Source organism: Stomoxys calcitrans, chromosome 5, assembly GCF_963082655.1.
Source record: "Stomoxys calcitrans chromosome 5, idStoCalc2.1, whole genome shotgun sequence".
Taxonomy (NCBI): Eukaryota; Metazoa; Arthropoda; class Insecta; order Diptera; family Muscidae; genus Stomoxys; species Stomoxys calcitrans.
This window is the reverse complement of record NC_081556.1, coordinates 83,791,232-84,043,731: the sequence shown is the minus strand read 5'-3', so window position 1 is coordinate 84,043,731 and position 252,500 is coordinate 83,791,232. Positions and strand designations below refer to the sequence as shown.

General features: G+C 39.7%; 1 protein-coding gene and 1 long non-coding RNA gene across 2 annotated transcripts; one reads left to right on the top strand and one right to left on the bottom strand.

Moving 5' to 3' along the window:
- Positions 1–21,650: 21,650 nt before the first annotated feature.
- Positions 21,651–171,246, top strand: LOC106092652 (uncharacterized). The gene is made up of 8 exons (XM_059368832.1): positions 21,651–21,831; positions 76,892–77,165; positions 77,423–77,913; positions 90,714–90,786; positions 119,203–120,308; positions 147,833–148,997; positions 165,945–166,409; positions 170,826–171,246. The coding sequence occupies exons 2-7, from the start codon at positions 77,075–77,077 to the stop codon at positions 166,109–166,111; spliced, it is 3,093 nt and encodes a 1,030-aa protein (XP_059224815.1). The 5' UTR covers positions 21,651–21,831; positions 76,892–77,074; the 3' UTR covers positions 166,112–166,409; positions 170,826–171,246.
- A 55,806-nt stretch (positions 171,247–227,052) lies between these two features.
- On the bottom strand, positions 227,053–227,492 carry LOC106094447 (uncharacterized). Its single transcript, XR_009398322.1, has 2 exons — positions 227,436–227,492; positions 227,053–227,358 (listed from the first exon to the last, which is right to left on the bottom strand). It is a non-coding gene; the product is annotated as an uncharacterized LOC106094447 (long non-coding RNA).
- Between the last annotated feature and the right edge of the window lie 25,008 nt (positions 227,493–252,500).

Sequence of the window (252,500 nt, the reverse complement as noted above, 5' to 3'; positions counted from 1 at the left end):
TCCCTTGACGATAACTACTATCACCAAGCTGTCCTGAGCAACATTAGCAAACGTTCTTGTACCCATATTACTATTGTACACCTTTGTTCTTTTGGGGATGGGATGCCCTCCAGGTGACCATATCCATTTAACAGACTGCTGTGTCGTTTCCAAATCTAGAGGTGTAGCTTTTGGGGAAGGCTGTTCAGCGAATATCCGAGCCTCCCTTCTTATGGTTTAGAGTTTTAGGATCATTCGTACCAAGCCTCTCAATAAATTTGAGAGTTATGCGCCTTTCATTATTCCAAGCTCTTAAAGAGCGCATTGGTTTGCCAGTGACGGCCGATGTCTCAGGCAAATTATTGACTATTCCGCTCCAATTTTTCCTAGATATGCAGCACTGTGTTTCTCCATACTGATAACTACTATCACCAAGCTGTCTTTAGCAACATTAGCAAAGGTTCTTGTACCCATATTACTATTGCTCGCCTTTGTTCTTTTGGGGATGCTCTCTAGGTGACCATATCCATTTAACTGACTGCTGTGGCGTTTCCAAATCTAGAGGTATAGGTTTTGGGATAGGCTGTGCAACGAATATTCGAGCCTCTCTCCTTATCGTTTAGAGTTTTCGGATCGTTCGTACCAAGCCTCTCACTAAATCTGGGAGTTATGCGCCTTTCATTATTCCAACCTCTTAAAGAGCGCATTGGTAGGCCAGTGAAGGTCGATGTCTCAGGAAAATTATAAGCATGCAAAGATAAAAAGGTTCGGCATTGTTCTTAAGACCCGAATCAGATGTACTTGCATTCGTCAAAAGCCTTTGTAGACTATCCGTTTGTCGGCTAGTAGAACTCCGCACAGTCAGATTTCAGTAGCAGACATCGTGTTGGGGCCACCGCAGCTGTTGAGTTTTTGCGGACCATTTTATGCCAGCTCCCGGGCTCTAGATTTGCCGCTCCACTGAAAACCAACGGAGCTTTCCTTGGGTGACTTACAATTTTTTCCCAAAATAACTACCTATTACGAGTTACAGAATATTTTTACTGAGCGAAACAACAAAACGTGCGCTCTACTCAACGGTTCAAACATAATCCTGCGGTGACGATACCCCACATTTTTTCTAATCTCTTGCCATGATTCAAACTCGGGCGTTCAGTAGCTTAGGCGAATATGCCTAAGGAACAGAACGTACTAATGTACTACAAGAGCTTCTACTGGATTTTTTTTTTAATTTAGTGTTTGGTCCTAAAGCTTTCAATGTCCTTGCTTAGTTACTGACTTCATATAAACCAAGAAACGTGTACACAAGGGATTTGTGTTAACACTTCACCAGTACTACCTTTCATATTCTTGTTTTACCCATGCTCACCACCACAAAGAATACATGCCACAATGGTAGTATTGTGGATGACGATGTATGTATTTGTACATAAATATAATATCCTGTATCTGCTATGTGTGTTGAAGCGTGTATCAATCGAAATTGACTATTTGTGAATCGATTACCATAAGCATAAAAGATAGTGTTTGTAGCACGAAATTGAAATGTTGTCTGCAGGTTTTTGGGAGCATTGCAAATTAAATATTGCTATGAGAGATTAAATAAGTATGTGGTCGTTAAGTTTAATCGATATTTTACGGTTGGGTCGAGTTCGGTCTAGACCACACGCATTCTTTGGCCTGTTATTCCCCGTTTACATTTTCATTCTTTGGATAATTGAATGTGTATATCATAAGCAAATATGCAGATGAAGGTTATTGAAATTGATGGCATTTTAAATTATTTAATATTCGCATCTTCAATCGATGTCATTTATAGAGGATGTGTGTAATGTGTATTTAAAGGAAGTATGGTGTGTTTTTGCGGCTCCTGAAGGCGTCAACAAGATATTAGATCTCCAAGACGCTTCTAATATTATGTACTGTCAACTGTGACAATGGATGTACTGGACAGATTTATTGACTTTCATTTTATCAACATACTGGGAATGTGTCCGGTACATCGCATTGTCCAACTTTGCCAAGTGGTTCAAAAAGCAATAAATTGTAGATTAGTCCACAACTCGTTATGTAATGCTCTGAGAAATAGAATACATTCAAGATATTTTTACAGAAGTTAGGTTAGATGAAGTGGCAGTATGCCATCAGACTCACTTAAACGTTTTCTTCCATTGTGATACCACAGAAACAGAAGAAGAAGGGAGATGCTTTGAAGTTCTAACCGATGAATCATCCAGATCGCTTTCAAAATAACCAATACCTTGCGAATAATTACATCAGCTAAATCAGACAGGTTTTCAAAGAAATGATAACCTAAAGTGAAACTCCTTTGACTGCACACACAGAAGGTACACACACACAGAAGGTGTTTTATAGTCTCCTCTTCTTCGAAGTCCTCACAGCTTCTGCAAAAGTCGTTGCTGGCAACCTTCAGTCTGTCAGCATGTATTACGATTAGACAGTGACCTGTCATGACGGATACAATGACTGAGACATCCGTTCTAGCCATGACAGCAAAGCGGTAGACCTCTTCAAGTCCAGATTAGGCCACATGATTTTGGAATGCTCACAGCCCCCTCTTTGTGAGCATCTATCATTCGTTTTCCTTCGGGTCTAATTCTGAAAACTTAGCTTGCATGTCGCTAGAGGCATACCCACAGATTCCAGTATCCCTGGAATGTATAGAGTAGTTCCTTGTCTCGCAAGCTCCTCCGCTTTACAATTCTCTGGGATATCTCTGTGGCCTAGCACCCAGGACAGGTGAATTTGAATTGTTCAGCCATCTCGTTGAGAGATCTGCGACAGTCTGAGAAGATATTTGTGGCAATCGTCATAATGACATTATATCTGAGCCATTCCATCACTTCTTTAGTTGCAAGGATCTTCGCTTTATACACACTGCAGTGGTCGAGTAACCTTTTCGATATGACCAGTTCTAGTTCTTTAGAGTACACCCCAAAGCCCACCTGGTCGTTTAGTTTGGAACCATCCGTATAGAAGTCTATGTTACTTATCAAACAGCGGCTCAGGTAGGGTGTAATCCACACTGCCTGGAATATTGGATATTGTATCAAGGATAGCACAGCGTCCGTAGCCGCCACATGACCAATGAGAAAACTGCCTTAACCTCACGGCAGTGGTCGCTGCAATTTGCCTGGTCACAATGTCCAGAGGCAAAAGATGTAGCATTAAATGTGTCGTCTTCAGTGCGCCTATCATGCACAAACAAGCCTTTGGATCAGGTTAAATATTGAACAGTAGGCGGCCTTTTGAAGCGCGGTCCACTAAACCACAATACCATATAGCATTATTGGTCTGACAACTGCAGTATATACCCATGACACGCGGCTTAAACCCCCAAATTTTGCCAATGGCTCTCTTGCAGGTGTATAGGGCAAGAGTGGACTTTTTTGCCCTTTCCAAGATGTTGGATTTGAAGTTCAATTTCCTGTCCAGCAAACCACCCAGGTATTTTGCGCTTTCTGTGAATGGAACTTTCTCTCCAGCCAAGGAGACAGGTACTACTGTAGGCAACTTGTATCTCCTGCTGAAATACGATCCACTTCTCTCTTGCATGGATTTATACCTAGACCACTTCCGGTAGCCCACTTTGCTGTTGCACGTAGAGCTTCCTGAAGTATATATCTTAGAGTGTTGCGAAACTTTACCCTAACCGCCTTATTCTTCTTTAATATATTGTCAATGGCTATATTCCAAAGTACCGGAGTCAGTATACCTCCTTGATGTGTTCTGATCCCACAGATCCCAAGCCGTAATGCATCTTTTAGTAAATAAGTTATTAATAAACTTTCTTACGGTAGAGTTGATGCCTAGAAACTCCCACGTCTTCATGATTGACGTCAGTTTTACATTATTGAAAGCACCTTCAATATCCAGAAATGTTACCATTGTATATTCCTTGACAGCGAGAGAATTCTCTATGTAGCCGACTAGGTCGTGCAGGGCTGTTTCAGTGGAGTTGCCTTTACTTTATGCATGCTGCTGCAGCGACGGGCGGTCTCCAGGGATCTTTGCCCTAAGAAATGTTTCTATCAACCTCCCAAGAGTCTTCAGCATAAAGGATGATAGACTAATAAGATGAAAATCTTTCGCCTTCGTGTGGTAGGGTTTTCCTGCTTTCGGAATAAAAATGACCTTAGTGTCCCTCCATCCCACAGGTATATATCACATTCTGATACAAGGAGAGTATATCTCCCTATGCCAGGGAACCAGTCTATCAGATACAGTTTGTAATTCAACTGGTGATACATCATCAGGGCCTGGCGACTTAAAGGAGTCGAAACTTCTTATCGCCCAAAGGATTTTTGGTTTAGGCACATTTTCCCTAATGGCCTCCGACGAATGCATATCAGTGACAACCTCTTCTGGCGCCACGTTGTCCGTTGGAGAATTTCCCAGGAAATGTGTATCAACGAGTAGTTCTAGTGTTTTCTCACTAGACATTGTTTATACATTTTCTGACTTCTGGATATACCCCACCGTAAGAGGTCACGAGAACAGAATCTCCCTTATTCTAGAGGCCTCAGATGTATCCTCCACGGAGCTGCAGAATTCTACCCAGGATTTGTTCTGAGCCTTTCTCAGCTCGCCCTTATATTTTCTTAGCTCAGCCTTATAGATGTCCCAATCGTGTGGTGCTCCTGTGGCTTTTGCTCTGTTGTAGAGTTTTCTGCAGTCCTTCCTTAGACCAACCAGCTCTGGGGTTCACAATGGCGGTCGCTGTTTGCCCCTTGGCTTGGCACTAGGGTATGCTGACACAAGCGAGTCATTCAGAGCCTTCGTCATCCGCTTGACTACTATGTGTATCTCCTCAGTAGTTTCCACTTCCTTTTCTAGTCTAGAAGGGATAGTGCCGAAATTTATCCCAATTCGCCTTTCTTCTGTTTAGCCGAGGGACCACTACTGCAGTATTTTCTCAAAAACTGAAACTAATATTACGATGATCAGAGAAGCTGTGGTCATCCAACACATCCCAGTCGCATATTCTTACACTTATATCTTCCGATACAAAGGTAATATCCTGCCTGTTCCTGGTAATAAAGGTCGGTTTATCCCCTTTATTACAAATCGCCATATTGCAACTTAAAATATATTCAATAATCAGCTCACCCCTTTCGTTGACATCCGAATTTCCCCATATCTGTGCATTAGCATCACTTCCTACAATGAGGCTCTTCTTCCCTACAGGAGCGGCTTCAACCAGCGACTTAGGGTTTGAAGGGGGAATCTCTGAATCGTGTGTCATATATAGGGAAGGCAGCCAGTATTGAGACTTGTTTATTTCAAGGCTGGCTACTACTAAATCTGCAGTGCTTAGCGACGGAAGAAGAAAACATTTCGACTTTAAGAATACAGGCTCTGTGTCTCCCATTCCCCGTAGAGTACTTTAAATCCCGGAATTCTTAGTCTACGAACCATTCCTTCACACACCCATGGTTCCTGGATAAAAGCCACCTCAAATTCCCTGCCATCAGGAGGACCTTTAGAGCCGCCGAAGCGGCCTTACAATGGTAAAGATTTATCTGTGGAAACCGGACCAAAGTGAGGATTCAGAACTTCCTCTACAGTTTTGTTAGCCTCGTCATCTGATTTGACCAGGAGTTCATCCTCACAAGACTCGTTAGATCTTGTCATGATGAGCTTCCCAACTTTCTCCATTTTTTTTTATCGAATCGGTAGTATAGGGCGTTTTGGGAGTGGATACCATCCATTATGTCTTTTCTCCATTTATTGGCAGACCCGTTTTCACTGATTCCCTTTAAATTCTTTCAAAGGCTGCAGTTACTACATCCGGTGACGGACCTATGAGCAGCATGTGTTGTCTTGTGTGTTGTATAATCTTTTTCATCGTTGTAAAATGTTCTCCAGTGTTGTATAATCTTCTCCAGTTGGCAAGGCAAGGAGACTTATTCCTTTGTGGTTGGCACATTCCGTCTTGTCTCCTTTCTAGTGTATGCTGAGGTTCCAATCATCGATTGTGCATTCTTCTAGTCAGATCGCGCCAGCAAGCTGATGCATACACCTTATCGGCGAGTCGCCTCTGGTCTTAAATAGTTCAGCGGGCAACCCGTCTGCCCCTGCCTTGCTGTTCTTCAGTCGGGTCACTGTTACCTGGACTTTATTCTGACTAGGAGGTAAACATTTAAAAAATTATTAGGGATTGATTCTGCGGTATCTATCGTCGGACACTAGCAGCTGGGCAAAATGTTCTTTCCATATCCTCAGCATATTATCTTTATCAGTTATCTTCATTATATGCGGAATAGACGTTTCTTCTCTCTCCTTTTCTCCCAATACTTCTCCTTCATCTGGCGCGTTGCTACTGATTGCGGGGTAGATTTATATGACGCATTCATGGCTTCAGTCACTCACACTCTTGGTCGTACCATGGGTTTCTTGGAAGGGGCTTCCGGTACCCAAGTACGGATTTCGCGGCATTTTCCATGGAGTGGGCAATAGTTTGCCACTGCGGCATTATATCATCGGAACAAGGAGTGCTTTCGTCAAGCAGTTGCGTCAGTCGTGTAATAGCAAGTCTAAGTTCTTATGTCATGCCTCTAGACTCTCTTACATTTTGGCTGGAATTAATTTTTTGTATCTTAATTCTAGATCGGCAAATAAAAAAAGAACCTAATTGACTTTACCCGTAATTTACCAGGCGATACTGCTGATTTATACAGTACAAGTTACGTACACACGTAGTTAGTCAATCGACTAATCATAGCTAGCTCCTAGTACTCTTTATCGTACTAGTTACTTAGCACGCTAAAACTGCTCATTATTCCAACACTGCTGCTTACCTCGTTTGCACAAATATTTTACAGCTTCCTTTTTCAATCAATATTCAAAGAGATCACACATCGAGAAAGATCAGTGGAATTAGTTAAAAGTCTATAAATCTTGTGAAATCTCGCCATCCACTTAAAATTCTAAAATAATTTTCCCTTATAAGGGGCTTAAATTCTTTATTGTGTTGGAAAAGGTAAATCTTGAGCAAATGGTGCATAAAATATTATTTTTGTAAAACGACGACTATTTTTATAGAAATTGGCGAAGAAAAAGTGTACTTGCGATTGTCCGCACGTGGTTTACATTAACTTCCAAGTCCAAATTGCCATCCCATTGAACCAAGAAATCTGAGTAAACGCGGAGCATCGGCAGGAAACAAAAAGAAGACAAGGAATTATTAAAAACGGGTCTGGTGGCAGAAGCCTTTTCAATTTGTCTTCACATACCACCAGAGCCCTTAGTTTTTTCTTCCCTCGTTAAACCTTCCCAAGAACCAGATATCATACAAGATCAGGCTGTCCAGTGCTAAGTGTTAAATAACATCCAAGCTGTGCCACAGTTCTCTGGTTTAAGAGCACTTGGAAATACCCGACAGAGACCTTTATAAGTGCTATAGGCAGCCCCACCACATGGCGGTAGTGAGTTTATTATAAGCCACGTGAGCACCTATAATCCCACTGGGATCGGAAAGATGACCTTCTAAGTTTCCGAAGAATATGAAGACCCTCAATTAATGGAGCACTTTTTTCTAAAATAGTGTTCCAAAGTACACCAACGAATGAAAGTCTGGCCCAACTCTTGTCTACAAGTTAAAAGATGACAAAACCAGAAGTTGTGCATCGAATGGCGCTACCACTAGCCTTGTAATGGCGTTATATTTTTTTTTGTATCTTTTGCAAGAAGCTAGATTTAAATTAGTTTAAGATCTTTATCTTAACTCGACTATTACCAGGTATTTTTTTTCAATATTCATATTAATCATCATCATCATATCGATAATTAACCACCTTACAAGTCTCTTAATATCTAGCAAAAGTCTATTACCATCAGAACATAATTATCATCAACCCATCGATCGCTGAGGCCTCAACGTGTTGGTTTGGTATGGTGAGTAGAGTACCTTAATTATCATTAAAAAGAGAAAAATATCCATATGATTAATGATGATTTACAATTTATGAATGAGAACGCAAAGCGTAGTAAAATACCTCCCACACAAAAGAGAGGAATGGTTGGAATGAACCCATAATTTTGTTGCTATCAGTGCCCTTAATCGTAGATTCTTAAGCCACAGTGTACAGACATATATATGACAAACTGCAATGTGAAAAAAAAACATACATACGTTTAGATTTGTTTTTGTTTTACGGCTACGCTTTGAACTTGAAACTCATTCATGGATTTTGTTGTACTTCATTGATAAGATTTAGAGAAAAAGATCAATGAAGGAAGATTGCATAGAGGCACAGTGTTACGAATCATTATTCTTGAGAAATTTAAATTATCAAAAATAATTAAAAATTAAAAAAAATTTTTTGGATTAATTAGTATCTAGCTTACGGTTTAGAAAATATAGAAATTTTACGAAATTAGATTTTTTCTATATTCACAATGAAGTCACGTACTTTTCTCTATTCTATATATCTATTCTCCCAATCATCGTGTTAACTAATAAAATAACTGAATTGTTTCCAAAAAATAGTTTTGAAATGGATATCAAGTTAAGCATAATGTTGCGTTAAATTCATCCTAAGGTCTCCTGTGTGATCGGTTGTGTAAGGGGATTGCAATGTGGGTTCCTAGGAAAATGTACGCCTCTAGGAAATTAGGCTGGTGAGGGTTTTGAGGCGCGGATCTATGTCCATCTGGTAGATCCATTTGTTTATGGTGGGATCAATACTTTTTTCAGTTTTATTCTCAATATTGTTTATATGACCATAGAGGGGCTTTGTGTTGTTTGTTTTTTTTTACTATGGTTGTCTGGCTACGTAGATTTTATAAAGTAGAATGAATTATAGTTAATCCTAGGGAGTCTATATAAAATTTTGTAATAAAAGTGCGGTTAGAGAAAATTGAGACACGAACTCCCCCATAATCCCGACTGCTAGCTAGCTTATTGATGGCTCCCGCCGTCTCTGTTTTCCTAGCCGTGGAAAAGGCTGTTTGTAGGATCAGCCAAATCAACCTTGAGACTTTAACTCAAGCAAAGTTAAATAATTTACATTACAAATGGCGCCCAACGTGGGGCTGGAAGTGTCCAATATTTGGTTACTTTCAAGTCCCAACTTCATTTAAAGTTTGTAGACTTCATATCTATCCTTGAGTTCCTAGATTTTCTCTGTTAGAATCTTCCTTGTAAATAAATTTGTATGCTTTTATGGATATTTAGTTACTTGATAAGCTTCGAGTAGACTAACCGATTAGCCTCTTCATATTGTTTTCCAAGATAAGGTAATGACTAGTAAATCCATGGTTCGCCTGGATCTTTTTGTGGTATTAGTTTCCCATGTAGTTTTGACTTAGATATCAGCCCTATCATTTATAATGGAACATAAATATGTTGCTACTTGCGAATATTTATCCGATAAATGATAGTAGTTTTAATCTTGGGACATCGTAACATAGCTGGTGTGTCAGACTACAGGCGATATAATACTTATTTAGTTAAAATAGCCCAAATTTGTTTATCCCTTATTGATCCTGACTTAATACGTAAAAACCCCCCCACACAAAATCTTCACACAGGAAGACCAACGGAAAAATATAATATCGAATTTCATTTGAAAGTTTTTATTTAACGTATTTTCGGTAGAAAAATATAATTTGTTTAGGAAAAAAAGATTCCAATATGTCTTTGGCACATACGCCACCACCTGCTCAGAATAGACCACGGTCTGAAAACCAGACACAGGATTCGAACTTAGACCAATCTTTGCCAGTGGGACAAGATGAAGCTTCTGGTTTTACTGCCTCTTTATTGTCCGGCCAAGAAAATCAATCAGTTAGTTCAGGTTGCCCCCTTTGTGGCGAAATTATGAATGAGAAGATAGAATGTCTTATCTTAGTTCGTTGCCACCATGCATTTCATAGAGCATGTATTGAAAATTATTTATTGAATCAGAGTGAGTGTCCGGTTTGTAGACAGTCATGTGACCTGTCCGATTTGCAAAAGATATCTTTACAAAAGAAAAGTGTCAAACCCCAGAGTAAGCCTCGTGGTGCAATGGCGAAACAATATCACACGAGAAGCATGAGCAGAAATTTAACTTTTGAGAATTTAGAGCAAACACCTTTACTAGACGCAAGTCCAAAGGAAGCAACAGGACATCCACCTACCACTCGCCCGAATAATCGTACAACTAGAGTACTTGAAAATTCTGCTTCAAACACCACAACTAATTTTCCGGTAGATTACCATACTATTAATAGAATGATTGAAACCAGTGTTCAGAGAATGTTAACTAATTTTAATTTAACGGCAAATGCACCAACTCAAAACACGTCACAATCTCCGAATTATAATTCGGTGACTAGCCCTCCAAATGTTCGGCAAAATGCTGCCGCTAACGGTGTCCGTGGTCATTTCCAACGAAACCTTTCGAATCTGAGTTCATTAACTTCTGGTTCTACAACCTACAACACAGATAAAGTCACATCGATTATCCAAAATTGGGGACTCAAATTCGATGGTTCACCCAACACGATACATGTCGAAGAATTCCTATACAGATTGACAACATTAACTAAAGACAATTTTAATGGTGACTTCTCAGTTATATGTAAGAATTTACATATTCTATTAACCGGTAAGGCAGGCGCTTGGCTATGGCGATACAGGAAGCAGGTCGAGGTGATTGAGTGGGCTGACTTTTGCGATGCCATTAGATTTCAATATAAAGACTATAAATCTTCTTTCGATATCCGGGAAGAAGTACGAAACCGAAAACAAAGGCCAGGAGAGTCTTTTGACAATTTTTATGAGGCTGTTTCTGTTATAGTGGATCAACTTAAATCTCCTATGTCCGATATGGAATTAATAGAAATTCTCACACGCAATTTAAGGCCAGATATTAGGCGTGAATTATTGTACGTACCAGTCAATTCAATTCCTCATTTAAGGAAATTAGTTCAGATTCGCGAAAGTTTTCTCAATGATGAGTATGTAAAGCGTAACTTTGCAAACAGGAACAATGTACTCCCAAGGAGACAAATAGCTGAACTAGATGGTAGTACAGATGATTTTTGTAATGATCTTCCGGAATGTAGGGAATCCTCTATTGACGCCATTCAGAAGTCTGAGTTTACATCCCGTTGCTGGAATTGTGACCAGGAGGGTCATCATTGGGAAAATTGCCTTGAAGATCGATCAATTTTTTGCTACGGTTGTGGCGAAAAGAACACTTATAAACCTCAATGTCAAAGATGTCAGTCTCGTAGAGCAAAAAACTCGAAATTTCAGACCCCGGCAAAGGATCCGATTCAGACATAACAGTACCTTTTTCTTCTAAAGACAAAACCTCAAAACTTCAATACCCTGATTTGTCCCCTACTCAAGAATGTTATCTACACCAACCAGACATAGATACCTCACACGAATCAAGTTCTGTTCGCATTTTAAGAAGAGATTTGGCTAAGAATACGACAGATTCTAAGGCTACGGCTTTTGCAGATAGGGAGATCCTATATCCCAGACTTCCATACCACCAAAGATGGGAAAGGTATATTGCTAAACGTAATGAGATGTTTCAAGATGATGACATTGCTCAAATCACCTGTGTTCGACAGAAAAGGTCCACACGACGTTTTCGAAACTTTTTCAGAAGGCGGAAGTTATGTTCGAAATTATTAGTTTCTGCGATTTTATCAAATTGCGAGGACCAACGCTATTACGCCAAGGTTACTTTTTTGAATTTTACTGAATATGGCTTACTCGACACAGGTGCAAGTATCAGTTGCATAGGCGCTGATCTAGCCTTAGAAGTCTTTTCGAAATTTCCGAATTTTACGAAAGGTAAATCCTCAGTACAGACTGCAGACGCTAGACCTCAAGCTGTTGTTGGTTGGCTGGATGTTACAGTGTTTTTTAAGGATAAATATAAGCAACTGAATCTTTTTATTATACCATCCCTCTCAAAGCGATTGATTTTAGGAATTGACTTTTGGAAAAAGTTTGACTTAATTCCTAATATTATCGAGGCCGTAGATGTTATAGATGAATCTATTATTAACTTATCACAGTCAGATTTACCAACCTTAAAGATCATACCTGATAGTGATAAACCCGAATCGTCCATTTTTAAATCCGAATCGTCCGTTTTTAAGTCCACATTGTCCGATTCACATGATGACAGTAGGTCAGAAAGTTTTAAGGAACGCTACTACCCTCTCACTTCCTGTCAACGACGACAGTTAGAAACTGTTATCACTTTGTTTCCTGATTTCCAGAAACAAGGACTGGGAAAGACCCATCTGATTAGACATAACATCGAAGTCCAAAGCACCAGACCTATCAAACAGCGTTTTTACCCGGTATCGCCGGCCGTAGAAAAGCTTATGTATAGCGAAATAGACAGAATGTTGTCCTTAGGGGTCATAGAACTTTCCAACTCCCCATGGAGTTCCCCAATGAGGATGGTTGTTAAACCGCATAAAGTTCGCCTCTGTCTAGATGCTAGGAAGATCAATGCTGTAACCAAGAAGGATGCATATCCTCTGCCTTCAATAGAAGGAATTTTTTCTAGATTGCCAAAGGCTAATATAATAACTAAATTAGACCTTAAAGACGCATACTGGCAAATTGAATTAGATGAGGAATCTAGACCAATCACTGCATTCACAGTCCCAGGCAGACCTCTTTACCAGTTTGTAGTAATGCCATTTGGGCTGTGCAATGCCCCTCAAACAATGAGCCGTCTAATGGATGATATTATTCCGCCGGATTTGAAACATGCTGTATTCGGGTATCTAGACGATTTAGTTATAGTGTCAGAAGACTTCCAGAAACATATTTCTATTCTAGTGAGAATAGCAGAAAGATTCCGTGATGCGAACCTGACCCTGAATATAGCGAAAAGTCATTTTTGCGTGACCCAGGTTAAGTATTTAGGCTATATAATAGGAGACGGGGGAATAAGGACTGATCCAGAGAAGGTTGCGGCAATAAGGAATTGGCCAACACCGAAGAATCTGAAACAAGTCCGGGGCTTTCTCGGCATAGCAGGATGGTATAGAAGATTCATAGAAAATTTTTCTACTATCGTGTTTCCGATTACTGAAACTCTTTCAAGTAAAAAAAAGTTTCAATGGACCTCTGAAGCCAATACTGCTTTCGAGAAAGTCAAGGACTTATTGAGTTCCTCACCTATACTTATGAACCCTGACTTTGAGAAAAAATTCTTTGTACACTGCGATGCTAGTGATTATGGGATCGGAGCGGTACTTGTGCAACTGGATGAAAATGGACAGGAGCGGCCAGTAGCATTTATGAGCCGGAAGTTGAATACAGCACAAAGAAGTTACAGTGTCACCGAGCGCGAATGTCTCGCGGCCGTGGAGGCTATTCAAAAATTCCGTTGTTATTTAGAACTACAAGAGTTTGAAGTGATCACCGATCACTCAAGTCTTGTATAGTTAATGCGACAACCGAATTTAAGTGGTAGATTAGCCCGGTGGGTACTAAAACTTCAGGCGTTTAAATTTACGGTTAGCCATCGTAAGGGAAAAGATAATGTAGTTCCCGACGCTCTTTCGAGAATAGATTATGAGGAGGTTAGCTCTCTTGAATTCAGTGGTCCCGAGATCGATCTTGATTCATCTGCGTTTGACGGTGAGGAGTATAATCATTTGAAGGAAAAAGTTCGGCAGGAACCCAGTACATGGCCTGATGTGAAAGTAGTGGGCAGATTTATTTATATTCGCACACAACACTACAATGGAATTGAAAAGGATGAACAAAATGCGTGGAAGTTGTGGATTCCATCGGAATTGAGGAATGATTTGATAAGTAGATTTCATAACTCCACGACTGCGGCACATGGAGGTATTGCCAAGACGCTAGATTTGCTTAGACGATGGTTCTTTTGGCCGAAGATGGTTCATGACGTACGAGAGTTCATTGGCAAATGTGATATTTGCAAATCGACTAAGGCACCAAACTTCATTATGAAGCCTGAACTGGGAAAGCCTGCATTTTCGGAAAGACCTTTCCAACGGCTTTATATAGATTTACTGGGTCCGTATCCGAGAAGTAAATCGGGGCATATAGGCTTACTTATAGTGCTAGACCATCACAGCAAATTTCATTGGTTACATCCAATGAGGAAATTCACGTCTACTGCTATAAAAGACTTCTTAGAGAGGCAGATTTTTCATTGCTACGGGGTACCGGAGACCGTTGTTAGCGACAATGGGTCCCAATTTAAGGCAAATGACCTTAACGCCTATTTTACTTCTTTAGGCATCAGACACATGTATACAGCATTATATTCACCGCAAGCTAATGCTTCAGAGCGTGTGAATAGATCGCTAATAGCTGGTATTCGCGCATATTTGAAGGGTGATCATACAAGATGGGATGAGAATCTAAGTGCCATTAGTTGCGCATTAAGAAATTCCATTCATCAGGCTATTCGGATGTCTCCGTACCATGCATTATACGGATTCGATATGATCACACACGGATCAACCTATTCGCTACTGAGACGACTTAACTTGCTCGATGAGCCGACATGCAAGTTATCTAAGGATGACAATCTACAGATCATAAGAAAGGATATTCAGAAGCACATAAAGGATGCGTATGATGCCAATCAATGCCGTTATAATTTACGGACAAGGAATGAGACCTTAAAGATCGGGCAGGAGATTTTAAGGCGAAACTTCGCACAAAGTAGTGTTGACAAACGCTTTAATGCGAAATTAGCTCCATTATATTTAAAGGCTCGTGTGAAGGAAAAGGTTGGTAGTCATTATTACATTTTAGAAGATATGACCGGTAAGAATATAGGCACCTTTCATGCAAAAGATCTTAGAACTTGATAGCAAGACTCTGGACCTGTCTGTTATCAACCTAATAGTCATTAGTCCCTGGAATTTTCCCTAAATGCCTTTAAGAAGTAGTCCCCGAGAAAGACAGGCATCGTCACTATGTTACGCATAGAGAAATTGATTTTACCCCATAGAGTCTCCCTATTATGCCTGTTCCCCTTTCATCATTTACCTATGTGTCTGTTGATCAGAACCACTCTGTTTGAAAGAGGTTTCCAACCTCGTCAATTTTCACAGACCTTTTTTGATCGACATGATTCGGTTGATGGGTATAGGACTAAGCAGATTTGACCTCAGAATGTACGAATTCTGACTAATATGCTGTTACAAAGCAACCATATTATTCAGTTTTGTAATAGCAAGTCTAAGTTCTTATGTCATGCCTCTAGACTCTCTTACATTTTGGCTGGAATTAATTTTTTGTATCTTAATTCTAGATCGGCAAATAAAAAAAGAACCTAATTGACTTTACCCGTAATTTACCAGGCGATACTGCTGATTTATACAGTACAAGTTACGTACACACGTAGTTAGTCAATCGACTAATCATAGCTAGCTCCTAGTACTCTTTATCGTACTAGTTACTTAGCACGCTAAAACTGCTCATTATTCCAACACTGCTGCTTACCTCGTTTGCACAAATATTTTACAGCTTCCTTTTTCAATCAATATTCAAAGAGATCACACATCGAGAAAGATCAGTGGAATTAGTTAAAAGTCTATAAATCTTGTGAAATCTCGCCATCCAATTAAAATTCTAAAATAATTTTCCCTTATAAGGGGCTTAAATTCTTTATTGTGTTGGAAAAGGTAAATCTTGAGCAAATGGTGCATAAAATATTATTTTTGTAAAACGACGACTATTTTTATAGAAATTGGCGAAGAAAAAGTGTACTTGCGATTGTCCGCACGTGGTTTACATTAACTTCCAAGTCCAAATTGCCATCCCATTGAACCAAGAAATCTGAGTAAACGCGGAGCATCGGCAGGAAACAAAAAGAAGACAAGGAATTATTAAAAACGGGTCTGGTGGCAGAAGCCTTTTCAATTTGTCTTCACATACCACCAGAGCCCTTAGTTTTTTCTTCCCTCGTTAAACCTTCCCAAGAACCAGATATCATACAAGATCAGGCTGTCCAGTGCTAAGTGTTAAATAACATCCAAGCTGTGCCACAGTTCTCTGGTTTAAGAGCACTTGGAAATACCCGACAGAGACCTTTATAAGTGCTATAGGCAGCCCCACCACATGGCGGTAGTGAGTTTATTATAAGCCACGTGAGCACCTATAATCCCACTGGGATCGGAAAGATGACCTTCTAAGTTTCCGAAGAATATGAAGACCCTCAATTAATGGAGCACTTTTTTCTAAAATAGTGTTCCAAAGTACACCAACGAATGAAAGTCTGGCCCAACTCTTGTCTACAAGTTAAAAGATGACAAAACCAGAAGTTGTGCATCGAATGGCGCTACCACTAGCCTTGTAATGGCGTTATATTTTTTTTTGTATCTTTTGCAAGAAGCTAGATTTAAATTAGTTTAAGATCTTTATCTTAACTCGACTATTACCAGGTATTTTTTTTCAATATTCATATTAATCATCATCATCATATCGATAATTAACCACCTTACAAGTCTCTTAATATCTAGCAAAAGTCTATTACCATCAGAACATAATTATCATCAACCCATCGATCGCTGAGGCCTCAACGTGTTGGTTTGGTATGGTGAGTAGAGTACCTTAATTATCATTAAAAAGAGAAAAATATCCATATGATTAATGATGATTTACAATTTATGAATGAGAACGCAAAGCGTAGTAAAATACCTCCCACACAAAAGAGAGGAATGGTTGGAATGAACCCATAATTTTGTTGCTATCAGTGCCCTTAATCGTAGATTCTTAAGCCACAGTGTACAGACATATATATGACAAACTGCAATGTGAAAAAAAAACATACATACGTTTAGATTTGTTTTTGTTTTACGGCTACGCTTTGAACTTGAAACTCATTCATGGATTTTGTTGTACTTCATTGATAAGATTTAGAGAAAAAGATCAATGAAGGAAGATTGCATAGAGGCACAGTGTTACGAATCATTATTCTTGAGAAATTTAAATTATCAAAAATAATTAAAAATTAAAAAAAAAATTTTTGGATTAATTAGTATCTAGCTTACGGTTTAGAAAATATAGAAATTTTACGAAATTAGATTTTTTCTATATTCACAATGAAGTCACGTACTTTTCTCTATTCTATATATGTATTCTCCCAATCATCGTGTTAACTAATAAAATAACTGAATTGTTTCCAAAAAATAGTTTTGAAATGGATATCAAGTTAAGCATAATGTTGCGTTAAATTCATCCTAAGGTCTCCTGTGTGATCGGTTGTGTAAGGGGATTGCAATGTGGGTTCCTAGGAAAATGTACGCCTCTAGGAAATTAGGCTGGTGAGGGTTTTGAGGCGCGGATCTATGTCCATCTGGTAGATCCATTTGTTTATGGTGGGATCAATACTTTTTTCAGTTTTATTCTCAATATTGTTTATATGACCATAGAGGGGCTTTGTGTTGTTTGTTTTTTTTTTACTATGGTTGTCTGGCTACGTAGATTTTATAAAGTAGAATGAATTATAGTTAATCCTAGGGAGTCTATATAAAATTTTGTAATAAAAGTGCGGTTAGAGAAAATTGAGACACGAACTCCCCCATAATCCCGACTGCTAGCTAGCTTATTGATGGCTCCCGCCGTCTCTGTTTTCCTAGCCGTGGAAAAGGCTGTTTATAGGATCAGCCAAATCAACCTTGAGACTTTAACTCAAGCAAAGTTAAATAATTTACATTACAGTCGAGTGGAGTATGCCGCTGCCATTGGTTGTGTTTGTAGCTTTTCAATGTCCCACAATCCGTGCATCGACAGATCGTACTTTCCTCGCCATGTTTAAACGGGTGCGAACCTTTGCTGCAACAAGATAATAATCCGAATCTATATTTGCTCCACGAATCGATCGTACATCTAATACGCTGGTTGAATGCCTTCCATGTATGGGCGGGACAGCCCATAAGACGATCTAGCCATGTCCGTCCGTCTGTCTGTTGAAATCACGCTACAGTCTTTAAATATAGAGAAATTGAGCTGAAATTCTGCACAGTCTTTTTTGTCCATAAGCAGATTAAGTTCGAAGATGGGCTATTTTTCCGCCGATTCAGGGTCTTTGGCCCGTTAAAGCCATATTTATTATCCGATTTTGCTGATTTTTGATTGGACAGTGAGTTGTGCTAGGCCCTCCGACATCCTTCGTCAATTTGGCCATGATCGGTTCAAATTTGGATATAGCTGCCATATAGACCGATCCGCCGATTTAGGGTCTTAGGCCCATAAAAGCCACATTTATTATCCGATTTTGCTGAAATTTGGGACAGTGAGTTGTGTTAGTTCTTTCGACATCTTTCTTCAATTTGGACTAGATCGGTTAAGATTTGGATATAGCTGCCATATAGACCGATATCTCGATTTAAGGTTTTGGGTTAATAAAAGGCGCATTTAATGTCCGATGTCGCCGAAATTTGGGACAGTGAGTTATGTTGAGCCCTTTAATATACTTCTGCAACATGGCACAGATCGGTCCAGATTTAGATATAGCCCCCATATAAGCCGATCTCTCGATTTAAGGTTTTGGGCCCATAAAAGGCGTATTTATTGTCCGATGTCGCCGAAATTTGGGACAGTTGTGTTAGAGCCTTCGACATCCTTCCTTAATTTGGCTCAGATCGGTCCAGATCTGAGTATAGCTGCGTTATAGACTGATCTCTCGATTTAAGGTGTTGGACCCATAAAAGGCGCATTTTATCCTAGGCGCATTTATTGACAGAGAGTTGTGTTATGCTCTTCGATATTTTTATTTGTAGATATAGCTACTAAAAACACCAATATTTTGTTATACACAATTGAACGAAGACTTGTACCTATTAGTATTTGGTCCAAATCGGAACATATTTGATATGGGACACAAGGTATGCATTTTTCACCGAATTTTGACGAAAGGTGGATACCCACCGAGGTGGTGGGTATCCACCTGAAGGGAGACCAATATAAGCCTAGATTTTGCCAAATAAAACCAATCAGCACCGTACTTGGTTTCCAAAATCCAACACATAAACCGATCTCTCGATTTGATATCGTGAGCAAAAATCCAACACATAAACCGATCTCTCGATTTGATATCGTGAGCAGAAAAAGCCTGGTATACCTCCCATATAAACCGAACTCCCGTTTTGACATTTTGAAGCCGCAATTGTTATCCGATTTGACTGAAAATTTGCACGGAGAGTTTACTTTCTTTTCTAAGTCGATCTAGACATGTCTTTACGTTTGTACGTTTGTGGAAACCACAGATAGCGATCAAACGCGTAAAGCTATCTGCTAGAAGTTCTGCACAGATACTATTTATTAATGTATGTTTTTGGGGACTGCAAATGGGCCATATCGGATCAGATATGAACATAACTCCTATATAAAGCGATTTCTTGATTGGACATCGTGAGCCCTAGGGAGCCGCAATTGTTATCCGATTAGCTGTAAAAGTTATGAGTTCCAAGATCCGTCGTAAGTATGGTCTTAATCGGTGTATAACCTGATGTAGCCCCCATTTCAACCCATCCCCGATTTGTCATCTCCTCCACTGGAAGCCGTAATTGTTCTCCGATTTGACTGGAGTTATGCACTTCCACCAACTGTGCCAAGTACGGTCCAAATCAGTTTATAACCTGACATCGCTCCCATATAAATCGGTCTTCCGATTTGACTTCTTGAGCCCTTACAAGCCGCAATTGTTATCCGATTTGGCGCATGGTGGTTTATTATGGTGTGTATTGTCCAAATCGTTCTATAACCTAATATAGCTCCATATAAATCGATTTCCCGAATAGTCTTTTACGTCCTTTAGAAACTTAATTTCGTTGATTTCTTCAATTAAGTGCATTTGAGTAAATTTTTAGCAGAATCCATGGAGGTGGATTCCCAAAATTCGACCCCGCCGAACTTTGTACATTTTTACTTGCTACACTTAAAGAGGCCACCGTAGCGCAGAGGTTAGCATGTCCGCATATGTCCGCATACGAGACCACCAGAAAAAATTTTCAGCGGTGGTTTTCCCCTCCTAATGCTGGCAACATTTGAGAGGTACTATGCCATGTAAAACTTTTCTCCAAAGAGGTGTCGCACCGCGGCACGCCGTTTGGACTCGGCTATAAAAAGGATGCCTTATCATTGAGCTTAAAATTGAATAGAACAGCACTCATTGATATGTGAGAAGTTTGCCCCTGTTCCTTAGTGGAATGTTCAATGGCAATATTTGCATTTGCATTGCACTTAAAGACAGCCTGGAACCTACCTGGCAGCCTACACGAAATTAAAAACCAGATATTGCTTTCCCGATATTGATGTAGTTAAAACATCAAACAAATAAAACCGTGCTAAGTTCGGCCGGGCCGACTCTTATATACCCTCCACCATGGAACGCATTTGACAAGTCCTTGGAATGACTTTTTGAAATTGAAACACTTAAGTCATAGAAAAACACTACCTCCAAAATTTCAGGCAATTCAAGTAATTATTGTGCCCTTCAGAGGATCAGAAATTCAAATTGTCAGATCGGTTTATATGGCAGCTTTATCAGGATATGGACTGAGGATCAGAAATTCAAATTGTCAGATCGGTTTATATGGCAGCTATATCAGGATATGGACTGATTTAGACCATACTTGATACAGTCGTTGGAAGTCAAAATTAAATACTTTGTACAAAATTTCGGCCAAACCGGATAAGAATTGCGCCCTCTAGAAGCTGAAGAAGTCAAAACCCGAGATCGGTTTATATGCCAGCTATATCTGGTAATGGACCGATTTTAACCATACTTAGCACAGTTGTTGGAATTCATAACGGCACACGTGAGCAAAATTTCAGCCAAATCGGATAGGAATTGCCCCCTCTAGAGGCACAAGAAGTCTAAAAACTTCAAGCCTTAGCTTTACTCCTTTGAAGATTAGCTTGCTTTCTATAGACGGACCGACAGACGGACGGACATGGCTAGATCGACTTAAAATGTCATGACGATCAAGAATATATATAGACTTTATGGGGTATTAAATGCATATTTCGAGGTGTTACAAGCTAAATGACGAAATTGGCATACCCCAATTCTATGGCGGAGGGTATAAAAAGTGTTTTCGTTTAACTCACCGGAATATGAAACCAATTGTTTGGCATACTCAATTATGTACTGCTGCCGAAATTTGTGCCGTTTTCTTACTTATATACATTTATTGGGCTACTTCCGCAGCATCATTTTGAACTTACATTTTAAAATTAAAGTAGTGATGCGCGCTCGTGTCAATTTGCAACATGTTGCTTCAACATGTTGTTATAGCAAGCACCATTTCTAAGACAGCATCTGCTGGCTATTATGGCAACATTATACATCATACGCACTCTTGTACTTCCGTTAAATGCTCTCAGTTAGCATCCTTCTCTGAGTTTGAATCTCAACTCAACTCTCACTAATGGGAAAAACCACGCGTTGCATCTTTTGACAGGAGCAATATATTTTATGTAACGTAATGGGAAAATGGAAAAGACCGGTGGAGACATTACAACACAGCACAAACCGAGAGAATTTGTCATACCGTGAATGTAGGAGAGAGATAGAGAGTGCAGACAAGTAAACAAATGAGGCGCCGATGAAAAATCAGCAACAGCGGAAGAACATCAGCATAAAGTTAATGTTGTTGGGTCCAATGGACCACGGCAGGACAGATGCAAAAACAGTTATAGTACGGCTGTCGCGAGAATAACAAGTGGCGCGGATAAAAGTTTTCGTTAAATTGTTCAGAACAAAAGGAGTGGAAACTAAACAGAGAAAAAATCAAAAAAAAAAGAAACAAAAACTAGAAAATAAAGTTTACCTCCTACGGAGCTCCCATTTGCAAAGTGAAAAGGTAAAGTTTGTGTGAGAGTGAGAGTTTAGTGCACATAACCAAACATGGTTATGCTAATTTTGCATAACTTGATGAATATTGTCATGCCTCGTTGTATTTGTATGGGTGCATGTGAGTGTGTTTGTCTGTCTGTCTGCCTGTATGCGAAGAAAATATGCTGGGCATATTCGATGATAAAAAACGCGTGTGAACAAAACAGAATTTCCCACAACATACCCAGGTATATAAAGTGAAGGAAAGCAAAATAAAAACAAAATAGGAAGTCCTCTTCGAAAAAAGGCAGCAACGTCAAGACAAAAATGTGAATGAGAAGAAAGTAATGAAATAAATAACAAATGAAGTGCAATGAATTGGAAAATAAAATCGCAAAAAGTGAATGTAATGTAAGACAGGCAGGCGGAAAGGCAGCAAGCACTTGTAGTGAACACAAGACCACGACCACTGGCTGGTAGCTGGCAACAAAGGCCCACATGCCAGAATGATTTCGAAAGGCAAGCAAATCGAAACCAAACAAATGAATGAATTGAAATTGGGAATTAATGAATGAATGAATCAAGTGTAGCCATAATAAATTACTCAGCACAATCAATGAGAAACGGTAATGAATTTTCGCAAACAAAGCAAAAAATTGGCAGCCAAAAATTGCTACAAAACAATGTACCAGAAAATTTGGTCAAATGATAAATGAATTGAAAGTTTGAAAAAAATCCCCAAAAGGTGCAAATAAACACAAAATACAAACAAGAAAAAAAAAAAACAACAACAGCGCAAAAAATTGCTTCTGTCCAATTACTTCTGTTTACTGGATAACAAATTAATTAAATAATTAATGAGTATTTTTCAGCATCTGAAACAGAAGGACCATTACAACTGCGTAAGCATAAAAATGAGAACAAGGCAGACGGCTAACAAATGATTTAAGTGACAAGTTATAGTGAAGTACAAGGGTAAGGGGGAAGCCATAGTTTTGCCAATATTTGGAATAATAACGTGTGTAGAAGTTGAATGCAATAGCAGTTATATCTTAGATTTTCTGAAGAAGAAAAGTTTATAGGAGGACTATGTAATTGGTTGTCGAGATTGTTGTGATTACTTTATGTTAATAAATAATCCACAATAAGAGTGCTTAGAGAAAAATTAGCATAAAAGGCATTAAGTTCGGCCTGGCCTAACTTTGGATACCCACCACCTCGGGTATATATGTAAACCATCTTTTGTCACAATCCGCTAGAAATGTATTATGTATGCATCCATTGCAGCTATATCCAAATAAAGTCCAATTTGGATCAAATTTGGTATGAACATTGAGTGCTCTAACAAATACAAGTCACTGTTCAATTTTGTAGAAATATTGGTCTTTTAGGCAGCTATATCCAAATATAGAGCGGTCTGAACCATAAAGGATACGGATGTCAAAAGCCTTATATAAGTAACAGTGACCAATTTCAGCGAAATTGGATAACAAGACAGACGGACAGATTGACAGAGGGACGGACATGGCTAGATCGTCTTAGATTTTAAGTACGATCAACAACATATTGGGTTGCCCAAAAAGTAATTGCGGATTTTTCATATAGTCGGCGTTGACAAATTTTTTCACAGCTTGTGACTCTGTAATTGCATTCTTTCTTCTGTCAGTTATCAGCTGTTACTTTTAGCTTGCTTTAGAAAAAAAGTGTAAAAAAAGTATATTTGATTAAAGTTCATTCTAAGTTCTTTTAAAAATGCATTTACTTTCTTTTAAAAAATCCGCAATTACTTTTTGGGCAACCCAATATATTTTAATAGCCGAACAGGGCCCGCTCTGCTGCGCCATCTTTGATTCACTAATATCTTTTTTTGGGTGGGGACACTTCGTCCTGAATGCGGATATCGAATTCGTTCCATTGTAGCCTATGAAGCTAAACGTGTTCGAATCCTGGTGAGAACATCGGACAAAGCGGTATTTATCCTACATTTGCGAGGTACAATGCCATGCATGGTCATTTAAAAAATTTTTCCCAAAGAGGTGTCGCACAGCGGGACGCCGTTCAGACTCAGCTATAAAAAACGGTCCCTTATCATTTTAAGCTTGAATCGGAAAGCACTCATTGATGTATGAGAATTTGCCCCTTCTCGGTTCCTGGTGGTAATGTTCTTCCTTAGGGTAATGTTCTTATTAGGGGAGAAATGGCAGCTCAGACATTTCGACTTAAATATGGATATCAAATTCGTGCTGCATTTTCAAAAACATCTAATTTGAGCCCCATATTGCCATGGCCGGTAAATATGAACCGTTCGGAGGGTGTTTTGGGGCTAGGGCGGCCATCGGCACTTTGCACTGAAAATATATATCAAATTCGTTCTTTATTCCCAACGAAAACGATGTTCAGTTTAGGGTGTGCTTTAGGGCGTACCCCAAAACAATTGACTCCAAAATTGGATATAAAATTCGTTTTCTACTCTCAAATACCTTTCATATGAGTCCCATATTGTCATAATGGGTCTAATAACCCATTTGATGTGTCTTGAAGACGAAAAGCGCCACCTAGACTTGAACGCAAATTTCAATATAATATTCGTAATCTACTCCCTAGTACCTTTCATTTGAGTCCCATATAGCCATGTTGGCTAATGTGCCCATTTAGGGGTATTTGGGGGTGGGCGACCTCCCATTACTTGGACCTAATGTTTTATGCCATATTTGCAATCTACTGTCTAATACGTTTCATTTGAGTCCCATATCGACATGATCTTCGAATATATCTGTATAGGGGAGTTTTGGGGTTGGGGGGAGGGCCCGTTGGCGAGACCATCAGAAAAAATTTTCAGCCGTGGTTTTCCCCTCCTAATGCTGGCAACATTTGTGAGGTACTATGCCATGTAAAACTTCTCTCCAAAGAGGTGTCGCACTGCGGCATGCCGTTCGGACTCGGCTATAAAAAGGGGGCCCCTTATCTCTGAGCTTAAACTTGAATCGGACTGCAGTCATTGCTATGTGAGAGGTTTACCTCTGTTCCTTAGTGGAATTTTCATGGGCAAAATTTGTTAATTTGTTGGGGGACGGCCCGCTGGGTACTTAGGCCCAAACTTTTAATACCGTGTTCGTTTTCTGGTTTCCAATACCTTTCATTCGATATCCTTATTGTGCCCATCGGACCACTTTCGTATATGGGTGGCCTTTTTGGGGTAAGGGGGAGGGCCCGCTTCCACCCGATATCTAAAAAATATATAGCCTATATTTCCTTCCAGACAAACGTACACAATCAATTAAAATTTTAACAAAATCGTTTCAGCCAAGTATTATATAGTCATAATGGGTCTAATGGCGTTTCTGAGTTGGGGTTGCCCGATGGGTACTTAGACTCAAATTTAAATACCATATTCGCATTCTACTCTCTAATACCTTTCATTTGATACCTATATTGTCCCGATCGGTCTACTTTTAAATTTTGGGTTGTGTTTTTGTGTCAAATTTCATTTTGACACAAATGGAGGCCTCTATTTCGGGTGAAAATAGAGGCCTCCAGGAGCTCAAAAAATCAAATCCAAGGATCACTTTGTATGGAGGCTATACCAGTTTATAAACCGATTAGGATCATACTCAGCACTGACATTGTAAATGAAAACGGAAGCCGATTTGGGTGAAACTTGGTGCTCACCCAAATCGGATGAAAATTGAGGTCTCAGGGGCATCCAGAAGTGGAAACTGAGAATAGATTTATGTGGTGGCTATTTCCAAACCTGATCCTATATGGCCCATTTTCATTCCCCAACTACACTAATAAGGGTTACCAGTGTAAACTTTCAAGAGAATATCGTCATTCCTTCGAACGCTATGGTGAATTCGACGGACAGAAAGACTGACAAACGAACGTACATGGCTACATGGTCTTAGAATATAAAGGGTGATTTTTAACAGCTATAGGAGTTTTTCAAAAAAAAAAACACACACACACACATAATTCAAAAAAAAAAAAAAAAACATCACGAAAATTTTATTTGAATCGAAATAACGGTCCATGTAATTTAATGTTTGACGATAATTTCATGCAAATGTTGACCGTGACTGCGCCTCGAATGGTTTATCCGCTTAGCCCAATTTTGGTATACTCTTTCCAACATTTCGACAGGTATCTCATGAATAAGTGCTTCAGTGTTGTCTTTCAATGCTTAAATTAAAGCGGGCTTGTCTGTATAGGCATAAGCTTTAACATAGTCCCAATAAAATATTCAACGAACTCGCCTCTCACTACGTTCCTTGGTACATGTGTTGTGTGGCATGTAGCATGTGGCACCGTCTTGTTGAAACCACATGTCATGCAAGTCAAGATCTTGCATTTAAGGCAATAAAAGTTCGATATTGTCTCACAATAGCGCTCATCATTCACAGTTACATTACGATTCACATCATCTTTGAAGAAGTAAGGTCCAATGATGCCACCAGCCCATAAACCTATAACTAAAAAATCACCCTTTATATACACTTTATAGGGTATCAGGGCAATATTTCGAGGTGTTAGCGTTACATGGCTTGATTAGTATATCCCCCATCTTTTGGTGGTGGGTATAAAGACGGCCTAAAGCCATTAATGCCGACTTCGTTGCGAGCGTAACTTATGTTAGGATGTTGGCTAGATTTTCGCTAGAGGGTCACTACTATGGTATCGCAATAGACAAGAACTATTGAAGTGAATATTACATCAGGCTAGACCACTAAAATCTAACCTTGTCTAACCTGAGTGAGAGATATTTCAATACGTTTTTCAACATTTGGTGAATGAATGAAAAACCTTAAATTAATTTTTATACCCTCCACCATAGGATAGGGGATATATTCATTTAGTCATTCCGTTTGCAACACATCGAAGTATCAATTTCCGACCCTACAATGTATATATATTTCGGATCATCGTAAAATTCCTAGACGATTTAACGATGTCCGTGTGCCTGTCCGTTTGTTCGTCGGTCCGTCCGTCTGTTGTAATCACTCTGCAGCCTTCACAAATTGAGATATTGAGCTGAAATTTGTCACAGATACGTCTTTTTGATGCACGGTTAAGTTCTTGAACAGGCCAAATCGGACTATATTTGAATATAGCTGCTATATAGCTATATATAGACCGATCTGTCGATAAAGGGTCCAATGCATTATTATCCGATTTCGTTGAAATTTAAAACAGTGAGTACGTTTAAGCCTGCTGACATCTGAGCCAAGTATGGTTCAGATCGGACTATATTTAGATACAGCTGCCATACAGACTGATCTCCCAATAAAGGATCGAAGCCCATAAAAGCTTTATTTTTATACCCTCCACCATAGGATGGGGGGTATACTAATTTCGTCATTCTGTTTATAACTACTCGAAATATTCGTCTGAGACCCCATAAAGTATATATATTCTTGATCGTCGCAACATTTTATGTCGATCAAGCCACGTCCGTCCATCTGTCTGTCGAAAGCAAGCTAACCTCCGAAGGAGTAAAGCTAGCCGCTTGAAATTTTGCACAAATACTTTTTATTAGTGTAGGTCGGTTTGGATTGTAAATTGGCCAAATCGGTCCATGTTTTCATATAGCTGCTATATAAACTGATCTTAGGTCTTGACTTCTTGAGCCTCTACAGTGCGCAATTCTTATCCGATTGGAATGAAATTTTGCACGACGTTATGATATACAACAATTGTGTCAAGTATGGTTCAAATCGGTTCATAATCTGATATAGCTGCCATATAAACCGATCTTGGGTGTTGACTTCTTGACCCTCTAGAGTGCGCAATTCTTATCCAATTGGATCGAAATTTTGTACGACGTGTTTTGTTATGATATCCGACAACTGTGCCAAGTATGGTTCAAATTGGTTCAAACCCTGATATAGCTGTCATATAAACCGATCTTGGGTCTTGACTTCTTTAGCCTCTAGAGGGCGCAATTCTTATCCGATTTGAATTAATTTTTGCACGAAGTATTTTGTTATGACATCCGACAACTGTGCCAAGTATCGGTTCATAAACTGATACAGCTGTCATATAAACAGATCTGGGGACTTGATTTCTTGAGCTTCAGAGGGCGCAATTCCTATCCGATTTGGCTGAAATTTTGCACGACGTATTTTATTATGACTTTCAACAACTGTGTCAAATAAGATTAAAATCGGTTCATAACCTGATATAGCTGTCATATAAACCGATCTGGGATCTTGACTTCTTGAGCCACTGAAGGGCGCAATTCTTTCAACAACTGTACTGAGAATAGTTGAAATCGAACCTGATATAGCTGTCATATAAACCTATCTAGGTCTTGACTTCTTGAGCGTCTGGAGTGCGCAATTCCCATCCGATTTGGCTGTAATTTTGCAAGTGGTGTTTAGTTATGACTTCCAGCAACTATGCCGAGTATGTTTCAAATCGGTTCATAACCTGATATAGCTGCCATATAGACCGATCTGGGATCTTGAATTCTTGAGCCACTAGAGAGCGCAATTCTTATCCGATTTGGCTGAAATTATGCATGAGGTGTTTTGTTATGACTGTCAACTGATTTGCTAAGTATGGTGCTAATCGATTCATATCCTGGTATAGCTGCAATATAAACCGATCTGGGGTCTTGACTTCTTGAGCCTCTAGAGTGCGCAATTCCCATCCGGTTTGGCTGTAATTTTGCAAGTGGTGTTTAGTTATGACTTCCAACAACTATGCCGAGTATGTTTCAAATCGGTTCATAACCTGATATAGCTGCCATATAAACCGATCTGGGATCTTGAATTCTTGACCCACTAGGGGGCGCAATTCTTATCCGATTTGGCTGAAATTATGCATGAGGTGTTTTGTTTTGACTTTCAACAACTGTGCTAAGAATAGATGAAATCGGTCCATGACCTGATATAGCTGCCATATGAACCGATCTGGTGCCTTGACTTCTTGAGCCATTAGAGGGCGCAATTATTATCTGATTTAGCGGAAATTTTGTATCGGGTGTTTTGTTATGACTGCCAACTGATGTGCTAAGTATGGTGCTAATCGGTTCATATCCTGGTTTGCTGCCATATAAACCGATCTGGGGTCTTGATTTCTTGAGCCTCTGCAGGGAGCACTTCCTATCCGGTTTGTCTGAAATTTTGCATGACGTTTTTTTATGACTTTCAACAATGTGCTGAGAATAGTTGGAATCGATCCATAACCTAAAATAGCTGCCATATAAACCGATCTGGGGTCTTGACTTCTTGAGCCTCTAAAGGGCGTAAGTATTATTCGATTTGGCTGAAATGTACAATGGCTTCTCTCTCTATAACAGTTCCCCGGTAAACCGATCTGTCTATTTTACCTTCTAACTTCTACTGTGGTCTCCAATATTCAATATAATTATGGTCCGAAATGAACCATAGCTTGATATTGTTCCAATAATATAGCAATTCTTTTCGTTTATCCTTTGTTTGCTTAAAAAGAAATACTGCGGAAAGAACTCGACAAATGCGATCCATGGTGGGGGGTATATAAGATTCGGCCCTGCCGTACTTAGCACGCTTTTACTTGATTTGTTTTTTTTTGTGATTAATGACATCTCAATAAAATCTATAATTTAACAAATTTGGAAGACAGAAAATATTTCAAAGTTTTTAAGACTTTGTGGCTATTTATAGGTCCTTTCGAGAGTCAAAAGTTTTGTTCAGTGAAAAATTTTTTTTTGTAGTCCCTAATGGATATTTATGGTCGATATTGTCACAATTTTATGTTGATTTATGTCTTAAGCTGCATTTCTTATTTAAATTGGATACTTTTGATTTAAAAAAAAATCAATTGCATGCGCTGAGCCACATGTCCTTCATCCTCTAATGCAGTTGCAAATGTTAGCCGTATGCGTCTGGTTAAATTTTCCTTTAAACATCCAACGCTACTACCCACACTGTAATTTGGTCACATTTTCTATGCGAACGGAAGTTCTTTTTCCGATTTTTTCTTTAACCAGCCATTGTCATTGTTCAAAATTGATATGTGTTTTGTGTATGGGCTTGTGGCTTTTCCGTCCTTTTGTTGTCTACCATTCCCACTGACTCTAACAGACTGACTGGCAACGAGAAGATTTTCAATATTGTTTGTCGTGCATTTCGACAGACAGACGGATAGACGGACCGACAGACGAATGAGAACGGATGAATGCCGCTTTGTTGTCTGCCTGAAATAGCATTCAAAAACAAAGTAAGAATGTCAGAGATGATGGTGTTGGTTTCATGATGCTTGGCTCGAAGACAAAAGATATCAGGAAAAGGAGTAAAGCTCACGATTTATAGATATCATCACGGGACACTCACACTTGTAACTTTTTTCAAATTAAAGGATGTGGAAAGTACAAAGAACTTTATACCCCACCCACGAGAAAAAATTTCTTCAAATGTTATTCAATAACAGAATTTCTAAAGGGATTTTAAAGATGAGTTTTGAAAGACAACAAGGTTCATTTTTAAACACTTTTTCTGGGGACTGTTTTTAAGTTATATTTAGTAACATCTGTAGATTCGTATATTAAAACGAAATGTTATTGTGAGACTCTTTTTAAAGTTGCAACAAAAAAGTTGCGTTACCGCTAGAAGGGAGCATTTCCATTTAATCATATTCAGTCAACTTTTGGGAAACATACGAAACATTCAAGTTCAAGCAGTGATTAGGTCGAGAAACCTCACTTAACGGAAACCTTGTTACAACTTTTATAGGGTTAACCAGAAAAGTTGCTCAATCGATAGGTAGGCCAACCTATATATTCATGCTAAGTTCATTTAGACGATCCGATGGAGTCCAAACAAATAAACCCAATTGAAATGGTGCACTGTGATACTTGTTTATTGCTGTTGGTTGTTGGCAACCAATTATACCCACCACCATGAAAGGTATATTCATTTAGTCATTCCGTTTGCAACACAAGCCAAATATTTTTTTGATCGTAGTAAAAATCCAAGACGATTTAGTGATGTTCGTGTGTCTGTCCGTCCGTCTGTTGTTGTCACGCTACAGTCTTCAATAAGACATATTGAGCGGGCACATATCTGTTCGGGAGTAGATTACGAATATGGTCCGGAAGGAGCAATAGGCTATATAAGTTTTTAATATCGCAAGGGGGGTGGACCCTCCTAATTACCCCAAAAGTACCACCCAAAACTAAAAGTGGACCGATTGGGACAATATGGGACTTAAATGAAAGGTATTCAAGAGTAGAGTACGATTTCCATATTACAAATTGAGTCCAAGTAATTAGGAGGCCGCCCCGACCCCAAGACCCCCAAAATTGGTTTATTGGCCGATAATGAAAATATGGGACTCGAATGAATGGTATCCGCGACTAGATTACGAATACGGTCAGGAAAAAGGTATAAGCTATGTAATTTGTTGATGTTGGAGGGGGGCGGACCCTCCCCCGTTATCCCAAAAACGCCACCTAAAATCAAAAGTTGACCGATAGGGACAATATGGGTATCAAATGAAATATATTCCAGAGTAGAAAACGAATGTGGTATAAAAACTTGGGTTCAAGTATCCAAGGGGTAAACCAAGCTCGAAAACTGCTCCAAATAGACATATTGGACGTATATATCAATATAGGACTCAAGTGAAAGGTATTCGGGAGTAGACTACGAATATGACATAAAAAACAAGGTCCAAGTAATTGATAGTCGCCCCATCCTCGATAAGCTCCCTAAATGGGAATACTACTCAACCATAGCTAGATGGAACTCAAATGATAGGCATTTGAGAGCAGATTATGAATATGACATTCAACTTTGTGTCCAAGAACCTAGGTGGTGTTTTACCTCCTAAAATCGCCTCCAATAGGTTATTTGACCTATTAAAACAATGGGGAATCAAGTGATAGGTTTTCTTGAGTTGAGTGCGTCATTAAAATTTATGCTCAAGTGGCAGTGTGGCGCACAACCCTCATAAAGACACCCTCCATCAAACGGCTGTATATACCAATCATGAGAATATGAGGTTAAATTAAAGGTATAAGCTTGTGTCCTGCGAATCTGATATCATTATTCTGCTCTTTTTACCACAGAAAATCGTTTAATATGGCAATTTAATGATTTAAAAACAACTAAAAAGGCGTTAAGTTCGGCCGGGCCGAACTTTGGATACCCACCACCTCGGGTGTATACGTAAACCACCTTTCATCAAATTCGGTGAAAACTTCATACCTTATGTCCCATAGCAGCTATATCGAAATATGTTCCGATTTGGACCAATACAAGTCATTGTTCAATTGTGTATAACAAAATTTTTAATTTTTTTGGTAGCTATATCTAAAAATATACCGATCTGAACTATATACAACACGGATGTCGAAAAGCCTGACATAAGTCACTGTGTTTAACTTCAGTGAAATCGGATTATAAATGCGCCTTTTATGGGGCCAAGACTTTAAATCCAGATATCGGTCTATATGGCAGCTATATCCAAACCTGAACCGATCAGAGCCAAATTGAAAAAAGACGTTGAAGGGTCTAAGACAACCCATTGTCCCAAATTTCAGCGATATCGGACAATAAATGCGTCTTTTATGGTCCCAAAACCTAAAACCGAGAGATCGGTCAATATGGCAGCTATATCCAAATCTTGACCGATCTAGACCAAATTGACAGAGGGTGTTGAAGGGACTACCATAACTCACTGTCCAATTCAGCAAAATCGGGTAATAAATGCGGCTTTTATGGGCCTTAGAACCTAAATTGGAGGATCGGTCTATATGGCAGCTACATCTAAATCTTGATCGATCTGGGTCGAATTGGAGAAGGATGTCAAAGGGTCTAACACAACTCACTGTCTCAAATTTCAGCAAAATCGGATAATAAATGTGGCTTTTATGGGCCTTAGAACCTAAATCGGAGGATCGGTCTATATGGCAGCTATATCAAAATATGAACCGATCTGGGCCAAATTTACGAAGCATGTACAAGGGCCTTACACAACTCACTGTCCCAAAATTCAGCAAAATCGGATAACAAATATGGCTTTTATGGGCCCAAGAACCTAAATCGGAGGATCGGTCTATATGGCAGCTATATCTCAATTTTTATCGATCTGGGCCAAATTGAAAAAGGATGTCAAACGGCCGAACATAACTCACTGTCCCTAATTTCAGCAAAATCGGATAATAAATGTAGCTTTTATGTGCCTAAGGCCTTAATTTGGAGAATCGGTCTATATGGCAGCTTTATCCAAATCTGAACCGATCTGAGGCAAATTGACGAAATATGTCGAAGGGCTTAACACTACTCACTGTTCCAAATTTCGGCGACATCGGACAATAAATGTGCCTTTTATGGACCTAGGACCCTAAATCAGAGGATCGGTCTATATGGCAGCTATATCCAAATCTGGACTGATTTGTGCCAAATTCATGAAGGATGTCAAAGGGCCTAACACAACTCACTGTTCGAAATTTCAGCAAAATCGGATGGTAAATGTGGCTTTTATGGGCCTAAGACCCTAAATCGGCGGATCGGTCTATATAGGGGTTATATCAAGATATAGTCTGATATAGCCCATCTTCCTACTTAACTTGCTTATGGACAAAAAAGGAATCTGTGCAAAGTTTCAGCTCAATATCTCTTTTTTTAAAGACTGTAGCGTGATTTCAACAGACAGACGGACAGACGGACGGACATGTCTAGACCGTCTTAGATTCGTCTTATCAAGAATATATATACTTTGTAAGGTCGGAAATGGATATTTCGATATGTTGCAAACGGAATGACAAAATGAATATACCCCATCCTTCGGTGGTGGGTATATAGATCAGGTATTCCGTGCTACTAACAAAACTTTTAATAGTTCTTCATACTATGCCCTAAATCGGTTCATATCTGGTATGATGTTCCCACCTAAATGCTGATATCTGTAAGCCGCGAAAACCAGACAATTACATAGGATATGCTTCAATGTATCATCGTCTTCTTCTCATGCTCTATCACTTGCCTCAACTATTCTTCATAAGTGAATTTGTAGTCCCATGTGTCCCGTTAAGATACTGAGCTGATCGAAATAAGATTTGACCCAGGTACAATCCAAAAAGCCCTTCAACAGTGACATGCATTTGTGCAAAATTTCTAGTGTCTAGTTTTTAGGAAATGAAACAACATTTTTCCCTCTTTAAATATTATTTGTTGTTCCCATTTAAGACATTCACATGTCTGCGAACATACATTTCCAAATTGAAAGTCAATTTTATGTGTGACGGTATATAAAATGAACTTAAATGAATATTGCATGTATGTCATACCTTCCGGCGAGATTAGCGGCATTCCTGGAAATGCTAAGAGAGCCTTGGGCGGCATACATTCGTAAATAACTTCTCGTTTGTTGGCGGGTCATTGTGCTTTGTCCTCTGTTGCCACATCGCACAAATCACTCGTATGTTTTTTATTCACACATAACAAAGTTCTTTGCTCGCTAGGAAAATTTCAATGGGAAACACATTCTGGTGATATGAAAAATTCTCTTTTTTTAAAGCTCTTCACATAAATTTTAATTTATGTCTCGTTTTCTTTACAAATTCAATGTGTAGGACCTTCAATTTGCTTTACTTGTGTGAAAAGAAAATTGTTTTCATTTCCTCTAAATAGTCAGGTTTCGATTTTTTCGTTTCCCCAATTTGGCTTAGACTCATAAAAATGCGCTATTATGGTCGTTTTCTATGACTGTTGTAAAAATTTCTAAATACTAAGGTAGCAATTTTCGGGACAATAAAACCATTTTCTTTTGCTATGAAAACTGTTCAAGTTATTTGGAATATGCTTTTGTTGTGTGTTGATTTTAAAAAGCTCTGGAATGGTCAATAGAACTTTTGCCTATTCCTCGTTTCGATAGGTGAATTATATTTTCAAGTTGTTCTCTCTGTTTCCTAAAGCAATTTCACAATTTGTTGCCTGGTGGAATTACAAATAATTCCTTATACATTTTTGGAATCCCACATAAGACTTTTCTCGTACTTTATATGTATAAACAAGTAAAAGCGTGCTAAGTTCGGCCGGGCCGAATCTTATATACCCTCCACCCTGGATCGCATTTGTCGAGTTTTTTGTTTTCCGGCATCTCTTCTTAGGCAAAAAAAAAGGATAAAAGAAAAGATTTGCTCTGCCATTAGAGCGATATCAAGATATGGTCCGGTTTAGACCACATTTAAATTATATGCTGGAAACCTGTGTAAAATGTCAGGCAATTCGAATAAGTATTGCGCCCTTTGGGGGCTCAAGAAGTAAAATAGAGAGATCGATTTATATGGGAGCTATATCAGGCTATAGACCAATTCAGACCATAATAATGAGAGGATCCGTCGTACAAAATTTCAGGCAAATCGGATTGGAATTGCGCCCTCTAGAAGCACAAGAAGTCAAGACCCCTGATCGGTTTATATGACAGCTATATCAGGTTATGATTCGATTTAAACCATACTTGGCACAAAATTTCATTCCAATCGCATAAGAATTGCGCTCTCTAGAGGCTCAAGAAGTCAAGACCCAAGATCGGTTTATATGGCAGCTATATCCGGTTATTGACCGATTTGAACCTAAATAAGGACAGTTGTTGGAAGTCATAGCTAAACACTTCATGCGAAATTTCATTCCAATCGGATAAAAATTGTGCCCTCCAGTGGCCCAAGAAGTCAAGACCCGATATCGGTTTATATGGGATCAATATCAAAACATGGACCGATTTGGCCCATTTACAATCCCAACCGACCTACACTAATAAGAATTATTTGTGTAAAATTTCAAGCGGCTAGCTTTACTCCTTCGAAAGTTTCGTGCTTTCGACAGACAGACGGACGGACGGACGGACATGGTTAGTTCGATTTAAAATGTCACGACGATCAAGAATATATTTACTTTATCTGGTCTTAGAAGCATATTTCGATGTGTTGCAAACAGAATGACGAAATTAGTGTACCCCCATCCTATGGTGGAGGGTATAAAAAAGGACTAGTATGTAGCTGCAATGATTGAATGAAATTTCATTTGTCATTCATTGGTATACCTTAAGCTTCTCAACGACGATGTAAGGCAGTTGTACTTTTAATCCTCTTTAGGACATTTAATATGGCAATAGAGAGATTTTGAGAATTAACACTTCAATTACACTTATTTATAGGTTTAAATTAACAGTATATGCTTTGGCAACTATAATAGAATTGAACAGAATAGAATTTGCTAGGTTAGGTTTATGTGGTAATCTGCGATCACTTAGACCACAGGAACATATCCTGTGATACCACAGGATATGTTCCTGTGGTATCACAATTATGGCCTTGAAAAGCCCAATAACTTGCGAAGGTTCACATCCTATAAATCAGACAAGTGGAACTCCTTCTAACTGCCAGTGCGGGACGCACATAGTAGATGTCATATAGTCTTTCTTTCGATGTCCTCACAACTTCTGGAGAAGTCGTTACTTGCAACCTTCAGTCTGTCAGCATGGTTACCGATCAGACAGTGATCTGATATAACAGATACAATGACTGAGACAGCTGTTCTAACCAGCGACAGTAAAGCATGCGGTGTTCCGTTACGACTTTTAACAACTGAGCCAAATACGGTTCAAATCAGTCTATAACCTGATATAGCTCCCATGCAAACCGGTCTCTCGATCATCCTTGTTCGGTTCCTAGAAGCTTTAATTTTTGCTGGTTTGACAGAAGTTTGGTATATACAATAGAATAAATTTATGCCCTTCAACTAAATTTATTTTGTATAAATTTTTAGCAGAATTCATGGTGGTAGGCTCCCAAGATTCGGCCCGTCCGAACTTGGTACGCTTTTACTTGTTAATGGTTATGGATTTAGATATCTCAAGCCTGTCGTAGTGCATTTGATTATAAATAAGTTTTTGATAAACTTTCTTATGATAGTGTTGATGCCTAGAAACTCTAAACCCTTTATTATTGACGTCGGTTTAAAATTATTCAATGCACCTTCAATGTCAAGAAATGCTACCATGGTATATTCCTTGACAGCGATTGAACCTTTAATGCCGTGCCGTGATTAATCGTGATAATCTGTTTCAGTGAACTTGCCCTTACTTTATGTAAGCTGTTGCCGATATCCAGATATCTCCAGATATCGTTCCCTTAGATATGTTTTAATCAAACTTTCTAGAGTCTTAAGCATTAAGGAAGACTAATAGGACGAAAATCTTTCACCTTCATGTGGTACGGTTTCCCTGCATTCGGTATGAAAATGTCCTTTGTATCTCTCCATCCCACATATTTGTACGAAATGCTGATACAGGCAGAGTATATCTCCCTAAGCCAAGGAGCCAGTCTATCGGACATATCGAACATTATTCAACCGGTGATACATCATCATGGCCTGGCGACTTAAAGGAGTCGAAACTATTTACGGTTCAAAGGATTTTTGACTCAGATACAATTTCCCCAACAAACTCCGACGAATCCATATCAGTGACAGCCTCGATGTCCGTTGGAGAATTTCCCGGAAAATGTATATCAACGAAAAGTTCCATTGTTTCCTCACTAGACATTGTCCATACATTTTCTGACTTCAGAATGTGTCCTAACGTAATGGGTTTCGAGGATAGGATCTTTCTTAGCCTAGAGGCCTCAGATGTATCCTTCACGGAGCTGGAGAATTCCACCCAGGATCTATGCTTAGCCTTTCTCAGCTAGCCTTTGATTCTTATCCCGGCGTTATAGAAGTCCCAGTCATGTGGTACTCTTGCGGCTTTCGCCCTATTGAAGAGTTAATGCAACCCTTCCTTAGAATAACCAGTTCTGGGGTCCAACATGGCGGTCGCTGTTTGGCTCTATGACATGCTAACATAAGGGAGTCATTAAGGGCCTTTGTGACTCGTTTGACCATTATCTCTATATCCTCTACAGTCTCCACTTCCTTTTTATACACACCACCATAGGATGGGGATATACTAATCTAGTCATTCCGTTTGTAACACCTTCATATATTGATCTAGGACCCTATAATATATATATATTCTTGATCCTCTCGACATTCTGAATCGAACTGGCCATGTTCGTCCGTCCGTCTGTCGAAATCACGATAGCGGCCGAACGCGTCAAGCTAGCCGCTTGAAATTATGTACAGATGCTTAATATCGATGTAGGTCATTGGGGAATGCAAATTGGCCATATCGGTTCAGAGTTGGGTATAACTCCCATATGAACCGATCTCAAGATATGACTTCTTGAGCCCCTGGAAGCCGGAATTTTTGTCATATTTAGGTGAAATTTGTTGTGATTTCTAACATTTGGGTCCGAATCGGTCTATATCCTGATATAGCTCCCATATAAATCGGTCTCCCGATTTGAATTCTTGAGCCCCAAGAAGCCGCAATTGTCATCCGATTTGCCTGAAATTTTGCACATAATGTTCTGCTATGACTTCCTACTACTGTGCCAAGTTCGGTCTAAATCGGTCTATAACCTGATATAGCTCCCATAAAACCCGATCTCCCGATTTGACTTTTTCAGCCCTTACAAACCGCAATTTTTTCCCGGGTTGGCTGAATTTGAGCAAGTGAGGTTCTGTTATGACTTCTAACAACTGTGTTCAATACGGTCTGAATCGGTCAATAACCTGTTATAGCTCCCATATAAACCGAATACGGTTTAAATCGGTCAATAGCCTGATTAGCTCCCATATAAACCGATCTCCCGATTTGACTTCTTGAAGCCTTACAAATCGCGATTTTTATCCGATTTGGCTGAAATTTTGCATATAGTGTTCTGCTATGACACTCAAAAACTGTGCGAAATACGGTCCAAGTGGGTTCACAATCAGATATAGCTCCCACATTTTAGCAGAATCCATGGTGGTGGGTTTCCATGATTCGGACCGGCCGAACTTAGCACGCTTTTTGTAGTTAGGTCTAGAGGAGATAGTCGCGTAGATTTTCTCTAAATTGGCCTTTTTCTGAGGGAACACTTTGCAGTATTTTGGCCAAGGCTGAAACAAATATTACGCTGATCAAAAAAGCTGTGGTCATCCAACACTTCCCAGTCACATATCCTTACGCCGACATTCTCTGATACAAAGGCAACATCTAGAACCTGCTGCATGTTGCTGGTAATAAAAGTCAATTTATTTCCTTTTTTACAAATTGTCAGATTATAACTTATAAAATATTCGATAAGCAGGTCATCTCTTTCCTTGATAGTGTGTAGCAAGCTGAGATCCTTGCAGGTAATAAGGGAGCCATTCAATTGGCAGAGAACGTATTTGGTTTTCAAAAACCGCCTTCGATTTTCGCACATCTGTTAAAGAAATGGCTGCACAAATGAAAATTTAGCAGTTCTGGGAGCCGGGCCACAGAGATATCCCAGAGAATTGCTGCGCATATGAGGCTGAGACTTAACGCAGCCTGACGAACTGGGAGTGGACGATAAGCCCATTTACTGGAGGACCAAAGATTCGGAAAATCTAATAGTTGAGGTTAAGGATTGGAGGGTCTCCATGGATCAATCCTTCTCAGACCATCGCCAAATTAGGTTAAGAATAGCACAGCCAGCGCCGAATCCGACAAGCTTCCGTAACAAGTTGAAAACCAACTGGAGAAAATTCGAAGACTACTCGGAATAAGACTTGGGCAAGATAATTTAGATTGTCGAAGCATAGAAGGTATTGACGACAAAATCTTCTGCATTACGACTACATTAGTGGAGTCTTTCGATGATAGTTTTCCTAACTAACTTACACATTCAAGGGGATCTGGAATCTGTGGGTATGCCTCCAGCAACATGTAATCTAACTCTTAAGGCACGAATGACAACGAATAACAGATTTGTGACACATCTGCTAGATGTGAACAAAAAGTTGTGGCCCAATTTTAAAGAGGTCTACCACTTTGCCTTGCTGGAGGCCACCGTAGCGCAGAGGTAAGCATGTCCGCTTATGACGCTGAACGTCTGGGTTCGAATCTCCTCCTAATGCTGGCGACATTTGTGAGGTACTATGCCATGTAAAACTTCTCTCTAAAGAGGTGTTGCACTGCGGAACGCCATTCGGACTCGGCTATAAAAAGGAGGCCCCTTATCATTGAGCTTAAACTTGAATCGGACAGCACTCATTGATATGTGAGAAGTTTACCCCGGTTCCTAAGTGGAATGTTTATGGCCAAAATTTATTTACCGCTTTGCTGTCGTTCGCTAGAACAAACGTCTCAGTCATTGTGCCCGTCATGTCAGGTCACTGCTGATAAACTGATGGTTACGACTTCTGCAGAAACTTTGAGGACGACGAGGAAGAATATCTGCTGTGTGTGTGTCATGAACTGACAATCAGGAGTTTTACTTTAGGTTTCCATTTCTTCCTTGTGTTGCGCATTGATCAAGACGCCCCGACAAGTTTGTCTAAGACTAAAGGCATGTCGTATTATGGGACCAAGGCCGTCTTTTTCAAGATTGGGAAGACTGGGATAGGCAAATATCCTCATATTGAGCCATCAGGCGGTGAGGTTGCAGGACACTCAATACCACCTAACGAACAGGGAACCGACGACGAGACATTTTTGATTCTCTCAATATTGGGATGGCTAGGATAAGCAAAGATCCTAGACCTAAAACATTAGGCAGTGCAGGGGGGAGAAACCCAACGTAGCCTAACAAAGACTAACCCATCACCGACTCTCTCATGATTCGGAAGACTAAGATAGGTAAAGATCCTAATATTGAAATATCAGGCGGCGCATCGACGAATCTTAACGCAGCCTGACGAACAGGGAGTCGACGATAAGCCCATTTACTGGAGGACCAAAGATTCGGAAAATCTAATAGTTGAGGTTAAGGATTGGAGGGTCTCCATGGATCAATCCTTCTCAGACCATCGCCAAATTAGGTTAAGAATAGCACAGCCAGCGCCGAATCCGACAAGCTTCCGTAACAAGTTGAAAACCAACTGGAGAAAATTCGAAGACTACTCGGAATAAGACTTGGGCAAGATAATTTAGATTGTCGAAGCATAGAAGGTATTGACGACAAAATCTTCTGCATTACGACTACATTAGTGGAGTCTTTCGATGATAGTTTTCCTCTTCGGGAAAGGAAATCAGCCCAAGAAAAACCCTGGAGGACCGGGCAGATTCCCAATATTGGAGAGAGGTCCGCAGACGACATATGAGTTAGAGCAGTTGTCTCTGCTGGAAGACATGTTGAGGGGACTGATAAAAACGCACTTTCCACATGATACGGCAACTCACGGAGACACCGTAATCTTGGAATAATGAGATTGATCGAAGGCTTATCATAAAAGAATTTATGACAAAGGAAGCCTTGAGAAACTTCAAATCATTTAAGTCACCCGGACCTAACGGTCACATTTAGGAGCGTACCGAGAAGGCTCATAGATATTGGACACTATGTAGACGGGCGGTGGGCTCAAAATTGGGCCTCCATCCGATGATAAACCACTGGTTCTACAGGAGCTTGATTAGACCAATACTTGCTTATGCCTGAGTAGTTTGGTGGACTGCGATGTAGAAAAATGCAATGCTAGGATAATACCACAGGATCAGAGAACTAGTTGTCTTGGTATAGGCGGAGCAAAGGGGACCACTCCCACTAGAGCACTGGAGACTAGTTTAGATATCCTACCCATAGACATGCAAATTAAGTGTGAGGCAGCCATTGCGGCTATGGGAGTTAAGGCGATGGGTGATAGGATAGTATAGAAGGAGGGAGGCTAGGAACAGGTCATACCATTGCGGTATAATCGAGGCGACGACAGGAAACCTGTAAGAAATGAAAGGGGTTTCCGATCGCATATCTGAGACCACACTTGAGGTCTAGTGCGAGGCACTGCTGCCGGCGGCATAGTCTTGGATTGTCGAAACCCTACTATTGACATCTGCAAATTCATGTTACACGGATGGATTAAATCTAGAAACAGAATGGGCCTGAGGGTTTACATTGCCAACCCAGGGATTGAGATCTGTTTTAGACTGCTTGGCCATAATAAGATCCTGTATGCAGAGATTCGGGCGTTCACGGAATGCGTGAAGTTGTATCGTTTTCACGGGAGGATGTCGAGTGTGAACATCTTTACAGACAGTAAACTAGCTATCAGGTAAACTTACCAGGACGGTTAGATAACGAACAATCTTGAAGTGTAAGATGAAGATTAATGCCTTCTCTGAGGATGGCACTATCCGCATCGTTTGGTTGCCGCGCCATAGATGAGTAATGGGGAATGATAATTCAGACGATTTGGCTATGAAGGCCAGAAAGACTTTCGGGTTGACAAAGTCCGGGTTAGGAGCGTGGGCTACTACGAACACTGTTGAATTGCGAAACGGTCGGTAGGACAACGAAAATCCTATGGGGAGATCCGGATCGTGAGAAGAAGAGGCTATTACTGAAAAGTAGAAAGAAGGAGGTCAGTATAGCCTTCGTAATCATAAGAGTACAGATATGTCTGCGAGCACACTTATGCAAAGTCGGTGTTGCAAGTGATCGTGATCTTTAGTGGGGACACATCCATGTCCATCCACTACCAAAGACCTTTTATTTCTGTCCTATTCTATCCTGATCAGCCTTCATATATTATTTCATTATTCATATATTATTCTTAATTCCTTTTTTGGGTAGGACACGTGCTTTAATTTGAGTTCAAATATATTCTCAGTCATCCAACATGACAGTTTGACGTTGCATTTATTGGGAGGATATTGTCGGCCCCCCCCACGCTAAGAAGTAAACGACAATTTATTTGAGTCTTTTATTGTCGCGATCTACTGTCCTGCGGATTGGTAGGACGTGACCCAGATACTTGAATCCTTATACCAACATTAGATTCGAAATATACTGTCAAAGACTTTTCTTTTAATTGCCATATTATCTCGATCGAACTACACGTCCTATTGGAGGGTATTTAGTGGGTGGACAGGGCCCTAGACTCTGTCCTAATTGTATATACCAAATTCGTTGTCAAGTCTCAAAGACCTATCATTCGCTACCCATTTTGTGACGTTGGACATTTATGCCCGTTTTGAGGGTTTTTTGGATTGGGGAGGGCCTTTAGACACCAAAAAATAATTTTTTGTCTCAGATTTGTATTCTACTTATAAATACCTTTTATTTGATAGCCATATTACTCAATGCGGTTAAAGTGTCCTGTTGGGTGGTGTTTTTGTGGATTCGTACTCTACTCTTAAATACCTATCAATTGATATCCATATTGCTCAAAGTGGTGAAAATGGGCTTTTTGGAGGTGGGGGACCCTCCGAAACTTAAAAGTGAAATTTTTATACTAAATTCATACTCTACTCATAAATACCTTTCTTTTGATTCCCATGTTGTCCTAATCAGTGGGCATTTTCGTTCGGGTGGGTTTTGGGATGGGGCGTCCCCCCCGATTATTTGACCCCCAAATTTGTTATCAAACTTCTTGTGTTTGGGGTACCATAAGCTGGCATACAAAATTTCGCTTAAATGGGTGCAGGCATCTCCGAGATCTGGCGTTTTTGAAAATAGGGGTATGGGGGAGGGTCCGCCCCCCTACGGATATTAAAAAAATGTAGTACCCTATTTTCACCCATCTGTAAAAATTTCATGAACATCGGTTCAGCCGTTTTTATACCCACCACCGAAGGATGGAGGTATATTCATTTTGTCATTCTGTTTGCTACACATCTTGATCAGCGTATAAATCTAAGACGATCTAGCCATGTCCGGCAGTCTGTCCGTCTGTCTGTTGAAATCACGCTACAGTATATAAAAATAGAGATATTCAGCTGAAACTTTGCACAGATTCTTTTTTTGTCCATAAGCAGGTTAAGTTCGAAGATGAGCTATATGGGACTATATCTTGATATAGCCCCAATATAGACCGATCGGCCGATTTAGGGTCTTAGGCCCATAAAAGCCACATTTATTATCCGATTTTGCTGAAATTTGGGACAGTGAATTGTCTTGGGTCAGTCAACATCTCAGTTTAGTTTGGCTCCGATCGGTTCAGATTTGGATACAGCTGCCATATAGACCGATCTCTCGATTTAAGGTTTTGGACCCATTAAAGGCGCATTTATTGTCCGATCTCTCCGAAATTTACGACAGTTAATGTGTTAGGCCCTTCGACATCCTTCTTTAATAAAGACCAGATCGGTTTAGATTTGAATATAGCTGCCATATAGACCGATCTCTCGAATAAAGGTTTTGGGCCCACAAAAAGCGCATTTATTGTCCGATGTCGCCCAAATTTGGGACAGTGAGTTGTGTTGGGCCCCTCGATATCCTTCTTCAATTTGACTCAGATCGGTTCAGATTTTGATATAGCTGCCATATAGACCGATCGCTCGATTTAAGAGTAATAAAAATCGCATTTATTATCTGATTTCGCCGAAATTTGGGACAGTAAGTTGTGTTAGGCTCTTCAACATTTTTTTTTTTTGCAACTTGGTCCGCATTTATAATCCGATTTCACTGTAATTTGACACAGTGACTTATGTTAGGCTTTTCGACATCCGTGTCGTATATGGTTCAGATCGGTTCATTCTTAGATATAGTTGCTAAAAAGATCAATATTTTGTTATACACAATTGAACAATGACTTGTACTTACTAGTATTTGGTCCAAATCGGAACATATTTCGATATAGCTGCTATTTGGCATAAGGTATGCATTTTTCACCAGATTTTGACGAAAGGTGGTTTACATATATATCCGAGGTGGTGGGTATCCAAAGTTCGGCCCGGCCGAACTTAACGCCTTTTTACTTGTTGTTATTCCTTTGAGTTTCTAAGAAAATTATTCCTTTATATAATATTATCGAATATCGCGTCAACGTTATAAACTTGATTTCAGTTTATAGAGTACACATATTAAAATATTGTTCCCCTCCGACTGTTATGCTATCTACGTCAATGCATATGTGTGTTTAATGGTTATTCCGCATTCTCGCCTAATCAACCTTCCAGGATTTAATGTTACTCCTTCCCTTATTGTCACTGATCTGTGAATGACAGTCTAAAGGAGAGAAAAAACAGACGCTGTTGACTTCATTCCTCTCTTTTGCATGAATTTCTTTATAGCCCACACATGCACTCAAAAGCTTCCATAAATATTTCTTCATGCGGGAAGAATTCCATATGTGGGTGTAAATTCACATATGTCACCAAGGACCTGGTCCTACATGGCATACGTATGTGTGCGTTTGCCAAGGGACAAACTTTAAATGTATGATTAAAAAAAGCCTTAGGAATTCCCACCGAGTTAAGCCAGCCGAATGTAAAGTAGAGGGATAAAAATAAATTTAATTGTGTAAGAAATATTTTTGCAACTTGAAAAAGTTTATCAACATGCGGAAGTGTATGCATTTCTTTCTCATAAGTGTGCTACAATTAAATGTCTCATTTCGAGCATGTCTGCCTGCATGTTGCCACTGATGTTAAGCTGATAAATTCTATACACGTGCTTGCCTGTATAATTTTTGGTACTTCAGACATTTCGTAAACTAGATACAATTATGTGGAAGGTTTTGTTTTAAAGGTTGAAAATAAGCATTGTGAATGTAATATAGCAATGACAGATGCTAAATAATAAAACACATTTTTTTAGAAAATATTTTCAGTTTGATAAAGAGCATTCAAAATAAATCACAACATTTTTAAAACCAAATTATTAATGCCATAAAACCACAGCTTTGTTAACCAGAATTGCATAATTCTGTCTCTCAGATGAAGGCTATGTCCATTAACATCGCGCTGGAGATCCCTTTAAGTTATACACATATGTGGCCAAATCTTGCATAAAGTTCTGTATCCATTGCCTCAAAATCAAAGGAATTTCATCCCATTCGGATAAGAATTGCGCACTCTAGAGGCTCAAGGAGTCAAGACCCAAGATCGGTTTATATGGCAGCTATATCAAAACTTGGACCGATATGGCCCATTTACAATACCAACCGACCTATGTACACTAATAAGAAATATTTTTGCAAAATTTAAGGCGGCTAGCTTTACTCCTTCGGAAGTTAGCGTGCTTTCGACAGACAGACGGACGGACATGGCTAGATCGACTGAAAATAACATGACGATCAAGAAAATATACTATATGGGGTCTCAGACGCATATTTCCAGGTGTTACAAACAGAATGGAGAACACAACCAAATTCAAATGGAAAATGCAAATTTTGCCCATGAACATTCCATTAAGGAACAAGGGCAATCTTCTCACATATCAATGAGGGCAGTCCGATTCAAGTTTAAGCTCAATGATAAGGGGCCTTGCTTTTATAGCCGAGTCCGAACGGCGTGCCGCAGTGCGACACTTCTTTGGAAAGAAGTTTTACATGGCATAGTACCTCACAAATGTTGCCAGCATTAGGAAGGGAAAACCCCGCTGAAATTTTTTTCTGATGGTCTCGCCAGGATTCGAACCCAGGCGTTTAGCCTCATAGGCGGACATGCTAACCTCTGCCCTACGGTGGCCTCCTAAGCTCTATGATAAGGGGCCCCCTTTTTATAGCCGAGTCCGAACGGCGTGCCGCAGTGCGACACCTCATTTGGAGAGAAGTTTTACATGGCATAGTACCTCACAAATGTTGCCAGCATTAGGATGGGAAAACCACCGCTGAAAATTTTTTCTGATGGTATCGCCAGGATTCGATCCCAGGCGTTTTGCGTCATAGGCGGACATGCATAACCTCTGCGCTACGGTGGCCTCAACGCAACTCACTGTCCAAAATTTCGGACAAATCGGATAACAAAAGCGCCTTTTATGGGCCCAAGACCTTAAATCGGAGATCAGTCTATACGACACTTACATCCAAATCTGAACCGATCTGGGCCAAATTGCAGAAAGTTGTCAAAGAGCCTGTAGCAACTCACTGTCCCGAAATTCGGCGAAATCGGACATAAATGCGCCTTTTATGGGCCCATAACCTTATATCAAGAGATCAATCCATATGGCAGCTATATCCAAATCTGGACCGATCTGAGGAAGGATCAAAGCTAGAGGACAGAGTGGGCCTGGGGGTCTACATTGTGCACCCAGAGACTGAGATCTGTTTTAGATTGCCTGACCATAATACGGTCCGGCAGGCGGAGATCCGGGCGATCACGGATTGCGTGAAGTGGTGTGATGCTAACGCGAGGACGTCATCGTTATCGACAGTAAAATTGCCATAAGGGCAATAACAACCAGGACGGTAAAGTCACGAACAGTCTTGCAGTGTAAGAAGGAGATTAACGCCTTCTCTGAGGATGGCAAAATTCGCATCGTTTGGGTACCGGGCCATAACGGAGAAAGAGGAAATAAAAGGCATACGATTTGGCGATGAAAGCCAGAGGACTGCCGTTAATAAACTTGGTTAACCCGAAGCATTTCGGGTCGACGCAGTCCGAGTTAAGGGAGTGGGCGACAAATGCGCATGCAACATTGTGGAACAGCGAAACAGTCAGTAGGACGGCGAAAATCCTATGGGGGGATTCAGATAGTGAGAAGACGAAGCTATTACTGAAAAGAAGCAAGAAGGAGGTCAGTATAGCTATTGGAATCATAACGGGACACATAGGACTTTGAGCTCACTTATGTAAAATCGGTGAGGCAAGTGATAGCATGTGTGGGGCATGCAGGAAAGATGATGAGACGTTGGAGTATTTCCAGTTGTCATTGCCCGGCTTTCGCTGCCAACAGACACCGGTACTTAGGTGGAGACACAATGCCAGACATGAGCCAACTTAGGGGAGTGGTATTGAAAACAATTAAGGATTTTGTAAGTAGCACGGAATTCCTAACTTAAAATTTTCTTTTTAGAGATTACTTTGAAGTTTTCAGAGCACACAACAAGCCGATTACTGGCTTAGGTGTATGTCCATAGTGGCATGAGGCGGATTAATATCTGCACCCACTTTTCAACATAACCTAACCTAACCTATGAGGTCTTAGACGTTTATTTCGATGTGTAACAAACGGAATGACTCGATTAGTATACCCCTATCCTATAGTGGTGGATATAAAAAGCCGAAGTGTCCACTTTGGGTAGACATTTTTGTCCATAATTTAAAATATTCCATTTATAAAATACATAAATATGGGAATTGGATAAGGTCAGGACTTGCAATACAACAAAATGACCAAGCTAAAATTAAAATATGAAATTTTTACTGTATTCTTTAGGTAAAATACAAAATATATACATTGTTGAAAACCAAAACTCAAATAGAAATTAATCATAAAACCAAAACCAATAAAGACATCGTTGTAGTTTTTCAGAGGGCACAGTCCTTATCTGACTTTTATTAAATTTTACACACGATTTCAGTGTGACCGCCAACATACGTGCCATTTATGGTGTGAGTCGTTCAATAACCTGATATACCTCCCATATAAATACATCTCTTGATTTGACTTCTTGAGCACCCAAAGGTCTTTTCTCTGCCTATAAAACTTGACAAATGCGATCCTTTTTAGAGGGTATATATGATTCGGCCAGGCCGAACCTAGCACGTTTTTCTTGTTCTGAGCTGATAAAAAATGCTTTTACACAAAATAAAAAATATAGGCATCGAATCAGTAATCTAGTTATTTCGTTCGCAACTCTATGAATTATTGACCTGTGATCTGATTATCAAACGAATAAGGATTTTCGCTTGAAATTTATACAGATACTATCTGAACCGGGCCCGCTCCGCTGCGCCTTCTTGTACTTTATATGGAGCAAATTTTTCCTTTGAATATTTATTTTCGACAATTAAAGAACTTTTAGTGAAATACCATGCTACACAAATTGTATATCGTTTGACTAACAGTTGACTTGACTATAAGTGCCTTTATTTGAAGCCTATATGATCTTTGTTGGTCTACGAATTTAAGTTCGGATGTAAGGTGTACTCCATTCTTAAAATACTTTATTTCAGCCCGATATTCTCATGATGTCTGATTTAGTGGTGTTTTCGGGGGTGAGGAGGTCCCCCAGACCCTTGGCCCTGAAAAAATATCATCATCGTGCTCTTCTCTCAAATACCATTCATTTAAACCCCATATTGCCATTGATTTAAGAGGAGTTTAAAGGATGAGGCGTCAGACAAACACATGGTCCCAAAATTGGTTATAAAATCCGTTTTCTAATCTAATCTTAAATACCTTTCATTTGAGCCACATATTTGCATGTTCAAAAAAAGTTTATCTTTTGAGGTGAGTTTAAGGGAATTCTACTCCCAAATATCTTTATTGGGGCCCCATATTGCGATGGTCAGTAAAAAATTGCTGTTGGTGGAATATTTTGGGAAAGGGGTAGACCCCAGAAAATTAGTCCCGAAAGAAGATATCAATTCTTGCTCTACCCCCCATTACCTTTTATTTAAGCTCCCCATTGACATGGTCGATAAATATTCCCGATTTAGAGGTGTTTTGGGGAGTGGGATGGTCTTCCAAACACTAAGCCCTGAAAATATATTAGCAACGTGCTCTATTCATTTATTTTAACCCCATTGACCATTGGCCTTAAAATTGGATATCAAATTCGTTTCCTAATCATAAATACTCATTAAACCCCCAACACATATGATCGGTTTAGGGTATGGACCCTAATAACTGAATATCGAGCTCCACTGAAGACCCAAATTGTCTTGGTGAGCAAATACGTCCTATTTGGGGGTTGTTATGGTGATGGGACGTCCTGTAGACAGTTGGTTCCGAATGTTATATTCATGGTCTAGTCCCAAATACCTTTCATTTGAGCCCCATTTTTCCATAGTTGGCAACCATGGCCAGTTTGGGGGATGGGGCGGCCACTCAGCGACTTGGCTTTGAAAATATATATAAGATTCGTATTCTATTCTAAAAAACTCCTTATCAGAGCCTCGTATTGCAATGGTCAGCAAATACTTCCTATTTGGGTGATGCTGTTGGGGTGGGGTGGCCCTATAGACACTTTTCCCGAATATTAATATCGGATTCGTGCTTTTCTCCCAAAGACCTTTCATTTGAGTCCCATATTGCTAAGGTCGTAAATTTGTCCCCTTTGGGGGATGTTTCTGGGGAAAGGCCGCCCCTAAACACTTCGTCCCACATCTGGATATCAGATTCGAATTCTACACTCAAATACCTTTTATTTAAGCCCCATATTCCCATGGTCTGTAAATATGTCCTGTTTGGGGGATGTTTTGGGAAAGGGGTGGATCCCCAGAAACGTGGACCCACATTTGGATTCTACTCGCAAATACCTTTCATTTGAGTCCCATATTGCTATGGTCGGTAAATATTTCCGATTTAGGGGTGTTTTGGGGTTTGGGGTGGTCCCCCTAGCACTTGGTCCGACAATTGGATATTAGATACGTTTTCTTATCCAAAATACCTTTTATTTGAGTCCCATATTGTCGTGATTGGTTTAAATATATGTTTGGTAGGTTTTAGGGTGGGGCAGCCCCCCTAGGTACCCCATCCGATAATTGGATACCAAATTTTTATTTTTAGGGTACTATATGAGAGCACACAAAATTTCGCTTAAATCGCACCACCCATCTCCGAGATCTGGCATTTTTGAAAATTAGGGTAAGGGGGAGGGTCCGCCCCCCTTCAGATATCAAAAAATGTAGTACCATATTTTCACCACGGGATCATTATGCACCATCTGTGAAAATTTCAAGAAAATCGGTTCAGTCGTTTCTGAGTCTATAAGGAACACACACACATGCAAACAAACAAACAAACCTTCAAACAAACACAAATTGACTTTTATATATAAGATTTCTTATATATCGGTTCAGATTTAAATAAAGCTCCAATTTAAAATGGTCCGTGGACTTGATTTCGTCAGCCAATAGAAGCTGCAATTAATATCTGAATTGGCTGAAATTGAAGTCTTTTTTTCTTTACCTGCGTGATATGTATGGTCCAAATCAGCCGATAACCTGATATAGCAGTAATACAAAACCACACTCGATTTGACTGTTACGACATCCAAAAGCCTTGCCAGGTACCATCCAAATCGGTCTATAATCTGATATAACTCCCATATAAACCGATCTCGCTATTGGTCTTTCGATAAAATTTTGTACGAAGAGTATACAGGTACCCTTCAACTAGGTTAATTTGTGTAAACTTTTAGTAGAATCCATGTTGGTGGGTTCCCAAGATTCGGCCCGGTCGAACTTAGCACGTTTTGATTTGTTGAATTCTCACCGAGTATTAAAGTCATGCATTTCGCAGTAATGAAACATTGTTAAAAAACGAAAACAAATATTATCGTTTTGCGTCACATGTATTTCTTCCGGTTGCTGTGCATAAGCCTCTTGATAGTTATTTCCAAAAGCATTTTTTGCAAGTAGGGCATACAAATGACACTGTGTTCATCAAAAATTGTTTTTCTATAATTAAAGCCGTAGGATAGACACATACAGCTTGCAGAGTTAACTTTTATTTTTTATTTTCTTACATTTCTGTTTGTTTCCCCTAAGATGGGAGAGACAGTTATGAGTTCTATTTGTTTTTCGCGCGTTTTGTTTTTCTTTGTTCCCAATTATTTGTGCAAAATCTGTTGTGTTGTTCCTCCTGTTCCAGTTTCTCTTTCCTGATGACCTCATTTTCTCTACTTCTCTTGGCATTTTTAAGCGCATTTTATTTGCTAAGCAGACGTAAAGTTTTTTTTTATATTAACACAGTGTACAACACCATCCAAGATCAAGTAAAAAGGCATTAAGTTGAGCCGGGCCAAACTTTGGACACCCACCACCTATGATATGTATTTTATTTAACACCTTTCCTCATAATCAGGTAAAAAATGGATAATTTTTTCAATCGGGTATATCGAAAAAATGGTTCGATTTGGACCGAACTTGTCACGGAAACCGAGGGGCCTAATACAATTCCCTGTTCAAGATGGTAAAACAGAATGTTGGTCCATATGGCAGTTTTATCTAAATATAGTTAAATTTTCACCATATTAGGGAAGTATATATAAGGGCTTAGTACAAGTTTCATCGAAATCGGTTAATAAATGCGCCTTTTATGGGCCCAAGAACTTAAATCGAAATAGGTATATATAGCAGCTATATCTCTATAGACCACATAGGGCATGGACATGTCGAAAAGCCTAACATAGCTAGCTAAAATTTTAGCGAAATCGGATTATAAATGCACCTTTTATGGGCCGGACCCTTGTTTGAACCTTTGAGTTGAGCGGACGTGTTATTATTTCGCTCCGCAAGAATTTTCTGTATCTCGTAATGGTTAGTTATTTTAGGAGACATTTTAAAGTCATTCAAGGATAGCTACGACAGTGTTATCCATTAGGCGGCTGATGATCTGCGTTTGTTTCCAGTGGAGCGAAGATTTAGAGCACGGGGTAGGCTTAAAAATGACTCCACGGACCGAACAGCTGCGATGATGGTATCAGCCCGTAGCATTTTGTCTGTTATTGAGACTTCGACTGGTGGAGCGGTTGCGCCAGGCTTCACTAGCCTACAAACGACTGGTCAGCGGGGCCTTTTGACTTAGACACCGAACCTATATTATCTTCGCGTGCCTATAATTTGCCTCGGCCATCGGCCTTCTCTGGCATACCAATACGCTATTTAAGAGGTTGGAATAATAAGAGGCACATTGCTCTCAGGTTTATTGAGAGGCTTGGTGCGAATGATCCTAAGACTCTCACTTATAGGGAGAGAGACTCCCTAAATTGGGCTTGGGGATTTGCTGAACAGGGCTACCCCAAAAACTACACGTCTAGATCCGGGAAATGCACTGCAGTCAGGAAAAAAGTTGCGGTCACCTGGGGAGCATCCCACGTCCCAAAGAACTAAGGCGAACAATAGTAATATGTGAGTCCAAGGACCTTGGCTTATGTCGCTAGGGAGAGTTTGTTGATGGCAGTTGTCGACATGAGAGAAGAACAGGGCTGCATACCTAGCAATAATTGGAGTGGGATAGTCAATGGATTGTCATCAGTATACTCCGATATTCTTGCGCAATTTAGTGGGCCTCCACCAGTTTGTGACGATGCAGGCTTTTATTGGGACCGATACAAACTACGAGGGTTGCCTTTTATATTTCGAGATTAGAGAACACAAAAACAGATATAAAAAACCGCTTTACTTTTTTTTTAAAATATTCCCAATTGAGATCCATGCACTTTTCATGCATGGATCTCAATTGCTAAAATAGCTTTATGACAATATGGGACTCGAATGAAAGGTATTCGAGAGAAGATTACGAAAATAGTCACGAAGAAGGAAAGGCTTTTTAGTTTGTCGATTTGGGAAGAGGGCGGACTCTCCCCCGTTACCCCAAAAACACCACTTAAAATCATTGGGCTGATAGGGACAATATGGGTATCAAATAAAAGCTATTGGGGAGTAGAATACGAATATGGTATTAAAAGTTAGATCCAGGGAACCCAGAGGCCACTCCAACCTCAAAAGTTCCAAAAACAAACTTATTGGACGTACATATAAATATGGGATTCAAATGAAATGTATTCGGGAATTGAGTACGAATATGACATAAAAAATGATGTCTAAGTATTTGGGGTTCGCCTCACCCCCCAACCGATCGTAGCTACATAAGACTCTTATGAAAGGCATTTGAGAGCAGATTACGAATATGACATTAACCTTTGTGTTCATGAATCTAGGTGGTGCTTCACCTCCTAAAATCGCCTCCAATAGGTCATTTGACCTATTAATTTATTTACGTTATTTAAATTTGTGCTCAAGTGGCAGTGTGGCGCACAACCTTCATATAGACGCCCTCCACCAAACGGCTGTATACACCAATCATAACAATATGGGGTTAAATCAAAGGTATAAGGTTGTGAACTGCGAATCTGATTTCATTATTCTGCTTATATATCTAGCGAACCACCTCAACCCAAAACAGTCGATCAATTATAGTGACCTAAAGAGACACCGTGTGATTTAATTAATGTGTGGGGACACAAATAAACGCAGGACGCCATAGCCCCGAAATTGTGACGTTCAGCGTGATAACAGGAGTTGCAAACCTTAACGTTAAGGTTGCAACCATTTTTAGCTCATCGATAGAAAAGACCAAACGACGTGTTGCTGGGCAACCCTTCTTTGTTCAAAAGTTTTACATGGTTTAATAGTAGGAACTATCGCCACTGCATCAAATATATAGACTGGCAAATTAGTTATTAACCACAGAAAATCGTTTAATATGGCAATTTGATTTGATTAAAAAACAACTAAGAGCGTGCTAAGTTCTGCCGGGCCGAATCTTATATACCCTCCACCATGGATCGCATCTGTCGTGTTTTTTGAGCAGTATCTCTTTATAGGCAAATAAAAATAATGACTATGGACGGAGGAGGAGCTATATCAAGTTATAGTCCGATTCGGCGTTCGATCTGCAGATCGGTTTATATGGGAGCTGTGTCTAGATATATGTGTCAAGATATAGATCGATTCAGACCATATTGCTCACGTATGTTGAAGGCCATGGGAGAAGCCGGGAGAAGGTTATGGACCGATTTGAACCATACTTCGCACAGTTATTGGAAGTGATATCGAAAATGTGCAAAATTTCAGTCAAATCGAATAAGAATTCCGCCTTCTAAAAGCTCAAGAAGTCAAGACTCAAGATCGGTTTATATAGCAGCTATACCAGGTTATGGACCGATTTGAACCATACATGGCACAGTCAAAACACTATATTCAAAATTTCGGTCAAATCGGACTAAAATTGCGTCCTCTAAAGGCACAAGAATTCAAGACCCAAGAACGGTTTATATGGCAGCTATATCAAAACATGGACCGATTTGGCCCATTTACAATCCCAATCGACCTACGCCAATAAGAAGTAATTATGCAAAATTTCAAGCGGCTAGCTCTTCTCCTTCAAAAGTTAGCGTGCTTTCGACAGACAGACGGACGGACGGACGGACATACCTAGTTCAACTTAAAATGTCACGACCATCAAGGGGGTACTTTATGGGGTCTTAGACGCATATTTCGAGGTGTTACAAACAGAATGACGAAATTCGTATACCTCCATCCTATGGTGGAGGGTATAAAAAGACTAAATGATGACTATTTAGTCATCATTAGTTAGTGATACTCTCTTAGATGGTGATCCAATCTAAGAGAGTATCACTAACACTTAAATTAGCGCCATCTGGCTGTCTTCAATCAGATTTACTTGATTCAATAGGATTTAGTAGATCCAATTGTAAACAGCCAGTAAATGGTGCTAATTTAACAACATAGCATAATCGGGCGCAGAAGAGCGGGCCGGGCTCGCTAGTCTTATATATAAAATTCAATTTGAGTTTGTATGTCGTTTGTTTGTTTGTTTCGTATAGACTCAAAAACTGCTAAACCGATTACCTTGAAATTTTCGCTGATTATGAAGGTTGGTCTGGAAGCAAACGTAGGTTAGGTGGTGGGGGGTCGCCTCAGCCCCAAGACACCTTAAAATAGGTTTATTTGACGACCATGACAATATGGGATTCAAATGATAGGTATTCGGGAGTAGGTTACGAATATGGTCAGGAAGTAGGAATAGGCTTTATAATTTATTGATAACAGAACGGGGGCGGACCCTCCACCGTTACACCAAAAACAACGTGAACCGATAAAGACAATATGGATATCAAATAAAAATTAGGCGGGAGTGGATAACCAATCTGGCATACAATTTCATGTCGAAGTATAGGGGGTCACCCCAACCCCACAAAAACACCCAAAATGGGCAAATTAGCCAATCACGGATATGTGGGACTCGGTTTGTTTGTTCCGTATAGACTGAAAAACGGCTGAACCGGTTTTCTCGAAATATTCGCATATTGTGTAGGTTGGTCTGGAAGGAAACACAGGCTATATAATTTTTAGACATCCCAAGGGGGACGGACCCTCCCACAACCCAAAATCGAAAGTGGACCGATCGGGACAATATAGGTATCAAATGAAAGGTATTGGAAATCAGAATACGAATATGGTATTGAAATATGAGTCTAAGTACCCATCAGGGAGCCCAAACCCCGAAACAGACATATTGGATGTTCATTTGCATATGGGGCTCCAATGAAAGGTATTCGGGAGTAGATTTCGAATCTGGCATACAATATCAGATCGCAGTATAGGGTGTCGCGCCACCCCTCAAAAACGCCATTTGACCCATTATGACTAGATGATACTTGGCCGAACCTATCCATCCTATCTGGATGCAGCTGTCATATGACCAGGAGGCCACCGTAGCGCAGACGCCTATGACACTGAAAGCCTGTGTTCAAATATTGGCGAGAACATCAGACAAAATAATACTAGCGACATTTGTGAAGTACTGTACAATTTGGTATGGTAACCATGTAAAAACTTCTCCACAAAAAGGTGTAGCACTTTTACATGTCGTTCGAACGCGGCTATAAAAACAAGGTCCCTTATCATTGAGCTTGAACTTAAATCGGACAACTCTCAATGATATGTAAGAAGTTTCCCCTCTTCCTTGGTGAAATGTTCATGGGTAAATTTGCATTTGCCATATAGATTAGCGACCTATAAATTGTGTACCTAATACCTAATATCGATGAAATTTGGAGCAGAGACTAGTTTTGGACTCTAAACATATTTGCCACTCATGGTCTTTATAGAAAATACAAATTTGTGTCGTTTAGTTATTTCGGCAAGAGCCCTAGCTCTTTCTCAATAAAAAAAAAGACAATAACAACTCCCTGTAAAAACTCAGATATTTTTTTTTCTTGTATCGGCTTGGTGAACGGTACGATGGTGAAGCCCCCTGGGGGCCAACCTGCGGCACGCCGCGCCGCGAATCACGCATTTATTAGAGCCAAGGCAAAGAAGCGCTCCGTGCTCCTTCCCCTGGACACCAACTTTGGAAGACCCTCCAGTTCCAGATTTAACAGATACAGCTCGTTATCTGACCTAGAAGATATGGAAGAATCACCTTCAACTAACATCAACTTAAATGTAACCCCTGCTCCATTCAAGCCACCTCCTATAGTAGCTGATGTACGAGTTCCAATGAAAGAGATACAGCATATCACTGGTGCGGAATGTATGTATAAACGAACATCAATAGGAACCAAGATATTTCCTCAATCTAAGGAAAAATATGAATTTTGTGTCAAAGCCCTAAAGGAGGCAAAAATAGAATTTCATTCCTATAAATCTAAGGAAAACAAAACTTATACCACTTTTATTTATGGTCTTCCGAGACTAAATACTGATGACATCATTAATGATCTCAAAACCTACAACCTCTCACCTAGCTGTGTGAAAGAGGTCCATACTAAGTATAGCAGTAATGACGATGCTGTTTACAAAGTTGAGTTTGATAGAAAGTTTTTCAATCCAAGCCACCTAAGTAATATTAAAGCAATTTGCAACGTCATAGTTAATTGGAAAAAACATAGTCCACGTAAATCCGACAAACCAACCCAATGCTGGAAATGTCTGATGTTCGGACACGGAGGAGAAAACTGCAACAGATCACCAGCATGTATGGTTTGCGCGAATACTCATACTACAACTGATTGTCCCTACACGAAAAACAACAAACGTCCAGCAGCCTTTTCGTGTTTCAATTGCAAACAAGCTGGACAAGCCAGATCAGACCACGCAGCAAACGACATAAACTGCCCCCTTAGGCATCAATATCTTGAAATAAGACAAAAAGTTACATCCAGCAATCCCAGGAGGGCCCCGACTGCACACACCAGACATTCAATTGGACATTCGAATAGGAATGCATTTGCCTACACTCTTGGTAACATGAATACCCATGAGCACACACGAACTAACAACAACATTGTACCTATGCCAATAAACAACAACACTTACGCTGGTATGTTAAAGAATGAAGACTCAAATTTATTTGACATTGACGAGCTGTTTAGCATTTTTTCCACTGCCCTTGAAGATTTAAGCAAATGCACATCTAAAGTGCAACAAATAAAAGTAGTCATGTGTTTATTGAAATATGCTCATGATATTAAATAACAACAATGAGACACTAAATATTTTACATTGGAATGCCAACGGCATTACTTCTTACTCAAAAATTCGACAACTAGAAAATCTACTGTCCTCAAAGAATATTCACATTGCTGGATTAAATGAAACTTTTTTTAAGGAAATGCATAAACCTTTTTTCTACAACTATACGATTCATCGCAATGACAGATTGAATGGAAATGGTGGTGGAGTTGCGTTGCTTGTCCGTAAAGATATTAACCACCGTGTACTTCCAGCCTTAAATACTAGATATGTCGAGAATCTTTCCATTGAAATATTTATCAACAATAAAAGAGTCCAAATCACAACTGCATACTCTCCTAGGTTTCACCAGTCGTTCTCTAACGATATTAAAATGTTAGCTCCTAACAATAATGAATTTATTCTCCTTGGCGACCTTAATGCAAAACACCATTCATGGAACTGTTCCTACAACAACTCTGCTGGCAATGCCCTTTTTAATCTGCAGTTATTACAAAATTTTTTTGTTTACTTCCCAACTGATCCAACGCTCTATCCTCATCAACAAAACTGTATTCCGTCTACGGTTGACATTGCATTAAGTAATCTATCAAACCCTTTGAGGATAACAGCACTGGATTACGAAATGACATCGGACCACCGTCCAGTGTTATGCTCAATATCTGGCAGATTGCGACAGGATCATTCTCCAACTTTTGTACACAAATACACAAACTGGAATACCTTCCAAGACGTTGTTAATCGCGGTATAAATATTTCCATGAGAAATTATGGTTCTATATCTTTAATCGATAAAGAAATACAGAAGTTTACGCAACTTATACTCTTAGCCAGAAATATAGCTACACCGACGAATACAGAGACAAAATCTTTTACTCTACCTCAAAACATTTTAAGATTGATTGGTCAACGAAGAAAAGTGAAAAGAAAAGAGATTCGGTCCAATAATTTTTCCCAGCGATCGTTCTATAAGCAATGGTGCAAATTTTTGAGTCGGCGCATTGATGAAAAAATAAATGCTATAAGAAACAAGGAATGGTCAAACCTTTTGGAAAATATGCGGCCTGGTGATAAGCGTTTTTGGAAAGTAAGCCGATCCCTTAGATGTAAGGGCAAAAAAAATATACCACACCTTACAAATGGGAATATTAGGTTTATATCGGACTCAGAAAAAGCAGAGCAACTTGCACGGGTGTTTCATAATTCTCACGAGCTAACATTATCTTACTACCACTCGATTGACCAGGAAGTGAATCGAACAGTTACTGCTCTTAAAGCCGAGCCACCTTGTCAAGAGGACATAATTCCAATTTCATCTGAAGAAGTCTTGAGTATATTAATCCGACTAAAATCCTCCAAAGCTCCAGGATTTGATGGCATAACAAATAAAATCTTAAAAAAGCTCCCTACCAAAGCTGTAGAGCTCTTAGTTCTTTTATTTAACAGCTGTATGCGGTTGAACTATTTCCCAAAAGTCTTCAAAAAGGCAAAAGTGGTTGCTATTCCCAAACTTAACAAGCCACCAAACAATCCCTCCAGTTACCGCCCCATTAGCCTTCTGAGCTGCTTGGGTAAAGTCTTTGAAAAACTTATCCATGAACGGATCAACGATTTTGCAGAGGAAGCTAACGTTATTTCGGAAAATCAATTTGGTTTCAAGAGGGGGCATAGCACAATTCATCAAGTTGGTCGAATTAAAAACAAAATTATTAACCACAAACGCAATAGAAGATCAACCGGGTTAATTCTACTTGACATAGAAAAAGCATTTGACACTGTATGGCACAATGGTCTTTTGTACAAACTGTTATCTGCCAATACGCCAAAATACCTCTGTAAAATTGTTGCAGAATATTTGGAAAATAGAGAGTTTATTGTTGTCGTTAATAACAGCCCTTCTGACCCAAAGCCTATTCCAGCTGGATTACCACAAGGATCCATTCTGTCGCCAACACTGTACTCAATTTATACTTCAGATTTCAAACCACCCTCCATTGTGGATACTGCATACTACGCCGACGATACTGCCCTCATCACTTCAAGCAAACTTACAGGCGCCCTCCTGAAAAAAATGGAATTGAGCTTAAAATCATGTAACAAATATTTTCGGAAATGGAAAATCAAAATAAATAACAACAAAACCCAAGCCATAATTTTTCCGTTCAACAAATCACCAAAGAGGTTGCCACTTCGTCAAATACAATTTGATGCATCTGAAATCCGTATAGTTAACAAAGTAACTTACCTGGGAGTGACACTGGACAAGAAGCTGACCTTTGGAGACCACATATCTATATCATGTCAGAAAGCAATAAAGGCTTTCAGATCCCTGTGGCCTTTTCTAAATAGGCGCTCAACGCTTAGTCTCAAAAACAAAAACCTAATATATAAAGGAGTTATTAGACCAATATTAACATATGCCAGCCCAGTATGGTCGTGCGCAGCTATATCCCATCTTAAAAAGCTCCAAATCGTCCAAAACAAATGTCTAAAAATGATATACAAGAAGCACTGGCGATTCCCTACTCGCGTACTACATGACGAATCTGGCTATGATTTAATTATAAATTTTATTAATAGAATTAATGAGAACTACACCAATAGGACTCTAGCATCCCACAATCGTAGATTGCAGGATAGTATAGTAATTAACTAAACTAGAATAAGACAAGACATTAATCAAATACGAAATGATTGTGTTGCAGTAATTTATTTTCCTTTAAATAATCTACTGATAATCAATTTATTTCGTTTCATATTTGAACTATTGTAAGATAAACACATATAGGTTTTATTTCCTTTTTTTCCTATACACTTATAACATTGCAAAATCAACTACATATACCTCATTGAATTTATTTGTTGAAATATCTCTATGATAAAACTCATACCATTATACATATAAGAAAAAGATTTTTGGAACAATAAAAAAAAAAAAAAAAAAAAAAAAAAAAAAAAAAGTTCGGCCGGGCCGAATCTTATGTACCCTCCACAATGGATCGCATTTGTCGAGTTCTTTTCCCGGCATCTCTTCTTAGGCAAAACAGGATATAAGAAAAGATTTTCTCTGCTATTAGAGCGATATCAAGATACGGTCTGGTTTGGACCACAATTAAATTATATGTTGAAGGCCTATGTAAAAAGTCAGCCAATTCGAATAAGAATTGCACCCTCTGGGGGCTCAAGAAGTAAAATAGAGAGATCGATTTATATGGGAGCTGTATCGGGCTATTTCAGGCAAATCGAATAAAAATGCGACCTCTACAGGCTCAAGAAGTCAAGATCCCAGATCGGTTTATATGACAGCTATATCAGGTTATGAACCGATTTGAACCTTATATGACATAGTACTTGAAAGTAAGAATATAATACGTCATGTAAAATTTCAGCCAAATCGGATAGGAATTGTGCCCTCTAGAAGCTCAAGAAGTCAAGTCCCCATATTTATATGACAGCTATATCAGGCACAGTTGTTGGATATCATAACAAAACACGTCGTGCAAAATTTCATCCCAATCGGATAAGAATAGCGCGCTCTAATGGCTCAAGAAGTCAAGACCCAAGATCGGTATATATGACACCTATATCAGGTTATGGACCGATTTGAACCATACTTGGCAAAGTTGTTGGATATCATAGCGAAACACGTCGTGCTAAATTTCATTCGAATCGGATAAGAATTGCACACTCTAGAGGCTCAAGCAGCCAAGACCCAAGATCGGTTTATATGGCAGCTATATCAGGTTATGGACCAATTCGAACCATGCTTGGCACAGTTGTTGGATATCATAACAAAACACGTCGTGGAAAATTTCATCCCAATCAGATAAGAATTGCGCGCTCTAGTGGCTCATGAAATCAAGACCCATGATCGGTTTATATGGCAGCTATATCAGCTTATGAACCGATTTGAGCCTTATTTCACACAGTTGTTGAAAGTAAGAATAAAATACATCATGCAAAATTTCAGCCAAATCGGATAGGAATTGCGCCCTCTAGAAGCTCAAGAAGTCAAGTCCAAAGATCTGTTTATGTGGCAGCTATATCAGGTTATTGACCGATTTGAACCATACTTGTCACAGTTGTTGAATGTCATAACAAAACATGTCGTGCAAAATTTCATCCTAATCGGATAAGAATTGCGCGCTCTAGAGGCTCAAGAAGTCAAGACCCAAGATCGGTTTATATGGCAGCTATATCAGGTTATCGACCGATTTGAACCATACTTGGCACAGTTGTTGGATATCATAACAAAACACGTCGTTGGAATCCGTCTGTCTGTCGAAAGCACGCTAACTTTCGAAGGAGTAAAGCTATCCACTTGAAATCTTGCACAAATACTTCTTATTAGTGTAGGTCGGTTGGGATTGTAAATGGGCCAAATCGGTCCATGATTTGATATAGCTGCCATATAAACCGATCTTGTGCATTGATTTCTTGAGCCTCTAGAGGGCGCAATTCTTATCCGATTTTATTGAAATTTTGCACATAGTGTTTCGGTATCACTTCCAACAATTACGCTAAGTATGGTTTACATCGGTCCATGTTTTGATATAGCTGCGATATAAACCGATCTTGGGTCTTGACTTTTTGAGCCTCTAGAGGGCGCAACCGTCGTCCGATTTTATTGAAATTTTGCACGTAGTGTTTTGGTGGCACTTCCAACAACTGTGGTTTAAATCGGTCCATGTTCTGATATAGCTGCAATATAGACCGATCTTGGATCTTGACTTCTTGTTTTCATCTAATTTTGGCAAATTCGAATGGTGGTTATCTATTTTTCGGTCCGGCCGAACTTTGTGCCAATTTGTTTGTTTTCAATTTGAGCCATTAGTCGTATAAATTATTGAACGGAAATAGAGGTATTTTTCAATTCAATTAAAATTTAATTTTATATAAATTTTTATTATTTGAAAGGACCAGATAAATGCATAAACAATTTCTCTTCAATTTATAACGGAAAGTAAAAATACAAATATCAATTAGAAAGCAAGTATCTTCAAAGAAAAACAAATTGGCTTCTAAATGAATATTTTAGCATAATTTTTTCTATATTGTGGTTTATGAACAGTTCTCTTAATTGTTCCATTTGATTTACCAATGCTATTGACAATTAGAATGGCAAATTTTGTCATTTAAAATGACAAAGGTAGTATAAAGTTTACAAAAATCCTCACACTAACTAAAAAGTGTTATATAAGGACCATACAACAGGTTCAGAGAACATGTTGTCTTGGCATAGGCGGAGCGATGAGGACCACGCCCACAAGGCCTGTGGGGACTATTCTAGATATCCGACTCATTGACATACAGATTAAGTTTGAGGCAGCCACTGCGGCTATGAGACTTAAGGCGAAGGGAGAATAAATTGAGGATGGGAGCAGCTCATACCATTGCGGTATAATCGAGGCGATGATATGAAACCTGGAAGTAAGATAGGAGGTTTCCGAGCGGATAGCTAAGACGACACTTGAGGTCGAGTGCAAGGCATTGCTGCCGAAAACACAGTCTTGGATTGAAGGAATCCTATTATTGCCATCTGGAAGGTCATGTTACACGAATAGATCAAACAAGTAAAAGCGTGCTTAGTTCGGCGGGCCGCATCTTGGGAACCCACCACCATGGATTCTGCAAAAAATTTATACAAAACTAATTTAATTGAAGGGCATAATTTTAATCTATACACCAAACTTCTGCCAAACTAGCAAAATTAAAGCTTTAAGGAACAGAATAAGGATAATCGAGAGACCGGTTTATATGGGAGCTATATTGGGTTATTGACTGATTTGAACCGTACTTAACACAGTTATAAGAAAATCGCCATAGAACACCACGTGCAAAATTTGAGCCAAATCGGACAAAAATTACGGCTTGTAAGGGCTCAAGAAGTCAAATCGGGAGATCGGTTTATATGGGAGCTACATCAGGTTATAGACCGATTTGAATTTTACTGGCACATTTGTTGAAAGTCATAACAAAACGCTATGTTGAAAATTTTAGCTAAATTGGGTAAAAATTGTGGGTTGTAAGGGCTCGAGATGTCAAATCGAGAGATCGGTTTATATGGGAGCTATATCAGGTTATAGACCGATTTTGGACCGCACTTGGCACAGTTGTTGAACGTTTTAAAGGAACATCATGTACAAAATTTTAGCCAAATCGCGCGCAATTTATAGCTTCCAGGAGCTCAAGAAGTCAAATCGGGAGGTCGTTTTATATAGGAGCTATATCAGGCTATATTGCGATTTGGACCACAATTGACATAGTTTTAGGAAGTCATAAGAGATCACCATGTGGGATAGGTTTATATATCAGCTATATCAGGTTATAGACCGATTCGGACCGTACTTGACCCCCATCACTTGCAAAATTTCAGACAAATCGGACAAAAATTGCGGCTTCCAGTGGCTCAAGAATTCTCATCGGGATATCGGTTTATATGGGAGCTATATCTAAATCTGAACCGATATGGCCCATTTACAATCCCCAATGACCTACATCAATATTAGGTATTTGTGCAAAATTTCAAACCGCTAGCTTTAAACGTTTGACCGCTATCGTGATTTCGACGGACGGACGTACGGTCGGACATGGCTGGATTAACTTGATCGAAACGATCAAGAATATATATACTTTAAGGGGCCTAGATCAATATTTCGAGGTGTTACAAACGGAATGACTAGATTAGTACACCCCCATCCTATGGTGGTGGGTATAACTAGAGGACAGGGTGGGCCTGAGGATCTACATTGAGAACCCGGGGACTGAGATCTGTTTTAGATTTCCTAAGCATAATACGGTCCTGCAGGCGGAGATCCGAGCGATCCTGGAATGAGTGATGTGGTGTGGTGTTAACGCGAGGACGGCCGATTATGAGCATCTTCATGGACAATAAACAGGCCATAGGGCAATAACAAATACGACAGTAAAATCACGAACAGTCTTGGAATGTAAGAAGGAGATTATCGCCTTCTCTGAGAATGGTACGATCATCATCGTTTGGGTGCCGGGCCGTAACGGAGAAAGGGGAAATGAAGGGGCAGACGATTTGGCAGTGATTACTGACTTAGGTGTATGTCCATAGCGGGAGGGGCGGATTAATATTCGCACCCTCTATTCAGTCTAACCTAACCAAACCTTCCCTGCTTTCGGAATGAAATTAACCTTTGTGTATCTCCATCCCACATGTATGTTCTAAGGCCATCGCCCCATCCAATAAATCGATCTTCCAGTCGATGGCTGAAAAATTGGGACTAAATTCTCCTGGTCTCCCGAGTATGGATATAGGATCTGGGTGCCATTGGCTGAGAAAGAATATCTTTCTTCTTGACTAAGTCCAGTGATGCGCCTGGCCAGAGTTCACCAATCTTTTTTAAGGCCACCGTAGCGCAGAGATTAGCATGACCGCCTATAACGCTGAACGCCTGGGTTCGAATCCTGGCGAGACCATCAGAAAAAATGTTCAGCGGAGGTTTTTCCCTCCTAATGCTGGCAACATTTGTGAGGTACTATGCCATGTAAAACTTCTCTCCAAAGAGGTGTCGCACTGCGGCACGCCGTTCGGACTCGGCTATAAAAAGGAGGCACCTTATCATTAAGCTTAAACTTGAATCGGACTGCGCTCATTGATATGTGAGAAGTTTGCCCCTGTTTCGTAGTGGAATGTTCGTGGGCAATTTTAGTTTCCCACTCCAATGGTTTCTAGGTATGCATCCCAGTTCATCGCCATTGTCGATGATAACCAATACAAGGTTTTCCTTAGCGACATTATTAAAGGATCTTGATCCTATATTACTATTGTTGGAGTTAGATCTTGTAGGGATGGCATGCCCTGCATGTGACCGCAACCTTTTAACTGACTGCTGTGTCGTTTCCGAATCGAGAGGTGTAGCTTTTGGGGTAGCATGTGCAGCGAATCTCCGAGCTCAATTAAGTCTTTCGTTCGCACCAAGCCTCTCAATAAAAATGAGAGTGATGCGCCGTATTGATATGCCAGAGAAGTCTCATGGCCTAAGAAAATTATAGGCATCATAAGTTAAAATAGGTTCCGCCATGTCTTTAAGACTCGAACCAGATGCTTTCGTTAAAAGCTTCTGCAGACCAGTCGTTTGTCGGCTAATGGAAGCTGGCGCATCCACTCCATCAGTTGAGGTCTCAGTAGCAGACAAATGCTACGTCCTGATACCACCACCGCAGCTGTTGCTTCTTTGGAGTACATTCTAAGCCTACTCCCGGGCTCTAGATCTGCCGCATCCATAGTAAACAGACTCAGATCATCAACCGCTTAGTGGATGACATTATTGCAGCTATCATTGAGTGATTTACATTTTTTCCTTTCCCTAACTATCTTTTACGAGTTGCAGAAAATTCTTGCCGAACGAAATAACAAAAAGTCCGCTCCACTCAACGGCCCGGCCGAATCTTACATACCCTCCACCATGGATCGCATTTGTCGAGCTCTTGCCACGGTATGTATTTTTAGGCAAACAAAGGATAAAAGAAAAGAATTGGTATGTTATTGGAACAATATCGAGTTATGGTTCATTTCGGACCATAATTGAACTGAATATTGGAGACCATAGTAGATGTCATTGTGTAAAATTTCAGCCAAATCTAGAAATAATTGTGCACTTTAGGAGGTGAAGAAGTAAAATAGGGAGATCGGTTTATAGGGGAGCTGCATTAGACTATAAGTCGATTCATGCCATTTTCGACAAGTATGTTAAAGGTCATAAGAGAAGCCGTTGCACAAAATTTCAGCCAAATCGGATAATACTTGCCCCCTTTAGAGGCTCAAGAAGTCAAGATCCCAGAATGGTTTTTATGGCAGTCATATCTGGTTATGGACCGATTTGAACTATTCTTAGCACAGTTGTTGAAAGTTATAACAAAACACCTCATGCAAAATTTCAGCTAAATCGGATAACAGCTGCACCATCTAGTGGCTCAAGAAGTCAATACCCCAGATCGGTTTATATGGCAGGTATATCAGGTTATGGGCCGATTTGAACCATACTTAGTACAGTTGTTGGAAGTGATACCAAAACACCATGGGCAAAATTTCAGCCAAATCGAATAGGAATTGCTCCCTGTAGATGCTCAAGAAGTCAAGACCCCAGATCGGTTTATATGGCAGCTATATCAGGTTATAGACCGATTTGAGCTATTCTTAGCACAGCTGTTTGAAGTCATAACAAAACACGTCGTGCAAAATTTCATTCCAATGGGATAAGAATTACGCCTTCTAGAGGCTCAAGAAGTCAAGATCCAAGATCGGTTTATATGGCAGCTACATCGGGTTATCATCCGATTTGAACCATACTTGGTAAAGTTGTTGGATATCATAACAAAATCAGTCGTGCAAAATTTCATTCCAATCGGATAAGAGGCTCTCTAGAGGCTCAAGAAGTCAAGACCCCAGTTCGGTTTATAAGGCAGCTATATCAGGTTATGAACCGATTTGAGTCATACTTAGCACATTGTTTGGATATCCTTAGAAAACACGTCGTGCAATATTTCATTCCACTCGGATAAGAAGTGCGCCCGGTCAATGTGGCAGCTATATGAAAAAATAGACCGATATGGCCCATTTACAATCCCAACCGACCTACACTAATAAGAAGTATTTGTGCAAAATTTCAAGAGGCTAGCTTTACTCCTTCGAAAGTTAGCGGGTTTTTGACAGACAGACAGACGGATGGACATGGCTAGATCGACTTAAAATGACATGACGATCAAGAATATATATAATTTATGGGGTCTCAGACGAATATTTCGAGTAGTTACAAACATAATGACGAAATTACTATACCCCCATCCTATGGTGGAGGGTATAAAAGGGCCTATTTCTGAGTTTAGCAGCTTGTCATTGATACCAATTTTTTGAATTCTTTTTCATAAATTTTGTCAAAATGCTACTTGGTTGTTACACTGTGCGTTGCTAGTAGAATAATAGGATAATCAGGAATCAAACATTACAGAAGCGGCAACAACTAAGAATATAACAACAATTTTAATCAGTATGTTTCCTTTATAACTATCTGACGAACATAGTTTTTGTGCAAATAGAAGGAATATGTGTGAGATGTGTATACACAATAGAAGCGCTATATGGGTTGCTTCACAAACACACTCCTCCAGTGATATGCTCTTGGGGAAAAACGCACACAGGCACAACTATCGTTTGTCTGAGGCAAAGTGATAAGGATAAGTGGAAGGAAGATACGTTGTATTTCTCTTAACTCTAAAGAAATAAAGGAAAACTTTTTTAATTGAATGTGAGATGAAAGGAGTGAAAATGATTGAGGCTATAAATGACAAAGAACTTATAGCGAAAAAATAACAAATATATATATGTTATAGGCAGCCTTCATATGCCAGCTGTATTCCCGAAGAGAAATAGATGACAAAAAAAAAAATATAGTTTTCATTTTGTATTGGAAAAGTGTTTACATTTCCGTCGGATTCGTATGCTTCAGAATTTTTTGATGAGTGCATGCAGTTGCCTAGGGTCCAACAATATTAATACTTATGTTGAGAGACGCAAAAACTCATTTGCATTTTAATTAATATCCACCATAAAATGAGTCTAAACTTTGAAAATTCGTCATATCACATCTGGTCGATCTTGCTACATTCATGACATGAAATCGTAATTCCGTTCGGCGCTGCGATCGGTACTACGGATCTTGCTTTGCTATAGCCGTTTGACGAGAATTAAGACCTCCACATGAAAATGTGGCTACTACAACAACAACAATGTCGTTCGAGCGTCCCGCCAAACACATGGTCCCTCATTTGGATATTAGATTCGTATTATACTCGCAAATACCTTTCATTTGAGTCTCATATTACCATAGTCGGTAAATATGTCCGATTTAGGCTTGTTGAGGTGGTCCCCCAAACGCTTGGTCCGACAATTGGACACAGATAAGTTTTCTAATCTTAAATATCTTCGATTTGAGTCCCGTATTGTCGGGATTGGCCTAAATATATATTCGGTACAATTTGGGGGTGGGGCGGCTCCCTTAGGTAACCCATTCGAAATTTATATACCAATTTTTTTGTTTTTAGTTTACTATAAGAGGGGACACAAAATTTCGCTTAAATCGCACCACCCATCTCCGAGGTCTGGCGTTTTTAAAAATTATGGTAAGGGGGAGGGTCCGCCCCCTTCAGATATCAAAAAATGTAGTAAACTATTTTCACCTCGGTATCATTATCCACCATCTTTGAAAATTTCGAATCAGCCGTTTTTAAGTCTATACGAAACAGACAAACAAACAAACACAAATTCAATCTTATATATAAAAATCAATTTGTGTTTGTTTGTTTGTTTGTTTGTATGTTTGTGTGTTCCATATAGACTCAGAAATGGCTGAACCGATTTTCTTGAAATTTTCACAGATGGTGCATAATGATCCCATGGTGAAAATGGGGTACTAAATTTTTTGATATCTGAAGGGGGGGGGACTCTCCCCCTTACCCTAATTTTCAGAAACGCCAGATCTCGGAGATGGGTGGTGCGATTGAAGCGAAATTCTGTGTGCTCTCATATAGTATCGTAAAAATAAAAATTTGGTATCCAAATTTCGGATGGGGTACCTGGGGGGGCTGCCCCACCCTAAAACCTACAAAACATACACTTGCTTGAAAGGTATTTAGGATAAGAAAACGTATCTGATATCCAATTGTCGGACCAAGTGTTAAGGGAACTACCCCAAGACCCTAAACACCCCTAAATCGGACATATTTACCGACCATAGCAATATGGGACTCAAATGAAAGGCACTTGCGAGTAAAATACTAATCTGATATCCAAATGTGGGACCACGTTTCTGGGGGTCCACCCCTTTCCTAAAAAACCCGCCAAACAGGACTTATTTACTGACCATGAGAATATGGGGCTTAAATAAAAGGTATTTGAATGTAGAATTAGAATCTGATATCCAAATATGAGATCAAGTGTTTGGGGGGCCGCCTCTCCCCAAAAACCTCCCTCAAAGGGGACAAAATTACGACCATAGCAATATGGGGCTCAAATGAAAGGTCTTTGGGAGTAAAGCACGAATTTGATATCAATATTCGGGAAAAGTGACTATGGGGCCACCCCACCCCCACAACACCACCCAAAAAGGAAGTATTTTCTGACTATTGCAACATGAGGTTCAACTAAGAGGGTTTTTAAAGTGGAACACGAATCCGATATATATTTTCAAGGTCAACTCACTTAGTGGCCGCCCATCCCCCAAAACACCCCCAAGCCGGTTATGTATGCCGACTATGGAAATATGGGGATCAAATTAAACGTATATGGGAGTAGACCTGATATCAACATTAGGACCCAACTGTCTAGCGGACGTCACACCACTATAACAACCACCAAATAGGACTAGGAGGAGTGCAACTAAATATTCATAGTTTTCAGGGTCAATACCCCAAACCGGAGATATTTGCAATAAGGAGTTTAAATGAGATTAGAAAACGAATTTGGCATCCAATTTTGCAGGCAATGGCAACATGGGGTTCAAATAAATTATATATAGATATATGAGAATAGAGCACGTTGCTGATATATTTTCCGGGCTTTGTGTTTGGGGGACCACCCCAATCCCCAAAACATCCCTAAATCGGGCATATTTACAGACCATGTCGATGTGGGGCTTAAATGAAAGCTATTGGGGGGTTGAGCAAGAATTGATACCCATTTTCGGGACCAATTTTCTGGAGGTCTACTCCTTTCCCAAAACACCCCACAAACAGCAATTTCTTACTGACCATCGCAATATGAGGCTCATATAAAGGTATTTGGGAATAGAATACGAATTTGATATCCAAACGTAGGACCATGTATTTAGGGCATCACCCCTTCCCCAAAACACCCCCAAATTGGTAAAAATTTTTCGACCATGCCAATATGTGGCTCAAATGAAAGGTATTTGGGATTAGAAAACGAATTTGATAACCTATTTTGGGGCCATGTGTTTGAGGGACGCCTCATTGTGTAAACTCCCCTAAACCAATGGCAATATGGGGTTTAAATAAATGGTTTTTCAAACAAGAGCGCGATGCTGATATTTTTTCAGGGCCAAGTGTCACCCTCGAAAACATCCCTAAATCAGATATCATGAGAATATCGGGCTGAAATAAATTTTTTTAAGAATGGAGTACACCTTACATCCAAACTTAAATTCGTAGACCAATAAAGATAATATGGGATTCAGGTAAAGGCACTTATATTGTTAAACTGTTAGTCAAGCGATATACTATTTTCGTAGCATGGTATTTCACTAAAAGCTCTTTAATTGTCGAAAATAAATATTCCAAGGAAACTTTTGCTCGCCGAGGTCCATCAAAATTGGTTCAAAATTGGATATAGCTCCCACATTGTACTTATAGGGTAGGTGTAGGATATTATACAGTCGGCACCGCCCGACTTTGGCCCTTCCTTACTGGTTTTCAAATAATTTTACGTAATGTGGTTGGTATCCAAAGTTATGCCCAGCCGAACTTAATGCTTCTTTACTAGTTAGAACCTGCAAAGCACTTTCTTTAGAATCCTAATTCATCGAAATGGGTTCAATAGATCAAATTTATAACCCCTAGAAGTTTGGATAAGTATGAAGTTATCAACATTTACACTACCTTACATATCTAAGGGAAACTGGTAGAAGTCGAATCTGAAGTTTATACATTGAGGTTACATCTGGTTAGAAATACAATGATGGATTTATTATGAGCTGAATGTGAAATTTTTCAAGGATCTTTGCATTCTTGTGTAGAAAGCAACACCACTTATTTCTTGAAATTTAAAATTATGTAATTAAAAAGAAATCGCAAGCAAATGTCTATCTCATACTAATGTTGTGCGACATTTGTAAGTATTTCAGTCATATTCTACTTCTCCCTATGGGTAGTTGGTTGTGATATGCAGTATGCTCATCCATAAAAAGGATGCTCCATATTATTCCGTTGAATTTGTAGATTTCCAAAAAGAAGAGTTTTAAAATGTAATTGCATAATTTGCATAGTGGCAAAGAGTAGTTCCATTTTTTTTTGTTTCCACATCAAATTAATTTTTTTTTTAACAATATTACTTTTTAATGTTTTTAATTTGTGCATGTACGAGGGCATCGATTGCATGGATGCCATGCAATTAATTGCAATTTAAACCATATATCTCAATTAAGGCTGCAAAAAGGTAACTTATTTTTACTTGTATTAATTTTTTCGGGATGGCAATTAAGAAATCTATAGCAATAATTGGGTTACATTACGATTTTTTATATGAAAATCTGCTATGTATATGAAATTATATGTTGATTGCTTTTCCTATAAATGCTACAAAATGTCTTGCTCTAATCGAGAGATCGGTTTATATGCCAGCTATATCCAAATCTGGACCGATCTGAGCTAAATTGAAGAAGAATGTCGAAGGGCTCAACACAGCTTACTATTTCGAATTTGGGCGGCATCTGGAATAAATGCGCATTTTATGGGCCCAAAACCTTAAATCAAGAGATCGGTCTATATGGCAGCTATATCCACATCTGCACCGATCTCAGCTAAACTGAAGAAGAATGTCGGAGGGCTTAATACAGTTTACTATTTCAAATTTGGGCGGCATCTGGAATAAATGCGCCTTTTATGGGTCCGAAACGTTAAATCGAGAGATAGATCTATATGGCAGCTATATCCAAATCTAGACAGATCTGCGCCAAATTGAAGAAGAGTGACGAAGGGCTTAACACAACTCACTGATTCAAATTTCGGCGACATCGGATAATAAATGGGCCTTTTATGGGTCCAAAACCATATATCGAGAGATCGGTCTATATGGCAGCTATATCCAAATCTGGACAGATCTGCGCCAAATTGAAAAAGGATGTCGAAAGGCCTAACACAACTCACTGTCCCTAATTTCAGCAAAATCGGATAACAAATGTGGCTTTTATGGGCTTAAGACCTAAATCGGCGGATCGGTCTATATGGCAGCTATGCTCAAATCTGGACAGATCAAGGCCAAATCAAAGAAGGATGTCGATGGTCATAACACAACTCACTGTCCCAAATTTAAGCAAAATTGGACAATAAATGAGCCTTTTATAGGCCCAAAACGAGAGATGGGTCTATATAGCAGCTGTATCCAAATCTGAACCGATCTGAGCCAAATTAAAGAAGAATGTCGAAGGGCCTAACACAACTCACTGTCCCAAATTTCGGCAACATCGGTCAATAAATGCGCCGTTTATGGGCGCAAGACCTTAAATCGATAAATCGGTCTATATGGCTATATCCAAATCTGGACCGATCTAGGCCAAACTAAAGAAAGATGTCGAAGTGTCTAACACAACTCACTGTCCCAATTTTCATCAAAATCGGATAATAAATGTGGCTTATTTTTTTTTTTTTTTGTTTAGCCAACATGCAGGGGATGACCCCTATGAATGCAGTGCATTGGCGAGAGGAAATTAGGAAGTGGAGAGGGGGAAAAGGAAGTAGTGCTTATTGACATTTGTCTTAAATCTTTGGATGTCAAAGTGGGTGGAAAAAACATTAGCCGGAAGTCGATTCCACATACGAACGGTTCGGGCGAAATAAGAATTCTCTCTATAATGCATTGTGCGGTCCGCTGGCCAATCAATTACAAACGGATGTGAATTTCTGGAGTGTCTAGTATCCCTGTCATACATCCTTACATCAGGAATAAGAAGACGAATATCAGACGAACACACACCATGAAAGTACAGATAGAATAGCGCCAAAGAACCCACATTGCGACGATGATGTAGGGAGGCAATAGAGTTGGATACCCCACTGTCCCCAATCAACGCTATCGCTTTCCTCTGTACACGGTCCAGTGGCTACAGGAATGATTTTGAAGCTCCAACCCATACATGTGAGTTGTACTCCATTTTCGGCCTTATGAAGTGGTGTAGATGTTAAGAAGATCAGACGGAGTGAAGTAATCCTTACACCGTTTAAGGAAGCCTAAACATTTGAATGCTTCTTTCGACACTTCGAATACATGTTTAGCCCAACGGACATCACTTTGTATTTTCATGCCCAGAACTTCAAGAGCTTCTGATTGCTCAACATCTACACCGTTGATAGACAAAAATGATCGTAATGGGTCAGCGAATCGTTTGTGTGACAACAAGCAGCACTGAGACTTCCGTGCATTAAAATCTACTCGATTCATTCGACCCCACTCAGAAATGGCCAGCAAATGCTGGCAGAGTGTATCGTCCATAACCCGCCTCTTGTCCTCAATCTCTCGAGGACTCGGCCTATGGTCGAATGAGTACGAATGACAGAGATTGCTGTTATCCGCAAATGAGTAGATCGGATTCTACTTATTTGCGGATAACAGATCGTTATCTGACCCAACAGATCGTTGATGAAAATTAGAAAAAGAGAAGGAGAAAGAACAGAGCCCTGGGATGCACCTGCGGTCAATTTGTGCTCATTGGAAGAGAACCCATGTATAACGACTCGAATATAGTACGATCTCTTACCAACACCATGAAGCCATTACCGACACCAAATGCGACAAAATTTGATAGTAGTGCACCGTGCCAGACCCTATCAAATGCCTTGGAGATATCCAGAGCCACAACCTTACTCTCACCAAACTGGTGGAGTGACTCCAACGTTCCGACAGAAGTGCCACGAGGTCGTCCGTAGAGCGATTTCTGCGGAACCCGTACTGTTGATCGCTAAGAAGGCCATTAGACTCAAAATACCTCACAAGATGGTGATTAACCATGCTCTCTATGACTTTGGAGAGAGCGGAGCATATCGAAATTGGCCTATTATTCGCAGGGTTGTTTGCCTCACCCTTCATGGGTATTGGCTGACTGTTCGCAACCTTCCAATGCGCCGCGAAGACTCCCGCACGGTAGGCAATGTTGAAAAGGTTGCGTAATGAATAAGCGAGCGTCGAAGAGCATTGCGTAAGACAAGTGTTTATATGCCATCCGGGACCGGGGATTTATTTACGTCTAGATTTTCAAGAACCCTTTTAACTCCACGAGCTCGAAAAAATATTTGGGCCATGATGCCAGATACATTTTCGATTGAGGGGAGTGGTTGATTGCTATTCGGCAGGGAAGAGTTCCCTGCAAATATATCAGCCAACAGGTTAGCCTTATCAACCGGGTCAGTGAACGTTTGATCGTCCTGAACAAGAGTTGGAATAGATGAATAACTACCTTTTACTCTTTTCACGAACCACCATAAGCTTTTACTTCCTCGTGTAGAAGGAAGAACCTTAGTACGCAGACGCTATTCGTAAAGAAATTTTTCGCGCCTATGCACATTGTCACACGAAGATCTTGCCTGTTTTGCGCAGCACTTCAGTATTGGCATTTTTAACCAAGTGCAAGTTCCTGAATGCAACCTCTTTCGATCTGACAGCATCTCTGCATGTCTGGTTAAACCAACTATGATTTAGCCATTATAGTCTTCATTCCATCATTCAATCCATCAGGTAAAAAATCTAAGATTAGCCATGTTCGTCCGACTGTCTGTTAAAATCACACTACAGTCTTTAAAAATAGAGATATTGAGCTGAAATTTTGCACAGGTTCTTTTTTCGTTCATAAGCAGGTTAAGTTCGAAGATGGGCTATATCGGACTACATCTTGATATAGCCCCCATATAGACCGATCTGCCGATTTGGTGTCTAAGGCCCATAAAAGCCACATTTAATATCCGATTTTATTGAAATTTAAGACAGTGAATTGTGTTAGGCTCTTCGACATCATTCGTCAATTTGGCCCAGATCGGTTCAGATTTGGATGTAGCTGCCAAATAGACCGACCCTAAGTTTTAGGGTCTTAGGGCCATAAAAGCCACATTTATTATCCGATTTTGCTGACATTTGGGACGGTGAATTGCGTTAGACCCTTCGATATCCATCGTCAATTTGGCTCAGATCGGTTCAGATTTGGATATAGCTGCCATATAGACCGATCCTCCGATTTAGGGTCTTAGGCCCATAAAAGCCACATTTATTATCCGATTTTGCTGAAATTTGGGATTGTGAGTTGTGTTGGGCCCTTGGACAACCTTCGTCAATTTGGTCCAGATCGGCTGCCATATAGACCGATCCTCCGATTTAGGGTGTTAGGTCCATAAAAGGCGCACTTATTGTCCGATGTCGCCGAAATTTGGGTTTAGGTCCATAAAAGGCGCACTTATTGTCCGATGTCGCCGAAATTTGGGACAGTGAGTTGTGTTAGGCTCTTCGACATCTTTCCTCAATTTGGCTCATATCGGTTCAGATTTGGATATAGCTACCATATAGACCGATCCTCCGATTTAGGGTCTTAGGTTCATAAAAGGCGCATTTATAGTCCGATGTCGCCGATATTTTGGACAGTGAGATGAGTTAAGTCCCTTGATATACTTCTGCATTATGGCATGGAATGGTCCATATTTGTATATAGCTGTCATATAGACCGATCTCTCGGTTTTAGTATTTGGGGCCATAAAAGCCACATTTATTGTCCCATGTCGCCGTAATTTGGGACTTTGAGCTGTGTTAGGCCCTTCGATATCCTTCTTTAATTTCACTCAGATCGGTTCAGATTTGGATGTAGCTGCCATTTAGACCGATCCTCCGATTTAGGATCTTAGGTCCATAAAAGGCGCATTTATTGTCCGATGTCGTACAGAGAGTTAAGTTAAGCCCCTCCACATATTTCTGCAATTTGGTGTAGATCGATCAAGATTTGCATATAGGTGCCATATAGACCGAAATCTCTATTTAAAGTCTTGGCCCCAAAAAGGAGCATTTATAATCCGATTCTACTGAATTTTGACTCATTGACTTATGTTTGTCATTTCGACATCCATATTGTATATGGTTGACTTGCACTTATTAGTATTTGGTCCAAATCGGATTACATTTCGATATAACTGCTATGGGATATAAGGAATGCAATTTTCACCAGATTTTGGTGAAAGGTGGTTTACATATATACCCGAGGTGGTGGGATTCCAAAGATCGGCCCGGCCGAACTTAACGCCTTTTTACTGGTTTGATTTGTATATTCCACCTTCTACAGGGCCACCATTGCTTATGACGTATTTGATACGCAAACCCACACAAAAGAATGTTGCTCATACGCTCTAGTATACTTTAATTTCAGCTCCAAATCGCCATAAAAATGATTGTATCGTGAGAAATTGGAAAGCATTTCAACAAAAAGAGCAGCAAATCATCAGGAAGACGAAGCATATCAACCAAACATACCACACACCACATCACCTACGACCACAATCAACTCAAGCGAATCAAAACAAGTAACAAAGTTACTGAAACTAAGTTAAGGATGTGGAACGTCCAAAGGATCATATGTATATGGATATGTTGTGTGTCCTGTATGTTTGGTTCAACACAACTATCGACGCTAGTTGCAGCTGGTAAGTATGCGTTCACTCATGTGTCGTAAAGCAAGCGTCCTTAGAAACATTTTAAATTTAAAATATAGAAAAACAATTTATATACATATGTAGTAAATATACAGCAAAAAAAAAAAAAAAAAAAAAAAAACAACAACACAATTTTCTTAAGTTACATTTAATGCGAATCCTTACTAACGCCATTGTTCAATTGTCTGTTTTCGGTTTTCTCCTTTGGTTTTTCTCTCCCCTTCCATATGGTCCATTGGATTTTCTAGTGCCCTATGAATACTTCGATGATCATGACCAAAGTTTCTATGACTTGGATACGGAGCAAATACAGGCAAAATATGACACACGTTTGCTATCGCAGCACATGCTGAAACCCCCAGAACCTCAGCATGACGAACAGCATACGCTTGAGAGCAAAAAGGGTTCTCAACGTGATGGCACCTTCGTTGATGGCGGCGGTGTTGGCGATGGAGGTGTTACGGATGGGGAGCACAAGGAACGAGTTCATGGTGCTGCTTCTATTGTTTTAGATACAATCAACAAACGCAACGAGGGCACTGATGGCAGCACAGACATTTTAAGTAAATTGAAAACAAATGATGCCAGCACGAACAGCTACACCAACAAAGGCAACAAGGACAACGCAGCCGCTTGGTTAGATGAAACAACGCCAGCAATTACGGAAAAGCCAGAAATCCATTTGCCACGTGCAGCATCCTGCTACACAAATGGCCAAAAATACACCCACGGCCAAAAGGTATTTAGACAATTTGGAATATGTTCAACTTAAAAAAAAAAAACAAAAACAAATACATTGATCGATTTTATTGTGTATGTTGCCTTCTATGCGAAATGAAAAACAAATGTATGTTGCCTTTGCTCTGTAAGTAATTAAATTCTGTTGAGATCTCATTCGTATATAATAGCTCGTTGAAACCATGCAATCTAATGCAACTGCATAGATACCGCAAGTTTTTATTTAAAATTTGTTCAATTTGAAAAGAATTAATCGATTGTGGGAAAAGTTAAAGCTAAAGCTTTTTAGAGTAACATTTTACTATTATTTTCCGTATGTATAGAAAACTGACTCACCATCTTACACAGTTATGCATTGTATGCATAATCCATAGGGTTTGTCATTAAAAAACCATAAGCCTTTCCAATAGGCCCTAAAAAGATTCGTGCGAGCATTGATGCATATCTATTTTTTTTGTCAATTTAACCCTAAATTGAACCAAAATTGAGCAAAATAATGATACAAAGGGCCTAACGGAAACACTGGAATCTAAGATGTGGTTGACCGAAGGCTAATCATTACGGACATTACGATGGAGTAAGCTTTAAGGAGCTTTCAACCATTTAAGTCACTCGAACCTGATGGAATAATTCCGGCATTACTGCAAAAGGAGGCGGGCTACTTCGACATCTAGCGAATTGCTCAGATATAAGGAGCATTGCTATATCAAGAAAAAGTCGGTGGAGACCGCCCTATAAGAGGTTGTGCGTATAATGGAAGAAACATTCGATGCCAAGATCAACAGTCTTAAGGTATGCATTGACATAGAAATGGATTTTTCAAATGTGAGCACTAAACAAGTAGAAGCGTGCTAAGCTCGGCCGGCCCAAATCTTATATACCCTCCACCATCGATCGCATTTGTCGAGTTCTTTTCCCGGTATCTTTTTTAGACCAACAAAGGATAAAAGAAAGTAACTGTTATGCTATTTAAGCTATACCAAGTTATGGTCCGATTCGAACCATAATCGAATTGAATGTTGGAGATCATTGTAGAAGTCATTGTGTAAAATTTCAGCCAATTTTTGTTTGTTTCTCTTTCGTGACGAGCTCAATGGTCGGAGAGGCATATGGAAAAGGAAAGCCAAAGATAGCAACATACACCAACCACTATGGGACGCGTTTCGTCTTTCGTTGGAAGACTTTTCAATCATATTAGGTGGGATGGCTTCAAGGGCTATGCGTTGGTATGTTGTATTTGATAGCGAAAATGCATCTATGATACAATTACCACACTCGACAACTCTGTCCATTAGCTGTACTTTTCCCAATGCATGTATTTTTGTGTAATGACAGACATTCTTTTTGTGACAAATTACACTTCTTCCGTACTACACATGATTTTGTCCATCTGTTAGAAGTTGTATTGATGGCTTCGAACGCTAAGACAACGGCAATGGCTTTCGCTGTTACTCCGTGTGCCCAGGTTTCAGCCAATTCGAATAAGAATTGCGTCCTTTAGGGGCTCAAGAAGTAAAATAGTGAGATCGTTTTATATGGGAGCTTTATCAGGTTATACGCCGATTCAGACCATATATGTTGAAGGTCATGGCAGAAGCCGTTGTACAAAATTTAGCCAAACCGGATAAGAGTTGGGCCTTCTAGTGGCTCAAGACCAAACTTTAGACAGTTGTTGGAAGTCATAACGAAACAATTCAGGCAAAATTTCAGCCAGATCAGAAGATATTTACGTCCTCAAGAGGCTCAAGAAGTCAAGACCCCAGAACGATTTATATGACAGTTGTATCAGGTTATTGACCGATTTTAAAAATACTTAGCGCTGTTGTTGGAAACCACAACATAAACGCCTCAAGCGTTTATATATATAAACCAATCAAGATCAGAAAGTACTTCGATAGCAGCAGTTAGTGAAGAATGTAAGGATAAATCGTCCATACCGCAAGTGGCCAGTGTCCTAAGAAAGAGTGGTTCCACAGCTTTCTCACCTGCCCCTGGATGCGTACGGAAGCTCATCATGATAAAGTCTAACGAATCTTGTGAGGACGAACTCCTGGTGGAGTCAGAAGACGAGGCTAACACAACAGTGGTGGAAGTTCTGAATTCTGACTATAGTCCGGTTTCTTCAGATAAATCTCCACCATTGAAAGGCCAATTCGGTGGTACTAAAGTTCCTTCTGATGGCTGGGGGGATTTGACGTGGTTCTTATCCAGGAATCAAGGGTGTGTGTAGGAATGGTACGTGGACTAGGAATTCCTGGATTTAAACTTCTCAAGGGTACAGAGAATGGGAGACACGGAGCCTGTATTCTTGTAAAGGGTAGTCTAAATGTTTTTCTTCTTCTGTCGCTAAGCACTGAACATTTAGTAGTAGCCAGCCTTGAAATAAACAAGCCCCATTACTGGCTGGCTTCCCTATATATGGCACAAGATTCAGAGATGCCGCCTTCAAACCTTAAGTCGCTGGTTGAATCTGCTTCTGTAGGGAAGAAAAGCCTCATTGTAGGAAGTGATGCTAATGCACATCACCAGATATGGGGAAGTTCGGATGTCAACGAAAGGGGTGAGATACTTGTAATATATTATATGCTGCAATCTGGCGATTTGTAATAAAGGGGATAAACAGACCTTTATTACCAGGAACAGGCAGGAGGTACTAGGTATTACCTTTGCATCGGAAGATGTAAGTGGAAGAATATGCGACTGAGAAGTGTGGGATGACCGCAGCTTCTCTGATCACCGTTATATTAGTTTTAGCCTTGGAGAAAATACTGAGGTAGTGGTCCCTCGGCTAAACAGAAAAAAGGCGAATTGGAATAAATTTCGGCACAAATTCTGCACGTCTATCCCTTTTAAACCCGAAAAAGGAAGTGAAAACTACTGAGGAGATACACATAGTGGTCAAGCGGATCACGAAGGCCTTGAATGACTCGCTTGTATCAGCATAGCCTAGTGCCAAGCCAAGGGGCAAACAGCGACCGTCATGGTGGACCCCAGAGCTGGTTGGTGAAAGGAAGGACTGCAGAAAACTCTTCAACAGAGCAAAAGCCACAAGAGCACCACACAATTGGGACATTTATAAGGCTGAGCTAAGAAAATTTAAGGGCGAGCTGAGAAAGGCTCACATCAAATTCTGGGTAGAATTCTGCAGCTCCGTGGAGGATACACCTGAGGCCTCCAGGCTAAGGAAGATTCTGCCCTTCTATGGTGGGGTATATTCAGAAGTCAGAGAATGTATGGACAATGTCTAGTGAGGATCTAGTCTTTCCTCACTAGACATTGTCCATACATTCTCTGACTTCTGGATATACCCCACCATAATAGTACTCGTTGATACACATTTCCCGAGAAATTATCCAATGGACAACGTGGCGCCTGAAGAGGTTGTCACTGATATGCACTCGCCAGAGGCTACTAGGGAAATTATGTCTGGGCCGAAAATCCTTTGGGCGATAAGAAGTTTCGATTCCTTTAAGTCGTCAGGCCCTGATGATGTATCACCGGTTGAATTACAAGCTGTGTCTGATAGACTGATTCCCTGGCTTAGGGAGATATACTCTGCTTGTATCAGAATGCCATATAACATGTGGGATGAAGGGACACGAAGGTCATTTTCATTCCGAAAGCAGGAAAACCTTACCACTCGAAGGCGAAAGATTTTCGTCCTATTAGTCTGTCATCTTTTATGCCGAAAACTCTTGAGAGGTTGATAGAAACATATCTTAGGGCAAAGATCCCTGAAGATAGCCTGTCGCAGCAGCAGCATGCACATAGTAAAGACAGATCCACTGAAACATCTCGTCACATAGTGGGTTCTCTCGCTATCAAGGAACATACAATGGTAGCATTTCTTGACTTTGAAAGTTCTTTCAATAATGTAAAACCGACGTCAATCATGTAGGAGTTGGAGTTTCTAGGTATCAACTCTACCGTAAGAAAGTTTATTAAAACTTATTTACTAAAATATGCATTACGGCAGGCTTGGAATCTGTGGATCAAAAAAAAAAAAAGATGGGTCAGCAGAGGAACACCTCAAGGAGGTGTACTGTCCCCTCTACTTTGGCATATAGCCATTAACAAAATATTATTGTCTCTGGAAGGAAAACGCGTAAAAGTGGTCGCGTATGCTGATGACGTGGCAATTGCGCTTAGTGGAAAGTTTCCCACCACTATAAGAGATATACTTCAGGAAGCTCTACGTGCAACTGCAAAGGGGGCTACCGAAAGTGGTCTGGGCATAAATCCATGCAAGACAGAATAAGTTCTTTTCAGCAGGCTGCCTACAGTGGAACCTGTCTCCTTGGTTGGAGAGAATGTTCCATTTACAGAAAGCGCAAAATACCTGGGTGTTTTGCTGGACAGGAAATTGAACTTCAAATCCAACATTTTGATAAGGGTAAGAAAGGTCACTTTTGCCATATACACCTGCAAGAGAACCATTGGCAAAAGTTGGGGGTTTAGACCGCGTATCATGCATTGGGTATATACTGCAGTTGTCAGAACTATAATGCTATATGGTTTGTGGTTTGGCGGACGGCGCTTCAATAATTCACCTACTGCACAATACTTAACCGGATCCAAAGGATTTTGCATCATAACCGCACTGAGGACTACAACATCTGATGCACTGATTTAATGCTACATCTTACGCCTCTGGACATTGTGGCTACCCAAATTGCAGCGACCACTGCCGTTAGGTTAAGGGAGCTTTCCCATTGGTCATGTGGCGGCTACGGACACCGTGTTATCCTTGATACAATATCCGATGTTCCAGGCAGTGTGGATTACACCCCACCTGAGCCGCTTTTTGATAAAAAGTACTGTACTACATTTCTTGATAGAACCGATTGGAACTACGAAATCCCTGGTAACAGAAGTTACATAGACTTCTATACGAATGGTTCCAAATTAAACGACCAGGTGGGCTTGGGGTGAACTCTAAAGATCTAGAACTGGTCATATCAAAAAGGTTGCGCGACCACTGTAGTGTATATTAACCGAAGATCTTTAGGATTAATGATATGGTGAAATGCCTTAGATATAATGTCATTCCTACGATTGGCCCTTTTTAATCCCTGGAGAACGTATTTCTGAACAGAATAACCGCCCTCGAGTGTCGCAAATCTCTCAACGAGATGGCTGAACAGTTCAAAATTCCCCTGTTCTTTGTACCGGATCACAGAGATATCCCAGGGAATTGTAAAGCGGATGAGCTTGCGAGACTCCAGGGACACTGGAATCTGTGGGTATGCCTCTAGCGACATGTAAGCTAAGTTTTCAGGACCAGGCCCGAAGCACAACGAATGATAGATGGTCACAAAGAGTGGGCTGTGAGCATTCCAAAACTATATGGCCTCATCTAGACTTGAAGAGGTCTACTGCTTTGCTGTCATAGGCTAGAACAGACGTCTCGGTCGTTGTGTCCGTCATGACAGGTCACTGTCTAATCGGAATACATGCTGACAGACTGAAGGTTACCAGCAACGAATTTTGCAGAAGCTGTAGGAACATCGAGGAAGAAGTGACTATAGAACACCTTCTGTGTGTGTGTCCCGCACTAGCAGTTAGAAGGAGTTCCACTTTAGGTTCTCATTTCTTTGAAAACCTGTCTGATTAAGCGGATGTGAGCATTCGCAAGTTATTGGGCTTTTTAAATCTGGAACTGGATGGTTCAATGGTAGGAGCTAGAACACATCTTCCTTCTTCTGTTTCCCTAGTACCATAATGGACGAAAACGTCTAAGTGAGTCCGATGGCAGACTGCCACTTGCTAACCTAATCTAACCAAGATCTGCTTTAAATTTTAATTTTCGTTTTTATTGCTGTTCCACAAGGTTAAATTGCGCTTTCGTAGCCCGTAGCTCGGTCAAAAAGGATTCAGGTTAACCAAATTTATTGACGATAGTCCTCTGGCCTTCACTGCCAAGTCGTCTGCTCTTTCATTCCCCCTTATTCTGCTATGACCCGGCACCCAAACGGATTGTGCCATTCTCGGAGAAGACGATAATGTCTTTCTTACACTCCAAGACTTTTTGTGACCTTACTGTCCTGGTTGTTCTTTTCCTGATGGCCAGTTAACTGCCCTGAAGATGTTCTTTCAAAGCAAACACCCAGATTTAATGCATTTATGCCAGCATTTTTTCCAAGACTCAAAGCAAATTTAAAAATTAATTTTTTGTGAGCAGTTCTTATCTCCTCAATCGTAGGCTATCGAACTGTGAGATGGAATTGAAAACAAAAACTAATTAAAAATTTTAACATTTGAGAACGAGTAGAGATAACTCTTTGAAATTCTTTGTCCGAAATAGGTAATTTGAGCGTTTTAGTTAAGAAATTCGGGCAGCATTTATTTTTATACCCTCCACCATAGGATGGGGGGTATACTAATTGCGTCATTCTGTTTATAACTACTCGAAATATTCGTCTGAGACCCCATAAAGTATATACATTATTGATCGTCGCGACATTTTATGTCGATCTAGCCATGTCCGTCCGTCCTTCCGTATGTCTGTCGGAATCACGCTAACTTCCGAAGGAGTAAAGCCAGCCGCTTGAAATTTTGCACAAATTCTTTTTATTAGTGTAAGTTGGTTGGTATTGTAAATGGGCCATATCGGTCCATGTTTTGATATAGCTGACATATAAACCGATCTTGGGTCTTGATTTCTTGAGCCTCTAGAGGGCGCAATTCTTATCCGATTTGAATAAAATTTTGCACCATTTTTGTTATGATATCCAACAACTGTGCCAAGTATGGTTCAAATCGGTCCATAACCTGATATAGCTGCCATATAAACCGATCTGGGATCTTGACTTCTTGAGCCTCTAGAGGTCGCAATTATTATCCGATTTGCCTGAAATTTTGTACGACGGATCCTCTCTTGATCATCAAAATACGTGTTTATTATGGTCTGAATCGGTCTATAGCCCGATACAGCTCCCATATAAATCGATCTCTCTATTTTACTTCTTGAGCCCCCAAAAGGCGCATTCTTATTCGAATTGGCTGACATTTTACACAGGTCTCCAACATATAATTTAATTTTGGTCCAAACCGGATCATATCTTTATATCGCTCTAATATCAGAGCAATTCTTTTCTTATATCATTTTCATTCTTTTCTTATATCACCATACCACTACTGTGGTACTAGGTATTAAAACTTAGCTTCTTTTGTTTTTAAAACCCAGACCCCCCGCCGCGGGGTTACTGTGAGCACCAAACGGGCTGGAACATTGAGGTCCGATCTGTATGGTTTTCATTGCTGGCACAAGAAGCTTAGCTGAGAGCTACCGAGCCCACAGGTTGCGGCTAGTGAAATGCTCCATACGGCAATAGCGGACAATCAGCGGTATCGAGCAGAGAGTCTCAGTGAGAGGCCGGACGGCACCGGATCCTGCACATTTACTGAGCGGATATGATTCTCGGTATGACAAGGCCAGTTATTGGCGCCTTTAACTAACCAATGGCCACCCTTATTCCGCGGTGATCGGTCCACTTGGACCAGAACGAGCTTGCTCACCTACAAGGAGCTTGACGAAGATCGCCACCTCCACATGCAAATGTGGCTACAAAAACATTAAGAGCTAGACCCATTGATAAGTATTCTGATTGGCTCAGAATCACTTTCTGATTCGATTCAGCTATGTTCGTCTGCCTGTCCGTCTGCTCCATAATCTTTTCTTCTTGGATGTCCTCACATCTTCTGCAAAAGTCGTTACTGCAACCCTAAGTCTGTCAGCATGTTTTCCGATCAGACAGTGACCTCTCACGACGGACGCAAAGACTGCGACGTCTGTTCAAGCCAGTGACAGCAAGGCGGTAGACCTCTTTAAGTCTAGATTAGGCCACATAGTTTTAGAAAGCTAACAGCCACCTCTTTGTGACCATCTATCATTCTTTGCCCCTCGGCCCAGATCCTGAAGACTTAGCTTACATGTCGCTAAAGGCATACCAACAGATTCCAGTACCCCTGGAATGTTTTAGATAGTTCCTAGTTTCGCATGCTCGTCCGCTCAACAATTCCATGGGATCTCTCTGTGGCCTGGCACCCAGAACAGGTGAATTTTAAACTGTACAGCCATCTCGTTGAGAGATCTGCTACAGTCGAGGGCGATTTCTGTGCTCAGAAATACATTCTCTAGGTATTTAATGACTGACTGGCTTCCTAAAAAGATATTTAAGCGATATTTATAGCCATTCCACCACTTCTTTAACTGCCAAGATCTCTGCTTGCTACACAGTGGTCAGGTAATCCTCTCGATATTGCCAAAAGCCCACCTGCTCGTCTAGTTTGGAACCATCCATATGGAAGTCTAGTTAACTTCTATTACTAGGGATATTCTAGTTTCAATGGGTTCTATCGGTGCAGTACTTTTATCAAAAAGCGGCTCAGGTAGGGTGTAATCCACACTGCCTGGAACATCGAATATTGTATCAAGGATGACACAGTATCCATAACAACCACATGGCCAATGAGAAAGTTGCAGTTGTCGCTGCAATTTGTCTAGCCACAATTTCCGGAGGCATAAGATGTAGCATTAAATTCAGTGCATCAGATGGTGTCGTCTTCAGCACAGCTGTGATGCACAAACAAGCCATCCTTTGGATCTGGTGGAGTATTGAAGAGTAGGCGGACTTTTGAAGTGCCGTCCACCAGACCACAACACCATTTAGCATTATAGGTCTAACAACTGCAGTATATAAACAGTGCATGACATGTGGTTTAAACCCCCCAACTTTCGCTAATAGCTTCCTTGCATGTGTATAGGGTAAGAATTGCTTGTTTTGCTAATTTGTGTCCAAAGTACAGGTGACAATTGTTGTCCGATCGTGTTCAAATTTGGTACAGGCATGTTTTCCGCCTGGAAACAATGCCTATTGAAATTGGAGAAATTCGGTACAGTTTTACATATAGCTCCCATATAAATGTTCGTCCGATTTGGACTTATATTGCAATAACATCCTCATTTGTTAACCGATCCACTCAAAATTTGGCAGGACTGATTTTTCGTGACTATCGACAATACTGATGAACTTCATAGAGCAGTAGTTATTATAACTTTGAACTTATTTGCTCGAAATTTGTTGCGGATGGTTTTAGAACCCATCTGAAAAGCTCTTCCGAAGTCCACTAAATTCGATTTCGAATAAGATGTAGCTAGCAATTTCCACTAATAGGGCTGGTGTGGGGTGTTATATGGTCGGCACCGCCCGACTTTTGCCTTTCCTTACTTCTTTTTGTTTTAACAAATGCTTATAAAATATCCAAATGATAAATTCTCACTTTGACACCATAATTCCTTAATAATCTAAAAGATGCAACAATTATTGCTTATAACAAAAGCAAGTCGCAAATGTAAGGGCTGCCATTTAGCTGACAGGATTAACCGCCTTTTCTCAAATTAATTGAATCAATTTCATTTGTAAGTCGTAAATTAATGTCATATTGTCATAAATCCTGACAAATACGAAAATGAAACCTTCGGAAGAATTTTGCAGAGAACACCTGAGTTTTCATTGTCTTTGAAAATGAAATTTGGCATGAGGTCATTTAGGTGGCAGATATAGCATTGCCAATGCTCATGCAATGCGACACATATACCTAACTGTGAAACAAGAAAATTTCAAAAGCTCAAAAAACATTAATTCTTACACTCAATATAAGCAACAAATTTTGCCTATAAGGATTACACTAAGGAACAGAGGCAAACTATTCGCATATCAATGAGTTGCAGTCCGATTCAAGTTTAAGCTCAATGAAAAGGGGCCTCCTTCTTATAGCCGAGTCCGAACGCGGCGCCGCAGTGCGACACCTCTTTGGAGAGAAGTTTGTACATGGCATAGTATCTTCCGGCGTGAACATCAAAACATTTTTCTGCGGTGGTTATCCCCTTACTAATGCTGGCTACATTTGTGAGGTACCCTGCCATGTTAAAATTTCTCAACCAAGTGGTTTCGATATGCTGCATGTCGTTCGAACTGGCGTAAAAAAGGAGGCCCATATCATTGAGCTGAAACTTTAATCGGACTGCACTCATTGATATGCGAGAAGTATACCCTGTTCCTTAATTCGGTAATGGTGCGTTCGATTTATTTCGAACTTTCTCAGGGATCTCACTATTCGTGTCGTTATAGATGGTTTCTCATCCAATGAGCATAAATTGACCGCAGGTGTAACCTTTCTCCTTCTCTTTTTCTAATTTTTATCAACGATCTGTTGGGTCAGACATCGAATCTACCGATCTACTCATTTGCGGATAACAGTAATCTCTGTCATTCGTACTCATTCGACCATAGGCCAAGACTTCGAGAGATTGAGGACAAGAGGTGGGTTATGGACGTTATTCTCTGCCAGAATTTGCTGGCCATTTCTGAGTGGGGTCGATAGAATCGAGTAGATTTTAATGCACGGCAGTCTCAGTGCTGCTTGTTTTCACACAAACGATTCGCTGACCCATTACGATCATCTTTGTCTATCAACGGTGCAGATGTTGAGCAATCAGAAGCTCTTGAAGTTCTTGGCATGAAAATAAAAATGATGTCCGTTGGGCTAAACATATATTCGAAGTGTCGAAAGAAGTATTCAAGTGTTTAGGCTTTCTTAAACGGTGTAAGAATTACTTCACTCCGTCCGATCTTCTTGACATGTATGGGCTGGAGCTTCAAAATCATTACTGTAGCCACTGGACCGTGTTCAGAGATGAGCGATGGCGTTGATTGGGGACAGTGGGGCATTCAACTCTATTGCCTCCCTTCATCATCGTCGCAATGTGGGTTGTTTGGCCCTGTTCTATCTGTACTTTCATGGTGTGTGTTCGTCTGATATTCATCTTCTTATTCCTGATGTAAGGATGTATGTCAGGGATACTAGACACTCCAGGAACTCACATCCGTTTGTAATTGATTGGCCAGCGGACCGCACAATGCATTATAGAGAGAATTCTTATTTCGCCCGAACCGTTCGTATGTCGAATCGACTTCCGGCTAATGTTTTTCCCACCCACTTTGACATCCAAAGATTTAAGACAATTGTCAATAAGCACTACATCCTTTTCCCCCCCTCCAATTCCTAATTTCCTCTCGCCAACGCAATGCACTGCATTCATAGGGGACATCCCTTGCATGTTGGCTGACAGAAAAAAAAATGCGCCCTTTGGGGGCTCAAAAGTAAAATAGAGAGATCGATTTATATGGGAGCTGTATGAGGCTATAGACCGATTCAGACGATAATAAACACGTATGTTGATGGTCATGAAAGGATCCGTCGTACAATTGCGCCCTCTAGAAGCTCAAGAAGTCAAGACCCCAGAGCGGTTTATATGACAGCTATATGAGGTTATGGACCGATTTGAACCATACTTGGCACTGTTATTGGATGTCATAACAAAATACTTCGCGCGAAATTTCATTCCAATCGGATAAGAATTGCGTCCTCTAGAGGCTCAAGTAGTCAAGATTCATGATCGGTTAATATGGCAGCTATGTCAGGTTATTAACTGATTTAAACCTAACTTAGCACAGTTATTGGAAGTCATAGCAAAACACGTCGTGCAAAATTTCATTCCAATCGGATGAGAATTGCGCCCTCTAGAAGCTCAAGTAGTCAAGACTCATGATCGGTTTATATGACAGCTGTATGAGGCTATGGACCGATGTGAACCATACTCAGCACAGTTGTTGGATATCTTAAGAAAACACGTCGTGCAAAATTTCATTCCAATCGAATAAGAATTGCCCCCTCTAGAGGCTCAAGTAGTCAAGATCCAAGATCGGTTTATATAACAGGTGTATCAGGTTATAAACCGATTTGAACCATACTCAGCACAGTTGTTGGATATCATAAGAAAACACGTCGTGCAAAATTTCATTCCAATCGGATAAGAATTGCGCCCTCTAGAGGCTCAAGAAGTCAAGACCCAAGATCGGTTTATATGGCAGCTATATCAAAACATGGACCGATATGGCCCATTTACAATCCCAACCGACCTACACTAATAAGAAGTATTTGTGCAAAATTTTAAGCGTCGCACAGACTGACGGACGGACGGACAGACGGACATACGGACAGACGGACATACGGACAAATGGACAGACGGACATACAGACAGACGGACGGACGGACGGACGGACAGACGGACTGACGGACGGGCAGACGGACGGACGGACGGACTGACGGACAGACGGGCAGACGGACGGACGGACATGGCTAGATCGGCATAAAATGTCACAACGATCAAGAATATATACGTTATGGGGTCTCAGACCAATATTTCGAGAATTGGTCCACCACCATCCTGTTGTGGAGGGTATACAAATATTCAAAGGACTAAGATTTTCATTTACACTGAAGACAGTACACATTTGGACCAAACAAGTCCACTGTATGCAATTTTCATTCACTGTCATAATGCCTTCCAGTTCAAGGATTACAAAAATGACAAAATTAACTTTGTATAAATCATATTTTGTGTTATCGTAATTTTTCAGACTTACTGATTATTGTAATTGCCATTTCCATTTCCATTCCCGTTTCCATTACTTTTATCATCAATACTATTTCTTGTGCGGCTGACTGCTGTAGCTGTGCGTTTCCCTCGATTGCTACCACCTGCTGCCCCACATCGAATTCGAGTTCTTTTTGTGAGATGTTCAAACATTCATAGTGGGGAGCTTCCATTAAATTACAAATGTCCTTCGTTTGTTGCTTTCTCTTTAGCCTTTAATATCCAATGTAACATTTACAGTGAAATTTCTTCTCTGCTAAATAAACCACAATGCTCAGATTTCATTTTTATTTTTGCAGGTTCCACGCCACGACAGCTGTGAGGTTTGCTTGTGCATGGATGGCGAAATATTTTGTTGGTGGGAAAAATGCGGTAAGTTCTCTGGTACGCGCTTCACTTTGTAGCCTTGCGGAAACTTCATTTATAAGCGTATAATGTATTCAATTTATTGAAAGTACAATGAAATTTTAACCTTTCTTCATGCCAGTTAAAAAAAAAGAATGGAGCCGCAAACATTTTTAAATTCCATCAAAGGACTGAATCAACCAAAAACAAGTAAAAAGGCGTTAAGTTCGGCCGGGCCGAACTTTGGATACCCACCACCTCGGGTATATATGTAAACTTCCTTTCATCAAAATTCGGTGAAAAATTCATAACTTATGTCCCATAGCAGTTATATTAAAATATGTTCCGATTTGAACCAAATACTAATAAGTACAGTAGATATATCTAAAAATAAACCGATCTGAACCATATACGACACGGATGTCGAAAAGCCTAACATAAGACTTTGTCAAATTTCAGTGATATCGGATTATAAATGCGAATTTTATGGGGCCAAGACTTTAAATCGACATATCGGTCTACATGGCAGCTATATCCAAATCTGGACCGATTTGGGCCAAGTTGCATATACATGTCGAAGAGCCTAACACAAAGCACTGTCCCAAATTTCGGCGAAATCGGACAATAAATGCCTCTTTTATGGGCCCAAAATCGAGAGATCGGTCTATATGGCAGCTATATTCAAATCTAGACCGATCTGGGCAAAATTGAAGAAGGACGTCGAAGAGCCTAACTAAACTCACTGTCTCAAATTTCAGCGACATCATACAATAAATGCGTCTTTTATGGCCCCAAAACCTTAAAACCTAGATATCGGTCTATATGGCAGCTATATCCAAATCTGAACCGATCTGTGCGATATTGCCAAAGTATGTCTAGGGGCTTAATTTAACTCACTGTCCCGATTTTCGGCGACATCGGAAAATGAATGAGCATTTTATGGGCCCAAAACCTTAAATCAGGAAATCGGTCTATATGGCAGCTATATCCAAATCTGAACCGATCTGGGCCAAATTGAAGACAGATTTCAAAGGGCCTAAGACAACTCACTGTCCCAAACTTCAGCAAAATCGGATAATAAATGTGGCTTTTATGGGCTTAAGACCCTAAATCGGAGGATCGGTCTATATGGCAGCTATATCCAAATCTGGACCGACCTGGGCCAAATTGACGAACGATGTCGATGGGCCTAACACAATTCACTGTCTCGAATTTCATCAAAGTCGGATAATAAATATGGCTTTTATGGGGCTAAGACCCTAAATCGGCGGATCGGTCTATATGGGGGCTATATCAAGATATAGTCCGATATAGCCCATCTTCGAACTTAACCAGCTTATGGACAAAAAAACAATCTGTGCAAAATTTCAGCTCAATATCTCTATTTTGACTGTAGCGTGATTTCAACAGACAGACGGACCGGCATGTCTAGATCGTCCTAGATTTTTACGCCGATCAAGAATATATATACTTTATACGGTCGGAAATGGATATTTCGATGTGTTGCAAACGGAATGACAAAATGAATATACCCCCATCCTTCGGTGGTGGGTATAAAAAAGTTCGTGATTACCAAATAGGATTTTGTTTGAAATTCGTACATCTTGTGTTTTATACGCATTTTGACAGAATGGAAATCGAGAGGTGGCCTTGTTTATAAACTACTTGCTTAATCCAGAGTAGCATCTGTTTGCCAATATTACTCTTTGCTTTATTTCAAAACTGGTGTCCTTCGTTTCGATTGGGAACCATAACTTTCTTCATTTCTTTTTATCTGCTCGGGTGTAAAGACGTTATTGGAGTTGCTACCATCCATATTATTATACCCTCCACCATAGGATGGGGGCATACTAATCTAGTCATTCCGTTTGTAACATTTCGAAATATTCCTCTAAGACCCCTTAAAGTATATATATTCTTGATCGTCTCGACGTTATGAGTCGATCTAGCCATGTTCGTTTGTCCGTATGTCAAAATCACGATAGCGGGCGAACGAATAAAGCTAGCCGCTTAAAATTTTGCACAGATACTTAATATCGACGTAGGTCGTTGGGGATTGCCAATGGGCCATATCGGTTCAGATTTAGATATAGCTTCCATATAAACCGATCTCCCGATTTGACTTCTGGACTCCTTACAAGCCGCAATTTTTGTCCAATTTGATAAAAATTTTGCATGTAGTGTTCCGTTATGAATTCCAATAATTACGACAAGTACGGTCCGAATCGGTCTATTACCTGATATATCTTCTTCTGATATATAAAAATCAATTTGTGTTTGTTTGTTTGTTTGCTTGCTTGTTTGTTTGTTTGTGTGTTCCTTATCGACTCAATAACGGCTGAACCTGTTTTCTTGAAATTTTCACAGATGGTGCATAATGATCCCGTGGTGAATATAGGGTACTCCATTTTTTGATATCTGAAGGAGGGCGGACCCTTCCCATTACCCTAATTTTCAGATACGCCAGATCTCGGAGATGGGTGGTACGATTTAAGCGAACTTTTGTGTGCTCTCTTGTAGTAACCTTAAAACAAAATTTTGGTATCCAAATTTAGGATGGGGTACCTGGGGGCCGCCCCACCTCCAAAACCTTCAAAATATATGTACAAACCAATCACGACAATATGGGACTCAAATGAAAGGTAATTAAGATTAGAAAACGTATCTGATATCCAATTGTCGAACCAAGTATTTAGGGGACCAATCCAACCCCCAAACACCGCTAAATTGGACATATTTACCGACCATGGCAATGTGGGACTCAAATGAAAGGTGTTTACGAGTAGAATACGAATTTGATATCCAAATGTTGGACCAAGTTTCTGGGGGTCCACCCCTTCCCCAAAACACCCCCCAAACATGACTTATATACTGACCATAGCAATATGGGGCTTAAAAAAAAGCTATTTGAGAGTAAAATACGAATCTGATATCCAAATATGGGACCGATTGTTCGGGGGACCGCCCCTCCTCAGAAACATGCCCCAAAGAGGACAAGTTTACGACCTTAGCAATATGGGGCTCAAATGAAACGTCTTTGGGAGTTAAGCACTAATCTGATATCAATATTCCGGAAAAAGTTTTTATGGCGCCACCACACCCCCATAACACCACCCAAATAGGAAGTACTTGCTGACCATTGCAATATGGGGCTTAAATAAGAGGTATTTTAGAGTAGGACACGAATCTGATATATATTTTCAAGACCGAGTCACTGAGTCACTGGCCGCCCCATCCCCCAAACCGATCATGTTTGCCGACTATGGAAATATGGAGCTCAAATGAAAGGTATTTGGGAGTAGACCACGAATCTGATATCAACATTCGGGACCAATTATCTAAGGGACGTCCCAACACCATAAAAAACCCCATATAGGACGTAGTTGCTCGCTAAGACAATTTGAGTCTTCATGATAGTAGAGCTCGATATTGGTAGTTTTTTGGCCCAGACTCCAAACCGGACATATTTGCTGATTTTTGGAATAAGGTGCTTAAATGAAACGTATTTGAGATTAGAAAACTAATTTGATATCTAATTTCGAGGCCAATGCCAATATGGGGTTCAAATAAATCATATATAGATACATGAGAATAGAGCACGTAGCTGATATTTTTTCAGGGCTTAGTGTTTGGGGGACCACTCCACTCCCCAAAACACTCCTAAATCGGACAGATTTACCTACGATGTCAATGTGGGGCTCATATGAAATTGATACCCACTTTCGGGACCAATTTTTTGGGGTCTACCCCTTTCCCAAAATAGATTACAAACTGGAATTATTTACGCATCATCGCAATATGGGGCTAAAATAAAGGTATTTGGGAGTTGAATACGAAAATCTAACTGTGACACCATATATCTGGGGCACCGCTCTTTCCCCAAAACCCCCCAAAGGGTAAAAATTTGCCGACCATGCCATTATGAGGCTCAAATGAAAGGTATTTGAGATTGGAAAACATTTTGATTGACCAATTTAGGGGCCAAGTGTTTGGGAGATACCTAATCCTATATACTCTACTTAAACCAATGAAAAGTTGGTTTTAAATAAATGTTATTTAAGACAAGAGCAGGATGCTGATATTTTTTTCAGGTTTAAGTGTCTAGGGGAACACCTCACCGCCGTAAACACTCCTAAATCGACATCATGAGAATATTGGGGGGGAATTAAGGCTTTTTTAGAATGGCATTAAACCCTCCGAGCGAATTCGTGTTAAAATAAAGGTAATATGGAATTCAGATAAAAGCACATAAGTTGATATATTGTTAGTCAAGCGACATGCATATCCTTTTTCCGTAACATATCATTTCACTAAAAGCTCTTTTTTGTGAAAATTAATATTTAACGGATAATTTTGTTCCATATAAAGTAAAAGAAGGCGCAGCGGAGCGGGCCCGGTTCAGCTAGTCTTCCACATAAGCTGATCTCCCAATTTGACTCCTTAAGCCCTTACAAGGCGCAATTTTTGTCGGATTTGGCTGAAATTTTTCATGTAGTATGTTCATATCCATATCGGTCTCTCACATGACATAGCTCCCATATAAACCGATCTTCCGATTTGATTTCCTGAGTCCTTACAAGCGGGACGATTTGGCATGCGATTTTCTGTTATGACTTCCAACAACTGTGCCAAATATGGTCCAGACCCGTCTATAACCTGATATAGCCCCCATGTAAAATGGTCTCAGGATCATCCATGTTTGGTTCCCAGAAGCCTATTTTTCTGGTTTGACAGACGTTTGGTATGTAGAATAAAATTATACCCAACAACAAAATATTTATACCCACCACCGTCACTCCGTTTGCAACACATCGAGATATCAATTTCCGACCTTACAAAGTATATAAATTTCGGATCGTCGTAAAATTCTAAGACGATTTAACGATGTCCGTCTATTCATCTGTCCTTCCGTCTGTTGTAATCACTCTACAGCCTTCAAAAATTGAGATATTAAGTTGAAATTTGGCACAGATACGTCTTTTCGATGCGCGTTGGTAAAGTTCTTGAACGGACCAAATCGGACTAATTCAGATATAGCTGCGATACAGACCGATTTTCCGATAAAGGGTTTGAAGGCCAGAAAAGCTTTATTTATTACCCGATTTCGCTGAAATTTCCAACTGTGGGTTATTTTAAGTCTCCCGACATCTGAACTGAACATGGATTAGATCGGTCAATATTTAGATATAGCTGCCATATGGACCGATTTCCCGATAAAGGGACTGAAGCCCCTACAAGTTTTATTTATTGCCTGATTTCGCTGAAATTTGAAACAGTGAGATTTTTTGAGCCTAACGATATCCAAACTTAATATTGTTTAGATCGGTTTATTATTGGATATATCTGCCAAAAAGACCAATATTTTGTTCTACAAAATTGATTCGAGGCATTTATATTATACCACTTAATGTCCGTGCCAAATTTCGGTTTTTAAGTTATCCAATTTTCACTGGAGTGTGACGAAATGGAGTTTACATATATACCCGAGGTGATGGGTATCCAAAGTTCGGCCCGGCCGAACTTAATGCCTTTTACTTGTTTCAATTACTTTAATGGCTGCAGTTACTTTTTTCGGTTACCAACCTCTCAAATCGGTGAAGTTGTTGTTGTAACAGTGTGTTGTGCTCTATCTTTCACCTGCTTGGTTCTGTTGAATATCCAGATCCAGGAACTCTGCGATTAAGGTGGGGTATGTTCAAAGGGATTTGGGTCTGAATCTTGTAGATCCGGCTGGGCAGTTAAACAGGTGTCGGGTGTTGGTGGTTCCAGGTCAAAATCAGGACACACATCCTGCAAGTTGGCATCAATCCTTGCTCTGTAGAAGTTGAGGTGGCTGGATCTTCCGGATCGTAATTAAACTAGAACTACTCTGGTAAGCCAGGGGAGGTAATTTCTTCAGGTGCGATGTGTTGCAGTCGTTCTCCAAGGACAAAATATACTCGGTAGCAATACACCGCATCTGCTATCGCGTCGGCATGAATGTCTTCCAAACCCGCTTGTTACGCAGTTTGATCTAGAGGGTCTATCTTGTAGCGCAGCAACCCTCGCTCCAGATCATGAACATCCTTAAGGTTTCTGGGCGGTGGACAGCTATCCACAAGATAATGATTTGGATGGTCCCAGCGATAACAACCCAGAAGGTATTGCTAAGACATCATATAGTTATGTCATCCCACGTGTGGGATCTTTGTTCCCTGATGGAGGTGGTCCACGTGAGAATTGAGGAGTCATCCTATCGCAGTTCGGAGATCGGCATTCTGACAAATCTGAATATTTTGCCACTGTCTGTCACAGAGCTTACGAGACTATACTGCCGCTGCATAATCGCCATTGACCGACCAAATGCTTTGCACGTGATCTTTGTCAGCAAGAGACTTTGTTTCTGTTTCGGACCTTATCGCAGAGTGCAGTGAATGTCAGCTGAATTTGTAAGAACTTCATCGACCATTAATTGCAGCTCCCTTCCCCCTCATGTGTGTATGTAGTGAATAATGTGGCTGAAGATTTGGTGGCAGATATCTTCAGATCTCTTGCAGCGAAATAAGAGGCAAGTTCGTTGAGGTAGCCGTTTATCTTATCGCAGGTGTCACCAGATGGTTGGGGAGTGTGATGCCATAATCGTACAATCGTACGCATATGATACGATCTCTATGCCGTCTGGAGGGGATAGAAAAGAGAAAAAATAGAGGTTGAGTGGTGCCAGAGATATCACCCCTGTCCATCTTCCAGACATCGGGTACTAAAAGAGTGGTCAGAGGCAGGTTAGGTTGGTTGTAAGGTACTCGACTCCAAGTAGACCCAGATTCTTCAACAACAGTGTAGAATTGCCGACGGGTCATTAACACTTACGTCGCCAAAAGTGGCTGAGGTCCTATTATCCCTTCTTTCGGCGCTCGAGAGTGACTTAACAGTAGACCACAGTTTGCCTAAGTCGGTGCCTAAGTTACATTGATCCAAGTGTTCCAGCCACAGATTCCGCTTATGTTCGTTGACTATCCTATTTGTTTCTAGATTCACCTGATTCTGGGGTTAGTGGGGTGTGCACAACGAATTCCATCACGCTTGTCTGGTATTCGCAGAATGTCTGCGCATGAAATAGGTATTCGACCGGCTGGTATAAAAAAAGCTGCTGCTGCGTTAATGATATCTCGGAATTTCCTCTCGACAACTTTACTCTCTGAAGCCGAACCAATCGGCTTTCTTCAGATTGATAAACGTCCGGCGCTCAGAGGTAATGAAATAGGGTGGTCGGTCGATGGCGAGTATTTTGGGCAAGTTTGTCTGATCGCAAAGAAATAACGGCTTGTCTGGATACGTCACTTAGAAGATTATGGGATGCAATGGAAATGTCTGGCGAGCTGCTGCGCCTCCTCGTAATCCTAGTGGGAGGAATCCTCAATCTATAATAAGCTTGGCCATTATCTGGGACAAAAATACCAACCGGCTAAAAAAATTACCAATCGGTCAGCTTTGTCCTAACAGCTTATAAAACTTACTATTTTGTCGATCTTGTTTCAGAGTCTATTGCAATTCAAATGTGGGAATTATACACTTAATGGCACTGACCCGGTAATATTGGGGCTGGGGTGTTGCAGTTGCGTATATTGCCGCACAGGAGAAGTCGCAGAAATCACATAGTCCGAAGACGATGACGACCTTTGTGCCCTGTCTATATTTGCACAACACCTTTAAACATATTCAGTGCGACTATTTCCCGGTCGTGACGTTAACCTCGTTTGGTATTGAGTGGTTAGAGAGATTATTTCCAATTCTTACTGAGGAACGTATATCAGCAAGCGTCACCCTGCGGAATCTTATTAATTTTGGAGGGATACCAAACTCAGCCATGGCTTGAAATAGCTTGTTGGCCTGTTGAAAGCAGTTTTGTTGTCAATGAAGAGCAACATAAGTTCCATAATTTGGAGAAGTTTGAATATCTTTTCTATGGTGAATTTACTAGGCCTAAAGCCACATCGATAGGGCCCAATTATCTCATTGACTTAGGTTTTTGTTTTTCACACATTACGCTCGATAGTTTCTTGTATACGATGGGGAGGGGACACTTCCACACTTCGCCTCGTCTTCTTTTTTGTGTATGGGACATAGTATGCCGCCGTACCAATCATCGGGCTTGCGTTCTTCTGGCCAGATCGCGCAGACGAGCTGACGTGTAGTCTCCGTTCTTAAATAATTCAGCGGGCAACCCATCGGCTCCAGCTGCCTTATTGTTCTTCATTTGAGTCACAGCTAATTGGACCTTATTCTGAATGGTAGGTAAACATTCAATACCATCATCAGAGATTGATTCTGCGGTATTCTCTTCGTCGCCATCGTTGGACACTAGCAGCTGGAAAAAATGTTCCTTCTATATCCCAAGCACTCTATCTGTATCAGTTACCAGATTTCCTTCTTTGTCTCTGCAGGAGAATGTGTCTGCACTAAAGCCATCGCTTTGATGTTTGATTCTTTGCTGAAAATTCCGGATTTCATTCTGACTCCTGTCTACATTCTGACTATGTCTACAAACGTATTCATAAATGGCAGTTACGTAATCTGACAGATCATTGAGCTCGTCTCGAAAGAGAAACAAACAAAAGTTGTGAAAATTAATGATCTTCGCCCTAACAGGCAAAAAAAAAAAAAAAATTTTGAAAATGAAGCTTGGAAGCCTCATTTACTACCCGGTAAGCTGAGTTTTGGAACGGTTAGTTTTGATGGGTCCTTCGATATCAGAACCGATCATGTCTTTTTTAGATATTTATTTTTTATTTTTTAGATATAGTTGCCATATAGACCGAACTGCAGATATTGGCTCGTAAATCCATCAATTACTCACTTATTATCCGATTTCCCTAACATTTGGAACAGAGATTTGCATTAGACCACCCATCCTTTAAGCCTTGCGGAAAGAATGGGTATGGTTCATATACGACTAAACTTAGAAATATCTCTCACATAGACATATCATCCGATTTATGGTCTTACGTTCATAAACCCGCATGTAGGCCACCCGGTTCCGAACCGATTATGGTCAATGTCAGAAAATATTTAAATATATGACCTATGACCTATATTAAACGTTTTTTGTATATATCTGACATATAGTCCGATCCGCCGATGCCAATTTAGATCCTTAGGCCCAATAAGCCTCATATATTAACCAATTTCTTTGAAGTTTAAAAATGTAACTTGTATAAGTCTCGGTATCTAAGCCAAAAATGATGCAAATCGACACATATTTGGAGACATATTTAGAGAAGAGTTATAATAAAATAAAATAATAAATATATCAATGATTGTAGATATCTAAGGCACTGCCGAACTTAGTGCGTTTTACTTAACCATTTGTCTTAATGGATAGAAAATCTCAATGGTCTCACGGTTACAGACTAGGTTAGGTTAGGGTAGGTTGAAAAGAGGGTGCAGATATTAATCCGTCCCATGCCACTATGGATATACACCTAAGCCAGTAATCGGATTGTTGTGCGCTCTAAAAACTATAAAGTAACCTCTAAAAATAAAATTTTAAGTTATGAATTCCGTGCAACTTACAAAATCCTTAATTGTTTTCAATACCACTCCCCTAAGTTGGTTCATGTCTGATATTGTGTCTCCACCTAAGTACCGGTGTCTGTTGGCAGCGAAAGCCGGGCAATGACAAAGAAAATGCTCCAACGTCTCATCATCTTCACCGCATGCCCTACACATGCTATAACTTGCCGCACCAATTTTACATAAGTGAGCTGGTAGTCCTATGTGTCCCGTTATGATACCAATAGCTATACTGACCTCCTTCTTGCTTCCTTTCAGTAATAGCCTCGTCTTCTCACTATCTGAATCCCCCCGTCCTACCGACCGTTTTGCTGTTCCACAATGTTACATGCGGATTCGTCGCCCACTCCCTTAACTCGGACTGCGTCGACCTCAAAGGCTTCGGGTTAACCATGTTTATTGACGGCAGTCCTCTGGCCTTTACCGCCAAATCGTCTGCCCTTTCATTTCCCCTTACTCCGTTATGGTCCTGCACCCAAACGATGTGGATTTTACCATTCTCAGAGAAGGCGTTAATCTCCTTCTTACACTGCATGACTGTTCGTGACCTTACCGTCTTGGTTGTTATTGCATTTAGGGCAATTTTACTGTCGATAAGGATGTTCACACTCGACGCCCGGATCTCCGCCTGTATCACCGTATTTTGGTCAGGCAGTCTAAAACTGATCTCAGTCCCTGGGTTCTTTATATAGAGCCCCAGGCCCACTCTGTCCTCCAGTTTTGATCCATCCGCGTAACATGATCTTCCATATGGCAATACTAGGGTTCCGTCAATCCAAGACTGTGCCGATGGCAGCAGTGTCTCGCACTCGACTTCAAGGTTCACCACACGTATCCGATCGGAAACCTCTTCCTTTCCTTCCAGGGTTCCTATCGTCGCCTCGATTATACCGCCATGGTATGAGCTGCTCCCATCCTCAATCCATTTTCCCACCGCCTTCAGTCTCATAGTCGCAGTGGCTGCCTCATACTTAATCTGTATGTCAATGGGTCGGATATCTAGAATAGTCTCCAGTGCCCTAGTGGGCGTGGTCCTCGTCGCTCCGCCTATGCCAAGACTTATGTTGCACTTTTTCTCCATAGCACCTTTACTTTAGAGGCTTAAATAAGTACTGGTCTAATCACGCTCCTGTAGAGCCAGTCAACTATCCTCGGATTCAGGCCCCATTTCGAGCCTACGGCCTGTCTACATAGTGCCCAACATCTGTTAGCCTTCTCATTACGTTCCTGAATGTGACACTTCCAATTTAGTTTCCTGTCCAAGATCACACCTAAATTTGACCTTGTCAGATATTAAAATCGTCTTATTGAGGAGACGTAGTGTGTTAAATTGGCCCACCTTCGTCTTCCTCATGAACAGGCATATTTCAGTTTTCTCTGGGTTAATATTGAGACCCCTGGGTCTAGCCCAGTCATGTGCCATATGCAAGACCCTTTCGGCCCTTCTGCATAGATGGTTCGAATCCTTACCCCTTAGAAGTATTATGACATCGTCTGTGTAGCAGACAGGTTCAAATACATCCTCAGTCAGCAACCGTAAGAGGTCATTTATGGTGGTTACCCATAGGAGTGACGATAAAATGTCTCCCTGTCGCGTGCCCGGTGCCACTTTCTCCCTTATATTTATGCCATGGGACACAAAATTTATCAACCTGTTCCTTAGCATATGGTTTATGCATATGCTATAGGCTAAAATATTCTGAAAAATGTAACAAAAGTCTGAGAAAAAACTGCAAGTCAAAATCTGGCAGCTCAATTTTCGCCGTAGACGTATGGTTTAGTGGACCCGTGATATGTTCAAATCGCCCCACCCTAATGGACATGTATGTGCTTTGTACATACCACAAATTTGATTAAAAATAAAAGGGAATAACTGCAACAAGTACCACATTAATTATGGTTCAATCATTATGATCATCTAAGTGGCTGCAGTCACTTCAACAGCATGGATACTGTGATTGCTGTCATGGAAACTTTTTCGCATTTTATTGCCACTCATGCAAACATGGATTTGTTTACTAAGTATCAAATAAATTAAAACTATTCAACATAGTTATCAATATGCTTTATTAACAAGTAGGTACAGACTAAAATTGATTAAAGCGAACTTTTAATATCCTACCACATAGAGGGTATAGCGTCACATAGTGGGTAAATTTGAAAAACAACTAGTGAAGAATATCCCGTGTGAAAGTGGCTAGAAATATCTTTTTGAAGTTTGGACTGGTTAGAGCAAAACTTCAAGGCCCTAGGTTGTACGTGCACATTTTGGCAGGCCCCTAAATCAAATCGGTATTTCGAAAATTTGTTGGGGCTGCCTAATCTTCATTTGCTATGCAATTACCATTTTTATACCCTCCACCATAAGATGGGGGGTATACTAATTTCGTCATTCTGTTTGTAACTACTCGAAATATTCGTCTGAGACCCCATAAAGTATATATATTCTTGATCGTCGTGACATTTTATGTCGATCTAGCCATGTCCGTTCGTCTGTCCGTTTGGAATATATATACTTTATGAAATATATTATACGAAATTAGTATACCCCCATCCTATGGTGGAGGGCATAAAAACTCTGCTATTGAGGGTTCATTTTTAGCGGAATACATGGTGGTGGGTACCAAAGATTCGGCCCGCCTAAACTTGCCTTGGAGGTTATTTCATTAGAGGTTATCTCGTAGCGTCCATATTTTGTGCTTATCAATGATTTGTGTTTTTGTTTGAAACAAACTTATTTTGTTTTTTTTATACCCTCCACCATAGGATGGGGGGTATACTAATTTCGTCATTCTGTTTGTTACTACTCGAAATATTCGTCTGAGACCCCATGAAGTATATATATTCTTGGTCGTCGCGACATTTTATGTCGATCTAGCCATGTCCGTCCGTCTGTCCGTCCGTCCGTTCGTCCGTCCGTCCGTCTGTCTGTCGAAAGCATGCTAACTTCCGAAGGAGTAAAGCTAGCCGCTTGAAATTTTGCACAAATACTTCTTATTAGTGTAGGTCGGTTGGTATTGTAAATGGGCCATATCGGTCCATGTTTTGATATAGCTGCCATATAAACCGATCTTGGGTCTTGACTTCTTGAGCCTCTAGAGTGCGCAATTCTTATCCGATTGGAATGAAATTTTGCACGACGTGTTTCGTTATGATATCCAACAACTATGCCAAGCATGGTTCAAATCGGTCCATAACCTGATATAGCTACCATATAAACCGATCTTGGGTCTTGACTTCTTTAGCCTCTAGAGTGCGCAATTCTTATCCGATTGGAATGAAATTTTGCACGACGTGTTTTGTTATTATATCGAATAACTGTGTCAAATAAGGTTCAAATCGGTTCATAACCTGATATTGCTGCCATATAAATCGATCTTGGGTCTTGACTTCTTGAGCCTCTAGCGTGCGCAATTCTTATCCGATCAGAATGAAATTTTGCACGACGTGTTTCGTTATGATATCCAACAACTGTGCCAAGTATGGTTCAAATCGGTCCATTACCTGATATAGCTGCCATATAAACCGATCTTGGGTCTTGACTTCTTTAGCCTCTAGAGTGCGCAATTCTTATCCGATTGAAATGAAATTTTGCACGACATGTTTTGTTATTATATCCAACAACTGTCCCAAGTATGGTTTAAATCGGTCCATAACCTGATATAGCTGCCATATAAACCGATCTTGGGTCTTGACTTCTTGAGCCTCTAGAGGGCACAATTCTTATCCGATTTGAATGAATTTTTGCACGAAGTTTTTCGTTATGATATCCAACAACTGTTGAAATCGGTCCATAATCTGATATAGCTGTCATATAAACAGATCTGGGGATTTGACTTCTTGAGCTTCTGGAGGGCGCAATTCCTATCCGATTTGGCTGACATTTTGCATGACGTATTTTATTTTTACTTTCAACAACTGTGTCGAATAAGGTTCAAACCGGTTCATAACCTGATATAGCTCCCATATTAACCGGTCCCTCGACCATCCTTATTCGGTTCCTATAAGTATTAATTTTTGTTGGTTTGGTAGAAGTTTGTTATGTAGAATAAAATTATGTCTTTCAACTAAGTTTATTTTGTATACATTTTTAGCAGAATCCATGATGGTGGGTTCCCAAGATTCGGCCCGACCGAATATTGCACGCTTTTACTTGTTACTCTTTTTCGATTTTCTCTCACTGTGGTACAGGGTATTAAAGATTTGTCCATTTGTTTGCAACGCTAAGAAGGAGAAGAGCTAGACCCATTGATAAGTATACCGATCGACTCAGAATCACTTTCTGATTCGATTTAGCCATGTCCGTCTGTCCGTCTGTCTGTCTGTGAGTCCATGTATTCTTGTAATCAAAGTGTAGGTCGTATTTGTTGTCCGATTGTAACGAAATTTTGCACATGTCACTTATTTGTTCCAAGGACAAACGCTATTGATTTTGAAAAAAATCGGTTCAGATTTAGATATAGCTCCCATATATATCTTTCATCCGATATGGCTTTTTAAGACTGTAGAAGCCACAATTTTCGTCCGATCTCCACAAAATTTGGCATTGGGTATTTTATTTCAGGTCTACATATGTGTGCAAAATTTCATAAAAATCGGTTCAGATTTAGATATAGCTCCCATATCCTTCATCCGATATGGCCGTTTAAGGCTGTAGAAGCCACAATTTTTTACCGATCTTTACAAAATTTGGCATGGGGTGTTTTATTTGACGTCTCCATATGTGTGCAAAATTTCATAAAAATCGGTCCAGATGTAGATATAGCTCCCATACATATATATCGCCCGATTTGCACTTAAATGGCCGTAGTAGCTACAATTTTCAACCGATCTGCACAAATTTGGTACTGACTGTTTCGTTACTATAATATTATCCTATTTGCAAAATTTCATCAAAATCGGTCCAGATGTAGATATTCCTCCCATATATACGTATCGCACGATTTGCGCTTAAAAGGGCGTAGTAGCTAAAATTTTCAAATGATCTGCACAAAATTTGGCACAGGCTGTTTTGTTACTGATCTTAACACATCTCGAAAATTTCATCAAAATAGCTCCCATATAAATCTTTCATCTGATTTGAACTTTTAAGGCTGTAAAAGCCACAATTTTGGTCCGATCTTCACTTTATTTGGCGTGGAGTGGTTTTTGTTAAGTCTCAATGTATGTGCAAAATTTAATCAATATCGTATCAGATTTTGATATAGCTGCCATATATATTTTACCATAATTTTGGTCCGATCTTTACAAAATTAAGCAAGAGGTGCTCTATTTGACGTCTTCATATGTATGCAAAAAATCGGTTCAGATTAAGATATAGCTCCCATATATATCTTTCATCCGATATGGCCTTTTAAGGCTGTAGAATTCACAATTTTTGTACGATTTTGCATGAGACTTTAAAATTGACGTTCCAATATGTGTGCAAAATTTCATTAAAATGGGTTCTAATTTAGATATAGCTCCAATATGTATATTTCATCCGATATGGACTTTTAAGGCAGTAAAATCCACAATTTTGGTCACATCTTTACAATATAGGGCGTGAGATGTTCCATTTCATGTCCCATGTGTTCATGTTCGATATAATTCCCATATAATCTTTTATCCAATATGGTCTTTGAAAGATGTGGAAGTCCAAATCTTTTGTCCTATGGTGGGAAAATCTTACTACAATAGGTTCTATTGTAAATTGCCATTTCAATTGGTATCCAAATTAAAGTCTGACTAGATTTCGAGACAAGTTCTGCATATAAAAAGTACTACAATACATACACTAGTTTTGTATTGAAGTAAATGCAAATGCCAATTTTGCCCATGAACATTCAACTAAGGAAAAGGGGCAAACTTCTTACCTATCAATGAGTGCAGTCCGATTCAAGTTAAAGCTCAATGATATGGGGCCTCCGTTTTATAGCCGAGTCCGAACGGCGTGCCGCAGTTCGACACCACTTTGGAGAGATGCTTTACATTGCATATAAACTCTCAAAAATGTTGCCAGCATTAGGAGGGGAAAACCACCGTTGAAAATTTTTTCTGATGGTCTCGCCAGGATTCGAACCCAGGCGTTCAGCGTCATAGGCGGACATGCTAACCTCTGCGCTACGGTGACCTTGCGCACCTCGTATTGAATTAGTAGTGGTATTTGTAGTAATCTTTGTTATACCCAACACCGAAGGATGGGAGTATATTCACTTTGTCATTCCGTTTACAACACATCGAAATGTCCATTTCCGACCCTATAAAGTATATTAATTCTTGATCACCGCAAAAATCTAAGACGATCTAGCCATGTCCGTCCGTCTGTTGAAACTATCCTACAACCTTAAAAAACAGAGATATTGAGATTTTGAAACTTTGCACAGATTTTTTATACCCTCCACCATAGGATGGGGGTATACTAATTTCGTCATTCTGTTTGTAACTACTCGAAATATTCGTCTGAGACCCCAAAAAGTATATATATTCTTGATCGTCGCGACATTTTATGTCGATCTAGCCATGTCCGTCCGTCTGTCCGTCCGTCCGTTCGTCCGTCCGTCCGTCTGTCTGTCGAAAGCATGCTAACTTCCGAAGGAGTAAAGCTAGCCGCTTGAAATTTTGCACAAATACTTCTTATTAGTGTAGGTCGGTTGGTATTGTAAATGGGCCATATCGGTCCATGTTTTGATATAGCTGCCATATAAACCGATCTTGGGTCTTGACTTCTTGAGCCTCTAGAGTGCGCAATTCTTATCCGATTGGAATGAAATTTTGCACGACGTGTTTCGTTATGATATCCAACAACTATGCCAAGCATGGTTCAAATCGGTCCATAACCTGATATAGCTACCATATAAACCGATCTTGGGTCTTGACTTCTTTAGCCTCTAGAGTGCGCAATTCTTATCCGATTGGAATGAAATTTTGCACGACGTGTTTTGTTATTATATCGAATAACTGTGTCAAATAAGGTTCAAATCGGTTCATAACCTGATATTGCTGCCATATAAATCGATCTTGGGTCTTGACTTCTTGAGCCTCTAGCGTGCGCAATTCTTATCCGATCAGAATGAAATTTTGCACGACGTGTTTCGTTATGATATCCAACAACTGTGCCAAGTATGGTTCAAATCGGTCCATTACCTGATATAGCTGCCATATAAACCGATCTTGGGTCTTGACTTCTTTAGCCTCTAGAGTGCGCAATTCTTATCCGATTGAAATGAAATTTTGCACGACATGTTTTGTTATTATATCCAACAACTGTCCCAAGTATGGTTTAAATCGGTCCATAACCTGATATAGCTGCCATATAAACCGATCTTGGGTCTTGACTTCTTGAGCCTCTAGAGGGCACAATTCTTATCCGATTTGAATGAATTTTTGCACGAAGTTTTTCGTTATGATATCCAACAACTGTTGAAATCGGTCCATAATCTGATATAGCTGTCATATAAACAGATCTGGGGATTTGACTTCTTGAGCTTCTGGAGGGCGCAATTCCTATCCGATTTGGCTGACATTTTGCATGACGTATTTTATTTTTACTTTCAACAACTGTGTCGAATAAGGTTCAAACCGGTTCATAACCTGATATAGCTCCCATATTAACCGGTCCCTCGACCATCCTTATTCGGTTCCTATAAGTATTAATTTTTGTTGGTTTGGTAGAAGTTTGTTATGTAGAATAAAATTATGTCTTTCAACTAAGTTTATTTTGTATACATTTTTAGCAGAATCCATGATGGTGGGTTCCCAAGATTCGGCCCGACCGAATATTGCACGCTTTTACTTGTTACTCTTTTTCGATTTTCTCTCACTGTGGTACAGGGTATTAAAGATTTGTCCATTTGTTTGCAACGCTAAGAAGGAGAAGAGCTAGACCCATTGATAAGTATACCGATCGACTCAGAATCACTTTCTGATTCGATTTAGCCATGTCCGTCTGTCCGTCTGTCTGTCTGTGAGTCCATGTATTCTTGTAATCAAAGTGTAGGTCGTATTTGTTGTCCGATTGTAACGAAATTTTGCACATGTCACTTATTTGTTCCAAGGACAAACGCTATTGATTTTGAAAAAAATCGGTTCAGATTTAGATATAGCTCCCATATATATCTTTCATCCGATATGGCTTTTTAAGACTGTAGAAGCCACAATTTTCGTCCGATCTCCACAAAATTTGGCATTGGGTATTTTATTTCAGGTCTACATATGTGTGCAAAATTTCATAAAAATCGGTTCAGATTTAGATATAGCTCCCATATCCTTCATCCGATATGGCCGTTTAAGGCTGTAGAAGCCACAATTTTTTACCGATCTTTACAAAATTTGGCATGGGGTGTTTTATTTGACGTCTCCATATGTGTGCAAAATTTCATAAAAATCGGTCCAGATGTAGATATAGCTCCCATACATATATATCGCCCGATTTGCACTTAAATGGCCGTAGTAGCTACAATTTTCAACCGATCTGCACAAAATTTGGTACTGACTGTTTCGTTACTATAATATTATCCTATTTGCAAAATTTCATCAAAATCGGTCCAGATGTAGATATTCCTCCCATATATACGTATCGCACGATTTGCGCTTAAAAGGCCGTAGTAGCTAAAATTTTCAAACGATCTGCACAAAATTTGGCACAGGCTGTTTTGTTACTGATCTTAACACATCTCGAAAATTTCATCAAAATAGCTCCCATATAAATCTTTCATCTGATTTGAACTTTTAAGGCTGTAAAAGCCACAATTTTGGTCCGATCTTCACTTTATTTGGCGTGGAGTGGTTTTTGTTAAGTCTCAATGTATGTGCAAAATTTAATCAATATCGTATCAGATTTTGATATAGCTGCCATATATATTTTACCATAATTTTGGTCCGATCTTTACAAAATTAAGCAAGAGGTGCTCTATTTGACGTCTTCATATGTATGCAAAAAATCGGTTCAGATTAAGATATAGCTCCCATATATATCTTTCATCCGATATGGCCTTTTAAGGCTGTAGAATTCACAATTTTTGTACGATTTTGCATGAGACTTTAAAATTGACGTTCCAATATGTGTGCAAAATTTCATTAAAATGGGTTCTAATTTAGATATAGCTCCAATATGTATATTTCATCCGATATGGACTTTTAAGGCAGTAAAATCCACAATTTTGGTCACATCTTTACAATATAGGGCGTGAGATGTTCCATTTCATGTCCCATGTGTTCATGTTCGATATAATTCCCATATAATCTTTTATCCAATATGGTCTTTGAAAGATGTGGAAGTCCAAATCTTTTGTCCTATGGTGGGAAAATCTTACTACAATAGGTTCTATTGTAAATTGCCATTTCAATTGGTATCCAAATTAAAGTCTGACTAGATTTCGAGACAAGTTCTGTATATAAAAAGTACTACAATACATACACTAGTTTTGTATTGAAGTAAATGCAAATGCCAATTTTGCCCATGAACATTCAACTAAGGAAAAGGGGCAAACTTCTTACCTATCAATGAGTGCAGTCCGATTCAAGTTAAAGCTCAATGATATGGGGCCTCCGTTTTATAGCCGAGTCCGAACGGCGTGCCGCAGTTCGACACCACTTTGGAGAGATGCTTTACATTGCATATAAACTCTCAAAAATGTTGCCAGCATTAGGAGGGGAAAACCACCGTTGAAAATTTTTTCTGATGGTCTCGCCAGGATTCGAACCCAGGCGTTCAGCGTCATAGGCGGACATGCTAACCTCTGCGCTACGGTGACCTTGCGCACCTCGTATTGAATTAGTAGTGGTATTTGTAGTAATCTTTGTTATACCCAACACCGAAGGATGGGAGTATATTCACTTTGTCATTCCGTTTACAACACATCGAAATGTCCATTTCCGACCCTATAAAGTATATTAATTCTTGATCACCGCAAAAATCTAAGACGATCTAGCCATGTCCGTCCGTCTGTTGAAACTATCCTACAACCTTAAAAAACAGAGATATTGAGATTTTGAAACTTTGCACAGATTTTTTATACCCTCCACCATAGGATGGGGGTATACTAATTTCGTCATTCTGTTTGTAACTACTCGAAATATTCGTCTGAGACCCCAAAAAGTATATATATTCTTGATCGTCGCGACATTTTATGTCGATCTAGCCATGTCCGTCCGTCTGTCCGTCCGTCCGTTCGTCCGTCCGTCCGTCTGTCTGTCGAAAGCATGCTAACTTCCGAAGGAGTAAAGCTAGCCGCTTGAAATTTTGCACAAATACTTCTTATTAGTGTAGGTCGGTTGGTATTGTAAATGGGCCATATCGGTCCATGTTTTGATATAGCTGCCATATAAACCGATCTTGGGTCTTGACTTCTTGAGCCTCTAGAGTGCGCAATTCTTATCCGATTGGAATGAAATTTTGCACGACGTGTTTCGTTATGATATCCAACAACTATGCCAAGCATGGTTCAAATCGGTCCATAACCTGATATAGCTACCATATAAACCGATCTTGGGTCTTGACTTCTTTAGCCTCTAGAGTGCGCAATTCTTATCCGATTGGAATGAAATTTTGCACGACGTGTTTTGTTATTATATCGAATAACTGTGTCAAATAAGGTTCAAATCGGTTCATAACCTGATATTGCTGCCATATAAATCGATCTTGGGTCTTGACTTCTTGAGCCTCTAGCGTGCGCAATTCTTATCCGATCAGAATGAAATTTTGCACGACGTGTTTCGTTATGATATCCAACAACTGTGCCAAGTATGGTTCAAATCGGTCCATTACCTGATATAGCTGCCATATAAACCGATCTTGGGTCTTGACTTCTTTAGCCTCTAGAGTGCGCAATTCTTATCCGATTGAAATGAAATTTTGCACGACATGTTTTGTTATTATATCCAACAACTGTCCCAAGTATGGTTTAAATCGGTCCATAACCTGATATAGCTGCCATATAAACCGATCTTGGGTCTTGACTTCTTGAGCCTCTAGAGGGCACAATTCTTATCCGATTTGAATGAATTTTTGCACGAAGTTTTTCGTTATGATATCCAACAACTGTTGAAATCGGTCCATAATCTGATATAGCTGTCATATAAACAGATCTGGGGATTTGACTTCTTGAGCTTCTGGAGGGCGCAATTCCTATCCGATTTGGCTGACATTTTGCATGACGTATTTTATTTTTACTTTCAACAACTGTGTCGAATAAGGTTCAAACCGGTTCATAACCTGAGATAGCTGCCATATAAAACGATCTGGGATATTGACTTCTTGACCCCTAGAGGTCACAATTATTATCCGATATGCCTGAAATTTTGTACGATGGATCCTCTCATGACCATCAACAAACGTGTTTATTATGGTCTGAATCGGTCTATAGCCCGATACAGATCCCATATAAATCGTTCACTCTATTTTACTTCGTGAGCCCCAATGGGCGCAGTTCTTATACGAATTGGCTGAAATTTTACACAGGTCTCCAACATATAATTTAATTGTGGTCCGAACCGTTTTAATAGCTGAGCAACTCTTTTCTTATATCCTTTTTTGCCTAAGAAGAGATGCCGGGAAAAGAACTCGACAAATGCGTCCCATGGTGGAGGGTATATAAGATTCGGCCCGGCCGAACTTAGCACGCTTTTACTTGTTTATATCTACAATATCTACATAGTAGGATGGGGGTATACTAATTTCGCCATTCTGTTTGTAACACCTCAAAACATGTGTCTGAGACCACATAAAGTATATATATTCTTGATCGTTATGTCATTTTAAGTCGATCTAGCCATGTCCGTCCGTCTGTCTGTCGAAAGCGCGCTAACTTTCGAAGGAGTAATAGTAGCCGCTTGAAATTTTGCACAAATACTTTTTATGGTCCAAATCGGTCCAGTTCTCGTCCGATTTGAATGAAATTTTACAAGTGGTGTTTTGGTATCACTTCCAACAACTGCTCTAAGTATGATTCAAATTGGTCCATGTTCTAATATATCTGCCATATAAACCGGTTTGGAGTCTTGATTTCTTGAGCCTCCAGTGGGCGCAATTCTTATCCCATGGGAATGAAATTTTGCACAACGTGTTCTAAGTATGGTTCAAATTGGTGTCTGTTTTAATATAGCTGCCATATAAACCGATCTTTAAGTATGGTTCAAATTGGTGTCTGTTTTAATATAGCTGCCATATAAACCGATCTTGGGTCTTGACTGCTTGAGCCTCTAGAGGACGCAATTCTCGTCCGATTTAACAGAAATTTTGCACGTGGTTTTTTGGTATCACTTCCAACAACTTTTAACTAAGTATGGATAAAATCGGTGCATGATTTGATATAGCTGCCATATAAACCGATCAGGGGTCTTGACTTCTTGAGCCTCTAGAGGGCCTCTATCCGATTCAACTGAAATTTTGCACGTGGTGTTTTGGTATCACTTTCAACAACTGCGCTAAGTATGGTTCTAATCGGTCCATGTTTTGAATTAGCTGCCATATAAACCGATCTGGGATCTTGACTTCTTGAGCCTCTAGAGGGCGCGATTCTCGTCCGATTTGATTGAAATTTTGTACGTAGTGTTTTGGTGTCACTTGCAACTACTGTGCCATGTGCGATTCAAGTCGGTTCATAATCTGGTATAGCTGTCATATAAACCGATCTTAGATCTGGACTTCTTGAGCCAATACTGCGCGCAATTCTCATCTAATTTGGCTGAAATTTTGCATGTGGTGTTTTGTTATGACTTCCAATAACTGTGCTAAGTATGACGTAAATCGGTATAGAACCTGATATAGCTGCTATATGAACCGATCTGGGATCGTGACTTCTTGAGCCTCAAGAGGGCGCAATTCTCATCCGATGTGGTTGAAATTTTGTACAACGACTTCTCTCATGATCTTCAACACACGTGCCTTATATGATCTGAGTCGATCTATAGCTTGATACAGCTCCCATATAAACATATCTCCCGATTTTGCTTCTTGAGCCCCTACAAGGCGCAATTCATATCCGAATGAACTGAAATATTACACTATGACTTCTACAATGTTCACCATTTATTTATGGTACGAATTGGACTATAATTCGATAAAGCTCCTATAGCATAACAATTCTTATTCTATGTTCTTTGTTTGCCTAAAAAGAGAGAACGCCCATAGAACTCGACAAATGCGATCCATTGTGGAGGGTATATAAGATTCGGCCCGGCAGAACTTGGCACGTTCTTACTTGTTTTTCCATAAGCAGGTTAAGTTCGACGATGGGCTATATCCGACTTTTTCTTGGTATAGCCCCCATATAGACCGATCCGCCGATTTGGAAGAGTTTAAAACTTTTGCCATATATTACAGTTTATTGGAGGTGTTAGACCGTCTGTTCGCTATCCAATTTATGTTTACAGATGTTCAATGAACATTGTTTATCCTAACATACGTATTATCCAAAGAAGAATCATCTTAAATTTCCATGGCTTCCAATAGCTTTTAAATCTCAAGTAACTCGAAAAATTTTTTTCTGTTCCAGGTAATTTCGTTGCTGTTATAGAAAGCCCTTCAAGACTTCATAACATACAATTATCATAAACAAAGCCAAAATACCACTCATAGTTGGCGTTCTCGCATTCCAATCGCTTCTTAAGCTACGATGCCCATCCTTGATACATAAATTTATCACCCTGACCATTGAATGGAATAAAATGTAAATTTGCCATTTAATAGAAAAGTATGCAGAATCAAAATGGCTACCCTCGCAGTATCCCTTGGCTGTAATCAGAGCCCACATTTTGATTTATTGTGGGAGTTTGTTATCCCCATTCCACCAACTTGCGCCTGTATTGGCTCTGGCCAAATCAAAGCAAATGTTTGTATTTCTTGTGCACACTTCCTTCCTTGTGCGAAAGTGGAGCAATGGCCGCCATCATTGCAGGCAAAAGGAGATACAATGGCAGTGGAAAAGAATTCGAATAAAACAGAATAATAATCGCTTGTTATCCTATTTATGATGTTCCAAAGCCTGCGATTTAACTTTAACATTTCAAAAGTTCATTCTGTTGTTTCTTTATTGGAAATATTTTTGTACAGAGTAGGAGACGTTAGCAAGACACGAGCATAGTGAAGCAGTACATTAGGAAAATTTTGAAACCTTAAACTTGGAAATAAGAAAATCAGATAAACCTACGGTAAGCCTTAGCTAAGTTAAGTTAGACGAAAACAGTGTGAACTCGCCAGCTGATAGACTAGCCATGGCATAATATCTAGACCAGATGCTGCTCTACGAACTGTAAATGGCTTGCTTCTCTGCGTTCTAGTATACATGCCACATCCAACAGATCCTTCCAGTGCGAAGGCCCAGTGATATGCAGTATCTACTGGCAAGATAATATAAATTATTCATTGTCCAAAGCAAAATATATGAGCTTTCTTAAGGACATCACTCATCTATTCTGTTTTATAGTTTTTGGTTTTTTTCCCCCCAAATTCATAGGAAATTTTGCTAAGTGTGAACAACAGGATGGCGATGGAACGAGCACGACTACCCAAAGAAAAAGAAATATTAAAATGTTTTCCATGTTGTGACATTGATAAAGTTTTGTTATGATTTATTTGCTTATTTTTCCTACAAAATATAACTGAGGCTTCTTTTGTTCACATCTTGAGCAGCAAAGTCAAGATAATTTATTATGAAAAAGCTTGTTGGGATTTATTGGTTGATTGACAAATATCAATTGTATGATTGATGTTTATTCCAATATGATAACATTTTAAAAGATGTTGGCCAATGATGTTTTTTGTTAACTTAATGCAACTAAATTGTTTAAGAATTACTATTGAAGGAGAGAAATCGATCTATAGTACGGATATTAGACCGTCAAACGATATAAAGGCGTTTATTTTTTATAAACAGGTAAATGTATACCCTCACTTTTTGTTTTGTCATTTTATCTCAAAGAGCAAAATACGAAATATTATTGCTAGCCCGAGCTGACACGTCGTCAAAAGTCTGTTGTATGTACGTAGTATCTTCAAAGGAACCAGTTGAGAATGCTAGATCCTAGCAAGGAATATACAACCTAAGTTCATATTTATAGAGAACTGGCCTTCTTTTACTTTATATGGAACAAAATTTTCCTTGGAATATTTATTTTCGACAATTAAAGAGCTTTTAGTGAAATACCATGCTACGAAAATAGTATATCGCTCGACTTACAGTCTGAATTCCATATCTTTATTGGTCTACGAATTTAAGCTTGGATGTAAGGTGTATTCCATTCTTAAAATACTTTATTTTTAGCCCGATATTCTCTTGATATCTGATTTAGGGGTGTTTTCAGGGGTGAGGTGGTCCCCCAAACACTTGGCCCTTAAAAAATATTAGCATTCTGTCCTTCTTTCAAATACCATTTATTTAAATCCCATATTGCCATTGGTTTTGAGGGGAGTTTACACGATGAGGCGTCCCCCGAACGCATGGTCCCAAAAAAAGGTTGTCAAATTCGTTTTCTAATCTCAAAGACAAATCATTTGAGGCACATATTAATATGGTCGAAAAATTTTTTTCCTTTGAGGAGTGTTTTGGGGAAGGGGTTATGCCATAAATACATGTTCCTACATTTGGATATCAAATTCGTTTTATACTCCCAAATACCTTTATTGGAGCCCCATATTGCGATGGTCGGTAAAAAATAGCTGTTTGTGTGATATGTTGGGAAAGGGGTAAACCCCCAGAAAATTGGTCCCGAAAATGGCTATCAATTCTTGCTCTACCCTCCAATACCTTTCATTTAAGCCCCATATTGTCGCGGTCGGTAAATATGCCCGATTTAGGGGTGTTTTGGGGATTTAGATGGTCCCCCAATACTAAGCCCGGAAAATATATCAGCAACGTGCTCTTTTCTCATATAACTATATACCTTTTATTTGAACCCCATATTGCCATTGCCCTCAAAATTGGATTTCAAATTCGTTTTCTAATCTCATTTAAACTCCTTATTGCAAAAGTCAGCAAATATGTCCGGTTTTGGCAAGGGGGAGGGTCCGCCTCCCCTTCAGATATCAAAAAATGTAGTACCCTCTTTTCACCACGGGATCATTATGCACCATCTGTGAAAACTTCAAGAAAATCGGTTCAGCCGATTCTGAGTCTATAAGGAACACACAAACAAACAATTGATTTTTATATATAAGATTATGGTCGAAGAGTCAACTGTACCCTATGTCACTACTGTATCTTTGATAAAATGTACAGTTTGATTAAAAAGTTCCTCTTGGCTCCATGTCCGTTTTTCCGAATATCCTATCTCTACCGTTTGCACGTATATCGCTTTTGTATACCTGTCACTGAAAGATGGGGGTAAACTAATCTAAACATTCCGTTTGTAACACCTCGAAATATTCGTCTAAGATCCCATAGAGTATATGTATTCTTGATCAGCGTAAAAATCTAAGACGATCTAGCCATGTCCGTCCGTCTGTCTGTTGAAATAACGCTACAGTCTTTAACGCTGAAATTTTGCGCAGTTCTTTTTTTGTTCATAAGCAGCTTAAGTTCGAAAATGGGCTATATCGGAATATATTTCGTATAGCCACTATAAAGACCGATCCACCGATGTAGGGTCTTAGGCACATAAAAGCCACATTTACTATCCGATTTTGCTGAAATTGAGGACAGTGAGTTGTATTCGACCTCTCGACATCCTTCCTTAATTTGACCCAGATCGGTCCAGATTTTGATATAGCTGCCATATAGACCGATCCTTCGATTTAGGGTCTTAGGCCCATAAAAGCTACATTTATTATCCGATTTTGCTGAAATTTAGAACAGTGAATTTTGTTAGTCCACTCGCCATCCTTCTTCAATTCTGTCTAGATCGATCCAGATTTGGATATAGCTGTCATATAGACCGATCGGCCGATTTAGGGTCTTAGGTCCATAAAAGCCACATTTATTATCAGATTTTGCTGAAATTTGGGACAGTGAGTTGTGTGGGTCACTTAATATCTTTTTTCAATTCTGCCTAGATCGGTCCAGATTTGGATATAGCTGTCATATAGACTGATCCACCGATTTAGGGTCTTAGGCCCATAAAAGCCACATTTATTGTCCGATGTCACCGAAATTTGGGACAGAGAGTTGTGCTAAACCCTTCAACATTCTTCTTCAATATGGCTCAGATCGGTCTAAATCTGGATATAGCTGCCGTATAGACCGATCTCTCGATTTAAGGCTTTGGGCGCATAAAAGACTCATAAAAGACGCATTTATTGTCCGATGTCGCCGAAATTTAAGACAGTGAGTTGTGTTAGGCTCTCCAACATTTTTCTGCAACTTGGCCCAAATCGGTCTAGATTTGGATATAGCTGCCATATAGACCGATTTCTCGATTTAAAAAATTGGTCCCATAAAAGGCGCATTTACAGTCCGATGTCGCCGAAATTTTGAACATAGAGTTGTGTTAAGCCCTTCAACATTCTTCTTCAATATGGCTCAGATCGGTTCAGATTTGGATATAGCTGCCATATAGACCGATCTCTCGATTTAAGGTTTTGGGCCCATAAAAGGCACATTTATTGTCCGATTTCGCCGAAATTTCGGACAGTGAGACGTCTTACGCCCTTCAACTTCATTCTTCAATTTGGACCAGATCGGTCCAGATTTGAATATAGTTGCCATATAGAACGATCTCTCGATTGAAGGTCTTACACCCATAAAAGGCGCATTTATTGTCCGATACCGCCAAAATTTGGGACAGTGAGTTGTGTTGGGCCCTTCGATATTCTTCTTCAATTTGGCTTAGAACGGTCCAGATTTGGATATAGCTGCAATATAGACCGATCTCTCGGTTTAAGGTTTTGGGGCCATAAAAGGCGCATTTATTGTCCGATTTCGCCGAAATTTGGCACAGTGAGTTGTGTTCGGCTCTTCTACATTTTGGCCAGTTATATCCAGATTTGGATATAGCTGCCATATAGACCGATCTCTAGGTTTAAGGTTTTGGCCCCATAAAAGGGGCATTTATAATGCGATTTCACTGAAATTTGACACATGACTTATGTTAGGCGTTCATTCAGATCATTTTATTTTTATATTTCGATATAGCTGCTAGGGCATAAAGTATGCATTTTTCACCGGATTTTGACGAAAGGTGGTTTACGTATATACCCGAGGTGGTGGGTATCTGAAGTTCGGCTCGGCCGAACTTAACGCCATTTTGGTTGTTTGCATTATTACTGCACGACCAACATATATATGAGAGCTTTATCCAAATCTAAAACTGATTTCAATGAAATTCTCCAGTCATATCGAGAGTCATAGTCTTCCTGACAAATTTCGATGGAATCGGTTAATAAATGATCATTTTATTGCATTATTACTGAAAATCGAACGAACATATATATGGGAGCTATATCCAAACCTGATCTGATTTTTTTCCAATTGAATAGGCTTCGTTTCTAAGCTGAAAAACATGCCTGTACCAAATTTGAAGACGATCGGATGCAAATTGCAACCTGTAGTTTGTACACAAATTAACATGGTCAGACGGACAGACAGACGCACAGAAGGACGGGGAGACAAACAGACAGACGGACAGAGATACAGACAGACAGACGAACATAGCTAAGTCGAATCAGAAAGTGATTCTGAGTTGATCGGTATACTTAGCAATGGGTCTATCTTCCTTACTTTTGGGTGTTACAAACAAATAAATTAAGTTATAATACCCTATATGACAGTAGTGGCGCGGCCGAACTTTTACTTGCTTTAAGGCCTGTTACAAACTGCAGCAACTACTACATACCTGTGGCAAAATGCCATTTCATTAGTTTGATTTAGCTTTGAAAATCAGAGTGAACGTTCATACATACTTGTTGCCTTGGTTTTAACTCAACGGACATTGACCGGTTTTGCTTCACTAAAATCTGTCTATCTTAATTTGTTACAGATAAAAAACCTGGAAAAGTGCAAACATCACAGGGCGAGGATTTCTCAACACCGTTCGGTGAATCGTCCACTATGAGAATTCAAGCAAATGAGAAGTCAACATTGGGCACAACATTGAGGCCAATGAAAAAACCGAAAATTAACAAAGACTATAAATACGGGCGGCAAGATGTGCAGAACGGGGAGGGCGATATTGAGGATGCGGATGCTGAGATGGCCAATGATGATGACGATGGTGATGATGATGATGATGATGCAGCAGTAATATTGCCAACTGATGAGGACACTGAATACGATGACATTACGCAAAGACACGGCAAATGGCCATACAAGGGCCATAATAGCAAACAGCAAATGGCCAAAAAGAAAAACTATGATGAGCCCAATGAGGCTTTTGGGCTCAAGGAGAAGCAAATGAAACAAAAAAAGGAAAAACTTAAAAAACAACAACAACAGCAGCAGCAGAAAGCGGCAAATGATCATCATCAGTATCATCATCCGGACCATCATGCATCGAGTGGCTCCAGTAAAATCCTTAATTTCCCTGAAAATCTGCCCTCCGTCCTCTACTACGATTACAAAACGGAAGAGCATCAACACCACCAACATCAGCATCGCGAACAGCATCTGAAGCATCAGCATGAGAAGGAGCTCAAACACCGACTTCATCCGTCCGTTCGCCATCATGAATACGGCAATGGTCAAGACACGGTTAACACGGACATGTCGGTGACAGTGACAGCTGTTGCCACTTCACATTTGGGCAATGGACATAGCATTCATGACCACGGCGGCAGTGTCGGTGGTAATGATGCTCCTCTACAGCGTCGGCAAAAGCAACCGCCATCAGTGGCAAAGTATTTGGAAAACGGAAATGACAACATTTACAAGGTGGATTTACAAACGGATAGCGACATTTTGCCTGAGCCACCCACCAAAAAGCCCATATTATCGTCAATGGCCACAGGGACAGGAACCGAAGCAGACACAATGACATCGGCCTCAGCTGCAGGAGCACCAACAACAACAACTCTGCCATATCGTTTGTCCACATTGTCGAGCACATTGGCAGCAGCCACATCAAATATTACCACAAGACCATTAAAGGTAAGTAGAGGCATTTCAGTTGAGAGTGCAGAGTGGTGTAGTTTTGGGGATTTTTTTTTTTTTTTTGGTTGCTACCAAGTAACCATTCTTCTGTCCAGCTAAGGTAAACGTTTCCATTTCGTGCTTCTAGGGGGTATGCTTTCTCAAATGACCCTTGAATTGAGACAAACACCTACGTTGCATTTTTTATGTAAATCAAGCGCCCACATTTTTAGTTCAGATGTTTTTTTGTCATGTCAAAATATTTTGTAATCGAAGGCACTTCTGCTGGGACATATCATTTTTAACAAAAAAAATCAAGTGAGCCAAAGTGATTTGAGCAGGAGAAGCTGCGCCTCCAGTTTTATTAGAAAAATTTCATCTCAAAGAGATGAGTTGTAATTTGAATAATAGTTGAACATCTGTCAGCGTTATCCTGCGTACATGCAGATGAAATAGTTCATTAGCCATAAACGAACTTTTCGACAAATAAACTTATTTTACGAAAAACGTTGGAACTTTGTTTGCGATACAAATTCAAGAATTTATGGCGTATACCAAGGATGAATATTTTTTAATGACACAAAATATTGACAAACAATCTATGCGCTGTAGAAACTCGTGTTATTTCTAGCCTGAAGGTTTTTTTGATTGTGGTATTGCAAAAGTTTGCATTTTTTTCACCTAAGGTAAAATTTGAAATATTGTGACTTGCTGAATTTACGTCCGTACACCACCGCAAATCTACCAAAACTGACTGCTAGCAGACCTAACTTTTCCTAAAATGAGAGTTATAAGCTATGCTCTCTGCCAAACTGGAAGAGACAAAGGATCTAAGCAAGCCAAAAGAATCATAAGGACGCCACCGTAGCGCAGAAGTTAGCATGTGCGCCTATGACTCTGAACGCCTGGAGTCGAGTCCTTTCGAGAACATCAACAACATCGGTTGGGATTGTAAATGGGTCAAATCGGTCCATGTTTTGATATAGCTGCCAAATAAACCGATCTTGGGTCTTGACATCTTGAGCCTCTAGAGGGCGCAATTCTTATCGGAATTGTCTTAAATTTTGCATAAGGTGTTTTATTACGACTTCCAACAACTGTGCTGAGTACGGTCAAAATCGGTTAATAACCTGATTTGGCTGCCGTATAAACCGATCTTGAGGCTTGACTTCCTGGGCTTTTAGAATGCGCAATTCTTATCCGATTTGGTTGTAATTTTGCACTTCCAACATTTGTGCGAAGTTTGGTCTAAATCGGACAATAACCTGTTATAGGTGCCATGTAAACCGATCTTGGATCTTGACTTCTTGAGCCGCTAGAGGGCGCAATTATCATCCGATTTGGCTAACATTTTGAGTGAGGTGTTTTGATATTACTTCGCAAAAAATGTGATGAGTATGGAGCAAATCGGTATATAACCTGATATAGCTACCATATAAACCGATCTGGTATCTTGACTTCTTGAGCCTCTGGAGAGAGTAATTCTCATCGGATTTAGCACAAATTTTGTATATCGGCTTCTCCCATGGGCTTCAATATGCGTGTGCAATATGGTCTGAATGGATGTATAGCTTGATACAGCCATATAAACCGATCTCTTGATTTTGCTTCTTGAGTACCTACCAGGCGCAATTCTTTTCCGAATGGACTGACATATTATACAATGTTCTGCATTCAATTCATTTCTGGTCCGAATCGGACTATAACTTGATATAGCTCCAATAGCATAACAGTCCTTACTCATTATTCTTTGTTTGCCCAAAAAGAGATACTGTGTAAAGAACTCAACAAATGCGATCCTTGGTGGAGGGTATATAAGATTCGGCCAGGCCGAACTAATCACGCCCTTACTTGTTTGAAAAATGATTATACCCTACACCACTACTGTTGTACAGGGTATTATAAATTAGTGCATTTATCTCTCTTCTATTTAATAGAAGAGAGATAGATCCATTGATAAGTTAACCGATCGACTCAGAATCATTTTCTGGTTCGATTTAGCTATGTCCGTCTGTTTGTCTGTCTGTCCATGTTAATTTGTGTACAAAGTACAGGTCGCATGTTTCATCCGATCATCTTCAAATTGGGTACAGGTATGTTTTTCGGTCTAGAGACGAAGTCTATTGGATATAGCTCTCATATATATGTTCGTCCGATTTTCAGTAATAATGCAATAAAATGGTCATTTGTTAACCAAATTTGGCAGGAAGGATTTTCTTATGACTCTCAACATAACTGGTAAATTTCTTGAAAATCGGTACAGATTTAGATATAGCTCTCATATATGTATATATCGCCCGATTTTAATTTCTAAAGTCACAGCAAGCGCCTTAATTGAGCAATCCTGCTAAAATTTTGCAAAACGCTTTCCTTGACGACTGCCACAGTATCTGAGAAGTTTGCTCGAAATCGGTTCAGATTTAGGCATAGCTCCCAGGCAATGATCCGAATCCCATTGAAAAAACAAACATCTCAGATAGAATATTTCATTCACATCAATGTGTGCCGTCGGATTTAGGGTTTAGCCCAAAGACAGTTAGTCTCATTTTCATTACTTATTGTAGAATAAACTTTAATCAAATATACTTTTTTTACACTTTTTTTTTCTAAAGCAAGCTAAAAGTAGTAGCTGATAACTGACAGAAGAAAGAATGCAATTACAGAGTCACAAGCTGTGAAAAAATTTGTCAACGCCGACTATATGAAAAATCCGCAATTACTTTTTGGGCAACCCAATTTATTGGTTGAGGATCTTTGTCTTTTACATCAAATCACATTCTTCACAAATGAAAAATAAGCATTTCTCATGTAAAGTGGGTTTACAAGATTTTCAGAACAACCACAGATTGCCATATCGTTTTGTCTGTACTGTCCTTCGTTACAGTTTACGTTGGCAATGCATTTACCAATGCCCATTAAGTAACAGGGCTGATTCCTTCACAAATTCTCCATGACTGAGCCAAAGAGGCCAAAGAGAAAATACATGTAAGATGACAAATAAATTCGTATTGGATTGCTGAGACATGGAAATTGCCTTGTAGGTCGGTACATCGGCATGACATGTAAATGGAAGCACTCGGAGGCAATTAAAGCATTTCATCACCCCTGAATACATATCGCAGTATCCTTGGAGGATTACAGCAAAGTCATGCTGATGACATACTTATGCCCGCTTGCTTGGGTGGTCGTTCGGCTGGTTGGCTGAAGGACCCTCCAGCATCATGTTTTAGCCTGAGTCTCAGGTTGACATAAATTGAAATTGTCATTTCAACACCATTTGGACACTCTTGGGATGGGCATGAATGCTCCCCCCCCCAAAAAAAAAGAAACCAAAAGAACAACATTGACTTGGGGACTTTTGTGTGAAGAGTTCAGAGTAAATAAATGCAAGGTGAATAGCATTCGACACACGACAATCATCAGTGACACGCAATGAGATCTTTTTTAAATAAACGCCACAGATTACAAACGTTGAAAGGCATTAATAAAACTACAGCGACGGCACATTAAGAAGCTAAGGAAAACATTAAGGGATTAAGCAATTATTTACGCAGGCTCTAGGAAAGCTGACAACAGGTAAACACTCAATGTGTCACAGAGGGAGGTAGGCGGTTTGATGGAACAGGGTGTCGTTTAAAACAATTGCGGCAGAGCGAATAAACCATGCCATTCATTTTACTGTAGTTCTACCACCATGAAGGAAGCCCAACTAATTGCCGTCAAAGAAATCATGTCAAGACGGATGTTCTTCAATCCACATAACGATAGGCAATTTGGTGCACCATTTTGGTTCCAGGCAAGGTCTTTAGGTTAAAGCAATTTGCAGACAGCAATGTGTCCGCGTTAATGAGGGTAACATATTTTTGAGTGGAATACAATCGTAATGAGATTTTAAGAATTTATTCACTTAGAAAAAAATCAAATTTTATATCCAATGCAGGTTCTTGAAAGTAATGGGCGTTAAACTTTAGCTTAATAAGACTTCATATGAGTTTTTCGGCCTTTGTATTGAATATTCAATGAAATGAATTGGAGGTCATAGCAAAGATCATCATCCAATATTTCAGCCAAACCGGATAAGAATTGGACTAAAGTTCTAATAAGATCGGTTTATATGATGGACAGGTAGATAGATAGAGATAGAGGGACGGACAAAGCTATATCGACTTATAATATCTTGAAGATAAAGAATGGAACCAATATTTCGAACTGTTACAAACGAAATGACAAAGTTAGTATACCCCCCATCCAAAAACGGCTGAGTCGATTATTTTGGAAGTTTTACATATGATGTAGAATCGTCCTGTGGTGAAAAAAGGGTACATAATCGAACATTAGTCGGGATTATGAGATCAAGGTACAGTTCGCATTTGTTGTCCGATTGTCATAAGGTATTGTACAAGGTTTTGGTCCAAGGACGATCGCCATTGATTTTGAAACAAATCAGATCAGATATAAAAGATTCATCCCATTTTTACCAAATTTGGCATGAGATATTTGATTTGGTGTGTTAACATATGTCCAGAATGTTATCGAAATCAGTCCAGATTAAACATAGCTCGTAACGACATGCTGAGGCTTTTGATGAAAACCCATTTTCCACAGCATACGAAGGAACTCACGGAAACACCGGAATCTTGTAATAATGATGTTGTTCGAAGGTTTATAATTACGGATTTAATGGTGAAGGAATCCTTGAGGAACTTCAAACCATTTAAGTCATCTGGACCCGATGGAATATTTCCGGCGTTACTAGAGAAAGAGGCAGACTATCTGGCGCATCATCTGTTCAAAATTTTCACAGCGTACCTAGCACTTGCATATATTCCGAAAGCCTGGCAGGAGGCAAGGGTGGTGTTTATACCTAAGCCCGGCGAGGCTAGTTATGCGACACCAAAGGCCTACAGACCCATAAGCCTTACATCCTTTCTACCCAAAACCATGAAACGTATTGTGGACACCATGATAAAGAGTAGGACATCCAGCGAACTGCTCAAATACAAACAGCATGCCTATGTCAAGGGATGGTCGGCGGAGAATGCTCTAAACGAGGTTGTGCATAAAATAGAAGAATCCTTCAATGCCAAAACGTACACACTGGCGGTATGCATTGACAACGAGGGGGCTTTTAACAATATGCGGAGCGACACACTGATCCAATCCTTAGATCAGTACCGGGTGGACCGGGTCCTTATAGATTGGATAAACCATATGCCAAGGAACAGGTGGATAAATTGGCATAAATATTAGGGAGAAAGTGGCACAGGGAACGCCACAGGGGGGCATTTTATCGCCAGTCCTATGGATGACTACCATAATTGACCTATGACGGATGCTGACTGAGGAGGGATTTGAACCCGTCTGCTACGCAGACTATGTTATAATACTTCTAAGGGGTAAGAATCCGAACGAGCTATGCAGAAGGGCCGAAAGGGTCTTGCATATGGCATATGACTGGGCTAGACCCAGAGGTCTTAATGTTAACCCAGAGAAGACTGAAATATACACGTTCACGAGGAAGACGAAGGTGGGGGTGATTTAACGCACTACGTTTCTTCAATAAGACGATTTCGATGTCTGACAATGTCAAATACTTAGGTGTGATCTTGGATAGGAAACTGAATTGGAAGTGTCACATTCAGGAGCGTACACGATCCTAAATTGGAAGTGCCACTTTCAGGAGTTCACAGATGTTGGGCACAATGTAAACGGGCCGTAGGCTCGAAATGGGGTCTAGGATAGTCCACTGGCTCTACTGGAGCGTAATTAGACCAATACTTACTTACGCCTCAGTAGTTTGGTGGACTGTTTTGGAGCAAAAGTGCAACATAAGGACCATGCAACAGGTTCAGAGAACATGGCGGAGCGATGAGGACCACTTCCGCTAGGGCACTTGAGACTATAATAGATATCGCACCCATTGACATACAGATTGAATGTGGGGCAGGATTGAGGATGGTAGTAACTCATACCATTGCGGTATAATCAAGGCGACGATAAGAAACCTGGATGGAAGGGAAGAGGTTTCCGATCGGATACCTGAGATGAACGTTGAGGTCGAGTGCGAGGCACTGTTGCCAGCGGCACATTCTTGGATTGACGGCACCCTAGTATTGCCATCTGGAAGATCATAATACACGGATGGATCAAAGCTAGAGGACAGAGATGGTCTTGGGTTTTACATTGAAAACCCAGGGACTGAGATCTGTTTTAGACTGCCTGACCATAATACGGTCCTGCAGGCGGAGATCCTGGCGATCACGGAATGCTTGAAGTAGTGTCGTGCTAACGCGAGGACGCCGAATGTGAACATCTTCAACGACAGTAAAATTGCCATAAGGGCAATAACAACCAGGACGCTAAGGTCACGAACACTCTTGCAGTGTAAGAAGGAGATTAACGCCTTCTCTGAGGATGGAAAAATCCGCATCGTTTGTGTACCGGGCCATAACGGAGTAAGGGGAAATGAAAAGGCAGACGATTCGGGGGTGAAGAGCGACATCTCGATACTGGGTGTCAGAGATTTAAGAAGATGCGCAAAAGGTGCTTGGATATCTATTCTACATTCGGCTAGAGAAATAAGTTATCAGTAATGGCCAATTAAAGTAGTGTAAAGTAATGAAAATTATAATCTTACAAGAACCTATGTCTAGTTCTATATATTAAAATAAGTTCGTAGACTCGGTGGTATAGGGTATTATATAGTCGCCCAACTTTTGGCCTTTCCTTACTGGTAAATAGTGAGTTTTGATAGTAGTTCATGCGAAAAGTCAAATTTATTACTATACTTAAATCCCTATTTAAAAATTTTCTTCGGTCATAGCTCAGACAGGGAGTGTCTTTATGCAAAAACATATGATATAAATCAACATGCTTGTAATGATGGATTATAAATTTTATCCTTTGTATAAAATGAAAACAACCTGCATAGGAAAAGTCTAATTTGCAATATTATTTTAAAATTCCCTAAACAATTGGTTTGACTAAATAGGTCAGCAGGCCTTAAAAATTAAGTGCTTCTTCTTTCAAAGGCTGCTAAAGTGTCAATTCAATGAATGAGAAGTTGGTGGTTTTTCGTCTGTATCTTTTATCGGCTAATATGACCACAAAAGGGTGTTAGAACTTTTGCGTCACCACTTCTCTTCTGTCTGGACAAGATTAATGAAACTTTTCAAAGGAAGCAGATAGGCTGTCCTTGCTTTGTCACAAGCTTTTAGAACGCATACTGTGGAAATAGACAGACATAAAGACCATGGCCCCAAGGAACCAATTAAGTTGTGGTTTGGCATAAACATAAAATGTTTCATTTTAATACGTGGCCGGATGTTACTCAAAATATTACCAGAACTTTAAACACATCAGCATCGAAAAAGGGTACAGTGGTGGGCAATTAAATGTTTGAATATTTCAAAGGCTTTGGATTTTCCAACTGGGATCAGGCAATTTTCACAAATGTCCTTCTTTAATAGCACTTACGTGAAGTCGTCCTTTTTAATGGCAGCCACTTATCATCATTTTGCTCAACATATTTACATGGGCTTCTAAATAGAAGATAATGGAAGTATGTCTTATGTTATGAAAGTTTTCTTATTTTTAGTTATGATGCTTGAATGTCAAGGCCTTCATTTTATATAAAATGCAAATACAGTCCGATCTGAATCAAACTCGGTACGGATGTAAAGGATTCTATAATATCTTTCAGGGGCCACAGTAGCTCAGAGGCTAGCATTTCCGCTTTTGGCGAAAACATCAGAAAATTAATGAAAGCTTGCTAAGTTCGGCTGGGCCGAATCTCGGGAACCCACCATGGATCCTGCTAAAAATTGGTATAAAAACAAGTAAAAGCGTGCTAAGTTCGTCCCGGCCGACTCCAATATACACTCCACCATAGATCGCATTTGTCGAGTTCTTTCCCGATATCTCTTTTTAGAAAAACAAAGGATAAAAAAAAGAATTACTATAATATTGGAGCTATGTCAAGTTATGGTCCGGTCTGATCAGAATGTTGAAGACCATTGTAGAAGCCACTGTGTAAAATTTCACCCAATTCGAGTAACAATTGTGCCCTTTAGGGTCTCAAGAAGTAAAATGGAGAAATCGGTTAATATGGGAGCTATATCAGACTAAAAACCGATTCAGACCATATTTGACACGTATATTGGAGGTTGTTTGAATTTCGGCCAAATCGGATAATAATTACTCCCTTTGGAGGCTCAAGAAGTCAAGATGCCAGATCGGTTTGAATGGCAGCTATATCATGTTATGAACCGATTTGAAACATATTTGGCACGGTTACTGGAAGTCATAATGAAACACATCGTGCAAAATTTCAGCCAAATCGGATAAGAATTGTGCGCTCTAGTGGCTCAAGAAGTCAAGACCCGAGATCAGTTTATATGGCAGCTATATCAAAATATGGACGGATTCAACCATACTCAGCACAGTTGTTGCAAGCCATAATAAAATACCTCGTGCAAATTTTTAGCCAAATCGGATACAAATTGTGCCCTCTAGTGGCTCAAGAAGTCAAGACCCGAGATCGGTTTATATAGCAGCAATACCAAAACATGGAACGATATGGTCTATTTACAATCCCAACCAAAGTACTGAAAAGTATTTATGCAAAATTTCAAGCGGCTGGCTTAACTCCTGCGAAAGTTAGCGTGCTTTCGACAGACAGACGGACTGACGGACGGACATGGCTAAATCGACTTAAAATGTCATGACGAACAAAAATATATATATTGGGTTGCCCAAAAAGTAATTGCGGATTTTTCATATAGTCGGCGTTGAAAAAATTTTTCACAGCTTGTGACTCTGTAATTACATTCTTTCTTCTGTCAGTTATCAGCTGTTACTTTTAGCTTGCTTTAGAAAAAAAAGTGTAAAAAAAGTATATTTAATTAAAGTTCATTCTAAGTTTTATTAAAAATTTATTTACTTTCTTTTAAAAAATTCGCAATTACTTTTTGCACAACCCAATACTTTATGGGGCCTTAGTCGAATTTTTCGAGGAGTTCCAACAGAATGACGAAATTAGTATACCCCCATCCTATGGTGGAGGGTATAAAAATTTAGTTCAAGGGCATAATTTTATACTACATATCAAACTTCTGTCAAACCAGCAAAAATTAAAGCTTCCAGAAACCGAACATGGATGATCGAGAGACCGGTTTACATGGGATCTATATCGGATTATAGACTGATTCGGACCGTACTTGGCACATTTGTTGGAAGTCGTAACAGAGCACCGCATGAAAAATTTCAAATCGGACTAAAATTGTGGCTTCCAGGGGCCCAAGAAGTCAAATCGGGAGATCGGTTGATAGCTATATCAGGTTATATACTGATTTGGCCTGTGACAACACAGTAGTTGGAAATCATAACGGAACACCACATGACAAATTTCACCCAAATCGGGTAAATCTTGAAATAAGAAATGTGGGAGCTATATCAGGATATAGGCCAATTTAAATCGTACTTAACATAGCTGTTAGAAGCCACAACAGAACACTACATGCAAAATTTCACCCAAATCGGACAAAAAATGCAGTTTCCAGGGGCTCAAGAAGTCAAACCGGGAGACCGGATTATATGGGAGCTATATCTATATCTGAACTGATATGACCCGTTTGCAATACCCAATGACCTACATCTTAGTATCTGTCCAAAATTTCAAGCGGCTAGCTTTACGTGTTCGACTGCTACCGTGATTTCGACAGACGGACGGACATGGCTAGATTGACTTAATATGTCGAGACGATCAAGTACATACTTTTTGAGGTCTTTGACAAATATTTCGAGGTGTTGGAACCCGAATGACTAGATAAGTATACCCCCATTTTATAGTGGTGGCTATAATATGTAAAAGCGTGCTAAGTTCGGCAGTATCGATTCTTATATTCCCTCCACTATGGATCGTTCTTCGTCCGGTAACTTTTTTTGAGGCAAACAGAATAATATATAAGAATTGCTGTGCTATTGAAGCTATATCAGGTAATGAACCGATTCTGACTATACTTAATTTGGAAGTCAAAGACCACAATATAAGTTATTATTCAAAATTTCAGCCAAATCTGATTAAAATCGAGCTCCTTTAGAGGCTAGAGTAGATAGCTTTATATGAGTTACTAGCTGGGCAGGGCCCGCTCCGCTGCGCCTTCTTTAACTCTCTAATATCTTTTTAGGGTGGGGGCACTTCGCTCTAAATGTGGATATAAAATTCGTGTTACTGTAGCCTATGTCCGCCTATGACGCTGAACGCCTGCGTTCGAATCCACGCGGAACTTCGGACAATATTTAAAGCGGTGATTATCCCCTCTAAATACTGGCGACATTTGCGTGGTACCATGCCAGGCATGGTCATGTGAAAAATTCTCCGCAAAGAGGTGTCGCTCTGCGGCAAGCCGTTCGGATTCGGCTATAAAAAAGGTCCCTTATCGTTGATAAACTCAACTTGAATCGCAAAGCACACATTTATGTGTGAGAAGTTTGCCCCTGCTCGGTTCCTGGGCAAATTTTTAATCAACTCCCAAATGCCTTCTTTTGAGTCCCATATTAACGCATTAGTGAATGTTTCGGGTTTAGGGGTTTTTTTTTTGGGGTGGTCACTTGGCCATTGAAGTAAATATAAGATTCGTGCTCTACCTTCAGAAACATTTCATATGAGTCCCATAATGGTATGATCGGTAAATAAGCTGTGTTTGACGGTGGGCTGGACCCCTGGGTCTTTGTCCCGAAAATCAATAAATTTCCACCCGAAATAGATTTTATGTAATAAGGAGGTATTTTGGAGTGGGGCGGCTCACCAAACATATGACTCTCTATTGTCGGCGGCCCTCGCTGCCCCGTCCCCAACAATAGAAACCAGATTTTTTTTTTTTTTTGATGACTGTTGAAAATTGCAAATTTTGCCCATGAACATTACACTAAGGAACAGGGGTGCAAAAAATTTCCAACGAATCACATTGCCAATCTCCGAGATCTGGTATTTTTGAAATTAGGACAACAAGAAGTGCTTTTTAGGGGAAAAATTTCGACTCAAACATGGATATCAAATTCGTGTCCACTCCCAAATCCCTTTACTTTGAGTCACATATTGTCATGGTCGGTAGGATAGGTTGAAAAGAAGGTGCAGAAGGGCCAGTAATCGGCTTGGTGAGCACTCTAAAAACTATAAAGTAACCTCTAAAAAGAAAATTTCAAGTTACGAATTCCGTGCTACTTACAAAATCCTTAATTGTTTTCAATACCACTCCCCTAAGTTGGTTCATGTCTGATATTGTGTCTCCACCTAAGTACCGGTATCTGTTGTACGCGAAAGCCGGGCAATGACAAAGGAAATGCTCCAACATCTCATCATCTTCCCCGTAAGCCCTACACATGCTATTACTTGCAGCACCGATTTTAAATAAGTGAGCTCGTAGTCCTATGTGTCCCATTATGATACCAATAGCTATACTGACCTCCTTCTTACTTCCTTTCAGTAATAGCCTCGTCTTCCCACGATCTGGATCCATCCATAGGATTTTCGCCGCCAAATCGTCTGCCTATTCATTTTCCCTTACTCCGTTATGGCCCGGCACTCAAACGATGCGGATTTTACCATCCTCAGAGAAGGCGTTATTCTCCTTTTTACACTGCAAGACTGTTCGTGAATTTACCGTCCTGGTTGTTATTGCCAGGTTGTTATGGCAATTTTACTGTCGATAAAGATGACGTCTTCGCGTTAGCACCACACCACCTGCAAAATCGTATTATGATCAGGCATTCTAAAACATATTTCAGTCCCTGGGTTCTCAATGTAGACCCCCAGGCCCACTCTGTACTCTAGCTTGGATCCATCCGTGTAATATGATCTTCCAGATGGCAATACAAGGGTTCTGTCAATCGAGGACTATGCCGATGGCAACACTGCCTCGCACTCGACTTCAAGGTTCATATCAGGTATCCGATCGGAAACCTCTTCCCTTCCTTCCTGGACTCCTATCGTCACCTCGATTATACCGCTTAATATTTACGCCTATTATCTTAGATTGAATTTGAATTATTTTGTAAAACATATCGAGGTATCGATTTTTAAGAGACCCACATCTATTTATGATTCTATCTGGGTAGGATTCGGTGTGAATATTTGAGAACACAAATGTACTTTACATACCAAATTTTAGCCATATCAAGCATAATCTAACGTTTCTAGGAGCTTAAAAACTCAAATGCGATAATCGGAAAAACCGGGGATCATCTCATATTTTCAATTTCTATAGACCAACATCAAAAGAATTATCGGTGCTTAATTGCAAGCGGAGTCTTCATTCGTTCGAACGCCATAGTGATTTCGGCAGACGAAGGGACATGGCTAGATAGCTCAAAACACGAAACCGATCAAGAATATGTATACCTTATAGAGTCTCAGATAAATATTTCGAGGTATTACAAAAGAAAGACTAGATTAGTATACCGTTGAACCGTTGATACCGTTGAACAAAATTTCAGCCAAATCGGATAAGAATTGTGCCCTGTAGCTGTTCAAGAAGTTAAGACTCAAGATCGGTTTATATGGAAGCTATATCAAAACATGGAGCGATTTAAACCATAATTAGCGCAGTTATTGGAATTTATACCAAAGCACCACGTGCAAAATGTCAGCCAAATCGGATGAGAAGCTCTAGAAGCTCAAGAAGTCAAGACCCAAGATCGGTTAATATGGCAGCCTTATCAAAACATGGACCGATTTGGCCCATTTACAATCCCATCCGACCTACACTAATAAAAAGTATTTGAGCAAATTTCAAGCGCCTAGCTTTACTTCTTCGAAAGTTAGAGTGCTTTCGACAAACTTAAAATGTCACGACGATTCGAAAACACTGACACTGAGAGATTATATTAATGTGATGGTAAAGCATGCACAACGTAATACATAACTAGGCCCTAGGATTTAACAGTCATTATTAGAGGGCAATTTGCTAATGGTTGCGATCTGGGGACATGGTAGGCGACAAGATTGTTGACTGATACATAGCACAGTTGGGATTAACTTGCGATAACGACACGACCAGACGGGAGGAAACTCCGCTGGTAAACAGGACAATTGGGGCGGGGAGCGGAGGAGTAGCAAGGAGGCACACCCCAATACATGGCTCGACATACTGATTGGAGGGACACCCGTACATACTTCGAGGGCACGCTATTGCTACGCAAAGAGATTCGGGCACGAAAAGCAGAAGAATACACACCCAAATATATGGGCTGTTCGGGTCCACTTGGGTGACGGCCAAGCAGGCCAGACGGCACTCCTTTGACATAAACTGGGGTATCAATTGGATGGCAAGGAGGCGCACTCTCAAATACCGCATTGTTCATTCGTCATCACTAAGTTAAGAGGCAAGAGAACTGGCATTCTGCGTGATAAACAACTCCTGGTTTTGTTGTTGCCCTTTCATGTGGTAAACAACTTTGACGAAAACAACCCATGTGTTGTGTTGTTGAAAATTTTCTCTTAAAGTTGTAAACAATTTTCGATGTCAAGAAGTCCTTGTGTTTTGTTTTTGTCCGCACAGATAAAAATAATTTTGAAAAACAGATACTTCTGCTGAAAAAACAAAGAAGAAATTTCTTACTTTTTCTGCAATGATTTATTTTGGGTACAAAAGTTCTCTTTTTGCAAATCAACATATAACAACAAAAACAATAATATCAGAGCACGGCGCGACCATCAAAAAAAAATTTCAGCGGTAGTTTTCCCCTCCTAATGCTGGCAACATATATGAGGTATTATGCCTTGTAAAAACTATCTCCAAAGAGGTGTCGCACTGCGGTACGCCGTTCGGACTCGGATATAAAAAGGAGGCCCCTTATCATTGAGCTTAAACTTGCATCGGACTGCACTCATTGATATGTGAGAAGTTTGCTCCTGTTCCTTAGTGGAATGTTCATGGGCAAAATTTGCATTTACTAATAAGTACAAAACATTGTTCAATTGTGTATAAGAAAAAATTGATCTTTTTAGTAGCTATATCTAAAAATAATCAGATCTGAACCATATACGACATGGATGTCGAAAAGCCTAACATAAGTCACTGTATCAAGTTTCATTGAAATCAGATTATAAATGCGACTTTTATGGGCTATATCCAAATCTAGACCGATTTGGGCCAAGTTTTAAGAAAAATGTCGAAGAGCCAAACAAAACTCATTGTCCCAAATTTCGGCGAAATCGGGCAATTAATGCGCCTTTTATGGCCCAAAACCCCTAAATCGAGAGATCGATCTATACGACAGCTATATCAAAATCTGGACCAATCTAAGCCAAATTGAAGAAGAATGTCGAAGGGCCTAACACAACTCACTGTTCCATATTTTGGCAAAATCGGACAATAAATGTGCCTTTTATGGGGCCTTAGACCTGAAATCGAGAGAGCGGTCTATATGGCAACTATATCCAAATGTGGACCGATCTCGGCGAAATTAGAGAATAATGTCGAAGGACCAAACACAACCCACTGTCCCAAATTTCAGCAAAATCGGATAATAAATGTGGCTTTTATGGGCCTAAGACCCTAAATCATAAGATCGGTTTATATGGCAGCTAAATCCAAATCTGGACCGATCTGGGTCAAATTAAAAAAAAAATGTTCAAGGACCTTACACAACTCACTGTCCCAAATTTCAGCAAAATCGGATAATAAATGTGGCTTTTATGGGCGTAAGACCCTAAATCAGTGGCTCGGTCTATATGGGGGCTATGTCAAGATATAGTCCGATATAGCCCATCTTCGAATTTAATCTGCTTATGGACAAAAACGAATCTGTACAAAGTTTCAATTCAATATCTCTATTTTTAAAGACTGCAGCATGATGACAACAGACGGACGGACGGACATGGCTAGATGGTCTTAAAATTTTATGCTGATGAAGAATATATACACTCAACAGGGTCGGAAATGAATATTTCGATGTGTTGCAAACGCATTGGCATAATGAATATACCTCCATCCTTTAAAGTTTTGTTTTTAAAGAAAAATTAATTTAAATATTGTACTTAAACAAAAAAATGGTCCAGGTCTGATTAAAATTTTGTCCCTGTAGAATCTTATATATAACAAGTAAAAGCGTGCTAAGTTCGGCCGGGCCGAATCTTATATACCCTCCACCATGGATCGCATATGTCGAGTTCTTTTCCCGGCATCTCTTCTTAGGCAAAAAAAGGATATAAGAAAAGATTTGCTCTGCTATTAGAGCGATATCAAGATATGGTCCGGTTTGGACCACAATTAAATTATATGTTGGAGACCTGTGTAAAATGTCAGCCAATTCGAACAAGAATTGCGCCCTTTGTGGGCTCAAGAAGTTAAATAGAGAGATCGATTTATATGGGAGCTATATCAGGCTATAAACCGATTCAGACCATAATAAACACGTATGTTAATGGTCATGAGAGAATCCGTCGTACAAAATTTCAGGCAAATCGGATAATAATTGCGACCTCTAGAGGCTCAAGAAGTCAAGATCCCAGATCGGTTTATATGGCAGCTATATCAGGTTATGAACCGATTTGAACCATATTTAGCACAGTTGTTGGATATCATAACAAAATACTACGTGCCAAAATTCATTCAAATTGGATAAGAATTGCGCCCTCTAGAGGCTTAAGAAGTCAAGACCCAAGATCGGTTTATATGACAGCTATATCAGGTTATGGACCGATTTGAACCATACTTGGCACAGTTGTTGGATATCGTAACAAAACACGTCGTGCAAAATTTCATTCCAATCGGATAAGAATTGCACACTCTAGAGGCTCAAGAAGTCAAGACCCAAGATCGGTTTATATGGCAGCTGTATCAGGTTATGGACCGATTTGAACCATACTTGGCACAGTTGTTGGATGTCATAACAAAACACGTCGTGCAAAATTTCATTCCAATCAGATAAGAATTGCGCACTCTAGAGGCTCAAGAAGTCAAGACCCAAGATCGGTTTATATGGCAGCTATATCAGGTTATGGACCGATTTGAACCATACTTGGCACAGTTGTTGGATGTCATAACAAAACACGTCGTGCAAAATTTCATTCCAATCAGATAAGAATTGCGCACTCTAGAGGCTCAAGAAGTCAAGACCCAAGATCGGTTTATATGGCAGCTATATCAGGTTATGGACCGATTTGAACCATACTTATCACAGTTGTTGGGTGTCATAACAAAACACGTCGTGCAAAATTTCATCCCAATCGGATAAGAATTGCGCACTCTAGAGGCTCAAGAAGTCAAGACCCAAGATCGGTTTATATGGCAGCTATATCAAAACATGGACCGATATGGCCCATTTGCAATACCAACCGACCTACACTAATAAGAAGTATTTGTGCAAAATTTCAAGCGGCTAGCTTTACTCCTTCGGAAGTTAGCGTGCTTTCGACAGACAGACGGACGGACGGACGGACGGACGGACGGACGGACGGACGGACGGACGGACGGACAGACGGACGGACATGGCTAGATCGACATAAAATTTCACGACGATCAAGAATATATATACTTTATGGGGTCTCAGACGAATATTTCGAGTAGTTACAAACAGAATGACGAAATTAGTATACCCCCCATCTTATGGTGGAGGGTATAAAAATCAATTTATTACAAAAATTTGGTATTCAAATTTCGGATGGGGTACCTAGGGGAGCCGCCCCACCCTAAAACCTACCAAACATATATTTAGACCAATCACGACAATATGGGACTCAAATGAAAGGTATTTAGGATAAGAAAAGGTATCTGATATCCAATTGTCGGACCAAGTGCTAGGGGGACCACCCCAAGCCCCAAAACACCACTAAATCGTACATATTTACCGACCACGGCAATATGGGACTCAAACGAAAGGTATTTGCGAGAAGAATACGAATCTGATATCCAAATGTGGGACCACGTTTCTGGGGGTCCATCCCTTCCCCAAAACACCCCCCAAACAGGACTTTTTTACTGACCATGGGAATATGGGACTTAAATAAGAGGTATTTGAGTGTAGAATTAGAATCTGATATAAAAATACGGGACCAAGTGTTTGGGGGGCCGGCTCTCACCAAAAACCTCCCCCAAAGGGGTTACACTTACGACCATAGCTATATGGGGCTCAAATGAAAGGTCTTTGGGAGTATAGAACGGATCTGATATCAATATTTGGGAAAAGTGTCTATGGGGCCACCCCAACCCCACAACACCAACCAGCCTTCAAAACACCCCTAAATCGGACATATTTAACGATCATGGCAATATGGGACTCAAATGAAAGGTATTTGCGAGTAGAATACGAATCTAATATCCAAATATGAGACCACATTTCTGGGGGTCTACCCCTTCCCCAAAACACCCCCCAAACTGGACTTATTTACTGACAATGGAAATATGGGGCTTAAATAAAAGGTATTTGAGTGTAGAATTAGAATCTGATATCCAAATATAGGACCAAGTGTTTGGGGAGCCGCCTCTTCCCAAAAACATACCCCAAGGGGGACAAATTTACGACCATAGCAATATGGGGCTCAAATGAAAGGTCTTTGGGAGTAAAGCAAGAATCTGGTATCAATATTTGGGAAAAGTGTCTATGGGGCCACACCACCCCCACAACACCACCCAAATAGAAAGTATTTTCTGACTATTGCAATATGAGGCTTAAATAAGAGGGTTTTTAAAGTGGAACACGAATCCGATATATATTTTCAAGGTCAACTCACTAAGTGGCCGCCCATCCCCCCAAAACACCCCCCAAGCCGGTCATGTTTGCCGACTATGGAAATAATGGTATTTGAGAGTAGACCACGTACCTGACATCAACATTAGGGACCAACTGTCTAGGGGTCGTCCCACCACCATAACAACCCTTAAATAGGACGAATTTACTCACCAAGACAATTTAGGTCTTAAGGAGAGTGGAACTAAATATTTATAGTTTTTAGGGCCAATACCCCAAACCTGACATTTTTGCTGACTTTTGCAATAAGGAATTTAAATGAGATTATAAAACGAATTTGATATCCAATTTTGAGGCCAAATGCAATATGGGGTTCAAATAAATGATATATAGATATATGAGAATAGAGCACGTTACTGATACATTTTCAGGGCTTAGTGTTTGGGGGACCATCCCAACCCCCAAAACACCCCTAAATCGGACATATTTACCGACCATGTCGACGTGGAGATTAAATGAAAGGTATTGGGGGGTAGAGCAAGAATTGATACCCACTTGCGGGACCAATTTTCTGGGGGTCAACCCCTTTCCAAAAAGATGGGGTTCAAATAAATGATATACCGATATATGAGAATAGAGCACGTTGCTGATATATTTTCCGGGCTTAGTGTTTGGGGGACCACCCCAATCCCCAAATCATCCCTAAAGCGGCCATATTTACCGACCATGTCAATGTGGAGATTAAATGAAAGGTATTTCGGGGTAGAGTAAAAATTGATACCCACTTTCGGGACCTATTTTCTGGGGGTCAGCCCCTTTCCCAAAATACCCCACAAGCATCAATTGTTAGTGACTATCGCAAAATGGGGGGTATTTGGGAGTAGAATACGACTTTGATATCCAAATGTAGGGCCATTCATTTAGGGAATCACCCCTTCCCCAAAACACCCCGCAAAGGGTAAAAATTTTTCGATCATGCCAATATGTGGTATTTAAGATTAGAAAACGAATTTGATAATCTATTTTGGGTCAAGTGCCAGGGGGACCACCTCACCCCCGAAAACACCCCTAAATCAGATATCATGAGAGTATGGGGCTAAAATAAAGTATTTTAAGAATGGAGTACACCTTACATCCAAACTTAAATTCGTACACCAATAAAGATCATATGGGATTCGGACAAAGGCACTTATATGGTTATACAATTAGTCAAGCGATGTGCTCTTTTCGTAGCATGGTATTTCACTAAAAGCTCTTTAATTGTTGAAAATAAATATTCCAAGGAAAATTCTGTTCCATATAAAGTAAAAGAAGTCTTAGCGGAGCGGGCCCGGGTCAGCTAGTTATATATATAATATTTTGTCATTTTAAAATTTTAACTTAAATTTGTGTTAATAATAAGAAGCCATTTCCGTCTGTCCGCGTATCCTTTCTAAATCGTTTCTCCGTCTGTTTTTTTTATACCCTCCACCACAGGATGGGGGTATACGAGTTTCGTCATTCTGTTTGTAACACCTAGAAATATGCGTCGAGACCCCATAAAGTATATATATTCTTGATCGTCATGTCATTTTAAGTCAATCTAGCCATGTCCGTCCGTCAGTCCGTCCGTCCTTCCGTCTGTCTGTCTGTCAGAAGCACGCTAACTTTCGGAGTTAAGCTAGCCGCTTGACATTTTGCACAAATACTTCTATTAGTAGAGGTCGGTTGGGATTGTAAATGGGCCAAATCGGTCCACGTTTTGATGCCGATATGGGATCTTGACTTCTTGAGCCTCTAGAGGACGCAATTCTTATCCGATTAGAACGAAATTTTGCACGACGTGTTTTGCTATGACTTCCAATAACTGTGCTGAATAAAGTTCAAGTCGGTCAATAACCTGATATATCTGCCATATAAACCGAACTTGGGTCTTGACTTCTTAAGCCTCTAGAGGGTGCAATTCTACCCGATTTGGCTGAAATTTAGCATGACGTATATTATTTTTACTTTCAACAACTGTGTCAAATAAGGTTCAAATCGGTTCATAACTTGATATAGCTGCCAGATAAACCGATCTGGGATCATGACTTCTTGAGCCTCTAGAGGTCGCAATTATTATCCGATTTGCCTGAAATTTTTTACGACGGATCCTTTCATGACCATCAACATACGTGTTATTATGGTCTAAATAGTCTATAGCCCGATACAGCTCCCATATAAATCGGTCTCTCTATTTTACTTCTGGAGCCAACAAAGGGCGCAATTCTTATTCGAATTGGCTGACATTTTACACAGGTCTCCAACATATAATTTAATTGTGGTCCAAACCGAACCATATCTTGATATCGCTCTAATAGCAGAGCAAATTTTTTATTTTATCTTTTTTGCCTAAGAAGAGATGCCGGGAAAAGAACTCGAAAAATGCGATCCATGGTGAAGGGCATATAAGATTCGGCCCGGCGGAAATTAGCACGCTTTTACTTGTTTTTAGAATCGGAAGGTTTGAAATACAATTAATAGTTAATACTAACTTGCTTATCACTCCCAAAATTATGAGGGGATAATTACAACCGACCAGACGGTAGGACAGGCAGACGGTCACAGCTAAAACGAATCAGAAAGTGACTCTGAGTCGGTCGGTATACTTATGAATGGGTCTATCTCTCCTTCTGGTTTTTACAAATATATGCACTAAGTTATAATACAATGTACCAAAGTAGTGGTGTAGGGTATAATGAATGTATTGTGGTGGTGCGTTTAAAAAATTAATAATATGATTTCATCGTAAATTTTTTACTTGAAGATAAAGTCACAGATCAATATTGCGAGGTTTTTCAAATAATATAAGTATACTCATACCTTCCATTCCATGTTGGTGATATAAAGCAATGAAAATCGGTTATTTAAGACCAAAGCCTCCAGTAGAAAACCAACCCAAAACTACCGCACTAGTACTAGTAATCACAGCTCGTTACCAACTCAACCCCAGGGGTGCTTCCAATTAAAGGTATTTAAGACGCAAAAGCCTTATCATAGGCTCGGTCCAACCTGACGCCTCTATAAATGTTGGTGCTATCTCACCTTACCACTGTTTACTGTGGTGTTAAGGATCAGACAAAAACATCACATATTAAAATATTTTAGATTTTCATAAAAACAAAATCACTATAGAATATTCTTATCCTTCATGCTGGCACACTCGGAAAGCCAAACAAAACTGCCTTATCTATCTTTCCCTATTTCCTCCATTTGCTGGTGGCAGCAGTTGTCCCATCATCTTTAATATCTTTCCTCGTCGGTTGTCTTCATTGTCTTTAAGGACATGCTAATATTTAAACATAAATAATCTTCAACTTTTACCGAGGGGTTGCTTTAGCAATAAAGTTATGGTTACACTTGGTCCCTTCGTCCCATTCGTTCGGATTGCGGTTCATAATCTCGCACTACGTATAAGGAAGCATCAAAGCAAAAGGCTTAATATTCAAGCAGAACAAAAAAGGATATAAAATGCAAACGAAACGAAGTTTTCTTAGCTTGAAAAGTTCTGCCGAAACATCTGAGACGTGTGTTTCAATTTGAGCATGAAAATACACACGCATATGTGTTAGATGTGTTAGTATGTGTGGTTAGAGTGTGAGTATGAGCATAGGCATGGGAAAAACTTGGAATGCCTTTACGGACAAAGGACACATAGGCATAAACAAACTTACGCACAATGAGGCAATAAAATGCGCTGAAAAATGTGTCCTTCCTCAAGGAAATTCCTTGGGCTGGGACAATTGTTGACTTTGTTAAGGGAGGCAGACCATGTAAATAATAATGTCGTTTCGTATTTGAAATGCAAAACTTTGCCAAATACAATCAACGAAACACGTTTATCAGTTTCTTTGGCTGGGTCGGTCGGAGGGGAGGGCCTGATACATTTCTATTCCTTTGTATCAATTTGTCAAATTACGTTTGGCAACTCTTCGAAAAGTTTTCATGATTCTCTCTTAAATTTTGCCCAGGCTACGATGAACTATGTCATGCAGAACCAGGCAGTGTTTAAGAAACATTCAGTTTTCTTTTCATACTCGTATGTTATGTTAGAAAAGTGTTTTCAAATGTATAAAAACCTTTTATTGTATGCCACAATCTAATTAAACTCGTTCACCTATAGTATGCTTTAAGGCAAAATTTTACAATAGCTTAATTTAATGTTTTATATAAATTTTGTTTTCAATGATAAAAAAGTAAAAGCGTGCTAAGTTCGGCCGGGACGAATTTTATAAACCCCCCACCATGTATCGCATTTGTTAAGTTCTTTTCCCGGTGTCTATTTTTAGACAAACAAAGGAAAGGAAAGGATAAAAGAAAAGAATTGCTATCAAGTTATGATCCGACTCGGACCATAATGGAATGAATATTAGAGACGAGCCAAATCGAATAAGAATTGCGCCCTTTGGGGGCTCAAGAAGTAAAATAGAGAGATCGATCTATATGGGAGCTGTATCAAAATATAGATCGATTCAGACCACCATGAACACGTATATTGATGGTCATGAAAGGACGTCGTCGTATTTCAGGCGAATCGGATAAAAATTGTGACTTCTAGAGGCTAAAGAAGACAAGAAACCAGATCGGTTTATATGGCAGCTATATCAGGTTATGAACCGATTTGTACCTTATTGGGCACAGTTGTTGAAAGTCATAATAAAATACGTTGTGCAAAATTTCAGCCAAATCATATAAGAATTGTGCCCTCTAGAGGCTCAAGAAGTCAAGACCCAAGATCGGTTTATATGGCAGCTATATCAGGTTATGAACCGATTTGCGTCGTACTAAGCACAGTTATTGGATATCATTATAAAACACGTCGAGCAAAATTTCATTTTAATCGGATAAGAATTGCGTCCTCTAGAGGTTTTAGAAGTCAAGACCCATGATCGGTTTATATGGCAACTATATCAAAACATGGACCGATATGGCCCATTTACAATACCAACCGACCTACACTAATAAGAAGTATTTGTGCAAAATTTCAAGCGGCTAGCTTTACTCCTTCGGAAGTTAGCGTGCTTTCGACAGACAGACGGACGGACGGACGGACAGACGGACGGACATGGCTAGATCGACATAAAATGTCGCGACGATCAAGAATATATATACTTTATGGGGTCTCAGACGAATATTTCGAGTAGTTACAAACAGAATGACGAAATTAGTATACCCCCCATCTTATGGTGGAGGGTATAATAAGACCGAAAATTGCAAGATTTTTATACCCACCACCGAAGGATGGGGGTATATTCATTTTATCATTCCGTTTGCAAAACATTGAAATATCCATTTCCGACCCTATAAAGAATATATATCCTTAATCAGCGTAAAAATCTAAGACGATCTAGACATGTCCGTCCGTCTAACTGTTGAAATCACGCTACAGTCTTTAAAAGTAGAGATATTGAGCTGAAATCCGCCGACTTAGGGACTTAGGCCCATAAAAGCCATATTTATTATCCGATTTTGCTAAAATTTAGAACAGAGAGTTATGTTATGTCTTTTAACATTCTTCTTTAATTTGCCCCAGATCGGTTCAGATTTGGATATAGCTGCCATATAGACAGATCTCTCGATTTAAGGCTTTGGGCCCATAAAAGGCGCATTTATTGTCCTATGTCGCTAAAATTTGGGACAGTCAGTTATGTTAAGCCCCTTAACATACTTCTGCAATTTGGATCAGATCGATCAAGATTTGCATATAGCTGCCATATAGACCGATCTGTCGATCTAAGGTTTTGGCGCCATAAAAGGAGCATTTTTTGTCCGATTTCGCCGAATTTTGGGACAGTGAATTGTGTTAGGGCCTTTGACATTTTTCTTCAACTTGATCCAAATCAGTCCAGATTTGCATATAGCTGCTATATAGACCGATAGCTCGATCTTCTTGGCCCCCCCTAAAAGGCGCATTTATAATCCGATTTCACTGAAATTTTACACAGTGACTTATGTTAGGCTTTACGACATCCGTGTCGTATATGATTCAGATCGGTTTATTTTTAGATATAGCTACCAAAGAGATCAAAATTTTGTTATACACAATTGAACAATGGTTTGCACTTATTAGTTATTAGCACTCTCAACAACTGTGCCAAGTACGGCTCAAATCGGTCAAGAACGTGTTATAGCTCCCATATAAACCGATCTCCCGATTTGACTACTTGAGCCCTTGCAAGCTGCGATTTTTGTCCGATTTGGCTGAAATTTTCCATATAGTGTTCTGTTATGACTCTCAACAACTGTGTCTATTACGGTCCAAATCAGTCTATAACCAGATATAGTTCCTATATTGTAGCAGAATCCATGGTGGTGGGTTCCCAAGATTTGGCCGGGCCGAACTGAGCACGCTTTTATTTTTATACCCACCACCGAAGGATGGGGTCAAGTTCGAAGATGGGGTATATCGGACTATATCTTGATATAGCCCCCATATAGACCGATCGGCCGATTTAGGGTCTTAGGCCCATAAAAGCCACATTTATTATCCGATTTTGCTGAAATTTGGGACAGTGAGTTGTGTTAGCCCCTTAGACATCCTCCGTCAATATGGCTTAGATCGGTTCAGATTTGGATATAGCTGCCATATAGACCGATCCTCAAATTTAGGGTATTAAGCCCATAAAAGCCACATTTATTATCCGATTTTGCTACAATTAGAGACAGTGAGTTGTGTTAGGCCCTAAAATGTCCTTCGTGAATTTGGCTCAGATCGGTTCAGATTTGGATATAGCTGCCATATGACCGATCATCCGATTTATGGTCTAAGTCCCATAAAAGCCACATTTATTATCCGATTTCGCTGAAATTTGGGATAGTGAGTTGCGTTAGGCCCTTCAACATCCTTCGTCAATTTGGCTCAGATCGGTCCAGATTTGGATATAGCTGCCATATAGACCGATCCTCCGATTTAGGGTCTAAGGCCCATAAAAGCCACATTTATTATCCGATCTTGCTGAAATTTGGGACAGTGAGTTGTGTTATGCCCTTCGACATCTTTCTTCAATTTGGCCCAGATCGGTTCAGATTTGGATATAGCTGCCATATAGACCGATTTCTTGATTTATGGTTTTGGGCCCATAAAATGCTTATTTATTATCCGATGTCGCCAAAATTTGGGACAGTGAGTTAAGTTAAACCCCTTGACATACTTCTGCAATATCGCACAGATCAGTTCAGATTTGGATATAGCTGCCATATTGACCGATATCTACGTTTTAGGTTTTGGGGCCATAAAAGACGCATTTATTGTCCGATGTCGCTGAAATTTGAGACAATGAGTTTGGTGAGGCTCTTCGAAGCCCTTCTTCAATTTTGCCCAGATCGGTAGAGATTTGAATATAGCTGCCATGTAGACCGATATCGCGATTTAAGGTCTTGGTCCCATAAAAGGCGCATTTATAATCCGATTTCACTGAAATTTGACATAGTGACTTATGTTAGGCTTTTCGACATCCGTGTCGTATATGGTTCAGATCGGTTTATTTTTAGATATAGCTAGTGAACTTTTAGTATTTGGTCCAAATCGGAACATATTTTGATATAACTGATATGGGACATACGGTATGAAATTTCCACCGAATTTTGATGAAAGGTGGTTTACATATATTCCCGAGGTGGTGGGTATCCAAAGTTCGGCCCGGCCGAACTTAACGCCTTTTTACTTGTTTTTTTTTATTTAATTTGTTTATCAATATTTCGTTGGAATGAATTTTCAAGATATTATAATTGAAATATTGAAAAATAAATTAAATAAAAAAACTACTAAGTTGCCCAAAAAGTAATTGCGGATTTTTCATATAGTCGGCGTTGACAAATTTTTTCACAGCTTGTGACTCTGTAATTGCATTCATTCTTCTGTCAGTTATCAGCTGTTACTTTTAGCTTGTTTTAGAAAAAAAGTGTAAAAAAAGTATATTTGATTAAAGTTCATTCTAAGTTTTATTAAAAATGCATTTACTTTCTTTTAAAATATCCGCAATTACTTTTTGGGCAACCCAATATAAGACCTCGAGCTGGAATTAAAAACAACAAAATTGAGTACAACAGTCTTCTATAATAAAAAACAACAATTTATTTTTTTATTCTAAAAATTTTTTTTTAATATAATAACTCGACTCCGACTTCTTGCAAAATTGCTCGACTCTGACTCCAAGACTCCGACTCTGCAGAACGGTGGCATATACATTTTGTCTTTTAGAACAAAGATATTTTGCCCAGCCCAAACTTAACATTCTTTCTGTACCCTCCATCATAGGATGGGGGTGTACTAATGTCGTCATTCCTTTAGCAACTCATCTAAATATTGATCTGAGACCCAACAAAGTATATATATATTCTTGATATTCATGTCATTTTAAGTTGATTTAACCATGTCCGTCCGTCGTCTATCTTTCTGTTTGTTTGCAAATGCAAATTTTGCTCATGAACATTCCACTAAGGAACAGAGACAAACTTCTCACATATCAATGAGTACAGTCCGAATCAAATTTTAAGCTAAATGATGCCCTTATCATTATAGCCGAGTCCAAACGGCGTGCCGCAGTGCGACACCTTTTTGGAGAGAAGTTTAACAAGGCATAGTACCTCACAAATGTTGCCAGCATTAGGGGGGAAACCACCGTAGAAAATTTTTTCTGATGGTCTCGCCAGGAGTCGAACCCAGGCATTTAGGGTCATAGGCGGACATGCTAACGTGTGCGCTACGGTGGCCTCTGTTTAAAACACGTTAACTTTTGAGGGAATAATGATAGGCACTTAAAATTTTGTCCAACACTTCCAATTAGTGTAGATCAGATGGGATGGTAAATGGGCCAAATCGGTTCATGTTTTGATATAGCTGCCATATAAACCGATCTCCCAGTTTGTCTTCTTGACCCTGTTTTTGGTTTTGACATCTAACAACTGTGGCAATTATGGACCAAATCAATCCATAACCTGACATAAATAGCTTCTATATAAACCAATCTCCTGATTTGACTTCTTGAGACTCAAGAAGCCGAAATTCTTATCCGATGTTGCTGAAATTTTGCATTATTTCCAACAAATGCGCAAGGTATGGACCAAATTTGTAGATAACCTGATATAGCTGCCGTGTAAAACGGAATCCCGCTTTGACTTCGTGATCCTTTAGAGTGCGCAATTCTAATCCGATTTGACTGAATTTTTAAATATGGTCTATTTTTCTTTTGACTTCTGACAACCTTGACAAATACGGCCCATAGCTTGATATAGCTCCTATATTTTTCAAAAAGTCGCACTTGTCATATGCAAAATCCATGGTGTAGAGTATGTAATATTCGGCCCGGCCGAAATTTACTCTGTTTCGGACTTGTAAAAGACTTTTGCTTGATTACTGCAGACAAACAGACCAACTTGTTACTACAATCAAACAAAATGTTTAATCAGCGGTCATGGATACTGCTAATTTTCTGGAATCAAGACAATTCAATTTGATATTAATATAGAAACCATGAATTAATTAACATTTGATGATTTCATGCCGAAAGTTATCCCTTTTGAGCCCCAAGTTTCCATTGAAGCCTACTTTTTAATCATAATCTTTCAAAACTGTTAACGAAGAAGAAGATGAACAAAAAAAGAAACAACAAAATTTAGGGAAATAATACACTTGGCTGATAAATGTCCCTTTTTACGCTCATTGTCAATTCAAATACTTTTTAATGAACTTCCTAGATTTTATCGCCTTAAATGATTCATTAAATAAATTTTGCCCTTCTTTCATTTTTTGTATTTTCCTATGCAAACATCCCTTTGGAAAACCAACGAAAATGGGGATATTTCAAATGCTAACAACAACAACTCATCATTAGAATCAACAACAGAAACAAATGTTTTCACCTTGGGATTATGACAAACCCAATAGGGACAAAATTAACAAAAGAATTCTGCAGAGGCAACGCCAGCAACAACAGCTAACGAGCAATGAAAATATTGCCACTGTTGCTGTCACTACCAAAGCAGCCAAAGATGGCGACCAAGATGATGCCTTTCATCGCTGGTTGACCTCCACCGAGAAAAATAACAAAAATTATGACCCACTGGCAGGTGATGCTTCTTTCGAAGCGGATGATAGAAACTATGAAAACCTCGATATCGACTTAGATGCACTGTCACTGCAAGCAACCGCAAAAACAGCATCCCCAGCCACACAACAAATTGGGGCAGCAGCAGCAGCAGCATCTGCCGCTGTGGGTGAGGAATCACAACAGCTGGATAAAAGTGGGAATTTGAAGTATGAAATAAATTTCAGTGACAATACCGAAAGTGGATACTCTGCCATGGATGGCAACGCCAACAGCTATGATAACATATCTCCATTCAGCAATCCCTATCAGAATTCAAGGAGCAGCAATAGACCCACTCAAACCACTGGCAATGGCATTAAAAGTCAACTCGACAAGGGTGGCAAAAGCCACAGCGGCACTCTAAGCACCAGCTCTGGTGGGTCCAACGAGGACCTCGGTGTTGGCAGTGTTGTAAATATTGATATTATGTTAACGGCATCTGCTGACTTAGGACAACAGCCACAACAACAACAACAACAGACGGACACAACAAAGCACCAGCAGACACCAGGCAACGACAATGGCTCTGAGTCCAAACAAAACCAAACGAATGCAAAACAACAGTCACTTTTAATTTCTAATTCAAATGGCAAAGATAACGACCCATTGTCCCCAGCCTCCCTTTCACCCCGGGGGCCCCCGATAACGCCAACAAATGCAAACACAAGTCCTGACAGCGCAAAGCCACAACAAACTTTGGGCGGCAACTTGTTTAGTTCAAACTTTAGCAGCAGCATCAGCAGCGTCAGCGACAACAGTCAAAGCCATAGTTTTAGCGATAGTTTTAGGTTAAGCCAGCCATCGGAGTCAAAACCAAATGCGACAAGTTTTGTGACCAGTGCATCATCGGCACAAATAACGCCTCCAACAAGTACCACACTAAGTCCAGAGAGGCAGTGCAATGTTATGGGTAAGTTGAATCCCTCCCCTTCGTTTTCCATCACCATTGTTTGCACTTTTTGAAACATATTTGCTGTGAAATTTTTAAATTGTGTTCACATTTAATGGAGGAGAAAAATACCATCGACCACAACTTTGAAGTGAACCGATCATGATTTATTTCAATTTAAACCAATTTTATTAACAGTCAAGTACTTGCTATATATTACAACAAATATTTGGATTTGTGTCGAACAACATTTCAGGCAAAATCATAAAAAAGCTCTGCAGTTCGCAGGGCCTATCCTTGGCCCTATCACTAAAATCATATAAGAAATCGGCTTGAGGCCGTAAAATATATCGATCTTCGTGGCAGCTATAACTAAATGTGGGCGGATTTGAAAACTTGTTCACATTAGAGATAATGGTTGGAATACAAACTTAAAATTAAAATTTCTGCTAAATTTGGTAAATAATGAGTGTGTTCGCGTACACAGGAGAGAAAGAGCAGCCTTTATTTGTATACCCTCCACCATAGGATAGGGGCTTACCAATTTCGTCATTCTGTTTGTAACTCCTGGAAATATGCATCTAAGACCCTATAAAGTATATATATTCTTGATGGTCATGACATTTTAAGTTGATTTAGACATGTACGTCGATCTGTCCGTCTGTCTGTCGAAACACGGTAACATTCGAGTACTTAAATGTTGTAACATACGAGCGGCTGGCCAGCCGCTTGAAATTTTGCACAAATACTTCTTATTTGTGTAGGTCGGTTGGGATTGTAAATGGGCTATATCAGTCCATGTTTTGGTATAGCTGCCATCAGGGACGTAGCTAGGGGGGGCCCTCGGGCCCTAGCCCCCACAAATGATTTTGTCTAAAGAAAACATTTAAATTAAATTTATTCTAAACTAAAATTTCATTGACATTTTTTGTAATGACAAAATTTAATTTTTATAATATTCTACAAAGACAACATTTTGCTTAGGGTCGCCGTAATTTTTTTTTTAAGGACAACATTGTAATGAAATTTCTAGTAAAAAATTTTTTTTTTCTAAAAAAATTTTAATGATATTTTTCTACAGACAAAATTTCAGCGTAGTATTCTCTTATGACAAAACTTCAGCAAAGGCCGGACCCCATCCCTAAATTATTTTTTTTAGACAAAATTTCGTTAAAATTGTTTCTAAAGCCGGGCCAAGTTCGGCCGGGCCAAACTTTGGATATCCACCACTTCGGGTTTATATCTAAACCACTTTTCAACAAAATCCGGTGAAAAATGCATACCATATGCCCCATAGCAGCTAAATCGAAATATGTTCCGATTTGAATCAAATACTAATAAGAACAAGTCATTGTTCAATTGTGTAAAACAAAATTTTGATCTTTTTAATAGCAAATTGCAAATTTTGCCCATGACCATTCCACTAAGGAACAGGGGCAAACTTCTCACACATCAATGAGTGCAGTCCGATTCAAGTTTTAAGCTCAATGATAAGGGGCCTCCTTTTTATAGCCGAGTCCGAACGGCGTGCCGCAGTGCGACACCTCTTTGAAGAGATGTTTTACATGGCAAAGAACCTCAAAAATTTTGTCAGCATTAGGTGTGGAAACCGCAGTTTGAAAATTTTTTCTGATGGTCTCGCCGGGATTCGAACCCAGGCGTTCAGCGCCATAGGCGAACATGCTAACCTCTGCGCTACGGTGGCCTCTTTTTAGTAGCTATATCGAAAAATAAACCGATCTGAACTATATACGAAACGGATGCCAAAAAGCCTAACGTACGTCATTGTGTCAAATTTCAGTGAAATCGGATTATAAATGCGCCTTTTATTGGGCCAAGACTTTAAATCGAGATATCGGATTTGGATCAAGTTGCAGATAAATGTCGAAGAGCCTAACACAACTCCCTATCCCAAATTTCGGAGAAATCGGACAATAAATGCTCCTTTTATGGCCTCAAAACCTTAAATCGGGAGATCGGGCTATATGGCAGCTATATCCAAATCTGGACCGATCTGGGCCCAATTGAAGAATGATATCGAAAGTCTAAACATAACCCACTGTCTCAATTTTCGGCGACATCGAACAATAAATTCGCCATTTATGGGCTCAAAACCTTTAATCGAGAGATCGGTCTATTTGGCAGCTATATCCAAATCTGTACTGGTCTGGGCCAAATTGAAGAATGATATTGAAAGTCTTAACACAACTCACTGTCCCAAATTTCAGCAAAATCGGACAATAAATGCGCCTTTTATGTGCTCAAAACCTTAAATATAGAGTTCATTCTATATGGTAGCTATATGCAGATCTGAACCGATCTGGGCCAAATTGAAGAAGGACGTCTAAGGGCCTAACACAACTCACTGTCCCAAACTTCGGCGACATCGGACAATAAATGCGCCTTTTATGGGCCCAAATCTTTAAACTGAGAGATCTGTCTGTATGGCAGCTGTATCCAAATCTGGACCGATCTATGCCAAATTAAAGAAGGATGTGGGAGGACCTAATACAACTCACTGCCCTAAATTTCAGCAAAGTCGGATAATAAATGTGACTTTTATGGGCCTAGGACCTTAAATCGGCGGATCGCTCTATATTGCAACATATCTGAATCTGGACCGATCTGAGCCAAATTGATGATGGATGTTGAAGGGCCTAACACAACTCACTGTCCCAAATTTCAGCACAATCGGATAATAAATGTGGTTTTTATGGGCCTAGGACCTTAAATCGGCGCATCGGTCTATATGGCAGCTATATCCAAATCTGGACCGATTTGGGCCAACTTAAAAAAGAATAGCCAAGGGCCTAACACAACTCACTGTCCCAAAATGTGGCTTTTATTGGCCCAAGACTCTAAATCGGCGGATCGGTCTATATGGCAGCTAAATCCAAATCTGGACCGCTCTGAGCCAAATTGAAGAAAGATGTCGAAGGGCCTAACACAACTCACTGTCTCAAATTTCAGCAAAATCGTGTAATAAATCTGGATTTTAGGGGCCTAAGACTTTAAATCCGCTGATCGGTCTATATGGGAGCTATATCCAAATCTAAACAAATCTGGGCCAAATTGATAAAGGATGTCGAAGGGCCTAGCACTCACTTTCCTAAATTTCAGCAAAATCGGATAACAAATGTGGTCTAAATGGCAAAGAAAATGGTGCTTAGTTCGACGAGCCGAATCTTAAGAACCCTCCACCATGGACTCTGCTTAAAATTGATACAAAATAAAATTTAGTTGAAGGGCATTATTTTATTCTACATACCAAACTTCTGTCAAGCTAGCAAATATTAAAGCTTCCGAACAAGGATAATCAAGAGACCGGTTTATATTGGAGCTATATCAGGTTATGGACTGATTTTCAACACTTCAAAATTATATAGCCCATGTATAGACTTAAAGAGGTCACTGCTTTGGTGTCGTTGGCTTGAACGAACGGCAAAATGTCTGAGTTATTTTGATTTCAGACTGTCCCAAAAATTCAACCCCAACTCAATGTTTATCGGTGGTAATAATCGGTCCTATGTAGCTTTTGTCCGAGTTAGCTTCACCGATAGCAATTCAAGACACTTGTCTTAAAGCCCTCGTTTACATAAGTATACATCGGATTATATGTGGATGCAGCTTTTATATTCCGAATTAAGAATACACTTTTCTGGGTTTAAAAAAAATTTTAGATTTTTTCCTATTGGGCTAAAATTTGCAGCAGTAAATTGCTTTGCTCGTTGCTCAAATACCTTACCTGCTTCCGCATGGGTAAAAGTTTCAACTCCAGAAATTTCACGTGATTAACAAAGTTTAGCAGTTTAATATGTAAACGTTACTCTGGTATTATTATGCAAATCTGAAATCGTCGCCACAAAGAAATCATTTTCATTTCACCTTAAACAACAAGCATTGGCGTCGTGTCGTCACTCTAAGTAAACACTTGAACGTGCGTCCAGCATAAATCAAAGTCCCAATGGCATACAGAAGCCTCTTAAACACTTAAACTTTGGGCCAACGGCAAACACGAAATCAATATCAAGAATTAGACAAATAAAACCCATTAGAAGCTAAGTGTCCTTTTTAAGCCTTTTTCCGTTCTTTGTTTCACAACAAGAATCACATTTAAGTGCTCAAAACCATTAAACACCAACAACAGAAGAAATAAAAGCAGCATCATCCGCAAAAACAACAACAACTGCCTTACAAAACAGAACAATGGTAAAAACAAAAACAAAACAACAAAAAAAAAACAACCAAAGTATGTTTTCGAACATAAGGACATTCATTTCAACCGTGCTCTACACAAACAAATGCGCACACACAACAAAATGAGAAAGTTTTTCATTTTCGTTCCTTTGTCGAATCCCGGCCGGCCTACCAACTCCCATCACCTGAGAGTTGATTTTGCATTTTTTGTCGAACCAACAATTAAGTCAACATAGAAAAAGTTGTTTACTCTTTTGTAAGCCTTCCAAAAATTTCGCCAAGTAACGACGAGGGGAAGTGGCACGACTTATTTGTTTCCCTGTTTTTAGGCCCTTGGAACTAACACATAGACAAATAGAGAATTCCTTCACACGCATGTACAAGTATGAGTGCGTATGAATAGGTTTTGGCCGTGACTTTAGGTCTAATATGCTAATATGGTAACGTGTTTGAAATGCAAAACATTCTCCAACTTTTCAAAATTTTGTTTAAAGCTATGGATTGCCTATATTATGAGCAGGAATTGGAATTCAAATAAAATTTATGAAAAATTAGTGCAACACAAAAAATAGCCTTAAGGATTGTTAACACTAAAATGGAAAAGTAAAAAGTTACCGTTATGGACGACTTGGCCCAAACTTTCAGGAAGCTCTACATATGAGAGCGAAATGGGCTACCAAAAGTGGTCTTGGTCTGTCCGCATAAGACAGAAGTAGTTCTTTTCAGTAGCGTATACAAGTTACCCACAGTGGCACCTGCCTCCTTGGGAACGCCAAATACCTGGGTGTTGTGCTGGACAGAAAATTGAACTTAATATCAAACATTTTGGAAGGGGCTAAAAAGGCAACGGCAGGAAGCATGATTAGACCAACATTAACTCACATCAGAATAGTTTGTAGGACAGCGTTTGGCAATGTTATTGGAAGTCTAAACAATAATCATGGAGCCAAGTTTCAACAAAATCCGATGAAAATTGAGTCCACTAGGAGCTCAAGAAGACAAATCTGGGGAATGGTTTGTGTGGAAGCTATATATAAATCTGAACCTATATGACCCATTTGCATTCCCCAACGACCTTCGTCGATAAGAAGTATTGTTGCAAAATTTCGTGCTAGATCGACTCAGAATGTGAAGACGGTCAAGAATTTTAATACTGTACAACGGAACGCCCAGATTAGTATAGCCCCATCCTTAAATTCTTATATATAAAAATCAATTTGTGTTTGTTTGTAGGTTTGTTTGTATGTGTGTTTCTTATAGCCTCAGAAACGGCTGAACCGATTTTCTTGAAATTTTGTGTGCTCTCATATTGTATCCTAAAAATAAAAATTTGGTATCCAAATTTCGGATGGGGTACCTAGGGGGGCGGCCCCACCCTAAAACCTACCAGACATATATTTAGACCAATCACGTCAATATGGGACTCAAATGAAAGGTATTTAGGATAAGAAGACGTATATGATATACAATTATCGGACCAATTGCTAGAGGGACCACCCCAAGACACCCCTAAATCGGACATATTTACCTACCATGGCAATATGGGACTCAAATGAAAGGAATTTGCGAGTAGAATACGAATATGATTTCCAAATTTGGGACCACGTTTCTGAGGGTCCACCCCTTCCCCAAAACATCCCCCTAACTGGACTTATTTTTGACCATGGGAATATGGGGCTTAAATAAAAGGTATTTGAATTTAGAATACGAATCTGATATTCAAATATGGAATCAAGTGTTTGTGGGGCCGCCTCTCACCAAAAACAACCCCCAAAAGGGACAAATTTACGACCATAGCAATATGGGGCTCAAATGAAAGGTCTTTGGAAGTAAAGCACGAATTTGAAATCAATGTTCGGGAAAAGTGTCTATGGGGCCATGCCACCCCCACAACACCACCCAAAGAGTAAGTATTTTCTGACTATTGCAATATGAGGCTCAAATAAGAACGTTTCTGATATCCAATTGTCGGACCAAGTGCTAGGGGGACCACCCCAAGCCCCAAAACACCTCTAAATCGGACATATTTACCTACCATGGCAATATGGGACTCAAATGAAAGGTATTTGCAAATGGAATACGAATCTGATATCCAAATGTGGGACCACGTTTCTGGGGGTCCACCCCTTCCCCAAAACACCCCCCAAACTGGATTTATTTACTGACCATGGGAATATGGGGCTTAAATAAAAGGTATTTGAGTGTAGAATACGAATTTGATATCCAAATATGGGATCAAGTGTTTGAGGGGCCGCCTCTCTCCAAAAACATTCCCCATAGGGGACAAATTTACGACCATAGCCATATGGGGCTCAAATGAAAGGTCTTTGTGAGTAAAACACGAATCTGATATCAATATTCGGGAAAAGTGTCTATGGGACACCCCGATATACATTTTCAAGGCCAACTCACTGAGTGGCCGCCAATTCCCCAAAACACGCCCCAAGCCGGTCATGTTTGCCGACATGGAAATATGGGGCTTAAATTAAAGGTATGTGGGAGTAGACCACGTATCTGTTATCAACAAATAAATGATATATAGTTATATGAGAATAGAACATGTTGCTAATTTTTTTCAGGGCTTAGTGTTTGGGGGACCACCCCAATCCCCAAAACACCCCTAAATCGGGCATATTTACCAACCATGTCAATGTAGAGCTTAAGTGAAAGGTATTGGGGGGTAGATCGAGAATTGATACCCACTTTCGGGACAAATTTTCTGGGGGGCTACCCTTTCCCAAAATACTCCAGAAGCAGCAATTTTTTACTGACCGTCGCAAAATGGGGCTCAAATAAAGGTATTTGGGAGTAGAATACGAATTTGATATCCAAATGTAATACCATGTATTTAAGGCATCACCCCTTCCCCAAAACACCGCCCAAAAGATAAAAGTTGTTCGACTGATGAGATTAGAAAACGAATTTTATAACCTATTTTGGGTCATGTGTTTGGGGGACGCCTCATAGTGTAAACTCTCCTAAACCAATGGTAATATGGGGTTTAAATAAATGGTATTTGAAAGAAGAGCACTATGCTGATATTTTTCAGGGCCAAGTGTCTGGGAGACCATCTTACCCCCGAAAACACCCCTAAATCAGATATCATGAGAATATCGGGCTGAAATAAAGTATTTTAAGAATGGAGTACACCTTACATCCGAACTTAAATTCGTAGACCAATACACACCATATGGGGTTCAGATAAAGGCACTTTTATTGTTAAACTGTTAGTCAAGCGATATACTATTTTCGTAGCATGGTATTTCACCAAAAGCTCTTAAATTTTCGAAAATAAATGTTCCATGGAAAATTTTGTTCCATATAAAGTAAAAGAAGGCGCATCGGAGCGGGCCCGGGTCAGCTAGTATATATATATATATATATACTATAAGGACAAGGGCAAGGCCCGCACCCCTGCGCCTTCTTTCACTGTCTTATTTTATCTGAGCCCTATATTGGCACGGCGGTCAGGAAAAAAGTCCTGTTTGGTGGTGCTGGTACGGCCTTTCAGACATTTCGCCCCATTGTGGATATCATATTGGTGCTCTACTCCCAAATTTCTCACATTTCCCAAATTTCTCAAATTGCTATGGTCGGTGAATATTTCCGTTATAAGGTTGCGGCCCTCTGACATGCCCTTCCATTTGAATATAATATATTATCGGTCGTCCCACATGACAGTTTGGTGTTGTGTTTATTGGAAGAAGAGCGTCGATCCCCCCGACGCTAAGACCCAAAAGACAATTTATTTGAGTCCTTTAATGCCGAGATCTACACGTCCGGCAGAACGGCAGGACGTTACCTAGTTTCCTTATATCAACAATAGATTCGAACTCTAATATCATAGACCTTGCGTTAAATTCACATATTATCCCGAAGGAACTACACATCTTATTGAAGGGTATTTAGTGTGTGGCCCGGTCCCAGACTCGGTTTCAAACATGTATATCAGATTCGTAGTCAACTCTTAAAGAACTTTAATTTTATACCCATTTTGTGACGTTGGACATTTATGCCCGTTTTTGGGGTTGGAGAGGCCCCGTAGACACCTTGGACCTAATTCATATAACAGATGTATACTCAACTTCCAAATACCTTTCATTTGATACCCGTATTGTCCCAACCGGTAAATATGTTGAGGGGCTTTTGGGGGGTTGGGGCGCCTCAAAAACCAAGGAATACATTTTTATATTAGCTTTTTACTATACTTTTAAATATCTTCTATTTGATATCCATATTGTCCAAATCGGTTCAGATGTCCTGTTGGGATGTTTTGTGGGGTGGGGAGGTCCCTCAGACACCAAGGAATACATTTTGATGTCAGATTTGAACATTACTTTTTAATACCTTTCATTTGCTACCCACATTGCCCAAAGCGGTAAAAGTGTACTGTTTGGTGGTGTTTTTGGGGGTGGGGTACCCCCCGATACATAGGGTGCTCTTTTTATACCAAGTTCATACTCTACTCATAAATACCTTTCATTTGAATCCCATATTGTCCAAAGCGGTGAAATACCCCTGTTGGCGGGTTTTTTGATGGTGGGGGACTCCCCTCCCCCCTCGTACTCTACTCTTAAATATATTTCATTTGATACCCATATTGTCTCTATCGGTAAACATGTCCGTCCGGGTGGGTATTGCGATGGGGCGTCCCCCCAGGTTATTTGACCCCAAAGTTTTATACAATTTCGTGTTTTTGGGGTACCATAAGGTGGCATACAAAATTTCGCTTAAATCGGAGCACGCATCTCCGAGATCTGGCGATTTTGAAAATTGGGGTATGGAGAAGGGTTTATTTTCACCGGGGGCCCAAACTGTACCATCTGTGGAAATTTCATGAAAATCTGTTCAGCCGTTTTTGATTCTATAGGTAACAGGCAAACAAACGAACAAACAAAAAAAAAAAACAAAAACAAAACGAACAAACATACTGCAACAATTTTATTTTTTTATCGTAGATAATATAGTGTCTCAGATCAATATTTCGGGTTGTTACAAACGGAATAATAAATATTAGGAAGAAAGTGGCACTGGGCACGCCACAGGGGGACATTTTATTGCCACTACTTTGGGTGACCATCATTAATGACCAGTATGCAGAAGGACCGAAAAGGACTTGCATATGGCATATGACTGGGCTAGACCAAAAGGTCTCAATGTTAACCCATAGAGGACTTAAATATGCCAGTTCACGAGGAAGACAAAGGTGGGCCAATTTGATTCAACACGTTTTCTAAACAAAACGACTTCGATATCTGACTATGAAAGCGTCACATTCGGAAGCGTATTGAGAAGGCTCACAGATGTTGGGCATTAAGTAGACGGGCCGTAAGCTCGAAATGGGGCCTGATTCCGAGGATAGTCCACTGGCTCTACAGGAGAATCGATTGAGTATAGTAGCAGCTCATACCATGGCTGTATAATCGAGGCGACGATAAGGAACCTGGAAGGAAGGGAAGAGGTTTCCGTTCGGATATCTGAGACGTCACTTGAGGTCGAGTGCGAGGCATTGATGACAGCAGCACAGTCTTGGACTGACGCAACCCTAGTATTGCCATCTGGAAGATCATGCTACACGGATGGATCAAAGCTAAAGGACAGAGTGGGCCTGGAGGTCTACATTGAGAACCCAAGGACTAAGATCTGTTTTAGACTGCCTGACCATAAAACGGTCCTGCAAGCGGAGATCCAGGTGATCGCGGAATGTGTGAGGTGGTGTAGTGTTAACGCCAGGACGTCGAGTGTGAACATTTTTATGGACAATGAACAGGCCATAACGGCAATAACAACCAGGACGGTAAGATCACCAAAAATCTTGGAATGTAAGAAGTAGACTAAGTAGACTGGGTGCCGAGTCATAACGAAGTAGGGGGGAATGAAAAGGCAGATGATTTGGCGGTGAAGGCCAGCGAACTAAAAGACAACGGTACTTAGGTGGGGGCACGATACCAGACATAAACCAACTTAGGGGAAGGATTTTGTAAGTAGCACCGAATTCCTTACTTAAATTTCTTTTCGAGGCGATTAACGGTTTAGGTTTATGTCTATAGTGGCATGGGGCGGATTAATATCCGCAACCTGGTTTCAACCTTACCTACAAACGGAATGACTGGATTAGTATAGCCCCATCCTATGTTGTTGGGTATAAAAAAGAGATTAACACCTTCCATGTGAATGGAACTTTTCGCATCGTTTGTGTAGCGGTCTATAGCGTAGTAAGCGGACGATACTCATAAGTATAAGTATAGGGCAGCATATAGTATTTACGAAACCTTAGTCATGTGGAAAAAATGATGAAACGTGGCACAGTGGGAGAAAATCCAAAAAAACTAGCAAAAATATGACGTGTGAGAACGGAAAGTGATATCTCTGAAAAATTAAATGGTTACAGCTGAAGTGTTAACGAGATTGTGTGAAAAATTTCAAGGCCTTAGGTTGTCCAGGCCCCTAAATTTGGTGTACTCAGTTTATAGGGGAGCTGTATAAGGCTATTAACCGATTCATGCCATAATCGGCACATATGTTAAAGGTCATGGGAGAAGCCGTTGCACAAAATTTCATACAAATCGCATAATACTTGCGCCCTTTAGAGGCTCAGGAATCAAATCCCATATCGGTTTATATGGCAGCTATACAAGGACTCCTACTATAGTCTTCAACATCCGAACCAGGTATGGTCCGAATCGGTCTATAACCCGATATAGCTCCAATCGCATAGCATTTCTTATACATTATCCTTTGTTTACCTATAAAGAGATACCGGGCAACAACTTGGCAAAATTGCTCCCTCTAGAATATGCGATCCATGGTGGAGGGTATTTAAAATTCGGCCCTGCCGAATTTAGCACGCTTTTACTTGTTTTTCACCTTTTCTAATGCAATGCCTCTATGTATCTGTAGTGTTAGTATCAATTACGATTCCACATAATTTCTTCTCTGGATTTGGATCGACGTCTTTGTTATTCTACATCTCAGTAGAATCTGGTAAATGTTATATTTACGTGTTACCAAATCATGCAATCCCATTACACAATGCAATGTGACTGTATGAATGACTGAATGTTGACACATCACCTACAGTTTTTGAGGATTTTCTCTAGTGTTTGGCGTTTGTTTGTTTGTTAAGCGATACATACATAGCTCAAAGGATCACACTTAAATGTGTAACACAGAAAAGAGGAAATGGAAATGTCATGTAAAAAATCTGAAATGTTTGCACCAACATGTGCCAGATAGGATGTTTCTGCATACATTCACTTCACCCGAGTATGTTTATATATGAGTGTGCTTTTGTGTGCGTGTGTGTTTCTTATACGTTTTGCACATGTACCTGGAAAAATGTGGGCGTTGCTTTTCATTCCGAACCGATGCCAACCTACTACGGCAAAATGAAAGGATTTAAGTTTAAATGAATTCCTTGAATGCGAGTTTTTAATTTATAGGAAAATTTCAATGTAAATAATGGCTTAAAAGCACAAAAGTCTCATTTGTGTGTATTTTGCAAATAACCTGCATTTTTATTTTAATTAGAAGCATACGTGACTTCAAAAAATAAAAAATAAAGTAATCAAAGAGTGCTAAGTTCGGCCCGGCCCAATCTTCTGGACCCACCACCATGGACCGCATTATCAAGTTCTTCGAATGATTTTTTTATACCCTCCACCATAAGATGGGGGGTATACTAATTTCGTCATTCTGTTTGTAACTACTCGAAATATTCGTCTGAGACCCCATAAAGTATATTTATTCTTGATCGTCTTGACATTTTATGTCGATCTAGCCATGTCCGTCCGTCTGTCCGTCCGTCCGTCCGTCTGTCCGTCCGTCCGTCCGTCTGTCCGTCCGTCCGTCCGTCTGTCTGTCGAAAGCACGCTAACTTCCGAAGGAGTAAAGCTAGCCGCTTGAAATTTTGCACAAATACTTCTTATTAGTGTAGGTCGGTTGGTATTGTAAATGGGCCATATCGGTCCATGTTTTGATATAGCTGCCATATAAACCGATCTTGGGTCTTGACTTCTTGAGCCTCTAGAGTGCGCAATTCTTATCCGATTGGAATGAAATTTTGCACGACGTGTTTTGTTATTATATCCAACAACTGTGCCAAGTATGGTTCAAATCGGTCCATAACCTGATACAGCTGCCATATAAACCGATATTGGGTCTTGACTTCTTGAGCCTCTAGGGGGCGCAATTCTTATCCGAATGGAATGGAATTTCGCACGACGTCTTTTATTATGATACCCAACAACTATGCCAAGTATGGTTTAAATCGGTCCATAACCTGATATAGCTGCCATATAAACCGATCTTGGGTCTTGACTTCTTGACTTCTTGAGCCTCTAGAGGGCAAAATTCTTATCTGATTTGAATGAATTTTTGCACGAAGTATTTTGTTATGATATCCAACAACTGTGCCGAGTATGGTTGAAATCGGTCCTTAACCTGATATAGCTGTGATATAAACAGATCTGGGGATTTGACTTCTTGAGTTTCTAGAGGGCGCAATTCCTATCCGATTTGGCTGAAATTTTGCATGACGTATTTTATTTTTACTTTCAACAACTGTGTCAAATAAGGTTCAAATCGGTTCATAACCTGATATAGCTGCCATATAAACCGATCTGGGACTTCTTGACCCCTAGATGTCGCAATTATTATCCGATATGCCTGAAATTTTGTACGACGGATCCTCTCATGACCATCAACAAACGTGTTTATTATGGCCTGAATCGGTCTATAGCCCGATACAGATCCCATATAAATCGTTCTCTCTATTTTACTTCGTGAGCCCCAATGGGCGCAATTCTTATACGAATTGGCTGAAATTTTACACAGGTCTCCAACATATAATTTAATTGTGGTCCGAACCGGACAATATCTTTATATCGTTTTAATAGCAGAGCAACTCTTTTCTTATATCCTTTTCTGCCTAAGAAGAGATGCCGGGAAAAGAACTCGACAAATGCGATCGATGGTGGAGGTTATATAAGATTCGGCCCGGCCGAACTTAGCACGCTTTTACTTGTTTTTAATATATATGACCAATATCAAGTTATTGACCGATATAGACCGTACTTGTCATGGCTGTTAGAAGTAATAGAAAAATACCACCTCTTAAACAATACATGGCAGAGTTGTTAGAGTCATACCAAAACGACATATGTGAAATTTCAACCAAAAAGAAATCAAGATTCAAAATCGGTTTATAAGGCAGGTATGCCAAAACATGGACCGATTTGACCCATTTACAATCCCAATTGACCTACATTAATAAGAAGTATTTGTTCAAAATTTCAAGTGCCTAGCTTTACTCCTTCGAAAGATTGTGTGCTTTGGAAAGACAGACGGGCGGACATGGCTTGATCGACTTCAAATGTCATGACGATCAAGAACAAATATACTTCATGGGGTCTTAGAGGTGTTACAAACAGAATGACGAAATTAGTATGCCCCCATCCTATGGTGGAGGGTATAGAAAATTCGAAAATCGAACATACGCAACTCACGAAATTTTAAAAAAATTTTTGATCAGATCTTGTATGACAGCAGAGGAACACCTCAAGGAGGTGTACTGTCTCCCCTACTTTGGAATATAGCCATTAACAATGCATTATTGTCTCTGGAAGAAAAAGGTCGCGTATGCTGACGACGTGGCATTTGCTGTTAGGGGAAAGTTTCCCAGCACTCTAAGAGATATACTTCAGGAAGATTTACGTGCAACAGAAAAGTGGGCTACCGAAAGTGGTCTACGTATAAATCCGTGCAAGAGAGAATTTCTTCTTTTTAGCAGGAGATACAAGTAGCCTACAGTGAAACCCGTCTCCTTTGGGATAAAAGAATGTTCCATTTACAGAAAGCGCAAAATATGTGGGGTGTTTCGCTGGACAGGAAATTGAACTTAAAATTCAACATTTTGAAAAGGGCAAGAAAGGCAACTCTTGCCCTATACACCTGCAAGAGAGCCATTGGCAAAAGTTGGGGGGTTAGACAGCGTGTCATGCATTGTGTATATACTGCAGTTGTCAGACCTATAATGCTATATGGTGCTGCGGTCTGGTGGACGGCACTTCAAAAGTCCACCAACTGCTCAATGCTTAACCGGATCCAAAGGATGGCTTGTTTGTGCTTCATAGCCGCACTGAGGACGACACCATCTGATGCGCGGAATATAATGCTGCATCTTATGCCTCTGGACATTGTGGCTAGACAAATTGCAGCGACCACTGCCATACGGTTAAGGGAGCTTTCTCATTGGTTATGTGGCGACTATGGACACTGTGTGTTTCTTCATACAATATCCGATGTTCCAGGCAGTGTGGTTACATTCTACCTGTGCAGCTTTTTGTTAAAAAGTACTATACCACTATTTCTAATAGAACCGATTGGAACTACGAAATCCCTGGTAATAGAAGTTACATAGACTTCTTTAAGGATGGTTCTAAACTAAACGAAGAAGGGGGCTTTGTGGTGTACTCTAAAGATCTAGAACTGGTGATATCGAAAAGGTGTGTATCAAGCGGAGATTCTTGCAATAAAGGAAGTGGTGGAATGGCTAAAATACAAACCATTGGCATTAATATCTTCTCAGACAGCCAGGCTGCCATTAAAACACTAGAAAACGTACTTCTGACCACAAAATCAGCCCTCGACTGTCGCAGATCTCTCAACGAGATTTATGAACAGTTCAAAATTCACCAGTTCGGTTGCCGGGCCACAGAGATATCCACGGGAATTGTAAAGCGGATGAGCTTGCTTGACTAGGAACTAGCTTACACACTCCAGGGATACTGGAATCTGTGGGTATGCCTCTAGCGACATGTAAGCTAAGTTTTAAGGACCAGTCCCGAAGGACAACGAAAGAAAGATGGTCATAAAGAGGGGGCTATAGGCATTCCAAAACTATGTGGCCTAATTTAGATTTGAAGAGGTCTACCGCTTTGCTGTCATTGCCTAGAACAGACGTCTCAGTCATTGTGTCCGTCATGACAGGTCACGGTCTAATCGGAAAACATTCACATCGAAGAGAAGAGACTATAGAACACTTTCTGTGTGTGTGTACTGCATTAGCAGTCAGAAGGATTTCCACATTAGGTTTCCATTCAACGAAATGAACCTATCTGATTTAGCGGTTGCTATTATTTATTTTGTTATTGTTATTTTGCTTTTTAAAGCGATCTGGATGGTTGAACTAGGAACTATCAGGCTTCTTCCTTCTGCTGTTCCTGTGGTATCACAATGATCGAAAACGTCTAAGTGAGTCTGATGGCAGGCTGCTACTTGAATCTAACCTAACCTAACCTTACCTTGTATGTCAACTTAAACGAGTGCCATATATTCTACAAAATAGCCTTCTTTATGAATAAATTTGAGTAACCCCTCGAGATATCGAAACTCAAATCCCATATCTTACAATTGGGGTTTTGTATGTTTTATTTCGTATCTCACCTAACCTCATGCAAAAAAAAAAATGTTTAACCAAACAACATTTGCAGCCTTCGCAGGCAATTGCGGATTTCTTTACTATTTTTATGCCCACCACCATAGGAAGGTGACATCCGTTTGTCGAAATCACGATAGCGGTCGAACACGTAAAGTTAGCTGTTTGAAATTTTGCACAGATACTTACTACTGATGAATGTCGTCGGGGATTGCAAATAGGCAATATCGATTCAGATATGGATTTAGCTCCCATATAAACCGATCTCCCGATTTGACTTCTTGAAGATCTTCAAATCACAATTTTTGTCCTATTTAGCTAACATTATACGATCCAAATCAGTCTATAACCTCATATAGCTCCCATATAAATCGATCAATCCCATAGCAGCCAATGATACGCACCGGATTGGCCGGATGGAATCGTCATCGGCAAGGGCTGCCGCCAGTGTACGTCTTCGTTCTTTTTTCGTCATGGGAGAGGCATAACCCAGAGTGCCTTCTCCGCACGCTTCTGGTCCGTGCCGAAATTGACAAGAATCTTGAACTCTGGTTCTGTTTGGTTTGTCAGAACCGCCTCCATCATCGGTCGGTGTCGGTGCATGGAGTTGGTACATTTCCGATCTTGCTCTGGCCTTACGTCACTACGGCAGTATAGTCACCCTGAATATGTTGCAAGGTGCTGTGCAAACTTAGGCAGCAAGGGGTCACCGGCGTCGTCGTCGTCATTGCCTTCTGCGTCCTCGTCGTCGGACTATGTTACCGCCCCGACATCTCCCGTGCGACAATATACGCAACAGCAGCATCCCAGCCCCAAGTGTATCATTTTTGCAATTGAATTGCAACGGTCTCCGAGGCAAGATCGACGAGATTGTGGATTTTATGAGTCGGAAGAACATATTGGTTGCAGTGATCCAGGAGACAAAGCTGACCAACACCTGTAGCCTGCACAGTTTTCACAGGTACAATGCTTCGTAAGGATCGCTTAAGGAATGTAGTTGGGGGATTGGTCTACAACATAAGTGGGCTACAATCTGGCCATAATCGTCTGGTTCTAGGAGACTTTAATCCGCATCACATTTCATGGCATTCTTTCCTAGGTAACGACTAGCGGGGCATAGCTTTGGCGGAACAGATTAAAGTCTCAACGTATTGCAATATCCCTTGTCAGCAGACAACAAATCGATTAATAATGTGTGAATACCATAAGAGTAAACCCATATGAAATTAGAATTTTTAAACCACCAGCAAGTTTTATCAAAGGCCATCTCTAAATATTTCAATTTTAAACTGAAAAAGTCATTAATCAACTATTTTTGACTCTGTCATTTACAGGTACTCTTTACAAAATAGGCGATGTGTTGCCCCAGGACACCGGTAATTGTTTGCAATGCATTTGCATCGATGGCTCGACCATAGATGATACACCCCGCGTTACATGCAGTCCCCATAATTGTCCGCCTTTGGTATTGCCGGACCTATTCGATGCAACGGGTTATTAAAGTGCAGAGTGCAAAAGCGTACATGTCATAGCCAGAAATGAAACAACGCCATCACCCCCCAATCATCATACGCAAAGCCATCATCCTCTCCAGCATCATCAACATAAAGCACAAAATGATTGTACAGCAAAAGTCGCCAAAAACTGTTAACCATCGTCCATGCCTCTCAGCCGAGTGTCTTTCTTTCCCAATCCCAATGAATACAGGAATGCCAATAGGACAAAGAGTACTGCCCCGATCCACCCCACCACAAACCAAAATGCATGAGAAATGAAGTTTTAGCCAAACGAAAAAAAAGGTAAGTGCCAATGCCATGCAAACACGATGTGTGCCGTATGGCTTTTATGTCATTCAATAAAATTCATAATTTATTGGCAACTTTTTGTTGTCTTCTGTGTGTTCGGGTAAACAATTGTTAGGGATCATAAAATGAATAGAAGCAAATAATTTATACATATGAATGCATACATTTGTAAAGTTTTGCAAGTTAAATTAAGAACTAACAAAAGGGTTGCTCGCAAAAATAGCAAGCTTGAAAATTGAATCTGTATAGCTCATTGCTAGAAATAACTGAAAATATTTCATACTTTGACAACATGCACTTAAAAAAGGTAACTCCATTGACCGATTAGAAAGACCGAATCAAAATGGCATAAATAAAAGGAGAAGTTGTTGTGATGTAATGCACATACCCAGATATAGAAAATTTCGATTTGCAATAAAAAAAAACAAGTAAAAAGGCGTTAAGTTCGGCCGGGCCGTACTTTGGATACCCACCACCTCGGGTATATACGTAAACCATATTTCGTCAAAATTCGGTGAAAAATTAATACCTAATGTCGCATAGCAGCTATATCGAAATATGTTCCGATTTGGACCAACTACTAATAAGTACAAGTCATTGTTCAATTGTGTATAACAAAATTTTGATCTTTTAGTAGCTATATCTATAAATAAACCGATCTGAACCATATACGCCACGGATGTCGAAAAGCCTAACATAAGTCACTGTGTAAAATTTCAGTGAAATGGGATTATAAATGCGCCTTTTATGGGGCCAAGACTTTAAATCCAGATATCGGTCTATATGGCAGCTATATCCAAATCTGAATGTCGAAAGGCCTAACATAACTGTCCCAAATTTTGCCGAAATCGGACAATAAATGTGCCACTTATGGCCCCAAAACCTTAGATCGAAAGATCGGCACCTTTACGCAAATCTTGATCGATCTGAGCCAAATTGCGGAAGTATGTTGAGGGGCTTAACTTAACTCACTGTCCCAAATTCCGGCGACATAGGACAATAATTGCGCCTTTTATGGGTCCAAAGCCTCAAATCGAGAGATCGGTCTATATGGTAGCTATATTCAAATCTGGTCAGATCTGAGCAAAATGAAGAAGGATGTCTAACATCCTAACACAACTCACTGTCCCAAATTTTGGCAAAATCGGACAATAAATGCGCCTTTTATGGGCTCAAAACCTTAAGTCGAAAGATCGGTCTATATGGCAACTGTATCCAAATCTAGACCGATCTGTGCCATATTGCAGAAGTATGTCGAGGGGCTTAATCTAACTCGCTGTCCCAAATTTCGGCGACATCGGATAATAAATGCGCCTTTTGTGGGTTCAAACCCTTAAATCGAGAGATCGGTCTATATGACAGCAATATCCAAATCTGGACCAAATTGAAGAAGGATGTCTAGGGCTTAACACAACTCACTGCCTAAAATTTCGGCAAAATCGGACAATAAATGCCCCTTTTATCGGCCCAAAACCTCAAATCGAGAGATCGGTCTATATGGCACCTATATCCAAATTTGAACCGATCTGAACCACATTAAAGAAGAATGTTGACGGACATAACACAACTCACTGTTCCAAATTTCATCAAAATCCGAAAAACAAATATGGCTTTTATGGGCCTAAGACCCTAAGTCGGCGGATCATTCTATATGGCAGCTATATCCAAATCTGGACCGATCTGAGCCAAATTGTTCCAAATTTGAGCAAAATCGGATAATAAACGTGGCTTTTATGGGCCTAAGACCCTAAATCGGTCTATATGGGGGCTATATCAAGATATAGTCCGATATAGCCCATCTTCGAACTTAACCTGCTTATGGACAAAAAAAGAATCTGTGCAAAGTTTCAGCTTAATATCTCTATTTTTATGGACTGTAGCGTGATTTCAACAGACAGACGGACGGACATGTCTAGATCGTCTTAGATTTTTATGCTGATCAAGAATATATATACATTATGGGGTCGGAAATGAATATTTCGATGTGTTGCAAACGGAATGACAAAATGAATATACCCCCATCCTTCGGTGGTGGGAATAAAAATTTATCACTTGATTCCCCATTGTTTTGATAGGTCAAACAACTTATTGGAGGCGATTTTAGGAGGTAAAACTCCACCTAGGTTCTTGGACACAAAGTTTAATGTCATATTCGTAATCTGCTCTCAGATGCCTATCAAATTGAGTTTCCACAAGCTATGGTTGAGTAGTATTCCCATTTGGTGAGCTTATCGGGAATGGGGGCGACTATCAATTACTTAGACCTCGTTTTTTATGTCATATTTGTAGTCTACTCCCGAATACCTTTCATTTGAGTCCTATATTGATATATGCGTCCAATATGTCTATTTGGAGTAGTTTTCGGGCTTGGGCTACCCCTTGGATAGTTAAACCCAATTTTTTAATACCACATTCGTTTTCTACTCTCCAATATCTTACATTTGATACCCATATTGTCCCTATCGGTCAACTTTTGATTTTGGGTGACGTTTTTGGGGTAACGGGGGAGGGTCCGCCCCCTCCAACATCAACAAATTACATAGCCTATACCTTCTTCCTGACCATATTCGTAATCTAGTCGCGAATATCTCTCATTCGAGCCCTATATTGTCATTATCGTCCAATAAACCAATTTGGGGGGTTTTGGGGTCGGGGCGGCACCCCAATTAATTGAATCCAATTTTGAATATGGAATTTGTACTCTACTCTTGAATACCTCTCATTTAAGTCCCATATTGTCCCAATCGGCCCACTTTTATTTTTGGCTGGTACTTTTGGGGTATCACTGCGATATCAAAAAATTATATAGCCAATTGCTCCTTCCGGACCACTCTCCACAATCTGTGAAAAGTTCAATGAAATCGGTTTAGCCGTTTTGGAGTCTATACGGAACAAACAAATTTACAAACCCACAAACAAACAAACAAACAAACATACAAACAAACAAACATACAAATAAACAAACAAACACAAATTCATTTTTATATATATAGATAGATGGTCGGTAAATATATCCGGTATTTCATTTGAGCCTGATATTGTCATTATTGGATTAAATTTCTATTTATTTGGCGGGCTCTTTAAATAAGTATACCAAATTTCCGTTTCACGTAAATCGCCCCAACCATCTCCGAGATCCGGCGTTTTTCAAATTTGGGCAAATGAGGCCATTATGATTGAATTTAAGATCCACTCCATTCTCTTTGATTTGTTGGTGGATTGGAGAAGTCTCTCTACTCTACTCACAAAAAACTCATTTAAGCTACATATTGCAATTGTCGGTATATATGTGTGGTTCAGTGTGAGTTTTTGAGATGGGCCGTCCCTGAAACACTTGGCCATAAAACATATATCAGATTTGAAACTCTTTTTGCCATAATCCACAAATATGTCCAGTTTGGAAGGGGCAGCCACCCACGCACTTGGCCCGGAAAAAGTATCACCATCATGCTCTACTATAAAATTCCTTTTATTTGAGCCGTAATTGCAATTGGTAAAGGAGGAGTTTATGGGGTGAGACTACCCCCAAACACTTGGTCTAATGACTGGATATCAAATTCGTTTTCTACTATCAAATACTTTTTATTTGAGCCCCTTGTTGCCATTGTACGCAAACAAGGCCGGTGGGAAATTCTACGTGCAACAGCGTGTGGCACCGAAAGTGGCCTAGGTATAAATCCGTGCAAGACACAAGTAGTTATTTTCAGCAGGAGATACAATATATCTGCAGTGGCACCTGTCTCCTTGGGAGGAGAGAATGTTCTATTTACTGAAAGCCCAAAATACCTGGGTGTTTTGTTGGACAGAAATTGATCTTCAAATTCAACATGTAGCTTCCCTGATATAGCTTCCATATAATCCAATCTCGGATCTTGACTTCGTAAGCCTCGAGAGGGCGCAATTGTTATCCGATTTGGCGGATAATTTACCACAAAGTGATTTTCTATGACCATTAACAACTGTGCCAAGTATGGCCTAAGTCGGTTCATTACCAGATATAGCACCCATATAGATATATATTCATTTCTTGAACTGCTAGAGGTCGCAATTATTACCTGATTTAGCCCAAATTTTACATGAAGTGTTTGCGTTTGGCCACCACTAAATCGGTTCATTACCTGATATAGCTCCCATATAAACAGATCTTCGATTTTTTTTGTTGAGCCACTATAGGGAGGGTTGTTTTGCAATTGACAAAAATGACAGTCTTATTGCGGACTGTTACTAATACCTAACCCTATGTGGGTTTCATGTTGTATATTGCTGATCTTCAGGGTTTACTTTTGCCTTTTCTGACTTTTTTCCTTATTTTAAACTGTACCATCCTTATGTACCTACTAAACTCATCAAAATTATTCCAATATTTAATTGAAAAAAATTTTTATTTAATTTTTTTTCATTTCTTTGCAGCATTCAACAATTGATGTATCTACGGATTTAAATATTAAATGATTTTAAATGTCGTAATTTGAAATTGAGTGTTTCACAATAATTCAATTTATTGTCTTTTGTTTTAAAATAACGATATCAACAATATCCGGAAGATAAACTACAACAACTACAATAATCGTATGCGAAATATAACGGTTTTTTTACCCGGAAATATGACATGGTCCAGCTTTTAATGCGATTGGACAACCTTTTTCGCTTAGGTTGTTTTTTATTTAATCGAATCTCTTTGCCGTAACTGTAACAACATGCTGAAATTTTACGAGTTATATGTGTGTACGAAAAAAAGCCAACATGGATTATAAACGGCTAAATGATTTTCAGGATTTTGTTTTTATGCTACAGCAATTCGTTGTAAGGCTTTTAGTCTGTTAACCAATTTTTTAAAAAAAAGTATAATGTTTAAAATTTATTAAACATTCTATGAGTCATATCAAACAGTATTCGGGTAATCGTAGAATACGCTATTGAATAATCAACCACTTTATTTCCCTGTTCTGCGTCACATTAACTTCATTCATTGGTTTTACCAATCGAATTACTTGAACTCTTCCAATTAAACAATTAAAATGAAAACAAACACATTTGCTGTACGCAAAAACATATATGACTAGAGCCCTTCTACAATATAATAACAAACTCTGCAAATATCAACAATAACCCTTAAGAGAAATACACATGAAACTAGGGTAAATAAATGAAAATTCCAGCTCTTGAGGAAGAAAAAATAAATGAATTCATGGAACTTGTTCTCAGAAGCAAATACATCAATAAATCTGGGCCATGTCACTTCAACCAACAAAATAAATACAGTAAACATTAAATAACTCAATACATGACAAGCAAACATATATACATACATATTTATCAGTGTGTCTAAAAAAAAACAGCAACATATAAAATAAACAAAACCCATATTTAATGTGAAATGAAAAAATTAAAATTTAAAAAATAAAACTTAAAAATTTTTACAATTTTACAGAATGATAACTGGCACAATAAATTTCTGTATTGAACAGGTAAAAAGAGAATATAAACAAAATAAAAACAACCGTAATATAATTCAAGGTAAAAAAAACATTAATAAAAAAAAATCCTAATTTAGTTCGCCCGAATTATTATATTATACAATAAAGAAAATTTATGACTTACAAATAAAAAATATATAACGAAAAAAATCTGAGCTCATAAAATAATAAAAACAAAAAACAGAAAAAAACGAACTCCTATAATACTTTAGTATAACTGGTAGTTAAACTTAGTTTAGTTTAGTTTTTGGTTAGTTTATAAGACTGTATAAAACATATAAAATAAATAAAAAGAAGACATATTTAATTAAAACCAATGAAAACGAATTATTATTGGTTCAATTCCTAATAAAAGATTTACAACCCATATTAAACTTTTAAGGCAGAGAGAGAGAGCGAAGATATAAAAGTGAGTTGGAAAGGTATCAGAAAAGACCATGGATTGACCAAAGCAGATTCTATCCTCCACACCAATAACAAAGAAAGAACCTACAGTTTATGTGAAAACAATAGCATATTATTTGGCTTTGCAACGCGATGCTGCTCGTTCAACGGTAAAATGAAATCGAACTTGAAACTATATCTACGCCTTCCAATTCACCATGGGCTCAAATCGTAAAATAGCGGCAAAAAGTCAAATTTTCAAAATGAGATTTTTTTTTAATGTTCTAATTGAGTTTGCTTTATTGTATTTGTATTTGTATTTGTATTTTTATTATGATAAAACCCATACAAAAGACAGTGTCTTATATAAAGCATGGGTTAGTAAATTGATAAATACAATGAGTTCAACAAGTTTTCATTTAAATAGAACAATAATTGGTACAAAATATTTAACAATTTAAGCAAAGTTACTTTAGAACATCCTGGAGAATAAGAATCGAGAGTAATTATAAATTTTGTCAACCCTGATTATAAGCAAACAGCTCATAATGTTTATAAAAATTTAAACAAGCGGTAAGCAGCGAACAGAGCTGGAATTTCGAGTATTTTCTTTTAAGGAGGTGAATTTCATTAACTTATTTTTTATGAATTTTAATGGAAGAGGTGAGTACTTAAAAAATATGGTATACATCGTCAATATATTTTTGTTTGGAAGTTCTTTTTGGGGTTTATACTATGAAGTTTTTTAGTGAACATTTTAACATTTTTATACCCACCACCGAAGGATGGGGGTATATTAATTTTGTCCTTCCGTTTGCAACAAATCGAAATATCCATTTCAGACCGTATAAAGTATATATATTCTTGATCGGTGTAAAAACCTAAGACGAAAATCACGCTACAGTCTTTAACAAGTAAAAGCGTGTTAAGTTCGGCCAGGCCCAATCATATATACCCTCCACCATGGATCACATTTGTCGAACTCTTGCCACGGTATCTCTTTTTAGGCAAACAAAGGATAAAAGTAAAGAATTGCCATGTTATTAAAACAATATCAAGTTATGGTTCATTTCGGACCGTAATTGAACTGAATATTGAAAACCATAGTAGAAGTCATTGTGTAAAATTTCAGCCAAATCTAGTAAGAGTAGCGCACTTTAGAGGCTGAAGAAGTAAAATAGGGAGATCGGTTTATAGGGGAGCTGCATTAGGCTATAAACCGAATCATTTCATATTCATCACGTATGTTAAAGGTCATGAGAAAAGCCGTTGTACAGAATTTCAGCCAAATCGGATAATATTTGTGCCCCTTATAGGCTCAAGAAGTCAAGATCTCAGATCGGTTTCATTGTGTAAAATTTCAGCCAAATCAAGTAAGAATTGAGCATTTTAGGGGCTGAAGAAGTAAAATAGGGAGATCGGTTTATAGGGGAGCTGTATTAGGCTAAAAACCGATTAATATCATATTCAACACGTATATTAAAGGTCATGAGAGAAGCCGTTGTACAGAATTTCAGCCAAATCGGATAATACTTGCGCCCCTTATAGGCTCAAGAAGTCTAGATCTCAGATCGGTTTATCAGGTTATGGACCGATTTGAACTATTCTTGGCACAGTTGTTGAAAGTCATAACAAAACACCTCAAGCAAAATTTCAGCCAAATTGGATAATAATTGCTCCTTCTAGAGGCTTAAGAAGGCAAGACCCAAAATCGGTTTATATGGCAGCTATATCAAAATATGAACCGATATAGCCCATTTACAATCCCAACCGACCTACACCAATACGAAGTATTTGTGCAAAATTTCAAGCGGCTAGCTTAACTCCTTCGAAAGTTAGAGTGCTTTCGACAGACAGGCGGACGGACATGGCCAGATCGACTTAAAATGACATGACGATCATGAATATATATACTTTATGGGGTCCCTAAGGCCCTAAATCGGAGGATCGGTCTATATGGTAGCTATATCCAAATCTAGACCGATCTGAACCAAATTGATGAATGATGTCGAAGGGCCTAACGCAACTCCCTGTCCCAAATTTCAGCAAAATCGGATACAAAATGTGGCTTTTATGGTCTTAAGACCCTAAGTCGGCCGATCGGTGTATATGGGGGCTATATCAAGGTATAGTCTGATTTAGCCCATCGTCGAGCTTAACCCGCTTATGGACAAAAAAAGAATCTGTGCAAAGTTTCAGCTGAATATTTCTATTTTTATAGGTTGTAGCGTGATTTCAGCAGACAGACGGACGGTCATGACTAGATGGTCTTAGATTTTTACGCTGATCAAGAATATATATATTTTGTAGGATCGGAAATAGATATTTCGATATACTTCATATTGTTGGCATACATCGTTCGTTTGAATGCAGTGCATATTTCAGAAAGTTAATATTGTGAAGCCACACAGGCACTTAGCCCAAAATGTTTGTATTTATTCCCACCACCATATGATTGGGGTATACTAATCTAGTCATTCAGCTTGTAACAGCTCGAAATATTGATCTAGGTCTCCATAGAGTATATATACTCTTGATCGTCTCGACGTTCTTAATCGCCTTGTGCGTCCGTCCGTCCGTTTGTCGAAATCACGATAGCGGTCGAAGGCGTAAAGCTAGCCGATTGAGATTTTGCTCAGATGTAGGTCATTGGGGATTGCAAATGGGCCATATCGGTTCAGATTTAGATATAGCACCCATATAAACCAATCACCCGATTTGATATCATTCGATTTCGCTGAAATTTTTAACATAGTTTTCCGCTTTTACTCCCATCAACTGTGCGATCTTCCGATTTGATTTCTTGTTCCCCTGGAAGCCATATTTTTTGTCCGATTTGGCTGAAATTTTGCATGTTAGGTTAGGTCGAAAAGAGGGTGCAGTTGTTAATCCGCCCCATGCCACTATGGACATACACCTAAGCCAGTAATCGGATTGTTGTGCGCTCTAAGAACTATAAAGTAACCTCTAAAAGAAAATTTTAAGTTAGGAATTCCGTGCTACTAACAAAATCCTTAATTGTTTTCAATACTACTCCCCTAAGTTGGTTCATGTGTGATATGCTGTCTCCACCTAAGTGCCGGTATCTGTTAGACTCGAAAGCCGGGCAATGACAAAGGAAATGCTCCAACGTCTCATCATCTTCCCCGCATGCCCTACACATGCTATCACTTGCCGCACCGATTTTACATAAATGAGCTCGTAGTCCTATGTGTCCCGTTATGATACCAATAGCTATTCTGACCCCCTTCTTGCTACCTTTCACTAATAGCCTCGTCTTTTCACGATCTGGATCACCCCATAGGATTTTCGCCGTCCTACCGACCGTTTCGTTGTTCTACAATGTTGCATGCGCATTCGTCGCCCACTCCCTTAACTCGGACTGCGTCAACCCGAAAGGCTGTGGGTTAACCAAATTTATTGACGGCAGTCCTCTGGCCTTCACTGCCAAATCGTCTGCCCTTTCCTTTCCCCTTACTCCGTTATGGCCCGGTTCCCAAATGATTCGGATTTTGCCATCCTCAGAGAAGACTGTTCGTGACTTACCGCCCTGGTTGTTATTGCCCTTATGACAATTTTACTGTCGGTAAAAATGTTCAGACTCGACGTCCTCGCGTTAGCACTACACCACTTCACGCATTCCATGATTGCCCGGATCTCCGCCTGTAGGACCATATTATGGTCAGGCAGTCTTAACTAGATCTCAGTCCCTGGGTTCTCAATGTAAACCCCCAGGGCCACTCTGTCCTCTAGCTTTGATCCAGCCGTGTAACATGATCTTCCAGATGGCAATACTAGGGTTTCGTTAATCCAAGACTGTGCCGATGGCAGCAGTGCGTCGCACTCGACTTCAAGGTTCATCTCAGGTATCCGATCGGAAACCTCTCCACTTTCTTCCAGGTTTCCTATCGTCGCCTCGATTACACCGCGATATTATGAGTTGGTCCCATCCTCAACCCATTCTCCCATCGCCTTAAGTCTCATAGCCGAAGTGGCTGCCTCACACTTAATCTGTATGTCAATGGGTCGGATATCTAGAATAGTCTCCAGTGCCCTAGTGGGCGTGGTCCTCATCGCTCCGCCTATGCCAAGACAACATGTTATCTGAACCTGTTGTATGGTCCTTATGTTGCACTTTTTCTCCATAACAGTCCACCAAACTACTGAGGCGTAAGTAAATATTGGTCTAATCACGCTCCTGTAGAGCCAGTGGACTATCCTAGGATTCAGGCCCCATTTCGAGCCTACGGCCCGTCTACATAGTACCCAACATCTGTGAGCCTTCTCAGTACGCTCCTGAATATGACACTTCCAATTCAGTTTCCTGTCCAAGATCACACCTAAATATTTGACCTTGTCAGATATAGAAATTGTTTTGTTGAGGAATCATGGTGCATTAAATTGGCCCACCTTCGTCTTCCTCGTGAACAGGCATATTTCAGTCTTCTCTGGGTTAACCTTAAGACCTCTGGGTCTATCGCAGTCATACGCCATATGCAAGACCCTTTCGACCCTTCTGCATAGCTCGTTCGGATCCTTACTTTTTAGCGTATAAGCATGTACTTTGTTGCTTAAATCCCCAAAATCGTAGTGTAAACGGACACGATTTGTTTTTGGATTTAGTTAAATCCAGATCACAAACATTTCAATGTAAACGTCCGTACTCAGTGTTATTCACGTTCGTACTCGTTTTACCGTGCTCCTGCTTTTTTCAAGTTTTTTACCACAAACCTGAATTGTTAGATCACTTAACACCCAATCACAATTAGTTCGCGCCGCGGGTGATTACCTGGACGTGAAGTTGTGCACCTGGTGTGTCGTGAATAATTTACAATATATAAAACATTTTGTCACAAAACAGAAAACTATTGGCAAAAGTAAATATATATTTTTACGATAAACAACAGGGACAGACAATTATATTCAGCACAAAACAAATCATCTGTTCGTGTCTCCCATAATAGGGGCAACGACAGTGCTGCCAAGTTCGTATCACAGTTTACCATATGATACAATGAACAGCATTGCCATATATAACCACCAAAGTATTTGGCAGTTATTTTGAAAGTAATAGGGGAAATGGAGGACACTTCGTCCTCCGCCACTCCAAGAAATACCATTAGCTGTTTCAGAGTTTCTAAACTTAAAGAGCTCGAGCAAATTAATGTAGAGCTCTTGGAAAAAGTTAAAACACTGGAGAATGTTTGTAATCAACTCCACCAGGAAAATGTATCCCTAAGAGCACAGTTTGCGGAAATTCAAACAGCAAACCAGAACCTCTCTATCAATGAAGATGTAATAAATATGGAAGATTCTAGCGAAAATACAGGCGTCCATGCCGAAAATAATGTTGTCCAGCCAACCGTGTACCTAACGGACGAGGAGGAATTAGCTAGGGAAACTGAATGGATCCTCAAGAAAAAGAAGAAGAGCCAGAAAAGGTCCAATACCCTGACACAGCAAACTGACGATGAAGTCTCTACTACACCAGCAGTCCAAGAGATGCCTGCTAAAACACCAGAGAATGCGGAAACCGCCGAGCCAAGGCCCCCCACAAGGCCACTTCGCCCACCACCTATTATAGTAAGTGCTGTCGAAAATTTCGGAGAACTTCGTAATATAATTAAACCTAAAGCAGTGAAAGGCTTCATTGCAAAGCAAATAAACAAACACTCCCAAAAAATATCTACCTTTGAAGTCAATGACTACAGAGAAGTCACAAAAGCCCTCAATGAGGCTAATATTCCATGGCATTCCTTTGAAAATAAGCATGAAAGACCTATTCGCGTTATTGCAAAGAATCTACACCATACATGCGACCCCATCGAAATTATTTCGGACTTGAAAGCTCAAGGTTTCAAAATTTTGAATGCTTTCAATAAGACCCACTTCTACACAAAAGATCCGCTAGATATTTTTATCCTAAGTTTTGATCCTACTGAAAACTTAGATAGTATTTATAAAATAAAACATATTTTAAATACTGTTGTTAAAATTGAAACAATAAAATTACCAAAACACATCCCACAATGTAAGAACTGTCAAGGTTACAACCATACGAAGAATTATTGCTCGAAACAACCTAGATGTGCCAGATGTGCCGGCAAACATGAAACAAAAAACTGCGAAAAACCTACTGTGTTCCTTCCTAAATGTTGTAACTGCGGTGAGCAACATCCGGCAAGCTATAGAGGCTGTATCGTAGCTAAAGAACTACAAAAACTGCGCAACCATAAACAGAAATTACAGAAAACCCTGCAACCTCAGCCAGTCGAAAATCTCTCACAAGCAATCCCGTGCACTTCCGCCAATACAGTATCAATTCCACAAAGAATTCAACCGCAACAACAACGTCCAAGTCAATCATACTCTGCAGCAACGAAATTAAATAGTACACAGCAAGCAAACGCAAGTAAGCCCAATTACGAAAACACACTTAGCAAAATCTTGTCTAAATTAGAAGCCATTGAATCCTTCAATAAATCATTAGACATGCGTTTAAGCATACTAGAAGAAAATTTCTTTGGTACACTTATACAAACGTAATGTTATCAATGTTAAAAGTGATGCAATGGAATGCAAACGGTCTACTGAGGCATAAAAACGAATTAGAATTCTTATTAATAGAAAAAAATATCGACGTGTGTCTTATAAGCGAAACACACTTTGTCAAAGACTCCTACCTAAAGTTAAAAAATTATGATATATACCACACAGTTCACCCCAGTAATAACTCAAGAGGAGGGAGCGCGGTCATTGTTAAAAGCTCGATCGAGCATTGGCTCGAAAATAAGATAGGTGTACAGGAATTTCAAGCTACAACGGTTACAATTATAGTAGACAAATCTCCGTTATCTATAACATCTGTATATAGTCCACCGAGGCACAACATAAAATCCAAACAGTATGAAGAACTTATTAACGCACACAAACATAAGTTTATGATGGGAGGTGACTTCAATGCGAAGAATATCCAGTGGGGCTCTAGACTAACTACGCCTAAGGGCAAAGAACTCTACCGTGCACTGCAGCATACGGGTTGTGCAGTAATTTCAACTGGCAAACCTACTTATTGGCCCACAGATATCTCGAAAATTCCTGACGTGATCGATTTTTTTGTAACTAGAAAAATCGAACGAACCAAACTTATAATAGAAGAAGGTCATGAACTAAGTTCTGATCACTCTCCGATTTATCTGACGTATTCGAGCCAACCTAATGTTAAACAATCCTGCGCCGTCTTAACTAATAAGTATACAGACTGGGACTATTTTAAACATCTCATTACGAACTCAGTTAAGCATTCACCCATTAATAGCAAGGAAGACATCGAAGAAGAAGTAGACGTTTTCACAAAAATAATTCAATTAGCTGCTTGGAATAGTACACCGAAGGTAATTATCCCTCAAGGTGCAACGGCATACCCCCAATATATTTTAAATAAAATAAAAGAGAAAAGAAAATTAAGGAAAAAATGGCAAATAACACGATCGCCACGGGACAAAAGAAGGTTAAACTGTGCTACAAAAAACCTGAGCAGATTGACAAAAAAACACAACAATCAAACCTTTCACAATTACTTGGCAAATTTAAATCCAACCATCTATTCTAATTACTCCCTATGGAAAGCTGCAAAGAATAAACATAGACCAACACAACAAAAAGTTGCAATTTTAAATCATAACGGCCAATGGGCAAAAAGCGATATCGAAAAAGCAAATACATTCGCCCACGTTTTAAGATCTACCTTTTCAAATCCGTCACCAATAATTACCAACAATAACAATAATTCTTATCGAGATACTTCCTTTGAACCATTTGAAAAAAATTACAATTAAAGAAGTATGGAATGCAGTGCAACAATTAAAAAACAAAAAGTCTGGAGGATTCGATCTTATAAAAGGAGATGTCTTAAAACAATTACCTTACCATGGCTTTGTTAGATTAACGACTATTATGAATGCTGTTTTAACACATAAATACATACCAACCTGTTGGAAAGTTGCCGAAATAGTGATGGTACAAAAGCCAGGGAAAAATCCGCATGACCCCAAATCATACAGACCAATATCTCTTCTTCCGGTAATTGGAAAACTTTTCGAAAAGCTTTTCTGCAAAAGGCTGGAGTCAATTGTCTCGACAAGGCATATAATACCCAATCACCAATTTGGATTCCGAAAGAAGCACTCTACTATTGAACAGGTTCACAGAGTTACCGATACCATTGAAAAGGCATTCGAAAATAAGAAGGTTTGTTCAGCTGTATTTTTAGATATCTCTCAAGCGTTTGACGGCGTCTGGCATAATGGACTTATAAACAAACTCAGAATGCTGCTTCCTGAAAATTATAGCGATATCCTCACATCGTATCTGAGAGATCGATACTACAGGGTACGGTACGAAAATGAATATTCCGAACTGCACCCCATACTCTCAGGAGTCCCACAGGGCAGTATCCTAGGCCCTATTTTATATCTTATCTATACTTATGATATGCCTCTAAACAAAAACTGTTTCATAGGAACTTTTGCTGATGATACGGTCCTGATGTCTTCAGGTTCAAGCTCAAAAGAATCAATAACTTGCTTGCAATCTGCCTTAAACAATATATCTAATTGGACCAAAGAGTGGGGACTAAAACTAAATAGTAATAAATCAGTTCACGTGGATTTTTCCAAGGTACACACTAGAAATACACCATTATACTTAAACTCTGAGCAAATACCAGTAGCAAACTCCGCAAAGTACTTAGGATTTACCCTAGATTCAAAGTTAACATGGAAAGATCATATTAATAAAAAGAGGGATGAGCTAGATATAAAATACCGTAACTTAAGCTGGCTAATTGGAAGAAACTCAGTCTTATCAACGGACAACAAACTTCTGATCTACAAACAGACGCTAAAACCTCTGTGGCAATATGGCATACAACTTTGGGGATGTGCTTCAAACAGTAATATAGAAAAAATACAAAGGTTCCAAAATAAAGCAATGAGATCAGCTGTCAATGCACCATGGTTTGTCCGAAATAGTGACTTACATCGAGATCTTAAAATGAAAACTGTAAAAGAGGAAATCTCTAACCATGCTCAGAAACATGCAATGCGGCTCCAGCAACATACTAACCCTGAGGCCCTAAAGCTGCTCGATTATTCGAATCAATTCAGAAGACTGCAACGATTCAAACCCCATGATTTGTTAACACGCTTCACAGGATAGAAGATAGATAGCATATTACGTAATAGAAATAAATTATCTTAATTCAAATATTTTGTATTAGGTTAATCTAATTACCCAATTATTTTTTAGTACGTCTGCATCAAAACTACTAGTTAGTCACTTTGTAATTAGAGACTAGTTGTAGTATTACTTTAAGCATGATACCTAATCAATAAATTTGCTTAAAAAAAAAAAAAAAAAAAAAAAAAAAAAAAAAAAAAAAAAAAAAAAAAATGTAAACGTGCTATATGTCTTTAATACTTAAAAAATTCTTATTTTTTTGTATTTCTTGCAATATTTTTTAAAGCACTTCAACCTTTTTTCAGTTTCAGAAATTTATAAAGTTTTTTGCCTTGTGTTTGAAATCTGTTTTTGTATACACAAAATTTCATACTCTGTGAAGAGCAATATGTATGGCAGAGAGACTCATCCTCTTGTCCCAATTTAAGGGTCAATACATTTAACCCATTTTGTCATCGGTGAAGCAAAATGATTAATTCTCGAAATATGTCAAGATGCCTCAATCAACTTAAACCAAATGTCAATCGTTTAAAGAATCCTTGTTTTGTACCAACTTGCGAACCCGCACAAGTGTTTAATCATTTCATTCAAGTCCTTTTTTATTCAGAAAAGTGCGTTGCTTTTGATGTCAGTTGTCATTCAACATTTCTTTTCATGGTCGAACAGCCTGAATTCTGAAAACGGCAGTCTAATTGTCTTTCGGCCATAAAACATTTTCGTCAGCTCAAAGAGATGTGTCGAACAAAATGATACTTTAAAAATGAAATTGCCATGTGTTTGAAGTTTTTCAGTTTTCAAGCACTTCACTCGGAGACTGTTGCAATTTAAAAGCATTGAATATTGAAAATTGGAAACTTTTAGTGTAGACCATTAAGTTAAAGGAGGCTTACAATTGCATTGAAATTGCCAAAAATGTTTGAATTCCATTCGTCTACGGTTTAGTTAGTTTTGGTTTGGTTATAGAGGATGTTATAACTTAGTGCATTTGTTTGTAACACCCAAAAGGAAGAGAGATAGACCCATTGATAAGTATACCGATGGACTCAGAATCACTTTATGATTCGATATAGCTATGTCCGTCTGTCTGTCTGTCTGTCTGCCCGTCCGTCTGTCTGTAATTTGTGTACAAACTACAGGTCAGAATTTTCATCCGATCGTCTTTAAATTTGGTACAGGCATGTTTTTCGGACTAGAGACAAAGCCTATTGAAATTGGAAATAATCTGATCCGATTTGGATATAGCTCCCATATATATGTTCGCCAGATTTGCGGTAATAAGCAATAAAAATGCCATTTGTTAACCAATTCCCTCGAAACTTGGCAGGATGCATATTTTAAGACTCGATATTATAGATGACTTTCATAGAAATCGTTTCAGATTTAGATATAGCTCTCACATGTATATATCGCCCGATTTTCACTCCTAGAACCATTGCAAGCTCATTTATTAACCAGTCTTGCCAAAACTTTGTACAACGCCTTGCTCGCCGTCTACCACATTATCTGAGAAGTTTGCTCGAAATCGGTTCAGATATAGCTCCTATATATATGCTCGTCATATTTTGGGCAATTTGCAATAATGTTGTCATCTGTCAACCATAGTTATTGCAGTTTGAGGTCCATGTTCGCCGATGTCCATCAAAATTGGTTCAGAATTGGATATAGCTCCCACATTGTATTTTATACAGTCGGCAACGCCCGACTTTTGCCCTTCCTTACTGTTTTTTTTTTTTTTTTTTTTTTTTTTTTTTTTTATCAAAACACGTGCTATGTTAAGATAGTTTGAACGAAAGAAATTGTGTTCACCGACTAAGCTCATTTTTGGCTCAATGGGTACGCAAATAAGCAGAATTGTCGATTTTGGAGTAAAAATCAGCCAGAAGCCCTGGCAACATGGATCAAGATCAACCGGAAGCCCTGGCGACACAAAAGCTGGAACTTTGAGCTCCGATTTGTGTGGTGTCCATCGTTATCACGGGAAGCTTAGCTGAAAGCAATTGCGGTTTTCGAGAGGAGAGTTTCAGTGAGGAGTCAGGTGGCACTGGCTTTCAATTAAATACTGAGTGCCAATGATACTCGAAATTACAAGGCGAGTTATTGGCGCCTTCAAATAACCAATGGCCAACATCAGCGTCTGTCCCTAGGTGAGGGTAGACTGAAGGCCAGCGTTTGGTCTTGGAGCAAACGTCTCGCCACAACGAGGGATACATGTGCAATCCCACAAAACCCATGCGGTTGGGGCGCTGGGCCAGTAACCCGCCCCCGGAAAATATAGAACTACTATGAAAAACAAAGCAATAGTAAAAACGGAGCCCCCCCCACTTTGACGACCCACCCAAACGAAAAAAGGTCCATGATTTGCGGATCTGCACCTGGAATGTTCGCACTCTTTATAGAGAAGGTACAGTATACGCGTTGGTGAATGTATTGGAGAAGTACAGGACAGATATTACCGCCTTACAGTAAGTGCGATGGACTGGGAATGGCGTTACAACAACACCAAACGATGACAAACTATACTTTAGCTGCCATAACACTAGACATGAATTTGGCTGTGGATTTGTGTTTAGTCGAAGACTGAAACACCTAGTCTCCAGCTTTACTCCGGTTGATGAGAGGCTAGCCACAATCCGCATAAAAGCCAAATTCTTCAACATCAGCCTTATCTGTGCCCATGCCCCGACGGAAGACAAAGACGAGCAGACCAAGGATATTTTCTACGAGCGCATAGAGAGAGAGAATATCACCGCTGCCCCACCGATGATATCAAAATCGTTCTGGGAGATTTTAATGCGAAGATAGGGAAGGAAGACATTTTTGGTCCAACAGTCGGAAAGTTTAGCCTCCACGAGATAACGTCCAGTAATGGGTGGGAGGCTGATAGATTTCACCGCGGCAAAAAACATGGTAGCTAGTAACACCAGATTTCAACATAAAAATATTCACAAAGCCACATGGAAGGCATTCATCCTACGTGTTAGATGTACGATCGATCCGTGGAGCGAATATAGATTCGGATCAATACCTTGTTGCAGCAAAGGTTCGCACCCATTTGAACATGGCGAGGAAAGTACGATCTGACACTGCACGGAAGGTGGACATTGAAAAGCTGCAAACACAACAAATGGCAGCGGCATACTCCACTCGACTGACCCAACTGCTTGAAGAATACAATGATACAATGGCATACAATGGCGCAGTGGCAAACTATTACCCACTCCATGGAAAATGTCCCGAAATCCGTACTTGGGTACCGCAAGCCTCTTCCAAGAAAACCATGGGACCACCAAGAGTGTAGGGATGCTACTGAAGCCAAGAATGCGGCATATAGAGCAACCCTGCAATCAGTAGCAACGCTCCAGATGAAGGAGAGGTATCGAGAGAAAAGGAGAGAGGAGAGACGTCTATTCCGCAGAAAGAAAAAGGAAACGGAAAGGCGTGAGTGTGAGCGAATTCAGATGTACAGGAGTCAGAATGAAGTCCGGAAATTCTTCCAAAGAATTAAACATCAAACCGATGGCTTTGGTGCAGGCACATCCTCCCGCAAAGGCAAAGAAGCAAATCTGGTAACTGACACAGATAGAGTGTCGAGATGCTACTGAAGCCAGGAATACGGCATATAGAGCAACCCTGCAATCAGTAGCAACGCGCCAGATGAAGAAGAGGTATCGGGAGAAAAGGAGAGAGGAGAAACGTCTATTCCGCGGAAAGAAAAAGGAAGCGGAAAGGCGTGAGTGTGAGCGAATTGAGATGTATAGGAGTCAGAATGAAGTCCAGAAATTCTTCCAAAGAATTAAACATCAAACCGATGGCTTTGGTGCAGGCACATCCTCCCGCAAAGACAAAGAAGAAAATCTGGTATTTGACATAGATACCAATCTGAGGATATGAAAAGAATATTTTACCCAACTGCTAGTGTCCGACTTTGGCGGACACTAGAGTGAGGTCCAAGTAGCAGTGACCCGACTAATGAATAACAAGGCAGCAGGATCGGACGGGTTACCCGCTGAATTATTTAATACCGGAGGCGACACGCTGATAAGGCGTATGCATCAGTTTATCTGCGTACTCTGGCTAGAAGAATCCATACCCGATTATTGGAACCTCAGCATACTATGACAGCTGCACAAGAAAGGAGACAAGATGGAATGTGCCAACTACAGAGGAATAAGTCTCCTACCCATCGCATACAAGATACTCTCGAACGTAATATTTACACTGCGCCAAATCCTTTAAAAGACATGAGAAGGACAAATCATTTTCTTTGTCTTTGCCGCTTACACTTTTTTCCAAAGCAAGCTAAAAGTAACAGCTGATAACTGACGGAAGAAAGAATGCAATTACAGAGTCACAAGCTGTGAAAAAATTTGTCAACGCCGACTATATGAAAAATCCGCAATTACTTTTTGGGCAACCCAATAGTTCTCAGGCGTGGGTACTTGTGCAATCAAATGAGGTAGTGTTTGGAGTATTTAAGTGAAAGATTCTTCGTAAAACATATGGACCAATTTGCGTTAATGGAGAATATAGGCGACGTATGCACTGTTTCTTTTATGTGTACGTGTAACGATAGCACTGTTACACGTATCAAAATACAACGGCTGCGTTGGCTAGGTCATGTTGTCAGAATGGATGAAGAAGCTCCATCAAAGAAGTCTTGTAAAGGCAAACACGGTGGTACACACAAACCTGGAAAACCAAAAGCCCGATGGAAAGATCAAGTGGTGGGAGACACCTCGAAACTTGGTCTCAGAGATTATATATTGAGCGCAGCAGATCGAGGCGCTTGGAACGCTATTCTACAATACGTTCGGCTAATAGAACAAATGTTCTGTTATAGCCAATTAAATTAGAAGAAAGAAGATCAGTCAGAAACATTGCAAGTTCTACCAATGCATCCAGAAAAAGTCACTGTTGAGATAATTTTCCGTTTTGCCTATACACAGTACAAAAAAAGACAAAGTGACTTCTTCTTTTCAAACAAAAGGGCTAGAACAGAATTCATTTATTCAAACAGCAAAGTTTGGAAAAAAGGTTACACAATTTATAAGCCAAAGTGCTTATCGATGTTGATCGCTTGGAGATCCAAAAAGAAGAGAGAGTTTTGAAATAAAACAAAAGTTAAAAAGTCTTAAAATCTAACAGAAAATGTATATATCATACATATTTACTTTATATGTTACATGAAAATAAACCAACTTATGTGGCGAATGCATGTACATATGTCCAATCAAACTTAGTTCCAGCATGTTTGATGTTGGGAGTCATTGACTATCTATCTATCTATCGTTGCACATGCAGGCATTCACAATGTAAAGCAAAAATACTAAAGTGCGTGTGATTATGCATAGGCGTATTGATCTGCGTGCTGCTATTCTGTAATCCTGGATATGTGGTTGTTATTACGTTCTACATCAAGCTAGACCTATGCATAACCTCTGCAGTAGGGGATGGCGACGCACAAGCTGCTGGAGTATAGGTATGCACATAAGAGGCAAGAGGGGTAATGTGAACATCCACCCAGATCAATAGGCATATTGCAGAGCTAATTTTAAATAAATAGAATTACGTTATAGTTTAGAAAAGTTAGAAATAAGTTTATAATGATGTTGTTTATGATAATAATTGGATGTGGTTTGAAAAATATATATTTTTCACAACAGTTACAGTTTTTTGCGGTTTATGGGCTGGTGGCATCATTGGACCGTACTTCTTCAAAAATTATGCGAATCGTAACGTAACTGTGAATGGTGAGCGCTACCGTCAGATGATATCCAACTTTCTTTTGCCCAAAATGCAAGAGCTTGACTTCCACGACATGTGGTTTCAACTAGACGGTGCCACATGCCACACAGCACGCCAAACAATGAACTTATTGGGAGGCGAGTTCGGTGAACATTTTATTTCACGTTCGGGACCGGTCAATTGTCCGCTTAGATCGTGGGATTTAACGCATTTGTACTATTTTTTGTAGGGGACAACATTTTAGCCGGTATCTCACGAATAAATGTGAGATACCGGCTGAAATGTTCGAAAGAGTATGCCAACAATGGACTAAGCGGATGGACCATTTGAGGCGCAGTCACCATCAACACTTGCATGAAATAATCCTCAAACATTAAATTGTATGGACCGTACTATTGATTCAAATAAAGATTTCGTTCATTTTTATACCCACAACCGAAGGATAAGGGTATATTCATTTTGTCATTCCGTTTGCAACACATCGAAATATCCATTTCCGACCCGTATGAAGTATATACATTCTTAATCAGCATACAAATCTAAGACGATCTAGACATGTCCGTCCGTCTGTCCGTCTTTCCGTTGTAATCACGCTACAGTCTTTAAAAATAGAGATATTGAGCTGAAATTTTGAAATTTTTTTTATCGATAAGCAGGTTAAATTCGAAGATGGGCTATATCGGACTATATCTTGATATAGCCCCCATATAGACCGATCCGCCGATTTAGGGTCTCAGGCCCATAAAAGTCACATTTATTATCCGATTTTGCTGAAATTTGGGACAGTGAGTTTTGTTAGGCCCTTCGACATCCTTCCCCAATTTGGCATAGATCGGTCCAGAGTTAGATATAGCTGTCATATAGACCGTTCCACCGATTTAGGGTCTTAGGCCAATAAAAGCCACATTTATTATCCGATTTTGCTGAAATTTGCAAAGTGAGTTGTGTTGGGACCTTCGACATTATTCTTCAATTGGGCCTAGATCGGTATAGATTTGGTTATAGCTGCCATATAGACCGATCTCTCGATTTAAGTTCTTGCGCCCATAAAAGTCCCATTTATTATCCGATTTTGCCAAAATTTGGGACAGTGAGTTCTTCACTTCGACATTATTCTTCAATTTGGCTTAGATCGGTCTAGATTTGGATATAGCTTCCATATAGACCGATCTCTTGATTTAAGGTTTTGAACCCATAAAAGGCGCATTTATTGTCCGATGTCGCCGAAATTTATGACAGTGGGTTGTGTTAGGTCCTTCTACATCCTTCTTCAATTTGGCTTAGATTGGTCCAAATTTGGATATAAATAGCTGCCATATGGACTGATCTCTCGATTAAAGGTTTTGAACCCATAAAAGGCGCATTTATTGTCCGATATCGCCGAAATTTAGAACAGTGGGTTGCGTTAGGACCTTTTACATCCTTCTTCAATTTGGCTTAGATTGGTTCAGATTTGAATAAAGCTGTCATATAGACAGATCTCTGGATTACAGGTTTTGGGCCAATAGAAGGCGAAATTATTGTCCGATGTCGCCAAAATTTGGGACAGTGAGTTGTGTTAGGCTTTTCGACATTATTCTTCAATTTGGGGATCAGTCCAGATTTGCATATAGCTGTCATATAGACCGATATCTCGATTTATAGTCTTTGCTACATAAAAGGCGTATTTATTGTCCGATTTCGCCGAAATTTGGTACAGTGAGTTGTGTTAGGCATTTTCGACATTTCTGGGGAACTTGGCCCAAAACGGTCCAGATTTGGATATAGCTGTCATATAGACCGATATCTCGATTTAAAGTCTTGTCCACATAAAAGGCTCATTTATAATCCGATTTCACTGAAATTTGACACAGTGGCTTATGTTAGGCTTTTCGAGATCCGTGTAGTATAGCTACTAAAAATATCAATATTTTGTTATACACAATTGAACAATGACTTGTACTTATTAGTATTTGGTCCAAATCAGAACATATTTCGTTATGACTGTTATGGGACATAAGGTATTGAGTTTTCACCGGATTTTGATGAAAGGTGGTTTTCATATATACCCGAGGTGGTGCGTATCCAAAGTTCGGCCGGGCCGAACTTAACGCCTTTTTACTTGTTATTTATTATAACAGAAGCAGAAATACATCTTCTTAAGCCAAAGGTTTCTTGACTCAGTCACAATTTCATCTTTCGTTGGGAACAATCCTAGTGATTCCTCCTTAGGAATTGTCCAAACATCTTTAAATTCAGCATGTTCTCTATCATCCGTACGCTAAAATATTAAAATTATACCGTTGACTGGAGCATTTTGTGAAAATTTTTAAATTAAAATGTGTTCAGAATGTAACACATACGAAATCACCCTCAGCCATTTATTCTTTGTAAAATTTGGAAGCTTTTTTATACACACGAAAATGAAAATGCCTTCGTATGTTCATATACATAAGTAAATGTTCCTACATACATAGGAATATACTCATCAAAAAAGCCATAACATATTGCGAACATTTCAGCAACGGCAATAACCACCAACTGGGACTTGCAATTTTTGATTGACATTTCGGAATAACCAACAAAAAAAAAATGGATGAACAGCATAAAAATCCATTATGCCACAATTTTTATGACTTCAAAAAAGAAGGAGTTATGCTCTTTCTTTGGCTGGCGCTTTCTGGTTCCACAACTCCATGACAATTACCGAAACGAACTGAATGAGGAAGTGAACGAGTGTGAACATAAAACATTTTTACGTTCGGCTGTGTTCACAGACGTCTTTCTGTTTGTATACCAAAATGGCTTATTTATTTTCAAACAATTTAAAACGGAAATTCAAATACTGTCATGCTTCTTCTTCTTTTATTTGGTAACTGTACGGAAAGGGAAATTACGGCGATGAATAAAATGGCTTGAAAAGAAATCTCATTGTTAATGAATGAATATGTTATTGTTATTGCCTTTAATGCTTATTTGGAGCAAAACAAAAAATGTTCAATAATAATGAGCGCTACCAAGAAAATACTCTGCTTATAACCCATTAAGTTTTCGAGGAAAAAGGCTAAAGACAATAAGAAGTACGAATAATAAATAAGTTTGAAATTGAATTTCGTTCTATGACAACAGCTGATCTAGTAATTTTTCGCTGTCAAACCAGCAAAAAAGAGGCTTCCAGGGGCTCAAGAAGTTAAATCGGGAGATCGGTTTATATGGGAGCTATATCCAAATCTGAACCGATATGACCCATTTACGATCCCGACGATCTACACCAATACTAAGGATGGGTGCCAAATTTCAAGCGGCTAGCTGAACGCGTTCGACCGCTATTGTTATTTCCACAGGCGGATGGACATGGCTAGATGGGCTCATCATGTCCGCCCATGTCACTATAGACATACATTTAAGCCAGTAATCGGCTAATTGTGCGTTCTAAGTACTAAACAAGTAAAAGCGTGCTAAGTTCGGCCAGGCCGAATCTTATATACCCTCCACCATGGATCGCATTTGTCGAGTTCTTTTCCCGGCATCTCTTCTTTGGCAAAAAGGGATATAAGAAAAGATTTGCTCTGCCATTAGAGCGATATCAAGATATAGTCCGGTTTGGACACGATTAACTTAACTTAACTTAACTTGGAGACCTGTGTAAAACGTCAGCCAATTCGAATAAGAATTGCGCCCTTTGGGGGCTCAAGAAGTAAAAAAGAGAGATCGATTTATATGGGAGCTGTATCGGGCTATGGACCGATTTAGACCATAATAATCACGTATGTTGATGGTCATGATAGGATCCGTCGTACAAATTCGGATAATAATTGCGACCTCTAGAGGCTCAAGAAGTCAAGATCCCAGATCGGTTTATATGGCAGCTATATCATGTTATGAACCGATTTGAACCTTATTTGACACAGTTGTTGAAAGTAAGAATAAAATACGTCATGCAAAATTTCAGCCAAATCGTATAGGAATTGAGCCCACTAGAAGCTCAAGAAGTCAAGTCCCATGATCTGTTTCTATGACAGCTATATCAGGTTATGAACCGATTTGAACCATACTTGGGCACAGTTTTTTGGATATCATCACAAAATACATCCTGCAAAATTTCATTCCAATCGGATAAGAATTGAGCGCTCTAGAGACTCAAGAAATCATGACCCAAGATCGGTTTATATGGCAGCTATATCTGGTTATGGACCGATTTGAACCATACTTGGCACAGTTGTTATATATCATAACAAAACACGTCATGCAAAATTTCATTCCAATCGGATAAGAATTGAGCGCTCTAGAGACTCGAGAAATCATGACCCAAGATCGGTTTATATGGCAGCTATATCAAAACATGAACCGATTTAAACCATACTTAGCGTAGTTGTTGGAAGTGATACCAAAACACTACGTGCAAAATTTCAATAAAATCGGATAAGAATTGCGCCTTCTAGAGGCTCAAGATCGGTTTATGTGGCAGCTATATCGAAACATGGACCGATATGGCCCGTTTACAATACCAACCGACCTACACTAATAAGAAGTATTTGCGCAAAATTTCAAGTGTCTAGCTTTACTCCTTCGGAAGTTAGCGTGCTTTCGACAGACAGACGGACGGGCATGGTTAGATCGACATAAAATGTCGCAACTATCAAAATATATATTCTTTATGGGGTCTCAGACGAATATTTCGAGTAGTTACAAACAGAATGACGAAATTAGTATACGCCCCATCCTATGGTGGAGGGTATAAAAAAATAACCTCGAAAAAGAAAATCTAAGCTAGGAGTTCCGTGCCACTCCCCTAAGTTGGTTCATGTCTGGTATTGTGTCCCCACCAATGTTTAAGTTTTTGGTTAGTTGATACCAAAATTGGTACAATAGGTTTTTATTCTCTAGGTAAGTAGACCTCAATTTTTGGTAGGCTTTTCCAACATATAAATGCCAAATTACTGAAAAAATCGCCGGGGATAAATAAAAATTTATTCACTTCTTAAAGTTTCTATGTATTCGTTAAGAGTGCAGAATAAAACTATGGATGTCGAGGGTCCAAATACTATTACAAGTGGTCTTATTGCTTCAAATTTTAGTTAAAAGGGCGCAAGTTCTTATATTAACTATATCTTGTACAGGTATTAAGGGAGCTCTTACAAATTTCGTAGGTAAGAAATGCGGCTTTTGTGCATTCTCGGTCTTTAATCGGAAAACAGGGCTATGTAGCAGCTGCATACAAGTATGGCCAGATTTGGTCTATAGTTAAATCTTGAAGGCTCTATGCAACTCACTGTAACGGCGAATATGGGTAATAAAGCGCATTTCTGGGCTCAAACACTTAAACCGGCTGATCGCTTTATCCAAACTCAGCACGGTTGTTTATTGAAATCGGGGCAAAAATACGACTTTGTGAACTCAATATTTCTTATCGAAAGATCCGTATAAAGGGTGCAAATTGAATGGTAAAATGGCCTCTTCGGTGGGGGATATTAAATACTGCATTTTTGATTTGTAGGTCACTTGGTAGATCGGGTTTGGTAGGATTTTTCTTAAATTTTGATAGGAAATAATATTCTTGAGTTGTAACACCGACACCTGGATCGCTTCATAGGATTCGTCGCCCACGCCATTAACTCGGACTGTTTAGACCCGAAAGGCTTCGTGTTAACCAAGTTTATCGACGGCTGTTCTCTGGCCTCCACATCCAATGCATTTGCTTTCTCATTCCCAGTTACTCCGCTATGGCCCGGCACCCAAACGATTTTTGCACTTAAAACAGCCTATTTTGTTTGCTGATTTAGCTGATCGAAATGTTTGCTTATACAAAAGCTATATATTTACCAAAAAAGCAGTAATGTCTGCTTTCCCATCTCCAACAGACAAAACTGCTGTTTTAGCAAACATTTGTGCTCTTTTGAATAATAAATTTGGTTGAGTGCAATATTAGTTCAAATCGGATGTTCATTTATGTGGAAGCCATATCCGCCATCAATAGGCTTGGTCTCATGGCCAGAAAAGATGTCTCTACTAAATTTGAACATAATCCGATGAAAATTGTGACATGTACTTGCAGTATTTAATATGGACAGACAGTTATAAAAGTTATAATACCCTGTACCACAGTAGTGGTGTAGGGTATAAAAATTAAAATGAACGTGTCATTAAGGAAGATATTTCATACTTCTCTCACATCAATGAGTGTTGTCCACTACAATTTTATGTTCAATGATAAGGCACCTCTTTTTATTGCTGAGTCCGAATGGCTTGGTCATAGCGACACTACTTTTGTAAAGATGCTGAATGCAAAAATTTTAAAAACTTGAACAATATGAATCTTGAATCCATTGAAAAAGTTTCAGATCGGAAAACTGAGATTACACATCAAGTAGAGTGCGAGGCACTGCTGCCAGCGGCACATGTTTAGATTGACGGAGTTCTGGTTTGGCTTTCTGGAACTTTGTGTTACATGGATGGATCAAGTAAGAAGACAAAGTAGTTCTGGGGATCTTAATTGTGAACTCAGAAACAGAGTTCTCTTTTCGGCGGCCTAACCTTAACACGGTCTGCTGGCAGGTTGTGGTTCGTTCTTAACACGAGGGCGTCGAGTACTATTAGTGATATAACAACCATGAAGGTAAGGGCACGGACGGCCTTAGTGTACAACAAGGAGATTAACAATCTCCCAACTTAATCAGACAATTTTCAAAGATTGGTTTTGTGATATCTTCGTCGCCGCTACTGTCGTATACCAGCAGCTAAGGAAAATGTTCGTTCCATATTCTTCACTGAAAAAATTTTGTCCGGATTTTAAAGATTCAAGCCAAAGATTAGCAAACTTAATTTAAAGTTGATAAATTTTCCAACTATTTAAAAAGCATTCCCTAAAGTGAAAAATATTTTTCTTCATATTAAGGATTTTTGTTAAGTTAATAAGCCTATAATTATGCGTCTTGTTACAAGAACAAAAATCTAAAATGATGGTCAAAATATCGTTGAGAGTTAGAATATTGACCTTGGATCAAGACACCAATGTACCTTACTTAAAGACTCAAAATGGCCTTACAAATATAAGCATTTTTATAACCTCCACCATAGGATGGGGGTATACTAATTTCGTCATTCAGCTTGTAACTCCTCGAAATATTCGTCTAAGACCCCGTAAGGTATAAATATTCTTGATCAGAGTAAAAATCTAAGACGATAAAGCTTAGAGTCTTAGAGTTGCGTTAGGCCACTCGACATCTCTCGTCAATTTGGCCCAGATCGGTCCAGATTTGGATATAGCTGCCATATAGACCGATCCTCCGATTTAGGGTCTTAGGCCCATAAAAGGCGCATTTTTTATCCGATGTCGATGAAATTTGGGACAGTGAGTTAAGTTAAGCTCCTCGACATATTTCTGCAATATGGCACCGATCGGTCTAGATTTGGATATAGCTGCCATATATTCTTGCGTCCACAAAAGGCGCACTTATTGTCCAATGTCACCGAAATTTGGGACTGTGAGTTGCGCTAGGCTGTTCAATATCTTTCTGCAAGTTGGCCCGGATCGGTCCAGATTTGAATACAGCTGCCATATAGACCGATCTACTGATTTAAGGTTTTGGACCCATAAAAGGCGCATTTATTGTCCGATGTCGCCGCAATTTGGGGCAACGGATTGTGTTAGGCCCTTTAACATTATTTCTCAATTTAGCTTGGATCGGATCAGATTCGGATATAGCTGCCATATAGACCGATATCTCGATTTAAGATCTTGGCTCCATAAAATGCACATTTATAATCCGATTTCGCTTAAATTTGACACAGTGACTTATGAAAGGCTTTTCGAAATCGGTGTCGGATATAGTTCAGATCGGTCTACATTTGGATATGGCTTCCAAAAGATCAATATTTTGTTCTGCAAAATTGAACAGTGACTTGTACATATTAGACCACTCAATATCCATGTCGAATTTGTTCCAAATCAGACCATATTTCGATAAAGCTGCTATGGGGGCATAAATTATGCATTTTTCACCGGATTCTGACGAAAGGTGGTTTATATATATACATAATGCGGTGGGAATCCAAAGTTTGGCCGGCCGAACTGAACGCTTTTTACTTGTTTTAGTTTGAGGTGCTAAGTTTAAAAGAACTTTTCGAAAAATATTGATTGGACAGTCAAGTGTGAAGTATAGCAAGAATCAATCAGCTATCAAAATTTTAAACTGATGGTCGAGGCTGTCGATAATTAGGCAAGATAGCATCTTTATTTTAAAGTTTTTGTTTTTCGGCTCATGTGAAAGTTAAAAGCGTACGAATAAGGAAAAATCTTAAATATTGTGCCATCTTTATTTATTATTTCCATAAAAGTTTCAGACTTCATTCTAATTCTTATACATTTTTTGTATGACACATTTTTGGCTTCAAGTGCATCTCAAAACTCTTGTACCATATACGAAACACGTAAGGTGATGCTGTTTAACTATGTGTTGAAAAGTGGTTATGGTAGCTTGAATTCTGCTAACATGTCATATTTTTTCTGAGTACAATACGTATGGTCTTATTAAAAAAGTTTCGGCATAGCACTTTTGAAATTAAAAAACAAACCTTAAAAAAAAAACACCTCATATGAGTTAAACGCATTTTCATAATTTTTAATTGGTTTACGGTAATAAGCATTAACGTGTAATGTCTGAGATAGGAAAGGGTTGAGGCAGTATATTGTTGTGAGCCCCCAAAGAGCAGTCAGGTTCGTAATGTCAGCTCTTAGTCATGTCAATGTTGTTATTACATTCATGATTTAACCTACAATCGAGCATTCAAATGATCACTTAACACCGATGTCAGTGTTTTTTATATGGCTGCAACTGTGAAAGTAGCATGAGGTTTATTTTTTGCATGCTTTCGAAAAGGGCACAACACATTAGTACCACGGAAGTACAAAAAAGGTTTTTTATCTTGACTTATTTTTACCCATATAAACATTGTGGTACATGTAAGAATTGTAGGAATATCATATATCATACTGAGCACAGTTGTTGGAAGTGATACCAAAACGCCACGCGCAAAGTGTCAGTCAAATCAGATGAGAATTGCGCCCTCTAGAAGCTCTCGAAGTCAAGACCCAAGATCGATTTAAATGGCAGCTTTAATATAACATGGACCGATTTAGACCATTTATAATCCCAACTGACCTACACTTATAAAAAGTATTTGCGCAAAATTTCAAGCGCCTAGCTTTACTCCTTCGAAGGTTAGCGTACTTTTCACAGACAGACGGATGATCGGACGGACATGGCTAAATCGATCTAAAATGCCATGACGATCAAGAATATATATACTTTATGGGGTCTTAGACGCATATTTCAAGGGGTAACAAACAGAATGTCGAAATTAGTATACCCCCATCGTATGGTGAAGGGTATAAAAATAATTGCACGAAAATTTCCAGGATTTAATTCCATTTTTTGGGCGAGATGAATCTTTTAAGATATTGTAAACACACAAATAACGCTCGTATGTCAAATCGTTAAGAGTACGTATATCCTCAAAAATTTTAAGCTTTACGATAGAGCTGTCAGTTTGCAGATTGCAACACAAGAATTGTCCAATCCCAAAATATAAAAAGCAACCCTCGTAATTTCTTAACGAAGTTGTGTCGCTAAGCCGAAACCCTTTCGGACTCAGCGTAAAAGAGAAAGTCCGTTATCATTGTGCCAGAAACTTTAATCGCATTGCTCTCATTAATATATAACCAATAACTTATAATTTTAGTCCATGATATAATATGAGCAACAAAGTTAAAAAGTTCATTACTTGTGCAATACGAGTATTCTCGTATTTTGCAAATTCATATGAACTACTGTGCAAATCCTTGCCAGAAGCCGTATAAATAAATAATGTTCTTTTATAGCTTTAATTTTTATTGTTTCCCATATTTTATGCATATTTAAAAAATCGTATTTCATTAAATTAAAATCACGGCACAGTCATTAAACTACGTGTTGCGGCCATCCCATTTCACCGCCTCAAAGTTGGGTCCGTTTGTATTTGGTTTAAATTCATTTGGATTTGGTTGTGTTGGGCTTTGGTTTATTCTCGGTTCACTTCATGCCGGCAATTGGTGAGAACAAAAACCACCGAAGCAGCCATAACAAGTGTAAAATACTCAAAACAAAATAAAATGAAGGACCATCTTGCCAGCAACCACTGCCAACAGAGCACCGAACACCTGACATTTTTATAAAACGTAAAATTTCATTAATTAGCAGCCATTTACCGGCATCCGGGAAAAAAATAACAACCCTTTATTACCTTTCATATAAATTTCACAGACAAACACACTCACACAAATTCACAGTATTACCATTTAGGTCCATTATTATCAATGTTATGGGAATAGTAATGCTGCACGGTAAGTAAAGCCGCTAAGACGAAAAATCTTTTAAAAACGTATACTTTAACCGAAAAACTGGTAGATGATGTCGGGAAGAGACTTTGCCGTAAACATTGTCCTATCTTTGCAGATGTTGTTGCATTTGTGTTCAATGCAGACCAGTTGTGTGTACTTTTATCCTCAGATGGGAAGTGGTGATTGTCCCACATTGGCCGTGTACATCTTCTCTATCTTCTTCGGGCTAACTTCCCATTTTCTACCGAACATCCTACTGCAGGAGAAGGAAGCGCACATTGCTTTCAGTAACCCCCGTATTCCTATTTCTGAACAGTTCCGAATCGAGAACTAGGCTTAAGTATTTCGCCTCCCCTGACAGCTGCAGATTGGTCTCGTCCAAAGACGGGACTCTGAAATCTCCTAGTGAAGAGCACCAACTCCGTTTTCCTTGGGTTGATCCTACACCCATTTCTCGTAGCCCATCTCGATAGCCTCTACAGTGACCTTTCCATAATTTCGATGATCGTTGACAGAAATATGCCCCGAATCAATAGAACGATTACATCCACATATGCTATCAGTTTCTTGCCATTTCCCTTGAGATCCAATAAGATTTTGTTCGTCACCAGGTTCCGGCGAGAACATCCCTTCTTGAGCAGTTCCCCTTATCACCCTACTTCTGAACACACTTTCTCCCAAATCCGCAAAAATATTTCTGCTACGAAGCATATTATCCGTTCACTGGAAAACCCTGGGTGGATCCCGCAAGGGGCCGCAACTATCGACCCCATCTCCAAGTTATTAAATACCCCCTCAATATCGAGGAAGGCCACCATCGTATACCCCTTCTGTTGGAGAGACATCTCGACCTCTCGTATCACTTCATGCCTTGAGGCAGGCATGTTGTGCCCGCAGAAATTCTCCTATGTCAGTCCCTTCCTCACCATCTGGTCAACCAGTTTTATAAGTAACAAGTAGGAGCGTGCTAAGTTCGGCCGGGCCGAATCATATATACCATCCACCATGGTCGCATCTGTCGAGTTCTTTGCCCAGTATCTGTTTTTAGGCAAACAATGAATAAGGATGGAGGAGAAGCTATATCAAAATATAGTACGATTCGGGGCTCAAGAAGCAAAATCGGGAGATTGACTTATGTGAGAGCTGTATCAAGCTATAGATCGATTCTAACCATATTGCACACGTATGTTGAAGGCCATGGGAGGAGCCGTTGCACAAAATTTGTGCCAAATTGGATGAAAGTTGCGCCCTCTAGACGCTCAAGAAGTCAAGGCACAAGATCGGTTTATATGGCACCTATATCAGGTTATAGACCGATTTGAACCATACTTAGCACAGTTGTTTGAAGTGATACCAATACATTATGTGCAAATTTTCAGTCGAATCCGATAAGAATTCCGACATCTAAAAGATCAAGAAATCAAGACCCAAGAACGGTTTATATGGCAGCTATATCAGATTATGGACCGATTTAAACCATATTTAGTACATTTGTTAGAAGTGATATCAAAACACTATGTGCAAAATTTCAGTCAAATCGGACGAGAATTGCGCCCTCTAGATGTTTAAGAAGTCAAGACCCAAGATCGGTTTATGTGGCAGCTATATCAAAACATGCACCGATTTGGGCCATTTGCAATCCAAACCGACCTACACTAATAAGAAGTATTTGCGCAAAATTTCAAGCGGCTAGCTTCACTTCTTTTATTTATACTGAATGGTCCGGCCGATTTAATCGTCCCACACTATTTTCACCTTGCAGGCAGTACGATTTCCAGATCGTCGTTCTCTTCCTATCTGCCTGGAAAATATGTATCGATCATTAGTTCCACCATCTCCTGGCTGTTTTCGATGTGAGTTCCGTCTTCTCTCCTTAGAGTGTTTGGCGTGCCAGAATCCTTGAAGAGCACTTTGCGCAATTATATGCTTCACTAGTGCCCTCTAAATCTCCGCAGAATTTCGCCCAGTAACTCCTTTCCGCTCTCCTCGTCTCTTTCATGAACCTGCAGCAGTAACCGTTCCTTACATATCCTCATAAAGGCCTCTTTCAGGGTCTCCATAACACGATTCACTGCAGACTCCAGTTCCTTTGAGCTAATATAGTGATCTAGAGGATCCAAGCCTCCAGATGTGCTCCCTGAAACTATCCCAGGTTGTCCTTCTCATATTCCTGTACTGTTTCCTTCGTCCTCTCTATTCCTCCCTCGTACTCAACCTGAAACCCTTTCCAGTAGTGATTCAAAAAGGAGAACTTGGTGAATACTTTCCAGTCTCCAGGCAAGGGACTGCTGTGAGCACCATACAGGCTGGTACATTGAAGTCTGATCTGTGTGGTGTTCATTGCTGTCACGAGAAGCTTAGTTGCGAGCTACCACAGAAACTTAGTTGCGTGTCCACAGGTGCGAATAGTAGAATGCTCCATAAGGGGTAGCTGCAATGGCAGTCGCGGACAATCAGCGGCATCGAGCGGAGAGTCCTGGTGAGAGGTCGGGCGGCACCGGCTCTTGCAAAAATACTGAGTGCCTATGATGCTCGATATGACAATGCGAGTTATTGGGGCCTTTATATAAACAATGGCCATCATGTTCCCGCGGCGATTCGGTTCTTGGACCGAAACGAGCTTGCTCACCTACAGGAGCTTGACGAGGATCGCCACCTCCACATGAAGTTGTGGCTGCAACAACAACAACATCCTTCCAGTCTAAGACTTCAACAGAGTCAAACTGCTCGTTACAAGCATTATGTCTGTTCTCCGATCCGCATGTAGAACGTTGGGGTGAGTTCGATTCAAGTTCGTGGATAAAATGTTACCAACAAGTAAAAAGGCGTTCAGTTCAGCCCGGCCGAACTTTGTATACCTACCACCTCGGGTATATATGTAAACCACCTTTCGTCAAAATCCGGTGAAAAATGCATAGTCTATGGCGTCATAGGAGCTATATCAAAATATGATCTGTTTTGGATCAAACTCGGCACACACATCGAGAGATCTAATAAGTACAAGTCTTTGTTCAATTTTTTAGAACAAAATATTAGTCTTTTTGGCAGCTATATCCCAATTAAAACCGATCTGAACCATATACGACATGAATGTCGAAAAGCCTAACATAAGTCACTGTGTCAAATTTCAGAGAAATCAGGAGGCCAAGACTTTAAATTGAGAGATCGGTCTATATGGCAGCTATATCCAAACCTGAACTTATCTAGGCCAAATTGAAGAGAGATGCCGGAAAGCCTAACACAACTCACTGTCCCAAATTTCGACGACATCGGACAATAAATGCGCCTTTTATGGGCCCACAAGCTTAAATGGAGAGATCGGTCTATATGGCAGCTATATCCAAATATAGACCCATATGGGGGCAAATTGAAGAAGGATGTCAATAGCTTAACACTATCCGCTAACTCATTGCCCCAAATTTCGGCGATATCGGATAATAAATGCATCTTTTCTGGTCCCAAGACCTTAAATCGAAAGAACGGTCTACATGGCAGTTATACCTAACTATAGACCTATCTGAGCCAAATTGAAGAGGGATGTTGAGTGGTCTCAAACAACTCACTGTCCCAAACTTCGGCGACACCGGACAATAAATGCGGTTTTTAGGGGCTCAAGACCTTAAATCGAGAGATCGGTCTATATGGCAGATGTATCCAAATCTCGACCGATCAGGGCCAAATTGAAGAAGGACGTCGAGTAGCCCAACTCAACTCACTATCCCAAAAGGAAACTCGGAAGGAAAATCGGTAAGGAAAATCGGATAATAAATCGGTGGATCGCTCTATATGAGGGTCATATTAAGATATAGTCCGATATAGCCCATCTTCGAACTTAACCTGCTTATGGATAAAAAAAAAAATCTGTGCAAAGTTTCGGCTCAATATCTCTATTTTCAAAGACTGTAGCGTGATTTCAACAGACAGATGGACAGACGGTCGGGCATGGCTAGATCGTCATAGATTTTTACTAAGATAAAGAATACATCTGCTGTATAGGATCGGAAATGGATATTTCGAAATGTTGCAAACGAAATGGCAAAATGAACATACCCCCATGCTTCGGTGGTGGGTATAAAAAGTTAGTTAGGTGTCACTTCCAAGTAGAAGGTCGTGCCTCTTGGCTTCGCAAAATGCGACCTAGGCCCGGACCAAATTGGTTGTCATCTTCGTGCGGTAGGTTCATGGATTTCATGACCAATAGTGTTCTACCTGACTTCTTTAGGGCTATTACCGTTATATCTTCACTGTAACGAGATATCAGGGTTAGATTCAAATTCCTACTTGCTACGACACAGTTTCTAATCTTACCTTCTGTCTAGGGTGAGATGAGTTTGAGATTACGTGACCTGATCCTCAAACTTTGTTACCTCGTTATTTCCCCATGGAGATTCCTTTAAGGATCAGGGGTAAACTTCGCACATATCAATGAGTGCTGTCTGACACAAGTTTAAGCTCAATGATAATAGATTCCCTTCTTGCAGCCGAGTCCGAACGGCGTGTCGGAGTGCGACCTCTTTGTGTTAAAGGTTTTCATAGCGTTGTACCTCACAAATGACGCCAACATTTAGGAGGCAATAACCATGGCTGAACATTTTTTCTGAGGTTCTCGTCAGTATTCGAACCAAGGCGTTCAGCGATATAGGTGGACATGCTAGCCTCTGCGCGATGGCGACCTCCGACTAACTCTGAGTGGTTCAGATTAATCTGTGCTAGCCGCAGGCTGCCCATATTCCTTTATTCCTTGGACCTAGTCGTCGCCATCGGTCGGAAGTACCAATCTTATGTGGTTTAAGCCGTATTTAATACTCACTTGCGAAGACTTCAGGAATCCCAACGATTCTGGACCGATCTTTACCTCGAGGGTCATATCATTATACTTTCCCCCCACAGATCCCCATAGGATCGATCAATCGTTTATTCTCCACCTTCTGCAGGGAGAGTATGACTTCATCCACTACTACAAGGGGATAAACATACTCGAAGCTTCGTTCAGCGGTGCATTTTGTCGACCGGGACAAGCTCTATCTCTATATCAGGCCATAGAGAGTCATGGCCACTGATGCAGTTGGTGACCTTGAGGACTTGTTGCCATCTGACACCGAGTTCTGTGAAGGAGTCATATTCCCGATTTCCACAGACTGCCGTAACAGCTCGGATAATCCTCTCCTCAATCATTATACATCTTTCAGTGGATAACCGATCTTCGGTAATGCACTCCAGATAGCCACTTGTAATTCGGGCGTTGAAGCAAAGCTTGTCGATTTTTTGACCCTCTTGCCTCCACCCCCCGCGCCTTGCAGGATCGATATTTCCATCATAGTGAGGTGTCCTTGGGGACTTTTGGCTTTAGGCGGAAGGTTCAATGAAAGGCCTCCGCCATGAGGTTGTGCCCCTATCTGGGCCTATTGCTGGTCGCAGGAACCTAGCACTCACAGTCTCACTTCCGCATGTAGCGTTTGTAGCAATTTCAGTAGTTTCAGTTGTAACGTTTACGATTGTATTTGTTCATATGTTGTCCGATGAAGCAGGACGTGGGATCTATGTTTGCGCATTAAACGCTTTTAACGGACCGTAAAGTAGATGGGTCCTTACCTTCCATCTTCTTCAAATATCGTAGATAGAGTTTAAACTCATAGCCCTCCTCCCGTTTCTGCTCCCTGTCTTTTTCTCTTATTTCCTTACGAGGTTCTCGCTTTTCCATCAGAAGATGTGGTTGCAGTTTCAGTTGGGTCCGGGGATATCCTTTAGAAATCCTCCTCATCCGTTTCATAAAGCTGAATTGGCCCAACTTCCTAGATCCCGTCCAAGTATCCTCGCAAGTGGAGAAATCGATGTTGTCATATCTATTGTAATTCGTGCGTTGCTAGTTGTTGAGTAGGTATTTTGGTGCATTGTAGCACATAAGGTCTGGGTGGATTACAGGTGCTGGGCCAAATTTATTTCATGTAATATTTTCACTCAAGTTTGCCCAGTTTTGGATACCTTAATTTGGGTTGGACCCGAATGTCATTATGTTCACTAAGGAGATCAAGGCGACGCAAACCTGAATGCATTAACCTTATTTTCAGCACTTAAAGCTCCGCATAACGACAAGATCGTTACCCCGGGGTATGGGGCTTTGCAATCCCCCCACATTCATTCATGAATCCAAAAAGTCCCCAAGGACACCTCACTATGATGGAAATATCGATCCTGCAAGGCGCGGGGGTGGAGGCAAGAGGGTCAAAAAATCGACAAGCTTTGCTTCAACGCCCGTTATTGTTATTTAAATCAAAAATACCCACACTGACGGCAAAAAAGTGAGCTAATGGCAACTCTGAAGAGGGCCAACTCCCACATACCCACTTTTATTGAAGAATACTCCCTGCAGCATTCACACGCACCAGTGCGAAGGATCACCTTTATCAACAAAACATAGCGAGAGGCTTTACAAGTTTGTTGTTAGCAACATCAACACTCACAAACGGCGGCCATCGCCACTCAGTCACTCACTTGTTTGCCCACATACCGCACTCAAAGTCAAATAATGCGGTCTTAATTTCGCACCGAATGCACACCAACTGAATGGGCATATGTGTCGGGCGGCATGAGAGATTTCCCATAACCTTGTGGGCGTTCAGTTTGAATGAGTGTTTGCGTGTGTATATGTATTCAACTGGTATTTTGATGTGTTCGTCCATGATTAATGTTGAGCTCATTAAAATTGTTTGGCCTCTTTTTGGTTTTTATATGGGGGTAAATTGTTTAGCCAAAAAATCTCAAAATATAATCAAGAGCTTTTTGGGGATAAGCGGAAAGCATTAATTCAACCATCAAATGAATGGAAGTTACCAAAGCCGGAATTGAGCTAAGGATTCTAAGCAAAAATCTGGGAAAGGGCAAGGAAATGGCGATATATATTTAGACGTAAGATGTTCATTGATTTTTCTACTCAACATTTCAAATTTGTTAAGCATACGTTTTATAACTCAAGATTAGCTAACCATAATAAGGCGAACACTAGTATTGTGTATTCATGAGGTTGAAGAAGAGGGTTACACACCAAGCGGGTAGAGAAGAGGATTGCATGCCAAGGAACATGTGGAGTGTTATGGTCGATGGAGGATAGTCCCTGGCTCTACAGGACCGTGATTAGACCAATATTTACTTACGCCTCAGTAGTTGGTGGACTGCTATGCTATGGAAAAAAAAAGTACAACATAAGGACCATAAAACAGGTTCAGAGAACATGTTGTCTTGGCATAGGCGGAGCAATGAGGACCACGCCCACTAGGGCAATGAACACTATTCTAGATATGCAACCCATTGATATACAGATTAAGTGGGAGGCAGCTATTGCGGCTATGATAATTAAGGCGATGGGAGAATGAATTGAGAATTGGAGCAGCTCATACCATCGCACAGTGGGCCAAATGGCAAAAAAATTGGAAATAAGTCTACAACTTTTTATCTGTTGATTTTAGCCATACAAAATGTTCTAGACATTTGTAGAGGAGGACATAGGCTTTCAGAAAAGTGCTGTTGTTGGTCCATATCTTTAATACAGGGTGAGCTACAGGGTGTCAAAGTTGACCACTTTTGACTTCTCCAAGCTTCTGGGGGCCATAACTTTTGATCTACTCAACCGATTTACATGATTTAGGACTCTAGAGAAAGAGCTTGACAAGATCTAAAAAACTTATGCATAAAGTACCATGCCATCGTGTACTGTTAAGGAGTTATGAATTGTTTAATTTTAAAATATGAAAATTTGGCCTTGGTTTTTTTCAGTGTTTTTTAAATAACTCCGTCAATTTTAAAGCTATAAACTTCATACTTCACACAAATTATGCCAGCATATGTGTGCATAAAATACAAAAGGAATCACGTGAATATCTTTGGCGGTTTAAAAATGGCATCGTTTTCAATATGAAAAATATTTTTTTTGTCAAAAAATTGCAAAATTTTTCAAAAAAGATACTCCCATTTCCTTTAAGTTTTCGCAAACTTTGGCCATCAAAGCATTATCATTTCTTTCCATTTTCACAAAGTCGAGGTATTAAGAAAAGTTTTAAGTGCTAATTTGGCTAATTTCGATATCAAACAACACCGTTATCTTAAGACCAAAATGGCCAATTTTTTTACTAAACTTCAAAAGTTTCTCACTGGAAAAAAAGTTCCACGGGGATTTTTTCGCTTTTTTTGAACTTAAATGAAAGCTTAAAATGTTCCCAACATTTTAAGGTATGTCTCGCCATATCCTAGCCATAAATGAGATCGTAGCGATCAAAATACTGAAAAAAGTCAATTTTCAAGTAGTGCTATATTCATTGCTAAAAAACAAGTATTACGTCACATTTTATTGCAAAGATGTTAAATAAACTTTTATTTGGTAACACTTCTTCTACAAAACACAAAAAGAATCATGGAAATATCTCTATTCTATTCCATTTTATGGAACCGGCAATAAAAAAGTCAATTTTTCAAAAAAGTCGAATTTCCCAAATTTTGTTTTTGTTGTCCTAATTGCACATGACACACTATAGCCATATTTACGCAACATACCTTATCGTAAAGGAAATTTTCATACCTTTCCAACGATGTATAAAACATTTCTCAACTCGGATTCTATCTACTCTAAAATTCATTTACACTTCATTAAACTCTATATAAAAATGTCTATTTGTGAAATGGAACCTTATATGGGGCCTACACTAAAACATTGATAGATTTGCCCAGGGTTTACAATACAAATGTGTTAGAATAAAAAAAGGTCTCCTGCCAAAGTTTAAAAAAATTGGAATAAAAATATGTGTTTTAGAGCGAAAACACTTCGCATCGGCGTGCGTTTGTATAGTACCTACATCTATTTTTAATGTAAGCTGATGATTTTTGAATAAAAAGTAACCTAGAAATATACCTGCATATATATATATATTTGTGTTAAGATTTGATGCAGACAAATGTTACCTGTTTCGCTATGTCGAATTCCCAGGAAATCCACCGTATCAATGAATGTGAAAAAACCTACCCATAAAAAATTCATTGTCATTTTTTTTAACCAAATTCGAGTCCAGGTAAATAATTATAGAAGAGTAAGTAAAAAGAGGCACTTTGGACCCCTTTTTACGATTGCGTCTGATACCTGAAATGGGTCATTAATTGTGAATATATTGCATAAATATTTGAACAAAATCCAAATTTTCTTCATTATATTTTGTAGAGGCGTAAAGGACATTTATAAGTTATGGAAGTCATACTGAAGTATTCCACTCTTTCGAAAATTGTATGGGACATCAAAAATGATTCCAAATCATACACGGAGTCATTTAAGGAACTTGTTTACACTTTGGACCACATATATGGAATAAGGCTAAATAAAGACGCTTTAGACAAACTTGAAAAATTCTACAAATCATTTGAGAGAAGGTTGCCAGAATGTTCATTCGCAAAAATCAAGTTTTTCAAAATGTATGAGAAGTGGCTGAAATCGGATCTACTTATTGAAATTAAACCGCTGATTCCCGGCCGGCCTAGCAAAGCATACGACGAAGTTACGGAGAAAACCAAAAAGAAAAAACAAGAGGAACTATTGGCGGCACATCCGCCAAATTTAATAAAAGATACGTTCAAAACAGCATTGTTAAAAACACAACCAAAAAATGTTGGACGAATTGTCGATGTTTTACCATTAGCATCTCCGAAAAGGGTAAAGAGAATGGTAGAAAGTATTCCAACTCCAAAATCGACTACAGAATTCACGGAGGAAGATGCACTGGCCCTGATTTTGAACCTAGGCCTCTCAAGAAACAAATACTCAACAATGAGGAAGGCTCTTCGTGAAAAAGGATGGGGTTGTTTACCCTCAAAACATAAATTGTACAACACCAGGACGAAAATGGTGCCATCAAATATATACGTGGACGAATTAAAAGCAAGAGTGAAACTTGCTGATCTTGTTGAAAATACAGCTGTTAGAATTATTTCTAATTTTACTGAAGAACAGTTGAACACATGTAATAATTCCGAAGTGGTTTTGATCAGCAAATGGGGTTGTGATGGATCATCTGGATTTTCCGAATATAAGCAACAAACAGAAATAGATACCAACTTCGCATCAATTTTCATGGCATCATTAGTACCATTGAGAATGAGATTGTACAAGGACCAATCTTCATCATCGAAAGAAAATGCATTTCAAGATATATGGATAAATAGAACACCTGGGTCAAAATATTTATGTCGCCCAATTCGGTTTGAGTATACAAAGGAAGACCGGAACACAACACGATCTTTGGTGAACGAAATAAAGGAAGAAATTGCTGCATTACCCATGATTGTTATAAACCAATTGGGAAGAAATATAAAAGTTTCGTTTCAACTACAACTCACTATGATCGATGGAAAGGTGGCAAACGCATTAACTGGCGTTATGTCCAATTGGAGATGCAATATTTGTGGCAAGAAGAATGGGCAATTCGAGGACAAGTCTGATGAAAATTTAGTAAACGAAAATGCGCTCAATTTCGGTATTTCGCCCCTGCACTGTAGAATTCGATTCATGGAGTATTGTTTGCATTTATCGTATGACCTTAAATATCGGACTAGCCCTGGAAACCGCGATGTCTCTGCTAGAAACAACCAAGATCTTCACAAAATGAGGCAGGAAGAGAAGAATCGAATCCAGTTGGAGTTTAAACAAAAGGGACTTATAATAGATAAACCTCTTTACGGATACGGAAGCACAAATGATGGCAACTCGGCAAGGCGGTTTTTTGAGGACCCCGTATCGACATCTAAAATAACCGGTCTTGATGAACACTTGCTAAGACGATTCAAAGTGATTTTGGCTGTAATCAATAGCAAAAAGATGATAAATTCAACCAAATTTGAAGCTTATAGTAATGACACAAAAAACATTTTATCTGATTTATATTCGTGGAAAGCTTTAACACCGACAGTACATAAAGTCTTACATCATGGCAAGGAAATTGTGGAATACAACATACTTCCGTTAGGAGAACTTACAGAAGAAGCTCAGGAATCCCGTAATAGAGATGTTAAACAGTTCCGGCTTTTCAATACCCGAAAGAGCACCAAATTTAACCAAAATTATGATTTACTTCAATATTTATTGTTATCGTCTGATCCGGTACTATACAGCATCAGAACTAAATGGCTACCAAAAATATGTGACGATATAGATAAGGACGATCCCGATGCCATTCAAATTAAAGAGCTTTTAAATTTTGATACCTTAGATTATTTGGTAGAGAATAAAATCAAATAATACAAAACTAAAATGCTTTTTTATTTTGGGAGTAGCTAATATACATATAAACGCACGCCGATGCGAAGTGTTTTCGCTCTAAAACACATATTTTTATTCCAATTTTTTTAAACTTTGGCAGGAGACCTTTTTTTATTCTAACACATTTGTATTGTAAACCCTGGGCAAATCTATCAATGTTTTAGTGTAGGCCCCATATAAGGTTCCATTTCACAAATAGACATTTTTATATAGAGTTTAATGAAGTGTAAATGAATTTTAGAGTAGATAGAATCCGAGTTGAGAAATGTTTTATACATCGTTGGAAAGGTATGAAAATTTCCTTTACGATAAGGTATGTTGCGTAAATATGGCTATAGTGTGTCATGTGCAATTAGGACAACAAAAACAAAATTTGGGAAATTCGACTTTTTTGAAAAATTGACTTTTTTATTGCCGGTTCCATAAAATGGAATAGAATAGAGATATTTCCATGATTCTTTTTGTGTTTTGTAGAAGAAGTGTTACCAAATAAAAGTTTATTTAACATCTTTGCAATAAAATGTGACGTAATACTTGTTTTTTAGCAATGAATATAGCACTACTTGAAAATTGACTTTTTTCAGTATTTTGATCGCTACGATCTCATTTATGGCTAGGATATGGCGAGACATACCTTAAAATGTTGGGAACATTTTAAGCTTTCATTTAAGTTCAAAAAAAGCGAAAAAATCCCCGTGGAACTTTTTTTCCAGTGAGAAACTTTTGAAGTTTAGTAAAAAAATTGGCCATTTTGGTCTTAAGATAACGGTGTTGTTTGATATCGAAATTAGCCAAATTAGCACTTAAAACTTTTCTTAATACCTCGACTTTGTGAAAATGGAAAGAAATGATAATGCTTTGATGGCCAAAGTTTGCGAAAACTTAAAGGAAATGGGAGTATCTTTTTTGAAAAATTTTGCAATTTTTTGACAAAAAAAATATTTTTCATATTGAAAACGATGCCATTTTTAAACCGCCAAAGATATTCACGTGATTCCTTTTGTATTTTATGCACACATATGCTGGCATAATTTGTGTGAAGTATGAAGTTTATAGCTTTAAAATTGACGGAGTTATTTAAAAAACACTGAAAAAAACCAAGGCCAAATTTTCATATTTTAAAATTAAACAATTCATAACTCCTTAACAGTACACGATGGCATGGTACTTTATGCATAAGTTTTTTAGATCTTGTCAAGCTCTTTCTCTAGAGTCCTAAATCATGTAAATCGGTTGAGTAGATCAAAAGTTATGGCCCCCAGAAGCTTGGAGAAGTCAAAAGTGGTCAACTTTGACACCCTGTAGCTCACCCTGTATTAAAGATATGGACCAACAACAGCACTTTTCTGAAAGCCTATGTCCTCCTCTACAAATGTCTAGAACATTTTGTATGGCTAAAATCAACAGATAAAAAGTTGTAGACTTATTTCCAATTTTTTTGCCATTTGGCCCACTGTGCATCGCGGTATAAGCGAGGCGACGAGAGGAAACCTGGAAGGAAGGGAAGAGGTTTCCGATGGGATATCTGAGATGAATCTTTAAGTCGAGTGCGAGGCACTGCTGCCATCGGCACAGTCTTGCATTGACAGAACCCTAGTATTGCCATCTGGAAGATCATGTTACACGGATGGATCAAAGCTAGAGGACAGAGTGGGCCTGGGGGTTTACATTGAGAACCCAGGGACTGAGATCTGATTAAGACTGCCTGACCATAATACGATCCTGCAAGCGGAGATCCTGGCGATCATGGAATGCATGAAGTGGTGTGGTGCTAACGCAAGGACGTCGAGTGTGAACATCTTTACCGACAGTAAAATTGGCATAAGGGCAATAACCACCAGGACGGTAAAGTCATGAAAAGGAGATTAACGCCTTCCTTGAGGATGGAAAAATCCCAGCAGGGGGAAATGAAAGGGCAGACGATTTGGCGGTGAAGGACTGCCGTCAATAAACTTGTTTAACCCAAAGCCTTTCGGGTCGATGCAGTAAGTGTTAAGGGAGTGGGCGACGAATGCGCATGCAACATTGTGGAACAGCGAAACGGTCGGCAAGACGGCGAAAATCCTATGGAGGTATCCAGATCGTGAGAAGACGAGGCTTTTACTAAAAGGAAGTAAGAAGGAGGTCAGTATAGCTATTGGCTTCATAACGGGACATATAGGACTACGAGCTCATTTATGTCAAATCGGTGCGGCAAGTGATAGCTTGTGTAGGGCATGCGAGGAAGATGATGAGACGTTGGAGCATTTCCTATGTCACTGCCCGGCTTTCGCGTCTAAAAGATACCGGTTACTTTTTAGTTTTTAGAGCACACAACAAGCCGATTACTGGCTTAGGTGTATGTCCATAGTGGCATGGGGCGGATTAACATCTGCACCCTCTTTTCAACCCAACCTAACCATATCTAAACCGTATTTGAAGACGATCGAATGAAAACTGCGACCTGTAGTTTGTACACAAATTAACATGGACAGACAGACGGACATATCTAAATAGAATCAGAAGGTGATTCCGAGTCGGTTGAAATACTTATCAATGGGACTATCTCACTTACTTCTGGGTGTTACAAACAAATGCACTAAGTTATAATACCTTGTACCACAGTAGTGGTGTAGGGTATAAAAATTTGGTATCCAAATATCTAGGGGGGCCGCCCCACCTCAAATGAAAGCTATTTAAAATTAGAAAATGTATCTGATATTCAATTGTCGGACCAAGTGTATGGGGGACCAAGTGTTTGGGTGACCAACCCAACCCCCAAAACACCCCTAAATCGGACATATTTACCGACCATGGCAATATGGGACTCAAATAAAAGGTATTTGCGAGTAGAATACTAATCTGATATTTAAATGTGGGACCAAGATTCTGGGGGTCCACCCCTTCCCTAAAACACCCCTCAAACAGAACTTATGTACTGACCATGGCAATATGGGGTTTAAATGAAAGGAATTTGAGTGAAGAATACGAATCTGATATGCAAATGTGGAGCCAAGCGTTTTGGGGGGGCCGCCCCTCAAAAAACAACCCCCAAAGGGACAAATTTACGACCTTAGCATTATGGGGCTCAAATAAAAGGTCTTGAGGAGTAAAGCACGAATTTGATAGCAATATTCGGGAAAAGTGTCGCTGAGTAAAACACGAATTTGGGAGTAAAGCACGAATTTGATATCAATAATCGGGAAAAGTGTCGATGAGGCCATCCCACCTCCATAACACCACCGATATAGGTCGTATTTGCTGACCATTCCAATATGGGGATATGACAAGTAAAAGCGCGCTAAGTTCGGCCGGGCCGAATCTTATATACCCTCCACCATGGATCGCATTTGTCGAGTTCTTTTCCCGGCATCTCTTCTTAAGCAAAATAGGATATAAGAAAAGATTTTCTCTGCTGTTAGATCGATATCAATATATGATCCAGTTTAGACCACAATTAAATTATATGTTGGAGACCTGTGTAAAATGTCAGCCAATTTGAATAAGAATTGCCCTCTTTGGGGGCTCAAGAAGTAAAATAGAGAGATCGATTTATATGGGAGATGTATCGGGCTTTAGACCGATTCAGACCATTATAAACACGTATGTTAATGGTCAAGAAAGGATCCGTCGTACAAACGTTCAGGCAAATCGGATAATAATTGCGACCTCTAGAGGCTCACGAAGTCAAGATCGCAGATCGGTTTATATGGCAGCTATATCAGGTTATGAACCGATTTAAACTAAATTTGGCACAGTTGTTGAAATAAAATACGTCATGCTAAATTTCAGCCAAATCGGATAAGAATTGCGCCCTCTAGAAGCTCAAGAAGTCAAGTCCCCAGATCTTTTTATATGGCAGCTATATCAGGTTATTGACCGATTTGAACCATACTCAGAACAGTTGTTGGATATCACAACAAAATACTTCGCGCAGAAATTCATTCAAATCGGATAAGAATTGCGCCCTCTAGAGGCTCAAGAATACAAGACCCAAGATCGGTTTATATGAGAGCTATATCAGTTTATATACCGATTTGAACCATACTTGGCACAGTTATTGGATATCATAACAAAACACGTCGTGCAAAATTTCATTTCACTCGAATAAGAATTGCGCACTCTAGAGGCTCAAGAAGTCAAGACCCAAGTTCGGTTTATATGGCAGTTATATCAAAACATGGACCGATTTGGCCCATTTACAATACCAACTGACCTACACTAATAAGAAATATTTGTGCAAAATTTCAAGCGGCTAGCTTTACGCCTTCGGAAGTTAGCGTGCTTTCGACAGACAGACGGACGGACGGATCGACATAAAATTTCACGACGATCAAGAATATATATACTTTATTGGGTCTCAGACGAATATTTCGAGTAGTTACAAACAGAATGACGAAATTAGTATACCCCCCATTTTATGGTGGAGGGTATAATAAGAGGTATTTTAGAAGAAAACACGAATCTGATATATATTTTCAGGCCCAAGTCATATGTTCTGACTTTTGCAATAAGTTGTTTAAATGAAAGGTTTTTAAGATCAGAAAACGAATTTCATATCCAATTGTCGGATCAAGTGTTTGGGTGACCACTCCAACCCCCAAAACACCCCAAAATTAGACATATTTAACGACCATGGCAATGTGGGACTCAAATGAAAGGTTTTTGTGAGTAGAGTACGAATCTGATATCCAAAGTTGGGACCAAGCTGCTGGGGGTCCACCCTACAGCAAGTGCATTCATTGATCCATATTGCCAAAATTTTGCGCAATTCTTTCTCGACGACTACCACATTATCTGAAAAGTTTGCTCGGCATCGCCTTAGAATTAGATGTATATCCCGTACGATCGTCAGATTTTGGGTAATTTGCCACAATGTTGTCATTTGTCAACCGTAGTTATTACGGTTTGAACACATTTGCACGCCGAGGTCCATCAAAATTGGTTCAGAAATGGATATGGGTCCCATATTGTACTTATAGGGTAGGTGTAGGGTATTATACAGTCGGCACCGCCCGACTTTCACAGTTACAGAAGAATTTTAGGAATTTTTCGATTTCGAACCTCAGTGAGGTGATATACCTAATATCCTATGGTGGTGGGTATAAAAAAATGTCCAATCTAAATCTTCTTTTTGTTTACAATTTTATCAAAACAAATGCCAAAATCATTCATAGCTCTCTGCCGTGTGCAGTTTATGTGAGGCAAATTAAGCAATTCATTTGTGGCTAGACATGGCAAAAAATTATTGCCACACCAGTTTTTAGATGTTTTACATTTTCTATACGCATTTAAATCTCCCGAGACCGAGATGGACAGCCACTGACCGTATGCTAAAGATAAATTTTTCAAATGCGCCCCAAACGCCTCGGGCATCTCTATGTAAATCATTTCGGATTAAAGGCCTCAGAACAAATTAAAGTACCTGACAGACTTCAAAAAAAAAAAAAAAGTAATGCTTCGAAGAGAAAAATAGAAAACATTTACGCCAAATAAAATTTCTAATCGTGAAAATTAAAATTACACAAACCAAGCACGAATCCTGCCACAATGAACCAACTGTGGTACTCTGTAGATACAAGTGGAGAGATACATTAAAATAAACTGCAAATACGTGAGCAGTGTTCAGCAAATGTCGGTGATTTATTTTGAAAAAGGAACTTTACATGTTTGCCCCAGCACCTGAATTGCTAGGGCCGAGAATACGAAGCAAAGGTGTTTGCATTAAAGTGCCAGCAACACAAATGAAGGCAAGAAATAGGAACACCAACTACATTTGCACTTCATATCCGACGGCAGAAAATGTTCGTGTCAAGGAGCAACGGACTGACAAAACCAGGTTCAGGACCTAAACGGTACATAATTAAATGTGAAACAATTTATCTTCTCCTTTAGGATGCCATCAGAGCAGCTCGTAAGACAGACGAAAAAACAAAACCAAACCAAAATTTACAGATATATTTCTGCAGGATTATTCTTATGTGCCAAGCAGAGTACGTATGCAGGTGAAAAATTGAGGCTGAAACCGAAAAAGAGAAATTAATTTAAATGTAATCCTTGTGCGTTACTGGCAAGCCATAAGTTTTGAAATGAGAGATAAGCTCCGGCTGTGCCTTTTTTATTTTAAGTTTAATTACAAATGAGTCAAGATGATGCATTCCATGGATATCCCCATGTATAGCTTACACATATGTGAGTCATGTGGAATACATTCTTTGTTATCCTTACTTGTCTGGCTTAGGAAATCATGCGTATGCATTAACATTGTTTGGTGTTAGTTGCAGAAACTATAATACAGGGTGAAGCACGAAAAAGTTGGTCAATCGCTAAATGGTCAAAATCGATAGTTTTGGGAAATAAAAAAAAAATCTATTAAATCTGTTATTTCATCTAAAAGTAGAGCGGTTAGAGGTGGTTCGGTTACGCCAGTCAACATTGGTCGACAAACGACTTGTCTGTACGAGCCCTTTATTTCTCTATTAACCATCACGCAGGAGATGTCCCCTACACTCATCCAAAATTGTTATTCAAAACAACAAAAATGTTTGCATAAACAACAGTTTTTGTCTGCTGAAAATGGGAAAGCAGACGTAACTGCTGTTTCAGTAAACATAGGGCGGGTGTATTAGAAAACATTTCTTAATGCTATTTCAACTAACAAAATCTGCCATTTTGAGCACACAAACTGCTGGAAAAAAATTTGTATGCTACTTTTTATGGTTAGATGTTATTTTTTGTGATTACATTAGGCATTTTTTAAAATTTTTTAGAAATTTTGTTGAAAGAGATGATTTTAAGTTGTGAACTATTACCGTAAAAAAGCTACCTGATCCATCCATTGGTAAACATTTCGAAGTGTGGCTGAGCTAGTTCGCATTTTTATACCCACCCAGTGAGTTAAGTTGAGCCCCTAGACATATTTCTGCAATTTGGCCTAGATCGATCATGATTTGCATATAGATGCTATATAGACCGATCTCTCGATTTAAGGTTTTGTTAAAAGCGCATTCGCCGAAATTTGGGACAGTGGGTTATGTTGGCCCCGTCAACATTCTTCTTCTATTTGGCCTAGATAGGTTCAGATTTGGATATAGCTGCCATATAGACCGATCTCTCGCTTTAAAGTTGTGGTCCATAAAAGTCGCATTTTTTGTCCGATATCGCCGAAAATTGGGACATTGAGTTGTGTTAGGCTCTTCGAAATTTTTAGGAAACTTGGCTCAAATTGGTCCAGATTTGGATATCGCTGCCATATAGACCGATATCTCAATTTAAAGTCTTGGCCCCATAAATGGCGCACTGAAATTGACACAGTGACTTATGTTAGGCTTTTCGACATCCGTGTCGTATATGGTTCAGATCGGTTTATTTTTAGATATAACATTTTATTAAACACAGTTGAACAATGACTTGTACTTATTAGTATTTTGTCCAAATCGGATCATATTTCGATATAGCGGCTATGGGGTATATATAATTTCACTGGATTTTAACGAAAGGTGGTTTACATATATACCCGAGGTGGTGGGTATCCAAAGTTCGTCCCAGCCGAAATTTACGCCCGTTTACTTGTTTTAAGTTAAATTATTCATACCTGTTTTACGGTATAATTTGGCATTGGATGGGGTTCTACTAATCTAATCATTCCGTTTGTAACACCTCGAAATATTCGTCTAAGACCCCATAATGTATATATATTCTTGATCGTCTCAACTTTCTGAGTCGATCTAGCCATGTCCGTCCGTCCGTCTGTCGAAATCACCATAGTCGTCGAAAACGTAAAGTTAGCCGCTTGAATTTTTGCACAGATACTTAATATCGATGTAGGTCGTTGGGGATTGCAAATGAGCCATATCCGTTCTGATCTAGATATAGGTCCTATATAAACCGATCTCCCGATTTGATTTCTTGAGTCGCAATTTTCGTCCGATTTGGCTGAAACTCATCTAGTGTTCTGTTATAACTTTTAATAACTGTTCCACATACTTTCCAAATCGGTTCATTACCTGATATAGCTCCCATATAAGCCGATCTCCCTATTTGACTTCTTCAGCCCTTGGAAGCCGCAATTTTTGCCCGATTTTTGTTCTGCTATGACTTCAAACAGCTGTGCTAAGTACAATCTAAATCGGTGTATGACCTGATATAGCTTCCATGTAGACCGATTTCCGATTTAACTTCTTGAGCCGCTGAAAGCCGCAATTTTTTCCGATTTGGCTGCAATTTTGCATGTAGTTTTATGTTACGGCTTCCAATAACTGTTCCAAATACGGTCCAAATCATTCTATAACCTGATAGGGCTCCCATGTAAACCGATCTTTCAGTCATCCTTGTTCGATTCCTAGAAGCCTTAATTTTTGCTTGTTTGACACAAGTTTGGTATGTAGAGTAAAATTGTAACCTTCAACTTAATTTATTTTGTATACATTTTTAACAGAATCTATGGTGGTGGGTTCCTAAGATTCGGCCCGCTCTATCTTCTTCAAGCTCTATCTACAGAGTAATGCATATCGGTTTAGTATATCAAAACTTATAACCCTTTGAAAATTTGGGAAGTGGAAAGTGATCAACTTGTATGGCCTGTTTCTTACTTATATCAAAGATGTAGAGCAACATTGCTATTTTCCTCAAAGCCTACATCCTCCTCTACAAATGTTTATCGATCAGGTCAACAGAAAACAAGTAAAGAGGCGTTAAGTTCGGCCGGGCCGAACATTGGATATCAATCACCTCGGGTATAGGCGAGATCGGACAATAAATGAACCTTTTATGACCCTAAAACCGTAAATCTGGAGATCGGTCTATATGACAGCTAAATTCAAATCTGTACTGATCTGTGCCATATTCCAGAAGAATATTGAGGGGCTTAACGCAACTCACTGTCCCAAATTTCGGCGACATCGGACAATAAATGCGCTTTTTATGGGCCCAAAATTTTAAATCGAGAGATTGGTCTATATGGCAGCTATATCCAAATCTGGACCGATCTGAACCAAATTGAAAAATGACGTTGAAGGGCCTAACACAACTCACTGTTCCAAATGTTGGCAAAATCGGACAAAAAATGTGCCTTATATGGGCGCAAGACTTTAAATCGAGAGATCGGTCTATATGGCAGCAATATCCAAATGCGATCTGAGCCAAATTGAAGAAATATGTCGAAGAGCCTAACATAACTCACTGTCCCAAATTTCAGCAAAATTGCATAATAAATGTGCCTTTTATGAGCCTAAGACCCTAAATCGGCGGATCGGTCTATATGGCAGCTATATCCAAATCTAGACCGATCTGATCCAAAATGAAGAAGGATGTCGAAGGGCCTAACATAACTCACTGTCCCAAATTTCAGCAAAATCGGATAATAAATGTGGCTTTTACCGTCCAAAGACCCTAACTTGGCAGATCGGTCTATATGGGGGCCATATGAAGATATAGTCCGATATAGCCCATCTTCAAACTTAATCTGCTTATGAACACAAAAAGACTCTGTGCAAAATTTCAGCTCAATATCTCTATTTTTAAAGACTGTAGCTTGATTTCACGGACATGGCCGTGTATATATACTTTATAGGGTCGGAAATGGATATTTCGATGTGTTGCAAACGGAATGACAAAATTAATATACCCCATCCTTCGGTGGTGGGTATAATAAGTTGTCAAAATGTGAACGGGTGTGGACGCTTCATTCGCAAAAACAGTTGTTGGTATGTAAACATTTTTTTTTGATCTGATAACATCTGTGTGCTGATTCACTTTTTTGAATGAATGTGATCTTTATGTCAACGCCGTGTCTGATTATTTCTAGGTGTGTTAGCGCTTACTTTTTAAATTCAAATATTCAAAGACGGTCCTACATGTTAGGCATTACTATGCCTTTAACTAAGTTACACCGTTGTTCTTGCCCCGATATCAGTTTCCTAACTTTCAACAATATGTTGACTTTCATGAACATATTTTTTGCCTTTAATGCAAAAGTTAAGCATGTACTTAACTACCACTTGCGATGAATATCTTCAATAACAAGTAAAAATCTTTCACCAAAGGCATTACTATTATTTTTTATAAAAAATTGGGCGACTTGAAATTAAGTTCGGGTAAGGACCATTTTTGCAGTGTATGACACAGCTTTTATTAAAATATATCTTCCAATTCAATTTTGTAGTTTTTTAGAATTAACAACTTTTGATGTTTGGTATGCCAAGTTCAATTGTATTATCCAATATTTAATTGCTTCTACAATATTTTCAAACCCCATAACAACATCAAATCTAACAAATGATTAGAGAAAACCATATTAAATTCAATTGATTTCTCAGAGTAAATCTGAACTATTCTCATCAAAACTACTTTGCTCATTTGAATTTCAATTAAATTAATTATGGGCCCAAGATAATCGTCAGATTATAAGAATGCTTCAATATTGAATAAGCGATATAGTTCTACTATAACATAATATCCTTATACCGTATACTAAGGCCAATTAGGTTGGAAATGATAGCGGTACAAGAACATTGTGCTTGTCGGCTTTTCTATGCACTTCATTCGTCCTTCCATTCTTGCTTTTGTTGCTAAAGAAGTGTTGTGCCTTTGTTAACTTTCAGTTGCCCTCTTTGTAATATTCGCATTGCGTTCTTTGGTTACTATGTTCAATAAATTAGTTATAATCCTATAATTTATGGACAAATCAACCGTCTACCGCATTACCAGCTGTGTTTGGAAATGAGGAAAGTTAAAACTGCTAAAAGAAATGAAAGTGATAGCAATTCGATAAGGGAATATGAGGGGTAAGTTTTCAATAAATAACATAGTAGCTTTAAGGACTTTTTATACCGACGGATGGGGGTATATTCATTTTGTCATTCCGTTTGCAACACACGGAAATATCCATTTCCGACCCTATAAAGTATATATATTCTTGATCAGCGTAAAAATCTAAGACGATCTAGACATGTCCGTCCGTCTGTCCGTCTGTCTGTTGAAATCACGCTACAGTCTTCAAAAATAGAGATATTGAGCTGAAACTTTGCACAGATTCTTTTTTTGTTCATAAGCAGGTTAAGTTCGAAGATGGGCTATATCGGACTATATCTTGATATAGCCCCCATATAGACCGATCCGCCGATTTAGGGTCTTAGGCCAATAAAAGCCACATTTATTATCCGATGCTGAAATTTGGGACAGTGAGTTGTCTTAGGCCCTTCGACATCCTCCGCCAATTTGGCTCAGATCGGTCCACATTTGGATATAGCTGCCATATAGACCGATCCTCCGATTTAGGGTCTTAGGCCCATAACAGACACATTTATTATCCGATTTTGCTGAAATTTGGGACAGTGAGTTGTGTTAGGCCCTTCGACATCCTGCGTCAATATGGCCTAGATCGGTTCAGATTTGGATATAGCTGCCATATAGACCGATCCTCCAATTTAGGGTCTTAGGCCCATAAAAGCCACTTTTATTATCGCATTTTGCTGAAATTTGGGACAGTGAGTTATCTTAGGCCCTTCAGCGTCCTTCGTCAATTTGGCCCAGATCGGTCCAGATTTGAATATAGCTGCCATATAGACCGATCTCTCGGTTTTAGGTTTTGGGCCATAAAAGGCGCATTAATTGTCCGATGATGGCGAAATTTGGGACAAAGAGCTAAGTTAAGCCCCTCCACATATTTCTGCAATTTGGTCTAGATCGATCAAGACTTGCATATAGCTGCCATATGGACCGATCTCTCGATTTAAAGTCTTGGCCCCCTAAAAGGCGCTTTTTTAATCCGATTGCACTGAAATTTGACACACTGAGTTATGTTAGGCTTTTCGACATCCGTGTCGTTTATAGTTCAGATCGGTTTATTTTAAGATATAGCTACTAAATAGACTAATATTTTGTTATATACAATTGAACAATGACTTTTACTTATTAGTATTTGGTCCAAATCGGAACATATATTGATATAGCTGCTGTGGGGCATAAGGTATGAGTTTTGCACCGAATTTTGACGAAAGGTGGTTTACATATATATCCGAGGTGTTGGGTATCCAAAGTTCGGCCCGGCCCGAACTTAACGCCTTTTTACTTGTTTGGATACAAAGGTTACAACAATTCCATTTTTTCCTTCTTTAAAGAAAAATTGTCGCAAGTTTTAGAAAGTGGTATTAGTTGTGTTTAGCTCCTAAAAGTTTTATGCACACCAAATCTATAAAGTATGAAGTTGATATAACTATTTGACCAAGTGTCGGGATTCCCGCCCAACATCAAAAACCGTCCAAAAATGGCATGTTTTCAGATTGGGGCAATATGGGTGTCCAATGCAAGGTAAAGCATTTATATTGGGTTGCCCAAAAAGTAATTGCGGATTTTTCATATAGTCGGCGTTGACAAATTTTTTCACAGCTTGTGACTCTATAATTACATTATTTCTTCTGTCAGTTATCAGCTGTTACTTTTAGCTTGCTTTAGAAAAAAAGTGTAAAAAAGTATATTTGATTCAAGTTCATTCTAAGTTTTATTAAAAATGCATTTACTTTCTTTTAAAAAATTCGCAATTACTTTTTGGGCAACCCAATATAAACATTTGCGTCCAATTCCCAGGTTGGTCGCCCCACCCCAATATTATGCACCAAATGGACATGTACACCGAAATCGACAATATGGGACTGAAATGAAAAGTATTCGAGAAAAGAATATGAAACTCATATAGAAATTCGGGTCATTCCCGGAAGGTCACCTCACCCCTAAATAATTCCCCAAAAGGAAATGTATACTAAACGAGACAATATGGGACTCTAATGAAATGTATTTAAGTGTTAAATACCAATAGGTTAGGTTAGGTTGAAAAGAGGGTGCGGACATTAATCCGCCCCATGGCACTATGGAAGTACACCTAAGCTAGTAATCGGCTTGTAGTGAGCTCTGAATACTAAAAAAAGTAAACTCGAAAAAGAGAATATAAGTTAGCAATTCCGTGATACTTACAAAATCTTTAGTAGTTTTCCATGCCACGCCCCTAAGTTGGTACATGTCTGGTATTTTGTCACCACCTAAGTGCAGGTGTCTTTTAGCCGCGAAAGCCGGGCTATGACATAGGAAATGCTCCAACGTCTTATCATCTTCCCGACATGCTCTACACGTGCATGCTTGCCGCACCGATTTCGCATAAGTGAACTCGTAGTCCTATGTGTCCGGTTATGATACCGAAAGCTATACTGACCTCCTTCTTACTTCCTTTCAGTAAGAGCTTCGTATTATCACCATCTCCTCATAGTATATTCGTTGACCGAAAAGCTTCGAGTTAACCAAGTTTTTTGACGGCAGTTCTCTGGCTTTCACGTCCAAATCGTCTGCTTTCTCATTCCCAGTTACTCCGCTATGGTCCGAGAGAAGGCGTTAATATTAGTCTTACATTCCAAGACCGTTCGTAATCTAACCGTCCTGGTTGTTATTGCCCTTATGGCCTGTTTACTATCCGTAAAGATGTTCACACTCGACGTCCACGTGTTAACGCCAAACCACCTCACGCATTCCATGATCGCCCGGATCTACGCCTGGCTCTCTAAAATAGATCTCAGTCCCTGGGTTCTCAATGTAAACCCCCAGGCCCACTCTGTCCTCTGTCCTTGATCCACCCGTGTAACATGATCTTCCGTGATTCCAAGACTGTGCCGCTGGCAGCAGTGCCCAGCACTCGATCACAAGTGTCGTCTTAGGTATCCGATTGTCACCTCGATTATACATTTCCGGCCGTTATCTCACGAATAAATGCTTCAATGTTGTCTTCCAAGGCGTCAAATGAAGCGAGCTTGTCCATATAGACATGATATAGCCCCACAAAAATAGTCTCAAGAAGTTAAATCGCACGATCTAGGCAGTCAATTTACCGGTTCCGAATGTGAAATAAAATGTTCACCGAACTCGCCTCTCTGTGGCACTGTCTTAGTGAAACCACATGTCAAGCTCTTGCATTTTGGGCCAAAAAAAAGTTGGATATCATCTCACGGTAACGCTCACCATTAACAGTTACATAACGATTCGCATCGTCTTTAAAGAAGTTCGGTCCAATGTTGCCACCAGCCCATAAACGGCATCAAACTGTGACTTTTTCTGGATACAATGCAATGTATCTGCAATGCCTCTGGCTGATATTCAATCCAAAATTTACAATTCTGCTTATTTACGTACCTATATAGTCTGTGCAAAGCTTCATCTCAATATCGTATTTTTTAAAGACTGTAGCGTGATTTCAACTGGCAGACGGACGGAGGTTGCTAGATCATCTTAGATTTTCAGGCAAGTCAGGCAAGTTCAAGTCTAGGAGGCACTTTTCCTTCCAAAAATAGGTCAAATAGGTTGATTGACCCATTATGACAATATGGGACAGAAATAAAAGGTATTTGAGAGTTGAAAACGAATTTGATATCCAACTTTGGAGCCAAGTGTTTGGGGGTACGCCCTAAAGTATCCCTATTTTCAGGGTAAAGTGTCGGTGGCCGCCCCAGCCCCAAAACACCCTCCAAACAGTTCAAATTTACCGAACATGGCGTTATGGGGCTCACATTAAATGGATTTGATTGATTTTAGGGAAATTGATACTCATTTTCGGGACAAAGTCCCCACCCTCAAACAGAATTTATTTACCGATCATGCCATTAGGGGGTCATATAAAAAGTATTTGAAAGAAAAGTACGAAGCGTATATTAACATTAAGGGTATGTGTCTCTCTAAACAGGAAATATTTACCAATACGATAATATAGGACTCAAAATAAAGGTAATTATGAGTGGAGTAAACATGTTCCCAGGAACCGAGTAGGGGTACACTTCTCATACATCAATGAAAGCTTTCCGATTCAAGTTTAAAATTAGTTATTTCGGTTAGTTGGCTATAAAAATTAAAACGTAAATCTGCGAAACCAGTATAGATATTATGTACCTTAAAGGGACTTTTTGTAGGGATTTTTGACACTGCTCAGCAAAAAAAGTATTTTGAAAATCAGACGACAAATAAAAATTTGGAAGACCGAACATTTTTTCGAAATGCTGAGGTGACAGTCTTTAGATCCCGCCAAGATGCGCCCGGACCGCCTAGGACATTGAAATTTTGCACAAAAGCTCATCAATGGAGAAGTCATCTCTCAATTATTAACAAAAAGAATTAGCTTTAATGTCCCTTCTCGGACAAAAAGGAACTTATTTTCCTAAACTTACCGATTTTTACACCCTCCACCATAGGATGGATGTATACTAATTTCGTCATTTTGTTTGTAACGCCTTGAAATATTCGTATTAGACCCCATAAAGTACATACATTCTTGATCGTCATGACATTTAAAGTCCATTTGGCCATGTCCGTCCGTCTGTTTGTCGAAATCACACTAACTTTCAAAGGAGTAAAGCTAGGCATTTGAAATTTTTCACAAATACTTTTTGTTAGTGGAGGTCGGTTGAGATTGTAAATGGGCCAAATCGGTGCATGTTTTGATAAAGCTGCCATATAAACTGATCTTGAGTTGTGAATTCTTGAGCTTCTAGGGGGCGCAATTCTTATTCGGTTTTGCTGAGATTTTGTATGAGGTGTTTTGTTATGACTTTCAAACACTGTGCTAAGTATGCTCTAAATCAGTCCATAACCTGATATAGCTGCAATATAAATCGATGATTATTAGACTTCTTGAGCTTCTACGGGACGAAATTCTTACCCGATGTTGCTAACACTTTGCATATTTCGTTTTGGTATGACCTCCAACAACTGTGTTGTTGAGGCTGCAATTATTACCCGATTTGCCTGAAATTTTGGAGTTGATATTTTTCTATGACTTGTGCGGCATGACAAGTACGGTCCATATTGGTCAATAACTTGACATAGGTCATATATATTTGAAAAAGTCATTAAAAGAACTTGACAAATGCGATCCATGGTTGAGTGTATATAAGATTTGGCCCGACAGAACTAAGCGCGCTTTTACTAGTTAAAAATAATTATCGTCTAAATAATCCATTAAAATTTGCAAAAAAATTAACGAGCTAAGCCATTTATTCTTCACATCTGACCCCATTCTTGTTATTAAACTTCAATATTACAAATTTTTAATATCGAGCCCAATCTCACTTAGACGTTTTCGTCCATTGTGATACCACGGGAACAGAAGAAGGAAGATATCTTCTAGTTCCTACCTTTGAACCATCTCGATATCCTCAAAAAGGCCCAACAACTTGTGAATGTTCACATTCGCTAAATCAGACAGGTTCTCAAAGAAATGAGAGCCCAACCTAAGAGCTGAAACTAATGTTTTTCTTTTTGTTCGTGTATCTTATGTTGGTGAAAGGAGCTAATCTGAGGGAAATTCCAACTTCACAATTCAATAATTCTTATGTTGTACAGGGTATTATAACTTAGTGCGTTTGTTTGTAACACCCAAAAGGAAGAGAGATAGACCCATTGATAAGTATACCGATCGACTCAGAATCACTTTCTGATTCGATTAAGCTATGTCCGTCTGTCTGTCTGTCCGTCCGTCTGTCCGTCCGTCTGTCCATGTTGATTTGTGTACAAACTACAGGTCGCAATTTTCATCCGATCGTCTTTACATTTGGTATGGGCATGTTTTTTTCGGCCTAGAGACGAAGCCAATTAAAATTGGAAAAAATCGGTTCAGATTTTGATATAGCTTCGATATATAGGTTCGTCCGATTTACAGTAATACATTAATAAAATGGTAATTTATTAACTGATTCTCTCGCAGGAATGATTTTTTTATGACTCTCGATATTAAAAGTGAATATTATAGAAATCGGTTCAGATTTGGATATAGCCTATATGTTCGTCCGATTTACAGTAATACAGCAATAAAATGGACATTTGTTAACCAATCTTCCCAAAATTTTGTACAACGCTTTTCTCGACGAATTTTACAACATCCACAAAAATTTGTCGAAATCGGTTCAGATTTAGATATAGCTCCCATGTATTTGTTCGTCAGATTTTGGATAATTTGTTGTGATTTATCAACCGTAGTTATTACATTTTGAATATATTTGCTTTGCTCGAAATTTGATACGGGAATTTTAAAAATCTATCTGGATAAATCCGCCGAGGTCCATCAAAATTGGTTCAGAATTAGATGTAGCCCCCCCTTTTGTGTTTATACGGTAGGTGTAGGGTATTATAAAGTCGGAACCGCCCGACTTATGCCTTTCCTTACTGGTTCTTCATACGCGTTGTTCCTGCTCCATACACATATTGAAGCTTAGTCGTTCCTGCCGGCTACAGATATTTGTGACCTCAGCGAGACAAGGATAGAGTTCGTTACTGCGGATTCGATGACGTTGCATCGCTCCAACCTATTATGTTTCGGCTGAGTGCATCCGTGTGTATGCATAATAGGTAACTGCGGGCTCAAAGAGGGCTTATTCAGCTTCGGAATACAGGGACTTCAATGGATGTTTAATTATTAAAGTAATATATACACATTTTGGAGGTCATTGTGGCGCACAGGTAAGCATGACCGCCTATGATGCTGAACGCATGGGTTCAAATCCTGGCAGGAACATCAGAACATTTTTCAGCGGTGATTATCCGCTCATAATGCTGGCGACCTTTGGGAGGTACTTTGCCATGTAAAAACTTCTCCCCAAAGAGGTGTCGCTCTGCGGCATGCCGTTCGGACTCGGCTATAAAAAGGAGGTCCCTTATCATTGAGCTTAAAATTTTATCGGACAGCAGTCATTATTTGTGAGACTTTTGCCCTTCCTTACTGGTTTTATTTTAATCAGGCTTCTTGTGTGTTAGGCAGAAACACAACAATCAAAACATCAGCAGACCCCTTAAGTAGTCTTAGCATCAAACAATCATTCCGAATCGATGTCGAATTATTTTTACGAATTTTGAGTCCAGTTCGGCATCGGAGCAAACTTTATCCAACTTCCGCTTCTTAACGTCGGCACCGGTCTATTCCGCAGCTCTAGGCCCCTAGGTTACACTACTTGCAGCTCAAGTTAACTTTTCTCCGTGTCCATTAATTTGTTAGCCCCAATATTATTGTTGAATATGTCTTATAAGGGACTTCTCTGCCTAACCTTGGCTTAACATTTTATATAGATTTATATGAACTTTGCTATACCGCCTTGCTCTAGGGCTTTTGTATTGTAGTCAATAAAAAGAAACAAACCGAAAAACTTTGTTCATAAAAATACGATTAAATGAAATATTCATCACTGTATGAGCATTTCAAAGGCCAACCCATTTCAATTATATCGCATATATGTAACATAAAAGGTAATTGAAACGGAGTTAAATGCTGGGAGTTGTTTCTTATGGCAGGTGGGTTTAGAATGTTTGTAAACTTTGATTTCTTCACTCTTCCGATTGCTTCAGTTCTGCAAATATTGTTGTCGGAAAAAATGTAAACGGAAGCAATCAAACGTCTTGGCATGATGTAATGCGAGACGAACGAACGAAGGAAGAGCGGCATCATTGGAGAATCTAAGGAGTTGGAACAGCCATAAACGAAAATTAAAATGATGAATTTCTTATGTATAAATATTAGAACCATACCAGACCTTTGCAAGACCTAAGAAAGGGACTTATTCGCTGGGGAAATATAAAAAAAAAAAAAAAAAACAGTTGGTATGGTATGGCATGGCATGGCAATGATATGGTGCTGGCAAAGAGGTGATGATAACTTGATGACGATGTTATTAAATGTTCTTTCTTTCAACTGCTTCTGCTTCTTTGTCGTCGCATTGTGGTCCCAAGAGCTCAAAAATAACAGCAATTTCATCTGAAGTAGTGACCTAAATTGGAGAAATGAGAGGATTATATGGGAATTGAATGGGAGTGAAACTCTCATAGGCTACAAATTTCAATCTATTTTTACGAGATTAATTTTGAAGTAGGCTGACGTTTAGTTTATCCAGCAGATGTCATAGGAACGTTGTTAGAAAAACACAACTTTAAGGTAATTTTAAACTTATAACATTTCGTTAAAATCTGGCGAAAAAAGCACGATTCTGAACCTATAACAGCTCTATCGAAATATGGTCGTATCTGGACTAAACTCGCCACAATTCACTGTTCTAAATGTCAGCATAATCTGGTATTAAAAAAGTCTGCAGACCGTAAATCGGGAGATTGATATATGTATATATCAGCTATATCCAAATATGATCGATTTTAATCATAATCGGGGTTTTAACATATTGTAGCTCACAGCACCTAATTTCAGCGTAATCAGGGAATAAGTACGCTATTTATGAGTAAAAGACCATCGATCGGGAGATCGGTCTATATGGGGGCTATACCCATACTCAAAACGGACGTTGAAGGGCTAAACAAAGCTCGCTGTATTAAATTTCAGCGAAATCGCCTAACAAATGCAGCTTTTATGAGTCTTAGACCCTGAACCGAGAGATCGGTCAATAGGGGGGCTTTATTAAGATACATACCGATATGAACTATTGGGGTTGCCCAAAAAGTAATTGCGGATTTTTTAAAAGAAAGTAAATGCATTTTTAATTAAACTTAGAATGAACTTTAATCAAATATACTTTTTTACACTTTTTTTCTAAAGCAATCTAAAAGTAACAGCTGATAAGTGACAGAAGAAAGAATGCAATTACAGAGTCACAAGCTGTGAAAAAATTTGTCAACGCCGACTATATGAAAAATTCGCAATTACTTTTTGGGCAACCCAATATATTCGGCACAGATGTCGGGGATCTAAGCACAAATTATTGTGCCAAATTTCACCCAATTCGGATAATAAATACAGCTTTAATGAATTTAAACCCCTAAAATAGATCTGAAAAGAATTATAAGCGGTAGTTTTCCCCTCCTAATGCTGGCCACATTTGTGAGGTACTTTTCCACTTGGTATGGCAGCCATGTAAATACTTCTCTCCAAAGAGGTGTCGCATTGCGGCACGTCGTTCAGACTCGGCTATAAAAAGGAGGTACATTACCATTGGGCTTAAAACTTGAAAAGACAGCACTCATTGATATCTGAGAAGTTTGCCCCTGTTCCTTAGTGGAATGTTCATGGACATATTTGCATTTTGCCTAGAGAGAGAATACGACAGCTGCCCCGCCCATGATACTAAAATTATTCCGGGAAATTTTAATGCGAAGATGGGGAAGAAAAATATCTTTGATCCAACAGTCAGAAAATTTAGCCTCCACAAGATAACGTCCGATAATGGTTTGAGGCTCCCGGCCAACACGGGGTAACTATGAGCACCACACAGGCTGGAACTGTGAGCTCCGACTTGTGTGGTGTCCATCGCTTTCACAGGAAGCTTAGCTGAAAGCTACCGGGCGCGTCCACAGGTTGCGGATGGTGGAAAGCTCCGTTTCTTATGCGGAGTAGCTGCAAATACGGCCGCGGGCAGTCAGCGATTTTCGAGAGGAGAGTCTGTCTGGCTCTTAATTAAATACTGAGTGTCGATGATACTCGAGATGACAAGGCTAGTTATTGGCGCCTTCAAAAAACCAATGGCTAACATAAGCGTCTGTTCCCAGGTTAGGGGCGGCGAGCGTCGGATCTTGGAGCAAGCGGTTCGCCACAACAAGGGATATATGCAATCCAATATATGCAATGCAATATATGTGAGCGAATTGAGATGTACAGGCACAGATGTACCTCCTAATCCGAATGAGGTCCAAGTAGCAGTGACCCGACTAAAGAACAATAAGGCAGCAGGAGTCGACGGGTTACCCGCTGAACTATTTAAGACCGGAGGCGACACTCTGATAAGGCATATGCATCAGCTTGTCTGCACAATCTGGCTAGAAGAACGCATACCCGATGATTGGAATCTCAGCATACTATGTCCGGTACACAAGAAAGGACACAAGACGGAATGTGCCAACATCAAAGGAGTACAATCTACTCTCGAGCGTACTGTGTGAAAGATTAAAACCTAAAGTCAATGAGATAATTGGGCCCCATCAATGCGGCCTTAAACCTCGTAAATCCACCAAAGGCCAGATATTCATGCTGCGCCAAATCCTGGAAAATACCCGAGAAGGACAAATCAACACCTACCATTTCTTTGTCGCTTTCGATACTCCTTTTCGTTCAAACGCATTTGAAGCAATCTCTGAGTTTGGTATCCCTGCAAAATTAATAAGACTCTGTAGGATGACACTTGCTGATACGTTTCTCAGTAAGAAAATGAAAGAATCTCTCGGAACCATTTAATTCCAAACGAGGTTTCAGACAAGGAGACAGCTTATCCTGTAATCTCTTCAATATCCTGCTGGAAAAGATTATAAGAGGTGCATATGTGAAAAGATATGGCACACTACTCACAAGACAACACATGCTACTTGCCTATGCCGACGACATCGAAACCATTGGTCGGTCACAGGAACTAGTTTCTGCATCCTTTAAAAAAATCGAAACAGAGTCAGTGAAAATGGGCTTGGCAGCGTTTGGAGGGGAAAACCACAGCTAAAAATTTTTTGTGATGGTCTCGCCAGGATTCGAACCCAGGCGTTCAGAGTCATAGGCGAACATGCTAATCTCTGCACTACGGTGGCCTCCACGAGGCAGTACTTGGAGTGATTGAGGTAAAGATTCTTCGTAACATGTATGGACTAGTTTGTATTGATGGAGAGTATCGGTGTCATATGACCCACGAACTGTGTGACGGCGTTAGAATAGTTAAACGTATTAAAATTCAACTGTTACAGAGCTTAGGTTATGTTGTCAGAATGGATGAACAAGTGGCAGAGAAGAAAGTTTTTGAATGCGATCATGATGGTACATGCAAATTGGGACGACCAAAAGCCCGATGGAAAGATCAAGTCGTGAGAGACATCTCGAAACTTTGTATCAGGGATCATAGAAGGAGCACAGAAAATCGAGGCGCTTGGAACGCTATTCTAAGTTCGGCTAAATATTTCAAATTTCAAATAGCATAGTTTTAACAGTTTTTTTTCGAATCTATCCCACTTGGCGGAGCCAAGAATTTTAAATTTCTGACTGATGTGAAAGATATTTTGTATTTTTAATGCACATGTGCCCTTCAACCGAATTCATTTGAATACATTTTTAAGTAGAATTCATGGTGTCGGGATCTTAAGATTTTTCTTTTTTACCCTCCACCATAGGAAGGGAGTGTACTAATTTCGTCATTCTGTTATTAACTCCTCGAAATATTCGCCTCAGACCCCAAAAAGTATACATATTCTTGATTGTCATGACATTTTATGTCGATCTAGCCATGTCCGTCCGTCCGTCTGTCTGTCAAAAGCTCACTAACTATCGAAGGAGTAAAGCTAGCCGCTTGAAATTTTGAACAAATACTTGTAGGATGTAAGTCGGTTGGGATTGTAAATGGACCATATCGGTCCATGTTTTGATATAGCTGCCATATAAACCGATCTTGGATCTTGAATTCTTGAGCCACTACAGGACGCAATTTTTATCCGATTTGGCTGAAATTTCACGTAAGGTATTTTTTTATTTTTAACAACTATGCTAAGCAATTCCTATCCGATTTGGCTGAAATTTTGCACGACGTGTTTCGTCAAGATTTCCAATAACTAAGTATAGTTTAAATCGGTCTATAACCTGTTATAGCTGCCATATAAACCGATCTTGAATGTTGACTTCTTGAGCCACTAGAGGACGCAATTCTTTTCCGATTTGGCTGAAGTTCTGCTCGAGGTGTTTTGTTATGATTTCCAACAACTGTGTCAAGTAGGGGTGAAATCGATGCATAACCTTATATAGCTGTCATATGAACTGATCTGGGGTTTTGGCTTCTTTAGCCTTTAGAGGGCGCAAATTCTATCCAATTTCGCTGAAATTTTGCACGACGTGTTTCACAGTGACTTTCAACAACTGCGCAAAGCCTTTGTGTAAAATTGCAGCCAATTCGAGTAAGAATTGTCCCTTTAGGGTCTTAAGAAGTAATATTGAGATATCGGTTTATATGGGAGCTATATGAGGCTATGGACCGATTCGGACCATATTTGACACCATATTTGTTGAAGGTCATGGTAGAAGTCGTTGTACTAAATTTCGGCCAAATCGGATAATAATTGCTCCCTCTGGAGGCTCAAGAAGATCAAGATATCAGGTTATGGACCGATTTGAAACATATTTGGCACAGTTGTTGCAAGACATAATAACACACCTCATGCAAAATTTTGGCCAAATCGGATAAAAATTGTGCCCTCTAGTGACTCTAGAATTCAAGACGCGAGGTCGGTTTATATGGCAGCCATATCAGGTTATGAACCAATTAAACCATACTCAGCACAGTATTTCGAAGTCATAATAAAACACCTTACGCAAAATTTAAGCCAAATCGGATAAGAATTATGCCCTCTAGTGGCTCAAGAAGTGAAGACCCGAGATCGGTTTATATGGCAGCTATACCAATACATGGACCGATATAGCCCATTTACAATCCCAACCGACCTACACAAATAAGAAGTATTTGTGCAAAATTTCAAGCGGCTGGCTTAACTTCTTCGAAAGTTATTGTGCTTTCGACAGACGGACGGACGGACGGACAGACGGACGGACGAACAGACGAACGGACGGACAGACGGATGGACGGACGGACAGACGGACGGACGGACGAACATGGCTAAATCGACTTAAAATGTTATGACGAACAAGAATATATACACTTTTTATTGTTATTTTATCGGCCGAACCTGTTTCATTTTCAAACTTAATCCAATTGGTATAGAATTTGAACCAATCATATATGAAGACTATTCACAATACTTCTAAGTGGAAAGAATTCAAAGGTTCCAAGTTGAGCCCGCAAGGTTCTTGGAAATGGCAAATCGCTTGGCCGGACAAAGGGGTCTCAACATTAATGCTGAGAAAACAGAGATGTGTCTGTTTACTAGGAAGACGAAAACGCTTTCTATATAGGCAAATTGCAAATTTTGCCCATGAACATTCCACTTAGGAACAGAGGCAAACTTCTCACATATCAATGAGAGCAGTTCGACTCAGGTTTTAAGCTAAATGATATGCGGCCTCCCTTTTATAGCCAAGTCTGAATGGCGTGCCGCAGTGCGACACCTCTTTGGAGAGAAGTTTTACATGGCGTATTACCTCACAAATGTTGCCAGCATTAGGAGGGGAAAACCACATTTGAAAAATTTTTTTCGGATGGTCTCGCCAGGATTCGAACCCAGGCGTTCGGCATCATAGGCGGACATGCTAACCTCTGCGCTACGGTGGCCTTCTATATTTAACGATCTTAATATTGGAGAAGAGACTGAATTAGAATTACCACAGAATAGAGTAGCTCGCAGAAAATGTTCATAGACATTGGCCACTTTGCAAAAGAGCGATAGGCTCGAAAAGGAGACTGAATCCCCCACAAAAAGTGAGGTCATACCAATTATGATATGCTTGTCGATAATTTACATAAATTTTGCTGAAATCTTTTAAATTAAATCTATTAAAATTCCCTGCCTTTATTCCTTCCATGCTTCATTTTAAGTCACTGTGTATAATTTTGATAGCTGAAATATTGTATACGAAACTTCTATCTTGTTTTTTTTTTTTATCTTAAAGTGGGTGTTAGTCGGTTACCTGGGAAAACAAGTGAGTGTTTTGTTTTTCTGACTTTTGTTTATTTATTGTATTTCACTGGGCTTCGATCTTTACTCACATGTGTGATAAGGAGAAAACTTCCTCGATGCTGTCGGTGTTGAGGTTATACAAACATACAATGCTCTGTGGGCTGAAAAGGTGAATGGGATAAAATTTCTTGAGGCTCTGTACGCACCGCAACTTATGGGAATTCTTGCGGGTTAGCAATTTTCCCTGCCACACGTATATGCACAAAGCTCCCATACGATAGGGTGTGGGTGTCCTTGTGTTGTATGTGCGGGTGTGCGCTTTTTTTTGCCTCGTCTCAGGTGTATAGTTGACTCTAAATGCTCACGTACGCAACTATGAATAAAAGCGATTGTGGCGTCTGCGGTTTATAAATTGAAAATATGTGGTTTAAGTGAAAGTTTATTTAATATTTTTTTTTAGTAAAAATTCCTCTACAAAATGTGAGAAGCAACAAAAAACTATTGTTTTAGGTGAAAAACAGGATTTTTACTCAAATATTGGATTTTTATACAAATATACAACGTGATTGTTTTTATGATCGAGATATTATGCAAATTCCTCGACAATCTATTATAATTTTATATTTGTTTTGATTTTGTATGAAAATATTTTCTTTTTCGGCATTCATTAAACTATTTCAGTGCAACTAAAGGAATGTTTAATGCATTTATCGATTTAATAAAATTTAATGCAAGCTATTGTTGGCGCGTTATCACAAGACGAAGAACTTTATATACCAACAACATTGAGACATTTTTTTATCCTAGGGTATATAAGATTCGGCCGGGCCGAATCTTATATACCCTCCACCATGGATCGCATTTGCCGAGTTCTTTTCCCGGCATATCTTCCTAGGCAAAAAATGATATAAGAAAAGATTTGCTCTGCTATTAGAGCGATATCGAGATATGGTCCGGTTTGGACCACAATTAAATTATATGTTGGAAACCTGTATAAAATGACAGCCAATTCGAAGAAAAATTGCGCCCTTTGGGGGCTCAAGAAGTAAAATAGAGAGATCGATTTATAAGGGAGCTGTATCGGGCTATAGACCGATTCAGACCATAATAAACACATATGTTTATGGCCATGAGAGAATCCGTCGTACAAAATTGCAGGCAAATCGGATAATAATAGTGACCTCTAGAGGCTCAAGAAGTCAAGACCCAAGATCGGTTTATATGGCAGCTATATAAAAACATGGACCGATATGGCCCATTAACAATACCAACCGACTTACACTGATAGGAAGTATTTGTGCAAAATTTCTAGCTTCTAGCTTTACTCCTTCGGAAGTAAGCGTGCTTTCAACAGACGGACGGCCAATTTCGACAAAATTAGATAAAAATTTCTCTCTTTAGATCAAAGAATTCATATACAAGGTGTTTATGCAAGGTACTCCTTGTCCAAATGATATAACGGTGAAATGGTAAACTACTGGCCACTCCATGGAAAATGCAGCGAAATCTGTACTTGGCTACTAGAACATCCTCCCAAATCCGTGATGATGGTATAGAATGTATACCTCCTAGCTAGAGTGAGGTCCATATAGTAGTGACCTGACTAAAAATAACACGACAGGAAGATGTGATGGTTTGCCTACTGAACTATTAAGACCATAGCTGACACGCTGATGAGGCATGGGATTCAGCACGTCTGCGCAATCTGGCTAGAACAACGTGCATTCCATAATTAGGCCATCAGAACTCTACACCCGTGCACTAGAAAGGAAACAAGACAATATGTGCCAACTGCAGAGTAATAAGCCTCCTCCCTATCGCATGAGACATACTTCCGAGAGTACTTTGTAAAAGATTAAAATTTAACAAGTAAGAGTGTGCTAAGTTCGGCCGAGCCGAATCTTATATACCATCTACCATGGATCGAATTTGTCGAGTTCCATGCGCGTTACCTCTTTTTAGGCAAACAAAGAATAAGTTAATAAGTACTGTTATGCTATTAGAGCTATATCAAGTTGTAGTCCGATTCGTACCATAAATGAATGCTGAACATTGTAGAAGTTATTGTGTAATATTTCAATTCATTCGGATAAGAATTGAGCCTTGAGGGTCATGAGGGAAGCCGTTGTACAAAATTTCTGGCACATCGTATGAGAATTGCGACCTCTAGAGGCTCAAAAAGTCAAGATCCCAGATCGGTTTATATGGCAGCTATATCAAGTTATGTACAGATTTGCGCCATACTAAGCACAGTCATTGGTAGTCATTACCATACACCTCATGCACAATTTCAACCAAATCGGATGAGAATTGAGCGCTCTTTTGGCTCAAGAAGTCAAGATCCAAGATCGGTTTATATGGCAGCTATATCAAAACATGATCCGATTTGAACCATAGCGCAGTTGTAAACAGTCATAATAAAATACCTCGTGTAAAATTTCAGTCAAATCGTATGAGAATTGCGCCCTCTAGAGGCTCAAGAAGTCAAGACCCAAGATCGATTTATATGGCAGCTAATTAAAACATGGACTGATTTGGGCCATTTACAATCCCAACCGACCTACACTAATAAAAAGTATTTGTGCGAAATTTCAAGCGGCTAGCTTTACTCCTTCGAAAGTTAGCGTGCTTTCGACAGACACACTGACGGACGGACAGACATGGCTAAATCGATATAAAGTGACGATCAAGGTTATATATATACTTTACGAGGTCTCAGACGCACATTTCGAGGTGTTGCAAACACAATGACGGAATTAGTATACCTTCATCCTATGGTGGAGGGTATAATTAGGCTTTATCAGTGCGACTTTAGTTCTCCTAAATCCTTCATGGACTTAAAACTCACCCTGCGCCTGAAAAGTCAGTACGACACTTACCATCTCTTTGTCGATTACAAAGCAGTTTTCGACAGTCTCATGAACTCAAATGTATTTAAAGCAATACACGCAAAAAATTAAACGATCGTGTATCCGTATCTTCAGCAAGTAAAAGCGTGCTGCTATAAATTTATACAAAATATATATAGTTGAAGGGCACAATTTTATTCTATTTACATATCAAACATATGATAAAACAGCAAAAATGAAAGCTTCTAGGAACCAAACAACGATGACCCATAGACCGGCTTACATGGGAGCTATATCAGGTTATAAATTGATTTGGACCATATTTGGCACATTTGTTGAAAGACGTAACAGAACATCGCATACAAAATTTCCGCCAAATCGGGAGATCGTCGTCTGCTATGCAGACGATGTTAAAATACTTCTAAGGGGTAAGGATCCGAACGAATTATGCAGAAGGGCCGAAAGGGTCTTGCATATGGCATAAGGCTGGGCTAGACCCAGAGGTCTCAATGTTAACCCAGAGAAGACTGACATATGTCTGTTCACGAGGAAGACGAAGGTGGGCCAATTTAATGCACCATGTTTCCTCAACAAAACAATTTCTATATCTGACAAGGTCAAATATTGAGGTGTGATCTTGGACAGGAAACTGAATTGGAAGTGTCACATTCAGGAGCGTACTGAGAAGGCTCACAGATGTTGGGCACTATGTAGACGGACTGTAGGCTTGAAATGGGGCCTGAATCCAAGGATAGTCCACTAGCTCTACAGGTGCGTGATTAGACCAATACTTACTTACGCCTCAGTAGTTTGGTGGACTGATATGGAAAAAAGGGCCAAAATAAGGACCATACAACAGGTTCAGAGAACATGTTGGCTTTACATAGGCAGAGCGATGAGGACCACGCCTACCAGGGAACTGGAGACCATTCTAGATATTCGACCCATTGACATACAGATTAAATGTGAGGCAACCACTGCGACTATGAGACTGAAGGCGATGGGAGAATGGATTGAGGATGGGAGCAGCTCATACTATCGCGGTATTATCGAGGCGACGATAGGAAATCTGGAAGAAAGGGAAGAGGTTTCCGATCGGATACCTGAGATGAACCTTGAAGTCGAGTGGGAGGCACTGCTGCCATCGGCACAGTCTTGGACTGACGAAACCCCAGTATTGCCATCTGGAAGATCATGTCACACGGATGGATCAAAGCTAGAGGACAGAGTGGGCCTGGGGGTCTACATTGAGAACCCAGGGACTGATATCTGTTTTAGACTGCCGACCATAAAACGGTCCTGCAGGCGGAGATCCGAGCGATCACGGAATGCATGAGGTGGTGTGGTGCTAACGCGAGGACGTCGAGTGTGAACATCTTTACTGACAGTAAATTTGCCATAAGGGCAATAACAACCAGGACGGTAAGGCCACAAACAGTCTTGCAGTGTAAGAAGAAGATTAACGCCTACTCTGAGGATGGCAAAATCCGCATCGTCTGGGTGCCGGGCCATAACGGAGTAAGGAAAATGAAAGGGCAGACGATTTGCCAGTGAAGGCGAAAGAACTGCGTCATTAAACTTGGTTAACCCGAAGCCTTTCGGGTCGACGCAGTCCGAGTTAAGGGAGTGGGCGACGAATGCGCATGCAACCTTGTGGAACAGCGAAACGGTCGGTGGGACGGCGAAAATTCTATGGGGGGATCCAGATCGTGAGAAGATTAGGCTTTTACTGAAAGGAAGTAAGAAGGAGGTCAGTATAGCTATTGGTATCATAACGGGACACATAGGACTATGAGGTCACTTATATAAAATCGGTGCGGCAAGTGATAGCATGTGTAGGGCATGCGGGGAAGATGATGAAAGGTTGGAGCATTTCCTATGTCATTGCCCGGCTTTCGCATCTAACAGACACCGGAAATTAGGTGGGGACACAATACTAGACATTAACTAACTTAAGGGAGCGGTATTGAAAACAATTAAGGATTTTGTAAATAGCACAGAATTCCTAACTTAAAATTTTCTTTTTAGAGGTTACTTTATAGTTTTTAGAGCGCACAACAAGCCGATTACTGGCTTAGGTGTAAGTCCATTGTGGCATGGGCGGATTACTATCTGCACCCTCTTTTCAACCTAACCTAACCCAACCTAACCTGATATTGCTCGCAAATAAACCGATCTTCCGATTTGACTGCTTGTGCCCTTACAAGCCGCAATGATTGTCGGACGTGGCTTAAATTTTGCACTACGTGTTCTGTGTTAAGTACGGTCTAAATCGGCCTATAACCTCATATAGCTCCCATATAAACCGATCTTCCCATTTGACTTCTTGAGCCTTTACACGCGGCAATTTTTGTCCGATTTGGCTGAAAATTTGCACGTAGTGTTCTGTTATAACTTTCAAAAACTTTGCCAAGTTCGGTCCAATTCAATTTATAACCTCATATAGCTCCCATATAAACCGATCTCCCCATTTGACTCCTTGAGTCCTTTCAAAACGCAATGTTTTTCGATTTGGCTGAAATTTTGCATGCGATGTTCTGTTACGACTTCCAGCAACTGTGCCAAGTATGGTCCTAATCAGTCTATAAACGGATATTGCTCTCCAATAAACCGGTGTCTCGATTAACCTTGTTTGGTTCGTAGAATCTTTAATTTTTGCTGGTTATACAGAAAGTTGATATGTCGAAATCACGATAGTGGTCGTAAGCGTAAAGCTAGCTGCTAGAAATTTTGCACAGATACTTATATTTATGTAGGTCGTTAAAGATTGCAAATGGGCCATATCAGTTCGGATTTAGATATAGCTCACATACAAACCGATTTAAACCTTACAAGCCGCAATTTTTGGCCGACTTGGCTGAAATTTTGCATGTTGTGTTCTGTTACGACTTCCAATAACCGTGCCGAATAGGGTCCAAATCAGTCCATAACCTGATATAGCTCCCCTGTAAACCGGTCTCTTGATCATCCTTGTTCGGTTCTTAGAAGCTTTAATATTTGCTGGTTCGACAAAAGTTTGGTATGTAGAATAAAATTATGCCCTTCAACTAAATTTATTTTGTATAAAATTTTAGCAGAATCCATGGTGGTGGGTTTCCAAGATTCGGTCAGGCCGAACTTGGCGCGCTTTTACTTGTTACTTATTTCAAATGCTATAGTTCCTCGCAAATGTCGCATTAGGAAGGGATAACAACCGCTAAAAATCTTTTCTGATGTTTTCGCCAGGATTCTTATATGAACATACTAACCTCTGCGCTGCTGTTTCCTCCCTTGAGGCATAAACTAAAATAAAACTGATGTTGAAGAAGTTGGCGTTTATGCGAATTGCGACTAGCTTCTCATCCATTTGAGTAAACATGGAGACAAAGTGTTTCAGTCTCCGACTAATCACAAATCCATACCAAATTAAAGCCTCATGACATGGCAGCTATAGTAGAATTCGTTACCGTTTGGTGTTTATGTGACGCCTATCTCCATTCATCGCACTTCCTGTAAGGCGTTTATATCTGCCTTTCAATTTTTCACTGCATACGCCAGTGGACATACTGCACCTTCTCTATGAAGAGTCCGGACATTTCAGGAGCAGATCCACAGATAATGGCCCAAATTTCCAGTTTGCGTAGGTCGTCAACGTTGTGGGAAGCCCCTTTCACGATTCTTTTGCTTCTCAGAAGATTAGGTTAGGTTGAGTTGAAATGACGGTGCAGATATTAATCCGCCCCATGCCACAACAGACATAAACCAATGCCAGTAATCTGCTTGGTGTACGCTCTAAAAACTGACCTCGAAAAAAAATTTTGGAATTCCGTGCTAGTTTCAAAATCCTTAATTGTTTTCGATACCACTCCCCTAAGTTGGTTCTGGTATCGTGTCCCTTCCTAAGTACCGGTGTCTGCAGCAAAAGCCGGGCAATGATAAAGGAAATGCTCCAACGTCTTATCATCTTCCCCACATGCTCTACACATGCTATCACTTGCCGTACCGATATTACATAAATGAGCTCGTAGTCCTATATGTTCCGTTATGACACCGGAAGCTATACTGGCCTTCTTCTTATTTCCTTTCAGTAATAACCTCGCCTTCTCATGATCCGAATCACCCCACAATAGTCATTATAGTTTCCAGTTGACCAGTAACCAGGTCCAGAGACACACTAGACGACTTAGGAATTGTTGCGTGGGATCGCACATGTATCCTTCGATGTCGCGAGCCGCAGTTTACTCAACAATCCCCATATCGGTGATAATCTTTTTCAGCGCCACATTGTTCGATGGAGAATTTTCCGGGAAACGTTTATTCAAGAGTTATTCTAGTGTTTCCTCACTAGACACCAACGCGCACTAGTAAAAGATATTTTTGTTTAAACCTGCTTATTCAGAATCATTTGGAAGATATTTTGGCACAAAGCTTTAAAAAGCATTGACTTATAAACTAAATAACTTAGGGACCTATTTGCAAGTCGAAAGTGTATAGAATATAAGGTAGGGTCACTCATACCTAAAAAATTCTCCGACTATAAGAAGTGGTCATATGGTCGACTATGTCACGACAAGTCTTGTGTGGCAAATAGCTGCAATCTGTATATGATGAAGGTGTCCTTGCTCCCATAAAGAGTAAACAGGCTATTTTAAATCTATTAGCTGAAAGGGTTTTCACTAATAAAGCCACCTTAATGTTTTTTGCACTTAACGGTAATTGTATTCGAATTGCAAATTTCGTTGAATGGTTGCAACGGAGCCTTTATGTCTCCTTTGCATTGCTGATACGCAATAGGCTTGACGTCTATGCCGTAAATAGAAGATTGTCCATCCAATACCCAGTGCATTTGTAAGCAATTTTTTAATTAACTGCTTAACAGAGCGTACATTTCATCTTATCTAGCACTTTAATTAACAAAATGAACATATCGGGTGTCTCACTCATGAGGGTGCATACATTTCGACTTCCTATTCGACTGTTGAAGTCAAGAATTAAGGATACGCTGAGTAGTTGTGAGTAGTTATGATGACGTTTCGTTTAATGACGCTATTAAAATGTGAATGTGAAGGTTGTGCACTTTGACTAATGACATTATTTTCGCCCGGAGCGATAATATAGATGCTTTATGGTAACTTTAAAATACTAACATGAAGAATATTTCACAAATAAGTTTTTATTTGGCAAACTCGAAATTGTGATAAATAGTAAATAAGAAAGATGGAGAAAATCAGCAAGGGCAAGACTCCTATTGCCTTAATTCAGGAGCCATGGACGACCCGGAACAAAGTTTCTGGACCGTACCATATCAACTACCAATTATTCTATGCTAACACTGGAACTCGACTGAGGACCTGCGTTATTTTTCATAAAAAATTTAATTATATATTTTCCCCAGAGTTGTCAACGTTGGATGCAACAGTAGTGAGACAGGGAGACGGTGGAGCATACCTGGCATCACTTTATCTGCCTTTCGACTCCGCCACCCACTTGGGAACTGCAACGGCTGGTGAGGAAAGCAAAACATACAAAAAACGCATTAATAATAGGATGCGATCCGAACTCTCACCACATTTCGTGGGGTAGCACCAACACTAATAAGCGGGGCCAAGCCCTGGCAGCGTTCTTGAATACTAACGACCTAATAACACTTAATATTGGTAACACCGCTACTTTTATTAGTAATATTAGGGAGGAGGTATTAGACGTGACAATATGTTCGGAAAATCTAATCGATGAGGTTCAGGATTGGAGGGTCTCCATGGAACACTCATTCTCTGATCATCGCTACATTAGGTTTAGAATAGCACGGCCAGCGCCGAATCCGATAAGCTTCCGGAATAAGTTGAAAACCAACAACACAAAATTAGGAAGGCTACTCAGAAGAAGACTTGGGCAAGATAATTTAGATTGTCGAAGCATAGAAGACATTGACGACAATGTCTTCTGGATTACGACTACATTAGTGGAGTCTTTCGATGATAGTTTTCCTCTTCGGGAAAGGAAATCAGCCCAAGATAAACCCTGGATGACCGGGGAGATTCGCAACATTGGAAAAGAGGTCCGCAGACTTATTAACAGAGCACGTCGTAAAAAAGCGGAAGTTTATTGGGATGTGTATTACACACGGCTCAAGGAACACAATAAGATTACAAGAGCGCCAAAACGTGCCTTCTGGAAGGTTTTCTGCGAACAGGTCGATAGCGTTTATGACGCCGCCAAGATAAAAAAATATTATCTCAAACACCCATGTCCAAACTGAAACTTTAATAGACGACATTGGAGTGAGAGCTGAGACAACGGAGGAAATGTTGAGGCTTTTGATGAAAACCCATTTTCCACGGGATACGACGGGACTCACGGAGACACCGGAATCTTGGAATAATGACGTTGATCGAAGGTTTATAATAACGGAATTTATGGTGAAGGAATCTTTGAGGAGTTTCAAACCATTTAAGTCACCCGGACCTGATGAAATATTTCCGGCGTTACTACAGAAAGAGGAAGACTATCTGGCCCCTCGTCTGTCCAAAATTTTCACAGCGTGTCTAGGACTTGCATATACTCCAAAAGCCTGGAAGGAGTCAAGAGTTGTGAAATACCCATGCCCGGCAAGGCAAGTTATGCGACACCAAAGGCCTACAGACCCATAAGCCTTACATCCTTTCTACTCCAAACCATGGAACGTATTGTGGATACCATGATAAAGAGTAGGACCAGCGAACTGCTCAAATACAAACAGCATGTCTATGACAAGGGAAGGTCGGTGGAGATACCCTGCACGAGGTTGTGCATAAAATAGAAGGATCCATTGATGCCAAAACGTACACACTGGCGGTATGCATTGACATCGAGGAGGCCTTTAACAATGTGCGGACCGACACACTGATTCAATCGTTAGACCAGTACCGGGTGGACCCGGTCCTTAGAGACTGAATAAACCATATGCTAAGGAACAGGTGGATAAATTTTGTGTCCAATGGCATAAATATAAGGGAGAAAGTGGCACAGGGGGGCATTTTATCGCCACTTCTATGGATGACCACCATAAATGACCTATTACGGATGCTGATTGAGGCGAGATTTGAACCCGTCTGCTACGCAGACGATGTTATAATACTTCTAGGGGGTAAGGATCCGAACGAGTTATGCAAAAGGGCCGAAAGGGTCTTGCATATGGCATAAGACTGGGCTAGACCCAGAGGTCTCAATGTTAACGCAGAGAAGACTGATATATGTCTGTTCACGGGGGAAGACGAAGGTGGGCCAATTTAATGCATCACGTTTCCTCAATAAGACGTTATCGATATCTGACAAGGTCAAATACTTAGGTGTGATCTTGGACAGGAAACTGAATTGGAAGTGTCACATTCAAGAGTGTACTGAGAAGGCTCACAGATGTTGGGTACTATGTAGACGGGCCGTAAGCTCGAAATGGGGCCTGAATCTAAGGATAGTCCACTGGCTCTACAGGAGCGTGATTAGACCAATACTTACTTAAGCCTCAATAGTTTGGTGGACTGCTATGGAGAAAAAGTGCAACAGGTTCAGAGAACATGTTGTCTTGGTATAGGCGGAGCGATGAGGACCACGCCCACTAAGGCACTGGAGACTATTCTAGATATCCGACCCATTGACATACAGATTAAGTGTGAGGCAGCCACTACGTCTATGAGACTTAAGGCGATGAAAGAATGGATTGAGGATGGGAGCAGCTCATACCATAGCTGTATAATCGATCGGATACCTGAGATGAACCTAGAAGTCGAGTGCGACCCATTTCTACCATCGGCACATTCATGGATTGACGGAACCCTAGTATTGCCATCTGGAAGATCATGTTACACAGATGGATCAAAGCTAGAGGACAGAGTGGGCCTGGGGATTTACATTGAGGACCCAGGGACTGAGATCTGGTTTACACTGCCTGACCATAGTACGGTCCTGCAGGCGGAGAGGACCGCCGCCAATAAACTTAGTTAGCTCGAAGCCTTTCGGGTCGACGCAGTCCATGTTAAGGGAGTGGGCGACGAATGCACATGCAACTTAAAGGAAAAGCGAAATGGTCGGTTGGACGGCGAAAATCCTATGGGGGGATCCAGATCGTGAAAAGACGAGGCTATTCCTGAAAGGAAGTAAGAAGAAGGTCAGTATAGCTATTGGTATCATAACGGGACACATAGGACTACGAGCTCACTTTTGTAAAATAGGTGCGACAAGCTACAAAATAAAAGCTGACACACTAAAAACAAGAGATGATTCGCTCCATTCGCTCAGAATTCGTTGACATTTTTGTGTGGTGCGTTAGATAGAGTTAGACATTTTAGAATATTAAAACTCCCCTTCCCCAAAAACATCGCCTAAAAAGTGGACCGATCGGGACAGTATGGAAAAATGGGTTCAAGTAGCTATGGGGCCGGCCGAAGCCCAAAACTACCCCAAATCTAAAACTGCCTTATGCAGGCATTTTGGAGTATCATGCCAATATTGGACTAAAATTATAAATTTTTTTGGAAGTAGACTTCGAATATGACACCAAAAATAAGCCCAAAAAAAAATGGGGCCCAACCCCCTAAACCGGTCGCCTTAACGTAATATTAGCTGATCATGACTGTACGAGGTTCAAATGAAAGGAATTTGAGAGTAGATTACTAATACGAAACTAAAATGTGTGCCCAAGTATCTAGGTGGCGCTCTGGAAACCACCCCAAATAGGTTAACTCACCAATCATGACAATTTGGGGAAGTGACGTATATGTTATGTAGAATGCAAACCTAACATACAAACCTACACAATCTGAAAACTTCACAGATTGTGTATGTTGGTTTAGAAGGATCAGTAGGCAATATAATTTGTTGATATCGGAAGGGGACGGACCCTCCCTTAAAAGCCACCCACCCCAAAAGAGACCTCGAAAAAGAAATTTGGCCATGGTAATATGGGATCCAAAGTAAAGTTATTTGGAAGTAGAACATAAATTTGGTATTCATTTCTGGGACCAAATACCTGTGTTTTACCTCCAAACAAAATACACTTACCGAACATGGCAATATGGTGGTGGGGCGAGCTGCCAGACTCTTGGTACCAAAATTGGATGCCAAATCCGTGTTCTACTTTCTAATGCCTTTCATTTGAGTACCATATTGTATGCCCAGTCTGTGTGCCTGTATTTAAAGGATTTTTGGACAATGGCAGCCCCCAGATAATTTTACACAAATTATAACAGTTTATTCGTATTATACACACTAATAATTTTCATGTAAATCCTATATTGTCAGTACTGTTTAAAGGGGGCCTAAGAGTGGGGACGGCCCTAGATACTTGGACCAAATTTTTATACCCACCACCGAAGAATGGGGGGTATATTCATTTTGCCATTCAGTTTGCAACACATCCAAATATCCATTTCCGACCCTATAAAGTATATAGTTTCTTGATCAGTGTAAAAATCTAAGAAGATTTAGACATTTAGGTCCGTATGTCCGTCTATCTGTTGAAATCCCGCTGCAGTCTTTAAAAAGAGAGATATTGATATTGACTGAAACTTTGCACAGATTCTTTTTTTGTTTAAAAGCTCGTTAAGTTCGAATATGGGCTATATCGGACTATATGTTGATATAGCCCTAATATAAACCGATCGGCCGCTTTAGGGTCTTAGGCCCATAAAATCCACATTTATTATCCGAAATTTAAGACAGTGAGTTGCGTTAGGCTCTTCGACATCGTTCATATGGATACAGCTGCCATATAGACCGATCCTCCGATTTGGGGTCTTAGGCTCATAAAAGCCACACTTATTATTAGATTTTGCTGAAATTTGGGACAGTGAGTTGTGTTAGGTCTTTCGAAATCCTTCGTCAATTTGGCTCAGATCGGTCTAGATTTGGATATAGCTGCCACATAGACCGATCTCTGGGTTTTAGGGCCATATAAGGCGCATTTACTGTCCGATATCGCTAAAATTTGGGACAGCGAGTTGCCTTATACCCTTCGACGTCTTTCTTCAATTTAGCCCTGATCGGTTCAGATTTGGATATAGATGCTATATAGACCGATCTCTCGTTTTTATGTTTTGGGGCCATAAAAGGCGCATTTATAATCCGATATCGCTGAAATTTTGGACCGTGAGTTGTGTTAGGCTCTTCGACGTCCTTCTTCAATTTGCCCCAGATCGGTCCAAATCTGAGTATAGCTGTCATATAGAACGATTTCTCTATTTAACTTTTTGGGCCCATAAAAGGCGCATTCATTGTCCGATTGCGCCGAAATTTGGGACAGCGCGTTGTGTTAGGCTCTTCGACATTTTTCTGCAACCATGTAGACCTATATCTCGATTTAAAGACTTGGCCACATAAAAAGCGCATTTATAATCCGATTTCACAGAAATTTGACACAGTGACTCACATAAGACTTTTCGACATCCGTATCGTATATGGTTCAGATCGGTTTATTTTTAGATATAGCTACTAAAAAGACCAATGTTTTGTTATATACAATTGAACAATGACTTGTACTCATTAGTATTTGGTCCAAATCGGAATATATTTCGATATAACTGCTATGGGACATAAAGTATGCAATTTTCACCGGATTTTGATGAAAGGTGGATTACATATATACCCGAGGTGGTGGGTATCCAAAGTTCGGCCAGGCCGAACTTAACGCCTTTGTACTTGTTATTTTCAAATTCGTACTCTACTCCCAAAATATACTCAAATATCTTTAATTGGAGTCCCATATTGTCCAGATCGGTCCAATTTTAGTGTTTGGAAGTGCTTTTGAGGTAATGGGGAAGATCTGCTTCCAATACCAACAAATTATAAAGCCTTTTGCATCGAATTCGTAATCTACTCTTGAATTCCTTTCACTTGAATCCGATATTGTCATGATAGTCCAATATGCCTATTTGAAGGGGTTTTGTGGTCGGAGCATCTGCCTAGATACTTGGACCCAATTTCAATATCAAATTCGTATTCTACTGCTAAATACCTTTTACATGAGTCCCATATTATCCCGATCGCCCTACTTCTACTTTTGGGTGTTTCTTTTGGGGTAATGAGAAGAGTCCAACTCCTTTCCGAAATCAAAAAATTATATTACCTCTTACTCCTTCCAGATCAACCTACACAATCTGTGAAAATTTGAAGAAAATTGGTTTAGCCGTTTTGAGTCTATACTGAACAAATAAATTTACAAACCCGCTCCCAAATGCCTTTTATTTATATCTCAGGTTGGCCTATATGTTCTTTTGGATGCAGGGCTGCTCCCCAGGCACTTGGGTTCAAAATTCTTTTGGCATTCTCTTCCCCAATACCATCCTTTCCCATTCTATGGTGGTGGGTACAAAAGAAATTAACAAAGTATTTAAAATATTCTCTTTGAAAGCTGTAAGACTTTATTCCATCAACACTAAAGTGATTCACACCTTTCACTGCATATTCGTTGCCTTTGAGAATGTTAAGTGAGATAAACAGAAGGCATGCAATGCACGGTTTTTGTCATATTCTCTTTATATGAATAGTGTTAAATGCTGTTGTTTTAAACTGATGTGTGGTGACGCCAATATGCATTATTTTTACGAATGGACTCATAGGCAATGAAAATTGCATTCAAACCGTTCTCTGGTACCAACCATTTTAAATAATTTATTAGTACATATTTCTTTATTTAATTAATTGACCATGGTTGCGTATTATATTGGATAATTAAACCCACAATCATACGCCACCGTGGCAACTGCTATTTAACATTAAAATACTTGGCAGATAACTATGTATTATAACTGGTGGAATCATTGGACCGTATTTTTTCAAAGACGCTGTTGGACGCAACGTTACGGTGAATGAACACATTTCGAACCGAACACTGATTTTGGTAATAAAATTTAATGATTTACAAGCGTTGCTCGTTAGTAAGTCTATTCATGATGAAATGTCAAAGCATACTGAGCATCTTTCTCTTTGACACCATGTCTGAAATCCCACGTGATCTGTCAAATACTAATGCATGAAAATCCTAACCTCAAAAAAATCACCCTTTACATATGAAATCAAACTCCCACTGTAAAAAATTATTTGTATACCCTCCACCATAGGATGGGGTATACTAATTTCGTCATTCTGTTGGTACCTCCTTGAAATATACTTCTGAGACCCCATAAAGTGATCGTAATGTCATTTTAAGTCGATCTAGCAATGTCCGTCCGTCTGTCTGTCGAAAGCACGATCTTGGATCTTGACTTCTTGAGCCACTAGAGGGCGCAATTTTCATACCATTTGGCTGACATTTCGCATGAGGTGTTTTGTTAAATAACTGTGCTGGGTATGGTTGAAATCGCTCCATATCCTGATATAGCTGTCATATAAACCGATCTGGGGTCTTGACTTCTTGATTCACTAGGGAGCGCGATTCTTATCCGATTTATCTGAAATTTTGCAAGGAGTGTTTTGTTATGACTTGCAATAAATGTGCCAAATATGGGTTTAATTGGTCTATAACCCGATGTAGAAGCCATATAAACCGATCTGGGATCTTGACTTCTTGAGCCTCTAGAGGTCGCAATTATTATTAGGGCCTTAGGCTCATACAAGCCACATTTATTATGCGATTGTGCTGAAATTTGCGACAGTAAGTTGTGTTAGGTCCTTTGACATCTTCCTTCAGTTTGGGCTAGATCGGTCCAGATTTGGATATAGCTGCCATTTAGACCGATCTCTTGATTTAAGGTCTTGGGCCTATAAAAGGAGCATTTACTGTCCGATGTCGCCCAAATTAAGGACCGTGAGTTGTGTTGGGCCCTTCGAATTCCTTCTTCAATATGGCTCCGTTCAGATTTAGATATAGCTGTCATATTGACCTAACTCTCGATTTAAGCCTTTGAGCCCATAGAAGGCACATTTATTGTCAGATGTCATCGAAACTTGGTACAGTGAGTTAAGTTACGTCCCTCGATATACTTCTGCAATATGTCATAGATCGGTCCAGATTTTGATATAGCTGCCATATAGACCGATCTCTCGATTTAAGGTTTTGGGTCATAACAGGCACATTTATTGTCCGATTGCGCCGAAATTTGGGACAGTGAGTTGTGTAAGAACCTTCGACATCCTGCCTCAATTTGGCCCAGCTCGGTCCAGATTTGAAGATAGCTGCCATATAAACCGATCTCTCGATTTAAGGTTTTGGGCCAATAATATGAGCATTTATTGTCCGATTTCGGCGAAATTCGGGACAGTGAGTTGCGTTAGGCTCTTCGACTTTGTTTTGCAACTTGGCCCAAAACGGTCCACATGTGGATATAGCTGCCATATAGACCGATATCTCGACTCTAAAGTCTTGGCCACAAAAAAAGGCACATTTATAATCCGATTTCACTGAAATTTGACACGGTGACTTATGTTAGGCTTTTCGAAATCAGTATCGTATATGGTTCAGATCCGTTTATTGTTAAATATAGCTACTAAAAAGACCAATATTTTGTTATACACAATTGAACAATGACTTGTACTTATTAGTATTTGGACCAAATCGGAGCATATTTCGATTTAGCTGCTGGGGCATAAGGTATGCATTTTTCACCGGATTTTGACGAAACGTGATTTACATATATATCGGAGGTGGTGGGTATCCAAAGTTCGGCCCGACCGAACTTAACGCCTTTTTACTTGTTTGCTGTGGGTTGGATATGTTCAGAAACAGGTAAAGTCTAACAATGATAAAAAAATGGGTCACTAATTAATCGAGAGATTTTGTCAATTTACAAATGTTTGAAGCACTTCCAAACAGTCTATCCAAAACTTTTAAATTTAAATCGAATCGACAATAACACAACGAGTACTTTACCATCGTAAAATATTGTCCAATCTAAACATACATCCATCGGTGAAATCAATCTCAAAAGTTCATCAATAGAGCTTTAATGAAAAAACAAAAAGTGATAATAAAACACACGTTGCAGCAATCAACTCGTCTTTCCAATATTCGATCCGGTATTTGTTAGGTTTTGTAAATTGTAAACAAAGCATTGGCCTGGGCCACTCCTAAAAGTATAGAGTTTGGTTTTTGGCATACCTAACTGTAACTTTTCTATAGCCGTTTTAATTTCCCATGACAGCGACAAAAAACAAATAGAACAAACAGAAAATCAATACAAACTGCCATAAAAAAGTACACACAGTACGATATTAAGTTACAATGTAAAGTTATGACAAACCTTAAGGACAGAGAATAGGAAATATTTCAAATTTTATAGTGTAGAGGGTGATGTCAAGTTTAATCGAAAATTCGTACACTGAACTAAAGACTTTTCTATAAAACCTTCCACAAAAGGAATATCCCTAACTCGTCATTCTCTTTGTAGCACCCGAAATTTTGACTAAGATTTGAAAAAAAAAGAAGAAAATACGTACATGCCAAAAGAAAAGTAAAATAGACCAAAAAATTTGAATATTGAAAATGACCCCAATTCAAGTGAATCCAATATTGAAGAACCATCTCCTTGAATAACAACAAGTAAAAGCGTGCTAAGTTCGGCCGGGCCGAATCTTATATACGCTCCACCATGGATCGCATTTGTGGAGTTCTTTTCCCGGCATATCTTCTTTGGCAAAACAAGTAAAAATGCGTTCAGCCGGGCCCACCTTTGGATACCCACCACCTCGGGTATATATGTAAACCACCTTTTATCCGGTGAAAATTGCATACCTTATGCCCCATAGCAGCTATATCGAAATATGTTCCGATTCGACGGATGTCGAAAAGCCTAGTATAAGTCACAGTGTCAAATTTCAGTGACATCGGATTATAAATGCGCCTTTTATGGAGCCAAAACTTTAAATCAAGAGATGGCAGCTATGTTCAAATCTGGACCGATCTGGGCCAAATTGAAGAAGGACGTCGAAGAGCCTAACACAACTCACTGTCTTAAGTTTCAACGACATCGGACAACAAATGCGCCTTTTATGGCCCCAAAACCTAAAACCGAGAGATCGGTCTATATGGCAGCTAAATCCAAATCTGGACTTATCTGTGCCATAGCAGAAGTATGTCAAGGAGATTAATTTAACTCGCTGTTCCAAATTTTTGGCGACATCGGACAATAAATGTGCCTGTTTTGGGCCTAAAACATTAAATCGAGAGATCGGTCTATATGGTAGCTATATCCAAATCTGGACCGATCTGTCCTATATTGCAGAATTATTTACTTAAGTCACTGTTTGGCGATATCGGAAAATAAATGCGCCTTTTATGGGCCTAAGACCCTAAATCGGAGGATCGGCCTATATGGCAGCTATATCCAAATTTGAACTGATCTGAGCCAAATTGACGATTGATTACTGTCCCAAATTTCAGCAAAAATCGGATAGTAAATGTGGCTTTTATGGGCCTTAGACCCTATATCAGAGGATCGGTCTATATGGCAGCTATATCTCAATCTGAACCGATCATAGCCAAATTGACAAATGATGTCGAAGGGCCTAACACAACTCACTGTTCCGAATTCCAGTAAAATCGGATATCAAATGTGGCTTTTATGGACCTAAGACCCTAAATCGGAGGATCAGTCTATATGGGGGCTATATCCAAATCTGGACCGATCTAAGCCAAATTGAAAAAGGATGTCGAAGGGCCTAACACATCCTACTGTCCCAAAATTTCAGCAAAATCGAATTATAAATGTAGCTTTTATGGCCCTAAGACCCTAAATCGGAGGATCGGTCTATATGGCAGCTATATCCAAATCAGGACCGATCTGGGCCAAATTGACGAGGGACGTCGAAGGGCCTAAAACAACTCACTCTCCGAAAGTTGAGCAAAATCGGATAATAAATGTGGCTTTTATGGGCCTAAGACCCTTAATCGGCGGATCGGTGTATATGGGGGCTATATCAAAATATAGTCCGATATAGCACATCATCGAACTTAACCTGCTTATAAAGAATCTGTGCAAAGTTTCAGCTCAATATCTCTATTTTTAAAGACTGTAGCTTGCTTTCAACAGAAATATCCAGTCTGAAATTTTGATTATTTCCAAACGTTTGAATACCTATCACCAAAGGATATGCCGTAAATTAGTCATCCCGTTTGTAACTCTCATATAAACCGATCTCAAGATTTCCCGTCTGGATTACCTGATTTGGCTATAATTTTGCATGTGGTGTTCGGTTTCGATTTCCAACAACTGTACCAATTACGGTCCAAATCGGTCTTTAACCGGATTTAGCTCCCATATAAGAATC

Excerpts from the sequence above, each read along its gene's own strand:
- LOC106092652 (XM_059368832.1), top strand. The coding sequence starts at position 77,075 with ATGTGGAACGTCCAAAGGATCATATGTATATGGATATGTTGTGTGTCC. Across the intron at positions 77,166-77,422 it reads ATCGACGCTAGTTGCAGCTG|TGCCCTATGAATACTTCGAT; the intron begins GTAAGTATGCGT and ends TGGATTTTCTAG. Across the intron at positions 77,914-90,713 it reads AATACACCCACGGCCAAAAG|GTTCCACGCCACGACAGCTG; the intron begins GTATTTAGACAA and ends TTATTTTTGCAG.